At 49.4% G+C, this 266,690-nt stretch overlaps 9 protein-coding genes across 35 annotated transcripts; all 9 read right to left on the reverse strand.

The window, feature by feature from the left end:
• Positions 1 to 12,997: 12,997 nt before the first annotated feature.
• On the reverse strand, positions 12,998 to 44,527 carry CRK (CRK proto-oncogene, adaptor protein). Of its 3 annotated transcripts, none has more exons than XM_047707384.1 (3): positions 44,133 to 44,527; positions 32,743 to 33,108; positions 12,998 to 13,263 (listed from the first exon to the last, which is right to left on the reverse strand). In XM_047707384.1, the coding sequence occupies exons 1-3, from the start codon at positions 44,371 to 44,373 to the stop codon at positions 13,190 to 13,192; spliced, it is 681 nt and encodes a 226-aa protein (XP_047563340.1). In that variant the 5' UTR covers positions 44,374 to 44,527; the 3' UTR covers positions 12,998 to 13,189. The 3 variants fall into 3 exon arrangements, with proteins under 3 accessions (XP_047563340.1, XP_047563338.1, XP_047563341.1); XM_047707382.1 differs by lacking the exon at positions 12,998 to 13,263 and adding an exon at positions 13,364 to 16,948 and having other exon boundaries at positions 32,573 to 33,108; XM_047707385.1 differs by lacking the exon at positions 12,998 to 13,263 and adding an exon at positions 16,725 to 16,948 and having other exon boundaries at positions 44,133 to 44,526.
• Positions 44,528 to 50,432: 5,905 nt separating this feature from the next.
• On the reverse strand, positions 50,433 to 73,180 carry MYO1C (myosin IC). 4 transcript variants are annotated; one of them, XM_047707734.1, is made up of 33 exons: positions 67,301 to 67,319; positions 66,321 to 66,431; positions 65,804 to 65,959; positions 65,555 to 65,670; positions 64,768 to 64,966; positions 64,611 to 64,691; positions 62,984 to 63,163; positions 62,798 to 62,896; positions 62,503 to 62,616; positions 62,344 to 62,415; positions 61,947 to 62,066; positions 61,775 to 61,857; positions 61,440 to 61,545; positions 61,242 to 61,322; positions 60,859 to 60,950; positions 59,210 to 59,304; positions 59,083 to 59,129; positions 58,874 to 58,954; positions 56,174 to 56,279; positions 55,952 to 56,069; positions 55,232 to 55,345; positions 55,077 to 55,153; positions 54,680 to 54,748; positions 54,494 to 54,578; positions 54,235 to 54,394; positions 53,857 to 53,940; positions 53,043 to 53,136; positions 52,890 to 52,945; positions 52,621 to 52,756; positions 52,466 to 52,536; positions 52,277 to 52,374; positions 52,103 to 52,202; positions 50,433 to 51,657 (listed from the first exon to the last, which is right to left on the reverse strand). In XM_047707734.1, the coding sequence occupies exons 3-33, from the start codon at positions 65,927 to 65,929 to the stop codon at positions 51,631 to 51,633; spliced, it is 3,087 nt and encodes a 1,028-aa protein (XP_047563690.1). In that variant the 5' UTR covers positions 65,930 to 65,959; positions 66,321 to 66,431; positions 67,301 to 67,319; the 3' UTR covers positions 50,433 to 51,630. The 4 variants fall into 4 exon arrangements, with proteins under 4 accessions (XP_047563690.1, XP_047563687.1, XP_047563689.1 ...); XM_047707731.1 differs by lacking the exons at positions 66,321 to 66,431; positions 67,301 to 67,319 and adding an exon at positions 72,992 to 73,180; XM_047707733.1 differs by lacking the exons at positions 66,321 to 66,431; positions 67,301 to 67,319 and adding an exon at positions 72,014 to 72,152.
• A 2,037-nt stretch (positions 73,181 to 75,217) lies between these two features.
• On the reverse strand, positions 75,218 to 94,830 carry INPP5K (inositol polyphosphate-5-phosphatase K). Of its 7 annotated transcripts, none has more exons than XM_047707741.1 (13): positions 94,489 to 94,777; positions 93,497 to 93,562; positions 92,364 to 92,471; positions 91,926 to 92,027; positions 87,611 to 87,727; positions 87,114 to 87,289; positions 86,433 to 86,544; positions 85,671 to 85,780; positions 78,268 to 78,454; positions 77,286 to 77,423; positions 76,969 to 77,052; positions 76,693 to 76,797; positions 75,218 to 76,514 (listed from the first exon to the last, which is right to left on the reverse strand). In XM_047707741.1, the coding sequence occupies exons 4-13, from the start codon at positions 92,022 to 92,024 to the stop codon at positions 76,455 to 76,457; spliced, it is 1,188 nt and encodes a 395-aa protein (XP_047563697.1). In that variant the 5' UTR covers positions 92,025 to 92,027; positions 92,364 to 92,471; positions 93,497 to 93,562; positions 94,489 to 94,777; the 3' UTR covers positions 75,218 to 76,454. The 7 variants fall into 7 exon arrangements, 6 of the variants coding, with proteins under 6 accessions (XP_047563697.1, XP_047563694.1, XP_047563693.1 ...); XM_047707738.1 differs by lacking the exon at positions 93,497 to 93,562 and adding an exon at positions 92,609 to 92,759 and having other exon boundaries at positions 91,926 to 92,034; positions 94,489 to 94,768; XM_047707737.1 differs by having other exon boundaries at positions 91,926 to 92,034; positions 94,489 to 94,768.
• A 987-nt stretch (positions 94,831 to 95,817) lies between these two features.
• Positions 95,818 to 137,086, reverse strand: PITPNA (phosphatidylinositol transfer protein alpha). Of its 3 annotated transcripts, none has more exons than XM_047707743.1 (12): positions 136,844 to 137,077; positions 132,933 to 132,963; positions 127,751 to 127,896; positions 123,521 to 123,612; positions 118,526 to 118,533; positions 117,392 to 117,466; positions 115,673 to 115,756; positions 112,145 to 112,222; positions 111,908 to 112,018; positions 110,957 to 111,079; positions 99,481 to 99,549; positions 95,818 to 98,452 (listed from the first exon to the last, which is right to left on the reverse strand). In XM_047707743.1, the coding sequence occupies exons 1-11, from the start codon at positions 136,861 to 136,863 to the stop codon at positions 99,505 to 99,507; spliced, it is 813 nt and encodes a 270-aa protein (XP_047563699.1). In that variant the 5' UTR covers positions 136,864 to 137,077; the 3' UTR covers positions 95,818 to 98,452; positions 99,481 to 99,504. The 3 variants fall into 3 exon arrangements, 2 of the variants coding, with proteins under 2 accessions (XP_047563699.1, XP_047563698.1); XR_007123433.1 differs by lacking the exons at positions 95,818 to 98,452; positions 99,481 to 99,549 and adding exons at positions 101,383 to 102,282; positions 102,326 to 102,725 and having other exon boundaries at positions 136,844 to 137,086; XM_047707742.1 differs by lacking the exons at positions 95,818 to 98,452; positions 99,481 to 99,549 and adding an exon at positions 101,383 to 102,725 and having other exon boundaries at positions 136,844 to 137,086.
• A 10,718-nt stretch (positions 137,087 to 147,804) lies between these two features.
• SLC43A2 (solute carrier family 43 member 2) lies at positions 147,805 to 188,250 on the reverse strand. 4 transcript variants are annotated; one of them, XM_047707248.1, is made up of 14 exons: positions 188,131 to 188,250; positions 186,730 to 186,939; positions 178,157 to 178,370; positions 176,959 to 177,014; positions 175,988 to 176,064; positions 159,994 to 160,086; positions 158,399 to 158,532; positions 158,111 to 158,313; positions 157,493 to 157,639; positions 154,754 to 154,892; positions 153,253 to 153,382; positions 151,277 to 151,350; positions 149,828 to 149,951; positions 147,805 to 149,286 (listed from the first exon to the last, which is right to left on the reverse strand). In XM_047707248.1, the coding sequence occupies exons 2-14, from the start codon at positions 186,887 to 186,889 to the stop codon at positions 149,125 to 149,127; spliced, it is 1,713 nt and encodes a 570-aa protein (XP_047563204.1). In that variant the 5' UTR covers positions 186,890 to 186,939; positions 188,131 to 188,250; the 3' UTR covers positions 147,805 to 149,124. The 4 variants fall into 4 exon arrangements, with proteins under 4 accessions (XP_047563204.1, XP_047563201.1, XP_047563203.1 ...); XM_047707245.1 differs by lacking the exon at positions 188,131 to 188,250 and adding an exon at positions 187,792 to 187,899; XM_047707247.1 differs by lacking the exon at positions 188,131 to 188,250 and adding an exon at positions 187,331 to 187,410 and having other exon boundaries at positions 186,730 to 186,944.
• Positions 188,251 to 192,320: 4,070 nt separating this feature from the next.
• On the reverse strand, positions 192,321 to 203,677 carry SCARF1 (scavenger receptor class F member 1). Its single transcript, XM_047706294.1, has 11 exons — positions 203,304 to 203,677; positions 202,920 to 202,981; positions 202,580 to 202,681; positions 201,192 to 201,717; positions 199,018 to 199,236; positions 198,455 to 198,583; positions 197,561 to 197,664; positions 196,722 to 196,842; positions 195,334 to 195,455; positions 195,106 to 195,249; positions 192,321 to 194,450 (listed from the first exon to the last, which is right to left on the reverse strand). Exons 1-11 carry the CDS (start codon positions 203,516 to 203,518, stop codon positions 193,591 to 193,593), a joined length of 2,604 nt encoding a protein of 867 aa, XP_047562250.1. The 5' UTR covers positions 203,519 to 203,677; the 3' UTR covers positions 192,321 to 193,590.
• Positions 203,678 to 203,867: 190 nt separating this feature from the next.
• RILP (Rab interacting lysosomal protein) lies at positions 203,868 to 207,367 on the reverse strand. Of its 3 annotated transcripts, none has more exons than XM_047706298.1 (8): positions 206,911 to 207,367; positions 206,744 to 206,837; positions 206,553 to 206,659; positions 206,226 to 206,459; positions 205,832 to 205,962; positions 205,328 to 205,450; positions 204,649 to 204,818; positions 203,868 to 204,376 (listed from the first exon to the last, which is right to left on the reverse strand). In XM_047706298.1, the coding sequence occupies exons 1-8, from the start codon at positions 207,136 to 207,138 to the stop codon at positions 204,303 to 204,305; spliced, it is 1,161 nt and encodes a 386-aa protein (XP_047562254.1). In that variant the 5' UTR covers positions 207,139 to 207,367; the 3' UTR covers positions 203,868 to 204,302. The 3 variants fall into 3 exon arrangements, with proteins under 3 accessions (XP_047562254.1, XP_047562251.1, XP_047562252.1); XM_047706295.1 differs by having other exon boundaries at positions 203,874 to 204,376; positions 205,832 to 205,977; XM_047706296.1 differs by having other exon boundaries at positions 203,881 to 204,376; positions 204,649 to 204,732; positions 205,832 to 205,977.
• Positions 207,368 to 207,941: 574 nt separating this feature from the next.
• Positions 207,942 to 244,503, reverse strand: PRPF8 (pre-mRNA processing factor 8). Its single transcript, XM_047706293.1, has 43 exons — positions 244,400 to 244,503; positions 244,100 to 244,210; positions 243,450 to 243,618; positions 242,131 to 242,295; positions 241,744 to 241,962; positions 241,404 to 241,616; positions 241,161 to 241,286; positions 240,972 to 241,077; positions 239,271 to 239,461; positions 239,043 to 239,162; positions 238,762 to 238,951; positions 238,520 to 238,639; positions 238,275 to 238,409; positions 237,439 to 237,568; positions 236,849 to 237,045; positions 236,514 to 236,720; positions 236,228 to 236,391; positions 235,949 to 236,075; positions 235,638 to 235,830; positions 235,163 to 235,350; positions 234,555 to 234,793; positions 234,184 to 234,330; positions 233,790 to 234,000; positions 233,470 to 233,586; positions 220,196 to 220,443; positions 219,778 to 219,957; positions 219,440 to 219,575; positions 219,157 to 219,326; positions 218,887 to 219,016; positions 218,625 to 218,771; positions 218,288 to 218,448; positions 217,795 to 217,986; positions 217,165 to 217,402; positions 216,900 to 217,028; positions 214,953 to 215,066; positions 214,698 to 214,871; positions 214,198 to 214,391; positions 213,197 to 213,436; positions 212,958 to 213,099; positions 208,939 to 209,079; positions 208,659 to 208,798; positions 208,356 to 208,558; positions 207,942 to 208,276 (listed from the first exon to the last, which is right to left on the reverse strand). The coding sequence occupies exons 2-43, from the start codon at positions 244,197 to 244,199 to the stop codon at positions 208,122 to 208,124; spliced, it is 7,008 nt and encodes a 2,335-aa protein (XP_047562249.1). The 5' UTR covers positions 244,200 to 244,210; positions 244,400 to 244,503; the 3' UTR covers positions 207,942 to 208,121.
• Positions 244,504 to 253,027: 8,524 nt separating this feature from the next.
• Positions 253,028 to 262,679, reverse strand: TLCD2 (TLC domain containing 2). Of its 9 annotated transcripts, XM_047708447.1 has the most exons (5): positions 262,578 to 262,679; positions 260,362 to 260,532; positions 256,162 to 256,244; positions 255,860 to 255,942; positions 253,028 to 254,859 (listed from the first exon to the last, which is right to left on the reverse strand). In XM_047708447.1, exons 3-5 carry the CDS (start codon positions 256,223 to 256,225, stop codon positions 254,416 to 254,418), a joined length of 591 nt encoding a protein of 196 aa, XP_047564403.1. In that variant the 5' UTR covers positions 256,226 to 256,244; positions 260,362 to 260,532; positions 262,578 to 262,679; the 3' UTR covers positions 253,028 to 254,415. The 9 variants fall into 9 exon arrangements, 8 of the variants coding, with proteins under 8 accessions (XP_047564403.1, XP_047564406.1, XP_047564404.1 ...); XM_047708450.1 differs by lacking the exons at positions 260,362 to 260,532; positions 262,578 to 262,679 and adding an exon at positions 257,096 to 257,551; XM_047708448.1 differs by lacking the exons at positions 260,362 to 260,532; positions 262,578 to 262,679 and adding an exon at positions 256,492 to 257,064.
• Positions 262,680 to 266,690: the final 4,011 nt, after the last annotated feature.

Here is a 266,690-nt window from a genome sequence, read left to right on the forward strand (position 1 = left end):
TGGACACTCAACTGACTGAGCCACCTAAGTGCCCCTATTTTCTAACATCATCTAATATTCAGCCCATGTTCAATTTCCCATGGTTGTTTCTTTTTTTTTTTTTTAAGATTTTATTTATTTATTTGACAGAGAGAGATCACAAGCAGGCAGAGAGGCAGGCAGAGAGAGAGGAGGAAGCAGGCTCCCTGCTGAGCAGAGAGCCCGATTCGGGGCTCGATCCCAGGACCCTGAGATCATGACCCGAGCCGAAGGCAGCGGCTTAACCCACTGAGCCACCCAGGCGCCCCCCCATGGTTGTTTCAAATGGGTTTTTCCTCCCCAGTTGGTTTACCTGAATCAGGATACAAACTAAATTCACAAAATACATCATTTGATAGAGCTCTTAAGTCTCTTTTTATCCATAGCAGTTCTCCCTTCCTGTCCCTTTTCTTTTTCTTACCATTTATTTGAGAAGAAACTGGGCCATTTGTCTTGGAGAATATCTTACATCCTGGATTTGTTTCTTCACTTCTTTATGGTGTTATTTGACTTGTTCCTGTATTCCTCACATTTCCTGCAAACTGATAGCTGAATCAGAGTCAGGTTCAATTTTTTTTTTTTTTTTTTATTTGAATGCCTCAGAGGTGGTGCTTGCTGTTAGCTTCCTATTGTATCCATCAGAGACACACAATGTCTTGTTCACTTTTAGTGTGGCTAACACTGACAAAAGACAAATAATAATTTTAATATACTCAGAACAATGTTTTTAAAAAATTTTCTGTACTTTGAAATATAATTATTATGCAATATATGATGTTATATTCGTTTCAGGTATACAACATAGTGATTTGGCAAGACATCATTCATTGCTCACCATGGTAGTGTGGTCACCATCTGTCACCACACAGTGTTATCACATTATTTACTATTTACTACATACCCTATGCTGTGCTTTTCATTATCATGACTTACTTCTTTTATTACTGGAAATTTGTATCTCTTAGTCCCCTTCACCTATTTTGTTCCCACCTATCTCCGTTGGCAACTACCAGTGTGTTTTCTGTATTTAAGAGTCTGGTTTTTGGAGCACCTGGGTGGCTCAGTCATTAAGCATCTGCCTTCAGCTCAGGTCATGATCTCAGGGTCTTAGGATTGAGCCCCGCATCGGGCTCCCTGCTTAGCAGGAAGCCTGCTTCTCCCTCTCTTACTCCCCTGGTTGTATTCCCTCTCTCGCTGTGTCTCTGTCAAATAAATAATTAAAATCTTAAAAAGACAACAACCAATTCTTTTTTTAAAAAGTCTGGTTTTTTAAATTTGTTTCTTAGAGATCATATAGGAGTAAAGTCATATGCTATTTGTTCTTCTCTGTCTGACTTATTTCCCTTAGCATAATACTCTTTAGGTCCATCCATGTCACAAATGGGAAGATCTCAATCTTTTATGGCTGGGTAAATTCCACTATATATATATTTACATATACATCTTCTTTATCCATTCATCTATTTTTTTTTTAAAGATTTTATTTATTTATTTATTTGACAGAGAGAGATCACAAGCAGGCAGAGAGGCAGGCAGAGAGAGAGGAGGAAGCAGGCTCCCTGCCGAGCAGAGAGCCCGATGCGGGCCTCGATCCCAGGACCCTGAGATCATGACCTGAGCCGAAGGCAGCGGCTTAACCCACTGAGCCACCCAGGTGCCCTCCATTCATCTATTTTTTTGAAAGACTATTTACTTATTTGACAGAAAGAGAGAAAGCACAAGTAGGCAGAGGCAGGCAAAGAGAGGGGGGGAAGCAGGCTCCCCGCCGAGCACAGAGCCTGATGTGGGGCTTGATCTCAGGACCCTAAGACCATGACCTGAGCCGAAGGTAGAGGCTTATCCCACTGAGCTACCCAGGCACCTATTCATCTATTTTATTAGAAGATTTCTATTCATCTATTCATTCATCTATTGTAAAAGAAGATTTTATTTCTTTGACAGAGAGAGAGAGAGAGAGCACAAGCAAGGGGAGCAAGAGAAGGAGAAGTAGGGTCCCCCCTGAGCAGAGAGCCCAATGTGGGACTCAATCCCAAAACCATGACCTGAGCCAAAGGCTAATGCTTAATCGACTGAGCCACCCAGGCACCCCTACCCATTCATCTATTGATGAACACTTGGATTGTTTCTGTATCTTGGCTATTGTAAACAATGCTGCAATAAACATAGGGGTATATATCTTTTCAAATTAGTGTTTTCATTTTGGGGGTAATTAGTAATGGAATTTCTGGATCATATGATAGTTCTATTTTTAATTTTTTTGAGGAAACTCCATACTGTATTCCACAGTGTATACCGTATATACACAGTATATACAGTATACTGTATTCCACATTCCCACCAAGAGTGCACGAGGGTTCCTTTCTTTCACATCTTCACCAACAGTTGTTATTTCTTTTTTTTCTTAATTTCTTTTTTTTAAATAATCTCTATACCCAACGTGGGGCTCGTGACCTCAACTCACAATCCCAAGATCAAAAATCTCGTGCTCTACCAACTGAGCCAGTCAGTCGCCCCGATGTTTATTTCTTGCCGAGACAAATATGTTTATTATTTATTTTTTTGAAGACAAATATTTTTAAATAACTTTATTGAGAGATATATAATTTACATAACATAAATCCACCTGTTTTAAGTCTAAAATTCAATGAATTTTAGTATATTTACAGTTATATACCCATTGGCACCATCTAATTTTAGAACATTCCCCTCACACTAAAATGAAACTTTGAGCCCATTTACAGTCAGTCCCCATTCCTACTCCCAGCCCAGGCAGCCATCAATCTATTTTCTTTTTTTTTTTTTTTTAAGATTTTATTTATTTATTTGACAGACGGAGATCACAAGTAGGCAGAGAGGCAGGCAGAGAGAGAGAGGAGGAAGCAGGCTCCCTGCTGAGCAGAGAGCCCGATGCGGGGCTCGATCCTAGGACCCCGGGATCATGACCTGAGCTGAAGGCAGAGGCTTTAACCCACTGAGCCACCCAGGCGCCCCCCATTAATCTATTTTCTGTCTCATAGATTTGCTTTCTACAGACACAAATCATGTTTTGTGTGCTCCACTGTTTTGGTCTCTCTGTTAACTCTCTGCTGGTTTCTCCTCTGGATTCAGGCATATAACTGCACTATCTTTTTTCATTTTCCTTGCTATTTCTCTCAATCCCTCACTCATTTATGTTGATCAGTTTTTAAGAACAGTGTCTCTAGTTTTATGCTCAATTTTCTTGCTTTGTGCATCTTGGGCCATCTTGCATTCCCCAGCAAGCAGTTCTCCGCTCCCATAGATTATCAGGGCTCTGCCAGCCCAAAGGGAACTGCCCTGAGCTTTATAAAATAGGTGCCCCTCCAACACACAGTCTTAGAGGCTGGAGGCTTAGCAAGCAAAATGGGCCTCTGTTTGGATTTAAAACTATGTCCCCTGCAGGCAGGTAAAGCCGGGAACCAGGCCTAAGTCTTGGCTAGCAGAGCACAGGCTGGGTTTCAACTCCACTCCTCTGTGCCCCAGGCGTCCTTGGGGAGGGCATAATAACCTGCATATCCACATGCAGCAGCAGAGTAGTAAGACTAGACATTCGATTCTCCTTTATGGGCGTAAGCAGAGGTTTACTATTAGTCATTAACAAATATTTGCTGAGTGTTTTCCGTGTGGTAATCATGGGAGGTGCTGCAGATAAAAGTGAATAAACGGGACACAACTCTGAGCTGAAGAAGCTTGCTGTCAGTCTTTTCATTCTCAGTCATCTCTTCCCATGTGCCTTTCTTCTCAAATAGTCCCCAAGTCTCCGCTCCAAACACCTACTTTGGCAAATCTGAAAATCATGCTTGGGGCGCCAGGCTGGCTCAGTGGGTAGAGCATGAGACTCTTCGTCTCTGGGTCATGAGTTCAAGCCCCATGTTGGGTGCAGAAATTATTTTAAAAAATAAAATAAATTAAAAATCATGCTTGCACATGCAAAATATTCAAGTTATAAAATAAAGAAAAACTATAGGGTGTCTGGCTGGCTCAGTCCTGTAGAACATGCAACTCTTGATCTCAGGGTCATGAGTTCAAATCCCATCTTGCACTTGGAGCCTACTTAAATAAAAAAGAAAAAGAAAAACTACAAATATTGGGGTATTGACTTGTTTAGTGATGATGCTTCCTACTAATCTGTGCTTCAACATTTTAGTCAAATAGTTTATTTTATGGGGTATCTTCTGTAGATTGCAAAAATTGCCAAAATCCTCACTCCTCCTATATCTGCTCCCCTTTGCAATACGACTTTATAGCTCATTCGATCAAGAGGTGGAGGCTGGGGTGCCTGAGTGGCTCAGTGGGTTAAAGCCTCTGCCTTCGTCTCAGGTCATGATCTCAGGGTCCTGGGATCAAGCCCCGCATCAGGCTCTCTGCTCAGCAGGGAGCCTGCTTCCTCCTCTCTCTCTGCCTGCCTCTCTGCCTACTTGTGATCTCTGTCAAATAAATAAATAAAATCTTAAAAAAAAAAAAAAAAGAGGTGGAGGCTGTTTCCTCAGTCCTTGAATCCTGGCTGGCCATGAGACTCATTTTGATCAATAGAATGCAGTGGAATTGACATTGTGTCGGTTCTCTCTCTTTTTTTAAATATTTTATTTATTTATTTGACAGAGAGAGACATCACAAGTAGGCAGAGGGAGGCAGAGAGGGGGGTGGTAAGCAGGCTCCCTGCTGAGCAGAGAGCCCGATGAGGGGCTCAATCCCAGGACACTGAGATCATTACCGGAGCCGTAGGCAGAGGCTTAACCCACTGAGCCACCCAGGCGCCCCAACATTGTGTCAGCTCTAATGCCAGGCCTTAAGAGGCTCTGTGTGATTCTGCCTGTTTTGGAACTCTGTCAATAGCCATGAAAACCAGTCCAGGCTACTCTGCTGGAGGATGGGAGATCACATGAAGCAGAGATAAACTGTGTCAGTTGAAGGCCATCCAAGACCAGCCAGCCCACGCTCAGAAGCTAGGTAGACCTGGGTGCCTGGGTGGCTCAGTTGGTTAAGCAAATGCCTTTGGTTTAGGTCATGATCCTAGAGCATCAGGCTCCCAGCTCCACAGGGAGTCTGCTTCTCCCTCTGACCTTCTCCTCTCTCATGCTCTTGCTCTCTAATAAATGAATAAAATCTTTAAAAAAGCAGCTTTGGGGGCACCTGGGTGGCTCGGGGGGTTAAGCCTCTGCCTTTGGCTTGGGTCGTGATCCCAGGGTCCTGGGATCGAGGCCCGCATCGGGCTCTCTGCTCAGCGGGAGCCTGCTTCCGCCTCTCTCTCTGCCTGCCTCTCTGCCTGCTTGTGATCTCTAATAAATAAATAAATAAAAATCTTAAAAAAAAAAAAAAGTAATCTCTATACCCAACATGGGGCTCAAACTCATGACCCGGCCATCAAGTCACATACTCTTCCAACTGAGCCAGCCAGGTGCCCCAACACAGTAACTTTCTTATGTCTCTAGGGTTATTACTACCCACATCTCCCACTTGGCTTTTGATGACCTCTAGCCTATCTTCTGTTTTTCCTTTTTTCTTTTGTCAAAAATATATACCCTGGGTATCTCCTATATGTTCAAGCAGAGCTGGATATTGGAAATATAGCAGTGAGCAATCTTGGTTTGGTGACAGGCATGCCCAGGTAATTTCGGTTCAGTGTGATGTTAGAACAGTAAGCCCATACAGCCAACAGAGAACATGGGACAGACACCTCACCCAATTAGAGTGTCAGGTAAGACTGGTAATTGAAGATGAGAGAGAAGGTGAGTCAGAGGCACAAGTAGGTGGGTCAGGTAAAGAAAGGTCAAGAAATTCAGTGTGGCTAGAGCCCAGAGTACAGGAGGGAGAGCAAAGGGAGCTAAGGCCAGAGCGAGAAGCAGGAAGTGGAACAGACAAGGGCTCTCTATCCCTTTGCAAGAGTTTAGGTATCCTCTTGCCTATCCAATTCAACTCCTTTGTATTAGAGTAGGTTAACTGCTGCAACTATTTGACCTTAAAACATATAATGGGTTTTTAAAAAAAGATTTTTTGGGGCGCCTGGGTGGCTCAGTGGGTTAAGCCTCTGCCTTCGGCTCAGGTCATGATCCCAGGTCCTGGGTTCAAGCCCCGCATCGGGCTTTCTGCTCGACAGGGAGCCTGCTTCCTCCTCTCTCTCTGCCTGCCTCTCTGCCTACTTGTGATTTCTCTCTGTCAAATAAATAAATAAAATCTTAAAAAAAAAAATAAAAATAAAAAAAGATTTTTTATTTTATTTATTTTTAAAGATTTTATTTATTTGACAGAGAGAGAGAGAGAGAGATCACAAGTAGGAAGAGAGACAGGCAGAGAGAGAGGAGGAAGCAGGCTCCCCGCTGAGCAGAAAGCCCGATGCGGGGCTCCATCCCAGGACCCTGGGACCGTGACCTGAGCCGAAGGCAGAGACTTTAACCCACTGAGCCACCCAGGCGCCCCTAAAAAAAAAGATTTTTAATATTTATTTAAAACATTTTTAAAGATTTTAAGTAATCACTACTCCCAACACGGGCAACATGGGGCTCCGACTTACAACTCTGAGATTAAGAGTCACATGCTCCGGGCACCTGGATGGTTCAGTGGGTTAAGCCTCTGCCTTCGGGTCAGGTCAAGATCTCAGGGTCCTGGGATCGAGTCCCACATCGGGCTCTCTGCTTGGCAGGGAGCCTGCTTCCTCCTCTCTCTCTCTGCCTGCCTCTCTGCCTACTTGTGATCTCTGTCAAATAAATAAATTCTTAAAAAAAAAAAGTCACGTGCTCCACCCACTAAGCCATCCAGGTGCCCCCAAATAACAGTTGAACAGAAGTTTATGTCTTGCTACCTAGCTGGTAACTAAGCTGGAGATGGGTCAGGTGGGTGAAGTCTCTGCCCCAGTGTCAGCTCCATTCCAGCCTGATGGAAACAGAGAACATGGAGGAGCCCCTGCGGGAGGTTTCTATAAGCCAGGCCAGAAAGGGACGCAGGCACTTCTACACACAATCCATTGGCTGAACTCAATCACATGGTTGTATATAACAGCAAGGGAGCCTAGTTAATGTAGTCAGGCAGTGTGCATAGAAGAGAACATGGATTTGAATGAGTAATCTCTGCCATATCCCTTATGAGGTCTATCACTGGGCCCCCTAGGGGTCAAGATTCTGGATCAATAACCTTTGCTTTAGAAGAACAGGCCACTCTCCCCCCTCCCACAAGCACACAACATCCTGATTGCTACTGAAAATGTGACTAAAGATGATCATATTCTTTCCTTTTTTTCCATGTATGACAGTACTCATGATAGCCAAAAGTGGTACCTACCAAATAGATCTCACCAAAAGGAACAGAAGAAGTCTGCTCTGTTGTTTCAGTTCTGGCTGCTAGCCTGCCAAGTTGGTGCTTTATCTTTCCATTATGATGAAATTTACCACAAATCATCCCAAATAACAATGTTCTCCCCCAGTTCTTGCTTATGTAAATGCAGGTTGTCATGACAACAAAAAGACTGCCCTTGATCATATGGCAGAGCTTGCTAAGAAACAAGAAGCAACTCACTGGTTCAAACATAAACCTAATCCCACAGGCATGCCTAACATGGGAAATGAGAAACTGGGGCAATTTTTTATTCAAAAGAAAAAGTGAAAGTAGAGGAAGAACTTGATTCTACTGGGAGAAAAGATGTGGCCAAAGAATTTAAATAAACCACTTCCTCTTGTTACATTCTTTTTTTGGGGATGGGATCTGGCTTTCTCCTTCTTTCTTTTATATCACAAGGCTCCTAAAAGGATTTAGGCCCCAAACTCAGGCCAATTTTCTCTTTACTTCCAACTCTTTACTATAATTTACAGAAAGAATTCACAAAGACCTTGTCCCTGTTAGCTGCATTCTCGACTTGCTGCCTCTGAGTTATTGAGACCCAAATGGCAAGATAAGAAGTAATTACTTTGATTAGTGTTCAGGATATATTAAGCTACTTACATTACAATTGGCGTTTTAGGACAAAATAATTTGGATGTAATCCTGGCATTGCTGGTAATGGAATTCGGTCTCTTTTAAAGTATTGCCAAAGAAACCTGTGTGGCTCAGTAGGGTAAGCGTTTGCCTTCAGGTCAGGTCATGATCCCAGGACCCTGGGACCTAGCCCCACATAGGGGTCTCTGCTTGGCAGGGAGCCTACTTCTCCCTCCCCTCTGCCTGCCACTTTGCCTGCTTCTGCTCTCTCTAATAAATAAATAAATAAACTCTTTGAAAAAAGAAAAAAAAAACTATTCCTAAAACTAGAAATTAAAAATAAGATACAACTAGTGAAGAATCCTCATGTACTGTCAGTGGGAACGTAAACTGGTGCAGCCACTGTGGAAAACCTTATGGAAGATCCTCAGAGAGTTAAAGTGGCACTACCCTATGATCCAGTAATTACACTACTGGGTATTTACTCAAAGAATAAAACACTAATTTGAAGAGATATATGCACTCCTAGGTTTACTGCAGCAATACTTAACAGTAGCCAAACTACGGAAGTAGCCCAAGCCAAGTATCTATTGATTGATGAATGAATAAAGATGTGAGATATAGTGTGTGAGTGCACACCCACACACTGGAATATTATTCAGTCATTAAGAAAAATGAAATCGGGGCGCCTGGGTGGCTCAGTGGGTTAAAGCCTCTGCCTTTGGCTCAGGTCGTGATCCCGGGGTCCTGCCTGGGATCGAGCCCCGCTTTGGGCTTTCTCCTCAGCATGGAGCCTGCTTCCTCCTCTCTCTGCCTGCCTCTCTGCCTACTTGTGATCTCTGTCAAATAAATAAATAAAATCTTTAAAAAAATAAAATAAATGAAATCTTCACTTGAAAAAAGAGGGGATGCCTGGTTGGCTCACTGGGTTAACCGTTTGACTCTTTTTTTTTTTAAGATTTTTCTTTATTTATTCGACAGACAGAGATCACAAGTAGGCAGAGAGGCAGGCTCCCCACTGAGCAGAGAGCCCGATGCAGAACTCGATCCCAGGACCCTGAGATCATGACCTGAGCCAAAGGCAGAGGCTTAAACCACTGAGCCACCCAGGTGCACCTCTTTCTTTTTTTTTTTTTTTTTTTCCGTTCAACTCTTGGTTTTGAATCAGGTCATGATCTCACAGTCGTGAGACTGAACCCGGCATCGGGTTATGCACTCAGTGCGGAGTCTGCTTCAGATTCTTTCTCCCTCTCACTCTCCCCCTCTCAGATCCCATGCTCACTCACTCTCTCTCTTAAAAAAAAAAAAAAGTCTGGATGCTTAAAAGAAAGAAATCTTGGGGCACCTGGGTGGCTCAGTAGGTTAAGCTTCTGCCTTCGGCGCAGGTCATGATCTCAGGGTCCTGGGATAGAGCCCCGCATTCGGCTCTCTGCTCAGCTGGGAGCCTGCTTCCCCCCCTCCCCCGTCTGCCTCTCTGCCTACTTGTGATCTCTGTCAAATAAATAAATAAAATCTTTATTAAAAAAAAAGAAAGAAATCTTGCCATTCCCAACAACATGGATGGAACTGGAGAGTATAATGCCAGGTAAAATAGGCCAGTTAGATAAAGACAAATACCGTACGACTTCAATCTTATGTGGAATTTCAGAAACAAAATAAATGAACAGGGGGAAAAAGTGGCAAACCAAAAAAACAGACTCTTAACTATACGATCAAACTGAGAGTGGAGATGGGTAAAATGGGTAAGGGGATGGGGTTAAGAATGCGCCTTTTTTTTTTTTTTAAGTAATTTCTATACTCAATGTGGGGCTTGAACTTATAATTCTGAGATAAAGAGTCACATGATCTCCAGACTGAGACAGCCGGGCACCCCAAGAGTGCACTTGTCTTGATGAGCACTGAATAATGTATAGAACTGTTGGACACTATATCATACACCTGAAACTCATGCAGCACTATGTTTACACTGGAATTAAAATTAAAAAGATACAACCAGTGAAAAATCTTCATTTATGAATATAGGTCCCCTCTAAGTGATCCAGTCACCTCTCCTATGCAAAAGGAAAGGAACATGGCCATAGAGAAGGACCCAAACCCTTGAGACTAGGCTTTGACAAGCATTTCATGTTTCTGCAACGGGACATTCCTCAACGGATTTTACTCTCATATTAAAATGAACCTACAGTCTTGGAGCATACACAAGACCAGGAAAACCAGAGACAGCAGCTGAGAGGTAATCATCTGGGTCCCTGTTCCTCAGGACTACAAAATCTGAAGGAAACATTCTTCATTCAATAAATGTGTACTGTCTGCTGTGAGCTAGGCTCTGTGCTGGGCTCTGAAGATAGAATGAACAAATCACATGTAGCTCCTGCCCTGCTGGAGCAGACTTATAGTCTAACAGAGATGGAATGAAATTACCACAGAAATATATAATCACAATATGAGATGAGCACCATGAAGATAAATGATGTGACTGATTATGAGATTGAGGGGTTCGGGAAGACATCTCTGAGGAAGTGACATTTAAGCTGGAACCAAGACAGTAGATCAAAGTTGGAGAAAGGGAGGTCCTAGAATGGGCAGGGGCTTTTTCACCTGAGCTTATTTGCTCCCCTCTTTTAGTAACCACTGTGCCCAACATGGGGCTCGAACTCACGACCCTAAGATCAAGAGTTGCATGCAGAACCAGCCAGGTGCCCCCCATCTGAAAAGCTGAAAGGAAAGCCTGCCAGGAGCAGAGAAAAAGAAAGGCTGAGGAAAAGGTGAGCACTTCCATGTAGGCTCTTCTATGGAATGCAGATTGTATTTTATGATTAAGAGGAACCACTAAAGGATTTTTTTTTAAAGATTTTATTTATTTGACAGACAGAAATCACAAGTAGGCAGAGAAGCAGGCAGAGAGAGAGGGGGAAGCAGACTCCCTGCTGAGCAGAGAGCCCGATACGGGGCTCGATCCCAGGACCCTGGGATCATGACCTGAGCCGAAGGCAGAGACTTTAACCCACTGAGCCACCCAGGCGCCCCCACTAAAGGATTTTTTAAGCAAGGGAATGCCATGATCAAGTCTGCCAAGGAAGACCATCCTGGTTGCTCTCTGATGTACAGATAAGGGAAAGTGAATGGCCAGGAAGGAGGTTGTCACAGTGGTCCACACAAAAGATGGCTGCTTGGGTCACTGTAAAAGAGGCACAAAGGGAGTATTTTGAAGGCAGAGCTGACAGAATTTGGTAATGGTGGGGATGTAGGGGAGAGACACATCTGTAAGTGGGCAAGCAACGGGAACCTTGAACAGAATAATCAAAGCTATTTGCTGTTATGTAGTAGGCAAGAGGGGTTGTAACCCGAATCACTCTCTCACTGGCACTTGCCAAGCCATGAGCCCATCCAGATAGAGGAAGGGGTGCCTTTTCCAAGTGGTTATTCACAAAAAGCTGCTACCCACCAAGCTGTGTGTCTGGAGACCTGGACAGAACACTTACCTTCAGAGTCACCAGGGGCCCCCATGGGGGTTACAAGATGTGGCTTTTGTCCTGCTACTCCTAGAATATAAGATTCACGAGGGCAAGGATCTATTCTGTAGGAGCTACCACTCTTAGAACTGCAGAACCTGATCAAACTAGTCACAGAAGCACCCAGTCAGCCATAAATAGCCGCAATATATGGGGTCAATTTCTCCCTTTGGTGAGAACAGATGAATACTTATTTATTAAAATACTTCATATTTAGAATAGCCCCTTTCTCTGGCAGTAGAGGTACCCTTGGGTTCATGTGATACACTCTCAAAACAAAGAATTTCAAAATGATGAGTAAGGGCAAGATGGCTGTCACCCTAAGGTAGGTGATCTTTAGACCCTGTAGCAACACCAGCCAAGGCAGCCAAGACTTTGTGTTAGGGCTCCCAACTGTTAAGGACTCATGGGAACCCTGCAGGCAGGGCAAGAGGGAGGTAGCACTGAGCATGAAAACCTGCACAAGTAGCACAGCAACTCCAGGAAGCTTGATCCTGCATCATGGAGAACACTAGGGCAGCCCAAAGGTATCCAACAGTATTATACCCTTATATAGTACCAAATTCATTTTCACTCAGACTTTCCTGGCTTAAGAGAGGAGAAGCCCATCTTACATCTCAACTCAGGGTTCTACTTTCCTAGTTTCTTTGCAGGTACTCAGAACCTTGGAGAAGCCCACCTGGGTCACAAGCTTGAAATGAAGCTAGAAACTCCGTAAAACTTTCCCAAGTAAACAGAGGCTTTGAACAAGTCAACCTCCACATGTCTGATACACAACTATTCTTCCTCCCATTCCCAGAAAGCTAAATGTCGAAAGTCTTCCCCATTTGAAGTGGGAACAGAAAAAATCTGTCCAAATCAGTTTACCTTTGACCATTTAGTCAATATTCTAGAGCTCACTTTTCTAGGATTAATGCAGATCTCAAATCTAAGAAAATCAGGACAACCACAGAAATACTGGGAGTGTCCCCTTGACTAAAAGCCAGGCTGAGTGCTCATTTTTGTTTGCTTTCATCCTCTATCCCTAGAAGACCCTCAAGCATGGCTCTTTTTATGAATTTCATTTTTTATTTAAAGATTTTATTTGAGAGAGAGAGAGAGAACAAGCGGTGGGAAGGAGCAGAGGGGGATAAAGAGGGAGAGAAACAGAGAAAGCAGATCCCCTGCTGAGCAGGAAGCTCGATGTAGGGCTCTATCCCAGGACCCTGAGACCATGACCTAAGCCAAAGGCAGACACAACGGACTGACCCTCCCAGGTGCCCCATTTTTTTTTTCCCCCAAGACTTATTTATTTGAGGGCGGGGACAGAGGGAGAGGGAAAGAATCTCAAGCAGACTCCTCACTGAGTGCTGAGCCTGATGTAGGGCTCAATCCCACAACTCCAACATCATGACCCAAGCCAAAACTATGAGTCAGACACTTAGCTGACTGAGCCACCCAGGTGCCCCTGAACCTCTTTTTTTTTTTTTTTTTTTTTTTAAGATTTTATTTATTTATTTGACAGAGAGATCACAAGTAAGGCGGGGCGGGGGGGGAAGCAGGCTCCTTGAACAGAGAGCCTGATGCAGGGCTCAATCCCAGGACCCTGAGATTATGACCTGAGCCGAAGGCAGAGGCTTAACCCACTGAGCCACTCAGGTGCCCCTGAACCTCACTTCTTGATGGTTAGTTCTCGTTTGCCCTCCACCCATTTCTTTTTATCTTCAGGGTATGCAAGGCAATAGAGGTCCAAATACTTAGCCTCCTCCCGCCAAACTTAAGAGGCCTATTTTCACGTTTTCTTCTATGGAGGGGGCTTCTCTCTTCATATCTGTAAGAGGAATAGAATTTAATCTGAAAATCAGGGTCATAAATACAAGAGTCAGTATGATTATTCAAAGTTATGTGAAGGAACCCCAACACTCAACATATTAAAACAAGATTTTAACACTTTATTTTTATCGATAAAAAGTTGAAACATACTTAAATCACCTTGCTGTTAAGCTTGTGTATGCCAAAGTTGGCTCTATTTGGAGGAGATTCCTTTAACTCTGGGTTGACAATCTGCTATGTCTACAGCAATAATGAGATGTTTTATTTTGGGGCCAAAGCAAAATACTGTATAAGTAACTGGCAAAGCTTGTTCTTTTCATTTCATTTTTTTAAAAAAGTAATTATCTATGCCCAAGGTGGGGTTTGAACTCAAGACCCCACGGTCAAGAATTGCATGGTTTGACTGAGCCAGCCAGGCTCACCTATCCTTTTCATTTTAAAACTTCACCACCCGGAGGACACAAAACTAGAATATAATGTCAACCTTTTAGGTACATATAGTGTCACAATGTGTGTGTATCTACATGCTTTGAGAAACGATGGGAAGAACATAATGTTTAAACTTTTATTTACTAAATTATCTATTCTGAAAATGTGCTACTTATATAAAAAAGGAGAAATTACACTGTATTATCTACAATGACATTCTGAAAACCTATTATTTAACATCTAAATTTCTCACTTGCTTTATAAAGCCCCCTATCAAATCCTTATTTTCTTTACACCCACATATAACCATTTCTGGACAAATTTGATGTTCTGTGTCCACATTACTCCAGCTTTTTGATCATTACATAATCATTCTTACATTCATCTCAAATCAATTTACTTCATGACTTCTGGAGACCCTTCAAAATATCACCAAAGATTAACCTCATCTTCAAGGAGTACCTACAGATTATGTATAATTGCTTCTTTATCTGATTATACGATTGTGTACAGGCTGTTGAATGCACACACCTCTTATTCCCTAAACATAAAAGATTTAACTCTTTTGTGAAAAATATTCAAAGATTACTTTTTTCAAAAGATCACCAAGCCAAACATTTGGCCATATTTTTATTTACTACATATACTATAAACATATACAATACATGCTACAAAAAAACTTTTTTTTTTTAAATTTAACTGTCAAGAAAGTGTATAGTGTTATAATACAATGGCACATGTTCATATTTTATTTCAAATTGGTCTGCTTACCATCCATTTCATTCCATTAATAGTGAAATGTTACTTAAGGATAATTAAAAATTATCTATTTGCATTATTAACAATAAACAATTCCAACAAATTAATAAGAATTAACCATGTCAAATATTAGTATCCAAAAACTGGGGTTTTGCAGAAATGATTATATAAAATATAGCAGCCAATTACAGTTTACTTTGCTCTGTGACAACGTACATATGCACTTGAATAGGATTCCAGCATTTGCTTTTGGAAGATACTTATTAGAAGTCCTTTGATCTTAAGGTCCAACAACAGCTTCACCCAGCCAAATCCAACCCAATAGTTCATACAATGGCTTCGGACAACTGATCATTGAAAAATTCTTATGATTTGGGTAGAGTTGAAGTTCCACTAATATTACATATGATAAAAAGAGACATTACAAGCCAATATCAAAGTCAAAGGCAAAAGAAAATACAAACATTCAAATCAGTTTACGATGACATTTTTCTACAAGTACTTTAGATGTCATACTTTCAGGAAAACGAGATTTTTAATGTGTATTTGGATTTGGATTTTACAGTATCTATGCCCTATCTGAAAATTTAAGAGTAGTCAGAATTAGGTCTAGTATTGCAAATCTTTTCATTTAATATTATTGAGCACCCACTATGTGCATTGCACTGTGCTAACTTTTAAAAGTTGAATATTAATGTCTTTATCAAGCATTACCTTAGTGTGAGGTAAAAATACATTAAATTAGCGTCAACTCATTAGTTTGCTTGTGGTATGTAATCCTGTGTCAGCTGGCTTCCCTGTGCCATATAAAGAGCTTCTGCATACCCCTCATTCACTCATACAAACACCTGCACACCAACTATGCCAAGCATCGTGCTGGTCACTGGGATACCATGATTTGGTGTATGTTCAAAGAATGCATATTAATCATTAACCTATGTAAAAACAATTAGAAAGATACATTACTTTTCTAAAATGAGGCCCAAAGCAAAATATAAGGTGTTTCCATGGGTCATATCACGCCAGAGACCAGTGAATGCCTTCCTAGACTGGGAACTAACTCTGAAGGTTTCACACTGTAGTCTAAATAGCCTAGATCATTTCTGGTCTCAAAAGTCTGTTCTTGGGAGCACCTGACCTCACATACACCATTCCATACTTAAAAAAGGATTTGTAAACTGAACTGGAACACAATGAAGAAGAGCCAAAAATGAAGGCAGTTGATAATGAAATGCACTTCAAGCACTATTCTGGCCATGTAAAATGAATAATACGTAAGTAATTCGTGATTGGTTCAAATGTTTTTCAAAGCACTAACCCTACTCCAAACTCATGTAATTTTAAATTGACTTTTATTTTATACAAGTTGCATATAAAGCAAAGGGCAGAATTTGGCCCTACAACCATCTATGGAATAGTCTAAGTGATTGGTCCTTCCACTCTAAGCAAGTAGAAGCTAAGAATTTCAAAGTCCTCTAATAGGATACCGGCACTCAGGAGAAATGGCCCTGCTGGATCCCATTAGCCAGGAGTCTGTTTAGTTGTGGTAGCAGTGTGAACCTACTATGACCCCTTGAGGGAAGGCGGAAAGCTGGGAGTTTGGGTGTCCACTCAGTGAATCCAATACTGGCTTAAAGCTATGCACTGAATAAAGTGCCCTGCACATCTGCTTGTCATCCGGAAGGTAAAGAAACACTTCTTGAGAATGAACCTATTGGTAGGTTTGGGGGAAAAGAATGACAAGGATTTAAAGAATCCCAAGAAAAAGTACGAAGCATTGACTAGAAAGGAAGACAAATGCCTCTAGTAGTGTCCTCAGAAATCTCAGGAATTGAACTGTCAGAATGAGTCATACAGTGGTCATGTTCTATAAATGAGAAAGCAATCGCATTGGGTACTTACTATTCACCTGGTGCAAGATTACTTCATGGGGGTGGAAGGGAACAGTCTATTGCCATTTGATAGCATCATTTCAAAATGAAAACAAAACCACTGAATAAGTCAGGGTAAGCAGCGTGCAATATTCCTCTCCTGTCCATCAGTTTTCCACAGGCTGATTTGCACTACCTGAGGAAAAGGAGGCAAAATATCCATCCCTTCTGATACACTCAGGCATGGCTGCTACCACCTAAAATTGCCAATTCAGAAGTTAACACACGAGCCCTCCAGTTTCGTACCCTGAAATGGTAAATGAGACTAGAGATGTAGTTCAGTCTAAAAAAGATCACAGGTAACAGAATGCTTATATAAACTAGACTGCTTTGACATCTGTAAGAAAATTATATAGATGACAATCGGAAAAAAAAAAAAAAAAAGATTGTTCCCATCTGTCAGCAAAACTGTTAGTTGAGCTATACTCAGCTGAAGTCCTCATCAGGATTCTGTTGATCCAGCAGACGGACATGTGTGAATGGGAAGTGACCTCGTTTGCCATTACACTCCCCTTCCCACTGACCACTCACATTAATCTTCGTAACCTTTACCAGCTCACCGACCTGCAGGAGGAGAATAAGGAAAGCACTTTATTTCCAGTTATGAATGCAAGCTGAAAAACTCCATTCTCTGGTTAGGCATACCCTGTCCACGTGATTGCTCTAGGGCTGACATTACAGAAATGGCTATTTGTTGCCTCCCAAGCCCCAGCCACCAGACTGATTACTTGTGGTTAGTGCAGGCATAAGGAAGAAGGGATTTCAGCAGTGCAGAAGAACAGAGAGTACAAAAAATAGAAATTATCGTAGAAAATGACACTTTTTTGGAAATGTTAATCATCTCTGGATGAGGAATCCCAACTAGAATGACCCAGTATTCCTTTTCTTGGTACCCACTACCCTTAGGTTCCTGCTTGCCCCACAGCCTGTGGCCCAGGAGAAGAGGTCCCCCTACCCTCACTGACATAGGACAGCAGCACAATCCCCCAACTACCCGTGTACATGTATCACTGCCTGCTACTGCTAGAAGGTAATCATGGAATGCAACTTCACTTGGTCTCAGAAAATAAAGTGTTCCTTTCACCTTCCTACCAAGGCAAAGCTTTTCCCACCTGGGCAGATACAGGCTAAAACTCCAAAAGCCCCCACCTTCTTCATCAAACTCTACCTGGCAGCCACTGTCTGCCAGCTCCCCACCTCCACCCTACCATGAACCAACAGACCTTGTTGCTTCCTCAATGCCACTTGGTACATATTCATTAACAATAAGGAGACATCATGTTTTTGCTTATATATGAAAAGCTTTTCTTTGCAACATCAACTATAAAGTTTTCACAATCTCGGATATACCTCTATTTTATAAATTTAAGACAAAATCAGTCTGATGAATGTATTCATCTTGTGGCAAAATACTGAACAATGGTGAGATTAAGTGGTGAGATACTGGACTAAAAAACTTTATCCTTTGATCATCAACATCTGAGTTCTGAGGCTACAAGAGCTTTTTTTTTTTTTTTTTTAAGATTTTATTTATTTATTTGGTAGAGAGAGACACTGCGAGAGAGGTAACACAAGCAGGCGGGGTGGGAGAGGGAGAAGCAGGGAGCCCGATGTGGGGCTATCTGAAGGTTCCAGGACCCTGGGATCATGACCTGAGCTGAAGACAGACACATAACGACTGAGCCACCCAGGCGCCCCTACAAGAGCTTTCTAAGCATAACTAGTCATTTGGTTTCATTAAGTTAGTAACTACTACTTACTGAACTTGCACTAAGGACTATAAAGGATTTTTTTTTTTAAGATTTTATTTATTTATTTGACAGACAGAGATCACAGGTAGGCAGAGAGGCAGCCAGAGAGAGAGGAAGGGAAGCAGGCTCCCTGCTGAGCAGAGAGCCTATGCGGGGCTCGATCCCAGGACCCTGGGATCATGACCTGAGCCAAAGGTAGAGGCTTTAACCCACTGAGCCACCCAGGTGCCCCGGATTTTTTTTTTTTTTTTTAAAGATTTTATTCACCTATTTGACAGACAGAGATCACAAGTAGGCAGAGGCAAGCAGAGAGAGAGAGGGAAGCAGACTCCCCGCCGAGCAGAGAGCCCGATGCGGGGCTCAATCCCAGGACCCTGAAATCATGACCTGAGCTAAAGGCAGAGGCTTTAACCCACTGAGCCACCCAGCCGCCCAAGGATTTTTTTTTTAAAGTAGGCTCCATGCCCAACGTGTGGCTGGAACTCAAGAGACCAAGTATTGCATGCTCTACTGATTGAGGCAGTAAGGTACCCCTACTGTACAGAATATTTTATATAAATTATTTTGTAGTCATTATAATATCCTTGTAAGACACAAATTTTTTCATTTTATAGATGAAAAAACCGAGGTTCAGAGAAATTACAGACATACCTGAGGTCACACAGCCACTAGCAGGGCTGGAATTTGAGCTCAGAAGTATCAACTCCAATGCCAATTTATAATTTATGTTCTATCATAGCAAGAACTTTCAACTACTGGCCAAAGTCAACTCCACTCTAGGACCAAGGCCTTCTGTAAAAACTAGCTTGATATCACTCAGAGGACAAACAGCTTGCCTACTGACCTGTCTATAATTTCCTAAGGAACTATCTGAAAACCACAAAAGCCTAAGGTGGTTGTGGGTGTCACAGGATGCTGAGAAAAGGAAGTCAGAAACTAGAGAATATCTTACATAAAAGGGATAAGAAGGGTGAGAAAAGGCAGCAGCTCCATCTGCTGATGTTGTGAAGATTAAGGCTGACATGGTAAGGGGAAAAGAAAGGATGATACTGCATTCCCATCCAGTCCCTACAGGGTGCTAGCTCCAGGGTTCTTTATTATCAGCAATCCTCTAATTCAAAGTTCCTGAAACCTAAGCAAGTCAACCATGACAAGTCAAGATCTTCCTAGTCTTTTGGGGAGAGGAAGACCAGGACTTCAAAGCAGAAATATCCTAGCTAGTAAAAACAATCTGAAAGTTTGTCTTATACCCCCCAATTCTCGTTCTCAGACTTTTTTTTTTTTTAAGTAAACTCTATGCCCAATGTGGGGCTCAAACTCACAACCCCAAGCACAAGTGTTATGCTCTACCAACGTACCGGGCCAGTCAGGCACCCCATAAGTTCTGACTTAATTCTACCAGCTTTTTTTTTTATTTTTAAGATTTTGTTTATTTAGGGGCGCCTGGGTGGCTCAGTGGGTTAAGCCGCTGCCATCGGCTCAGGTCATGATCTCGGGGTCCTGGGATCGAGCCCCGCATCGGGCTCTCTGCTCAGCAGGGAGCCTGCTTCCCTCTTTCTCTCTCTCCCTCTGCCTGCCTCTCTGCCTGCTTGTGATCTCTCTCTCTGTCAAATAAATAAATAAAATCTTTAAAAAAAAAAAAAGATTTTGTTTGTTTATTTGACTAAGAGAGAGCGATTTCAAGTAGGCAGAGAGGCAGGTAGAGAGAGATGGGAAAGCAGGCTCCCTGCTGAGCAGAGAGCCCAATGTGGGGCTCGATCCCAGGACCCTGAGAGCATGACCTGAGCTGAAGGTAGAGGCTTAACCCACTGAGCCACCCAGATGCCCCCCTTTTTAAAAAACTCTTGCAGTGTTGTACCAGGAACAACATCGACCTGATAACATCTGACTACTCTGTAGTGCATTTTCCTTGTTTCTAACCTGTCATCTATCCTTGGCTGTCTCCCCACCCCCATACCCCCCACACCCTGCACACCCCAGGTGGAATTAATGTCACCACACTGCTAGCCCCTTCCTATGTTAACGTCAATTGTATGAAGTGCAGTACTTCTTTCCCCCATTCTAGTATTTATTTGTATTTTGTTTTTTAAAAAAGACTTATTTGTGCTAATATTTATATTTTTACATATTTATCTGAGAGAGAGTGAGTGAGAGAGAGCAAGCAATAGAGCACCCAAAGGGGAGAGGCAGAGGGGAAGGAGGGGGAAAGATTCTCAAGCAGACTCCTTGCTGAGCACAGAGCACGAAGCAGAGCTTTATCTCAAAACCCTGAGACCATGACCTGAGCTGAAACCAAGAATCACACTTAACCAACTGAGCCACGCAGGCATCCCTGTACTTTCCATTAAAACACTTACGTCACGCTAAGTGCTATTCTGAAAGCTGGATCCAGAATAATGGAAGTCCCTAACCTTAAGAAAAATGGTTGGGGGATGTGTATGCTCACATAGTCATGTCAAAAATTTAAATTGCCACTTATGTTAGGTTCCTCTCTAGACAGGGACAAAGGGTCCAATTTAAGAAGCTGGTTTGAGGGGTGCCTGGGTGGCTCAGTGGGTTTAGCCTCTGCTTTCAGCACGGATCATGGTCTCAGTGTCCTGGAATCAAGTCCCACATTGGGCTCTCTGCTCAGCAGGGAGCCTGCTTTCCCCTCTCTCTGCCTGCCTCTCTGCCTTCTTGTGATCTCTGTCAAATAAATAAACAAAATCTTTAAAAAAAAACAGGGGCACCTGGGTGGCTTAGTCGTTAAGCGTCTGCCTTTGGCTCAGGTCATGATCCAGGGTCCTGGGTTTGAACCCCACATCAGCCTCCCTGCTCAGTGAGAAGCCTGCTTCTTCCTCTCCCACTCCCACTGCTTGTGTGCTCTCTCTTGCTGTTTCTGTCAAATAAATAAAATCTTTAAAATAAATAGATAAATAAAAATTAAAAAAATAAGAAGAAGTTGGTTTGACAGGGCACCTGACTGGTTCAGTCAGTAGAGCATGTGACTCTTCATCTTGAGGTAGTGAGTTCAAGCCCTACACTGGGCTTATTTCGGTCTGGAGGTGAGGGGTGAAGCTAGTTTGGCAAGATCCCAGCTAACATCCCTAACAGCTGCTATATCTATTTCTTTCTTTCTTTTGTTTTTTTAAAAAGATTTATTTATTTATTTATTTGCGAGAGAGAGAGAGAGAGAGAGAGAGAGAGAGAGAGAGAAAGAGAAACAGTGAAAGAGAGAACACAAGCAGGGGGAGGTGGGAGAGGGAGAAGCAGGCTTCCCACTGAGCAGAGAACCCAATGTGGGACTCGATCCCAGGACCCTGAGATCATGACCTGAGCCGAAGGCAGCGGCTTAACCCACTGAGCCACCGAGGTGCCCCAGCTGCCATATATAAATCCATCATTTTATTGATATTAAAGACACACAAAAGGTACATGAGGGTACATTCTGGAGTGTTGGAAATGTCCCATACTTTTATCTGGATAGTTACACCATAGGTACATACACATGTTAACTCCAAGCTATATATACTCACGATCAGTACTTTTTACCAAAAGATTGATTTCTTATCTAAATGAAAAAATGGGGGGTGCCTGGGTGGCTCAGTGGGTTAAGCTTCTGCCTTCGGCTCAGGTCATGATCTCAGGGTCCTAGGATCAAGCCCCACATCAGGCTCCCTCTCTCTGTCAAATAAAATCTAAAAAAAAAAAAAAAAAAAAAAAAAAGAAATGAAAAGATGGGACACCCAGGTGGTTCAGTGGGGTAAGTACCTGCATTGGAATCAGGTCATGATCCCAGGATCTTGGGATCAAGTCTGAATCAGGCTCCCTACCCAGTGGGGAGTCTGTTTCTCCCTCTTGCTCTCTCCAGAATAATAAATAAATAATCTTTTTTTAAAAAACTGAAAAGGGGTGCCTGGGTAGCTCAGTGGGTTAAAGCCTCTGCCTTTGGCTTGGGTCATGATCTCAGGGTCCTGAGATCGAGCCCCATTTTGGGCTCTCTGCTCAGCGGGGAGCCTGCTTACCCCCTCTCTCTCTGCCTGCCTCTCTGCCTACTTATGATTTCTGTAAGTAAATAAAATTTAAAAAAAAAAATGAAAAGATGAAAAAAAAATTGGTTGTATTTTACCTAGATTTTCTAGGTGTTTTTTAGAAGCTGATTCTTCAGGGGGCACCTGGGTGGCTTAGTCAGTTAAGCGTCCAACTCTTGATTTCAGATCAGGTCATAATATCAGAGTCGTGGGACTGACCCCATGTGTGGCTCCAAGCCCAGCAGGGAGTCTACTGGAGATTCTCTCCTTCTCCCTCTACCCCTCCCCCTGCTCACATGTATGCACATGGGTGCTCTCTAAAATAAATAAATAAATCTTTAAAAAAAGGGGCACCTGAGTGGCTCAGTGGCTTAAAGCCTCTGCCTTCGGCTCAGGTCATGATCCCGGGGTCCTGGGATCGAGCCCCGCATAGGGCTCTCTGCTTGGCGAAGAGCCTGCTTCCTCCTCTCTCTCTCCCTGCCTTTCTGCCTACTTGTGATCTCTATCAAATAAATAAATAAAATCTTAAAAAAAAAAAAAAAAGATGGTTCTTTAGGATATATCCTTAAGCCCACCATTCTACTTGATACCAAAATCCAGTAAAGGTTTATTTTTTTATTTTTTTATTTTTTTCCCGGTAAAGGTTTAAACACTTCTTTTTCTCTCAATGCTGTATTGTCTTTATTCTTAAGCATTTAAAATGCTATCTCAAATTGCATCCTAGAGAGCTGTAAGAAGCGAAGGGTAGGCTGACTAGATTAGCCTCTTGCTGTTACCAGTACCACAGAACCACACCAGGCTTCTCCACAAGCAGAATGGAACCTGCTGATTTGCCTTCAGACTTTTCTTCTTTCCAAGTTCAAAGGGAGAAACAACAGGGGATCTTCACTGCAAGGTCACTGGCAGGGAGGGGGGTGATTTTGTACAGATTAGACCTTTGGATAACATCAGAGCCATCTCCAATGTACATGGTCTCTTGGTTCTACTCTACAGGGGCTCAGGAACACCACACCATATTCTGAAATCCAAAATCTTTTTTTACAGTTGATTAGATTCTTGGCAGATAGGCCCAAACATCAGGGGGTGAAAACAAAAGCTATGCCATAACTCTGAAATGATTCTAACTTTTTTAAAATTCTGATTTTTAAATGAATGGAAGAGAAAAGTTGTAAGCTGTCAACTGGGCTAATTAACCTATCCAAAGTGGCCTTAAAGTACAAATACTTCGAGGAAGACCTTATTAAAATTAAAGAACCCTTTGTATCCTTTGGAGTCTTTCTCTTGAAATACTCAAAAGCACATGGGGACTCATGGAGTCAAGAAAAGACAAATCCCGGGGCGCCTGGGTGGCTCAGTGGGTTAGGCCGCTGCCTTCGGCTCAGGTCATGATCCCAGGTCCTGGGTTCGAGCCCCACATCGGGCTTTCTGCTCAGCAGGGAGCCTGCTTCCTCCTCTCTCTCTCTGCCTGCCTCTCTGCCTACTTGTGATTTCTCTCTGTCAAATAAATAAATAAAATCTTTAAAAAAAAAAAAAAATAAAAAAAAAAAATAAAAAAAAAAAAAAGAAAAGACAAATCCCAGGGGCACAGGTGGCTCAGTGGGTTAAAGCCTCTGCCTTTGGCTCAGGTCATGATCCCAGGGTCCTGGGATCAAGCCCCACGTCGTGCTCTCTGCTCAGTGGGGAGCCTGATTCCTCCTCTCTCTCTGCCTACTTGTGATCGCGGTCTGTCAAATGAATAAATAAAATCTATTAAAAAAAAAAAAAAAAAAAAGGAAAAGAAAAGACAAATCCCAAAGGCAACATGACTATCCTTGGATCACATGAGGCCCAAGTGCTTCCACAGTTTGGAAGAATAAATGGCTGTCAAGCCTGGCAGGTATGAGTTGGGGAAGTGCAGGAGGGGACAGGGCAGTCTGAAAACACAGTACTACACTCAGGGCAATTCTTTCTCCAAGTTAGAAACAAAGCGAGAATTTATACTCCTCCTCCAGGTAGGCAACAACCCAGAAACACAATTCCCAAGGCCAGACCAGGGTGGGTGAAGGGGGACATATATGGGTTTGAAGCTTGGCAAACTATTTCAAAGATGGAGAAAGAAAAATGGAGTATCTGCCCCAGAAATGCTATAATCTCAAGATACAAACAAATGTACTGCAGTGAGTGTAGTAGTAACTGTAATTCTAACACTATGGATTTCAAAATTCAAGATGCAAAAACCCCTAATTTGTCTACCAACGAACAAAAAAGACCTTATTAAGGATTTGAAGCACAAGGCAGTTAAACTTTCTTTTTATGAGGCAGACCCTAGTACCACCTTGTAAAGAAGAGACAGTGAGGACCCTTTCACTGAGGTACTATATTATCCTGTCAGTTTCTCACTTCCTGATCCTGTATTACATCCTTAGGAGCAAGTCTGCAAGTCAATCATGGCATCATCTCTAAAGAGGACTGAATGTTGGTACTTCCGTTTTTTCACTCCCAGGGAACTTGATGAAAACTGGTTTCTTCCCTAGCTCTGAGTAGTTCCCAGAATAAATCACAATCTTGGTACATAGGTAATCAAATCTACAGTTGATTCAGGAGCCAAAGATTACTCAATTGATATTCACCAGTAAGGTCCCATGATAGCAAGAATGAAATTGGAACCCAAACAGCATTCATTTTTGGTAGTCCTTAAACAGGAAACATTAGGGATCTGTGTGACCTCCTTCGCTGGTGTAACCCCAGGTGACTACCCTCTAGTTTCTGTCCCTACCATCTAAGAGTTGCCAGTGTTCCTCTGATCCTGACTTGCTGCAGGATTCCAACGAGCTCAGGACAGGAATCATAAACAAATCCATAAAAATAGAGCAAGGAAAAACACACAGAGAGAGATGGATACAGAGACCTTACCCTGAAATATTTTCAAACACACCAAGAACACATTTAGTTAATATTTCAAGATTTGGCTGAAGGAGAATAAAAGTTAAAATGATGACAGCAATCTAAAACAGAGGGTCCACAAACTATGGCCCATGAGCCAAATCCAGCTGGCTGTCTGTTTTCGTAAACAGTTCTATTAGAACACAACAAGCTCATTTGTTGTTTTGTCTATGGCTGTTTTGTTACAATGGCAGTTAAGTGGTTGTGACAAAAACTCTATGGCCTGTAAAGTCCTTTGCTGAAAAAGTCTGCAGATCCATGATCTAAGAAATAGGTAATATTTAGGATGCATCTATAGCCTTTCAAATGAATAGAAACAAATGAGAACAATTCAGCTTTAAATGACTCACTTGCCTCAGAAATAGACTGAAACAAGCATGGGCTATATTGGTAGAAAATGGCAGGTCTTTGAGATTTACCTGGTAGGCTTCCAGGTGAAGAGAAAAAGCATCCCAATAAATCTTGGAAAATAGGTCTCACCCTAGTTCTAGTCCAGGTAAGAAAAGATCTTCTCTAGCTCAACAGCTAATAATGCCTAAAACTAAGTTCCCTATCCCCCTGGTGCAAGTTGGGGAGATAACTACATATACTAGGTACATTTCCAACTAAACTAACACAATGAACCTGCCCAAGGTTCCCAAACTGCAGTGTCAGAGGCATTGCAGCAAATTCAGACGATGCCATGAAATCTTTAAAATTTTGAGGGAAACAGTAATACTTGACATATATCATGCCATGTGAACCACTAGCTCCAGGCAGCTGACAATTTCTACATGAGATTTCTACATGGCGTCCCAAGTTATTAGGATATAAATATTTAACTTATCTGTATACCTATCTACCTAATCAGCGCAAATGTTAACTATTTCTTTTGGCCTAGGACACTGTGAAATATTACTGAGACACTAAAGGTGTTATGAATCAAGAAAGTTTGGAACCTCTGGACTATACTCCTGTGTTGATAGCAAGTTCCCCAAAAGCAGAGATATCCAAATAAATGCTTAAAAATCATCCATGAAGGAGTGCCTGGGTGGCTCAGTTGGTTAAGTGGCTGCCTTCGGCTCAGGTCATGATTCCAGGATCCTGGGACTGAGTCCTGCTTTGGGTTCCCTGTTCAGCAGAGAGCCTGCTTCTCTCTCTCCCTCTGCCTGCTGCTCTGCTTACTTGGGCTCTCTATCTCTCTGTCAAATAAATAAATAAAAATCTTTAAAAAAAAAAATTATCTGTGAAGATACCAGAAGGCCTGCCTTTAACTACAGTCTAGGTCAGTTTACTTCCAAGGTACTTTCCAATTGAGATTCTATGAGCTGAAATAAAGGTAATGTCCAAGATGGAAAAGCAGACATCTCTCTCAATGAACGATACAGAAATCTTTAGCTATAATTCCAGAAAAAGACAAATTGACACAGGAAGAACTTGCCACTTGAGTTCTTACACTTTCCAATCTCTTTTTTTTTTTCCCTAACAAAGGGAAAAGTGGGGTCTTTACTCCAAATTCCTATGCATAGGTCAAAAGGCCTAACCAACTTGGGTTTTATAGAGTACCACATGAGAAGATTAAGAGTTGATGTAGCCGGGGCGCCTGGGTGGCTCAGTGGGTTGAGGTCTCTGCCTTCGGCTCGGGTCATGATCCCAGGGTCCTGGGATCGAGCCCCACATCGGGCTCTCTGCTCGGCGGGGAGCCGGCTTCCTCCTCTCTCTCTCTCTCTCTGCCTCTGCCTACTTATGATCTCTGTCAAATAAATAGATAAAATCTTAAAAAAAAAAAAAAGAGTTGATGTAGCCACTAATGCATATTATCAGGCACCTAAAGCACTTTACAACCTTTCCCATCTGTGTCGAGGAACAGGTCCAAGCCTAAGAACACCTGAGTAGCTCCATGATGACTCTAAAGTCTTATCATCTATCAAAGGCCAAATGCCAGCTTGAATCAAAGAATGTAAGTTATCTGATTAGTGCATTTAAAAGTAATGTGATTGTTCTGGACAGTCTACAGAGGCATTAAAAAAGTTTAACACCTGCAGTTCACAAGATTTGTACTATTCCAGCTCCTAAGGAGCCATTAAACAAAAAATGAAAGCTGCCTCTGCACTATTCTAGTGTTTTTTCCAGCATCTCTTATTCAAAACATTCAGCATATCTGCATGTTTAAAATCTTGGAAACTCCAGAATGGAACAGATGGTATCTGATTTAGTTATACTCCCCCGGAAATGACTGACTGACCCATAGAACTATAGTGGGTAGAGGAATACCCCTCCTTTGGTTAGTTGGAATCAATCCCTACTTTCTACAGCCTTCATCTCTACTACAGAAATCTGATGGGTAGACAAAAAGGAAGTATCTAATAACTTATTTTCTACTGGGAGACTGTGATTATAGCAAATGTACCAATGCAGAAAATTTCATCTTTAAGGTGAGGGCAGGTGGCTCTTGAACCCCGTTTTTTAAGATTTATTTTTTAAGTACAGAAATCCTTTCTTCAAACAAAATCTTAGAGAAATCCAAATATGTAATACAGTTAAAAACAGAATTGCTTTGGTTGAAGCAAGAGAGGGAACACAGAGCCTTACACCCTTGGTGTTCCCCCCCCTCTCCTGAGGGATACCGAGAAGCAGTCTGAAGACTGCTGGTCTAACACAGTATCTCCAGAGCCCTACCCAATTCTAAAATGCAATGATTCTAATTTATCAACTTCAAGTTAAGTGTAAAATTCCACTAAAATTTAGTGTAAAATGTAGACTAGTGGAACTAGGTCATTCATAAACCATGAATGTTTTGTTTAACCAGAATGGTCAGACCAGAACACCACAGCCTCCTATTCTTATCTCCCAGTGTCACCTCAATAGGGACAAGGCATCAGCTCTTATAAAAACCCAGAGATAGGGAAGAAGAGCTGTAGACAACTGTGTCCTGTACAGCTGTACTGTACTGACTGCACAACTGTCCTCGCACACAGTCCCACTGCGGATATGCTGCCAGTGAAGCCACACAAAACCTATACTGAGGAGGGCAGCAGTGCAGTTATAAAGCAGTAAGAGTCACAGACTGAACCGGGCATGGTAGAGAAGGCGCAACAGTGGATTTGGGTTCATCCTATCTCTACCTCCAAATAGACTAAACAATCCAATCTGTCTAAACATCAGTTCTTTTTACATAATAAAGATACCGAAGGTCCTTTCCTGCTCTAAAATTCTACAATGCTAAACGGACACATTTTTAAGTATGTAAGGTATTATAAAGCTATTACTTTGGGGTATATGTTTTTTTGTTTTGTTTTGTTTTGTTTTTGACAGAGGTCACAAGGAGGCAGAGAGGCAGGCAGAGACAGAGAGAGGAAGGGAAGCAGGCTCCCCGCTGAGCAGAGAGCCCGATGAGGGGCTCGATCCCAGGACCCTGGGATCATGACCTGAGCCGAAGGCAGAGGCTTTAACCCACTGAGCCACCCAGGTGCCCCGGGGTATATGTTTTAACCTGAAGGAGGCCATCTTTAGCAATCAACATATGTGGCTCAAAATCAGTATCTAACCAAAAAACAAAATTTACTGAAATCACCTATTTATTTCACAAGATTTATGTTTCACAGCAGGGAGAGCAGCTCAACCATTCCTGAGCATTGCAGCCTCTAATCAAGGCAGACATCATTAAAAAAAAAAAAAAAAAAAAAAAACAGTTCTCTCTGGGCGCCCAGGTGGCTGGGTTGGTTAAGTGGCTGCCTTCAGCTGGGGTTGTGATCCCAGGGTTCTGGGATCGAGTCCCATATGGGGCTCCCTGCTCAGCGGGGAGCCTGCTTCTCCCTCTGTTCGTGCTCTCAAATAAATTAAAAACAGGGGCGCCTGGGTGGCTCAATGGGTTAAGCCACTGCCTTTGGCTCAGGTCATGATCTCAGGGTCCTGAGATCGAGACCCACGTCGGACTCCGTGCTCGGTGGGGAGCCGGCTTCCCCCTCTCTCTCTGCCTGCCTCTCTGCCTACTTGTGATTTCTTTATAAAATAAATAAATAAAATCTTAAAAACAAAACAAAACAGCTCTCTTTAAGAAATGCAGGGGGACGCCTGGGTGGCTCAGTTGGTTGGACGACTGCCTTCGGCTCAGGTCATAATCCCGGGGTCCTGGGATCGAGTCCCACATCGGGCTCCCAGCTCCATGGGGAGTCTGCTTCTCCCTCTGACCTTCTCCTCGCTCATGCTCTTTCTCACTGTCTCTCTCTCAAATAAATAAATAAAATCTTTAAAAAAAAAAAAAAAAAGAAAGAAAGAAAGAAATGCAGGGGGCGCCTGGGTGGCTCAGTGGGTTAAACCGCTGCCTTCGGCTCAGGTCGTGATCTCAGGGTCCTGGGATCGAGTCCCACATCGGGCTCTCTGCTCAGCGGGGAGCCTGCTTCCCGCCCCCTCTCTCTCTGCCTACCTCTCTGTCTACTTGTGATCTCTGTCAAATAAATAAATAAAATCTTAAAAAAAAAAAAAAGAAAGAAAGAAAGAAATGCAGGGCAGCTGGGTGGCTCAGTTGGTTAAGTGTGGCCTTCGACTCAGACTGTGATCCCAAATCCTGGGCTAGAGTCCTGCATTGGGCTCCCTGGTCCACAGGGAGCCTGTTTCTCCCTGTCTCTGCTCTCATGAATAAATAAGTAAAATCTTTTTTTCTTTTTTAAAGATTTTATTTATTTATTTGACAGAGAGACAGATAGTGAGAGAGGGAACAACACAAGCAGGGGGAGTGAGAGAGGAAGAAGCAGGCTTCCCGCCAAGCAAGGAGCCCGATGTGGGGCTTGATCCCAGGACCCTGGGATCATGACCCGAGCTGAAAGCAGATGATTAACGACTGAGCCACCCAGGAGCCCCTAAGTAAAATCTTAAAAAGAAAGAAAGAAAGAAAATGCAGGGGCACCCGGCTGTCTCACTTGGTAGACCATATAACTCTTGGTCTTGGGGTTGGGTTAATTTAACCATGCACTGGATGTAGCGATTACTTAAAAATAAAATCTTAGGGACTCCTGGGTGGCTCAGTTGGTTAAGCATCAGACTCTGGCTCAGGTCATGGTCTTGAGGTCCTGGGATGGAGCCCTGAGTTGCGCCCCTCACTCAGCAGGGAGTCTGCTTATCTCTCTCCCTCTGCCCCTCCCCCTGCTCATGCTCCCCTCCTCTCTCAAATAAAATCCTTAAAAAAAAAAAAAAAAATGAAGGGGCACCTGGGTGGCTCAACTGCTTATGTCCAACTCTTGATCTAAGCTCAGGTTTTGATCTAGGGTCATGAGTTTGAGCCCCACATTGAGCTTACTTAGGAAAAATAAAAATAAAAAAATAAAAAGGGAGGGCACCTGCGTGGCTCCATTGGTTAGCATCCAACTTTTGATTTAGGCTCAGGTCATGATCTCAGGGTCCTGGGAATGAGCCCTACATCAGGCAAGGGGCTTGGCAGAGTCTGCTTCTCTCAATCTCCCCTCATACTCATGCACATGAGCTCTCTAATAAACAGATGTTGTATCTCTGGAGTGCCTGGGTGGTTCAGCCGGTTAAGGGTCTGATTTGAGAAATCAGAGCAGAATGTGAAACTACAGAGTAATGAGAACCTCTTTCTAGACAGTGTTAAGGTACACCTTTGTCTTTTTGGGCAGCATGCACATCAGCTCAGGTCATGATCCCAGCATCCTGGGATCAAATCCTGCGTCGGGCTCCCTGCTCAGTGGGAAGTCTGCTTCTTCTTTTCCTTGCTCATGTGCTCTCTCTCTCTCCCTCTCTCTACAATAATAAATGAAATCTTTAAAAAAAAAAATAGATGAATCTTTTAATAAAGGAAGAAGGAAAGAAGGAAGGAGGGAGGGAAGGGAATGCAAATGAAAACAAAATTAATGTCATGACTATTGTTTCCTGGCTGTTAGCTGGCTTGTTTCATGATTGCTAGTTTTCATACTCCAGCCCAGTGCTAACAAGGTCTGCAAAAGGGCGCCTGGGTGGCTCAGTGGGTTAAGCCTCTGCCTTCAGCTCGGGTAATGATCTCAGGGTCCTGGGATCGAGCCCTGCATCGGGTTCTCTGCTCAGCAGGGATCCTGCTTCCCCCTCTCTCTCTGCCTGCCTCTCTGCCTACTTGTGATCTCTCTGTGTGTGTCAATAAATAAATAAAATCTTAAAAAAAAAAAAAAACACAAGGTCTGCAAAAAACGTCAGGAATCCCATCTGCCATATGCACAGCACCATGTTGGATGTTGACATCATGTGAACTTAAATGAAAACACAAGGCAAGAAACTTGTTTTCATTATCCTGCAAACTCAGAGTGGTGGAAATAATGGTGTGACCTATAATTTCGTTTCTTATCAAAGCAGAGACATGATACTTTTAAGTCACAACGCGATCTCAAAAAACAAGCACTATAAAAATACATTTTTCAGTCAAACCTCTAAGACTCAACTAGCCTTCTTTGCAGCCACTATCCAGAATGTAAAAGAAAATTTTCAAATCCAGTAATATCAGAGACTGGCTCAAATAAATCCCAGTTTATTCTGTAGGCTAACACTTCTACTTAGGCAGAAAGCAGCTTTACTCCCACTGTGTGAACACGACCCAAAGGAAACAGCACTTAGAGATTTCAGTTTATAAAAATACACTTTTGCTCCTTCTCTGCTAGTCTGAGCTCACGTAACTTCAGCCTGTACTTAAGAAAGTTAGCTACTTACTTACATTCAAGTTCTATCAGTAGGTTCTGAAAGATGGCATGCCACTTTTGTACAAGCTTTTACTCTGAACCACTAGCTCTGTGTATCTCAGGGAGGGAGGAAGGGAGGAGAGAAGAAACAAAGCTGTGAATGTTAAAGAGAGGAATAAAGGAATGGACCCAATGCAATAGTTGACCAGAGGAGACAGACTACCAAGCACAACTATTCGCCGTAAAAGACAGGAATTTACTCCTTAGGAGGAACCGGCTTCCTCGCTGTAAAATGTACCAAACAACAAAAAACAAGTAAACCTGCTGTTCCTTGGAACACACAGTTTTGGGTATGGATCTTTTCTCACCTGTTCTATGCTTTACTGTTCCTCCTGAATTCTTACTTTATAAACAAAAGCAGTCAATGGTAACTCTGGTCAACTCTATGCCCTCTAAAGAAGAAACATGTTTTTTGTGGGAAAATTCCATTTAAGTGCTTTGACAGAGCCCACCTTATTTTAGACATTGATAAACAGAAAGAAAGAATCAGAGTAGAAGGTAGATGAGAAAAAAATATTTTAGGTTAATTCCTGTGAATTCAGGTAGTGTTATCAAAGAAATCAAAGTATGTTTAGTATATCAATCAAAACATTCAGTTATACAATTTTAAGCTTACTTATTCCAAAATAGGTTTTCTACAAAAAAAGAGAAAACCCAACATTAATGCCAAAATCAGTACTTAATGGTTCAACATCTACAACATCACAATGCTGGTGTTTGTATTCAGCATTCCTACAAAGCTCTAAGAGGTGTGAAAGGGAGACCCTGTAGCAGATCTCTTCTTTCTACATTTTGCACATTATGTACCTCCAAAGCCAAGGCTGTCTTGTCGTAGGCATTAGGGACTCGCTTCTGGATTACCCTGGCATAAATGGGCCCATTCTGGAGGTTAGGGAGCGGAGTGTTGACGCTGGGTTGGGCATAGGGCCCAGGCTCCGGCCCACCCAGTGGCTGTGGGTGGGAACCCTCCTGGTTACCTCCAATCAGGGCCGATACTGAGGCGGAGGCAGGTCTATACTTCTCGACGTAAGGGACTGGAATCATCCCCCTCTTGCCTTCGCTGTCCTCTGCATTCCACCACTGCTCTTCAGGCTTATCCCGGATTCTCAGGATGTCTCCTTTCTTAAAGGGAAGATCTTCTTCATCATTCCCATTAAAGTCAAAGAGGGCTCGCACATACTCTGCCTCCTCCTGCCTGAGAATCACTCCACTACCCTGCCTGGATCTGGAAACTGGTTCTATCAATGTTGTAGTGTCCAAATAATGTATTTTGTAGAATTCCAGTAAAGCAGGCAATGAATCAAACTCTTGATCTCCTATTCGGAGTCTGGAGGGGCTCACCCCTGGAAAAAAACAGAGCAGGCTATTATTTAAAGATACATTAAGGAGATGAAATGCAGATTTTAACCATTTCCTAACCATTAACCATTTCCTAAACACATTTACTCAATATTAAATCAGAAAAAAAAGTCTAGAAAAGATAACCCCTCTGCTTATGGTAAACTGAAAATCATACTCTGTAGTTAAAACATACCCTAAAAAGATGCCCATCACCACCTGCAGCAGAGATGGAACAGAGGCCTTAACAGACCAGGCCAGTCAGGGCATGCTTTCATACTGGATCAAAGACAAAGCAACATGGAGACTTTTTTGTTCATTCTCCCAAAATGTTCTGTGCTATCCCATTTACAGAGTAGCATAAGGTTCAAGGTTTTGTTGTAATCTTCTTTTCAACCTCAGGAAATGTAGCAACTCTCCTTTTTCATAAGTCCCAGTAGCTTTTCCAAGAAGAGTTGGGGAGAACTTGCCATCTATCTATACCAGGCTCATACATTCCTTCTCTTCACATCTAGAATGTACAATTTCTAACAAAAAAAATATGTTTTTGTTGTGTGTGTGTGTGTGTGTGTGTGTGTTTTTTTTTAAAGTGAGTTCTATGCCCAATGTGGGGCTTAAACTCACAACCCTGAGATCAAGGGTTCCATGCTCTAGTAACTAGGCCAGCCAGGCACCCTCAATTTCATTTCTGACAGCCACCAAAACAAACAAACAAACAAACAAACAAAAAACCTTAATTAGGCAAAAGAACCAAGGAGTCTAAAAAGAGAAACCAGGACGCTAACTGCTTAACAATCAATTCCTAAGGTCTGCACTGAAATAAAACATGTAAACCACATTGCTCCCTCAGGTCACGAAAAACAGTAAATAAGGATGCCTGAAAAAATAAAGTGTTAAAATTCTCAACCTCTGGGGGCACCTGGCTGGCTCAGTCAGCAGAGCATGCAACTCTCGATCTTGGCATTGTAAGTTCCAGCCCTACGTTGGGTGTAGAGATTACTTAAAATCTTAAAAAAAAAAAATAAAATAAAATAAAAATAAAATTCTCAACCTCTTATGACACGCTAGGGTCATTCACATAATGCAAAGGTGTGTATAGCCCTAGATACACAGGGCATGCTTCCGAATGTGTTCCCTCAGGGGGGTATAGCTCAGGCACTGAGCATCTGACTGCAGAATATATTCCCTCTCTATCCCAAGATCCTAGAACTGAAAGATATTAACATGCATCAGTTCAAATGAAAAAGTTTCTAGTGACAAATACACCTCTTTTTTTTTTAAAGATTTTTATTTATTTATTTGACAGAGAGATCAAAAGTAGGCAGAGAGGCAGGGTGGCGGGGGAGGGGGGAGCACGCTCCCTGCTGAGCAGAGAGCCCAATGTGGGGCTCGATCCCAGGACCCTGAGATAATAACCTGAGCTGAACGCAGAGGCTTAACCCACTGAGCCACCCAGAATCCCCAGGAATATACCCTTTAACTTACACTCTGCTAAGCACCAAAATAACAAATCATCTTTATTGGATTTTTTTACCTTTTGGTTTCCTGGTAAAGTAATAAAATAAAATAAACAGAAAACTGTTTTTTGCAGAGCTTGTTTTTTTAATTACCCTTAACCCACAATTCAGCATTAAGTTAAAACCTCCCAAATTTGAATATGTGTGTGTGTGTATACAAGTATGTCATAAATATATACAAGTGTTTTATAGTTAGGTAATATAAATTTTTTATCTTGCCTTTTTTTCTTATAAAATAAAAAGATTTTATTTTTATATAATAAAAAATTTCTCATCTCTGCATGAACATGACTTTTTTTTAAAAAGATTTTATTTATTTGAAAGAGAGATTATAAGTAGGCAGAGAGAGGGGGAAGCAGGCTCTCTCCTAAGCAGAGAGCCCGATGTGGGACTCGATCCCAGGACTCTGAGATCACAACCTGAGCCGAAGGCAGAGGCATAACCCACTGAGCCACCCAGGCGCCCCATGAACATGACTTTTAATAGCTATAAAGTATTCCTAACTTTTCACTAGTGAAAATGCTATTATGAGCATTTTTGTTCTTATCTATTAGCGAGGTTTTTTTTTTTAATTTCATTAGAATAAATTCCTTAAAATCCACCTGCTGGATCAAAGGGTAAGAACATTGAAGTTTATGTTGCCAAATTGCCCTCCAAAAGGTCTGTACGATTTTCCACTGCCACCACTGATCTAAGAGTTCCCACTTTCTCCATATCCTTGCCAAAAGAGCATTTTAAAAAGCATTGCAAAGGACACCTGGGCAGCTAGTTGGTTAAGCATCTGCCTTTGGCTTAGGTCATAAACCCAGGGTCCTGGGATCGAGTCCCGTATCGGGCTCCTTCTTTAGTGGGGAGCCTGCTTCTCCCTCTGCCAGCCATCCCCACTGCTTGTTCTCTGACAAAAAAATTTTTTTTAAGATTTTATTTATTCATTTGACAGAGAGAGATCACAAGTAGGCAGAGAGAGAAAGGGAAGCAGGCTGCCCGCTGAGCAGAGAGCCCAATGCGGGTCTCGATCCCCAGACCCTGAGACCACAACCTGAGCCGAAGGCAGCAGCTTAACCCACTGGGCCACCCAGGCGCCCTGACAAATAAATTCTTAAAAAAAAAAAAAAAGAAAGAAAGAAAAATCACTGACAATTTGGGATGCCTGTGTGGCACTTCATTATGTGTATGCCTTCAGCTCAGGTCACGATCTCAGGGTCCTAGGATCTGATCCAACATCAGGCTCCCTGCTCATCAGGGAGTCTGTTTCTCCCTCTCCCTCCACCCCTCCCCCGGCTCACAGGCTCTCTCTCATTGACTATTTATTTTTAAGATTTTATGTATTTGAGAGAGTCAGAGATAGCAACAGAGAGCATAAGCAGGAAGGAGAGAGAGAAGCAGGCTCCCCGCTGAGCAGGGAGCCTGATGCGGGACTTGATCCCAGAACCCTGGGATCATGATCTGAGCCAAAGGCAGACACTTAACCAACTGAGCCAGCGAGGCACCCCTCAATGACAATTTAATGAGAAATGCTATCTCTTTTTAAATATCATCTTTAATCATTTGGTGTATTTCAAGATTACTATTTGTACTTCTTTTGGGAGGGTTACTTGTTCAAGTCCTCTGTTAAGGAAAAATGTCCAATTTATGTTCTTCACTCCAAGAACACTGGTCCACTATCTAAAAGCCATAGTGAGGGGCGCCTGGGTGGCTCAGTGGGTTAAAGCCTCTGCCTTCGGCTCAGGTCATGATCTCGGAGTCCTGGGATCAAGCCCCGCATCGGGCTCTCTGCTCGGCAGGGAGCCTGCTTCCTCCTCTCTCTCTCTGCCTGCCTCTCTGCCTACTTGTGATTTCTGTCTGTCAAATAAATAAATAAAATATTAAAAAAAAATAAAATAAAAGCCATAGTGATACGGCTCAGGTCATGATCTCAGGGTCATGGGACTGAGCCCCAAGTCAGGCTCCACGCTCAATGGAGAGTCAGCTTGAGATTCTCTCCCTTTTTCTCTCCCCACCCCCGCTTGCTGTCTCTCTCTCTCTCTCTCTCTCTCAAATAAACAAATAAATCTTTAAAAGCCACAGTGAGGGGTGCCTGGGTGGCTCAGTGGGTTAAGCCTCTGCCTTCGGCTCAGGTCATGATCTCAGAGTCCTGGGATCGATCCCCACATAGGGCTCTCTGCTCAGCAGGGAGCCTGCTTCGCATCAACCCCGCCCCCCTGCCTACTTGTGATCTGTCAAATAAATAAATAAAATCTTAAAAAAAAATGAAAGCCTGTGATTAATATGGTGAAATAGGAATATTGTGATAGCCCAAGATGGATGTCTGAATCAATTTGCACTCTAAAAGAAATGAGACCCAAAAGAAAAAAAAAAGAAATGAGACCCAATTATTTTGTTCAGTATTAGAAATCACTTCTTCCAGAATGACCAGAAAAAGTACCTTTGAAATTCAGTGATAGAAAGAAGTGAAAAGATAAACTACAGAAGTTAACCAGAAGTCCTCCAAACAGAATGAGTACTGATAAGTGCCTTCACAATTGAAGGCACAATGAGACACCAAGACACAATTTAAAGGACAGTTGCACATTTCTTGTATCACACAAGTCCATCTGTAGAATTCATGGCTGTAAGCTAAAACAAGTTAATAGCCCACACTCAGTAATTCTGGCTGGCTCCCCAACTCAAGATGCTGAAATAGAGGGGTACCTGGGTGGCTCAGTCATTAGGCGTCTGCCTTCGGCTCAGATCATGATCCCAGGGTGCTGGGATCAAGCCCTGAGTAGGGCTCTCTGCTCAGTAGGAAGCCTGCTTCTCCCTCTCCCACTCCCTCTGCTTGTGTTCCCTCTCTCACTGTCAGATAAATAAAATCTCTTAAAAAAAAATGCTTAAATAGATGCCCAGACCCAGGACTACATATCTACAGCAAACACTCATCAGGTACCTGCAGGACACAACCCCACTAGTTCCAAGAGCTGAACTGGAGAACTTTGGTTAGGAATATACCAGAGCATGGTGGCACTATACTCTGGAGTTTGCCTTCACTCAAACGGACCACTGAAGGGGGACTGTTCCCATTCAAGTGTGGTAGGCAATGAGATACATGGTCATTCTGCTTATTACCACTAGGTTAATTCAGTGATCCTTTAGGCCTGCTGAACTATGTGAAGGATTGGGTCAATGTGAGCTCCAAGGAGACCTACTGAGCACTGTCTGGTCCAGAAAGCCTCCAGAGTAGAGTGTTAGGGAGGACCCTCACACCAGCAGAGTACCCATGGCTTAGAAAATGGTCCTAATGACACAAAGGGAGGAAAGCTCCCTTGCTAGAGTTTACCCAACTACATGCCAAGGTGCAAAAGCCAAAATGGTTTTCACTAGTTGCCTTTTTGGGACAGTGGTAGGAAGACGGTACTCAGTAGATGTTAGATATTATCCTTAACAAAATTCTGAAGTGAGGGAAGAAGTTAAATATAAGTCTGGTCCCAGTTTTAAGAAGCTCATAGCACAGCTGCAGATATAAAGGTACACACAGTGTGGTTGGTAAGCAAAGAATGAAGCAGGAGGTCTTAGGAAGACATTATTTCCCCCGACTTTCACTTTCAACTGGAGATGTATTCTTACAAAAAAACAGTAGTGACAAAAAACTGTGTTCTTAGATACAACGAAATCACCATGAAAGAACAGCCCTGACCATACCTGAACATTTCCAAGGCATTCTTTTCACTCTAAAAAGGAAGGTAACCACTCCCTGTCATCCATTGTTATGGTTCCTCCATTGCTGTACTAGCTGAAGTAAAATGTGTTTTGTGTCTGATTTTTTGGGGGGAGGGAGGGTGATAGTTTAGAAGAACAATAAGACCACAAAGCCAAGAGCCTTGTAAAGATCACTATGAAAATTACGAAAAGAAAAAATGGCAGCTCCTCTGCCATAAATATAAAGGTAGAAAGTTGGTTCAATTCATTTCTTGCTCAAATGCTGCATGGTGTGAACTGGACCCACAATGACTTCTCTTCTTTGGCTTGGCAATCCCAGCAGTCAGAGAAATACAAGCAAAACACCAAGGAAAATCTTTGATACTCTTAAAAAAAAAAAGATTTATTTTTAAGTAATCTCTACACCCAATGCGGAACTTGAACTCACAACCCCAAGATCAAGAGTTGTATGCTCTATCCACTGTGTCAGCCAGGCACCCCTTTGATATTCTTTACCTACAAATTTTTTTTCTATTTTACTGACACTATAATTCCACCAGAGGAGTGCCTGTTTCTGTGTACTGCTGAAGCAGTCAAATACATGGAACATCAACCAAACTCCACAGAAGGGGGGAGAAAAGAACGAAAGTGTCAGATAAGCCCAAACCTCATCACAGCTATATGTTCCAGCTCCTCTTCCCTACTTCATCGCCTTCCCACCACAAATAGCCAAGGGCAGGAAATAGAAGGACAGGAAAGGAAGGAGATACAGTCAGTCAGTCTAGAAAAATGAACCAAAGACCAGGTTCTCATTGCTGGGACTTGGAAAACGTCACTGACTTGTTTTACATAAACCTGTGCTGGTATTCTGAACATGAGTTATGAACAAACACATTAAGAAATCAAAATCAATGCAAGCACTTCATATTCTTTTGGTTTCTGTACATGCTCAACTCATTACTTCTAAGCATTTTAGCCTTCAGGTTACATCAATTTTTACAACACCATTCCCTGAAGGTTTTATGAAGAACACCCAAGAGCTCCATGGGCTTCAATAGGCCAGGTCACTTTTGGCATGGGTACCACCACAGCAGCTTCATCAGCAGCCTCCCCCTGAATTCGAAGCACTTCCGTTTTCCCTTCCTCTTCCCTTAATTCCACCCCTTTCCTCCTCTTCTGCCTGTGGTATTTATAGAAAATGCTTAAACACACCCCACCACCTGTCCAATACAAAGGGCTAAAAAGGCTGCTGACTTTCATCTGAGAAGGTCTCCTAAAGAGGTATCAAATATCTGGCCTCCTAAGCAAACAGAACTTTCTAAAAATGGTACGTATCAGCATGGTATTTCACAGATTCAGACTGCCTGGGTTTAATGAATTCTGGTTCTCCCATTTACTAGCTATATGAACTCTTATTTAACTTCTCCTGGTGTCAAACACCTATGTAATAAAAGCTCCTAAAAGCAGTTGGTACACTGTATCCTGCCCAAACCTCTTAATTCCTTTAGAAATTTTCGAATAATCCCCAAATCCAAAGTCCACTGCATTGTTTCCCAGAGAAGATTCTACAGAATCTCAGGACACTTCTCAAAATGTCCTGTGGTCAAATACCTGCCTCTCTTGGGAGGGTCATAATTTCACATGAGCACAGCAAATGGCTGAGAAGTCCTGCAACAAATAAACCTACTTCCTTTTACCGAGACATCCTTTTTTGGATGTAAACCTAGAAGTAACTCACTGAAGAACTTCTCCAGAACCACTGGATGGAGGGATACTCTGTAACTGATGAATAAAACATGCAGACCAGGTTTGAGAACTGCAAAGATGAGGTAAACAAATGAAACACTGATGGTGGAGGTACAAAAGCAGTAGGTAATGAACAGTCCCACAAGATCTCTAGAGAATGGCTTGGTCCAGCACCACCTTAAAGAGGCAGCGTAAACAATAACCACCCCAACTTTTGCTCCTCCCTGTCCCCAAATGAGGCAAGCTTTTATGCTTCCCTCACCCACTAGAACAATAGGTAGAAGGCTCTGGGTTAAGCAGGTAACACCAGATGCCATCATATTTCCATGTCACGGATCCAAGGTCCTTTCACACTTCTCGATGCACTCCACCATGCTCCACCCCAGCACTCACTCCCTTACACATGCTATCGTATTACCAGTGCTCACCAACCCACATCGTGCCTGCCTGTAAGCCCCTCAATGCTGAGAAGTCTTCCACTCCTGCTCTCCCAACCTCATACTTATGTTAATAAGACTAATACAGCTAATGCTTATCAAGTACTTACTATATGTTAGCCCCATTCTTAAGCATTTAATACACTAAAACTCATTTAATCCTCATAAGAACCCTATGTGATCAATATCACCATTTCCTTTCTTTTGCAGATGGGGAAATTGAGGCAGAGGCAAGTTAAAGAATGTGCCCAAAGTTACATAAGTAGTAAGTGGCCAGGAAGAATGTCTCAAACCCAAGCTCCAGAGCTCAGACTTAAAACTACTCTCCCTGCTCACACTTACTCAATTCTGTCAACTGTCTACTGGCTAAGGTCTAGTAATACCTCATTGTTCAAAGAAACATGTGAATCAATGATTGCAAAGCCTTCCCAAGAGGTCCACCTTGAAGTCCAACCTGACAAGGTATGCCCACTAGACTTGACCAAACCCTGCCTTATGGCCCTGAGGCACAACCAGGGTGCTCCCTGACTATGGCAGCCTGTGGAAGCTGAACAACTAAGTTAAAAATATACTCACCAGAAAAGCTTAAAAATACCTAATCCATCCTACCCATATTCCTCTAAAGGAATAAGCCATTCCATACAAAATTATGTCCACAATAAATACGCTATATAGTCCTAAGTAAAAAAGCTCATTTTTTTCATGTTCAATTTGCCAAATGAGAACTGTAAAAGCCTCATCATTAGACTTTTAGATAACAGACAAGTATTGTCCAAATATTAAAGTTAGTTTCTTCTTGTCATTCTTTCATCTTTAAACAGAACCTAGGACCTCATGACAAAAACAAAAGTGTTGAATCTTCTATGTGCATTGTTTAGATCTCAAAAGAAAGAAAAAGAAGTACAGCGTGTCAGCTCTCTAGACAGAATTCTGAGGTTCAAAATCTGGCTCAGTCATTTACCAGCTGTGTGACCTTGGGCAAGTTACTGAATCTCTGACTCTCAGTTTCCTCACCTATAAAATGAAAATATTTCAATTAATAGAGATCACAGTACTTCTCACCAGATTGTTATGGGCAGAAAATGAGATAAAGTACAGAAAGTACTCGGCAAAGTACTTGGCATAGAATAACCAGTCGATAAATGTTAGCTACTAATATTCTACATGCTTTTCTAAAATTTAAGAAATTTCTCTGTGGGGGCGCCTGGGTGGCTCAGTGGGTTAAGGCCTCTGCCTTCGGCTCAGGTCATGATCCCAGGGTCCTGGGATCGAGCCCCGCATTGGGCTCTCTGCTCAGTGGGGAGCCTGCTTCCCGTCCTCTCTCTCTCTGCCTGCCTCTCTGCCTACTTGTGATCCGTCAAATAAATAAAAATCTTTAAAAAAAAAAAAAAAAAAAAGAAATTTCTCTGTGTAGTTTCAAAAGAAAAAGAGCTTGATGAGAGAGGACGGGGAACAAAGATTAAGTAATCTTTACTATAAAGACAGCAACTCAATCAATTGCTGTGTGTGGAAAATTGGGCACATTACCAGAAACAAGAATTACCACAATGCCCATGAACTTTCTACACCCCATCCACAAACTCTGGCAATCTTCACCTTCTCTTTTGGGCCAAGGATCTGAATTCATATCTGTTATGAAAAGGTGGAGCTCCGTATCAAGGTAAGTGCAGAGATATAAAGTCCTAACGCCAAGGTGTGGAGAAAGCTCAAACTAGCAAACCGCCTGCTGCCATCTCCAAATTTTACAAAATGTATACACAAAAGGTTGAAAATTGGGGGAAAGAAGGTCAAAAATTGAGTTTCAGTGACCGTGTGCCAACATATTACTGCATTGTAATGTAAAACCCTAGATACCAAGAAGGTGGTAAAAAGTCGAATTTAGGGGTGCTTGGGTAGCTCAGTGTTAAGCGTTTGCCTTTGGCTCAGGTCATGATCCCAGGTCCTGGGATCCTGCTGGACATTAGACTCCCTGCTCAGCGGGAAGTCTGCTCCTCCCTCTCCTATCTGCTGCTCTGCCTATTTGTGCTCTCTCTCTCCCATCAAATAAACAAATAATTCTTAAGAAAAAAAAATACATTAAAAAAAGGTAGAATTGGGGTGCCTGGGTGGCTCAGTGGGTTAAAGCCTCTGCCTTCAGCTCAGGCCATGATCCCAGGGTCCTGGGATTGAGCCCCATATTGGGCTCTCTGCTCGGCGGGGAGCCTGCTTCCCCCTCTCCCTCTATCTGCCTCTCTGTCTACTTGTGATCTCTGTCAAATAAATAAATAAAATCTTAAAAAAAAAAAAAAAGGTAGAATTTACCTGGTTTAGGGCAAAGTTATGTTACATCAATATTCTTGTCTCACATTATGTTATTAAACTTACCAGACTGAGAAGACCTAGGATAATTTGTGGACTTAAAGATTCCATACTCTTTTTTTTATAATTGGTATTTGTTAGCAACAAAGAGACTGACTATCCCACCTCCCCATTTCTGGCCAGAGTGAATAAATCTAAATTAGGACTATCCCAAAAGGGAAAGAGCTAGGCTCAGCTAGTCAGAAGAAAACTGCTTCAACTTGGGAACAATGAGAAAGACTAAGACTCTTGATGCTGTTACACAAGTGATGGTAAGATGACAACCTCAGAATTACTCTGTACTTCACAAACCTCAGGCACTAAGTGCATAAATCTCCTTAACATTCTCCAAACAACTCTCAAGGCATAAGTAAGACAGTCACATCTCAGTGATCCTTGGTAAGAAAGACCTAGCTAGGTCACAGCTCCAACTAACTGAGCAAGAAGAAGCCCTAACACATAGCAGTGACAATGTTCAAGTCCAATAAAACTGGAAGTTCCATTCACTTTCAAGGAAGGGACTGTTTCCACTAGCTTATTTCCAGGGGGAAAAAAAATCTGCCTTCCACAAAAAACCCTGAAAACTAGAACCCCCTAATTGTAGAAACTGTCTCTGGACTTTAAGATCTCTTGGACACCATCAGCTGGACATCAACTTGTTCTGGGCTGATCACAGAGGGCTTACTTCTATCCCCAAGACACTTAGCTCACCACCTTCGTCCTCTGCGGGGGAAGAGGACAGTAAAAGTATTTTGGAAAAATGCCCAAGAAAGGAAAAAGCTGACCGGTTTCCTGAGGGTGTCTCCATCCCTCCCGGCTAGTATGTGGCGACTTCCTACCAAAGGCCAGCAGGGGAGAATAGCTCTACAAATCAAGCCCGGCTCTCTAACACTACAGGAAATGTTTCAAGTCTAAAAAGCCACTTGTAGGATTATCAAATTCATTCTGGGAACCGCTGCCAAGTGATGCCCCCGCAGTGCCAACATCCCCCTCAGCTCTTTGTCCCCACGTTGCCCGGCCCTGCCCTTGTGCCTGGCCCGGGCGCTAGCCCCACCCTGGGGCCGAAGCAGTTCCCCTTCCCCTGGGCTGTCCTCCCAAGTCACACCCAGAGGCCTGGGTCAGCGGCGACTCCTTCCCCCCCCCCCCACCCGCTCGTGGTGTGAACGACCCCAAAGCACCAGGCTACCCCCTGCCATGGTCACTCCGGCCCTCTGCCCACGTCCCTCGTGGAGGTCAGCTCTCGGAGAGGAGCCGGCTAGGCTGGGGAGTTCCGCGGCCCTCACCCCGCCCGGGGCCTCCCGTCCCGTCCGTCCTCACCGGGCGGAGGCTGGGCGGGCGACGGTGGCACAGACGGGCGCGGGCCGCTGCTGTTGATGATGTAGTGGGAGACGCGCGAGTTCTCGGAGACGCTGAGCACATAGTCCCCGGGGCTGGTGCTCGAGTCCCGCACCAGAAACACCCCGTGCCGCTGGCCCTGCAACAGCGCCACCGCCTCCTGCCGGCTCAACCGCCCCCAGTACCAGCTACTCCTCTCCTCCGAGTCAAAGTTGCCCGCCATGGCCGACTCCGCGCCTACACGCTGGGCCGCCGCCGCCACGCGCGCCCCTCCTGCCCCGGCGCCCGCCGCCCAGCGGACCGGCTCCGGTCTCAGCCTCACAGCAGTGTCCGAAATGGCGGCGGCGGCCGCGGGCCTTCCCCACCGGAAATGACGCTCACCGTGCCCCCGCGAGGATGCCGGGAAGGGGACCGCAACCCGCCATTGGGAGAAGGGCAAAGCGCTCACTGCGCACGCGTTCTCACGTGCGTCGCCACCTGGTAGGGATCGGAACTGCACCGGATGGAGAGGCGAAGTCTGAGGCAAGGGGATAGGGGCTTAGCCAGCAGTCGATCCGAGGTTTGTATTTGCGCTTTTAGCCACGCGGCCCGTCGCTGCACCAGGCTTCAAGTTCCCGGAAGGCCCAAGATTTCTAGGCAGCGACTCCGAGTACAGAAGATGGATGTGGCCCCAGGGCCTGGGCTTCTGGAGACATCGGTCTTTTTCTGGTGGTTCCTCCAGCTTCTCTATAGACTGGCTAAAGTTTTTTGTTTGCACTGATTCATTCAGCAAACAGTTGACACCACATTTGCCACGTGGGTGCAAAGGTGATCAAGGCTGGGCTCTGACATCACAGAATTTACAGACCAGTGGGAGGAACCAGGAAGCAATGACAAAGGAATGCTGACTGCTATGATAGGGACCCGACAAAGGGGCTCTAGGAACACAGAGCAGGGCCCCCAATCCAGTCAGTAAAGGGATTCAATATGGAGGTGGCTTTAACTCAATGTTGAAATGGCAAGTGGGGAAAGAGCATTCAAGACAAAAGGAGCCGAATGTGCCAAGCCAGGTAGAAGTATAGAGTTCTCTCCATAGAGTCTCTCAGGTCATTTGTCCAGATTCTTCTAAACCTTAGCTGTGGCTACACATATCCTCTGCTCTCCCTGCTATCATGATCTCCATCTCTATTCTATATCTACAGCTGTATTCCTGTGAACAGCTTGCTCACCGGTTCTCTGTAGTGCATTGCACACATCTGCCAGTGTGGGCTTTTTAAATTACAACTCTAAGTCTGTTGCTACCCTGTGCACAACTTTTAACAGTCTCCAGATGTTAAAATTCCCAGTTTAGTTCACAGCATAAAATGGGGCCACAGTCTCCTCTTAGCTGCTCCTACATGAACTGTGTGTTTCTTCTTTATGGAAAACTTTTCCGGATCTCAGACTCAAATGTCTCCCCTTTTTGACCAACCATCACTTCCTCTCTGCATCCACAGGACTGTGTCCATATTATTACCATCACAGTTCCTACCCATTGTCCTATAATCTTTCATTTTACCGGTCTGCGTTCCACGATAGAGCTTCTCAAAGGCTGAGGATCCAGTGTAGGAGGTACTACATAAATCTTTTATGAGGATGACTAACATTTATTCAGGGAATACTACCTTCCAGGCATAGCACTAGCTGCTTTTATATGGATCATCTCATTGAATCCTCTTAACAACCTTAGAGGTTGTATTTTACAGCTATTCCCATTTTACAGGTGAAGCTCAGAGAGGTTAAGTTATTGATCCAGAGACACACAGCTGCTGAGTGGGGGGCTGGCATTCAAATCCTGGAAGGAACAGAATGCTGTGGTCACTGCGTTATATCCTCAGACTTCTGGAATAGGCATGGAGGGGGACAGGAGGTTGGGGGAGGATGGTAGAAATAGACATCAAGAAAAAATATATATCAGTCAGCCCTGGGTTTTGATCTTACATGAATAATATGCCTCTTACAGATCTACTTCACACACCCCTGTGCCTGCTCTGGGAAGGGAAGGGGAGCGAAGGCACCTTCCCTGCTGTGACTCATTGTGACCCTGGCTTAGTCACAGTGTGTTACCACAAGCCAGCAGCAGAAGCCACCCCAGTGTGAATTCTGGCCTTTTGGGTAAGAGAAGGGCCTGTTCTTCCCTTCTCCAGGTTGGAGGAGCTTTGAGGTAGGGCCTCACTCAGAGACTGCTTGTGGGTTCTGATAGAAAATGTACTTTAAAAGAAGAAAAGGGAAAGAAAAAGAGGAAAGAAGGAAAAGAAGGGAGGGAGGAAACGTCATAAATAAGCTGGATAATAAGAAGGAGATTGGCAAGGAGGGGAAATCTAGACCCAAGGGTTATTCACTGGTGCTGTTTCTTGGAGCATAGAGAGAACAACATGGTAGGAACAGGAGTGGCCTAGGGGCGAAGAGAAGACAAACCCGTCCTGCCTCTCCCTACTTTGTCTTCTCTTCTCCCCTTCATACATTCAGGATTTGCAGCTATAATGGTGGCTTTTGACCCCTGATAAATTTGTGATCAACCCTACAAAGAATGTGACCTTCCTGGGGTGCCTGGATGACTCAGCTAGTTCAGAGTCTTTTTCTTTATTTAAATTTTATTTATTTATTTATTTATTTATTTATTTGACACAGAGAGAGAGAGAGAGAGAACCAGAGAGCACAAGCAGGGGACTGACAGAGAGACAGAAGGAAGTAGGCTCCCTGCTGAGTGGAGGGCCAAACGTGGGACTTGATTCCAAGGCCCTGAGATCATGACCCTACCTGAAGGCAGATGCTTAACTGACTGAAGCCACCTGGGTGCCCCAAGCGTCTGACTCTTGATCTCAGCTCAGGTCTTGATGATCTCAGGGTTGTGAATTCAAGTCCTGAATTGGGCTCCACACTGGGAGTGGAGCCTACTTTTTTTTTCTTTTTTTCTTTTTTAAACATTTTATTTATTTATTGTCACAGAGAGATATCACAAGTAGGCAGAGAGGCAGGCAGAGAGAGAGGGGGAAGCAGGCTCCCTGCTGAGCAGAGAGCCCGATGTGGGCTCCCAGGACGCCGAGACCATGACCTGAGCCAAAGGCAGAGGCTTAACCCACTGAGTCATTCAGGCTCCCCCTACTTTTTTTTCTTTTCTTTTCTTTTTTTTCTTTTTTTTCTTTTTTTTTTTTTAAGCTTTTACTTATGTATTTGACAGCGAGATGGGGAACACAGGCAGGGGGAGCAGGAGAGCCCGATGCAGGGCTCAATTATAGGACCCTGGGATCAAGACCTGAGCCAAAGACAGATGCTTAACGACTGAGCCACCCAGGCACCCGACATAGAGCCTACTTTAAAACAAAACAAAACGGGCGCCTGGGTGGCTCAGTGGTTAGGCCTCTGCCTTCGGCTCAGGTCATGGTCTCGGGGTCCTGGGATCGAGTCCCGCATCGGGCTTTCCCCTCTGCAGGGGGCCTGCTTCTTCCTCTCTCTCTCTCTCTGCTTGCCTCTCTGCCCGCTTGTGATCTCTCTCTGTCAAATAAATAAAATCTTAAAACAAAACAAAACAAAACAAAAACTGTGCAGAGGCAGACACTAGGGGAAAGCTCTGGAGAAATGTGAAACGACTCCGACTCCAAGAAGGGTCTTGGGGAGGAGAGCATGCTGGGAACCAAGGCAGGAGGCTGGACCTTCCCAGAAAAGTCAGCAAGATGTTCCCAGGGATGACATGCTATAGGACTGCTGAGAATGGGTTGTCTGCTTTGCTGTGAGGTATATGCCGCTCACTGCCTCATCCTTTAGGAACACTGCTCACACAGACACCCTTGTGGGAAGGCACCCAAGAGAAGGTGTCAGCCTCCTCACCTCTGTCCTCTCAGAGCTGAGAAAGTCAAGAGCATCTGAAGAAGGTTAAGATGCATGTGTGCCCCCACCTTCCCCAGCTCACCCCTCTCTGGCTCCGCTGATTATTCTTCCTCGTCCTCTGACAAGCCTCCACACTTTGCACTTGTCCTTCCCCCTGCGGGTTCCCCATGGTCACTCCCCCACCTACTTTATATCTCTGCCCCTGTGGCCCCCTCAGGGAAACCTTCCCTTGCCCATGCCTTTGGAACTGTAAACTGCACACCCATCTCTCCACCTCCCCTTTCTCTGCTTTATTTTCCTCCCATCACCTCTAGAACATAAGCTCCATAAAAGCAGGGATTTGGTGGGTTTTGTTCTTGCAATATCCCAAGTGCCTGGCAGAGAGCCTGGCACACGATAGACAGTAAGGAAATCCCAGTGGAATGAAGGAATGGAGAGTCTGGGGAGGGGTGGGGCCGGGATGCTCTCATCCAGAGCCTGAATTAGCTTCCTATGATTGGCAGGTATCTCCCCAGGGGGCCCTGGACTTCCTGCAAGATGTGAGCTGGGGGTGCAAACCATTCTCCATTACCTCTCAAAGGACAGGGGTCTGCAGATCCATGTGGCTTATGTCTGTGACGTCACTGGCAACACATTCTAATTGGCCAGAGAAAGGAGTGTTGGCCAGTCGTAGAGCTGGTAATTGCACTCAGCACAATGCTTATCTTATCTGTCGGCTTCTTGTAGCCACTGTTGGTACTCATAGAGAGGACAAATTATCGTGGTGCTTTTATTTTTCTGTAATTGGTTGCCTGAGGCAGGGAGGGTCGGGGGGAGTGTCAAATCTAGTTGTGTGCACAGGACTGCGTCAAGACCAAGAGAGTCACACATTCATCAGAAACTTCTGCCCCAGATGCTGAATCTAAATGCCTCCGCAGGTATCTTGACCCCAAATTAAATTTCTTCTGAACTTTAACGCCTTCACAGAGGGGCACTTGAGTGGCTCTGTTGGTTGAGCGGCTGCCTTCAGCTCAGGTTATAATTTCAGGGTCCTGGTATCGAGTCCCCGCATCAGGTTCCCTGCTTAGCGGGGAGCCTGCTTCTTCCTCACCCTCTGCCTGCCCCTTTGCCTGCTTGTGCTCTCTCTGTCAAATAAATAAATAAATATCTTTAAAAACTAAACTAAACTAAAATAAAAATAAAGCCTTCACTTGCCATTCCTTCTGCTCACAACGCCTCTCCCACTTGGGAAATCTCTTAGCCATCTGCCGAGGGGCTCCGTGGAGGCAGCCTGCAACACTCATTCCCTTTCTTCAGGAGGCAACATTGCTCATCTTTCAGGAAACCCTTGGCTCCCCACTCTTGGGCCAAGAGGCAGGTGTGGTTCGTGCTATTTCTGCCCTGGGGGTGGGGTCAGGGCTCAGGCACAGGACCTGGGGCTGGCAGGCACGTGTCAGAAGATGCTCTTCTCCCTAACTACAATGACTGGGTCAGAGGAGAGCACTTCCTTCAAGCTGGTCCACTGTGAGTTGGTGCTGAGACTTTCAGCTGACTAGGAAAGATGCTTTTTCTCTGCCTCCTACACCAACGCAGCAGAATGAACGGCCACAGCTGCTGGTGGCCGTGGCTGCCTTGCCACGAGCAGAGAGCTTGCCTGACAGGGGAGCCCTCTGAGCAAGGCTGAGCCAAGAGATGGCTCCAGACACGTTTCCTGACAGTGTCATTCGTGTGCCTAGAAGCAGCCCTACCCTGGGACTGTTAGGTCACTGATGCTAATGAAGGCTTTTCTGCCCAAGACAATTTAGGACATAGTTGCCACTTGCAACAGCATTTGGAGCCTGTCCTTTGGGACCTGTGCCCCAAGTTGTCATCTCTGTGAAGGGTTTGCGACCCTTCTCCCTGACTTGAGCCAGTCACTAGTTGGCGTGCCCCGTGGGGTCGGCACTTCCCACCCCGGGCTGTGTCTGTCCGCCGGGCTGGGCTGAGGACCGCCAGGCAGCAGCTGGATGTCTCCCCCTGGCCCACAGCCCTGGCCATGCTGAGCAGCCCTGCTGGAGATCGCCAATGGGGGAGCAAGTCCAGGGGAGGCTCAGTCGTTAAGCATCTGCCTTCAGCCCAGGTCATGATCCCAGGATCTTGGGATTGAGTCCCACATGGGGCTCCCTGCTCAGTGGGGAGTCTGCTTCTCCCTCTCCCTCTCCCCCATTTTATGCTCTCCCCGCCACCCCACGCATGCTTGTTCTCTTCCAATAAATAAATAAAATCTTTTTTAAAAAAAGTAAAAAAGACCACATTGCAGCTACTGGATACTTCCGCTTTCCCTCAGGGAAGGAGCCCTGCCTTCTTCCTTCTGTGGACAAGGCAAACATTCTAATACCATCCTAATTCTAATACAGGACCACTGGCTACCTTTCAGGGGTCCTCTCCCTCTCCTAACATTCATGAGCAGATCAGCACTGGCAAACACATATTGCTTTATTTAGTGTTTCTCTGGATTGCAGAAGTGTCAGCAGTGGGCTGAGACCTGCCCCCAGGAGGACAGAGGCAGTTGGGCAGCTCCCAGGCCCTCTGGGGAGGTGGGGGGAAGCAGCAGAAAGAGGTGATGCCTCCGCAGCTCCTCCCGAAGCCAGCCTCCTCCCCGGGCTCCCAGGATGGGGAGGGGGTCGGGGCCAGGAAAGGCCTGATATCCTTGAACTGGGGCCAAAGTATATAGACAAGGTGTTTGTCATCCTAAGGCATAGACTGGGGCAGGAGTGCTTCTCCCACCTGTTGGCCCCCAAGGGTGATTGCTGGTTAGGGAGCCCCATGCACCCTTAAGATACGAGCCTGTCCCTGGGAGAGGCAGTGAGGTGTGCTGAAGACAGGGCTGCAGTCCCGTTTTGCCCCAACCTGCTAGATGAGGGGCAAGTCACTTCTTCTTGTGGGCCTCTGTCTCCTGCTCTGTCCCACCAGGAAGCTAGACTGCATGATCTCTGTGTCTGGCAAATTCTGTGGTCTAAAACTCCTTCCCCCACTCCAGGACATCCTCAGGCTGGGGTGAGGATTCTGAAAGGGTATTTTAAGGCAGGAAGAAGGGGGGCGCAGGCAAAGGTGGTCTCAGCCCCCAGCACTGGGGATGTCGGAGTGGGTGGCGAAGGGTACCAGTGGGCAGACAGGTGGACAGACAGAAAGGTGCCAAGGGAATGAGGAGAAGAGGGTGGCCTGGGCAGGAAAGAGGGCACCGGGGCCCAGACCGCCCAACCTCTTGGCTACATTCCCTGCCCTGCTAGAGTCAGGGAAAACACATCCAGTGTGTCTTGGGGATGGGCAAATGGCTTTTTTAAAAAATAGTTTCTTATAAAGCATCAAAAAATCTCAGAGAAAACCTCAGCAAAAGTTCCCTTCTCTCAAATATTTGGCATTGGCCTTGGGGCTGGCATGGCTGCCTCTGGCCCCGGCTTTCCTATTGCTGTGGCCCGGCCTGGCCCACATCTGGGGCAGCTCCCTGGCCCCCGCTGCTCCCTCAAGAGAGGGCTGAGCAAAAGGCAGGAATATGTAGGTGGGCTTCGAGGTGTCTCTGGGTCCCTGTCTAGAAGCTCGAGTCTTTGGTAAGTGGGAAGGGGAGGGGGGAGAAGCAAAGCGTTGGGAAGTGGAAAGGGGTCCAGTGGCGCCTTCATCACCGAGAGTTCAGCCGTGGGGCCACCTGTGGGCGCAGGGAGAGATACTCAAGTAGTGAGTAGGAAGCAGACAGAGGAGCTCTGGGTACATACGTACAGTGGTGGTCTGAGGGGTGGGTGCCTGGTGACCTCAGTCCTGGAGACTGATCCTACTCGCATAGGACTCCCCATCTTGCCCAAGTGGGCCTTGACTCCAGCAACCCCTGAACACCCCTAGGCCTTCCCCACATCCCCATGCTGCCATCTTTGTAACCATCGGCACTGTAGGGGCTCAAAGGGCCCTGGTCTCTGGGTCTCAATGTGTAATAGGATGAAAGAGGTAGTTTGGTGCCCCCCGCCCCAGGGACGAAGACCCGTGGATGGGGTGCCCAGGCTCTGCCAAGCTGCCAAGGAAGCGTGGCCACTCGAAGCTCACCCTAGCACTAGGGCTACTGGTAGGGAGGCAGGCTGTCACCCGCTGGTGCCACTCACCACAGCCAGGTGCCCATTCTTGGCCTTGGTGATGAGCAGTTCTGAGCCAGGCGTGAAGTCGATGGTGCCATCCCTGCCGGGACCCCCGGCGAAGGTGATGCTGGAAGGAAGGGGATGTGTGAGGGCCACCTGCAGGCGCACACGTGGGCCCCTCCCCACCCCCAACCGCCTCACCTGCCCTGGTTGATGTTGATGTTGTTCACGCAGTCGGCGCTGATCGCGGTCTTGGTCAGTGTCTCAATCACGTGGTCACTCTGCAGCACCACATCTCCCTGGGAGGTCGGGCGGGGTCAGGAGAGGGGTCGGGCCGCCCAGAGTTAAGGCACACACCGCTGCCCTGCCTCCCGGGCCCCAAAGACGTACCTTCTGCTTGTTGTCCTCCCGCTGCACGTGCAGCACGAAGAGACTGTCACTCAGGCTGCTGACGGAGATCCCTGAGGGGGAGGGCAGAGGTTAGGTGTTAAGGGTCAAGGGTCGGAGCTCCGGCCCTCCCTGAGCCACCCTGGGCTCCAACTCACCGGTCAGGTTGGCATAGTCAATCCTCTGCTTGACCTTGGCGTCCTCAACAATGACCACGGCACTGGGTGTCAGCAGCAGCTGCCGGGGGCGGGCTTTGTAGCCCTTGCGGTCGTACTTCACCACTGGGACGGCATACTGTGGGCGGTGGGCAGGGGGGAGTCAGGGGAGGGGCTGAGGGGGCTCCAGGGCCACCCGCTGTTTTCTGTCCAGGGCCTAAGCATCCCCACCTCCCCACCACAGGCCTCAGGCTGCAGAACCGGAGTCTCACCTGGATGGGCTCAGAGCCGAGGGCCTGCAGCACTTTGGGGCTGATCTCATCCGCACCTGCAACCCGGATAGGGGGGCAGGAAGTAAGAGGAGGGCAGAGGGGACCACGCCGGATGGTGCTGGAGGGTCGGAGCACTGGAAGTCAGGGGCTCACCAAGCCGCGTGCTGATGAAGAGCCTGGGGACACTCTGGGGGTAATTGTCCTTCTTGCCCCTGAAGATCTCACTAGCCACGGCTTTCTGCTGCAGCTGAGAAGGGGAGAGGAAGGGGGAGGTATTAGAAGGGATGGGAACCCTCATGGGGGCTGGAAGGCCAGGCCAGCCTCAAGAACTAAGCAAGCCTCTTGCCCTCTCTTGGGCCCCAGCACCAGAGGCCAAGCCCTGCCGCCCACACTCCTGTTGACCCCTCGTGTGCTTTGCCCCCATCCCCAATGACAAGGCAGAGGGCTTCCCAGAAGGGCATGACAGCACTGTCAGGGGCCAGGCTCAACTTTGGGGCTAAGTGTCCATCAAACCAGGCTCCTGGGCCCCCAATATTCAGCCCTAGCTTAGCATCTTGAAGCTGGCCGATTGCAAAACCAGCACATGTCATCTAGGCTGACGGGTCCTTTAACATGACCCCACACTGAATTGCCAAATACAGGGCACAGCGGTCACTGATGTCCATCTCTGGTACCACAGCAGGCATAACCACTGATCAGACTGAACCCGCAGTCTTTCCAACCCAGGGCTCTGGGGAGCCCCTACCAGTCCAGTGGTGCTGGCCGAGAAAAACAATCTTATCTGCCACCCAAAATCCATTCCAACCTTGGTTTCATACACAAGGCCAAACAGGGCCCAGGACCCATCTGAGGCCATGCTGCCCCCTCCAGGGCTAAAGTGCTCCTTCCTGGCCAGCACTCTCCGAGGGGTGTCCATAGCCTCCCTGACCCCCTGGCCGGTCCACGCCCCGCTCCCTGCTCTGCGCACCTGGTGCTTCCACTCGGGGCTAATACTCCGGCAGTACTTCCACACCATGTTCTTCATGCACAGCTCCCGTAGGAGCTCCGAGGCCTGAGGGGCACAAATGAGGTCAGGGCAACCGGACGCCCTGGCTTCCTTCCCTCTGAAGATACCTGGCAGATGCCTGCTCTGGGGGCCGCTGCCGAAGCGACACCCCCGCCACCTGGACAACCCTTTTATTCCTGAGTCCTTTCTCTCGAAAGAGCTCGTTCTCCATGGCCCAGCTCCAGTTCCCCTCCCCTGGGGAGTCCTCCAGATCCTTCTCTGGCCACAAGATTATTGGGGTGCCCTCGCCCCCCACTGAGTGCCTTCGTGGTCCCAAGGTCAGTGGGGAAGGCCACCGACCTCACGCAGGGCAGCCGGTGGTGTGGGCCAGGAAGTGTCCAAGACATTCTGGGGCAGATGCCGCCGCAGGTTGAGCAAAAAAGAGGTGCGCACGTGGTCCAAGAAGAAGGCATTCTCTGGGCAACGGGGTGCATGGCGCAGGATGAACCCGCGGATGAGCCTGGGGGTGGGGGCCCCAGAGGGGCAGTGGTGAGAAGCCTGGAGACCTCCGTCCCTCTCCCTGCTCTGCACCACCCCCTAGGCCTGCCCCCAAGCTCACCGCCTGATTGTCTGTGCGGCCCACTTTCTCTTGGCTGCCTTCCTCCGGCCCAGCGTTCCCCGCCACCAGGACTGGATGCAGATGGCTGTGGAGACCACAGGATGGCTGACCCTGACCTCCTTGCCTCAGTGGCCCACCCTAGCCCCAGACCCTGCCCCTCCTGCAGACCCTTGGGTCCCCCCAAACCTGATCGCTTCACCCGCAGGAATTTCTGTCGCCAGTGAAAGCCCCTCCAGGTGGCCTGGATCTTCGTGGCTGTGGTTGGGAAAGAAAGTCCATTGGCCAGAGCCCTAGGGCACCAGCTGGGGGTCTTGGGTTGCCCCAGCTCACCGAGGGGCATGAATGAGGGAGTGGCCCAAAGAGGGACTGATCAAAAGGATAGATAAGCAAAGAGAGAATGTGAAGGAGAGAAGGAAGGGGCAAAGGAATGAGTACTGCTAAGTCTGCATCCTGGGGCAGGGCTGGAGCTGGTGAGGAGGAGGGAAGCTGAATGTGGATGAGGCAGGGCCCCAATGCAGCGAATACTCTCCTGTTCCCCAGAACAGACCCCACTGGGACAGGAATGGTGGGGCCTCTCTCTCACCCAGGCTCTGCCGCCGGACTTCCAGGGCGTCCTCTGTGGCAAACAGGGTCTTGGGGAAGCGGATGAAGATCTTGGTCCTGAGAAGCAGCAGAGATCAGCCCCTGCCTGCCACCCCCGGGTTCCCCAAACACTGGGGACAGGCAGGCAACACTCACCTGCCCATCTTGTACTCCTCTGGCTTGTAGCCCAGGTGCCTGACCAGCACAGCCACCCCGTCCTGGGGCCGTCCTGCCCATGTGGGCCATGTCTCTGGGCACAGTGACTTGTATCTGGGGACAGGAGGGGCAGAGAGATACACCCAGTGCAACCCCACCCTCCAATCAGTGCCCTCCTCTGGGGGCCCAAGCCAGCTTTCCCTAGCACCTGCTGGGTACTCCCATCGCAGCCATGGAAAGCTGGGGAGTTTGCTCTGTCACCACGCCCATTTAAAAGAGGAAGAAACTGAGGCCACAGGGCTAGAAAGTGTCAGCGATGGAATTCACACCTGACTGACTCCCCAGCCCCTAGCTCAGATGAACCACAATGCTCCTGTATCCTTTCTGAGCTGATTAGAAACCCTGTCCTCTTCATAGGTTTCCCATCTCCTCTGGTGACAAGCATGTGGATGCCTGCCTGTGGATCCCCAACCAGGTGCTCTGTGAGAGCAGGGCTGGAAGGAGTTGGGGTGGGGTGAAGGGAGCTGATGTTCTGTCCACCTAGTTTGAGAGCAGGCCTGCAGAAGGGAGGGGCCCCTGGCATGCGTCCCACAATGGCTCAGAAGTTCAGTGTCCTAGTCTCCGAAATGGGGCTGACAATCCCTGTCCCGCTCTCAGGATCTAGAAAGCTCCTAGCCTCCTACTCCCTTTCCCACACGCTGGGCCAGGCCGTGCCCCTACCTCTGCAGGAAAGCTTCATATTTGCGGCGATAGGCAAAGCCGGCTCTGCGCACGCGCAGGTTCTCCATCAACCCTAGGTACTTCACCTGGTGCCGGATCAGCACTTCGTCAAAGCGGCCTGTGGGAGGGGTGACAGGGTGGTCAGCGGGCCCTCACAGATGGATGGCCCATCGCCTCTGCAGGGGAGACCCGGCTCTTGGTCTCGGGGTGGGCGGGGCCTACCGGGCTGTTTGGCGTCGTTGGGCTTGATGCAGCGGACGTAGGCGGGCTCCTTGGACTTGAGGATCTCCACCAGCTGCAGGAGGCTCATCCTGAACTGGGTGGCAACCTGGCCCACCAAGGTGAAGGGGAGGTTGGCCAAGGCCGCAGATCCCTGCAGCTGCCCCTCACTGGGCGAACCGCTGAACCGTGCAGAGGCCCCTTCCGGGAGCACAGCAGTGCCAATTCCCACAGCCACCCTGCGCCCCGCTTCTTTCTTCCTTCTGCCTCCCTCCATCCCAGCAGAGAAAGGGGCCAGACTGGGCTAAAGACTTCAACTTGGGAACCTCACTTCCATCTGAAAACCCTGCTCATGGGGCGCCTGGGTGGCTCAGTGCCTTTGGCTCTGGTCGTGATCCCAGGGTCCTGGAATGGAGCCCGGCATCGGGCTCTCTGCTCGGCGGGGAGCCTGCTTCCTCCTCTCTCTGCCTGCTTGTGATCTCTGTCTGTCAAATAAATAAATAAAATATTTTAAAAAAATAAAAATAAAAACCCTGCTCGGGGGTGCCTGGCTGGCTCAGTTGGTGGAGCACAGGACTCTTGATCTCGGGGTGGTGGGTTCGAGCCCCAACTTGGGTGTAGAGATTACTTAAAATTTAAAAAAAAAAATCTTAAAAAAAAATCATTAAAAACCCTGCTCAGGTCTCCCCACAACCCCAATTCTACATTTCCCTTTGATGCCTGCTCTTGCTCTTTCTAGAATTTCAAGGCCACATTCCTTAACAAAGCACCTTGCTCCTAGGCAGCCAAATTTTATCTCTGCACACTGCTCAGCAGGACCTCCAAGGGTCTCAGGACTGTGAGAGCAGCAGACCTGTCAAGAGATCTGCAATCCCACTAACGACAGAGGTGTATGCCTCGGGGTTCAAGAAGCATCAAGAAGGGGCAACTAGGGGCGCCTGGGTGGCTCGGTGGGTTGGGCCACTGCCTTCGGCTCAGGTCATGATCTCGGAGTCCTGGGATCGAGCCCCGCATCGGGCTCTCTGCTCTCTCGGGGAGCTTGCTTCCTCCTCTCTCTCTGCCTGCCTCTCTGCCTGCTTGTGATCTCTCTGTCAAATTAAAAAAAAAAAAAAAAAAAGAAGGGGCAACTAATCCAGTCTGTGGGGCAGGGGACATCAGAAAGGCCTGTCTAGACATGACCCTTGGGCTGAGATTTAAAGGATAAGTAGGAAATAGCCAGAAGGAAGAGAGGACAAAAAGGTATTCGGGCAGAGGACAACCTCCGCAAATGTTCAATGAACCCAGGGAGCTAAAAGCAGTGCAAGGACCCAGGTGGGGAGTCAACCAGATAGGATTAGAGAGGCAGGCAGAGGCCAATATCATGAAAGGGCTGGAGAGTCACATTAGGGAGACTGACTTATTCTGAGGGATAAAAGGGAGCCAGTGAGGAATCTGGAGTGAGGGAAGAGCAGGCACAGATCTGCATTCTGGACTATCTCTAAGGGCATCTGTGGAGTGTGGGTGGCAAGGGCAGCTAGGGAGCCAGGAGGGCAGGGAGTATGGTAGCTGGCTCAGGGGTTAAGGGGAGGAGCCGAGAAGGAGTTGAGGAGTGCTCAGGCAGCGGAAACTGCCAAGAGCCAGCAGCGATCTAGATGAGGGAGATGGAGGTGACTGAAGAGTCACAGAGGTTGCCCAGGTATCTGGCATGTGGCACTGGGCGGAGGGTGATCCTTGTCTTGAGTTAGGGACACAGAAAGAACGGGCCCATGGCACTATGCCATCAAGGGCCCATTTTAGACCAGTGGAGTCCAGCTTGCCAGGGAGCTGCTGGAGATCAGGACATAACACGAACCCGCAGCCGCTGGAGAGGCAGTGGTGCCTGTGTCCTCCCACAGCGGGAGGATGTGGGGTACACAGCAGAGAGCAGAAGCCTGGGGGTCAGACGCTGACCACCCATGGTCTCCACACCTTCCCTGCTGGCGTGTCTCAGCCTGTAAGCTTCCACGGCTTCCACCTCTGACACAGCATCTGGGCCCTCCTCCTGCCATACCCCACAGCCACACCTCTGCCCCAGGCTCACTGCAGCTCTCCCAGCATCTCACACCATGGGCCACACCTGCCCTTCCCAGCCGCTTTCCTCGATGATGTCACTCTCCTGTCTCCTAGTCTTTTCCGGGCTCTGTTGGTCTGTGCTGGGCCCCTCGCTGCCTACAGTGCCCTCCCACAGGTCCCTCTGACAAGCACCTACTCTGTCCCAAGTTATCTCAGATGCGTCCTTTTCTAGGAAGCCTTCCCTGACCGCCAATCCACACCGCCCCCCACCTCTCCACCAGGCAATTTGCTGTTCCCTATTCTAAGTTTCCAAAGCGCCCTGTGTGTATTGCTATGAAAGCACCTATTCATCTTGGCATCCTAAGTGCCTCGTAACATCTGATCCAAATGTCGGCTGAGTGGGTGGATGGACACCAGTGCCCACGCACAGACAAGTTCCCACAAGGACTCAGGTGTGCCCACGTGGGTCTACGCTTAGGGCCAGGCACGCTCAAAGCAGCACACATAGACGCGCCCCCGGGCAGCCACCGAGACGCAGACAGAAGTGTACCAGTGAACACACAGTGCCCGTGCACACTGCCAGCTCCTGGCTCATGCAGGCACACATCCACACATCCACAAACAAACGTGCATACACACACACGTGCCCCTCAGGTCCCACAGCCTCCACACCGTCTCTGGCCGCTTCTTGTCGCTGAGCTCACTCCGGTCAAAGCATTGGCTCATGATGGGATTTTCAGAGCTGCACATGGTCTGTGAGGGCAGAGCATGGTGGGGGGGGGGGGCGGTGGTCATGGTTAGGGCGTGGGGCAGGCAGGACAGATTCCTGGGGTGGGGTCAGTCGTGCCCGGACCCTAATCCCTCTCCCCAGTCTTCCTCACCTCCTTCAGGTTCCGGAAGAGAAGGTCATTGTTTTTATCCAGAAACCCTGGGAGAGGGGAGCGGACACAAAATGAGGGAGAGCTTCTCTCCCTGCCCACTGGAGGGACCCAGCTCCAGAATCCTCACCAGTCACGCTGTAGGTCACCTCTCCAGCATAGTGCAGAAGGCGGAACTCCCCACGTTCCAGAGATTTCCGGGTCCGCTGGTCAGCCAGCTTGTGCCTGGGGAAGGAGAGGAAGCTACAGATTGCTGGCCTGAGCCATGCCCCCATCTGCTGAAGAGGCTCGAGAGGAACGAGGCATCTGGGAAGGAGCAGGTACACCTGGGGCCAAGCCATAGCCCTCACCACCAGGCGGGAGACAGGGTGAGCCATCAGCCTCCAGGCACAGAGGCTGTCCCGGAGGCTTGGGGAGGCCTATACCCTTACCCAGGGTCCCACAGTGCCAGGACCAGGCCCTAAGCCTCCGCACTCCTGGCGCTCACTGGCCAGAGGGCTGCTTTCATTGCCTGGGGCTGTTGCGTGACTCTGCTCAGAGGGCTGAGCACTGCCCACTACATTTTAAGAATGAAATCCACCCCCAAAGATCACTTAAACCTTAAGCATGTTTCTATCCTTTAACCCATTGTCTACTTTTTTTTTTTTTTAATTAGACAGAGATTGCAAGTAGGCAGAGAGGCAGGCAGAGAGAGAAAGAGGAGGAAGCAGGCTCCCTGCTGAGCAGAGAGCCCGATGATGTGGGGCTCCATCCCAGGACCCTGGGATCATGACCTGAGCCGAAGGCAGAGGCTTTAACCCACTGAGCCACCCAGGCCCCTCCATTGTCTACTTTTAAGGACTATTCCAAGCAACTAACCAGAGAGATACAGGCAGATATTTAAGGCACCAAGATGTCTGTGGCAGCCTTGTTACCCAGCAGAAACCTGGAGGCTGGCCAGGGGCCCCCAGAGGCTGGGGGATCCGTGAATTAGAGCCACTGGAGGAAGTGTTTTGAGGAAATTTTTCAGTTCGATGATACGGGAAGATAGTCAGGATATAACATGATCCTGAACCTAAGACACAATAAGTTCTCAGCTATAAAGAAAAAAAAATGCCATATAGAAAAAGGCAGGAAGGAAATGCCTCAAATTGTTAAGAGCAATGACCTCTGGGTGACAGGATAACTAGTGGCTTTCGCACACATTCCAACTTTTCTCTAATGAGCAACATTATGTTTGCAATCTGAAAAAGGTTTTTCAGATATGATTAAGCAAAAAATGCTCGGGGCTTTGGCAGTCCACCGCTCCAGGCCTGAGTGCGAGCTTTACGGCTTACTGAGCACGGGATAATCTTGGACAAACTTCACCTCTTGGAGCCTCAGGAAAGTGGAGAGAGCACCGCAAGTCAGCCCTTCCAGGGTTGCGTGGGGTTAGAGGAGGTGAACGGAAGAGAAGCAGCAGGACAGAGCTGGGGCACAGGTGTGCTTGCTTCTCTTCTTCCCCTTTCCACTTGAGGGGATTCCTTAAAGAAAAAACCAACTTCCAAATAAGGAAACTAAAAAAATCTGTAGCAAGTTTCCCCTCTTAAACAGGAATCAAGAGGGAGCCACGCTCCTTTTAGCTTCTCACTTTGTGGATGCCCCGGCTGTGGCTCTGCATGTCCGTCCTCAACTTACACCTCCCCCAGTCATCTCCTTGTGGCCAGTGGTTTAGGATCCTGGGTGGGGCTCTCACGATTCACAGGCTCTGCCCCCAGGGGGCCCTTGTCCCTAAACTACTTTACCACCCCGCTTACTTACGTCAGGAAGTGCGGATGGTGCTTGATTGTGTCCTCCAGCTTCTCCAGGAAGGTCAGATCCGTGGCCTCCCCTGGGCGCAGACATTCCTCATCCTGGGGGTGTGGCAGAGGGCGAGGGATGTATCAGGGAAGAAGCTGGAGAGCACAGGAGGCTCAGAAGCATGGAGCCAGGAAGCATGGACGCAGGGGACCGGGCAGCTCGTGTGGAGGCTTACAGACCAGGCTGGCTCCTCACTTCACCCTCCACGCACAGCCCTGCCCTGTCCCGTCCCGGCTCAACACTGAGCTTGGGCCCGCTGTGGACATGCCTAAGAGAATGGGGCAGGGAGCAGCAGCCTCCCACCCAGCCTTTGGCATTAGGCCTTGGAGGAGCAGAGGACTCACCAAAATGGAGATGATACCCTTGAACTTCTCCTCCACCAGGTCACAGATGATCTTATTGTTGAAATATTGGACAGGCTCCCACTGAGGGGCAAAAGGGAAGGAAGGCATCATCCTGGGGTCCTAGGACCTCTTCCAGGAGACCCCAGTGCCTGGCTTCCTACGGGGTGTCCCCAGGGACAGCTGCAGGCTCGCACCCACCGCGATGCCCTCTGCCTCATATTCCTCCTGCTCCGACTTGAGGGTGAGCTCGATGAACAGCTGCTGCAGCTTCTCGTTGCAGTAATTGATGCAGAACTGCTCAAAGCTGCGAGGGAAACAGAAGAGCTCACAGTAGGTCGAGGGGGACACAGGACCAGGAGCAGCGGGGGACACAGGACCAGGAGCAGCGGGGGACACAGGACAGGAGCAGCAGGCAGACCGGACGAGGCCTCTGAGCAGCTAAGGGAGGACACGGGGCTGGGAACAGGAGGCGGGGGAAGAGGGGAGGGACCAGGACAGGGAGGAGAGAGAGGCAGGGGAAAGGGGGCACTGACCTGTTGTGCTGAAACACTTCAAAGCCATAAATGTCCAGGAGCCCAAGGACTGTGGTGCTCCGCCAGCTGGGGCTCTCAGCGTCCTAGGGCCAAGAGCGGGTCCCCATATTTGACGGCTCCCAGCCCCAGGCCTCCCTGCTGTTTCGGAAGCCACCCCGGGCCAAGCCCTCACCTTGGAGGCCAGCGACCTGTTGATCTTCCTGACCAGCCAGGTGAAAGTGCGACTGTACACTGCCTTGGCAAGGGCATCTCGCGCATATGCAGCCTGCTCCAGGTTCAGTGGGCTCAGGAGCTGCCGGCCAAGGGGAGATGGGAGATGGGAGATGCCGTGGACCCCTTTCCATCCCCCTCTTCTACGCACACAGCCTCAACACCAGAAACCCGTGACCACTCTGTCCTCCCCACCCCTGGTGAGCCTTGCGGGTGGGGGACACCAGGGGAGGCCATGGTGGCCCCATCAGAGGGAAGATGTCTTATGGACCAGAGGCCTCACTCCCGGAGGCAGGAGTCTCGGAGAGACCTGGGAGCACCCACCACCCTACAGCCCTGAGACAGAGGCCCGGCCTCACCTCTTCTCCCTTGGCAATAATCTTCCTGTGAGTCAGGGCTTCCCGCAATGTGGGGCCGTCCACGCCGAGCAGCTGCGGGGAGGGGTGGGCACAGTGAGCATACACACCTCCTGGCCCCCACTGCCCTGCCCTCCCCCTTTCCTCAGCCCGCTCGCTCACCCGGGTCAGGTACTTGAGCTGGTTCTCGGTGGTGACCTGGGCATTGCTCTCCTCGTCTGCGGCAAAGTGGATGTTGCCCAAATGCAGGACACTGGCCACAATACTGAGCAGGTCCTGGGTGAAGAGGGCGGGTGGGGGCACGTGCCGGGGGAAGTCATAGGAGGGGCAGAGAGCCCATGAGGGCCACTGATGGAGTGTGGGCAGGGGGGGCCAGGGTCTGAGAGAAGCAGTGGGCTACAGAAGATTTTCAGGGCATAGAGGAAGGAAAAGGGAAGGTCCCCAGCACCGGTCTCACCTCAACCTCCTCCTCAGTGAAGTCGATGACTGTCAGAGCCTTCCTGACCACCTTCCAGTCACTCTTGTCATTGATGGAGGAGACTTTGGCGCACTGGCCCTGGGGGGGCAGGGAGGGCGGAGCGGGGTTACAGGCTGTGGAGCCATGCGCCTAGGGGGCCATCCGCCCTGCCCGCCTGCTCCGCACCTTCACCAGGTACAGGTAGCTCTGGGGGTTCCGGTCCAAGCCCAGCCTGCGCAGCATGTCCTCCTCGCCGCCTTCCAGCAGCTGGTAGAAGACGTGGAAGTTCCTCTCGCCGTGGTTCTGGTGCACCACCCGGGACTTCTCCAGGAGGTAACTAAGGATATGGCCGCCTACAGGCGCACCCTGTGGGCAGGCAAGATGTGGCGACTGTTCAGGGCGCCTGGGGGTGGGCCCCGGCTTCCCCTCCTGCCTCGGCACTCCTGGCCTCTGATTCCAGTGCGGCCCCTGGCTGCATGGACTCAGGCGAGTCACCCCCATCTGGGCTCAGTGTTCTCATCTAAGAAACAGGGGCAGGCAGCCCCACTGACCAGGCCTCACCCCTTGGCTGTCCGACAGGCAGCTCACACCGACGGGCCTGGAACTGAACTCTTGGTGTCCCCCTCCTCAGACTAGCTCCTCTCTTCCCCTCTTGCCTGCTGGCCACTCTGCCCCTCTAGGTCTGTGGGCCAAGAAGTTTGCTGTCCTCCAGGAAGCCTCAGTTCTCCCTAACCTCATGTCTAGTCACACAGCTCATCCTGTTGCCATCACCCTCAAAACACCCAGAGCCTACGATGCCGCCACACTCAGTCTCAGTCCCGTCACCTTGACGTAATAATCGTCAGCTTCCTAACTGGTTTCCCTGCTCGGCCTGCTTCTCCTATACCATCTACTCTCAACAAAGCACCACAGGGATCTGTCTGAGAGAAAAGCCACATCATAACACGCTTCTGTTCCAAACCCTCCAGTGGTTTCCCTCCTACTCAGAGTTTTTTGTTTGTTTCTTAATTTCAAGTTTTTATTTAAATTCAAGTTCATTAACATCTACTCAGAGTTTTGTTTTTGTGGGGTGGTTGTTGTTGTTTGGCTGGTGCTGGTTGGCTTTTCTGAGAGAGAGGGAGAGGGAAAGAGAGAATCTCAAGCAGACTCCCCGCTGAACCTGGAGCCCGTTGCGGGGCTCACTCTCATTACCCTGAGATCATGACCTGAGCTGAAATCAAGAGTCGGGCGCTTAAACGAGCCAGCCAAGTGCCCCTCTACTCAGAGCTTCTAAAACAAGTTCTTATAAAGACCCAGAAGTGCCTGCACCATCCGGCCTTCTCTCCTATTCCTTGGTGCCTTGCTCACTGGCCTCCTTGCCGTCCTTTAACACACCAAACACCCCCAACCCCAACTTGTGCTGACTAGTCCCTCTGACTGGACTCTCTCTCCCAGGTTATCTGCCAGCTTGCTCCCCTACCTCCATCAAGCTTACCCCCCCCCATCAGTCTTTTACCAAACTACCACCTTCTCAGTGAGGTCTCCCCTACCTGCCTTATTTAAAAATAGCAACTGCCCCCACTCCTTACCTCATTTTATTTTTTGCCATGGCACTTGTCACCTAAATTACATTTTTCTGTTTAATGCCTATGTCTCTGGAGGCAGGATTTTTGTCTGTTTTGTTTCACTGCTATACCACCAGCACTTGGAATAGCACCTAGCACACAGTAGGCGCTCAATAAAGATTTGCTGGTACCAAAGGCATGGCAAGTGGGCGCCTACCAAATGGGACTCCCACTCCCCACGCCCCCTGCCCTGACACATCCACTGGTACCTTGAAGTCAAACTGCACATCCATGTACTTCCCAAACCTGCTGGAGTTATCATTCCGGAGGGTCTTGGCATTTCCGAAGGCCTAGGAGTGGAGGAGCGGGCATGAGGGATGTCTGGCATTGCCCCTCCCTCCCCGCAGACCCTTGCTGTCCCCTAACCTCCAGCACAGGGTTGCTCTGCAGCAGCCGGTCACGCACAGCACCACCCCTCTCCGGGGCTGGGCAGGTCTCGGCGTAGAACTGTAGCAGCCGCTTGGTGGCCTCTGTCTTGCCTGCCCCGCTCTCCCCGGAGATCATCACTGCCTGGTCCCGGCGCTCTGTGCGCAGTGCCCGGTACACAGTGTCAGCCACCGCAAACCTGGGGCAGAGGCTTGTTAGAAGAGCTCCGGTGGGGAGGCAAGATAGGAAGGGGAGGTGGATTCCCGTATCTGGTTGGAGTTGCCTTATGGGTGGGGTTTGGGGGGGACCCTTAAGGGCATGGGTCAAGGGAGGTCCTTCCCAGTTGAAGATGGGGATCACTAGCACTCTCAGATGGAGGATGGAGGAGATAGCTTAGGGGTGGGGGTCCTAAAGGTCATTTAGGTAGAGGTTGGGGTTGGGAGGTCCCTCAGAGGTGGGGGTCAGAGAGTCACTAAGGTTGGGGGGCCATGCCCAGGTAGAGCTGGGTGGAGAAGGAGCTAGGGGTGGGAGTTGGGGTGGGGGCTGGGGAGATCCCACCCCAATGGGGCTGAGAAACTGATCTTAAGTGGGGATCAGGGTCACTCTAGGGTGAGGGATTGTGGGACCCGTCACACATGTAAATAATGGTTCATCCCACATGGGAGGTTAGAGATATTCTAGAGGGAGGGACATGTGGGAGGTCAGGGGTATTCTAGAGCGAGGGTTGTGTGGGGTCATCTTAGGTGGAGATGGGCGGTCACTCCTGGAGAGGTTGGGGGTCACTCACAGGTGGGGCGGCACCTCGTAGAAGCTGACACCCCGGTAACGCTCCATGTGCTGTCGGCTATAGATCTGTAGGTCCCGGTAGGGGTTGACAGAGACCAGGACGGGGCCAATATAGGTCTGGGGGTTGGAGGAGGAGGGTCAGAAGTCTCTCCAAGAGGCTCCTGAGACCTCTTTCCCCCTCCGCCCTGTGTCTGTGCCCACCCCCCAGCACCACTACCCCCCGCCCCGCCTCTTCCCACATGGGCCTCACATAAATGAGATTCTCCCGGAACCGTCGCCGCAGGTTCTCGATGAAGGCGGCCTCACTGGTGAAGTTCTCCAGAAGCACGAAATCCTGTACCCCCACCCGGTCACGGGCGGTCAGGGCACTCTCCATGGTTACCCGCACCCCGTCACTGCCCAGGGCCTATGGGGAACACACCACAGGAGAGGGTCAGAGCCAGCAGGGTAAGGCAAGGCTGCTTCTCCTCCACCTCAGCCTGTGGGACACAGAGGACACCCAAGAGACAGACCGTGCTGGGTACAGTGGGGCTGGGTCACAGCAAGCTGTGGAACACTGTGGAAGGCACATGGAACGCTGAGGACATGGGTCACACAGAACAGAGACCAGGTGGGACACATGGGACCAGGACAAAGGACCCTGGGGCACAGAAGATCCAGAGGACATGTGAAGCAAGGCCACTGAATCCAGGCAGGCTCTGCTTTTGTGCAGAGAAAAAGGGGTCATGAGGAGAAATCCCTGGAATAATCAGAAGAATACTGTTGACCTTGGACAAATCTCCTTCTCACTCTGGCTTGCTTCCTCCTCAAGAAGGAGGAGTTGAGTTAGACCAGGTGACCTCAGGTCCCTTAGCTCTGGACCACGTGTGACAGGTGCTCTGGAGGACAAATGGCTCAGAGTGAATTCTGCAGGCAGGGTGGGGCCGCCTCTGCCACACGCGCCCAGCAAAATCTCCAGGGGGAGAGAGTTTAGGAACCAAGCAATAGGCCACCCCCAGACCACATGAGGGGGATTCCCCCCCAGGGGGCTTCCCATCCCAGCTGGGATGGGCACTCACCCCAGAAGCTGCGGGGGGGGGGGGGTGCTCCTTCTCATAGCTGGGCCACACCCTCTCCTCCAGCTGCCAGACTCCCCAGACACTTTCCTCCTGAGAGCCCCAGAAGCCTCAAGGGGGTGGGGATTTTACCACGGAAAGCCCAGCTGCCTCCAGAGCATACAGGCTCAAGGAGGCCCTCGCACCACGCCACACTCTTCAAACGGAGGGGGGGGCAGGGGGGACTCTAGGAAATCGACACGAAGAGTGTCAAGAGTTGGAGAAAAACAAGGTGGCAGTGGTAGGAACGGGCGAAGATCCCACAGAGGCCACCAATTCTCCTCCAACCATAGAGCACCCAGATCTCCGGTTTGGGGCACCCCTCTGGGTCTGGCCTGCCTCTCCCAGGCTTATCCCTCCCCCCCCCACCAATCCTGTTCTGAAGCTGCTGCCAAATCTGGCCGAAGCTCCCGCCCCCTTGCCCTCTGGGTGACGGGTCTCTGTGCTCTCAGCCCTCCCCGAGGGCTCCTGGCCCGGCCCTGGGTCCGAGCGCCCCGCAGCCCTCCCTGCTTCTGCCTCTTTTCCCTGCAACTTTCCGGGACGTTTTTCCACCCGAAATTCCTGGGCCGCGCCTTCCTGGCGGGGCCCAGGCGGCGCCGCGAGGCACAGAGGGACGCCCGGGACCCCCCGCCCTACCCGCCACCTCCGCTCACCGACGCCCGGTAGCGCATCCTGCCACGCCGGCCTGGCGCCCTGCTCCGCTGCCTGTGCTCTTCGTCCGGGGCTCGGCGGCCGCGGCGGCGGCGGCGGCGGCGGCGTCAGCGAGGGAGGGGCCGGCCCGCCCCCCGCACCGCCCCCTCGGCGAGCCTCAGGAGAGCGGGACTCCCCAGCCGACCCGCCTCCCTCGGAGTTCGGACTCGGACTCGGGGGTCCCAGTCCAGCTGGTGGGGGTGGGGCAGGAACTAGGGGGGATCTCGGAGCGGGGTGGAGGGGGGCGGGGCTCCCCGCCAGGCAGGGGCTCCGCCTGAGTCAGGTTTTCCAGGAGGGACGTCGTTGGTTCCAGGGTGGGGCCCGGAACCCGCGCGGCGGCCGCGTCTATACCGACCCGGAACTCATTTCCGGGCGGTGTCTACACTACGCACCAGGCCAGGCGCGCGACGAGGGTTGAGGCCCGTGGATCCTGGAGGAAGCAGGATTTCCCTCCCCCCTCACCCCAATCTCGAGTCCCGGGAAAGTTAAAAATAGATCGAAATGTCCAAATACGGCCGGCGCGCCCAGGCGGGCGGAGCCTCGGTGCGGGACACTGTCCACCCCTCTATACTCTCTGGGGGGTGGCCCTGTGTCTTTAAGCCCCAAGAAAATCTCTCTAGGTTTCCGAATCAGTACGGAGCGAACACCCAAGGGACAGGGACGGCCACAGGGAGTCTTTGCCGAACGCGGTCTGTGTCCTGCCCCTATGGAAGTCTCATTCCCATCTGGAAAATGTACGTCCGACTTCCAGCATTTGGGGCCTATACCCTTCTCCCCTATCCCAGACACCCCAACTAAGGCCTCTGTGCCTCAGAGGCTCCTCAACTCTCTTTCTCCTCTGGAGGGAGCCTCCCTCTCTGGTCCTTCTGGATTCCCCAGGACACCCTCCTTCTCCCATACCAGCCCAGAGCAGCCGCACCCTCACTGGGATCTTGGAGGCGCTTAAGGAGCGAACTCCAGCTTAGATCCCACCTCTAGTGGAGGTGGTGATGGCTAAAAGCCTTTGATGCTTGCAAAAGACTGGGCTATTTCTTACAAGCAGTATGACTGGGAGCAAGTCATTCGACTTCTTTAGAACCTCCTCTTCATCCTTAAAATGTGGCTAATATCTGCCTAAAAGGATGGTTGAGAAGGCTGAGATAAAAGCGCTAAGGCACTTCCCCGTCTCTCAGTAAGCACTTCCCTCTCTTGGCCTGATACTCATCCCACACGCGTTTGGGACAGACCTACTAAGAGCCAGGCCCCAGGCCAGACAGACACACTTCTTATCTATTGGGGAAAGCCCCTGAGGCGTGTCTGCCAGTTACAAAGAGCTCTCCAGAACTTCACCTGTTCCCCCACCCGACAGAAAAGGAACCCGAGGCGCAGTACGGCGGACACTGACTTGTCCTAGCGCGGGGTGGAGGGTGCGGGGAGGCAGAGTCGGGACCCAAAGCTCCAGCGCGCCCCTCCCTCCTACCCAGGCCTCCCCGAGAGCGGAGTGAGGCTGCGGCAGGTGCGGGCTGCAGCCTCGTGGGGAGGCTCATTACCTCGAGAACAACAGCCCTGCCAGAGCCAGGGCTCGGGGGACTCCGCGGGGGTGGGGGGGGGGGGGGAGGAAGGGCACCAGCTGGGAGATGGGGCCTTCTGCAGGGGCGAGGGGACTGGGTGCGCAGCTGGGAGATGGGTGGGAGCGGAAGGCGGTGGTATTAAACACCACCCACGGAGGCGGGCTCAGGGAGGAAGGGGACGCCCTCCGCGGTGCCCCCAGTTTTAAAATATAGAAGGGAGCGGAGAGGGGGACTCTGCCTGCAGCCCACCCAGGGCGGGGAGTGCCTTAGGGGGCTGGGGGGAACGAGGTCGAGCGATCCCCCACCACAGCACAGCCCTGCAGGGTGGGGGGGGGGCACCGGGATGGCACTGCGGCCGCAAGCGGGCACGAGGGGAGGAGCTGAGAGCGGGCGGGGCTTCGCGACCCAGAGACCGCCCCGCCCGCTGCCTCGTCAAGCGGCTGGAATGAGGGGAATCCGCGTGCGGAGGGGTCCTGCCGGTCACCCCCCCACACACCCCGAGCCGCCGCATTCCCGGGATGCCCGCTGGCTCCCCCACAGCCGCCGCCCAGCGGCGGAAGGAGGGGGCGTCTCTGCAGCCGGGCCGGCGGGAGGGGCAGCCCTAGCCCCGGCTCCGGCCCCCGCCCGCTCCGCCTCACTGGACGGGAGCGCCAGCCCCGGGGAGGGGGGCCGGGGGCGGGGAGCCGCGGGTGTGAGAGACACCGCGACGCAGGCGGTAGCGCCAGGCGCTTCCTGCATTCTCTGCGCTGTTTTACGGTATTCCCTTCAATGCCCTGAAGCCAAACCACGAGCTCTGTGCTATTACCCTCCTCCTACAGATGGGGAGACTGAGGCTGAGCAAGGGCATGACTTGCTCACGATCCCAGGACTAGTAGAAGGAGGGGTGGGATTGGAACCGGGAACGCCAGCACTCACTGCTTCCGTAGAGCTGCCCCACCGGAGAAAGAGGCTGGTGGATTTCTAGGCTTCCGCTTCTCGGTAAAGGTTAAGTCGCTACCCTGCCAGGCTGGGACCTTCCTCAGTAACCCCGTGACTGCAGTGCCCAGTATTAAACCCTGTCGGTGTTGTGTGACTATTGACATGTAGGCCTTAGGAGTAGCAGCTAGGAAGTGGGCACTGTTTTTGGGCTCCCACCATGGCTCTGCACCTACGGGCTAGCGACAGGCTGGGGAGAAGCCATGGCCACGTGAATGAACCAGGACTTGTTTCCCAAGAGTACCTCTGGGTCTCCTCCCACCCTTGTTGTTTCCTGTAAAGGCAGGACCAGCTGACCTGGTCATCCAGTGCCCTTTACCTAGTGTGAGCCAGGCGCCCTCTGGCCTGACATCTAGAGGAGTGGGGAAGGCAGTGGACAGCCTCAAATGTTCAAAGGGCCTCAAAGCACCATGCAGGTCTGAAGCATTCTGAGGACCATCAGATTTTTCTAAAAGCTGATCTCCACTGAGGCAGCTTCATGGCCTATTGGAGAAGCAGAAAGAACCATAGCCTATCTCCCCCACAGCGTAGTACTGGGCACAGAACAGGTGCTCAATTTATATTTACCAAAAATATCTTATCTTAGGTCTGGGCCCAGGCTGCCCCAACAGGGACTGTTTCAGACTCTAGGGAACTGTTGCAAGGGGCAGTGGAGGTGAAAGGTGGGGACCTTCCCTGCTCTCTACCTGATTGTTCACAGGGCCCTAGTCAAAGGCTATCCACTCTAGCTCTAGAACCATGAGATCTTGGGCTGCCAGACACTTCAGCCTGGGGGTCCAGCAGAAGTAAACAGAGCACCTTGCCCCCTGACCTCTCTTCTTAATTCAATATCCTATATGTAGAAAGGAGGGGGGCACCTCCAGATAGTCATCACCATCTGGCATCAAAAAGCCTCTTCCCCTCTCACCATTGCTCACACCAAGGAGTCGCCACCTGCTAGAACCTTCCCTCTGCTCCCCTCCTTCACTCTTCTGCTCCTGGATCAGGCAGCAACCTCCAAACTGCCCTGCCTGCTTTCTTTCCTCCAATCCGTTTTCCCACGACAGCCTGTAGTACTTACAAATGCATATCTGATCAATTAACATCTTATGTTAATAGAGTGTAAGTTTATAGGGCACCCTTCCGTGTGCCAAGCCCGTTCTTCACACCCAATGCATCTTGCCAGGTGCCTGCATATAGACTCCAGCAGTCCCCTGTGTCCTCAGTTTACCCCAGTACGCCTTTGTTCTTGTGTGACCCCAGGGGTGGCCCTCTCCAGTCCCTTCTCTCCCCAAGCCTCTCTCAGCACCACACACAGCAAGAAGGGTCTGCTCCTGCCCCTGTCACACGTGGCTCTCTCCCTAAGCTTCTTGCCTTTGCACCTGCACCTTTCTTGGTCCTGGGCACCCTTCTCCTCCCCACTTGACTGACTCTTAGTCATCCTTGAACACTCAGCTCAGGTTTCGCCTCCTCCAGAACCCCTTCCTGCCTCCCCCAATGCATAGCCCCCTCCTTATCACATCACGCTCTAATTGCCGGTTTTTCTCATTAGTTTCTCCCAGGAGACAGCTCCCGCCAGGGAGTACACCCGCGCGGCACACAGTAGGGGCTCAGGAATCCCTCGTGGATGCCTGTACGAATGAATGAATCACAGAGCCCAGAGCGTGCCAGGAGTTGAACAAGGCCGTGGGCCAACCATTCATTCTCTCATTCATCTCGGAGACCCTGGCCGCCGCACTCACAGGCTCCCAGAGGCGCGGGGAAACTGGCGCTGCAGGGCCCGGGATGGGGGGTGGGAGGGCGGAGTACGGGAAGGGGCGGGGCGCAGGCGGCCTCTCCGGAACCCAGAGGCAGAGCCTGGCTCTTGGAGGGGCCCAAAGGGCGCACAGAGTGCCTGGGTCCTGCGACCCCAGCCGCCCCTCCCCCCTTCACGTTACCCGCAAGTAATCTAAGTCTTCACGAGGCCGAATTCTGGGACCCCGCATAGGCTGGGCCGGGGCCGAGCGTCGGCCCCAGCGATCTCCGGAACGGCGACCCCCGCCTCCCGCACGGCAGGTCCAGGCCTGGCTTGGCGCCCGGCCGCCTGCCCTTTTCCCCTTCCCACCCGCCAGCGGAGCCCTCCCGGGACCACACGGCTTCTGCCCGCCCAGCGCCGGCGCCCCGCGTACCCACCGGCTCGGCTCTTCGGGTGCGCAGGCGGGGGCCAGGTTGGGCGGCGTGGCCGGCGCCGGAGTCCGCGGCCCCGGCACGCTCTCCCCGCCCAGGGCCCGCCCGGGGCCGGGCCGCGGCCTGTCGTCATCCCCAGCAGGGCCCAGACCCGGGCGCGCGCGCGCGCGAACACCCCGGCCCCGCCCCGGCCAACCCTGGCGGCGGCCCTCGGTCCGAGTCCGCTGAGACTTGGTGCCGCTCACTGTGCAACCAGCTCCCCGGACGCGGCGCGTCACGGTCACACACACGCAGACACTCACACACACGTAGACACGCACACACACACTCCCTCCTTCCTACACGCACAGAAACACACACACACTCCCTCCCTCCCTCCCTCCTCCACAGCCGGCCCCGTCGCTGCAGCGCTGGGTGGTAGGGTGCGTCTCCTCATTTTAGGGCCCTTTTGCAGCCTCAGAGCAAACCGAACGCTCTCCCCCCACCCCCTAACTCGCCCCACTTTTGCCAGGCCAGGTCGGTTCTTCCCCATTTGTGACTGTCTCCCTCGCCCCTCCTTCCCTGCTCAAGCTGCCGCTCTGAGCTGGCCAGTCCTAGCTCTTCGGGCCAGAAGAGACCGGAGGCATGCACCGAGCGTGTACTATGCGGCTGGAGCATTACATACACCACCAGTCCTTTGGCCTCAGAGCAGTCCTGTCACCTAGGTGTTATGCACAGTTCGTAGCCCAGCATTTGGAGGACCAGGGAGCTGGAGAAGAAGGGATTCAAACCCAGATCCCTCCTTTGAAAAATCCTGCTCTTCGAGGCACTTAAACTCTTACCCCTTCCTTCCATTTATCCCTTCTTGTCCAGTCTGTTCCTGTCCCTAGGATCAGAACCCCTCCCCACTGCTCACCTCTTTCCTGAGGGGTCTGCTTGAGGGAGCTGCTGGGCCCTGGGAAGATATTGCCACCCTTTCTCCCCTCCCAGAGCATCCCAGCTTACAAGCTTGCAGGGCCTGTGGGGGTGAACCACGCGGATGATCTCCCCAGTGGGGATCAGCTCCACTTGCAGTGCCATCCTGCCGTTGGAAAGCCACGGGTGCGCGCTGAGCGATGGGGCTGCGGAGCAACGACCTGCCCGCCCACTGGCTCGGGCTGCTCCCTGAGCCAGGAATCTGGTCTCACACTGGGATGGCCACTTGGTTCAGCTTCAACTCCAGCCCCAGGGGAGGTGTCTGGTCCAGCTCCTCAGGACACAGCTGGAGCAGCCCAGGTCTGATTGGGAGGCCTCTTGGCCCAGTGGATTGGGGCAGGAAGAGGAGGGGCTGAGGGACTGAGGAAATGCCTGTTGTCCCAGGTAACCAGAGAGGCTGATGCAGCCACTCGTGAGGACCCTGGCCTCCAGGTCAAAGGGTAGGAGGTCTTTCTGCCCAACAGTTCTGTGGCCAGGCCTCCCCTGCTGCCCACTCACTGGTGTCAAGTGGAGCCCAGTGCTCCCCCAACCAAAAGGCACATCCTACCCAAAAGCCAACAAGATCCGTCAGTAGCCACTGCCCTTCAGGCCTGTCTCCCCAGCTGGCCTCCTTCCTCCCACAGCAGCAGGTGAGCCCCACAGAGCTGCTGGGGTTGGCTATGTTGGGCAGAGTTTAGCTGGAGAGGCAGGAAGGCACTGTGAGGAGGCCCCTGTCCCAGCCTCCCCTGGAGCCTTTAACACTCAGGAGGACCGGACTCCCCAGCTCTAGGCGGCCTTAAGCCCTGTTGGCTTCTTACTTTTCCACAGTACCCTCAGGGGTCCCTCATCCCAAATGTTCGTTTCCTATCCTTACTGTTGCTAAATCACGGCTGACACTTTCTTGGCCTGGGACTGAGGCCTCAGGTCTTCAGCCATTCCTTATAGGAAGTAAGAAGGGGAAGAGGATAAGGAAAAGTGACCTCTCCAGAGGGAGACACTGGCCTGCGGGGGGTGGGGGGGTGCAGTGGGCCAGTGCCAGCCCTGACAGCCCCGTGGTCAAGCACCTTCCCCTGGGGCACCCTTTCCTTCCCTCCTCACAGCGTCCCCCCCGCCCAGGAAAGGCCAGCAAAACTTCCTTCCTTCCTCTAAGAAGCACATCTATCTAGGGCAGGCTCATCCCCCGTGGCCATACAATGGCCCTTATCAGCTGTGGAGTCAGGCGCAGAGACCCAGTGCACACCAAGTCTCACACATTTCCTGTTTCCACCCAGCGGGTCAGGGCTGGGCCCAGAGCGGCCATATCCTGACTGGGGCCAAGAGGAGGCAAAACACTCCCCCTTCCCCCTTCCCGGCCTCTCAATCACTGCTGGACTCGCCCCTCCCAGGCCCAGAGGCAGGGGTAGGGGTGTGTGAAGACTTAAGGGGGAAGGGCAGAGATGGGCACACAGACAAGCATGTTCCACGGGCAGCAGGTGGAGGCAGTGGTCCCTGAGATCATGGGCCAGAATAAGGAGATAGGTATGTGCTGCTTCAGTTGTTCTTCCAACTGTTCTCTCACAATGATCTTGGAAATGCATACACTATTTGTATTTTACAGACAACCAGGATTCCTACGTGGGGATAAGTGTAGCTCGGATTCAAGTCCAGGTCTTGATCTCATCCCTGTGTTTCTGGTCCTGCATGACACCACAGCTGCCTGTGTAACTTGGGATGGACCAGGCCCGCCACTCTGAGCTGTGGCTGCCGTCTGCCAAATGACAGGTGCCGCGTGGCAGCGCCCACGAGGCTTGTGCAGGTGAGAAGGTGAGAAGCGGGCAAGTGTGAGCGGTCACGGGTCCTCTGGTATGTGTGTGTTGGGGTGGGGACAGAGATTACCGTTAGGAGACTTTGGGGCAGGAGGCTCAAGGGAAAAAAAAGATGGTGACATTTTTGAATAGCTCTAGCTGGGACCAAGGCTCAAGGCTAAGGTGAAGGAATGTCAGTGAGGAGGAATGAACCAGTGAACACAGAGCGCCTTTTCTGAAAGTCAGCAGTTCCCAGAAACCCATTCTAGTTCACGGCAAGGTAAATGAAGTGCCTGATAGCATAGGAGGCTTGTCCCAACTGTGCCAGGGACCCAGAGGGCTGCCATCCTGGGACACCATCTCATTCCCATTAGGCAACATCTGTCACTCTCAGACACAGAACTCTAGTCTAGATCTACAGGGCCCTCGTCCTAGAGCTTAGCAAGGGTATGGAGTCAGACCATCACCACCCCCGCAATCACGGAGCCACACACAAGTTGTAAAAGCCATGTTTCTAATGATCCCCCAATACAACAGACACAGAACACAGCCATGGGCCACTAGAAGCCCGGGGGACAGTTCTTGATGGTACACACGGCTCCCAGGGTGGAGTATGGATCACAGAGTGACTGGAGTGTCCCTCAGTCTCAGGTCAGAGGATGGATGTGACCGTCACAGAGCAGGTTCCCTGAGGTGTCTTCTCCTGGGAGAAGGGCCGTTGAATCACCAGTGGCTGGAGGCAAGTGGCGGGAGTGGGACTGAGTGCCCACACAGCACCCAGAGAATGCTCTCAGAAGACCCTCAAGGCCGGATTCTCCAAAATGACTGGATCCTGGTGCCCTTCTCTGCCTGCCTCCGCTTCAGGTGCTAGGGCAGTCTAGAGGGGTGGGTTCCTGGCCAGTCACTGCAGGTGAGGGTGGGAAGGAGCAGATAACTCGACTGGGCAAGAAAGCCCCTGGAAAAGTCTGTGGCCACAGCTCCTCTATCACCTGCCAACCCTTTCACAGGAGGGCAGGTTAGGGCATGGAACCTGACCCACCAGCACAAGCCAATCTGGGGCCAATCCTTTGCTCAGACAGTGAACTTCTGCATCAGACTCCATGGGTCAGGCTCCTGCCCACAACACTTACTAAGAGCCTGGGTGGAGGGGCCCTTCAACCTGCCCACTTAGTCTAATTGCTTTTGCCAAAAGCAGGGATCCCACACCCTCTGCCCATCCCCCAGGGGGATGGGCAACAAGATACCAAGACTCCCGGAACCCAGGCTGCTTGTGCCAAGCAGTCTATGGTGCCTGTGCAAATGTGAGCATCTCCCCCTCCCAGGCAGCCTGAGGCCCAGGATGGCGTGACAAGAATGCAGGCCTGTGCCAGATGGGGCATGTGCCTGGCAGGCCTGCTTGGGCAGGACTGGGAGTGTGTGTGGGGAAAATCGAGAAACGAGATATAGGCTGGAGGGTCCTTCCCACATCCAGGAGTCTGTCCCAGGTCTTCCGTGTTGACAAACTAGTTGGTTTCACTCATATCTCAGCAACAAAAACCTGTATTTAGGGGGCCAATTCTAGAGATCTGGGCCGGAGAGAGCCAAGGAGTGTGGCTACAGCTCCCCCTGGGAGGTGGAGGATACCTGCTACCTCCTCTGGGGGCTGGGCCTGGCCCCTGGTGCTCCTGGCAGTGGTGGGCAGAGCTGGCTGCCAGCTCTGGCCTCCGCCCTGGAACCACTCTCATCCAGGCTCAGATGTGTGGTTGGGATTCATCCAGTGGGTCCTCCGCCAAGAAGGAGCCAGGCTGGATCTGCAGGGAGAAAACAGCAGTGAGCAGAATGGGGGGGCGGGGAGAGCAGATTTTGCTCTGTGTCTTTCCATCACTCCCCTTCTCCAGTGCAGGGAGCTCCATGGCCCACGTGGATTCCCAGGCCCATGGCAATGAAGAACCGAGCAGGGGCTCAAGTCCCCTCCCCACACCAACATACCTTGAAGGGTTTACTTATTCCCACCACAGAATGCAGATTGTTGCTATAGTAACAGAGGAGAAACTGGCCCTCGGTCTCAGGGATGTCGCTGGTATTGAAGTAAACCTGATGGGGAGGACGGAGAGGAATGGGGTCAGCTCCCCGGCCCGGGGCCCCACCCAGCTCTCAGTAACAAGTTATCCCACCCTCCGTTCCTTCCAAAAGACAGAGAAGTGCCCAGGCAAGCCCTCGCATTGGGAGACGTGGTATACCTATCTCAGGGAAGCAGGCAGGTACCTGGCTCAGCCCATCGCTGAAGGAGACCTGGTTGTCCCTGACCCAGACATAGGACACGTAGTCATTAATGTGGCGCAGCCCCACCTGTTGGAGAGGGGATTGGGCAGTCAGTGGTCTGGGAGGACGCGGCACCTGTGACAAGTGCCAAGATGCTTCGGCCTGGCCATTGTACTATACATGCCCCTCCCTTCACCACCAGCCTCTAGGTGGGCAAGGACCCCTGCGGGAGATGGGCATGAGCTCTTCAGCTCCCGTGAGCCCCCAGGAGGGATAAACCAGGGGGAATGGCTGATAGCACATCTTGCCCACCACGTCACCTTGTATAGTCCAATCCAGTCCCAGGGGCTGCTGGGAAAGTCTGGGGTCAAGGAGTAGCTGATCAACATGTTGTTCTCCATGGTCCACAGCCCCTCAGGCATCAGGGTGATCGGTGGGGTAGACACCAAAGGCTTCAGCTACATAGAGGTGGGAAAGGGGTTGAAATCCCACAGCATCATTCTTTCCTCTGAGGCTAATGTTCTTGCTGTGAACTGTGAACTTGCAGTGAGGGGAAAGAGGGGCACACATGGGGATGGGCACAGAACTCCACTAGGCAGCCCCGAAAAAGTATTAGACTTTGACTGGCCCACTGGAAGGAGAAAGGGCCAAAGGCTTGTTGGGGGAAGCTGGCCCTGCCAGGGAGGATGGGGCTAAGTAAGGGAGAAGGGGGGAGTTGCTGACAGGTTTAAAAAGGAAGTCAGGTAGCTACTCTCAGGCCTCCAGGGTTCCTGACCCAAAGTAGGGCGGTAGTTCTGGGGAGAGCACCTGTAGGCATGTGGAGGGCCACAATGGCATACAGACAGACAAACCAGCCATGAGAAAGTGAAGGCTGTGGTGTTGGGAGGACAATACCCAACAACCTGCAGGTCTCAGAGGAGGTCAACAGTGCCATGGTCATTTGATGGCAAGATCCAAGGATGGAGGTAGCTCCCTTTGCAACCTGATCCAGGTAAATTTAGGACAAATAGAAGGAAGTCCTACTTCACACGGGAGGTAATAAGCATAATGGAACCCACTAGCCCCAAGGGACAGTACCAAGAGGAAATGGAAACCCATTCACAAAGGGTCTGAGCCTGTTTTTGACAGAGCCCTCAACAGCTTCTAAGAGTTGGGATACCTGACCTGGGAGGAGTGGCAGTGGTGTCCTCCTACCTAGAGGCCTCCCCTGGGAGACATGCTGACATTAGAATCCAGGGCTGGGGGGTTTGGGAGGCGGCCCAGCGGGTGCTCTGTCAAGGGCCGGGCAGCCTAGAAATTCACCTCCAAGTCAAAGGTGCTGGTCACAGGCTTATGGTCACTGACACAGTACATCATGTGGCTGACATAGCTCCTTAGAGACAGGAAGAAGTGGGGGGCTGGTGGTCTCTGCGTTTGGGGGTTGGCCTGGGGCTGCCGCTTCAACCTCCACAGGATACGGTCGGTCCAAGCAGGCTTGCGTTTTTTCTCACTGGGGGTGGAGGGGAGAAAGAATGTGGAGAGAAGGGTTGGCAGGAGAGCAAGAAGGTACCCCCAGCAGGCCTGCTGGAGCCCCCAACACCAGGGCCTCTCAGTGGCCATGAGACCTCTGGGCCACAGTGGGAGTGTGGCATAGCAGCTGGCAGGAAGGGGCCCGAGAGAACCAGAAGCCAACTGGTCTTTGTCAGACTCTGCCAAGGACCTTCAGTCTAGTCTACATTTTTATGAATCCAACTGTGATTCAGAAACATTCCACTCCAAAGCTTTTCTGATTTCTAGAACAAAAGTAGCAGACCAGAGAGAGCAGCTGAGGTTTGGATTTCAGAGTTCGAGGTAAGCTGGAATTTGGCTTCCCTCTCACTACCGGTGGAACCTCAGAAAAGGAAAGGGAAGTATTTGGGGACGCTCCCTGTGTGCCCGCTGTCAGTACTGCCTGTCCCCTCTCTCAGGTGGAGAAATCGAGACTCAGTAGGAAAGGAACTTTCCTGAAGTCACACAGGGACTGAGTGGTGGAGTCAGGATTCAAGGCCAGGCGGCGTGACCAGATGGCCAAGCTCCTCATGACCAGGCCACCCCTTCTTGGCCTCCACTTCCTCATCCGTAAAATGAAGGTAATAAGTTACCTCACAGTCTGCTGACACGATTAAATGAGATAAAGCACACAAAATCTTTAGCACCGTGCCTGGTAAAAAATAAGCTCTCTGTAATCACTGGCTATTGTGACTCTTTGTTCTCAAGAGTCAACTGAGACCCCTCTGGCCTGTTCTTTGCTTACTGGCTTCTCTGCGGAGCCCTGAGGCTGTACAGCCCTTGGAGATAGGAGTGCTTTCCTTCCCTAGGTAACTGCGGTTGTCTCAAGACAGGCGAGCCGTGCCCAGGGAGCTACAGGGCTGTTCTCGAAGATCAAAGATTGGCAGTTCTCTAAGACCAGGCTTTGCCCTCCAAGAATGGGGCGGGCCTAAGTCCTGGAATGGGGGGGTGGGCAGTTGCTGCTCTGGGTTCCTCCCCCTTGATTTTAAAAGAACCCAGAGTAGTAAAGCCTAGTCAGATGGTTCCTGCTCTAAAACCCTTCAGGAGTCTTCACTGCCTCCGAATAAAGCTCAAGTCCCCAAGCACGGTTTTCCAGGAGCCTGATACCCCTGTCCTACACTGTCTCCCACCACTGTCCCAGACCCGCCTACCAGGGACTCTCTGGCCTCCGGACCTTTACTCTTGCAGTCTATACTGCCTGGAACACCCGTCTTCACAGGGAGAGGCCAGTTCCAACGCTGCCTTTGTCAGAAAGCCGTCCTTGAGCTCTACTTTCTGCTTCCAAAGCATTTTGCACCAGTGTTTTCCCTATTATGTTATGCAGTGCTGTCGTTTTCAGTTGGCATACTGGTCTGTGTGTGAGCCTGGAAGGCAAGCACTGGCTCTCGAGATGTCCTGCGCAGCCTCAGCCTTAGTACAAAGCCGGCACTTAGCCGGCCTGACTGCTCATGGAACCTAAACTCAGGAAAACCTCAAGCTCGACCTCTCTCCTCTCTCCTCAGAAATGCCCATCTAATCCTGACATACACACTTTAAGATGCTGATAACCAGGTTGCAAGTCTACTTTTTGTCTTCTGTTTGATTCACTTACTATTTTATTTTATTTAAAGATTTTATTTATTTATTTGACAGATAGCGTGTGTAAGCAGGGGGAGCAGCAGAGGGAGAGGGAGAAGCAGGCTCCCCGCTGAGCAGGGAGTCTGATGCAGGGCTGAATCTGAGGACCCTGGGGTCACGACCTGAGCCATCCAGGTGCCTCCACTTACTATTTTACTTTATTTTAATTTTTTATTTTCCTAAAGATTTTATTTATTTGACAGAGATCACAAGTAGGCAGACAGACAGAGAGAGGGGGAAGCAGGCTCCCCGCCGAGCAGAGAGCCTGACTCGGGGCTTGATCTCTCCTGGGATCGTGACCTGAGCTGGAGGCAGAGGCTTTAACCCACTGAGTGACCCAGGTACCCCTACTATTTTATTTTTTTAGAATATTTTATTTATTTATTTGACAGAAAGAGATCACAAGTGGGTAGTGCGGCAAGCAGAGGGACAGGGGGAAGCAGGCTCCCTGCCGAGCAGAGAGCCCAATGTGGGGCTCAATCCCAGGACCCAGAGATCATGACCTGAGACGAAGACAGAGGCTTTAACCCACTGAGCCACCCAGGCGCCCCTCCACTTACTATTTTAAATAAAGATTTCTGAAGTACAGTTGTTAATTCAACAGCAATATAGTCTTCTAGCAACAGAGGGGCAGAATGCTGTCTCACTGGTGAAGTCTGATTCCATGATCAGACACCAGGATTTGGGGGGATGTCCTGCCCTGTTAACGAAGAGCTCTGTGGTTCTGGCTGTGAACATGTGACTTGGAGAGAGGCTCCTTGCCCTCTCTCCACACCTGGCCCTAGGCCTCTCTTCCCTCTGCCTGTTCCTGAATTATATCATTTTATAATTAACTGGTAATCTAGTTTGATAAAGAGAGAGAGACAGAAAGCTATGTGCCCCTGGGCAAGTGACTTCACTTTTCCCAGCCTCAGCTTTAGCTCTCAGATGGGGGTGACAACAGTACTTTGCTTCAAAGAGTTGTAGTGAGGATTAAACAAGTTAAGGTGTGTTAAGGGAGGGGTTAAGAGGTGCTAACCGGCTTGGCCACATCTGTTTGGGGCTCACGGGGTTGTCTCAACCTTCTACTCTTCTGAGGAGTGCTCAGAGCACATCAGAATATGCTATTTCTCTACGGCCATACCACCCTGAACGCGCCCGATCTCGTCTGATCTCGGAAACTAAGCAGGGTCGGGCCTGGTTAGTACTTGGATGGGAGAATATGCTATTTCCACTCCAGAGATGACAGACACGGAATCTCTGAACCCACCTTGGACATTCAGTACCCAGCCATGCTTAAACTTGGGAACGATCCACACAAATGGACCACTTTCCCTTTCAAAGCATTCTCCCTCCCTAACTTCCCTATTATGGTGACTAGCTGTCACTTCAGGATCCTCCACAAGTCCTGACCACAGCCTGTCTCTCCTTCCTCCTCAGTACCTCTCAGCCTGTCCTCCTTTTTTTCCAGGGCCTGCCCAGGCTTATCACTGGGCACCTGTACACATCAGTCTTTCAATGAAGATTTACCGTGCCCTTATTATATGCTAGGCAACTGGGGATCTGAAAAATGGGACTGACAAAGTCCTCGAGGAGCTTGTCTGGCAAAAAAAAAAAAAAAAAAAAAGACAGGAAACAAGTTAAATGTGTACAAATTGAGCTGCCTGTCTGGCTCAGTTGGTAGAGCGTGTGCCTCTCAATCTCAGGGTCATGAGTTTAGGCTTCATGTTGGGCGTGGAACCTACTTAAAAATAAATAAATAAATGTGTGTGTACGAATTAAATATTACATATATTCCCCCAGTTCTTCACTTCTTTCTTAAAAGGGGTGGTTTAGTCGGTTATGGGTCTGCCTTTGGCTTGGGTATGATCCCAGGGTCCTGGGATTGAGCCCCGAATTGGGCTCCAGCCCCGCATTGGGCTCCCTGCTCAGTGGAGGGCCTGCTTCTCCCTCTCTCTCTGCCTGGGCTCTATTTGTGCTCTCTCTGTATCTCTCTGTCAAATAAATAAATAAAAATCTTTTAAAATTTTTATTTATTTATTTTAGAAAGAGGGAGAGAGAGTGCAGCAGGGAGGGGCAGAGGGAAAAAAAAACTCAAGCATACTCAAGCCCCGACTTGGGGCTTGATCCCAGAACCCTGAGATCATGGCCTGAACCAAAACCAAGAGTTGGATGCTTAATCAACTACATCCGCCCCATGGGCCCTCCCCCATCCGGTTCTCCATTTTTCTTTCTTTTTTTTTTTTTTTTTTAAGATTTTATTTGACAGAGAGAGCAAGATCACAAGTAGGCAGAGAGGCAGAGTGGGAGGGGGAAGCAGGCTCCCCGCTGAGCAGAGAGCCCGATGCGGGGCTCGATCCCAGGACCCTGAGATCATGACCTGAGCTGAAGGCAGAGGCTCAACCCACTGAGCCACCCAGGCGCCCCCGGTTCTCCATTTCTAATAATAATTGTGAAACATGGGATCCTTCTGTTCATTCGACCCTGTGATAGGTGTCGCATGGACTGTCCTGATTCTCTCGGCCCTGCAAGACTGTTACAGGTCACATTCTCCCTCCACTACAAGACACTGAAGTTCAGAGGTCACCCTGTCCAGGCAGAAGTCAGATGCTTGCCTACGTCTATGAAGTCCATGCTCCTTCCACTGCACTCCAACGTGGCCAATTCCCAGCAGTGAACTGTCTCCTCGAATGCCTTACCAGAACCAGACCTCACTTAGGCTTTTTGGCTGAATGGTTGTGACTGAGTACAAGAATTGTTTCTGGAGATTAGTATGTCCTTACTTTAGACAAATTAAAACCAACTAGCTCTGCAAATATTTCTTTAAGAGCCTAGAACATTGAGCCGATTTATTGACCCCTAGTGATGTGTTCCATTTCTGGGTCTGAAATAGTCTGAAATGAACTTTTCCCTTCGGAAAAGTCTTACTGAACTCTGGACAGGAGTCTTGACTAGATTGATCATAAGATCCTCTGCTCATTGCCTGGTGGAGAGGCTGACCAGGCTCATGTCAACCATAACAAAACCCTACAGCAATCCCTGACTTTAACAGGATTTCCCGCTCTGAGCCTGTTCAGCCTCTCCTGTAATGGAGCTGACCTCGTTTCTGATGACATCTTGGCTCAGGGATGTTGCTGGGCAAAACTGATGTGTACCATGCCGTGCACACAAGTCACTCATGGTCTCTTTGTATAGCCGGTCAGGCTCTTCTCAAGGTGCCTCTCATCAGTGCTGCTGACTGACCGGAATGCCTGCCCTTCTCTCTGTCGGACTCCACTGTATCCTTGACAGCAGCTCTGATCGACTCCTCCTGGCTTCAGCTGCCCGCCTCTTTACCATTCACTCAACCTCCTTCGACACTTCCAGAGTTCTAGAACCTTCTACTGACCAACTCCTGGACTTGATAGTGCTTACTTGGATTTCTTGCTATGGGCGGATCCCTCTAATAGATGGGCTGCCCCTTAAAGACCTTATCTTTTCCTTCTGTCCTCCTGGGCTCCTGATTCAAACAAATGCCGGGCGCTATGCTACATAACAGAGTTGGTCACAAATCAGATCCAGTCTCTCCGGGCATTCGTAGTACAACAGGAAAAGCCCACTGTGTCTTGAAAGCAGCAGTGGAAGCATGGTGTGTGCAATGCTTTCAGGCAGTGTATGGGCAGGAGAAAACTCTCAGCGAGATGGGGAAGGGTGAGGGAGCTTTCTAACAGTGATGATGTCTGAGCTGAGTTTTCAAGGATGAAGAACAGTCTGGTTACACAGGCACATGGTAAGTGCTCCAGCGATGTCAATCACAATGTGGACTGTATCCACTGTGTGGAAATAAGTACCTGCCTCCTTCTTTGCAAGACTTCGCTGTCCCCATCCTGCCCGCCCTTTTGCTGCTGTTGGCAAGACTGGCTGCGAATCTGGAGGTGCTGTGGGCTAGACTGAAGCACTGGGGGCCACAGAGTAGAGTCGGATCTCAGTTCCAGCTCCGCCATTACTAGTTGAGTCTCCTGGGGAAGTCCTTTAACATCTCGGAGCCTCTGTACCCAATTTCAGTACCTGCTGATCCTAGCCTAGCCAACACTCAGCTGTCTGTGAGGACTTCCAGTCTCCTGGTGGTTTCCCTACCATACCTGGGGGTGGGAGCAAAGGGACCCCCGGCCACATGGCCTGCCAGTAGCTCTCTCCCTGCTAGCAAGAGGGGATTGAAAGTCCATCAGTAGAAGGTCCCAGCTGCCAAGGTCCAGGTCCATCCCACCGAGGCCTCACAACGTCCATGATAGGTCTCATCTCCAACAGATGGCTGGGGAGACTGGCAGTCTCCCTGCAGCTGTGGCCCCAGGCCAGCTGGCCAGCCGGAACCTGCCCTCTTCCTTCCTTTCTGGCATGCTTTGTGGCCCAGGCTAGGCTCTGTTTCCAGGGTTCATGGCCTCTTCTTGTGTGTGCTGCCCAGGCCATGACCCCAGCACATCTTGCTCCATGCTCCCAAAATGCTTCCCCACTACCCCAGCCCTTCCTTGGAGGGGACGCTGTGGCTCGGCCGTACCACTGCCAGCACAGGGCCGTCCTACTTCTCAGCCTGGTCCAGCTGGGGAGATACCTGTTCACTCCCCACATTCTAGAGGCTCTGCCCTAAAGGCACTTCCTGCCTCCCTCATAAGACAGTCTTGCTAAGAGGAGTAGAGGAAGGTGAGACAAAAACCCTGTGACACAGACGGGGCTCTTCTCTGTCTTCAAAGAGATGGAATCCTTGCCAAATTGGGCCGGGAACTTTAGGCCAGAGCTGCTCTTGACCCTCTGCCTAAGCTGCAAGTCTGGGTGGTTACCTGCCCCTTCTCAGCTTCTTAAAGAGGTATTTAGTACAACTACTACCCAAAGACGTGAATTTGACCACAGCAGTTGTCACGGTGCTTACCAGGTGCCAGGCACTGGGGCTGAGCACATGCGAGGTCTCATTCAATCCTCAACCCCATGAGCTGGATACTAATATCATCCCCATTCTATAGATGATCAAATTGAAGTTTAAATATCTTATCTGAGGACGTGTAGCTGATCGGTGGCAGAGCTGTATTTTTAACTACTAGATGCACTGTTCCTACGTTGTTCCCCATAAACTCCTCCACCGACGACAACTACTTCACCTTCCTATGTAGTACCTGATCCACTCCCAGCTAGGGCAGGGGTACCTGAGCCAGTAACTGGCTGAGCCAAGATTTCTGTTCTTCTGTTTGGAAAGGACCAGAAAGCCTGGGGGAGTGGAAGCAATGCTGAAATGCAGTCTCTCTCAAGTGAGGAATCAGCCACATCCCCCCCTCTCCTCCTACCCCCATCCTTGCCAGCACCTTCCTGCTCTCTGAGGACACTCTGGGAAGCTCACACAGTCGGGGCCTCATGAGGCGGCTGGGAGGTGCCACTCCTGAGGTGATGGCTAGATCTATTCCTGCTTCCCTAACACTTCTATTCTGAGGCAGCTCCCTCTGCCACCAAAGCCCAACACAACCTGACTTCCGAGGCCTCTTGGCCCCTCATTTCCTCCTCACAGGCTAATTCCAAATCAGTGGCAGGCTGATCCTCTCCTGGGGGAGCCCGCTCACCTGGTGTCATAGTTGTTGGAGTTCTTATCAAACTTGTAGGTGGGTGGGAAGAGCAGGGGGCCCTCCTGGAACTCCCGGAGCAGTGGATCATGTCTCTTGGCGATGCTGAGCTGGAGAGAAAGGCACACTTCCCATCTCCTAGTAGTCCCGACCCAGCGGCCTGGCACACACTCCATTCGAGGGATCGCACATGCCACCGAGGTAGGCCAGGAGTCAAGCAACACCACTTCCCTTCCTCACTGCCTCAGTGACAGCCTCAACGGCCCGACCCCACTCCACCCCCATCCCCAGGAAAGCGGAATCCTTTAGCAAACATTATTCCAGAGTCCCAGGGGAGGCCGCTGCCTGCCATTTTCCAGTCCTGGCTTTGAATTCCATCTCTCTGGGAGTCACTAGCAAACTTGTATCAGAGGGGAGGTTGGGGTCCCCCCAAAGGGCTGGTATCTCATCCTCTAGGAGGCAAGCAAGCCTGGGGATGGAAAAGACAACAGGGATCCAAGAGAGCTGGTGCCCAGTGCAGGACCATGGTAAGCCGAAGGCCTTGCTCCCTATCTTAATGCACACCCAGCAGCTCCTCCAGGGGAAGACCAGGCCCCGGGTGCAAAGCCCTGTTAAACTCCCCCCCACCTGGGAACAAGGACTTCAGAGGCCTGGAAATGGAGAACAGGCAGCTGAGGGACCTGAGCAGTGACCCCCACATTTGATGCTGGACCTCCACAATAGGCTCAAATCACCCCTCTGGACCTTTCCCTCACTTGATACCTGATCCTTCTCCCACAGGTCACTGTAACGCCGATTTTTTATGGATTCCCGGACAAAATGCAGCCCAAAGTCATCAATCCGGAAGTTCATGTCTCCAAACCACAGAATGAGGCTGCAGAGAGAAAAGAAGGCAGCTGAGGGTTGTGACAAGGTAAGAGAAGGGAGGAGCAACAGGCCTCAGGCCTGCTCACTCCTCCAGTGCCGTGCTCGAGGGGCAGGTGAGATGCTGGAAGCTGGGAGGAGCCAATGCCAGGGATGATTTGGCATAAGCCCTGATGAACTGTTCTTGTGGCTGCTTCCCAGCTGTTTTAGCCACACACACCAGCCCCCAGGGGCAAGCAGCAAATAGAGCAGGCTCTTGCCCTCCCTCCCCCTCCCTCAATGGGCCACCAGGCAAGGCTGAGAACCAATTCCCCATGGGTGAACTCAGGAACCCTGGGGTAATCAATCTGGGATCTTCAGAAGTGTCCGGAGTTCTAAAGCAGGACACGGAGGGGAGGGTGGCAGGGAAAGGGAAGGAGTCCTAGGCCCCAGGCAGGTAAAATTGGACAAGAGAGCCAGGGCATCAGGGAGGAGGCTGGGAAAGGGCCGGAGTGGAACACAGGCGGCCTGAAGGTAATGCTAGCCTGGGCTGGTGTGGGGGCGAGGACAGGGGGCAGCAGTCCATGAGTGCACACTCACTCATGGTCCAGGATGTTGGGGATATCCTGTCCCTCAAAATTTTGCATCTCCAGGATCCGATCAAAGTGCTCCAGCCGCTGGTCATTGTTGGCCATGTGAGGGGGCAGGTGGCAGTTGACGATGCTGATGTAGTAGCCATAGAGCTTCAGGCAGATGTTGACGCCCCCTTTGTTCCCCTGACGGGATAAGTGGGCACAAGGGTGGGAAGTGGCTCTGGCTAAGACCCACCTCCCCTTTCCCACCTCTAGCCTGAGCGGAGATCGTCTCGCCTGCTGCCAGGTCTCCCAAGGGCCGGATGCTCAGCTCCCCGGAGTGACCTCCCCATCCAAGAGCCCAGCTCACCCAGCCTGAGGTCTCAAGGGTGCTGAGCTCCCAGAGGTAGGAAGAGTAGATATGCATCACCCCCTTTTCCATCTGCTCACCCCTAAAGCGTCCAGCCCTCCCCAGCCCAGCGGTGAAGGCCTCCCAGTTCGAGATTCAGACAACTCCATCCTTACCCAGTACCCGAAGAGGCCCGTGGGGGTGGATTTAGTAGAGAGGATCTGGACAAAGGGCAAATGCTGATGCTTGGCAAAGAACAGTAAGAGGAGCCCCTGCATGCGGACACTGGAGACCTACAGCAGAGGGGGGACAATGGTCATTCATTCCCCTGCACAGGCCGAGGAAGTCCCTGCCTAGCCCTGAGGTCGATGGTGTCTCAGCTCCAGGCTCAGCGTTTACTCCCCTGAGCTGCCGAGTGCACTGCCTCTTCCTGGGCTCGGGCTTCGGAGGGGAGGCCGAGAAGACAGGCTGCCAGGGCACCCTGCCATCAGGAGGGCATCGACCTTCCAGTCCAGGCACCATGCAGCCTAGGAACTCCTCTCACCATGCTCTATGGGTCCGTAGGGCACTCCAGGCTGCCATCCCCATGCACCAGGGGCTCAGAGAGGGATGGCACGATGTAGGATAGTGGCTAAGGGCTCTGGCTTTGTTGGAAGTTAGCCAGATTTGGGTTCAGATCCCACTTGGGCTCCTAGTATTTGCTGTTGGGCCCAGTCTCAGCCTATTTGCTCATTGAAAAACCAGGACTCTACCTCATCTAGCTCATAGATGCCAGAAGGATTAACTGGCAGCTATTCTTTGCTGGTTTAAGGATTAAAAAATTTTTTTTTTTTAGTAATCTCTATTACCAATGTGGGGTTCAAACTCATGACTCCAAGATCAAGAGTCTAATGCTCTTCTGAGCCAGCTAGGCACCCCTGGTTTAAAGATTTTTAAAAAGTGGGGCGCCTGGGTGGCTCAGTGGGTTAAGCCGCTGCCTTCGGCTCAGGTCATGGTCTCAGAGTCCTGGGATCGAGCCCCGCATCGGGCTCTCTGCTCAGCAGGGAGCCTGCTTCCTCCTCTCTCTCTGCCTGCCTCTCTGCCTGCTTGTGATCTCTGTCAAATAAATAAATAAAATCTTTAAAAAAAAAAAAAGATTTTTAAAAAGTAAATGCAGGGAGGGGAACCTGGCTGGCTTGCAATTCTTGATCTCAGGGTCAAGAGTTCAAGCCCCATGTTGGACGTGGAGACTACTTAAAAAAACAAAAAAGTAAATTCAGGAAGAGAATATGAGAGGCTTCTAGGTTGCTAGAAATATTCTGGGGGCTCCTGGGTGGCTCAGTGGGTTAAAGCCCCTCCCTTCGGCTCAGGTTGTAATCCTGGGGTCCTGGGATTGAGGCCTGCATCGTGCTCTCTGCTCAGTGGGGACCCTGCCTCCCCCACTCTCTCTGCCTGCCTCTCTGCCTACTTGTGATCTCTGTCAGATTAATAAATAAAATCTTAAAAAAAAAAAAAAAGAAACAAACAAAGAAAGAAAGAAACATTCTGTACCTTGTCTTGACTGGTGGTAACAATGAAGCATAGACACATAAAAATCTACCAAAAATACACCTAATTTCTGTATACATTATAATGCTCAGTGGAAAAAAGTTTAAGAAAATGCTCCCCCTTGGGGCGCCTGGGTGGCTCAGTGGGTTAAGCCGCTGCCTTCGGCTCAGGTCGTGATCTCAGGGTCCTGGGATCGAGCCCCGCATCGGGCTCTCTGCTCAGCGGGGAGCCTGCTTCCTCCTCTCTCTCTGCCTGCCTCTCTGCCTGCTTGTGATCTCTGTCTGTCAAATAAATAAATAAAATCTTTAAAAAAAAAAAAAAAAAAAGAAAATGCTCCCCCAAATAATTATACGCTGTGGATAGCTGGATCTCCATGAAGGCGATGCGGAGGCAATGAGAGCAAGCATGGTGGACGTGCGTTTACAGGCTGGGAAGAACAGCCACCGTCTCCAGAGATCCTTCATACTGCATTTAATCTTCACCCCAACCTTGGAAGGAACTGATGTCCCTGTTCTGCAGATGGAAGGCTGAAGCTCAAGGAGATTAAGGAACCAGGACGACTACTCGGATAACAATGTTAGAGGTCCTAGATCCCTATAATCCCTGCTCTCTGTGAGACAGGGTGGGACAGGGCCTGTAGCCAGTGACCCTCTCTCTCAGCCTCAGCCTGTCTACACCTACCACCCGAGTAGCTGTTTCCGGAGCTTGAGGTTGCAGAGGCCAAGGAGGAAATCCCCGGGTGGGGAGCATGTACTGGGGCCTTCCAGGAATTATGAAACTTGATCCCGCAGGCCAGGAGCTCTGCCACAGCAGAGGAGTCAAAGCAGGGGGAACCCCAAACCCAAGACTGAGTGAAGGAGGAGTGAAAACCTAGCGTTGGATAGAGGTTACTACAAATGTGTCCCTAACTGCACCCTCTAGCCCGGGTCTTGGCTTCCCATTCACGAGCATGTATGCCAATGGAACCGACTCCTAAGGAACTGATAAAGATCCAGGAAGAGCTTTCAGGTCAGGCTTAATCCTGACCCACACAGCAGGTCTGGACCAATGGGACCCCAAAAGAAAGCACCAGTCCGCTTTGTGAAGGAACAAGGACAGGGAGGAGGGTGGGAGGCAGGAAAGGCTGGGACTGGGAGAAAGGGTGGGGCTGTGGGGAAAGGCGGGAGGCTTATAGGGGAAGTTCTGTTGGAGGAAGTGAAGTAGGAGGAGCTAAGGAAGGAGCTAAAGGGAGGGAGCTAGGGGCCCTAGAGCCAACAAAAGGAGTCAGGTCCAGGCTTCTCAACCTCTAACTGCCAAACTCCCATCAGAGGAAGAGGCTGCAAAAGCAGGGCTCACTCCTTTACCCGTTCACCTAGTTCTTGGCTAGGGGAAGGAGAGTCACACATTTGCTTTGGGTGCCAGGCCTTCAGGCAGGCCTCCCAAATGCGGGAGGCCAAATGGGTAGAGTGGCTTGTGTCCCTGCTACAAGCTGAGCTAATTTCTTTGGCTTGATTCCATTCTACCAATCCCTTGCCAGTTAGCCAAGGTGCAGGAAAGCCTCCGGTCTTGGGAAGAGAGTGTGTGGGGAGAGAGGTGTTTCTGCCTTCTTGGAGGCTCTAACTGTACGTCTATAGTAAGAGGCCTGAGCTTCAGCTGGAGGGAGCCAAGGGCTTGGGAACTGGCCTTTTCCAGCCTCAGCAGCAGGACAAAGCTTGTATTCCCTCCTCCTGGCTCAGTCCTTAAGAGGACTCACAGCTCTTGCCTCAGCACCATTAAGCAAACTGGGGTAAAAGAATGAATTCTGAATAAATGAGTCACCCAGGAAAGGGCCAGAGGAATTCTGGTATCTCCAAGAAGCACTGCATAGAGTGCTTTGAATGGGACTATGCTTCATGCCTCAACTGTGCAGGACATAAAGGTGAAGACCCAGCAGTCTAGAGCCTTCCTGTGGATTCTCCTATGGTCTGTTTTCCCGAAAGAATACTGGCCCTTCAGACTGAGAACTATTTTCCCTCCATTTTTCTCCCCTCTCCAAACCTCTGGGCCCCTGAGAATTTGAGGTACATGTCTCCCATGATCAGAGGACACCCTCTGAAACCAGTTAGCTATGGCATACCTGTCAGCCTCAGATCACCAGCACAGCAATAAAATGTAATAGTTAAGAATATGGGTTATTATCGTTTCTTGGCCTTTTGGCTAAGATCAAGTGAAGAACATGGGTTATGGGGTGCCTGGGTGGCTCAGTCAGTTAAGCATCTGCCTTCGGCTCAGGTCATGGTCCCGGGGTCCTGGAATTGAGCTCTGCACAGGTGCCCTGTTTAGTAAGGAGTCTGCTTCTCTCTCTCCCTCTGTCCATCCCCCCTGCTCTATCACTCTCAAATGAATAAATGGAAAATCTCTATAAATAAATAAATAAAATAAAAATAAATTCCATACTAAGTACAATAAAGAAAAAAAAAGAACATGGATTATGAAATTTGAAAGATCTAGATTCAAATCCCAGACAGCCTGTGTGACCTTTGAGTCTTGGTTTTACCTGTAAAATACCCGCATTTCAAGGGAGTTAAGAGCTCTCAATAACATATATAAAGTTTATTTATAATGCTTACTACCAAGTAAGCATTCGGTAAATGTTAGCAGTTACTATTATACTCAGGGACTTCAGGCCTGGCATATGAGCAGGGACTGAAGGCTGATGGTGGAAAGGTACTGAAGTGTTAATAAGCCCTGCTGAGCTTCTCCCCAGGATTCTCTCGACCTGAAAAATGTCCAGGTGTTAAACCAACCCCTGGGGTCCCAGCTCAGCTCCAGCTACACTGGAAAGACACAAAGCAGGCAGGAGTCCCAGGAAGCCAGGTGCAGCTGAGGTTTAGGCCTTCAAATAAATGGAAACAGCATGAAAGCCTATGTGGGAGACCACAGGACTGGGGGTTAGTGAGGGGAGGTGAGACACACTTCCCAACTGCCCATGAACTTGTAAGTTACCTTGACGAAGCTCAGAGGGGAAAGCACATCCATGAAGAAACTGCTCCATGGGTCTTCAAAGGCAGTGTCAGAAAGGAGGCTCATGATCCCACAGTTCATTTCCTGCAAACTGCCCATCCCAGGTCAAAGGCTGTCCCCCTGGTCTGGAGGGTAGTACTTCTGCCACAGACATTCAATACTGCCCTTGGCACTTTCAAATCTTGGGTACTCATGACCATGATCTCGCCCTCCCATGGCCATTGACTACCAACCCCTTGCCATTACTGACGCAGGAAAAGAAACACTGACTGGTCCTGATGCAGGCTGAAAGCTCCTAGCCTTCAGACTCCACAGCGAGGGAGGACAGGTTATAGTAGTACCCCGTGGGGACCACTTTGGGCTAGTCGGGCTTATCTATCTCAGCAATGGAATGGGGGAAGGGGCACCACAGACACCTACCCAATGACATACATGTCCAGATTCAGGTTGTCTTTGTTCAGCTGCAGAAGATCACTGAGGTCCAGAGGAGGTGCTGCAGAAGCCACGTTCCATGTCACAACATGTATGCTGTGGAAGGGATGCAAAGGTAAGTCGTGGAGGGAAGAGGATAAAACCCGTTTCCAGGTGACAAACAGGGGTCTGGGCCTGCTAATGGCTGCACCACAATCTGCTGCAACCAGAATGGGAAACGGGAGTTTCTGTACCTGGTAGTGGGAACAGGGGCATTGAACTACAAAAGCCCTTCATCTTCACTTTGTTCCTGAAGCAGAAAATTTCCACCCTGTTTTGGCTCCTCCATGCAGGCCCACAGCTGCCCACAGCTGGCAGCACTCGTGCTGCTGACATTAAGAAAGGCTGCCAAAGTGGGAGCAAAGGTTTCAGGGTCAGGCGAGGGGAGGGATGGGGATGGGGTGGGTAGTTAGGAATTTAATCATTTCACCAGCCATTCACACCTCAGGGCTCCTAAGACCACCAGAAAGAGTCTGGAGTTTCAGTTTTTACCTTGTAAGAGGACTCAGCACTACAAAACAGGAGCATTTCAAAAATAACAAAGATAACACCACCACATTCCCTTCCTTCCTTCTTCCTAGCAGGTCCCTGGAGCATAACCAATTCTGCCAAGCATTTCAGGTAGCCTAAAGCAGAAGATAACAGGGTTCTCAACATCTCTCTCAAGAGTCTAACCTCTTGGGAGCCTGGGTGGCTCAGCCATTAGGCGACTATTTTCAGCTCAGCTCGGGTCAGGATCCTGAGGTCTTGGGATTGAGTCCTGCATCAGGCTCCCTGCTCAGTTGGAAGTATGCTCCTCCCTCTCCCACTCCTCCTCATGTTTCCTCTCTTGCTGTCTGTCAAATAAATAAAATCTTAAAGAGTCTACCCTCTTTTGGGAAAACTCATCAGCTGGATAACATCCTCAACCTTGGCTTCATATTCACCTTAGGGAAGCAAGAGAACTAGATCAGCAGCTCTCAATAACAATGGATCCCATCAGAGGCTCCGGGGAAGGAGACACTTCAATTGAATAGTTACAGCAACACTCCCAAGAAAGCCCCAGACTCAGCTGAGTACAGAGCAGTCAGGGGCTACAACACCTGCAGAGACCAAGGTCCAGCCACCAAGCCTTAGGTGAGTCCTAGGTACACCAAGAGGAGGAGGACCTGCAGCAGAGGAAAACCTAGAATGAGCGCGGAAACCGGGTTGAGAGAGGTGGGAGAAAAGGGCAGGATGTCCAAAAACATCTCTTCTCCACCAGATCCTGTTCTTAGAGGTCCATGTTCTAAAAACCACAACTTGAAATTCTTGGCCGACTTAAAACAACTTCCTGCCCCTCCCTACGAACATCAACAAAACAATACACAAACCACCTTCCCTGGCATTAGGCCAGAGATTCTGTACTTCGTTTGTTTACGATCTCCCCCTGCCGTCCAACAGAGGATTAAGGAAAGCAGCCCTTTTAGTCCAAGGCTCTTTGTTTTCCCAGGGACCTGCTCTAAGTGGATGGAGCACAAAAGTCGGGATTTCTCGCCCTCACTCTCAGATTCGACGATTAGCAGCAAATCCTTGCATCGTGACCTGCACTAAGTTGGTGATTAGCTTTGTTCTTCGTTAAAGAGCAAACATGGGACCGGGCTCTATCACTGCGCTAACGGATCTTACCTAAACCTGATTTCGGATTTCGGGAGGTCACAACGGGATCAGCAGACCCCGTGTTGTATGTGTTGATCAAAAGAACAAGATTTCTATTCTAGAGCTGAGAGGAGAATGAATGCCTTGTTATGTCTTTACCCCAAACAGCCCGATACTGCTGCCTCCGCCAGGTGCCAACCGAGACACCTGCGAGGGGAGCCTAAATAGGAACGAGCTCGGCAGCCTGAGTTTGGAAGGAGCGCGGGGCTTGGGCCCAAAGCAACCCCCTCAATATTGCCTTGGGAGAACCGGGGAGGGTCTCTGAACTAGAATCAGCCCTGCAGACCCGGTCCCTTCTCTCCTAGTCTGATTGTACTTCAGATCCGCAGCCCCAAAAGGGTAGGAGAGGGTGATCCCACCCGGAACAGGTCGGCTTGCCCGCAGCCGCCTTCCTCACCTGAGCGTCTTGCTTCTCGGTTCAGTCGTCTTCCGTGGGCTCTCGGCGGCCATCGTCCCCACGCCGCGCCCCGGCCGCTCCTGGTCCGATCCACCTCCCTCCGGCAGCAGGTCCCGGCTACCTTACTCTCCCCCGATTGTTTTCCTTCCGGATTCTGACCCTCCGCCTCGGCTTCCGTACGAGGCGGGGCTTGAGGGCACGGAGGGCTCTGGGTGGTGCGGCCTGGGGGAACAGGCGGGACTCGCCAAAGAGCGCGAAACGGTGAAAGGCTGGGAGGAAAGAGGCTCAGGGTATCCGGGACGTCAAGAGAGGCGCGTCTCCGTGCGGGCAGAAGCCGACGCAACACTGCCCCTCCCCGCCGCGCGCGACTATCAGCCCCGCGGCTCCCAGGGTGCCCCGCGCGAGGCCGGCCGGGAAGGGCGGTGTTCCGGCTGAAGCCGCCGCCCGGCCTGCACCGGCGTCCGCGGCCCGCTGGGTTTCGCCAATGCTTGGAGGAGGTCTCCAACTGTGTGCTGTGCCCTTCCACCTTCCCAACGTCCACAAGTCCAAAGGGCGAGGGTGAGGGTGGAGTGGCAGTCCAGTCACTGTCCTGCCTGTGAACCAGTGTCTTTGCCCCTCATCTACAGGTGATCGCTCTCGTGTTGGTCATGGAGCTCCTCCTTCCTTAGTTCTCCACGGCCACTTTCAAGTGTTATCTCGCTTTTCACACTCATTAGGTTACCTGTTACACATTAGACGTTGGGGGTGCCTGGACTCTTAGAAAATTAGCCGCCAAAGAATGAAAAATAAATCACTACCTCTATGTGATAAATAAAAATGAAAAAATTTGCCCAAGATTAAGATGTCTTCAAATAACTGGTTCTTCATCTTTTGGGGGGGGGGTAGGTGGGAGGGGCAGTGCATGGGATTTCTTTGGGGATCTGATGAGAGCCATGACTCTCCCCAGAAAAAATGGACACACAATTTTACAAACGAGTTTTATGAGGTCCATAGACCTGGGAAGCCAGGTTAAGAACTCCTACTTTAAATAAATGTTATGCTTCCTAGGATAGTAAAAAAGAGAGAGATATGAAGAGGAGGAGACATAAAGGTAAAAAGGAAATCCTGCCAGTAGAAAATGGCTGAATTACTTTCAGATATGTGATGTCTGTGTAGGTAAAATGACAAGGACATGTTCTAATTTACAGAAATTGGCCTGCAAAAAGAATCTGGAGCTATCTTGTACTTTTTCCTAGTCCTGGTAACATGGAGGACAACAGCAAGAGTTTGAGGATAACTACATTGTAAAATGGACATAAGGACATCACCAATAAGCTGGACTCCAGAAAGCTCTGTCTAAGATTTTATTAGACTGCTTCCCCCCGCCCCCAAATATACCTGTTTTGGAAGATTGAGACAAAAAGGCACAAACTCACATTAAATAAACAAGGTAATCTAATCAGTTCTACAAAGTGTATTTGTAAAAGAAGTAGCACTAGGAACCAAACAAAATAAGTCAGGGAGTCCCAGCAGGGACTGTAAGAGAACTTGAGGAGATATACACATGCCCACAATACTGACCCGGTCCCTGACCTCTCTCTGTGAGAAGGCCAGAGTCCAGCACCGCCCCCTTAAGGAGGCCCTGCTGCTTTAAACCTGGACTCCAAGCCTGGAGATCTGATGGAAGCAGCTGGTCTGAAGGGGCACAGCACACCCTCAGGTACTACCCCTGAAGCTGAGCCTTTCGTCATAAACCCCTCTGAGTGCTAGTCAGTGCTAGTCAGGAGGTGGGTGAGAAGGTAAGGGGGATACTTAAAAGCCGACACTGTTGCCCAGCAGCAACACTATCCGTGGGGATAGAATAGACCAGGGACACCCCTCCTTATATTTCTGTGGGCTGGAGCCCCAGATCCAGCTGACCTCAGGAAATTCTAGCTCAGTTCATGTGGATGCTCTCAAACTGGGGCAACAGGTGGAGATGGGAAGAGCCAGAGAAAAGCCAGATACAGAGCAAGGCCTACCAGAGTTGGAGTAGTGTGTGTGGATCTCAGAGGAGAGCTGAGGCAAGGAGACTAACAGCTGATGACCCTCAAACCATGGAACTGTCTGCTTAGAACATCATGGTTCGTTTCTCCTAGGATAACCCACATCTGGATTTAGCTGATGAATGAAGGGAAAACTTTAAGCGCAAATATCATTATAGCTAATACAGAGCTTATAGGAAAACATTTACATTTTTCTCCAGTAGGAATGCTTCACTTTCCCAAATAGATGCTACCAGCTGTTGGGAATCCTAATAACCAACTCAACTCCCCCAGATCCATTACTACAGACCCCGCAAGGTGAGGAGCCTGAAAGGAAGGTGTAACAGGACATTTCCTGGTCCCAAAGAGGCCTCAATGAAGGTGGGAGATAACCACACTGAGGGGTCTGAGTCTGTCCGCTGTTGCCCCAAGAGGGTCACAGGGAAGCAGCCATCAGGATATCACAGGTGTAGTCCTGTGAAACACTCCCTTATTGCACTTAGAAATCAGTAAGGCAAAACAAACTGACAGCAACATAAGGATGAATGATCCCATCCTACTTCTCGCTCCCCCAGCACAGATTTGGTCTCTTAATCAGCCACTGCACCCAGACTACCATGGGCTTAGATCACAGCCCACCTGGCCAACATACGTCACGAGGCTTGGGAAATGTCGGGTGACACCATGGCTATCTCAGACTCTCCCACTGGGAAGGCATACTTGGGTTCCGCCAAGCTGTACAGAACCATGGAGCACTTGGCGGCTTCTACCTCCCCTGGAGTCTGGACTTGTTCACCGGCCTCCTTTGGTAGAGTTCTATACTACAATCACTACTTGCTTTTTGCGTTTGATTGTCCCTGACAGAACTCAGCATTGGGGCGGGATGAGCTGAGTTCCTGATCCCCAAATTCCTTTCCAGCAACTGGAGACAAGAGGGAACATGTTCTGCTGGGGAAAAGCTTTTTGCATGCTCGTTTTGTGCAGCATGAAAAGGTCAGGACCTTGTGCCTGACCAGCCTCAGAGGCAGAGGACAGGAATCTAAGAAAGCACAGAGAAAAGAGGATTATTGCTGAGTGGCAGCACCAGCCCAAAAGGGAAGAGGAGCATGGACGTACAAAGCTCCTTAGGGGTGGGGATGGGGGGGGACCAGACTAATTAGTACATATGGGGCCGAATCAATTCTAAGGGCCACACTGGATAGGTCCCTCCAGGTGGAGAACCGACCCGGGCATGTTGTGGGCTCTGCAAGGTTCAGACAGAGTGAGTGACAGGAGGGCCAAGAAGCCACAGGTGTCTCTAAGACTAGTGACCAGAGATGCAATTCTGGGGTCGGGGTTATCTGTATTTGTTACATTTTTAAAACAGAGACTGGCTGGGCCCTGGGTACTTCCCTGGTGCCTACAGCACATTAACAATGGGTTACTGAGAGCAGAGATCAGAGTTATGAAGCCACAATGCTGTTCTGTGGAACTGGAGGGAAAAAACTGTATTTCTAACTCATCTCTCCCCAGTTGAGCACTCACAATTGCCAAGATCTGCCCAGGAAGCAAAACACCTCAGTTTATCCCAAGATTGGAAACAAACGAACTTAAATCATTTAAATCACCACATCACAAAAGGCAGCTATTTTGAAAGACTAAAAATGTCACTTGGAAATTAAGGGCGGGGGTGGCAGGGAACACACAGAAATGGGTTGAGAACAAAATGGCTGGACAGGGAGGAGCTGTAAATTCAGCAACCTACACGCCATGTATCTCAGAGGAGCAGGCTCCCGCACACATGGGCTTCATAATACCAGACGGTCTATTTGTTCACAATATTAAAGGGCATCTAGAATTAGCTACAGTAAGGGATCGTAAGTTGCCTGAAGAATGGGCACAGAAAGGCTGCGTCCGAAGATGGCCTGTCACTCGGGAGGGTGGAGCTGCTGGGCCTTCCTGTTGACCACTGTCTTGCAAAACTAGAAGAGAAATACAATTGTTAAGGAAGCAACAGAGGAAAATAGAAATACACTGTAAATCATGGATGGCGGAATTTCAAAAGGAGCAAAGACGCCAGGGTGGGGGTCCAAGCAGCTGGCCTGGCAACGATCCACTTAGTCCCACTGTTTTATCTGCCAGAAGTTCTCCAGCAAGATGGGCAGGGAGAGGGAGCCAAGGTTCACATTACTGCTGGTAAACCCCTAGGCCTCCTCAGCTCCTTAGTCTTAGAGGATGACCAGGTTTTACTTGATAAAATACCTTTCTCTCAGAGCCCAATGGGAAGCAGGGCCAAGTTTTTAATTTCATGACCAAGCCCACTGAGAGCTGCTGGAACATCAACACGTCTGGAGGTGTGCAGGGTACTGGGAGCTAAGAGAAGGATGGGGCTTGGGAAAGAGGGGCAGCGTGAAACAGGGACATCTCACCCTGCTCCTAGGACTCTCCAAGCGTCTGAAAGAGGCTGCCTCTGATGAGAACAGCTACTGAGTATGCGATCAGAGGCTTTAAAGAGGAAGGAAATGAAGTACCAGACAAACGATGAGCCCCAGGAAAAGCTGTCTGGCCAGCAGATTTTCCAAGGGTGGGGCAGGGAAGGCCAGCAGTGGGGAGCCAGGAACTGCTCTGACATAGGGGTACTGGGGGCACCCTGCATGCTGGCTTCAACTTGAAATGGCTCTCACTATGAGAGGGAGAGGAATTAGCTGCAGAAAAGCTTTGTTCTGTGTCTACTGCCCCAACCCAGCCCCACTTCTCACTATCGGGTGGGTTCATGTGTCTGTCTGGGCAGTTCGTTATAAGATCACATGTCCCTGAAAGGGTCTAATAGCTACAACATCTGTCAATGGAAGCCTGAGAGCTGTTGAGCATGGCAGTCGTCATTATTAATGGAGGACAGGACGAGGAAAGAACAAGTCTCCTGACTCCTTAGTGAGCTGCTGAGGAGGCCCTGAGGACCCAAACTGACTTTCCTGTGGATGAGATGCAAAGGGAGAGATTCAGTACATACAGTGCAGAAGGGGGAGGGGTGCCTTTAGTCATCCGCGGTCATTCCTTTCACTGGGTCCTTTTGTCTCATCTGGAACAGAAAAAAAAAAAAACAAAAACCAAACAAACAAACAAACAAAAAAAAAAACAGGAAAAACTGAAGGCTCTTGCAGCTAATGGAACTCCAATACAAATATGTTCCGCCTTCTCTTCAGTCCTGCCAATGAAGAGGGTGGAGCATTTTTTTGTGCACAAAGCAGATCAGCAGAGTAGAATTCTGCATACGTATGGCTGAAGCCACACCATTTATAGCTCCATGTCACTGGTCCTATCATCCATGATTCCTGTTCCTCTCCCTGCATCCTAGTGCTGGAGTTCTTAAGCTCCTCTCTTTCTTCATTCATTCATTCAACAATATCTATGAAGCAACTCTTTTGTGCTAGGAACTGCACAAAACTGCCCCAGGCCTAAAGATTTGGCAGGGAACCAAAACAGACCATGTCTCTCCTCCCAGTGCTTACATTCTGGGGCAAAGTAGGGGAGAATGAACAAACTAATATATGTTGGGGCGGGGGGAGCTGCTGGGATGGAGAAGGCCTGTAGGGAAATGGGCCATGGAAGGCCTCTCTGGTAAGTGACATTGAGTAGAGACCCGGAGGAAGTGAGGGGGAAAGTCCTGTGTCCACTTAGGGGAAAGTCCTATGGCTCCCTGGAGGGGGCATGTTGGGGGAGTTGTCCAGGCAGAGGGAACAGCCCAGAAGTGGACACAACTTCTCCTGGGGACAGTGTGGAGGTGATCTCTCTCAAATCCTTTCCAACTCGAAAGTTCCATTCTATCTGCAGAATGCCTATAGCACATGCGTATTTTAATTTCCCATTAGATATTTCTTCACTGTCTTTGAGTTTTCTGCTCGACTTTCATTCTTTCTTCATTCAACAAATTTTGAGCACCTCAGAGAATGACTTCTGGAATCAAACTCCCTGGATTGTATTCTGCGTCATGACCTACTGTGTGACCATGAGCGAGTGACTTCACTGCACTCTAAGACTCAGTCTCTCTAATAATAAAATAGAGATGATAAAAGCACCCACATCAGGTGGTTGTTGAGAATTAAATGGAGATATTCTTGGAGAATACCTAGCAGGGATATGCACTCGGGCCACGTTAGCCATGTTATTTCTGCAAGGATGCTGCAGTAAAGCAGATGTGTGTGTCTACACGCTCTGAAGAACTTGGACTTCTACACTACCTTCCCCCTCAGAGGTCTGTTTTATTCGCTAGAACTTTAATACGGCTGCATTTTGGAGAGACTCCATCTCAGAAGCAGTAGTTCTTCACTAGGACATGTTTTCAAAATATTATTCCCACCACATTTCAGACTCCTGCTCATTGTTCACACTCCCTGCTTCCCTTCCATCAACTATTATCATCTGTGAGTCCATGGGGACTTGATCCCAGAACCTGGGATCATGACCTGAGACAAAGGCAGAAGCTTTAACCCACTGAGCCACCCAGATGCCCCCTGTGCTGTACTTTTCATCCCATGACTCACTCGTTTTATAACTGGAAGTCTGTACATTGTAATCACCTTCACCTAGTTCCCCCCTCCCCTCTGGGAGCCACCAGTTTCTTCTTTGTATTTATGAGTCTTCTGTTTCTTCTTTGTTCATTTGCTTTGTTTTTTAGATTCCACATCTAAGTGAGATTATATGGTATTTGTCTTTTTCTGTCTGACTCTTTTCACTTAATATCATACTCTTTAGGGTCTATCCATACTGTCACAATGCAAGATTTCATTCCTTTTTAGGGCTGATATTCCATCCATTCTATTTATAAACATCCCCCCCCACACATCTTCTTTATCCATTCATCTATCCATGCACACTTAGGTTATTTTCATAACTCAGGTCAAAATAATTAAAAAAAAAAACACAAAAATGTGCTCATTAAATGCTTACTAATGACCACAGAAATTTTCAATTTCAGAGAAGCTGAGATTTAATATAGGGGAGCAAAGCTCCTTGGGCCTCAACCAGATCCACGTATATCCTAAGAGTTTACTGCCTTGCTTTAATTTACTAATGCAAAGCTAGGTCCGATTTTCCTACTGCTTAAGATGTAATTTCATATCAGGGAACATGATAGCTTCCCCAACTCTCAGAGACAAGTTCACCTCACAGGGTGCCACTGAAATAAAAACACATTTTTTATTCTTATAGTAAAATGCTCTAAGAACGCTTTTTTCCTGTTTCCTGGGGCCTATAAGACACCGTGAGATTTTATCTGGTGTTTGTTCCTCAGACCAAGCTGTTGCAGGCTATGTATACACATACAGTCAGGGAATATGAAAATAGAAACTCCAATCTTGGTTTGTTTGTTTTTAACTGATCTTCTCTAGGGAATAAGGCCAGGGGTTGGAACAAAGGAACTTTTATTCACCTATTTATTTTATTCATTTACAGGGACTTTTTTATTTTTCTAGATTTTGGGGGAAGATTTTACTTTTTGAAGATCTTACTACTTTTTTAAAATAAATCACTAAAATCAAGTAAATAAATAAATAGAGAGATACATAGATAAATCTCTGTACCCAACATGGAACTCAAACTCAGAACCCCGAGCTCAAAGAGCTGCATGCTCTTCTAAATAAGCCAGCCAGATGCTTCTATTTTTCTACAGCTTTTGAAAATTGTTTTTACTATGAAGTATGAAACACTCCTTTGATTACAAAAACAAAACAAAACAAAACAAAAAAACAACAAAAAAAAAACAACCCACAAAAAACTAGTAGAAGTATCAATGTCAATATCCTGGTTGTGATACCTGTGGTATAGTTTGTTTGTTTTTTTTTTTTTTTTTTTTTTACCTGTGGTATAGTTTTGCAACATCTTGCCATTGGGAGAAAGAGATCTCTGTGTATTAGTTCTTATAACTGCATATGAATCTTATAATCATTTCAAAATAAAAAGTTTAATAAAAAAATAGAACTAGCAAATAAACAAACAAACAAAATCCATTTAAGACACTGAAAAACAACCACAGACCAAGCATTCCTGAAGGAAGAGAAATGAAGCACATGCAGAATTGTTTTTAGAAACTCTTGAGAAAGCCCTTTGGAAACGAAATTTGGTAATAATAAGAGCCTTAAATTCTCTAATTCCATTTGTAGGAATTTATTCTAAGGAAATAATCCAGATCCAAACAGTAATCCAAAAAACCGAGTGCACAAAAATTTTCATCGCGGCATTATTTGTAGCAGTGAGAACCTGGAAACAAATGAAAATCCAACAGAGGTCAGTCAGAAACATGTATGTGAAGAGACTCTTTTCGTGGGAAACTTTGTATTCGTTATAATGCTATATGCTTGTTACAATGTTCCCAGAAAAAAGAGGATACTCATTTGGCCCATGCAATATGAATCATAGCTAAATAAGTGTGTAGAAAGACTTAAAATGTTTTAGAGGCTGTCTTTAAAGATTTTATTTATTTATTTTGAGAGAAAGAGCGCACATGCATGCCAGCAAGTGGGGAGGGGGCAGCAGAGGGAAGGAGAGAGAATCTCAAGCATACTCTGCTGAGCGAGGAGCTGGACTCAACCCCATGACCCTCGTTCCCATGACCTTGACATCATGACCTGAGCCAAAACCAAGAGTCGGATGCTCAACCGACTGAGCCACCCAGGTGCCCCTAGAGGTTGTCTTTAAATAGAGTACACGTGATTTCTTTCTGCTTTTCACTATTTCCAAAAAAAAAGTTTAATGTTTATGTATTACCTTAATATTGAAAAATGACTGTACCTAAAAAGAAAAGAAAGCTATTTCCATATCTCAAGATGCTGGCCGGTGTTCCAGGTGGCCTGCCCTGGGGTCAATCATTGTTGGGCAGGTGAGAGAGAATTAAGAAGCCACAGAACAGTAACATCCTCCACATACAGGGATCGTTCAGCCTTAAGACACTGAGCTAGCTCTGCCCTGTGCACATGCTACTGGAATCTCACTCCCCACTCAGCTGAGGCCCAGCACTGAGTGGTTTCTCTCCATCAGCTTCACTCTCCAAGCTTCTATCTACCCCAATCACAAACTGGAAACTCTGGGGGTATAGTGTCCTGCCACGCATTTCACTGCACAGGGACAATTACACAGTCCCTGGATAACCAGTTCAGAGATTAAGAATTAAAATCTAAAAATGATGATGATCCATCATCCATGTCAGAAAGCCACAGGGTGGAGCAAGGGATCTCTACATCAAGATGCAGGAGATTAGAAAGGACAGGCACACTGACACGCAAGTGTGTGGACAGGGAGACTGACTACAAGGAAGCTCCGAGATTCATAAACAGATGTGCTTTGGAGGGACCAGAGGAATCATGGAGCCCACAGGGACTTGGAAGGAAGCCCCATTCGTAAGGCTGGGAAAGGAAATGCTGCAGACTCTTAATCATGCACTCTAACTGGCACACTGTATCTTTGCCAGCTTTAAGCAATGTTCTAGAGGTCAATCAGGAAACAAGTTTTCTTAAAAATTTTCAAAGTTCTCTTCTCCCAGGTTCATTATCTACAAAATTAGTGGCCAAAGCCCCAGGTGGCACTTGTTCACTGAATGAGAAGGTATCCTCAACTTCTCTGAGCCTCAGTTTCTCTTATCTCTCTCTCTCTTTTTTTAGATTATTTATTTATTTATTTGACAGACAGAGATCACAAGGAGGCAGAGAGGCAGGCAGAGAGAGAGAGGAGGAAGCAGGCTCCCCGCCAAGCAGAGAGCCTGATGCGGGGCTCGATCCCAGGACCCTGGGATCACGACCCGAGCCGAAGGCAGAGGCCTTAACCCACTGAGCCACCCAGGTGCCCCAGTTTCTCTTATCTCTAAAAGGAAAATAATACTTTGGCACAGGCTGACATGACGACTTGATGACATCGTTCCTGGAGAATGCTAACCACACACGACAGGCATATAGTAAGACCCCAATAAAACGTTAGCTTCTATTAGTAATAAAAATATTTTTATTAGGGGCGCCTGGGTGGCTCAGTGGGTTAAGCCGCTGCCTTCGGCTCGGGTCATGGTCTCAGAGTCCTGGGATCGAGTCCCGCATCGGGCTCGCTGCTCAGCAGGGAGCCTGCTTCCTCCTCTCTCTCTGCCTGCCTCTCTGCCTGCTTGTGATCTCTCTGTCAAATAAATAAATAAAATCTTTATTATTTTTTTTTTTAAAGATTTTATTTATCCATTTGACAGAGAGAGATCACAAGCAGGCAGAGAGGCAGGCAGAGAGAGAGGAAGGGAAGCAGGCTCCCTGCTGAGCAGCGAGCCCGATGCGGGACTCGATCCCAGGACTCTGGGATCATGACCCGAGCCGAAGGCAGCGGCTTAACCCACTGAGCCACCCAGGCGCCCAATAAAATCTTTAAAAAAAAAAAAAATTTTTATTACCACCATGTTCAAGAGATAGTGAGTTCCCCAATATAGAAGGTGATCAAGTTCAGGCCAGTAGGGAAGCTGCAGAGAGGACTCAAGCACTGGACAGGTAATTGGACTAAGTGACCTTCAAGGTGACTTCTTCCAATTTTGAGATTATGAGTCTCTTAAGAGAGCAAGAGCAAGGGACAGGGAGAAAAAGAGAGGGAAGAAGGGAGGAAAGAGGAAAGGAGGGAGAGAGACAGATGGACAGACACTGCTCTCCTACAGGCACATGTTTCCTGACATTTTTTTTTTAGGGCAAAGGACTAATCTCTTGATCCTTGCTTCTCAAATCCTTGAGTTTCATCCAAGAATGGTGAGTCCACCCTCCCATAGGGACTAGAGTCACAGTAATGGTGACTGTGGCCTTAAAGTGACCTCTCGTAATTCACACAAAAAAATCCACCCATCCTAGGCTGCTGAGCATTAATCAAAGAATAAGGGTCATAAATCCTATTGCAAATTTATAGTTAATCATGGCAGATTGTAAACATGCATTTATTGCTATTCCTTCCCCAAGCCCTACTACAATGAGAGTAAAGGAGTAAACAAAAGATTTAAAACCATGAAGGCAACAAGAACAGCAGATAAGAGATGGCAGCAACATTCTGGAAGATGAAATATGGATGGATGAGTAGCACTAATTCTCAGAGCAGCACGACTAACACCCAAGTGCCTAAGAAGGACAGACCTATTTGTGCTGTAGGTTCTCCAAAGGCTCGGGAACTGGAAGCACAAGTACCTTCCAGGGTGGGAGTGCAAGTAGGGCTGAAAACGGGTGACTTATTTCTAAGTGAGAAAAAAAAAACAATTTGGCTCTGGTGTGCCCTGGTGTTCCCTCCCTGAATTCTCGGAGGAAACAAAGAACCTCGAGAACCAGAGAAACCTCGAAAACCAAACACAAAACCAAAAAGCCATTGCTTTAGAAAAGGAAGATAATGCACAAAGAACAACAGAAAAAGTACTTAAGAAAAAGAACACATGGGGCACCTGGGTGGCTCAGTGGGTTAAAGCCTCTGCCTTTGGCTCAGGTCATGATCTCAGGGTCCTGGGATCAAGCCCCACATTGGGCTCTTGGCTCGGCAGGGAGCCTGCTTCCCCCTCTCTCTGTCTCTGCCTGCCTCTCTGCCTGCTTGTGATCTCTCTCTCTGTCAAATAAACAAATAAAATCTTAAAAAAAAAAAAAACTTGTAAAAAAAAGAAAGAAAGAAAAAGAACACAGCACAAGAAGTGCTTTATAATGTTTTAAGTGGCACCTGGGTGGCTCAGTTGGTTTAAGTGTCTGCCTTTGGCTCAAGTCATGATCCTGGGGTCCCTAGATGGAGCCCTCGGTCGGGCTTCACACTTAGCAGGGAGCCTGCTTCTCCCTCTCCCTCTGCCCTTCCCCCTACTCATGGTCTTCCTCTCAAATAAATAAATAAAATCTCTAAAAAAACACGCTCAAAAAACAAAATTATTTAAAAAATAAAATGTTTTTAAATTCAACAGGCGAGAAGTTAACATTGGAAAATATCTTCCAGAAAAAAAAACAAAAAGGGAGAGAAAAATGTAAGAAAATTAGGTCAATTCATGAGGTCTGACTTCTAACTTTTTTTTTTTTTTAAGATTTTTATTTATTTATTTGACAGACAAGAGATCACAAGTAGGCAGAGAGGCAGGCAGAGAGAGAGATTGGAGGAAGCAGACTCCCCGTTGAGCAGAGAGCCCAATGCGGAGCTTGATCCCAGAACCCTGGGATCATGACCTGAGCCGAAGGCAGAGGCTTTAACCCACTGAGCCACCCAGGCGCCTCATGACTTCTAACTTCTAATAAAAATTCCAGGAAGAAAACAGAGGGGAGAAAACTGTGATACAAAGAGCGAGAACTTATAATATAAAAACATCTAGAACTGAGGAGAGACCTTGGAGCACCTGGGTTGCTTGGTCAGTTGAGTGGCTGGCTCTGGATTTGGCTCAGGTCATGATCTCAGGGATTCTGAATTAGGCTCTGTGCTCAGTGCACACACAGTCTGCTTGTCCCTCCCTCTCTGTTCCTCCCCTCTGCGCTCATGTACGCGCTCTCTCTCTCTCTCATAAATAAAATCTTAAAAAAAAAAAAAACCCGAAAACTGAGGGGGGGGCAAATCAATAAGGATGGACTGACATCACCCAAATTATTATGCAGTGTGCATCACATACCAATCAGACCAGACCAACCCTGTAAGGACTCAAAAACAAAACTTAATGACAGAGATACATAAAACTAAGCTAGCAAAAGGGAGGGAAGCAATTACTAACTTCTTATCTTACTTTTTTCAGGTTTTTATTTAAATTCCAGTTAACATACATTGTAATATTAGTTTCAGGCTAACTTCTTCTTTTTTTTTTTTTTTTTAAGATTTTATTTATTTATTTGACAGAGAGAAATCACAAGTAGGCAGAGAGGCAGGCAGAGAGAGAGAGGAGGAAGCAGGCTTCCCGCTGAGCAGAAAGCCCGATGTGGGGCTCGAACCCAGGACCTGGGATCATGACCTGAGCCGAAGGCAGCGGGTTAACCCACTGAGCCACCCAGGCGCCCCAACAGGCTAACTTCTTAAAAACAAAAAAACAAGAAAGGAACAAAGAAAGGAACAAATATCAGGAGCAGACTAAAGTGCTCAGTTGGGGAGAAGAATGACAAAGTTGTCACAATATAAACCCTGAATAATGAATTCACTCCAAATTGTGACACTGGAGGAAGGAAAAGAGGGTGTGAGTGGTGGGTGGGGTATAGGAATTAAATCTTCCATAGGAAAAGTCAATCACTAATATCGTTCCAATTTTAGTATACGTGCTGCCGAAGCGAGCACTCAACCAATAATATCTAAAGTTGAGAAACGAAGAATTAAGCGCATAAGTATATTCTTTGGAAATAGATGGGTAATTAACAAGAGAAACAACCAAAAGAACAGCAAGGGCCTGCTTCTTGAATAAGGGTGGGTGGGGGTGGTAGCAGGATTTGAGGTGCAGGGCAGAGGAGGACAGCTTCTCCCTTCTAAACCTGGGATACTGAGTTTGAAAATAGGAAAATACTTCTGGAGGTGATGTTTTTGTTTATGGCAATGGTTGTCGTGGTGGTTTCCCAGGTGTATACTTATCTGAAACTCATCAAGATGGATAGATTAAATATGTGCACAGAGCGTCTGGGTGGTTCCATCAGTTAAGCATCCAACTCTTGGTTTCGGCTCAGATCATGATCTTAGGGTAGTTAGATCCAACCCTGCATCTGGTACCTCACTGAGCATGAGCCTGCTTAAGATCCTCCCCCTCCCGCTCCTGCCTACCCCCTGAACTGCTCATGCACATACTCTCTCTTAAATAAATGTTTTTATTTATTTATTTATTTATTTATTTAAAGATTTTATTTATTTATTTGCCAGAGAGAGATCACAAGTAGGCAGAGAGGCAGGCAGAGAGAGAGGAGGAAGCAGGCTCCTTGCCTAGCAGAGAGCCCGATGCGGGTCTCGATCCCAGGACCCTGAGATCATGACCTGAGCTGAAGGCAGAGGCTTTAACCCACTGAGCCACCCAGGCACCCTAAATAAGTGTTTTTAAAGATTTTATTTACTTATGAGAGCAAGAGAGCACTAGCAGGGTGGAGGAGGGGGTGGCGAAGGCAGAGGGGAAGCCAACTGTCTGCTGAACTCCCCGCAGAGCTCTTCCTCCCAAGAGAGAGATCATGACCTGAGCTGAAACCAAGAGTCGGACGCTTACCTGACTGAGCCACCCAGGCACCCCTGTGCGGCTTTCTGTTTATCAGTCATATCCCAATAAAGTGGGATTTTTTTTAAATTAAGAAATGAAACTAAAAATAAAGCTGATAAGAATATTTTTAGAAGGAAGGGGGGAAAAAAGAGCTAAAAAAACAAGTCTGAGGGGCGCCTGGGTGGCTCAGTGGGTTAAGCCTCTGCCTTCGGCTCAGGTCATGATCCCAGGGTTCTGGGAACAAGTCCCGCATCAGGCTCTCTGCTTGGCAGGGAGCCTGCTCCCCGCCCACCCCCCGGCCTACTTCTTTGCCTACTTGTGATCTCTGTCAAATAAATAAATAAAATCTTAAAAACAAAAACAAAAACAAAAAACAAGTCTGAGGTATAGTTAGCACACAAAGGTCCAGTACAGTTGCTAATGGGGTCAAAAGATGTCCCCCAGTGACACAGACTTGGTTTTGCTTTCTCTTCTACTGCAAACTATTTAAAATTCCAATTCTAGGGGTGCCTGGGTGGCTCCATAGGTTAAGTGTCTGCCTTCGGTTTGGGTCATGATCCCAGAGTCCTGGGATCAGGTCCTGTATTGGGCTCCCTGCTCAGCAGGGAGTCTGCTTCTCCCTCTGCCCCTCTTCCCAGTTTGTGCTCTCTCTCTCAAAATAATAAAATCTTTAAATAAATAAAATAAAATAAAATAAAATTCCAATTCTAAAACAGGTTTCCTGCATTCGCAGTTATCCTGGAGGATAGTGGTCTTCTAGGTTTTTTTGCACAATTCTCCACAGAATGGAGGAACACACAGAGAGAAGGGAGGAACACACAAAAAGACTTCCCTAATGGTGAGGGATTTCAAACTTTGGATCTGAGGGAGGCAGATCCAGTAGCTCCTCTGGAGAGTTCTTCTAGCTCCAGGAATTCAAATTCTACCCAAAGAGTAAAAGGCTATCCATAAATGCTTCCCCGAACCCCTGCATATTTTCAGCTGGCCTTTGTCAGGTGTGGGTGCCTAAGGCTCCAGGCTAAACCCCAAAGTCTCCACACAGCTCTGTTTGGTAACTTTTTTTTGGTCAGGACTCAGGTAACCAAAAGCACTCAGGCCTCTTTTACATAGCCAGAATCCCCAACATCCTGGACATTAACACCTACCACTTCCTGAAGATCCTTAGCCAAAGAATCAGGACCCGTGTCCAAAATCCTGCCACTTCCCTGCCAAATGTAGCTGGATGAATAACCAGAACATCTGCCTTCAACAGGAGCTAAGAAAGGAAGAACTCCTAGGCCAAGTTTGCACCCAAGACCAGCCCCATGAAACGGGGGCACCGCAGGCAGTCAGGCCTGGGTCTTGTCCAAGGCACTGCTGGGGAGCTGGGCAAGGCTGGGCACAGCGATGCCTGCTGACCTCTGGCTCCAGGCCAACCCACCCAGGGCAAGGAGGGAGAAATGGATGGCAATTATGAAACAGAGCTTCCTGCCTTATTTTTAGCCCCAAGAGGGCAGGAGGGCTCCAGATGGCATTTAAGGGAAGAAGAGAAGCCAAGTGATTGAGAGCTATGGCTCTTACCCTGACTGTGTCACCTGCAAGCTGTATGACCTTGGGCACGGAGCTGGACTCTCAGAGCCTCTACCTTCCTCATCGGAGGATGGCAAGAACAGTGGTGTCTCCTCACAGGTATGGCAAGGATCATTGGAGATGGTGTGGGTAAAAGCCCTAGAATGGTGCCCTCACACACAGGAAGGACATAAATCTTCCTTACTGACGATCTCAGAGTGAGCCTCGCAGAGAAGCATCCCCAAATGAAGCAGGAGCATTAGGCCTTCAGCTCCCATGGAGCAGACAGCTCTCCTCCTTGGCTCCATGCCAAGCCCTCCCTTCCCCCCACCACAAAGGGCCAAGGGTCCAAACTCTAAAAAGAGCTCAAAACAACCTTACAGAGTAGTTATTTGTGGCTGAGCTGTTGCTGTCCTCCGTGGGGGACATGGACGGTCCTCACACCTCAGGCCAACCTGCCTCCTTCCACAGTCACCTCCAATACTGCAGCCCAGCAGGACTTCCCCAACCCCCCAGAGTTACTCACTTGGCATGTGGCACACACTGCCATATTTGTCTCTCTCAATACGCCAAGACCTCGGCTAGACTGCCAGTTCAAGAGCACTAGCTGTTCTCATCTTCGCAGTTCTCAACTACCTGGCACCAGACCTTACTCCCCCAGACACGAATATGTTCCTCAAGCCACAGGTGGTGCCCTCAGGAACAGCCCCACGGGGCAGTCTCCTTCATGGATTTACAGAGCCGGGAGCCCAGTCTCCTCCAGGAGCCCACTTACCTCATCTAGCTGTCTCTTCGTCTCTTCTTCCATCCTTCGGATGTCGTCCATAGTCAGGTCAACCCACTTATCGAGCCAACAGAACAGCTGCCTGTGGAAGTTTGTAAACAGACGCCTTTCTTGCTACAAAAAGGAGGGGACCTAGTTAGAACTCAGAAGGTAGAGGCCACTGCTGCAGCTCCCCTCTCACGATCTCCGTGTTACTAAGCCCACTTTCTTGAAGAGGTCAGGAGAAGAGGTGCCTGGCTGGCTTACACAAATGAGCCCACAGGTCCCAAAGGTCAGTGACTTTTGTCCTCACGTGATAATAGGAATTGCTTCAAGGAGGAGGAAGCCCCCTGGAGAGTACAGGTACCTACCTCAGAGCTAGGCCCTGTGCCCAAAATGCTACCAAGATAGGCAGCCTACGAGCTCATGGGTCAGCCAAGGCCCAGAAACAACTGTGCCAACAGTCCCTCTTATCTCTAGAGCCCAAGGCCAGGTTAAAACTGGCCAGCAGGTATGAAAGGGGGCCCAAGAATGAGGCTCTAACACATCAGAGAAAAAGCTATAAAAATGCCTTAGGTCTATCTGGTTCAAGAATTCAGGGCACTGGAGAATTTGGCTCCTAGAGCCTCTTGCCTTTTGGCTTCATAAAAAGAGAAAGACTTGAGTTTTATCTGCGGTTCAGTCATAGCAAGCCCCTTCCTGTTTCCTTTTTTTTTTTTTTTAACTTCAGTTTCCTTCCCTGTCACATGTGGTGCCCCTGGATAATGGCATAAAGCTGTAGGACAGATAAGTGAAAGGGGAAGTGGAGGTCAGGGAACTCAAACTGAAATATTCTGATGTCAGCCATCATTGGACACAAGTCATGTGGGTTGTATGATCTTCTCTTGTTGGGCAAAATACACCCCCACCAACACACACACACACACACACACACACAGGTGAGGCCTCACCCTGGTCATTTACCTTATGTATAAAGTTTTCCACTTTGTTCTGCAGGCCCCACCACTTGAACTTGACAGTAACCAGTTTGTATGCACACATGTACGGGCAGTCTTTCTGATTTACAAGTTCTTGCTGTATTAGAGACACACATACAGGCAGACAGGTAACTAAAAGGGCCAACCTCTTAGCCCACCCTCCCTGGGGAGAGGTCTGCCCATGCTACGCCCTGTCCCCTGGTGGTGAGGGTGTGAACTGCACCTTCCAATTTGGGCCCAAGGGTCCTCGGCCTGTTTTGATAGATTTAAATTTTGCTGGGTCTTCCTCTGCCTTGTAATCCTGAAAGAAGTTGTAGAATTGGAGTTGGGGAGGAAGGGAAAGACGGAGTAATAAGGAGGGAGTAGGAAGGAGAGGGAGGGAGAAGGAGGGGGAGGGAGGGAAAGGGAGGGAGACAGAGATTAGATTTTTCCATGAGAGTATATTTTATACCAGTCTTGAAGCTGCTGGTGTAGAGAAAATATGGGAAAATGTTATAAACACGATACATAACGGTTTATATTTGCCTCAGAGAAGTGCTGTGATCTTCTCTGCCATGGTTTGTTTTCAATGTTACCCATATTAACGTGTCACAGGACTGTCTGAGTAGGCATATATTTCCACTGTTTAAGACAGAGATTTTCAACCGGGATAAGCACCCAAATTACTAAGGAAAAGTTTTTCAAAATTCAGATTTCTGGGCCACTCTACCTAAAATCCAGCAAGTAAGACTATCTGCAGGTAGCAATGTCTACAATAGCCAAACTATAGAAAGAACCTAGATGTCCATCAACAGATGAATGGATAAAGAAGATGTGGTATATCTATACAATGGAATGCCATGCAGCCATCAAAAGAAATGAAATCTTGCCATTTGTGATGACATGGATGGAAATAGAGGGTATTATGCTTAGCAAAATAAGTCAATCAGAGAAAGACAACTCTCATATGATCTCCCTGATATGAGGAAGTGGAGATGCAACGTGGGGGGTTTGGGGGGTAGGAAAAGAATAAATGAAACAAGATGGGATCAGGAGGGAGACAAACCATGAGAAACTCTTAATCTCACAAAACAAACTGATGGTTGCCGGGGGGGGGGGGGGGGGGGGGGGGGGGGGTTACGGACATTGGGGAGGGTATGTGCTATGGTGAGTGCTGTGAAGTGTGTAAACCTGGCGATTCACAGACCTGTACCCCTGGGGCTAAAAATACATTATATGTTTATTAAAAAATTAAAAAAATAATAAAATAAAAGCAATACAAAGACTGCTGTTAAGAGAACCAGAGCAACAGATCCTTTTGAAAAGCACTGAATCGGGGCGCCTGGGTGGCTCAGTGGGTTAAAGCCTCTGCTTTCGGCTCAGGTCATGATCCCGGGGTCCTGGGATCGAGCCCCGCATCAGGCTCTCTGCTCAGCAGGGAGCCTGCTTCCCTTCCTCTCTCTGCCTGCCTCTCTGCCTACTTGTGATCTCTGTCTGTCAAATGAAATGAATAAAATCTTAAAAAAAAAAAAAAAAGAAAAGCACTGAATCATCTCTTAATTATGTAAGTACTCAAAAGTGTTAGATATTATTTGATTAAATTTCAACGTTCATTAAAAAAAAAAAAAGAGTATCTGCAGGTAAGGGCAGCATAGTCTGTTTTTTTAAACCTCTGCGCGTGACTATAAAACACGGCCAGAGTGTTTTATATAACTCTGACTATAAAACAAGTCAGAGTTAACTGACTTGTTTAATAAAATCATTATTGGGAATGTCCCATGTATAGAACCTATCCTCTTGTGTACTACTGTCAGCCTCACTTCACCTAGTTACAATGTAGCCAATGCTGTATGTGAATCAGCCTCAAGGAAAGTTTAATCTTTGGTTTTTCTTCTGCACTGGCTAATAGAGGCTCAGGGAAGGCAAATTTACTATGGTAACTACTTAAAAAAATAGTGAAGAAAACAAATCACACACATAGACACACAAGTCATCAAGTATTTCCCAAAGCTAAAAAGATGATTTATGTGTACTTAAAAAAAATAAACCTTTTGTGTTGACTATTCTTTTTTTTTAAGTTTTTATGATCTTTATTATTATTTTTTAATTTTATTTTTTATAAACATATAATATATTTTTATCCCCAGGGGTACAGGTCTGTGAATCGCCAGGTTTACACACTTCACAGCACTCACCATAGCACATACCCTCCCCAATGTCCATAATCCCACCCCCCCCCAACCTCCCTCCCCCCATCAACCCTCAGTTTGTTTTGTGAGATTAAGAGTCACTTATGGTGGGGCGCCTGGGTGGCTCAGTGGGTTAACCCGCTGCCTTCGGCTCAGGTCATGATCCCAGGTCCTGGGTTCGAGCCCCACATCGGGCTTTCTGCTCAGCAGGGAGCCTGCTTCCTCCTCTCTCTCTGCCTGCCTCTCTGCTTACTTGTGATTTCTCTCTGTCAAATAAATAAATAAAAATCTTTAAAAAAAAAACAGTCTTTAAAAAAAAAAAAAGAGTCACTTATGGTTTGTCTCCCTCCCAATTCCCTCTTGTTTCATTTACTCTTCTCCTACCCCCTTAACCCCCCATGTTGCATCTCCTCTCCCTCATATCAGGGAGATCATATGATAGTTGTCTTTCTCCGATTGACTTATTTTGCTAAGCATGATACCCTCTAGTTCCATCCACGTAGTCGCAAATGGCTGTGTTGACTATTCTTAAACAAATGAAACAAATAAATTAATTAGATCTTCCCCACCTCTGCTTCTCTCTACTCACACAAAACAACCAGAGTTGACAAAATACACAGAGAGTCATACTCTCCATTAGCATTTCTGCTTGAGAACTATGTGGATATGTTCAATTTGAGAAAATCCATCCAGCTACACAATTGGGATATATTCACTTTGCTATACTTCAAATAAAAAGTTTTTTGAAAAACCCACTCACTTCACCCCACAGGGTGGAAGTGAGGATACAGGCAAGGAAAACACAAGACAGTTTTCATATCTTCTTGGAAATGCACTAATCAAGATATTTTAAGCACAGAGAGAGTGACTCCAGGAAAGAGGTATCATACCCCTGGGACATGGAGAGCAAACACTTACTCCCCACCAATGGGCAGAGAGCCAAATTCCTCTGCCCTGATCCCAACAGGCCTCTCTGTCAAATAGGAAGAGTACTAAATGAGCAGGAACCTAACCTTTCCTTGCCTAAAGAAATACTTCCTAGGAACTCAGTCCCCAGCAGGACAGACCTGGTCCCTGCTCTCTCCAAGTTCATGATCTAGCAGAGACTGTCCTTTTCTAGGCGTGTGCTGCCCTCTGTGTTACTTGAGAAGCCACCACCAACTTTTTGAGGGGAGGGCATCTGACTTGTCATATATTCTGATGGAACGGAACCCACAGAACACTGTCTTCCAAACATAACAGTCAGGCAATGAATGGAGACTGGGTTTAATGACTGGGTTGGAAAAAATGAATTTGAGAACTAGTTTCAGGTTAAGTGTCATTTCGGTTGAGCAAATTATCCTTAGCACCTACACTCTCTGGTGATATTTCCAGAGGCCAAACAGTCCAGTATCTTCTTGGTGGAATCCCCAAATCAAGATAAGAGAATTCTTAATTCTAATTTAAAAGATAAAAAAAAAAAAAAACAACAGCCAAGAGAGAACTTCCCTTTGAGCCAAGCTGGGTATGGTTCCTTGGTTTCCCTGAAACTTAGAAGTCATTTTGCATCTCAAAGGCCGCCAACCTCGTTAAATAGTTCCTACCTTGCTAAGTACTTGGCTTCGATCTGCAATGTCTATGTATATGGCTTCCACGTGTTTCCACGCCTCAGGCTCCAGTTTATGCACCTGCAGGAACAAACACGACCATGGTGTAGTTTTTGTCAGCTACAAAGCACCCTTTATCCAGAATGAAGACCCAGGAACAGCTATTCCCGTAGCCACAGACGTGAGATTCCCACCAGTAAAGAATTACAGGCAAAGTTATCCAAAGGAATGGGAGGAGGGTTTAAGTAGATACGTGTGTGAGAGCTACTGCTCTGGTTTCAGCAGGCCCAAACACGCAGGGCTGCCTATAGCACTTATGTTATTTCTGTGTGTTCCTCTTTGTAAAGACTGACTACAAGCACTCATGGACATACTGTCTGTTTAGCCACAGACTGCTTTGATCTTTTATTTAGAGAGACAGAAAGAGGGTGTGAGCACATGCATGCATGTGAGCAGTGGGGAGAGGGAGAGGGAAAGAGAATCTCAAGCAGACTCTGCGCTCAGCCTGGAGCCCAATGCAGTGCTTGATCCCACGACCCTGAGATCATGACCTGAGCCGAAATCAAGAGTTGGACTTTTTTTTTTTTTAATATTTTATTTATTTATTTGAGAGAGAGACAGACAGAGCGTGAGCGAGGAGAAGGTCAGAGGGAGAAGCAGACTCCCCGTGGAGGTGGGAGCCTGATGCAGAACTCGATCCCAGGACTCCAGGATCATGACCTGAGCTGAAGGCGGTCGCTTAACCAACTGAGCCACCCAGGCCCCAAGAGTTGGACTCTTAAACTAACTGAGCCACTCAGGCACCCCCTACTTTGATGCTTTTAAAAACTTTTTCTTGGGGCACCTGGGTGGCTCAGTCGTTAAGTGTCTGCCTTCGGCTCAGGTCATGGTCCCGGGGTCCTGGGATCGAGCCCCGCATCAGGCCCCCTGCTCTGCAGGAAGCCTGCTTCTCCGTCTCCCACTCCCGCTGCTTGTGTTCCGTCTCTTGCTGTGCCTCTCTCTGTCAAATAAATAAAATCTTTAAAAGAAAAAAAAAAAAAAAACCTTTTCGGCCCCTCCCAAGGAACGTCACTGCTACTGGATTCCATGCACAAACATGCATGTACAGATTTTTCTCTTCAAACAAACGGTAGCACACACATGGTTCTGCATCACTTTATCTTGAAGGCTGTTTTCTACTGGTTCTTTTTAACGGCTACATACTATGCCACTGTATGGCAGTGCCACAGTTTAACTGTGTTCTACTGATGGGCTCTTACACTGTTTTTCATCTTTGGCTACACGGAAAATGCTGCAATGAATATCTTTGTGGCTAAGTTATTTCACACCTATGGAAGGACAGCTACATGTCAAATTCCTAGGTGTGGAATTGCTGACGTCAAAAGGACAGGTGCATGTTAGAATTGAGGAGTTCTCATTGTGCTCTATAAAGGCTGTAATCTTCATGTTTTAAAAATATGGTTCCTCTGTGCCAAGAGTTAAATTTTAGACCAATCTTAGCTCTACGAGAAGGCTCTAGAAGGAATCTTTGGGGATCGTGTTTTGCAAACTGGAGACAGAGCAATCCCATGATGGTAGGAAGGGTCTAAGCACAGGCTGTTAAAACGGGACCACAGAGATGGCCCCGGGACAGGGAAGAAGAAGCCCATGGGTCTAGAGCCTCAAGACCCCACCCCGTAGCCTGGAAGTCCCTGGGCTCTTGGAAGCACTACTTACATTCTCCTGGGTGCCAAGATCTGGTTTGTGCCAGGTTTCAATTTTAATCAGAAAGTCTTCTTTCATGTATTCATTCTGCAAGGGGGAAAACACAGTCACTAGCCTCAAAGTTGGAAAGTAACCATCTCCCATCACTGAGGGCAGGTGGTTGAGAGACTCCGGGCTCTCCCTTACAGGAATAGCTAACTTGACTAGGAGCCCACAATACGCTAGGGGCACATTCTCTTGTTCAATTCTCATCCCAGCCTGTGACAGGTCTAGTAATATTATCCTCATTTTTATAGATGAGGCAAGGGAAGTTCAAAGGTGGGAGGTGACTTGTTCAAGGCCGCAGAGAGAATAACAGAGCTGGGCCTCAAAACCAGATTCGTCTGACTTCGAAATCCATGGGTTTAACCACTTGACCATCCTGCTTTTGGCCTGAGAGCTAATGATTAACCTGAGGAGGAATGGTTCACCAGCACCCCATCCACCAGCCAGCATTTGGCCGAGGCCTGAAGTTATCTTCTCGTTACTGGATCCCTGGTGCTTCCTCCCTTAGTTCTTTTTAAAATGTGGTGCTCCTCGAAGGGGCACACATGAACCTCCGAACTCCTCAGCCGGAATCAGGCTGGCAAAAGCCACCTCTGTTTAGCAGCAGGGACAGGCACCTGGATGAGGGTGCCAAGAAGGGTGGAGAGAAGGGGCAATGACACGGGGGTGGACATAGAAAAGACACCTTGCTGACTTCTCTATTTTGCCAGTGGACAGTGCTCCCTGGGGTCCACCGCTGCACCCGTGGGGAAGCCACAACTGGGTCGGCTGAACGGTTTCAGAAACCCCGAGAAGGTATGGCACAGGAAGGGCAGGGGAGGGTCTCGGATCATCCTGCACACGTGAGCCCCACGGTCCTGAGCGCTGGACCTACAAAGCCACATGCTAATGGAGCTTAAAGCAAGAGGCCATTTTGCCAATTAACAGATTCCTCAGTAGGAGCAAGAGGATGAAGCTTCAACAGCACCGGTCTGCTGACAGACACAAATACCCAGGAACCTCCAGTGTGGTGACATTTTTATTTCTTCTCTTCTTATAGATCATTTACAATGCCCGCCCCAACACACAGGCACCCACCTGCCAGCTCCCCCGAATTCTTACCGTAATAACTGCTCCAAGGCAAGGATATGGAAAAAAGAAAGAAAAAGATTAATGAGGCTGAATGAGTATCTGCCCCTTGAGCCCAGGCACCATGGCAGTAAGGAGTTCTCCACACCCCGGGGCTTGTCCACAACCGCCCTTCAAGCCCCTTGGGGGCATTTGGTCCCTCAAATGCACCAACCCTCAAGTTCCCCTCCCTACAGAAGCCAAGAGACCCAATCCGGAATATCATTAAAGTGATGCCGGTATCAGTCCCTGAGATTATCTGCAGCTGGGCGAGGAAAGGGGACCAGCTCTGGCGCGCTGAAGCATTGGGACCCGCCACTTTGCCATCAGAGGATCACCTGCTGTCCCGCTGCCTCCCGGGGCCCAGAGAGGGCACTTTCGGCCAGGCACTATCCGTCTGCCTGCTGCACGCTTCCTCTGACCGTAACCAAACCTCGCGCCCTCTGTGCTCCTGCTCGTTGTAATGAGACCCCTCGGAAACCGTGGCTCAATTATTTATCAGAGAAAATGACTACAGCTCTAATGTCACTGGGGAACAACCCAGCTCTCCTCCTAACAACAGCCTAGATGACTCTGTACCCTCTGAATTTAGGAGTTATCTCGGTCTCTGACAGATGTCACACGGCCATATGGGACAGTTTATGGGACTAACGGTCAAACTCCGTAATTCCAAAGCTGAAACTACAGTCACCTCTGAGATGAAGAAGAGGGAAGAGTGAAACATAAGGGATAAGGTCCACCTTGTGGAGAAACAGTCCAAGAAACTACTAGTCATCTCCCTGTATCCAGTGAAAGGTACTTGCAAGAAAGCATCAGGTTAGGATTACAACCACATGGCCTACTCAAGTAATGGCCCCACTATCAGCTTGGAGAAAATCAGTTAACAAAAGAAGGAAATGGTGGGCATGATATTCATTGAGTAGAAGGGCACCGGGGCCAAGTCTGCAGCAATTCTCCTGTGCTGCACTGACGGCCGTAGCCTCGTCTAGCAGCAGCTCCATCTCTAGAACGAAGACTGCGGGGTCAGCCGGATGCGGCTTGATGACACGAGCCATTAAGGTTCCCCCAACTAACCACCAGACTCTGAACCCATGTTTCCAAGCAATCTTCTAGTCTGGCCTCTGTAGCGATGCAATATGCTCACCAACGGACACAAGAGTCTGATCATTTAAGCCGACAGGCATGTCCGTGCATGTTGGCATTCTGACTCTACTCCGGTTTCCCAAGGGGAAGAGCTCACACGGGAAGAACACCTTAATCCTTAATCGTCAAACAGGATTACCCAGTGTCATTGGTAATTCTGTATTTCAATATAACTTAACATATTGGCATTTGGGGTTTTTGTACATCAGTCTTTCCTGGACCCTGAGAAAAAGATCCACTCAGTTCTGATGAACTAGGTTTCTGAACCTATGAGGGTGCTGACCCTCCCTGGCCTTTAATGCCAACCTGGGTGACCAATCTCCCCCAGTCTTCTTTAGTCCTGCCTACTGTCCCTCCCAACACCTCTGCATTCAGATCATTTTCTTTTCTTTAAACTGCAACCCTAGGTACACTGGGGTGGGGTGGGGGGTGTCTCAGGAAATCCTTTGCAGTTGGGAAATAGGGCTCTCCAAATAAGACTAATAAGGTACTTTTTAAAACCATGTTGGGGCGCCTGGGTGGCTCAGTGGGTTAAACCTCTGCCTTCGGCTCGGGTCATGATCCCGGGGTCCTGGGATCGAGCCCCGCATCGGGCTCTCTGCTCAGCAGGGAACCTGCTTCCCTTCCTCTCTCTCTGCCTGCCTCTCTGCCTACTTGTGATCTCTCTGTGTCAAATAAATAAAAATCTTTATTAAAAAAAAAAAACATGTTTAGTGAGACTGTACTTAGGTCAGGGTTAAGGTTAGAGGGAGAGGCAGGAGGAGAAACATTTATTTCCCTCTTCTTACTTTCATTCACAGGCCCTGCCTCCTCTTAACCACCTCCGTCCTGTCCTAACCTATCAGCATCAGGAGGAAAGAAACAGAAAGAAATAAAAGGACAGAAAAAGCAGATAGTGCACAAAGTATCACAAATCTGTTTTTGTCCCACTCAGAGTGAGGGCAGAACCTTCTAAAAGGCACATGGACTTTTACCCTATGCTCCTTAACCCATTCCCACCTCAAACTTTAATCTACTTCTGCCACACAAAGGGGTCTGAACTACTGACCTTTCTCCCACCAATCCCCAAAGGGAACTGGAAAGTAGCCTTCTTATTCCTATCTCTGACTTTGAAAGAGCGATCGATGTCTAACTAAGCAGATCTAAGAGTTAATGTACCCGTTCTATATGATGGAGGGTTCTCACTGTGAGGTCAGCACCCACTTGAGGAAACCAACCTTCCCTCCCCTACTCCCTGCTTCTCCTCTTCACTGAATATTTAGAAATTACATTTTTCTTTTTTTTTTTCTTTCGGCCAAGGATCAAGATGATATGTGAAGGAACACTGGGCGTCTAGAAAAATGCCCATGTTGGCTGTAGCACGCTCTCCCCAGAATTACACAGAGGACAGAGACGTGACAGCATCTCTCCGTCGGCAAAAGCTCTGTATGCAGAACACTGATCCAGGCATGGAAGAGTCCAGCTGTCGGTTTGCCTCCCTTATGCCAAGTTGCTTAAAGTTCTTATGACGCATGTTCAATGGCAACTCTCCTGGACATAAAGAAAATTCACCTTTGGCCCTAGACAAGACACACCCAGCCACAGTGCACACTGTCTTAAGAAAGCATGTGCCTCTTTTCCAAGAATTTAACAACTTCCTGCTCAATGTCCGGGGAGTAGTGACATTTGCGTTTTCAGCTACGTCAGTGAAACTCTAAGTGTTACACATCCCAGGTTCCATCCATGATTGTACATCTCCTGACACCAGGTGCTTCAACCTCTGCAGGGCCACTGAGGACTAGAGAGAGAGATTACTGCTCTAGACTTTAGTCGTTCCCAAAGTCCACGGGATAAGGACTACATGGGTGGAGGACCCTCATCGGGTATAGTCTGGGGAGTCCAACAAGTAAGGCAAGTGTAACAGTACACGGAGGTAGAGGCTGCCAGGAGGGCCTCAGAGCCAGACTGTCTATGCCGACAAATGTGGGCTGTCTAGGGGAAAGGTCACTCAACCCACAGTCAAATTCTAGGGGACCTCTGAGGTTATGGATCGGTATTAGCCCTCAAGACCTAGGAATCCTAGGGACGCCTGGGTGGCTCAGTTGGTTGGACGACTGCCTTTGGCTCGGGTCATGATCCTGGGAGTCCTGGGATGGAGTCCCGCATTGGGCTCCCAGCTCCATGGGGAGTCTGCTTCTCTCTCTGACCTTCTCCTCACTCATGCTCTCTCTCACTGTCTCTCTCTCAAATAAATAAATAAAATCTTTAAAAAAAAAAAAAAAAAGACCTAGGAATCCTAAAAAGCTAAGAGTATGAACTACTCAAAGGAAATCCTAGAAGGTCTAGAACAGAAAGTTCTCTGCCTTCAAGTCTTTCCTTTCCAGAAATTCTAGTTAGAAGACTAGCCAAGGGGCGCCTGGGTGGCTCAGTGGGTTAAAGCCTCTGCCTTCAGCTCAGGTCGTGTTCCCAGGGTCCTGGGATCGAGCCCCACGTCAGGCTCTCTGCTCCGCGGGGAGCCTGCTTCCTCCTCTCTCTCTGCCTGCCTCTCTGCCTACTTGTGATCTCTGTCTGTTAAATAAATGAAAAAAAATCTTTAAAAAAAAAAAAAAGAAGAAGAAGAAGACTAGCCAAGATTAAGAAAATAATTCCACCTCTACTCCCACCTTAAATTTTAGAATATGCTGGTTTTTATAGGCCATCACTTCAGGGCTCTTAGCAGTGAACTCCCTCCTCTTTGTCTCCTACCCCACAAATCCGGCATGTATATTCTGTGTGTTATATATATTTAGGGGATAGCTGTTTCTAAATCCTTTGTCATAAAAAAAATTGGGCTTATTCCAACTTTTTCCCAACAAAATCAGATTTTGGGGACGCCTGGGTGGCTCAGTGGGTTAAAGCCTCTGCCTTCTGCTCAGGTCATGATCAGGTCCTGGAATGGAGCCCCGCATCAGGCTCTCTGCTCAGCAGGGAGCCTGCTTCCCTCGCACCCTGCCCCCGCGCCCCCCGCCTACTTGTGATCTCTGTCAAATAAATAAATAACATCTTTAAAAAAAAAATCAGGATTTCGTTGCTACGTTTTCTTGGTGTCAGGCCTGGCCCTCTCCCAGGGCAAGAAAATCACCCTATAGGTCCTTTCCCATGACTGCCTCTTTCAAGACTTCTTTGGTCTCAAAGCTGGTTTCTAAGCCAAACCCAGATATAGTACATTAAACTGGAAATTTCAATATTTAACAATAAGTAAGTGGTTTAGAAAGATCACAGTGCTCTCACAGGATGGAACACTATGCAGACATTACAAACTTAAAAAATAGCAGACTCTACGGTGACAGGGAAAAGATTCTAAATAAAAAATGAGCAATTTAAGAATTAGTATGATTTGATCTAAAATTTGTCTTCAAAATGTGCCTGGAGATAAACGCGTAAGCATTAAAAAAAGAATTAGATAAAAAGAAACCAAAATGTCAACACTGACTATCTAGAAATAGAAGCAGCCTGGGTGATTATTTTCTTCTGTTTGTATGTATTTTCCACAATTTAAACAGAGAACACTGCTTCTGTAAACAGTGAAAACAGTCATCATTATTATACCGACCCAACCAAGATGGGCTGGTTCTGTGCCATCTCAGGTTGTGACTACTTGGCGGTTCCCCCCCCAGATGGTTGCCACACTCGACTAGATGACAGTGACACTCACCACCAGCCTGGGGGGGGGGAGTCCCCAAGCTCATCCTTTCATTGACTTACTCTGGAAAATGGAGGTGAAACATAAAACCCTAATTCACAGCCACCCCTACTTGACCTACTTGACCACACCCTCCCATCTAGCTTGGGGCCCCTACTCCAGCTTCCGGCCCGGTCTGCACTTACCAGTTCTGCAGTAAGGGTAGGCATTCCATGCCTTTTCATGTATATTCAGGGCTCCCTCTGGGGCTAGCATTCGAACAAATGTGGGCACTTTGCTGTGGTAAGAAAAGGCGGTTACAAAGAGAAATGGAAAACAGAGAAGATGATGGGCTGGTACATCACAGTCTTCAGGCCATAGCTCCCACTTCTTCAGCGGGGTTGGCAAGCAAGTCTCCACGAGATAAGCAGGTTACTCCTCTGTGTGAGAAGCTACCTGTTGGAGCCTGATACCCCAGCTCAGCTGCCTACTAACATCCACCCACAACTCGCCCCAGCATCTCACCAGCCATTGGGAACAGGACAGCAGCTGGGACCCTTGGCTACCTGCAGTGGTTTATCAGTCCTTACATTATCATGACCCATTTTTCCCGAGCTCACCGGGCCCAGGGCCTTCTACTACACGCTGCTAAGGATGGGATATCTTTGAATGGACTTGGCTAGGTTTATGGGCCACAGTGACTGGCTATTGGACTGAGAATATGGGACCAAGATGATCTGATCTGCTGTCATCAGTTCTGGGAGGCCAGGAGGGTCTCAGGGCTATCTGCCTCCCAGGACAAAATATTTCTTCCATTCAGTTCGTTTTGTCTCAGGTTACAGAACAGCACGTACAGTATGAGCCTTTTTTTTTTTTTTAAGATGCATTTATTCCTCTTCCTTAGTTCTTAACTGATAATCTATACAGTCTTTAGTAGGCTCCAACAATCTCATCAGCTTAAGCGCCTGAGGCCTAAGACGAAAGAGCTAAGCCCGGCAGAGAGCCAATCCAGACACTCAGGGCAACCCTCTGAGATTCATTCACTCATTGCCGCACTCATTCAAAATAAGTCTTCCTGTGTGCCAAGCACGAGGAGATCTACAGAAATCACACAGACATAGATCCTGACTTCCTGGAGCTTATGTTTTAGCGGGGAGTCTACCCAGCCAGGCAGAGGCCAGCACCATTTTAAGTGTGTGCCACAGTGGGTGAGCACTGGGCTCCGGGTGGGCAAAGCATGGGGAGAACCCACATGTGGGCAGTATGGTACATGGGGAGGCTCCTTAGGGAGAGTAAGAATTAAATGAACACACAGAGTAGAGAATGAGTAGGACTGAGCTAAATAAAAGGATGGCAGTGGGGTGGGAAAAGCTGGGAGAAATGAAGATAAATCTGGAATAGTTGATGTAAGCTATGAGGCAGGGAATATAAGAGAACACAAAGAGGCTAGGTCATAAATGATCTTGTAAGTTACGTGAAGGAGTCTGGACTTGATCCCAAGGATCCCAAGGAAAACCAACCACATCTATCTTTGGACAGAACACTCGAAGTTGTACAGAGAAATGAAAAGCAGGGAGAGCAGTCAGGAGGCTGCTGTAGTAATCCATGCAAGAGATGACGGAAGGAAATGGAAGCACTAGAGGTACCGAAAGAGTTGGAGTCAAAAGGACTTGATATGAGGGATGAGGAAGGGGGGTGGGGTGGGAACCCATGTTTCTGACTGCAGCAGCTAGATGGCTGACAGGAAGGCCTTGATCCTAACGGGAAGAGGTGCTCAAGGCATTCGGCACTGCTGGTTTTGCTTTGGTTTTTGCAGTTGAGGGTTTTGGGTTTAAGTAAAGAGTGGTGGTAGCAGCTCAGAGTTTACCTCTTCTCTTTAAAGGAAGGGGGTAGGGGTGCCTGGGTGGCTCAGTGGGTTAGGCCTCTGCCTTCAGCTCGGGTCTTAATCTCAGGTCCTGGGATCGAGCCCTGCATTGGGCTCCCTGCTCAGTGAAGAGCCTGCTTCTCTCTCTCTGCCTGCCTCTCTGCCTGCTTGTGCTCTCCGTCAAATAAATAAAATCTTTTAAAAAAATAAAATAAAATAAAGGAAGAGGGTAAGACAAGTCCCACCCTCCACACATACAGACCTCCTCTCAGACACTTTGGTTGGACCACCTGACTCGTAAGGAACCAACTGGCCCCTTCTACCAACCTCACTATCTGTTTGCAAAGTGCTCTTTAAAAAAACCCCAAATGGACGCCTGGGTGGCTCAGTTGGTTGGACGACTGACTGCCTTCGGCTCAGGTCATGATCCTGGAGTCCCGGGATCGAGTCCCGCATCGGGCTCCCAGCTCCACGGGGAGTCTGCTTCTCTCTCTGACCTTCTCCTAGCTCATGCTCTCTCTCATTGTCTCTCTCTCAAATAAATAAATAAAATCTTTAAAAAAAAATAAAAAAATAAAAAAAAAATAAAAAAACCCCAAATGTACTTGGGATAGGCATGTCCTGAGCCTTATTCAAATCAGCTGCTAATGGTTCAGTAAGGACTGGCTGGCTGGTAGTCACCGCAGAGGAGGGACGGAGGAGGATGCAGACGAGACACGGAGGGCAAGGAGCACAATGGCAAGGAAATGGGATCATGGCAAGACATCCCCCACTTCACGGGGCTGCCCTCTCCCTGGTTCCAGCTCTCACAAAATCCACGACCTCTACACCAAGCACTTCTACAGCTCCAGGGCACTAGACGACACTAAATCAGGGATTTTCCCAAATGAAAATGAAGTTGGTTTCATTTCTAGTCAGTTCAGTGACTAGAAATTAAGATCCTGGTTTACGTTTCACAGCATTGTGAAGGTACTTACAGTCGCTGAACTTAAAAATGGTGTTTAAAAAAAAAGTGGGGGGGGGCGCTGCCTAGGTGGTGCAGTCGGCCAACTATTGGTTTTGACTCAGGTCATGATCTTGAGGTCTTGGGATCAAGCCCCTCAGTGGGCTTGGCGCTCAGCACAGCCTGCTTAGGATTCTCTCTCCCTCTGCCCACCCCCAACCCTGCTCTCACACTCTCTCTTTCTCAAATAAATAAATCTTTTAAAAAATAGTAAAAATGGTGAACTTTGTGTTATGCATGGTTTTTTAAAATTATTTATTTATTTATTTGACAGACAGAGATCACAAGTAGGCAGAGAGGCAGGCAGAGAGAGAGGAGGAAGCAGGCTCCATGCCGAGCAGAGAGCCCGATGCGGGGCTCAATCCCAGTTCCCTGAGATCACGACCTGAGCCAAAGGCAGAGGCTCAACCGACTGAGCCACCCAGGAGCCCCTGTGTTATGCATGTTTTACCACAGTTAAAGATTTATCAAGTTTATTTTTTCCCATATTGGACAGTTTCTAAAACTAGCTTGGTTCAACTTCCATTCAAGCTGGTATAAGGTTTTTGTTGTTGTCGTTTGTTTTTAAGATTTTATTTATTTGTCAGAGAGAAAGAGACAAGCAGAGGGAGCTGCAGGCAGAGGGAGAAGCAGGCCCCCCTCTGAGCAAGGAGCCCGATGTGGGACTCAGTTGGAGGACGCTGGGATGATGACCTGAGCTGAAGATACCTGAGCTTAACCAACTGAGCGACCCAGGTGCCCTGAAGCTGGTGTTAAGTTTATTATGACTTTCAATGCTGCTTATAGTTTACTGAAATATTACTGTTTCAATTAGAGATTCAGCAAATTTGCATGGTTTGCTATAGATTTGGGGATACAAATCAGACTCACTTTTAAACATTCATGCCCTTGATCCACAGAGAAGTACCAAAATTTCTCTGGTGACTGATTTTACAATATCAGAATTTAAAATACTACCTGTCCTATAATTTCACTTTTAGGAGCATTTACTCCAAATTTACACACATAAGTACAGCACAAGATTTGTGTGCAAGACATTGCACGGGAATGCTGTATGTCAACATCTGGAAACAACTATAAACATTCGTCAGGGGAGGACGGAGTAAACGAGCCACAGCACACCTGTACAGCACAATGCCAGGCGTCCTCTCAAAGAATAGGGCAGAATACGCTGACAGTGGAAGGCAGCTATGATGACAGGTAACATAGGAGCAAAGTCGAGAACAGTATGCATAGCCTGATCTCATGTACATCAGAGAATAAAGAAAATGGAACACACACTTACATACACACACACCACATACACACACACACACCCCTAAACTCACAAACAACTAAGAAACTAAATACCACCATCTCTGGGGACTAGGAGCCTGGTTGGGACAAGTGTTAAAAAAAATAATAATAAAGTAAAAAATAAAAACCCTTTAAGTGAGCAAAGAAGTGTCACACACACCCACTCTCACAGCAACCTGAGCAATCAGCTAATAACCCGGAAACACCCCCCATTATCCACGATCTCCACTTCAATACCTGGCTGCCTTCTGGCTTGGCTGCTCAGCCACATACCTCTGTAAGTGGTAGATCTTGTGTGTGTACTGGCCTTTCTCACCGTCCTTCTCATAGGGCTCGTTCACCAGGACCTCCACGCCTTCTCCACCCCCTGTTTCATTTTTGCTGGCCTCGGCCACAGAATACAGCTGCCCTACTTGATACTAAAAGACACAGAGACACAGGAGTTACTGTCAGGGCAGAATTCTCACCAGGCGCACACAATCCAGTTGTCAGCAACTGTTCAATGGGACCACTCTGGGATCCACCCTCCCACCACCACGCGCCCCCCTCGTTCTGCAGTTCCAACGTGGGACCTTACCCAATCTACCCACAGCAACTATGAACACAGCTCCCTGGCCTCTCCTTAGCTATCAGATGTGTTTAATTTCCTCCCTCCCATGTTTACATCCTCCATCAAGGCTTAAGGAGGCAACCTCACACCACTATCCAGAGAACACACAATAGGGTCCAAAGTAGCTTTTCCCCTGAATCTGCCTCTGGTATTAAGACCCTAAAACCAGATCTGGGTTGGCTGCTAGAATTCTCTTTATCCCATTCATTTAAACAGATCCTAACACATGACTTCTTGTTAAAGAAAGTTGCTCTGTGAAATCCACAATCTCTGCTGTAAACTGGCTCATCGACTTATTCTTTCCCCAGTGTTGTGCAGCTCGTCCCCCTGCTAGCAGCTCCGAGAACATTCTTGCAGGCAACCAAACCTCCAGATGCTTTCCAGAATCCTGGCAGGGCTGAAGCAAGTGCCCTATTTCCCATTATGGATAACACAGATTCCTACCCCACAGTATGTACCTTTAATCCCAATTTGGCAAGTGCACCCTCTGCGTTGGCACTAACTAGATGGCAAGAATCTAGTTTTCTTTTATTTGGGTCATAGGCCACCCTGGCAAGTCACCGGTCAAGATTACTGGCCTCCTCTAACCCGCTCAGGACAACTCAGTGTTAGGACCGATGACCTGAGCTCGGCCCAAGTCCTTCTACTCCCTGCTTTTGGAGGGAAGCTGTTCGGAAGAGAAAACAAGACAAAAAGAATGAACAGCGACAGTTAATGCAGGAAGCTACATCTACACCAAAGGATGCATTTTCCCTGTCACCGCCAGTGCCACCAGGAACAAGTTTAGAGAGTATGAGAAAAAAAGGGACTGGATGACATTGGGGGTGTAAAGGTTTTTCCTCACCCTCCACATTCCCCTCCCCAAATTCCTGGGACTCCTGGGAGGGACAGACAAGGGTTTTTCTCCTTTTGAGATGGAACCGGAGAGGCTGCATCTCTGGGCAGCACCGCTGACACCTCTGTCTGCAAGAGCAAAGGGCATGGCGGCTTCCGGGGCTGCTGCACCTCAAACTCGGACGCCTGCTTTCCTGGGCAGCTTCACAAGCGCTGCAGGGAAATTTCTGGGCAAAGTCCAAAAGGGGACGCAGCACTCGCCAGGACAATTCACTCTTCACCATAAAACTGAAGGAGCCCTAACTTCCAAAGTAAACACCCGGCACAAAATGCCAAGGAAAGGTCGCCCTCTCTTGTAGGAGATGCGGCCCCCTGAACGTTTGGTCTGATTCTTGATGCTTGGCGCGGAATAAAGCTTTGCTTGATCTTCGCTTTAAAAAAAAAAAAAGCCAAGGAGAGGCCCAGGCAAGGGATCCTGTCTCACTTAATCCCATAGAGAGGAACATCTGGGCGGGAGCCTGTCACCTTGACCTTGCTAATTCTAAGCAACATCAGTGTTGCCTTCGATGTCCCCAGGGAACACCAAACTGTCTCTATGCCTTTCCAAGTCCAGCCCTTGGTGCTGAGGTGAGACAAAAACCCCTAACAAGTGGGTCAGCGTCTGGCTAAGCAAGGGGATCCTAAGAAGGAATGTTAGTTGTGTTTTAGAGAAGAGTCATAAGAACACCTAACCACTGACTCAGCAATCCTAGAGGGCAGGCTGAAGAAAGGGCTCAACGGAGGGGACTGGGTTGTCGGCTGGTGCTGCTGTTTGGTTGGGGTAGGGTGGTGTGTGTGTGTGTGTGTGTGTGTGTGTGTGTGTGTGTGCAGAGACTAATCCCCTTCATTTGGTTCCTCATCAGATGCAGGAATCAGAGGGCAAGCTCTAAGAGGATCAGTCTGCTGGGCTGGCATCTTCCCCCTTTAATCTCTCTTGATATTCTGATCCTTTAATCCCAATGAGAAAAGTGAAGGCAGTTTTGTTAATCCAAAGGGGTTAAGTAAGGCTGGCCTCCCTAAGCTCCAAGTGAGGGACACTTTTGGCACAGGGGCTCCATACCCTGGGAAAGCAGAAAGCAGCCACACTGAGATGGGCTGGGGGTCAGATCATTACATCAGATAAAGAGCCCTAAGGAGACAAGATGGGGATTGTAGCCTCCTCAGGTCTAGGACAATGATGCCTGCCCTTGCCCAAAGAACTAAGACATTCAGCTAAGAAAAAAAGAGACCCTATCACTAGGAGTGGGAGCCCAGAAGATACAGCGGGTGGGCCTGAGACCCTGGCAAAAAACATCAGCACGAAAAACAGCATAGCTCTTGGTCCCACCCACGTGACCCTGTCGGGACAGGGTATACAGGGGGATGGTACCACACGTCTCTGGAAATGGGAAGTAAACCAGCTCTGGGTACATGGAAGAGGGTGGGCCTACATAAGCCGGGAACCACTGGTGGACACACCCTTGTCAAACAGCCCAGACTTTCTCCCTCTGCAGCCAAATGCCTAGAAGCCCAATGCCCTATTAGGCCAAAGGCTTCTGCCAGACAGAAGCTAATTCCACCCCAAAATATTGACTCAGACCATCAGGATGGTTATAAAGCCATGGCCTTCTCTTTTCTCTTTCTTCTCTTTCCCAGCCTACATCAGAAAGCCCTGAGGAGGGGAATTGGGCTGGCTCAGTGGGAAAAGCATGCAACTCTTGATCTCAAGGTCACGATTTCGAACCCCACAATTAGGTGTCGAGATTAAATAAATAAATAAATAGATGTTAAAAGGAAGGAAGGAAGGAAGGAAGGAAAGCAAGCAAGAAAGCCAGCCCTGAGGGCCTCAAATCAAGGCCTTGGATTAGGAAGTGAATCCCACAGTCACTGATGCTGGGCTGTTCCCATGGGAACCATGAGTCAGGAAGGGGCTATTGATAAAGACTGAAAAAGGTTGATCATTACTTGTTTCTTCTTTGGCTTCCCCATTCAAGATTTTCTGATCTTCTGGAACTAAGGTTCAAGCCATCAGAAAAGCAGCTCCGGGGTGCCAAGTGGCTCAATCAGTGGAGCTGCAACTCTTGATCTCAGGGTTTTAAGTTCAAGCCCCAAGGTGGGTGTAGAGATTACTTAAAAATAAAAAGTCTTGGAAAAGCAGCCCCTACTTCCCCCTACCCAGGACATGCACTTCCTTTCTCATCAGTGACTTCTAGCTGAGAACAGGTAGACCATTCCCAGGCAGAAAAATGAATCCTAACCAGCACTTACTTCCCAAGCTTCTGCTTACCCTGTAGGCTCTGTTCACCCCTCCCCATCACTTCTTCAATACTGCAAACAAACTGCCAATTGCAGATGCTCTCAAGGTGAGTTCTTTTCCTCCATGCCTGGCCCCATCATAAGTAATCTCCAGGCTTCCTGCAGAGCAGCCAATACTGCTCCCAAACACTGCTGGCTCTCCTGGATTGGCCCCACATCGCAGGAGCATTTCCATCCTTGTTCATTCAAGATACTCCCTGTGAAATGTCCATTTCACCCCGAAATGCACACTGAGGTACTCCTGAGTTTTGGGAGACATCTTCCTGACCTGGGGGGTAGGATTACCCTGTACAGCAGAGAGAGAGTTACTGGACCCCCAAGAGGGAAGTTTTAGGGCAAGGGACATGCTGAGCCTTCCTGCTTCCAAACCACTTCCTATGGTTTGGAAAATCACCACTTCTTATTTTCCCAAAGAGAGCAAGGTCCCCTTCAAAGGAGGTGGGTTAACAGGAAACCCCCACCCCCACGACCAAGACAACACCTGTCAGCCTAAGCACACGGTTCCCAGGGCCCAGGTCCATGTCAGGTGTCTCCAGGGACAGCAACACCTCTCCTTTCCAGGCCCTTTCCCAAGATTCCCAGTCTCATTTGCCTTATGCCCCTCACCCAAAACTCTCAGAGTGTGTTCAAGGCCTGCCTTAGGCTCCGTCCCCCAGATCTTCACAGCTCTTACCAGATGTGTAGCCCATCACAGGAGGCAATCCTCCAGGTATCCAATTCCTGCCCAACCCTTTTGGGGTTAGAAAGCTCAGATATTTGTCTCATCTAAGGTGTGCTGCAGGCTCTGTTGGCCTGATTTCATTTTTCAAAGGTCCATTTCATATTTGGAATAGAGTGTAAGTTATCACAGGAGCTTCATGCTGACACCACAGGAAAGACGATGACTGAGGTCACCACACTGGCTGAAAAACTTCACCCAAACTGGAGCCGGGCTGGAAGCTGGGTGTTGTGTGTGTGTGTGTGTGCGTGCGCACGTGCGCACGCAAAGAATAGGCTGCACCAGGAGAGGAGAGTGGAGGAAGTTCAAAGAAAGGGTGGGATGAGGGAGGCCCTATGACAGTTTTCTGCTGTCCAAGAGACTATTCTGAGTCAGCGTGGCCTATGAACCTTCTGGTGGCAAATGCTGCCAGGTCCCCATACACAGGAACATGGGGCCTAACACTATAAAAGGACAGAGGGCAAGCCAAGCCCATTTGCTATTCCCTGCCCTCTGTAAAAGGATTCTGGGCCTTGGTCTTCCCAGCAGTCAACTAGAATGTGGCTAGGGAGGGCCTCGGAGACTTCCTGCCCTACTAGTTTGTTGCACAACAGAGAGAGCCATGCACACTTCCCAGCTGTGTCATGGAGGTCCCAGAAATCCCCTCACACACTCAATGCTCTCAATAAAATGTCCCCAAATGGGCACAGTCCTAGCAGGTAAAAGGGGCTCCTTTGGTCTCTGGTCGAAGTCCCCAAAAGCCAACAGCTTAAGGTAGGCTGCAGATATAAAAAAATAAATAAATAAGTGCCTTCCTTTGACAGAAAGTGGCACCAGGAAAATTCTCATCAAGTACTGATTATCTCTAAGTTAGAACAACCATGAAAACCACACGAAGAGTGTGCGCCACTTGGAGCCCAACTTAGCCAACAGTCACAAGCAATTACATACAATTATGAATAAAAAGAAAAAGAACTTACCTCATCTACAGACACAGGCAGGATGACTCGACTACAAGAGAGGGAAAACAGTATCAACTTCAGGCTCTGAATGCATCCCAAGGTTCTTCAGCATCATCTTAGAACACTATTAAATGTTTTGTTACACGTGACATATACTCACTGTCAAAAACCCAGCAGAGAATGGCCCCCTGAGTGCTCTGAGGCAGGATCATCTATGCCCTTCAGGTCCCTATGATTCAGTGCAAACCTGTCCCTCTACCAGCTCCTTCCTGGGCCTCTGACTCACATTTGGAGCTGTCCTTTTCTCCCTCTCCCCCACTAACATCCTTCCCAGCAAAACAAGGGCCTGTCCTTGCAAACTCTGAAGCCACAATGAGGAGTCAGAGAGACCTAAAGAATCAGGCCCTGGGGATTTCATCTCTATGGGCCCCATCTCCTAACAATAGCCCTCAAGGTGGGAGGCTAGGACGGGGTCATGCTCCTTCGAAGCTTAATCACGCTAAGAGCATGCACCAACTATCTCTGCTCGGGGCCAGGGCATTGCAATACAAGCTACTGTCACAAAGCCACCAAGAGTGGACACTCTACTTGTGCCCTGACCTCCAGAGGCTGTCCAAAGGCTCCCCAATTGACTGCTTTCTTTTTCTTCTCCATTTCAATGAACACCCATTGGTGGAGGTACCACCAGGAACCCAACAGAAAAGCCATGGCCAGCAAGGTCCCATACCAGCTGGAATTCCACAGACATATGAGGGCTGGTGGCAGAGCAAGTCAAGCCCCAGTTCAAAGCCATGAAGTCCGACCTGAGTCAAAACCACTTGGACGTATTCATACACATCATGCCAGCTCCCGAGCTTAGCTTCTCAGTTCCCAAACTTTAGCCCCACTGGAGCCTTCTGCACCTTGCACGCTTGGTGAAGCACGAGCTGCTATGTTGTCCTTCCTATGCAGTGGTTCCGACAACTCGGATCCATGTTCCAGGCTGGTAAACACTCTGCTCAGTATTTTCTAAATCCACGAAGCTCCCCCAGGTAGCAAGAAGCACACAGGGGTCTGAGAAAAACACCGCACTAAAGGCAAGGCACAGAGCAGAAAAGTAGCAGGGAAAACAAAATGGGCTTCGAGTCCTTACTGCCTGCTAACCGCCCCCCACCAGAATGATTCCAATAACACAAATCCTGCAGGTTACTGGATGTTGCCACAAAGGCCCTCCTCCCATTAGAAAAAGCCAACAGTGCAGAAAAACACTTTCAACTGGGAGGCCACCATTTCTGCACCCTCAGAAGAAACTTCCTAGAAAACAATACGCCTTTTATCTTCAAGAATAGCAGTAAGGATCACATCCAAGAATTTGCAGAAATCAAATCAAGGAGAATCCTGTTAGAAGAAGTGTCAGAAAAACCAACAGGGAAAACTTTAGGCCCTTGGTGGGCACCAAGTCTCCACCCGGCAAAGAGACAAGCATCAGCCAATTCCTGAGAGGACGCTCTGAGGTTGCTTACATGACAGCAGCATGCCCAGACATTTGTCCCTGGCTCCTTAGGAGCAAAACCACTTCAGCAGCAATAGAGTGCAATTCCAAAGGATAGGGCCACAGGGGCAGTGCTGGGCTGAGACTGGAGCTGTGCTCACTGCACTGTGACCTTCACTTCCACCCTTCCCAGAGCTGCAGCGCTGCAGCCATGGCTAAGTGGCTTGGATGCCCCCCTCCCCGTCCCCTGCCCCAGGATGCACACACAGAGCACAAGTCAGGCAGGAAGGAAATGCAGATGCCGAGCAGGCTCTGCATCCCCAGCACCTTGGACCGTTCCCTGGCAGGCTTCAAGGGTAGAAGAACAAAGAATGGGAAGGAAGGATCTCTCTTCAAGACTCACTCAGATCTCTTCTGACGGTCCCTTTCCTGACTGACCTTCTTCATAGAACTACAGGTTTCTATAGACTCTAGGATACATTTGGGAACAGGAAACAAAAGATCAGGAGAATGGGAAAAGCCTGTCGTCTGGATGGTCAAGACTAAAATCCAAAGTGCTGAGGCACCTGGGTAGCTCAGTCAGTTGAGCATCCAACTCTTGATATCGGCTCAGGTCATAATCTTGGAGTCCTGAGATCGAGCCCCGCATCAGGCTCTGTGCTCAGCATAGAGTCTGCTTGAGATTTTCTCTCTCTCTCCCCCCACCCCTGCCACTATTTCTCTCTCTCTCTCAAATAAATAAATAAAATCTTCTTAAAAAATACTTGAAAAATAAATAATAAAATCCAAAGTGTACCACTCCCTCTTCCTGTTGGGATCCCAAGGTTCTTCCTCCTCACCATATAAAGCTCCAAGCTCTGCATCAAGGATGTCAAGAACTAGAAGTGGAGGGGCTTCCAAATAATGCTGTTCAGATGAAGTCTCAAGCTTGGATGACACCTGGATCTCTGCTCCCTTTGTTATCCAAAGTTCCACACTGTGTCCTAAATGTCCTAAACAACTCCAAGGAGCAAGCCAGATGGAATGGGGCAAAGTGCCTTCAGCGATGAAATGGACACCAATGTGCCCTCTGCACACCCGCCTGGGTACCAACGGAGTTCTACCAGTTGCTCTCTACCGCAACATCTCCTACTTCTGGACTTCTGGGCTTCTGACCCAATGCTGCCCACATGCCCTCCCCTCTAGCAAAGCAGCTTCACTGTAAATTCTGCACATACACACTCAATCTCTCCTCTTTGGGGGAAAAAAAAGTCTTGAAATGTTTACTTGGAGTCATGAGCTTCAGTGATCCGTCAGCTAGTGTTTGAAAGATTTAGCAATTTAAACATCCCACCCTGTCATCTAATCCCCTAGATTTCAGGAGCAAGCCTATCTCCCTGCAACACCTACCAGAAGTCACTAGTTTCCCAGCCCAGTCACTACTCAAAAACTCCCTCACCTTTCACTGTCTTTCATCAATTAATGGTTTTATGGGAACCTTCTCAATTCTCAAAGCAATTTCTCTATCTCTTTGCACCAAGACTAAGAATGCTCTAGAGGCAGGCTGCCCCTGTCCCCCACACCCTATTCCTATATATATATATATTTATTATATATATTCACAAACATATTCCCTCTACCCTGTTAACAACCCAGCCTTCTCCATCACTCTAACTCCCACAAATCAGCTCCTCCCCGATATTTTCTGGATTCCTCACCCAAGTGTCCCCAAGTCCCAAGCAAACATCCTAAGCTTCTTTCCAAGTACCTCCTCCTCTGCACCTACCACCTGGGTACCACGTCATGCCACCAGTCCCCTCTGCTATCTTTTTAGACCCTTCCTCTGTCACCCAAGCCTGGCCCTACTCCCTGCTCCTTTTCCTAGGTGCACTAAATCCAATCCTTCCCCCCATGCCTAAGGCAGCCACTCCTCATACTCCAGGTTCCCCTCACACTCCTCCCCATCATCCCTGCCCCATTCCTGAAGCTGTCTAACTGCTCCTTGGTCCCTGAAGCCTACTCCTCCTTCTCCCGCCAGTCCCCTCAGCCACTCCAGCAGTTCTGGCGGGCCCCTCCGTCCCTCAGCCCCACCGTAGGGAGGTCCCACATCTCCATCCCCTCAGCCCCTCTTGATGCCCTGTTGGCTCTCACTGTCCCCTTGACCCCATCTCAGGCCCTGTGCAGCCCTCATTGTCCCCTTGGCCTCTCCTCTCAGGCCTATTCGGCCTTCACGGTTCCTCAGGCCCCACCGCAGGAGCTGTCCGTATCTCTCTATCCCCGTTGGCCCCACCTCAGGCCCTGTCCGGCCCTCACAGTCCCCTCAGCCCCTGCTGAGCGGCCCAACAGCCCATCCACTGCTCTCCATCCCCTCGGGTCCCGTCCGGCCACTGCATCCCCTCCGCCAGGCCATCAAGCTCCCTGGTCGTCATCCCCGACTCTCCCTTCCTCCTCGCTTCCGCACCGCCCGCCGGACACTCACTACTCCTTGAGCAGCACCATGTCGCTCCGCAGCTCGGCAGCTGCCCGCTGCCCGCCCGGCCTCCCGCCCGCTTCCCGGCGGCCGCTCTCCCCGTGGCCCGGCCCGGCCCGGCTGCCTGTGCGCCTTCGTCGTGGTCTGCTCCGTCCCCGCCGCTCTCGCTGCGGTCGCCGCGCCGGCTCCTGCTGCCCCGGCCTTGCCGCCTCCCGCGCCGCTGCCGACGCCGCCCGGAGCTCCGGTTCCGCAGCGCCGCGCGGGGGCGGGGCGTCTCTGCGGCAACCAGAGCGTCACACGCAGCGCTGCGCGCTGACCTCAGCGCGAAGGAGGAGCCTTCTCGGGCCCGCCCCTTCCTCGTCCTTAAATGGGCGGTGGCTTCGTCCTCCCGGTCCGAGGGGGACTGCTGGCAGGCTCAAGACACGGGCAGTGCGCGGGGCAGACAGCAAGGTGTCGGGTGGGGGCCTAGGTGTGAGTGTTCTGTACCTGTACGCACGGTCCCTTCGGTGTGGTGGGTTGAGATCCAGGAAAGGGCTGTGCCAAGAAAACATTAACGATAACCAAATTTACGTTCAAATGCTCTTCTAAGTGCTTGACTCCTCAAGACATCTCTACCAGAAAAAGTTACCATTGCTGTGCACCTTTACGGGTGAGGAGGAGGCAGAGGTTAAAAGACTTGCTCAAGTCCTTAATGAGCATGTGATGGAGATTTTCACCTAGCAGTCTTAGTGTGATGTCATTCATCCAATATGTATTTGCAAAGTACGCGCTGTGTCCCCAAAACCTGTGCTTTGTTGACAGAGTAAACAAGACAGGTTCGAGAAAAGGCCTGTGAGTGGTGGAACACAGGCTTGGTGGAATTATACTGGAGGAATTATACTTGGTGGAGTAGGCTTCAGGGACCAAGGAGCAGCAAAATCTTCCTGGAAGAAGAGGGGTAGGTTTGGGGGGTGGGATGTTTTTATTTTGTTTTTGTGGTTTTTTTCGGGGGGGGGGGGCTTTTTTGTTCTTAAGTTTTTTGTTTTGGTTTGGTTTGGTTTTTTAAAGTAATCTATACACTCAGCATGGGGCTTAGATTCCCGTCGCAGAGATCAAACGTGGGGCTTGAACTCATCATCAGAGATGGTGAGTACATGATACTCTACCCACTGAACCAGCCAGGTGCCACTCTCCCACCCCACCCAAGAAGAGGTTCTAAATTGAGATCTGCAGGAGGCTAGGAGGGCAGAGTTAACTAGACAGAGTGGGGAGAGGGTTGGAGGCAGATAATGAAGTTCCTGGAAATGATAAGGTGTTTGGAGTCCACCCTAAGAGGGCTGGGGCCCTTTAAAGGTTTTAAGCACTTCAGGTGCTTAAAACCTAGTCCATTTCGGCCCAGATCTTGATCTCATGGGTCTTGACATCAAGCTCCTAGCATGGGCTCCACACTCACCAGGGAGTTTGCTTAAGATTCTCTCCCTTCCCCCCACTCCACCCCCCACCCGTGGGCATGCACTCTCTCACTCTCTCAAATAAATAAATCTTTTTAAAAAGAAGGTTAAGCAAGTTTGGTGTTTGAAGGCTCACTCTAAGGGGTGGGTGGAGAGGGCATGGAGGGGCCAGGCCAGAAGCAGGGAGCCAATTAGGAGGCTTCTTCAGAAGTGTGGAGAAGAGGGACTAGGACAGTGATAGGAAAGGGCAGGGGAGGGAAGCAACTCAAGAGGTTAATATCCATAAGGTTTGTTGACTAATTGGCTGAGAGGGAGAAAGGGAGAACACCACCCAGGCTTCTGACCTGGGTGCCTGAGTGGGCAGTCCTGCCTTCAGGAGAATAATGGAAAGATAGATGTACACAGAGGAAAATAATGGCTCCAGTGTTGGATCTGAGGGACAGCCAGGTGAAGGCGAGTGGACTGTCCAAGATGGGGACTTGGGAAGGAAGGATGGAGCAGGTGACATATTGCTGGCAAGCCATACATGACGGGTACCTCAGCGGAACCCTGAGTATTGCACATGTTGGCCTTTCGTTTATCAAATCCTAAAGTAGGCACATGGATTGCCTCAGAAATCCAAGTCCAAGCCCCTTGAAGGAAGGCCAAGAGAAGAGGTTTTTTTTTTTTAAGATTTTATTTATTTATTTATTTGAAAGAGAAAAAGAACATGAGCATGGAGGAGAGAGAGAAGCAAGCTCCTGGCTTGAGTAGGGAGCCCCATGTGGGGCTCAATCCCAGGACCCTGGGGATCATGACCTGAGCTGATGGCAGACACTTAACCTACTGAGCCACCCAAGCGCCCTGAGAAGAGGTATTATGATCCAAAGTCCAAGATTAACTGCACCCTGGTCCCCTAACTCTTCAGTATGGGGCTTTTACCCCTACATAGTATCAATGAATGGTTATTTAACAATTGCCATGTGCTGGCACTCTCCAGAAGGTAACCAAACTCTGCCCCCTGGAAGCCTGCAGTCTAGTTGGGACAACTACATTTACTCATTCACTCAATATATATTGATTAAGCTCCTGGCCTCGTCCTGGGTCTTTTTCTCGGCACTCAGGATACAGGGATGACCTAGAAAAACCAGGTCTTTCCCTTGTTCAGTGGCAGGGTGGGGCGGGGAGCAGCATATAAACAAATACAGAAATGGCCTCGAATAGTGGTAAATGTTATGCAGAGGCGGGACAGGGCAACGTTAGCTGGGTGGTCAGGGAAGGCTCTTCAAAGAGGCGATGTTTTGTCTGAGCCCTGCCTGATGAGAGGAATTATTGCTGAAGTGACTCTTAGTTAACGAGAGCTGAGACAAGAGGGCTTGGAGGCTATGCTGGGCAATGGGGAAAGTAAAAAGATGGGAAACAGCCTCTGCTCTCGAGTCGCTCAGATAGAAGAGCCCTTGCACTTTTACAGGACTGAAACAGTGCTGAGGCAGGTCCTAGCAGAGACCTCCTGGGCTGCAGAGGTGTGGGGAGCATGCCAGGACAATGGTACTTGAGCCAGGTTGGAAGAGGAGCTGGCATCTCCAGAGGGGGACTCTTTCTTACTGGCAAAGGCCTGAAGGCAGGATTCAACAAGAGCCTCTGGTTAGCACGTGAGCGCTTCACGTGTGGCCACACAGGTGGGACTGAGTGCCAAGCTAGGGAACTGTACCTCTGTTCCAGGGGCAGGGCCCAGCCCCTGAGGGCCCAGTCCTCATCACCCAGATTCAGCTGTTGGCGAGATGGTGCCACTCTTGTGACATCTCTTTTCTGAAGCATTTTTTTTAAAAGATTTTATTTATTTATTTGACAGAGAGAGATCACAAGTAGACAGAGAGGCAGGCAGAGAGAGAGACAGAGAGAAGCAGGCTCCCTGCTGAGCAGAGAGCCCGATGCGGGACTCGATCCCAGGACCCTGAGATCATGACCTGAGCCGAAGGCAGCGGCTTAACCCACTGAGCCACCCAGGCGCCCCACTTTTCTGAAGCATTTTAAAGAAGATCTCAGACATCGTACCACCACACCGTGTTTCAGCGTGCGTTCTAGAAATAGGAATATTTTCTCAAAACCCACAATGCCGTTATTGTACTTCACAGGATCAATAATTTCTTTCTTTTTTTTTTTTTTTTAAGATTTTATTTGGGGCACCTGGATGGCTCAGTGGGTTAAAGCCTCTGCCGTCAGCTCAGGTCGTGATCCCAGGGTCCTGGGATCGAGCCCTGCCCGCCCGGGCTCTCCGCTCGGCTTCCCTCTCTGCCTAACTTGGGATCTCTGTCTGTCAAATAAATAAATAAAATCTTTAAAAATATATATTTTATTTATTTGAGAAAGAGAGAGAGCACACAAGCCGGGGTTGGGGGAGAAGCAGATGTCTTCCCATCCCTGTTCCTGGGGAAGGGGTGCTGTGAGGAAGGAGGGATGGACACCGCTGCCCCCTCAAAACCACTTCTCCATGCTCCAGGCTTAAAATCTGAAGTGTCCCAGTGACCTTCTGCCTCTCATATCTCTTTCTTTGTTTCTCTCCCTCTCTCCATCTCCAGCTGCACCTTTCTGTCTTCTCTCCATGTCTAGCTCCCTCTCCAACTCTTTCTCCATCTCTCCTCCATATCTTTCTGTACCTTTGTCTCCCTCTCTAGCTGTATTTCTGTTCTCTCTGTCTCTGTCTTTCCTCTGTCTGTCTCTGTTCATCTCTCCTCCCTCCTATTCTCTCCGGACCCCTCTCTGCCTCTCTCCCCATCCCTGTAGTCTCAGTCTCTGTCCCACTGCTCTGTCTGGGCGATGACCTCCAGCCCAGTGTTTCTTCTCCTCTTTGAACCAGTCTCCTTCCCCCATCTGTGCGCTCTTAGCTCCGTCTCGGTCTTCCTCTTGCCTTCATCTTCATGTCTGTGCATCTCGAAGTTCTCCTGGCTGGCAGGCCCTGTTGCTGCCTCAGCCACAGCCGCACCTGTAACCCATCTCTGGGTATCTCCGGGAGACTGTGTTTCACTGTTTCCATCTTCTGCTCTGTCCCTTCCTGGCGGGCAAGAGCATGCACTTCCCCCAGCTTCTCAGCGAGGTTCAGCCTCTTTTCTGTTTATTTTTGTCTCTCTCTCTCTCCCTTTTCAAGTTTCATGTTCCAAATATTGATTGAGCAGCTGTTCCTTGCCAGGCACTGGAAGTATCACAGTGACCAAGGCAAAGAATGTGCCAGCTTTCAGGGAACATTCATTCTGGTGGAGAGACAGACACCAGACCCAAAAAAGAAAAAACAAACAAACAAACAAACAAACGGACAGACAAATGTGTGACCCTGGCTGCTGGGAGGGGCCATGGGGTCCAGGAGTGTGTCTGCAGGTCAAGGCCAAGGGCAGGCACTCTGCCAGTAAGTGCCCCTGTGTGTTGCTGCTTATGCCCGGCACTTTGCCTGACAATTACCTGACCCTAAATAGAGACTCCAGGCCACTCTAGAAACCAGACTGGAGTGCTTAGCCCACTTGCTTACTCAACAGCATTCATTAGGTCCCAGGCTGGGGGGCGACAAAGGTAAAGAGAAAAAGGTCGCTGCGCAGGGAGGGCCACAGTCTGATGTAAGATGAATGTGTCACCCGCTGGAGTCAAAGAAACAGACAAGGAGTTGTTTTGGGGACTCAAAAGAGGCAGTGAGGCCCTCAATTTAGTCCTCTTCTCTCACCCTGCCTCGGACGGTGTTTACCCTGCACACGGTTGAAAGCTACTTGAGCAGGCATGAAAGGGTTTTTGTTGTTGTTGTTGTTGTTGTTTTAAAGATTTTATTTATTTATTTGACAGAGAGAGATCACAAGTAGGCAGAAAGGCAGGCAGAGAGGCAGGCAGAGAGAGAGGGGGAAGCAGGCTCCCTGCTGAGCAGAGAGCCCAATGTGGGGCTCGATCCCAGGACCCTGGGATCATGACCCGAGCTGAAGGCAGAGGCTTTAACCCACTGAGCCACCCAGGCGCCCTGTTATTGTTGTTTTTAAAAAGATTTTATTTATTTATTTGCGAGAGAGAGAGAGAGACAGTGACAGAGAGGGAGAGAGAGCAAGAGTGGGAAGGAGAGAGAGAGAGAAGCAGGCTCCCCGCTGAGCAGAGAGCCCAATGTTAGGCTCGATCCCAGGACTCTGAGACCATGACCTGAGCCCAAGGCAGAGGCTTAACCCACTGAGCCGAAGGCAGAGGCTTAACCCACTGAGCCACCCCTTTTTTAACTTTTATTTTTTATTTTTATTTTTTTAAAAGATTTTATTTATTTATTTGACAGAGAGAAATCACAAGTAAGCAGAGAGGCAGGCAGAGAGAGAGGAGGAAGCAGGCTCCCCGCCGAGCAGAAAGCCCGATGTGGGGCTCGAACCCAGGACCTGGGATCATGACCTGAGCCGAAGGCAGCAGCTTAACCCACTGAGCCACCCAGGCGCCCCCTTTTTTAACTTTAAAAAAAAGATTTTATGTATTTGAGAGGGAGAGAGAGAGAGCGCGCACATGCGCTGCATGAGTGGGGTGGAAGCAGCAGAGGGAGAAGCAGACTCCCCACTGAGAAGGGAGCCTGATGTGGGACTCAATCCCAGGACCCCAAGATCATGACCTGAGCTGAAGGCAGATGCCTAACAGACTGAGCCAGTCTGTTAAGCATCTGCCTGGGCACCCAGGCCCCCTGGATTTTCAGCTTCTCTTGGAAAATCTCAGAAGATCTGACAACACTAGGCTCAATCCCACATGGCCATGGAAAAGGAAAGGTAGCAACAAAGGCATGTGGCAGTTTTGAGTTTGCAATCCTGACAGCAGGAGCTCCGTCACATACCATGTAGCATTCTCTCTCCTCCCTGCTCCAACCCGCCCCTGGCCCCCAAGGCCATCCACATCTCTCCCCTGGGCCTCAAGCCCCCTCCACCCTGGTGGGTCAGGAGCCAGGCTGCCCCTGCCTTCCCTGTGGTGGGGATCCCCTTGAGGATTCTCTGGAGACACCCAGTGGCGCTCATGCTCTCTCTCTCTCACTGTCGCTGCCACTGCCCAGGGCTCTGGGAGGAGGATGGCTGGCTTGCTGGGCAATCTACAGGAGGAGCCGTCATGTCCATGACCACCATGTTAGGAAAAAGAAAAGGGACAAGAGTGAGCTCCCTTTAGAACCAGAATTCACCAGGAGACTTGGTCTTTCCACACAAGATGCCCCTTACTCTGTCCCTCGCCCACTTCTTCAAATGGCAGAGGGGAAGGCTAAGCCAGTAAAGCTGGGGGATAGCGAGTGCTGCAGGAGGGAGTGGGAGGGGTCAGGGAGCATGGGTCAGACAAGTGACAGAGAATCTGAGCAAAAGGCAAAGGGCAGAAATACGTGTGACTTAGGAAGAGACACCGGAAGCTGAGGAGGAAGAGGTTCTTAGTCAGTCTCTGCATAAATTTATTGAGTGCTTACTGTGGGCCAGGAAGTACGTTGGGGGCCAGAGACAGCAATGAAGCAGGGAGTCAGGGTCTGTTACTGAGCTCTGGTGACACCACTGACCCTGGTTAACACAGGGAACTGAGGAACCCTTCAGGTACCACCCGGGACCCAGGACTTTCCAGCGATGGGCAGGGATTCAGCGAGGCAAGATCCCCTCCCTCTTCTCCAGCTGGGGAAGCAGCACACGGATGAGCTCCTACACACTCCTCAAAACATGTTCACACCTGATGGGCCCCGAACATGTGAACACATTGTGCACAGCCAAGTGCTTGTACAAGAGGAAGTACGGTGGTGCTGCCTATACGCCGTGACCTGTCACCCTGCTTTGCATAAGCTGTCAGGGTATCTCAACACTTAGAAATTACCTTGAGGGGCTTTGGGGCCAAATCCTTTACTAAAATGTGGGGCATAAAAGAAAAATGGACAAGGGGACAACTTCTTAAGGTTTTTGCATAGAGAGGGTTTCGGAGAGAGAGAGAGGGGTGAACACAGGCCTGTTCTGGTCCCAGGTGCCCAGAGTAGATGTCCGATTATAGGATGGGGTTTGGGGGGTGGGGTAGTCTTTGTTCCCTGGGCTCTCTGGACGCCTCCTAAATCATAAACATAATGCTGTCACTTGGTAAGTACCTCCTAAGTGCCAAGTAGACCGCTGTGCGGGGACTTTGTGTCCGTGTTCCCCTACCACACGGTGAGGGTATGACCTCCATTTTACAGATAAGGAAACTGAGGCTCAAGATGTGCCTAACGGCACTGAGATGGTATTCGTGGTGGGGCCTCTAAGCTCTGCTTCTCTCACTGCCTCCTTGGCACACGGGGAGAGGGATCCTCATGCTGGGATGGGGCTGGGAGCTGCCAGGGGCCCTGGTCGGTCTCATATCCACTCCAGGAGGCAGAGAATGATTAACTTCGAAGGTGGGCGTGCTGTCTGCGGAGACCCAGGGGCACAGGAAGTGGCTCTCTGTTGACAGAGCTCCTCCCCGTGGCAGGCCGGCCGTGGACGAGGCTGTACCCCCACCCCAGGACCCTCACCCCAGGGAGTTAGGGCACGGGTGGAAACAGGCTCACAGAGCTCACCTATTCACCCTGACCAACCCCCAACCCTGGGGGTGGGGTGCTGCAGCCTATGGAAAGCCAACTCCTTCACTTTGGGGGTCCTGGGTTCCAAATCCTCACAATGTCACCATATTGGGGAAAACAGGCTATGTCCCTTGGGTTGGGCCCTGGTAATTGGTACAGATAAGGCATCTCACCACTCCAAGAGCCTGTGAGAAGCCATTATATACTCCTTCAGAAGGAGGGGAGCCAGTGCTTAAATGGCCCCCGAAGCCCAATCCTGTGGAGAGGACCTCTCAGAGTTCTGTGACAGGAGCACCTCACCCTAGAGTGCCCACTGTTTGTCTGCACCAGGCCCCCCGCCCCGTTACGTATTTACTCAAACTCATGTAGGCTGACATGCAAGCTCATCAGAAACTCCACTGGGCTGGACGTATTCGTGCTGCTGCCTATGTATCCCCAATACCAGGTGGGTCCCCATTTCAGCATCCTTGGGCCCCGGGGCAGTATGACTCCCGCTCAGACTACATAGCCCAGGGCCAGGACAAGGAAGACTGGAGCATACATTCTTTTCACCAGGCCAATTCCAGGTACAAGTGGGAAAGGAGAAAGAACAAAATGGAGGGGAACCCACAGGGGCCTGCAACCATACCCATGGTCTTTAGGAGGGTAGGAGCCTTCCCCCAGAAGGGTTTGGAGGGAGCCAACCACCAAGGAATGACTAGATTCCTAGGCAAGAGTCCAGGAAGACTAGAAAGAAAGGGACCACTGGCAATGTTCCTGAGGGAGGATCAGCCCCCTTCCTCACTATGACCAAAAGCGCATGGCCAGGGGCGCCTGGGTGGCTCAGTGGGTTAAAGCCTTCAGCTCGGGTCGTGATCCCAGGGTTCTGGGATCGAGCCCCGAGTCGGGCTGTCTGCTCTGTGGGGAGCCTGCTTCCCTTCCTCTCTCTCTGCCTGCCTCTCTGCCTACTTGTGATCTCTGTCTGTCAAATAAATAAATTAAAAAAAAAAAGCGCATGGCCAGGTATCACTTCCCGTTCCTTCCCACCAGGAGCCTGAAGAATGGGGGGAGGGGAGGTGGAGACAGATGTCTGTGGCCCTTGATACCCATTGCCTCTGACCAACTCATGGTCCCTTCCCCTCCCATGGCACTCCTCTCAGGGTTGGGGTGACCAGAGATTTGCTCCCTTGGTCAAGTATCCATCAGCCAACATGACTCTATTAAGTAGAGCTCAACTCCCTCTCTGAGGAAGCTCTTGGCTCTGGGAAATGGAGACCACGCCTGGCCTTTTGCTTCCCTTCCCTAGTCTGTTGCTGCCCTGCTCCCGAGGCCCAGTGGGCCCTGGAGCTGAAGCTCCAAATAGAATGTCCTGGTCTGGAGGGCCTTGGATTCTCTGATGACTTTAGGAGCATAGGAGTACCAGGTCTAACCTTGAGCAAGTGACTATACCCTCTGGGCCTCAAGTTTTCCAGCTACAAAAAAGGGATAGTATCTAACTCCTTGGGTTGTTATCATGATTCAAGGATGATAATAGAAAAATATGTAACCCATCAACTCCCTACGGGCAGAGCAGAATGACTGACCCCTGACAAGGAGGTGGGGGAACAGGTACCTGGCCCATCAGTACGGCTCCACATGCTGTTGGCCCTAGAATATTTCCCCCCCTGAACCCTAGTTTCTCAAGGCCTGTTTCTTCCCACAGAGTGCTCATGTCCTGCAAGTGGGTGGGCGGGAGAGACAGGCGGCAGCTCCCTTTGGCTGGGCCTGGGCGCACCTGGGGACAGCACGAGCCCTGACTGTACAACCTTCATTCGTTTTCCCAGTGGGAAGGGCCTTGCTAATTCTTGCTAATTAGCATCTCCCCAAACAGCTTCTGGGCCTCAAGTTTTCCAGTTATAAAATAGGGATAGTATCTGGTTCCTGTGTTGTTATCACGATTCAAGGATGATGGTAGGAAAATATGTAACCCACCAACTCCCTACGGTCAGGGCAGAATGAGGTCTCAAACGTTTGGGGGGCACCAGAATCACCAGGTAGGGCTCAGCCAAATGTGGACTGCCCGTTCCATCTAGGCCAGAGGCAACACCTAGCGTTCACATCTCTAACAAGTGGTCACTGGGCTGCATGTGGAGGACGGCTCTGACTACTAAAACCAGTGCTCCCTCTGCAGCACGCCGCACCTGGTCCTGGGGAGCAACACGTCCATGAACATGACAGAAGGGCAACAAGTGCCTGTTGCTGTAAGAAAACGTGCTTGACTTTAACTATGCCTTTCCCAAATTTGACCATTTTCTTTTTCTCTCAAGTCCTGTGCACAATGTGGCTTGAACTCACAACTCCAAGATCCAGGGTCACATGTTCTACTGACTGAGCCAGCCAGGTGCCCCTGACCGTGATTTCTTAAATTAGAATAATTAGCATCTTACAGAGCTAGTGTTCTGAGGAATGGTTTGGGAAATGTTGATCTAGTTCTCTCTTTTTAAAAAATATTTATTTTAAACATATGTTCTTTTGCTTTTTAGTGTTTGAGTGGACTGGACGGAAGCCCAGGAAAATGAGGTGTGCACGAGGTGCTCAACGGTTCATGCAGAGCTCAGACTTGGGCCTGGATCTGCCCCTTCCTGTTCTCCACAAGTTCTCCTCACTGCGTTCTGCCTCTGTCTCTTTGAACCTGAGACTCTCTTGGTGTTACCCTGTGACCTGAGCTCAGGAGGAACCCTCAGGATGGTTGAGCCAGGGGTGGGAAAGCTGAGTAGGGGATACAAGGGGTCAGGATTCGTGGTGTGGCTGGGCTGGACAGCAGAGGAGGGGTGGTCCCCACTTTTAAGATATCTGCACAAGCCCAGTTTGGGGGTGAGGTGGGGGCAGTGAGGTCTTTTCCTGACCAGTGCAGCTCCTAAGATGGCAGTCACCCAGGGAGACGGGCAGTGACCGGGTAGGACTGGGGCTGGTCAGCGGCAGAAAATCTTGTCTTGCCTTTTCTTCTCAAGCTCAAAACAGGCACGTGTAGCCATTAACTGAAAATGCTAGCAGGGTCATCCCTTCCCAGAAGGAAAAATGGGATTTATTGCTTTATAAAAAGGAGTCTGGTAAAACTTAAAAGACCCAAAAGTATAAACCTAAAAATCAACCCACCCTGCTGAGCGCTCCCAGGAAGTCTCAGACCCATTTCTGGGGGCAGTCAGGCGGGTGGCTGGAGAGCCAGGCCAGCCTGGAAGAGAGCCACCTCTCTCAAGTAAACAGCTACGGTGCCCCGGAAGAGCCTGCCGGCAGGGGGCACTATAACCCCACGGCCTCAAACAAGCTCCAGGACCAGAGCAAGGCAGCCTCAGGACCCTGGGCCTGTGGCAGGCCTGGGCTGCCTGTCCCACGGCTCTGGGAGGTTAAGGGCAGACACCCAGAACCCCCACCTCAGAACCACCCCACATACACACCTCTCACACATCCCACAAGTACACACACCCCTAAGCCCTTCACAACCCCATCTCCCCAGTCAGGCCTGGCCCTCCATGTCTGTCAGCAACAGCCTGACTTCCACCCCCATAAAAACAGCTGTGTGTGTCGGGGGTGCCCTGTTGGTGCTGTTTTAATTCCCTTCAGGTCACAGGCTGGATGGAGGGTGGCAGCGGAAACACTCCTCGCCCTGAGGGAGGAGGTGAGGGACTGCTCATTAGCCTTGTCCTTGGCTCCTGAGCGATGCCTGACTATCCAGCCCTCCATCCCCTCCCCAGGCTTTCAGCCGGCGGGGGGAGCTTCTCCACAGGCCTAGAACAGGAGGACAGGTCACGGACAGGCCACAGGGGGCTAGAATTACAAAGGAGTTAGCACCAACAACAGGAAGCGGGTCCTTCCTTCCTCAGGCAGCCTCCGACTGGCCAAGGGAGGAGGTCGAGGGGCAGGCGAGGGGGTGCAGACGGTGAGAGCCTTTGTCCTTGGGCAGGTGTGGCCAGTGGGCATGCGGCCGAGAGGCAGGTGGCAGGCAGTAGATGGCAGACCCCACTGCTTTGGCAAGAGGCAGAATCCAGACACATGAGGGAGAGAGCCTGTCTGCTGGGGCTCCTTCTTGCTCCCCCTGCAGGCCCCATTGAGCCTCAAAGCCCAAGGGCCCCTCTAGGATGGCAGAGCAAAGCCCACAGCAGCCCTTGCTTCCGGCACTAGGAAAATCACACATCCGGGCCCTCTCCCGTCCTTCCGCTGCAGAGCTCCAAGGCAGGACTAGGGCCCTGGGAGGGAGCGTGGACTCCAAAATGTGAAGGCAAGGATCCTGAGGGTGCACGGAGGTCCTCTGGGATGGGGAGGAGGACACTGGTGAGTCACTGAAGCAAGGGCAGGAGACCATAGTTCTGAGGTGGTGGGTGCTACACGAAAGCCTCCCGGTTGGAGGAGCCGTTCAGCTTGAGGAAAAGCTTGTCATCCTCCCTCTTCTGCTGTAGCTGCCTCTCCAGCTGGCGCCGGTAGCAGATGAGGTAGAGGGGGAGGCAGAACCCCAGCATGCTCAGGACAAGCAGCCCCACATTCACCTGGAGAAGCAGAAATGAGAGCTGCCATCATGCAAGGTGGGGACCGGGCAGGAGCTGCGGTCTTTTGCGGGCCTGGCTCAAGACCCTTCCCCACACTCCTGTTTGGAAAAGGCGAGGTCACAGGAGAAGAAAGGAAAAACTGAAACTGGAAGGTTCAAGCGGTCCAAGGGCCCGTCGTTCCACATTCCAGCGTCCAAGTTTCCCAGTGTCCACAGCCGCTAGGAAGCCCTCAGGGCCCAGGCCCCCACCTCTGACCTACTGATGTGAACCTCCAGGGGTGGGACCAGGACTGGGGCAGGCTCACAGTACCTGGTAAGGAATTACAACCTTCGGCGGGAGGGCTACCCCAACATCAGGTCCAGAAAGGATACTTTTCTCCTCCTGGCCAACCCCCAGTCTCCAGGGGACCCTGAATCAATCCTAACCAAAGCTCCAACCTGTCTACTGCTGGGGCTCCAGAAGCTGCTAAGGGATGCCTCCTAGCTCTGAGTCTGCAGAGTGGGGCAGATGCCCACACCCCACTGCCCCAGACCCTTCTTACCCAGAGAGGGTCTCCTTGGAGGGGACCCATCATGGCCAGAAACAGGGGCTGCTGCAGGAGGGCGAAGAGTGCACTGACCAGCGACTGCAGTCCCGTGAGGCTGCCGAACTGGGTGGAGGGGTACCTGCCGGGACAACAGAGGACCTGTCACCACAGGTGCCACTCTCAGGCTTTCTGAATGCCCCTCAGCCCCAGCCTGGCCCCGGGTGTCCTGGGGCCTCCAGGCAGCATGTCAGGTGCCAGAGCAGAGGCGGGAGCCACCTGAGAGAACGGTGGGGTGCCTGCTTGCGATTCGTTTCTGCTAAGCAGATCTGTGACTGTCAATTTCTCTTTCAGACCAGTGAGGGCCCAGATTCTGGAGGATCCCACCCAACCCATGTATGCCCCAGGTCCACGGGGGTGCTGAACGAGCTGAGTGGGATGCGTGGTGCCAGAAGAAGTCTGCAGCTTGGAAACCGGGCCGAGGGAACAGGTCGGAGGGCGGCCCTGGCTCGGCTACGCCCTCATCTAGAGGAGCGTTGTGTAATCACGGAAACTCGGCATCACACTCTTGGTGGACTTGCACATTCTGCCTGGACGGCGGCAACTTCCTTCTGGCACTGGGTGCAGACCTGGAATGACCCCCGTGGGATGCCGAATTCTGACAAAATCTCAGCGGACGTCAGGCTTTGCAGCCCCAGAGGTGGAAAGGGACTCCCAGTGGGGAACCAACGGGTCTTCAAGCAGAGACACACAGCACATGGTGCTTGAGTTCTATTTTTTTTTTAAAGATTTTATTTTTAAATAATCTCTGCACCAAACATGGGGCTCGAACTCAACCCTGAGGTCAAGAGTTGCATGCTCCACCGACTGAGCCAGCCAGGCGCTACCCCAAGTTCCACTTTGAGCCAAACCCCAGCCGAAGGGGCAAGGATGGCTGTGGTGGTTCCCTCTGCACATGTGGCCTCTTGGAAAAGGAGGCAGGTTTCATTTTAGCCCAGGGCTGAGAAGGCTGTGGGCAGAACCAGGCCCTTTCAGACTCAGGGTGAGAGCAGTCTACCACACTGTGGGCTCAGTTACCCGTGTCACTGCCCCTCCTGGGGCTCATTGGAACATCAATGCTCAGCTCTGGGCAGCCAGAGCCCACCCCTGCCCTTCCTGTGAGCAGCCAGGGGCAGTCCCAGGACGCAGCCGAGTGGCAGCCCGGAGGCAGTAATGAGCACTGACCCTGGCTTGAGGAACTGACTTCGTGCTAGATGCCAAGGCTTGTGGGCACCCAGCTGTCTCTGCCCGCTGACCCACCTCCCGCCAGGTGTGACGGTCCCTTGACACAGCCAACAAAAATCTGGTGCCCATCCCTGATACGAGATGGCAGGCTGGCCCCTTCAGGACCTCCGTCCCACCACGAACCTCCCCCTAGGCCATTCCCCTACCCTCGGCGCCAGGCCATCCACACCACCCGGCACTTACACGGCAGCATACAGGCCCCCAACAGCAGAGTGGATGAATCCTCGCACAATTGTGTGTAAGATAAAGGAGAGGATCTGCGGGAGGGAGAGCAGAGTGTGAGGGTCCTCAGAGTTCCTGGGGTCCTGAGCAGTGGGAGCACTGGCAACCCAGTGTGGGCTCGCACCAGATCTCTAGGGCCCATTCCTGAATTTTCAGGAATTTTGTGAGCCAGCTATTAAAGACAGTCATGACTAAAAATTAAATTTGTAAACTTACAATTACAATTAAGTTATATTCAAGAACGTTAACAGATATTCAAAACTCATCATTCCTTGATTACTTTACTACATTTTACTATTATCTGTGCTCAGGAGCTTTTTACTTCTCCTACAGTATTGGCGGGAGTACTGCATGATGGCGTGTCCCCATGAATCTCTGTCCCATTCCTCCATGATCAGTGACTTCATGCTGGTTGAAATCAGCCATGATGGAAGCATTTACACCATGGAAATTGGCAAACACTGAGTAAAGGCCCCTCCCGCCTCCACAGAGAATGTTCTATATGTTATAGACACAGGACTACACAGGAGGTCGTTAATCATGACTTGATCTCCTGCCTTTGCTGACCTGAGGCTTGTGCCCAGAGATCTCTGTTCCTGGTCACCCAGGTCCCATAGGCGGCTAGTTTTCCTTCTCCCCTCCTGAGGAAAGCTCAGCTTCTCCAAAAGGCCACCACTGGCAGGTTGAGCAAAGGTCTGAGAAGCACTTGTAGATGATTCCCAAGAATCATGAGAGCTGGCCATTTTGCCACCAGGACCCTTTGTTTGTCCTTTGCACACAGTCCTGCCATCCTGCTTAGCAGCCAGGACCTGTTCCCCAAATGTGGGAGGTGGAGGGGGCACTGCTCTCTACAGTGTCGAAAGAGGGCTGTGCCCGACTGTGCATGCGCGCACTTGCGAAGGCTCCCCCTTCCCACTTCAAATGTCTGATTGCCTCTTCAGAACTTCTCTTTCAACGAGAACTAAGTAAAACAAAAAGCAGGTGACTAACCCTACTGAGCATGGCCCCCTGACCAGCCAGCCTTGCAGAGAGAGCAGCTCTCTACCAGGAAGCTGGGAGGGCACCAGGGACGCAAGGACGCTCTTCCCAAGCCTTCGATGGTTTACTGTGGTCTAAACAGACAGTGTCGGCATGGATACAGACTCGTATCACGGAACACCCACGGGTGGTGCACACCTGGGTGTTCAATGCACTTCACTGCCCCTTATCAAAAAGAAGAGACTCTCACTTTCCTTCTGGACCTGGCCCAAGATACTATCTGGACTGGGTTAACCCATGTGGCAGCACCACCGTCACTTATGACCCCTTGAAGTTCATAAACTTGGGGATTGGCTCTAGAACACTTTCACGGATCCAAGGGTAGAGCTGGGCAGGTGACAAATATCTACTTTGCTCCCAATCTCTGCCAAAAGTCCGGTTTCAAAAGCATCAGAAATCTTACGGAAAGGAATTAAGCTTTTGAACCCGGATGCCAAGTGATCATCACTGTCTTTCCCACTCTCTGCACACACCCTGCAGACACTCTTATACCAGAGAAGCAGATGGTCCCACCAAGGCCATAGATTGGCCAGACCTCTTTGGACACATGCAAAACCAAGCAGCCATACAACTGCCCCATGTAGTTCCAGGGAATGGTATGATGGTGGTGTTCATGGTATGCAAGATCCCAAAAGGCCATGAAGCATAATATGCCCTCATAGAAAAGAGTTTTCGGTGAAAGGCAATCCCAGTTTCATTTAGAGCTCACCCCCAGCATCAAGCACAGAGCCCGGCAGGTAAGAAACCCTTGGTAAATAACAGTGGGCTGGTTGATTGCTTGGTTGGATTAAATGAATGAAAGTCACCACTGTCTCTGTGGATGGCTTCCATAACTCATCGTGTACCTTTAAGTCTCACCGTCCCATACCCCACCTGGCCTCTCCTTTGCCCACACGCACCTGTAGAGGCAGGTTGGGAATGAGGCAGGTCACCCCAAAGCCCACGAGCAGCAGGTTTGTGAAGGCGAAGGCCCGCATGGCGTTGGTGACTTTTTGGATCTGCCGGTCTCGTTTCTTCTTCGTCTCGCCTCTGTGGAGACAAGAGCACATGCTGGAGCTGAGGGGTCCCTGGAGGAGGGTGGGCTCTCCTAGGAAGTCAGGCTTCAGGAGTCACGGTCTGTGGACAACGCAAGACTCCGAGACTAATGCAAGCTTGTCCGAGGGGACTGCCAGGGCTAGACCGGCACTCGGAACACTCCCACTGCACACTCTTGACTGAGTGTGCACCTCAGTGGAGAGGTCGGCTACGAGAACGTAGCTACCAATACACCACACTGCCTCAGTGAAGGCCGATCACAAATGATGGTGAGGCAAAGAGCAGAGTGTGCCCAAGTCAGGATGTGGCAAAGCCTCATTTCCCCCACATGAACTGGCTCCAACTTCACCCAAATCCTGCAGGAAGTGCATGATAAGCCAGATAATAAGTCAAATAAGGGAGGGAGTGGATTTCCCCTTTGGGGGCAGGAGGGGGTGAAGGAGAAACAAATATGCAGCAGATGGAACCGGAATGGGCACAAACAGTCTCTTGGCTCTAGGACCTGACCTAGATAACAGAGCATTCTCTGTAATTATTTCCTTGTGAATTCACCATTACCGATTCCAGGCCCACCGCCCACACAGATACCCCACGGACAACTGTTCAACATCCAAGGATGAATGCCAAGTGCTGGAGACCTACGGAGTGTCCCGGGCCCACCGCTTCCTCACTATGTGACCCCCAGCAAACTCCTCAAACTCCTCACTTCAATTCCCGCATTTGTAAAATGGATATAACCTTAGCACACACCTCATAGAGGTGTTGTGAGGCTTAACTGAGATGCTGTGTTAAGCGTTTGGCCCAGGGCCTACAGCAATCAACAGCTGCTTATTATGTTAAGGTGGAGTCGTGGAAGATGGCACTTAACTCATTCTCTGATCTTGGAGCCCAACCCTTACAAAAGCGGGGCTCAGTACCTTGCTGAACCCTGACAATGATGCACAGATCCAGGAACGCGCACTGCGGGTAGAGCAACGTACCCCTCCCATGGAGGGAACCGACCTCGACCTCGACCACGTCAGCATCGCTCGGCCATCGTGCCGCTCATCTGAGTGCAGGCCTCACAGCAGAATGGCCGGACACCCAATGTCTGCACACAGACCTTCCTCCGCTTCCTCCCCTTCTTTTGTCCAGCCCAGGGACATCCTAACTTTCGAGGACCAAAGAATCTTCATAACGAAGTGATACACTTAAATGCGGGCTGAGCCCTGAGAGCGAGAGTGCCTTAAAGCCCTGACGAGCAGCTCTGGGCACGACCCGCTCTCGCCTCTCCTGCTTACTTCAAAAGCTAAGCCACCCACCCTGTCCCTGCCTCACAGCAGACTCGGGGGGCCAGGAGCTGGGGCCCAGACCCTGTTTACGCACTGGTTGGCGTCTTTCTCCTCAGGCTCCTCTGAGGCATCTTCACACTCCTTCAGCCTCCAGTCCATGATGTAGCCAATGACAGGGGCTGTCAGCAGGCAGAGCAGCTGGAGGACACCGAAGATGGACGTGTAGAGGCCAACTGGGGAGGAAAATGGGCTGTGTCAATGGGGGGTGGCCCAATGAAGCCCGGAGCAGGAGCCGGGCAGAGTCTGAGACTTCACAGACCCTCCTGGGGTCTTCCACAGACCACCCCCTGGGTCACTGTGGGCCTAGACACTTTAAACTCTGAAATCAAAGCTGGAGCAAGAGGTCGGCACCCCATTCCCTTCTCCACATCTTCTGCTTATTTCCAAGAAATGGCTAATGAAATCCAGTATGTCACAATGACTTCCCCGAGAAGCTCCAAGAAGCGTCTATGACTTGGGAACCACAAAATTACCAATGCTTGGGACTGAGGCTTCATGTGTGACTAGCTGTTAGTTTTCTGCCTCTAGAAATATACCGGGAAGGCTCACTCATTGGAGCTCTGATGTAAGGGCTCCAATCTTCAAAGAGCCTTCAAATTATGACGGGGATTTTTTTCAGGCAAACAGAAGCTGAGTTGACTGCCCCTTCCCCCACCCACAGTCCTGGCCAAGAGGGATGTTTTTTGGTAAAACAAAGACTGTCTGGAGGAGATGTTGCAGTGTTCTCTGACAATCCCGCTGCTTACCAGTGGCCATCACTGCATCAAGAAAGCAAAAGTAAAAAAGCAGAAAGGAGAGAGGTTAGGAGCAGAAATCTCAAAGGTTGTTATAGGGAAATGTTGGGGGTCGGGGTGGAAGCAGGCTAGCTCTGGGCCCAGCACACATGCCACTTCCCACCAAGATCTGACTCTTAGAGCGCCTGGGGCAGGGCGGGGGAGGGGGGCGGGGGGGGGGGTTGTGTGGGGAGGGAAGCCGAGCTTGAGCCAGGCTTCTGGGAATGGAGGCGGGTAAGCCCCAGCACAAGCATCAGCTGGGGGCTTCCTGTCTGCTGAGGCCTCAGTCACGTGCATCGGGGCCTCGTCACAGGCAGGCTGGTGAATCAGGCCCGTGGTGCCTACGGAGCAGCAGGATGGGGAAGTGGTGTGCGAGCCAAAGGCTCAGCAAACCCAGCCCCTCAGGAACCCTGCTCTGTCAGTTCCCTCCTACCGGCTGGACTCTCTGAGAGAGGGAGGGGAGGGCTGCGGAGGAGCAATGCATCTACCCTGACCCCGACAATGTCTGACACCACAGGCCTCCCTCAGAGACCCTGCATTCCACCAGTTCCCTGGTTCTAAGGCAATCCCTCGGGGGAACAGCCGGCTGGGGGGGTGTGGGGGGCAGGAGCTCACAGGAGCAGAACGGGAAAACCAACGCCCTATCAGCTACAGATTGAATTTCCTGGCCCAACTTTCTCTACTTCTTGAAATTGACTTTTTTAAAAAATTGACTTTCTGAATGTGGGAAACAGTTGGGAAAAAATCCCTCTTCAGCAGCAAAGGTTTCTTAGAGACCTGGAGTAAAAGTCCGCGACTCAGCGGCAGGAAGATCTGCCTTCCCCAAGCCAGCACAGGCCCTTCCCTGCACACTCCAGGGGCTTTGCGTCTCCGGGCCTGACTTTGTAACAGAGGCTGTTTAGACATGATCCATCAACTTTCCCCAAAGCTCGGCCCACAGAGTTTAATGAGTGTTACACAGTAACAATGTTCTGTGGTAGAAATTTGGGGACACATCATCAGACAAAGCTAAAGAGCTCACTCTTTTCTCTGGGGCTGTCTTAGGGCCTTTACTGTGTCAGAGCTCATTACGAAATTTTCCAAAGCACATGACAGCCCGTGCTTCTCCACTTTGCTTGGTCGCGGGACGCCCCTTTCCACAGTGGAACCAATGTTGTCTGGGTCCCTTCATCATCCTTCCCTTTTGTTAAAGCTCGATTTCTCGCCCCCTTTAAAAACTGTATTTGACTCCTTGCGATGTCTAGTGTAACCTCCCCTAGGGAAAAACAATTAAACCAACAAACAGTTGCACACCAACGGGGCTGCCAATAAAAAGGATTTACTGACTGTTTGTCCCGCTTGGGGATGACTAAAGCTGACTCAGCTCAGGCCCTGAGGAAGTACTGATTCTCTTTGTGGAATCCAAACCTCTAATCAGCTGGAGACCTTGTGTACTGTTTTAGAAAAGTGGCCATGCAGTATCACCTCTGTTTACCAAATTTAACAAGCCTGGACGGGATCACCCACAACGGGAAGCCTCCAGCCCCGCCCTGCCCACCCAGTTCAGGGGGCAGGTCCGGGGTGGGTGGGGGAGGGAGGTGCTGCCCCTGGGCACATGGCCTCTCCGCAAGCCTGGCCTCCGGGTTCCCCAGACAGGGAGGTGCTGGGCTTTGGGTCGGCCTGCCCGTCAGCTGAAGTACCCCCCCATCCCGCACACTGTTTTCGTTGGCGAACACGTAAGTCACTGGTGCCCCTGAGGCAATGGAAAACATGCGCCCCCCACCCTGAACACGTGTTATTTCCGTCTCCCTCCCTGTTCCCTGCCCAAACCAGGCATTCTAATGGCAACGGGAGAGAAGCAGTGGGGCTGGCCGTGAAGAAGCCTTCTCAGCCTGATGTTTCCGGTCCAGCCTGGCCTAGCACCTCGCAGGCGGTGGGCCTCCCCTCTGCGAGAGAGGGTCCCCACCGCTCACCAGGTGCCCTCTTGGGGGACCGTGCACCGGGGACCGGGGGCCGCCTACCTACGTCCTGGTCGCCGCTGACCAGGAACTTGAGAATGTTGTTCATGGCGCCCATGTAGAAGATGAGCCGCAGCTGCGTGATGCACATGGTGAGGAGGCTGAGCAGCAGGATGGGGCTGAACACGCTGTGCATGAAGGAGGGCGCCGCTGTGTGGAAGAGCGGCGGTGCTCAGGGGGGCCGCGGCCCGCAGCCCTGAGGCCACAGCCCGCCCATAGTCCGGGGGCTCAGCGGGCCGTATAGGGAGGCCTGCTTGGCCTCCCAGATCGCCCCGTGCTGGATGCAGGGATGGGCCTGCGTGAAGTGCAATGCGTGGGCCCTGGACTTGGGCCACCCGGGTGTGGGAGCTGAGCTGGATGAGCTCCTCACCCATTCGGGGCCTCAGTGTGCTCATCTGTAAACCCAGGTGCAGGGAGCCGCCTGCCCTCTGGGGACGCAGTGGCAGTTGCCTGGGACAGCACCCACAGAGCCCTTGGTGGCTGCTGGCCCCAGCGAAAGGGGCTGGGGCTTCCTGGTCGGACTGGCTGTCTCCTCCCCAGCGCTGAGGTACGGGCATGGGCGCAGACCCCCCTGGTGACACCCTAGGCAGGACTTGAAGGTGAGGCTGGTGAGGTGGGTACCTGCAGCGTCCGGCTTGCACTTGACCTCCAGGTCGATGGTGGACAGGCACAGCTTATGGCCCTCCTGCAGTGCTGCCTGCTCCTTGCTGTTCCTCATGGAGCTGCCCACGCTGAGACGGCGCCCCACCGTGGTCACCTGCTTATAGAACTGCTTCCCTGTGATCTTGTGGTCAAAGCCCAGCCAGCTGAACTTGATCTTCACCCTGGAGGCCACAGGACAGTGTCCACCGGTGCCCCCCGGGACCCTGGCCAGGGAGGAGGTAAGGGGCAGACACTGTGTCCACTTACGAATAGTCCATGTCCTCCGGCCCTGGGAAGGGCTCCAGGGGCCAGTTAAAGAAGCAGTTGAGGAAAACCAATCCCGAGCAGCTTGCCCAGACCACAAGGATGATGATGAAGGAGACACCGAAGTCATAGATGACCTGACAGGCACAATGGGGTGGGCACAGGGCCATGGGGCAGAGTTAGCAGAGGGAAACCAAGGCAGGTGGGTGGGCGGGGGGCATTTTGCAGCCCTCCTCTCTCTGAGCTGAGCTGCGGCATGAGAAGGCACAGCCCTGCCAGCCCGGGGGGCCGGTCATCAGATACCCTGCATTCCAATAATCCCAGCTTGCCCTGGCACTTTATTAACCCTCTGTCTCTCCAACTCGGGCCAAATGCAACCTCCTCGGAAAGGCCTTCCCTGACTGCCCCCGTCACTGTCACATCACTAGTTGCCAGGGAACAGCCCTGGTTGAGATTACAGACTTCTTGATTCCCTTTCTTGTCGCTAATTAGTCTGCTCCCTGAGAACAGGAACCTGCTAGCCTCGTCCATTGACGGGCCTTGAAGAGTGTCCGTGGCAGATGCCAAAAAATATTTCAGGAATGAACAGATGATGTCTCCCTTTGCTCCTCTGTGAAGTGAGCGGAACACTGGCATGTGCCCTCCTGGTGCTGTGGTGGGGGCTGGCAGGTGGGATGCTCAGAGGGACAGGGCCTGGCAGGTGGGAAGCCTACTGAGCTTGAGCGTGGTAGCTGTTAGCTGTTGTGGCCACTGCCACCATTTATTTCCAACATGACAGTCCCCAGTGTCCTGGCAGACTGCTGCCCAGCTCCCCCACTCCTGGCGAGAGGAGTGGGGGAGCAGGGCAGGGCAGAGGCAGTAAGACAGCAAGAAGAGGTGGAGGCGGAACTTGGAGGCTTCTCTACACTCCAGAAGTGTGAGAATCCCTAGAAGGCTACAGGATGGCCGGCCCCACCCCCTCCAAGTGCCTGGATTCCCTGGTGGCCAGCCCACATTGTGACGCCTTCTCCTCATCTATGACCTCCCTGCCCTGCACTGCAGGAAAGGGGATTTGACTTGTGTTAAAGCCAGAGGTGGGAGAAACCGCTCCTGAAGCCTGACAAGAGCAACAGTATTTGGGGTGGAAACTGGGAACTGATGGACTGTGAGGTGTTTGCTTCCTCCTGACCCTGCCGTGACTTCCACGGGCTCAGAATCCTGCCTGGGAGGGAAACAGCTGAACCAACTTAGCCAAGAGCCCCGCTCCGACCAATGGGGAGTAACAGCCCAGTAACAACAGAGGGGTTGGTGAGGGGGTAGCTGACTAGAGACAGACTAACTCAGCCTTTTCTCTACCGCAGCCCAGAGTCGGCAGAAATGCAAAGGCGGCCTGCAGTAACGCCCTGCATCATATGCTTGAATCTTCCCTCCCCCACAGCCTGGTGGTTTCCTTCCTCACCCCGGTGGTGCCCAGGTGCATCCTCCCAGGTGTGCGTGGTAAAGGAGGGGCAACCCCAGCTCCCACAGTTACTGCCCTCTTCAGAGAAGGTTGAAGGAGCCTCAGTACAGGCCTCAGCTCAGACACGAGGGCCAGAGGGGGAGGCTGGCCACATCCTCACCTTGATCCCAGGGAAGGTGACTGCGGATGAGGCATAGGATCCAATCATCAAGGCAATAAACGTGGACCGAAGGTCGCCAAACATGTTGGGTAGCTGAAAGACAAGAAGCAAGGGGACCCGCTGAAAGAATGGGCAGTAGACTGGTAGGGGGCAATGGGGGAGGGAATCAGGGTCTCTTCAGCTTCCATTTCTTATCTGCTCTCCTCCCTGGGTCACTGAGGGGCAGTAATTACGCCTCATTGGAAACTTTTCCTTTGGAACTGAGCTTGATAAGGGAGGCCAGATGAATGCTGAGCTCCAACTCTGGATGTAAAGACAGAGCTGTTAGACTTCCTGGCTGGTGACTGTCCCTCCTCTCTTCAGGCACAAGCCAGAGACCTTCCTGTCTTTGCAGGGTTTACATTGAGCTAGCAGTGAGCAAAGCTGGGAGCCTCAGGCATCCCTCAAAGGGAGCAAGCCTGTTAAAAATAAGAATCTATTTGGGGATGAGAGTGTCACTGTATAAATAAAAGTATCAGCGTCCCAGAAGGACCAGATGTCAGCAAAAGCTGCTTTCGGTTCTGAGACAGCAGGCTTCTGGAAGGTGCCAATCAGAAATCTACCGTTCCCTCAGGGCTGACAATGGGACTAGCCTGGGATTCCTGCTTCTGAATTTCTAAGTGCAAGGAGGGCTCTCCAGGTGATGGGCACCTGAGAAGACCGATGGCAAGGGAAGACTCAGTCTGTCTTCCCAGCGAGGTCCCCCTCACACCTCACATCAGCTCACTAACTGCTTGATACAACTTCAAAGCTAACCCCCTCCCTGACCCTCCCACCCCGTGACTCCACACAAACCGAAGCATGGTAAACTCGACGATGTATCACGGATTCAGACATTGGGCAAAGTATATCCTCCCAAACACCCAGTTCATAGCTGTCTCTCTGGCCTCCAGAGAGACTGTGCCACCATGTTGGACGGCTCTCCCATCTCATGCCCATGGCGTCCTGACCATTGGGGATCACTCTCTGTGTAGCAGTGCCAACCTGCTGTTCATATGGACTTCATCTATGCTCTCCCATTTCCCCAGAATCATACTGGTTTTCTTACTCATGGAGCACTGCTGCCTGCGCAAGGGCATCCACTATTGCTGAATGGAGGCAGTCTGAACTTGGCTATTTCTGCCCCTTGCCATTTCTGCCTGTTTGGCCCACAGTAAAAAACGAGGAAGGGACACAGGGCGCCTGGTTGACTCAGTTGTCAGGCCTCTGCCTTTGGCTCAGGTCGTGATCCCAAGGTCCTGGGATCGAGCCCTGCATCGGGCTCCCTGCTTGACAGGAAGCCTGCTTCTCCCTCTCCCTCTCCCACTCCCCCTGCTTGTGTTCCCTCTCTGGCTGGGTCTCTCTCTGCAAGTAAATAAATAAAATCTAAAGGGAAAAAAAAAAAAGAAAGAAATGAGTAAGGACTTCACCAAAATGAAACGCTTTTGTGCTTCAAGGGGTACCACCAACCAAATGAAAAGACAATACACAAAAAAAAGGAAATTTCTGCAAATCATACATCTGATATGGGATGTGTGTCTAGATGCTATGTCTATAGATAAAGAACTCCTGCAACTCAATAATAAGGTAAGCTATTTTTTTTAAATGGGCAAACTACCTGAAGAGACATTTTTCCAAAGAAGATATACAAATGGCCAAAATATACTCGGTATCATTAATCATAGGGAAATGCAAATCGAAACCACAATGAGATACCGCTTCATTCCCGCTAGGGTGGCTATAATAAAACAATCAGATACTAACACACACTAATGAGATTGCACAGGAATCAGAAACCTCATCTGCTGCTGGTGGGATTTTAAGACGGGTACATGGCCGCTTTGGATGAGAGTCTGGCTGTTCCTCAAACAGTTAAACACAGAGTTAATAATGTGACTTAGAAATTTCACTCCTAGGTTTATACCCAAGAGAAATGAAAAACGTAGGGACTCACAAAAACTTGTACGTGAATGTTTACGGCAGCATTCTTCACAGTATCAAAAAAGGGCAAATAACCCCAATGCCCATCTGTGAGTGAATGGAGAAACAAAATGTGGTCTATCTCCACAATGGAATGGTATTCAGGCACAGACAGAAACAAAGCACCGACACACACTGCAACATGGATGAACCTTGAAAACATTAGGATAGGTGAGAGAAGTCGCAAAAGACCACATATTGTGTGATGCCATTTATATGAAACGTCTGGAATGGGCAAGTCCATAGAGATAGAGAATAGATGAGTGGTTGCCCAGGGCTGGGGTAGAGGAAGCTGGGAGTAAATAGGGAGAAAATACTAATGGGTACAGAGATTCTATTTAGGTGATGTAACGGATTACGGTGATGACTGCACAACTCTGAATATACTAAAAACCACAGAACTGTATATTTCAGGTGAACTGTATGGTATGTCAATTTGTCTCAATTTGCTGTTAAAAAATACATGAGTAAGATATGTTAAGATGTTTTGGCATCCTGGGATTAAATAGGAACATGAATAAATCTATAGTATATGGCCAATAAACCATTTTATGGCATGGGGCCAGGGTGGCCATCCAGGCTTCCCCCAAATTCCTAGCACACAAAGAGCTCTTCTTCTAGCCCTCACGTAGAGTGGACCCTCTGTCCACTCAGGCTTCTCAGACAGGGTCTAAGGGGGAGAAAGAGCATAGAGAAATTCCCCCCAGCAGGAGACAGAGGAAATGTGACATGTTCCTCTGTGCCCAGGGAACCCTGAGGTGAAACAGAAAGGTGCCAGTCTCACTCTGCACATCTGCTTCCCAGATATGCTGTGGATCAGAGGACTGCCTTGGTTCCTGAGTTCACATATTTGGGCTGCCCTGTGCTGGTTGATCCAGTAAGGCAGCCTTGTAGGGGAGTCACTTCTGGGAGGCATTCCGCCTCAGGGAGAATCCAAAGATTTGTTTTGCTTATATGGAAGGAGGGAACCATTCCAACTGGGGATGCCACTCCAGTCACAGGAAATGAAGGAAGAAAGGGGTCAAATGGGCTTAGAACCCAACCAGAAGAGCGGATAGAGGCCAAGTGCCTGGTATAGGAAAGGCTACTTGGTACAAAGTCAAGCCAGAAAAACACTCTTGGTGCTGCAGGCACCTTTGGGCACAAAGAACGTCTCCAACTTTTCACAGGGCTGGGAATACTCTAAAAAGGCAGACAGCTTGCTAGCTAGCTAGCCCTTTTCCTTCTACCTTCTTAAGCTCACAATTGCCTTAACCCTAATCTAGGACAGAGGCCAAGAGAACAATGGACTTGCAAATGGGGCTAGCAAACACCACGGGTTGTTTCTTTATTTAGGGGTGCCTGAGATCCAGGACAGGGAAGAACAGGAACCTGGGAAAGGACACTGATTTCCCATCGGCCCACTGATGAGGCCCTTGCCTTCATACCTAGACAAGGACTGGAGCCTTTCAGTTGCCCTCCTTGCTGCTTGGCTTCTCCCTCCCTACAACACTCTTAGCAACACCAAGAAAATTCTCCCCAATATGTTATTTTGGTCAACAGGGGGATTCCTAGGGGGTGTAGAGCCTCAGGTCAAACCATACTACTACACAGCCTTCTGGCCGACACCTACATCTTGTATTTAAATTAGGACTGTTTTTCCTGATTGGAAAAGCAATTTATGGGGATGCCTGGGTGGCTCAGTCAGTTAAGCAGCTGCCTTTGGCTCAGTTCATGATCTCAGGGTTCTGGGATCAAATCCCGCATCGGGCTCCCTGCTCAGTGGGGAGTCTGCTTCTCTGCCTCCCACTCCCCCTGCTTGTGTGCGCACTCTCTCTCTCTCTCTCACAAATAAATACAATCTTTTTTTTTTTAAAGATTTTATTTATTTATTTGACACAGAGAGATCACAAGTAGACAGAGAGGCAGGCAGAGAGAGAGACAGAGACAGAGAGGGAAGCAGGCTCCCCGCTGAGCAGAGAGCCCGACGTGGGACGTGGAATTCGATCCCAGGACCCCGACACCATGACCCGAGCCGAAGGCAGCGGCTTAACCCACTGAGCCACCCAGGCGCCCCAACAATCTTTTTTTTAAAGCGAGTTATGTTCATTGTAAAACATCTGAAACAAAGTATACAGAAAGAAAGAATAACACAAAAATCACCCTGATATAGTCAATGTTACTATTTTGATATATTTACCTTTAATCAGTTTCCTACAAATACCTGTAACTTTTAAATAAAACTGGGATCATATGCTACATATTGTTTTACAAATTTTTTTCCTTTTACTTGATATGTTTTCTTTTTTCTTTCTTTAAAAAATTATTTAAGGGCACCTGGGTGGCTCAGTTGGTTAAGTGACTGCCTTCAGCTCAGGACATGATCCTGGAGTTCTGGGATTTAGTCCCACATGAGGGTCCCAGCTCTGCAGGGAGGTCTGCTTCTCCCTCTGACCTTCTACCCTCTCATGCTCTCTTTTACTCACTCTCTCTCTCTCAAATAAATAAATAAAATATTTTTAAAAATTATTTAAGATTTTTAATTTTTATTTTTATTATTTTCATTTTTAATTTTATTTTTTAAAAATATTTTATTTATGGGCGCCTGGGTGGCTCAGTGGGTTAAGCCGCTGCCTTCGGTTCAGGTCATGATCTCGGGGTCCTGGGATCGAGTCCCGCATTGGGTTCTCTGCTCGGCAGAGATCCTGCTTCCCTCTCTCTCTCTCTCTGCCTGCCTCTCCATCTACTTGTGATCTCTCTCTGTCAAATAAATAAAATCTTTAAAAAAAAAAAATATTTTATTTATGTATTTGAGAGAGAGAATGAGAGAGAACACAAAAAGGGGGAGGGTCAGAGGGAGAAGCAGACTGCAGAATCATTACCTGAGCTGAAGGTAGTCACTTAACCAACTGAGCCACCCAGCCACCCTTATTTTTATTTTTATTTTTTTAAAGATTTTATTTATTTATTTGACAGACAGAGATCACATATAGGCAGAGAGGCAGGCAGAGAGAGAGAGAGGAGGAAGCAGGCTCCCCGCTGAGCAGAGAGCCCGATGTAGGGCTCGATTCCAGGACCCCGGGATCATGACCTAAGCCGAAGGCAGAGGCTTTAACCCACTGAGCCACCCTGTGCCCCCTTATTTTTATTTTTTAAAGATTTTCTTTATTTAGGGGTGCCTGAGTGGCTCAATCAGTTAAGGGTCTGCCTTCAGATCAGGTCATGATCCCAGGGTCCTGGGCTCAAGTCCCACATTAGGCTCCCTGCTCAGCAAGGAGCCTGCTTCTCCCTCTCCCTTTGCTTGCTGCTCCCCCTGCTTATGCTCTCTCCCACTATCTCTCTCTCTCTGTCAAATAAATAAAATCTTTTTAAAAATTAAATAAAAATAAATTTTAAAAAGACTTTATTTGAGAGACAGCGTGTACATGCTAGCAGGGGAAGGATCAGAGGGAGAGGGACAAGCAGACTGTGCTGACTATAGAGCCCCACATAGGGCTCAATCCACAACCCTGATATCATGACCTGAGCCAAAATCAAGAGTCGGCTGTTCAACTGACTGAGCCACCCAGGTGCCCTTTTTTTATCTTTTATTCTTAAGTAATCTCTACACCCAGCATGGGGCTCAAACTCATGACCCCAAGGTCAAGAGTGTCATGCTCCACTAACTGAGCCAGCTAGGTACCCCTGTAAATGTTTTCTTAGTATTCACCTTCAACATAATTTGTAATGACTGTCTGGTATTTCCTTATCTGGATGGTCTATAATTTATGCAACCATTTCTCTCATGTTGGAACTGAGGTCCTTTTTAGTTTCAATTTTTTATAATTTTTTATTTTTCAGCATAACAGTATTCATTATTTTTTGCACCACACCCAGTGCTCCATGCAATCCGTGCCCTCTACAATACCCACCACCTGGACTGAGGTCCTTTTTAATTAACATTCTTAAAGATAAACATATGTGTACATAGCTATTATTCCCTTATGGTAAATTCCCAAAAGTAGAATCATTAGGCAAAAGGGAATACACACTTTTAAGTTTCTGTGATATTCCATGCCAAACTGCCTTCCAGAAAACTTACAACAAATGGTAATTCCCACCAGCAGCATAGTAGAGTGTCTATTTCACTGTATCCACTCCAGCACTGTGTGTTACCGTTTTTTTTAATATTTGCCACTTTACCAAGATCCTTGTTTTATTTATCTTTATTTATTTATTTTTTTTACATTTTATTTATTTGAGAGGGAGAGAGTGTATGAGACAGAGATAGATCATGAACACAGGACAGAGGGAGAGGGAGAAGCAGACTCCCCGCTGAGCTGGGAGCCCAAGCAGGACTTGATCCCAGGACTCTAGGATAATGACCCAAGCCTAAGGCAGATGCTTAACTGACTGAGCCACCCAGGCACCCAACACCCTTGTTTTGAAGTCCACTTCTTTGTGTATATAAATGAAGTGAATCAATGATTGATATTTGCTTCAAAACAGTCTGGGTGGTGGGTGGAAACAGTAACAAAGCAAGGCTGGTTATGAGCTGATAACTGTTCAAGTTGTAAGATGGGTACACAGAAATCATTATACTATTCTCTCTAATACCACATATATAGAACTTATTCCATGATTTTTTTTTAAGGATTTTATTTATTTATTTGACAGACAGAGATCACAAGTAGGCAGAGAGTCAGGCAGAGAGAGGAAGGGAAGCAGGCTCCCTGCTGAGCAGAGAGACCGATGTGGGGCCTGATCCCAGGACCCTGAGATCATGACCTGAGCCAAAGGCAGAGGCTCCAACCCACTGAGCCACCCAGGTGCCCTATTCCATGATTTAAAAAAAGAAATTAAAAAAATTTATATTTATTGATTACTAAGGACTTTGAACACTTTCTACAATTTTTAAAATCAGTCATTTAGGGAAGCCTAGGTGGCTCAGTCAGTTAAGTGGCTGCCATCGCTCAGGTCATGATCTCATCAGGGTCCTGGGATCGAGCCCTGCATCAGGCTCTTTGCTCAGCGGGGAGCCTGCTTCTCCCTCTGCCTGCTGCTCCCCCTGCTTCTGCTCTCTCTCTGATAAATAAATAAATAAAAATCTTTTAAAAATACCAGTCATTTATATTCCTCATTTGTCCTTTTTCCTGTGAGGATATTAGTCTTTCCATAAGGATTTTATACAGGCTTTTCATATATTAAAGAGTCATAGTTCATCCATGAACTGCAGGTATGTTTTCCTAGTTTGTCCTTTAACTTCCTCTTAGTTCATGGTGGGTTTGTTTTTTGTTTTTTTTTGTTTGTTTGTTTTTGACCAATTCAAGTATTTAAATAGGAAGTCAAAGTGTGTGTCAGCTTTTAGGGTCTACCTAGCATTTCAGATGAAATCTTTGAAAAGAACATCAAGGGTGACTTTGGCCAGTGAAATCCAAAGTACAAACATCCCAACTATAGTCAATGTGTGGTAGCAATTGCAGAAGAAGAGGATCTCCCTAAGGACATTAATTATTTTTTAAATGTTAATACTAATTGTGTTTTATCCTTTAAGCTGCTTCCTTCCCTTCCTCCAAAAGCTGCCATGCCTGCCAGGAGATTTCCCTTATTTGCTGTGCCTAGGAGCAGCTTGATTAGAGGATTTTCCTTATTATTAAATAATAATATATAATAACAGCATAATTATATTAGTATAACATATAATAATAATAATAGCACTGTCATAATAAATTTTTAATGCCTACTACAGGTATTATCTTAAAAACACTCAAAACAACCTTATAAGGTAGGTGTAATTTCTTACCCTTATTAGGTATAAAACTCAAGGATTAAAAGCGTCAAGTGACTCCCCCAGACCAGTCAGGATCAAATCTGGGATTCAAAGCGGGTCAAGTTTCTGCATTAGGCAGCATTGGGCTACTCTCCTCTTGGAAACCTCAGTTTGGTCTCCAAGGCAATTACCCTCACCTCTCACCTTCTATTTGTTCCTGATTAAGCTTTCAGTCTGCTCTCCCACTAGAGGTTTTCCACATCCCTTCTGATGCTCCTTTGGGACCTGCCAATGGTCCGGGGCTGCACCTTCAAATAGACTTGCATTTGCTGCAGACTTTCTCCTCTTTCATCCTCGCATCTGTCTCCTCCTCCCTCCCACCCTCCCCGTCCTTCTGCCTCCAAACAACCTGCTCTGCACAGGGCAGCTACTCTGAAGCCCTGGTGATGGGAGTGATGGCTGAGCACGGAGCAGAGTGCCCTACTGTGGACCTAGAGGGCTGGGTGGAGGGGAAGAACCAGCTGTGCTGCCAAGTAGGAAGCCAGACCCATTGCTACAGTGACAGATGACAGGGGAAAACACTCAGGAGGGGCAGCTTCCTGATTCTGGCTTCACGACTGCACTCACAGGTGGGGAACACAGGCCCCCTCCCCAGGCTCCGGGTGCTTCCCAGCCACTTGAGCTGCTTCGGCAAGGGCCAGGGCTGGAACAGGCTTGCAGGGCAGAACCCGGCCTCTCCAAGCCAGCCTTGCTTGCTCGGGGATACGGTGGTGACTCATTCTCAGCCCCTCGGCCGCCCTGTAAACAGGCTCTGGCTGTGTGACCTTCCCAGAGGGGAAAACAGCAGCTGCAGGCAGCACCCGCCTGCCCCCGCCCCGCACACCCCCCCTCCCCGGCCCCGAGTCCTGGCCACGGAACAGGGCTCCTGAACAAGAAGACCCAGAGGCCTGGGCTCCAGGATGGTGATGACAGGTTGGCCTCCTTGGAGGACCCTCTCTAAGATGACTCTCTACTCAGGGACCCCCACGACAGGCCTTGGCTGGCAGGCAGGGAGAGAAGGGCCACCATGTTTCCCCTCACACTGACTTTGCAAATCCACAGTCTCCCAAGCCCACCAGCTGGGGACATGCCCTGGGCCTCAGGGAAAAGCCACAAGGCCCCTTCCAGAGGTGAGCCTTGTCCAGAGGTGGCTGATGGACACACCCAGAGCTCTGTACAACCTGTATAGGCTGGGATCCACGTACCAGTCTGGACAAGCAGACTCAGCAAAGCTGGGCTATTTCCCAACCCCAAACAACCCGGCAGCTCCAAGTGCACATTGCCAGGAAAAGGTCCTTGTGGTCACCTTTCCGCTCCAGTGCTGCAAGGGGTGGGGAGGAGGGACTCCACTCCTGAAACTACCTCGTTCGCCTTCCCAGCAGGGCCCAGCCCTGCTGATGCCTCCACTACACTTTCTGTTCACCCCCGGATGCTGGACGTGTCACATGGTGAAGCAAACTCACAAGGGAAAACACCTTCTGATGGGTAAATTTTTCCCAGGTCAATGGCGATCAGCTGGCTATTTTGGGTTCTTAAGGCACAGGATAGAAACCAAAAGGCAGAACTGGCTCCAGGCATGGGGAATTGTGTTCGCCTCTCACCCAGGCTCCCAGAGGGCTGGCTGGGATGCTGTGGGGATTGTCTCCTGATTGTGGAAATGGGTCGGCCAAGCAGAAATACCAAACTCCCACCACCCCACCCCACCCCCTGCCAGGGCACATGTGCTTCCTTGCTGTACCCTGATGCCTTTTCTTCATCTCTTCTCAGTATTTGAAGAAGGCTGTTTATTTTGTTTTCATCAAACTCTGGTCCCAAATCCCACGGGATCATTTCTTCCTCAGATTGAAAGTCAGACTTTAGAGTCAAATAGGAAAAGTCCACAGAGAAATTTTTCATTGAGGACCCTGACAACATTTTGTAACCGCTTCTCCAGGAGGTTTCCAGCTCAGAACTCCCTGTCCCACCCACATGGATGGGGGGCTGGGGTGCGGGGGCGGCGAGTAATGAAGTGGAAAAGATGCGTCCACAATGTTAGCTGCATCTGCTCCCATCTCCAAGCAACCCCAGGCCGTGGATTGCGGGGTGGCAGCCCAAAGACACTGCCTCAGCCGCCGGCCGGTGTTTGCACTCCAGCCAATGAAGCGAGTTAAAGGGTTGTACAAACGTTAGACACTGGGCAAACAGACCAAAGTGTGCTGTCCAGATGTCCAGCGGGGAAGCTGAGGCTCTCCGCCCCGGGGAGTGCTATGTTCCCATGGAGTACCACCCTCCTCCTCCAAGGCTGTCTCAAGGCCCAGCTCAGACCCTCTGCTGTGGGGACCTGGGAAAGGCCCCCGACTGGCAGGCAGCCCATCTAGTGTGGAATCCAGTCTTGCCCCTCTGAGCCTCCCCTCTAGGGCCAAGGATCACCCACGAGTATAGACCTCTCAGGCTCCACTGGCTATCTTGCCCCAGTCTGTGGGGGGAAAAGGCATTCTGCCAACCCAGGGGCCCTCCTCCACCAATGGGGTGATAGCTCACAGCCCCTGGTCACTTTATTTATACCACAGCTCATGCAACACAAACCTCCTTAGAACTCAGAAAGTCCCCAAATTAAGGTTTCCATGGCAACACATTCCCCCCAGATTCCCAGGTTATCACATAGTGATTATTATCCAACACCCCAAAGAAGTTGTAGGAGATATGATTTAGGGAGCTCCTAAAGGTGACCCTGAAGACTCCTTTGTCCCCCAAATTAGAACATGGGTGGGAGACACAAACACAAAGTGCCATTGTGTGGCTAGCCTGGCGTCTTTGGGAGCCAATCCTGACAGTTCTGCTTTTTAAAGGCCTGGGCTGTGTCAGAATGAGATTGGGCTCTGCTCAGCAGAAGTCTTGGCCAGCCCTAAAACATTGCCCAACAGCTCCAGCTCTGTCCTCGCTGACCTGCTTCTCATTCCCCTTTTGGGGTCTATTCTGGAAAGGAGAGCCATGAGAATCCTCCTCTGAGACCCTGTTGGACAGGAGAACACCCACTGAGATCCCCCAGGCCGGGGCAGCAGTGGAGGGGGAACATGACTTAAAAAGTGCTGAGGGAGCTGGCCCACATACACAGAAGGGGGTGACAGCAGGAGGTGGGGTGAGGGAGTGGGTGTCAGCCCCTGCTTTCCTGACAGGGGACAGGAATTGAGCAGCTTCTTGGCGCCTCTAGACCAAAGGGTGTGAAGCATCAGATAACATATATTTTAGGTTTTGCAGGCCAGATAGTCTCTGTACAACTACCTCACTTTGCCCTGCAGCACAAAGGCAGCCACAGACAGTAGTAAATAGTAGGCATAGCTGTGTTCCAATGAAACTTTGTTCACGGGGGCGCCTGGATGGCTCAGTGGGTTAAGCATCTGCCTTCGGTTCAGGTCAGGATCTCAGGGTCCTGGGATCGAGCCCCAGTAGGGCTCCCAGCTCAGCAGGGAGCCTGCTTCTCCCTCTCCCTCTGCCCCCCACCCTGTTCCTGCTCCCGCGTGTGTGCGTGTGCTCTCTCTCTCAAATAAATGGGTAAAATCTTTGAAAAACACAAAAAAACAAAACTTTGTTTATAATCCTCCCCACACCAACCACAGTTGGCAGCTTTTAAGCAGCAGGCGTGAGCACTGGAAGCCAAGTGGGGTAGAAGGGCCCACAGGGACCCCCGGGGCCAAGCGCAAACAGACCCATCCGCAGACCCACCTCAGAAACAGCCACAAGCCCTAGCTGACGAAAGGGCGACTTACAACTGGGCACAGGTACCAAAAAAGGAAAATTCCACACATTCCCATACCTCCTCACTCCCCACCTGAACCACAGCCCCCAGCACTGCCTCCTGGCAGACAGTCTGCCTCCCTGTCCTGCTGTCCTGTGGGCTGCTCCCCTGCGGTGTGTTCAATAAACTTCTATCTCCTTTGTTCTGCCTTGGGTGAATTCTTTCACCGCCAGTCCCTCCACTCAGCTGGGTTGCCCACACCTACCAGTGGTCTGGATTTGGCCTGGGGGCTGCAGTTTGCTCCCCCCTGCTCTAGGCCCAAGAATGGAGACAAGCCTTAGGAGACAAGCCACCAGGCTCCCTTAAACAGATCTCTGCTAACCAAAGCCTTTAGGTTAACAATCAGATGGTCTCACTGTGTTATCTTGTGCACCTTTGACTCCCGGTGGGACAGTGAGGAGCTAATGCAAGTGTTCCTACGCAGTGCTTTTGACCTTCACACAGACCTATTAGAGGCTGATGAAAGCAACAGAGCCACAAAAAAAAAATGCACCAGCACGTACACAGTTTGCTTGCATACACTCTCAAGGGAAGTACAGCCTACCTTAAGCTTATTCATGATCACCCAGAGGCCTAAAAACCCTAGGGTAAGATCCCTTGCTTACCCAGAAAGACAGCAAATTTGTTTTTATAGATCAAAGAGTTCTTACAAAACACTTAAAAAAAAAAAAAAAAGACAAATCACACAAAGAAACAATTCACAGAATACAAATGACCACAAAAAAAGAGGTGGAAAGATGCTCTGTCTCACAAACAAAGAAAAATTTTTAAAAATCATGGTTATACCATTTTCACCAGATCAGACTGGCTAATATTTAAAAGGCTAATAGGGGCGCCTGGGTGGCTCAGTGGGTTAAAGCCTCTGCCTTCGGCTCAGGTCATGATCCCAGGGTCCTGGGATGGAGCCCCACATCATCGGGCTCTCTGCTCAGCAGGGAGCCTGCTTCCTCCTCTCTCTCTGCCTGCCTCTCTGCCTACTTGTGATCTCCGTCTGTCAAATAAATAAAATCTTAAAAAATAATAATAAAATAAAATAAAAGGCTAAAAACAAGGTCTGGGGAAGGGGTGTGGAGAAAGGGCCACTCTTATCCATGCTGGTACAATAGTATTAGGATGGAACCTGTGGGGAAGACCAGCAATCCCACTTCTAGGAATTTATTTTACGGGAAGGTATGTACAGGGGTGTTCCCTCCAGTAACACCATAAATCGGGAAGACTAGAAACCAACCCAAATGTTCATGAGCAGGAAACTAGTTGAGTAAATTATGGTATATCTATATTACAGAATAACATAGAACTGTTTCATAATGAGGCGGAGCTCTAGAGTTTAAAATAATAAGGTAGATTTCTAGGTACCGGCAGAAAAACATGTGAAAAGAACTAAGTAAAAAAGGCAAACTGATAACAGCCTGTTTTTAAAAAAAAGAATAACATTGGTATATGCAGATTTACATTTTAAATTGCTGAAGGTGTGCTTATAGAATTTCACAGCCTATACTTTCTATTCCTAAAATATTGACTTCTGAAAATAAAAACATTTTTGTCTATGATCATAAAAAAGGAATCCAGAAATCAAATTGTTATAGGCCTACTAGCCTCCTCCAAATGTTCCTTGAAAACTATAAGCTCATTCTTTTTTTTCTTTTTTTCTTTTTTTAGTAGTCTCCATACCCAACGTGGGGCTTGAACGCACAAACAGGAGATCAAGAGTGCCTGGGTGGCTCAGTGGGTTAAGCCGCTGCCTTCGGCTCAGGTCATGATCCCAGGTCCTGGGTTCGAGCCCCGCATCGGGCTTTCTGCTCAGCAGGGAGCCTGCTTCCTCCTGTCTCTCTGCCTGCCTCTCTGCCTACTTGTGATTTCTCTCTGTCGAATAAATAAATAAAATCTTAAAAAAAAAAAAAAAAAAGAGTCATAAGCAAGCAGGGGGAGGGGTAGGAGGAGGGGGGACAAACGGACTCCAGGCTGAGAGTGGAGACTGACATGGAGTTCAATCCCAGGACCATGAGATCATGACCTGAGCCAAAATCAAGAGCCGGACACTCAACTGACTGAGCCACCCAGGTGTCCCCTGCCAAAGCCTTTCTTAAAGGTGATTCATGGTGTGGTGGTTTTTACCCACTTGTCTTCTACTTTATTACAATAAAACATCTTTCTTCATCTCAGAGCATAAACTCCTGACATTCAAGGCCCATCTCTTTTTTATCCCTAATTTTACCCCTAAATTCTGCCATAACATAGGCACAGCATGACCAAAATAATGGGAATGATGCCAGGTTTTTAATTTTCATCTTGATGAAAGATCTGGTCATTTTCATGCTGTCAAAGAACAAACAGAACCATGACTTTTGTTTCACAATTTACACAACGTAGTGGGATTTGTGTACTTTGGATAGTTCTGAAATATTTCTTACTGTTTCGACATCTGTTTTCCCCCAGGAATTTGAGAAGGAGGGGGATACATCCATTTAAAAAAGAAATCTACCGGGACGCCTGGGTGGCTCAGTTGGTTGGACGACTGTCTTCGGCTCAGGTCATGATCCCGGGGTTCCAGGATCGAGTCCCACATCGGGCTCCCAGCTCCATGGGGAGTCTGCTTCTCCCTCTGACCTTCTCCTCGCTCATGCTCTCTCTCACTGTCTCTCTCTCAAATAAATAAATAAATAAATCTTTAAAAGAAAAGAAAAGAAAAAGAAATCTACCTGGTTAAGAAAATAGAAGTAACACACAAAAGAGTACAAAGTCAATCTCCCTCATATCACAGAGGGCAAGGCTGCCAGAGTTCCCAGAGATGCATGTGTCACTCACAGCCCTGTGTCACCCACACCTGTGTGTCACCTACGTCCAAAGCATACCACATACACAGCCCCCGCTGTGCCTTTCACACCTAACACAGAGTTCTCTGAACTTTCCATTTCCGTGGGCTCCCACCAGACAGTCATCCCCTCTCACCGGGACGAAGTTAACCAGGCAAAGCACAGGAAGGGGCAAAAGAAGAGGCACTGGGCCTGCCTGGGCCTGTCTTCGGGCTCAGGCTCACAGCCTGCAGGCAAGGGGTCACACAGATACCAGCACCTCTCTGAGCTCCTTCCAAGAAGACCGGCATCCCCAGGGCTCCCTCAAAGCCAAACAAGCACCCCTCAACAGCAGGACTCCTGACTCTTAGTGGAAAGGGACATCAGAAACCAGAGGCCCCTGCAAATCGGGATGGCAGGTACCACGTCATAAAAATGTTTGTCACAGGGAAACCGAGGCAAGCCAGACATTGCTGTTGGGACAGAAATCTCTCTGAAGAGCACAGTATTCTCACTTCTTTCCCACTGGCCAGCTCTGAAGGGCCAGCCTGTAGAGAGCTCCCTTCTTCCTCCTAGGGAAGACATGTTTGGCCTTCTTTGACTGACTTTCTTCTAACAACCTCTCCCACCTCACAAAGAAGCACGTTCTGTGGTATTCTGCTGCTACAGATAAGGCAGCACACTGGGGTGCCTGGGTGGCTCAGTTGTTAAGCGGCTGCCTTCAGCTCAGGTCTGGGATCAAGTCCCACGTCTGGCTCCTTGCTCTGCGGGAAGCCTGCTTCTCCCTCTCCCACTCCCCTTCCTTGTGTTCCCTCTCTCTCTCTCTTTTTTTTTTTAAGATTTTATTTATTTATTTGACAGGCAGAGATCACAAGTAGGCAGAGAGGCAGGGAGGGAGAGAGGGAGGAAGCAGGTTCCCCGCAGAGCAGAAAGCCCGATGCGGGGCTCAATTCCAGGACCCTGAGACCATGAACTGAGCTGAAGGCAGAGGCTTTAACCCACTGAGCCACCCAGGCGCCCCTTGTGTTCCCTCTCTTGCTGTCTCTCTCTGTTAAATAAGTAAAATCTTAAAAAAAAAGAAAAAGAAAAAGAAAAAGACAGGGGGGCACTCAAGCATCCCAAGAAAACACCTCTCTCCCCAGGGTGGCGGCTCTCTGTACCCTGGCATTCAGTAAACCACGACAAGAGGCAGCCATGTACACCCTTGAATTTTTCGTTCCATTCTGGACAAAGGCAATGGTTCAGGGTGGGGAGATTTCAAGGGAGGGTTGTTTTTAGGTGGCACTGTTAACCAGAGCCGCCATGGGAAATGAGAGAAAAGAAAGTGGGTGGCAGCTTTTTTCTCTCTACTCCTGTCTTCTCTGGGCACGTGGCTAGTGAGCTGGCTTCCTCAGCATGTAAGCCAAGGTCAGCAGGCAAGGGGTGGGCCTGCTCCAAGAGCCGAGTTCTGCTGCCTTCAGGCCTACCTAGAGAACCTCCCCAGCACAGGAGGCCATGACTGGCTTTGCTGCCAGGCCACTTCATCCCCAGCAGTCCTCTCCTGCTTGGGATGTCCAGGCACAATAGGCAGATGGAAGGCAAGGAAACTGAAGCCAAAAAAAAACTGCCTCAAATTCACAGAGCGAGGACTGAACAAGAGATCTTTAAAGAATCAATACTTACTGTTAATGAGGTGAAAGTCATGCACATCCCACCAAAGCCATTCAGAGCCAGGGAAACGAAGATGAGCACGGAGAGGGCTGTAAGGAAATGGAAAGCTCATCATCGGGGAACCACAGATGAGCTTCCGGAAGTCGAGGGCCTGGCCCAGTGCCTCGCAGGGAGCAAGCGGAATGGATGACAAGCCATCTGGGGTTAGTGATGGACACCTGGGGAGCTGGAACAGCCTCTTCCTCGCCACCATCCTCTTGCCTATTTTACAGAGCCTGGGTTCCTGCGGAAGGTGTAGCCCCATCCCCCTTTCTCCACTAACCTTAGCAGCAAGCCACAGGCCTTCTCCGAAAACAAAAATACAGGTGCTCAAAAATTAGTGGATGAGCCTGGCCAAGATTTTGGCAAACCTCAAGTGCTATTTTGGTGTTTGTTCTGAAAGTCCTTGAAGCAATGGCTCTACCTGAACAGGGCTGGGGACCAGCTGGATTCTAAGCCATCATTTTTTTCTTTTTAAGTAAGCGCTACGCCCAACGTGGGGCTCGAACTCATGACCCGAGATCAAGGGTTGCATGCTCTTCCAACTGAGCCAGCCAGGTGCCCCAACTTCTAACCCATCTTTATAGTGCTGGCCTGGGCTGCCTCAGGGGACTCAGCTCCCAAGTTATGCACACATCCCTCAGCTGGCCTGGTTCTAGAACTCAGGTTGGCATCAGGGAGGGCACTGGGGCCTGGCCTAGCTTGGTGATGGGATGGGAGTACTGCACACCCCAGGAGCTTCTCTTAGACGTCTGTCTGGAGTGACCACTGTCTTACCCAGTCCCCCATTTAAGACAAGTGACAGGGTGAAGGCTAACAGGCATCCCCTCTGACTTGAGCAGTGAGCCCCAGGCCTGGCATGGCTACAGCAAGCGGGTCTGCGAGCACCTCTGGGCACTCTCTCCCCAGTCCCTGACCAAAGAGTAGAGGAAAAGCATACTCACAGTTCGGGTTACTTGCTCCATAGGCAATCAGCAAGCAGGAGACAGCAAAGCAGGCACTAAAAACAAGGAGAAATAATACATTATTTATTATTACTGTTGTTATTAATGGTGTTCTTAGGAAGTATTTACTATGGGTCAGATGCTTCCAGAGAATTTGCATACATTCTCTCGTTTAATTTAACAGTTCTGAGGAGTACAACTGGCTCCATTTTACTGATGAAGAAAATAAAACAAAGAAAGAAAAAACCAGGAATGCTTGGGTGGCTCGGTTGGTTGAGCTGCTGCCTTCAGCTCAGGTCATGATCCCAGGGTCTTGGGATCGAGTCCCGCATGGGGCTCCTTGCTCAGCCGGAAGCCTGCTTCTCTCTCTGCCTCTGCCTGCCACTCTGCCTGCTTGTGTTCTCTCTCTCTCTCTGGCAAATAAATAAATAAATAAAATCTTTAAAAAAAAAAAAAAGAAAGAAAGAGAAAACCACACATTCTCACAAAGTCTCATAGACAGCAGCTGTCTAAGCTAGAATTCAGGGCCCAAAGGCAGATCTGATGAACACCACACTACACTATCCCCTCCCATCCTCAGACTGGAGAGGCCAGGGTTTTGAAGTGAGTGGGCACGACCCGTTCCCCAGGTTCCTACGCCCACTCTACAGAGGAGCGGTAGTACCTCACCGAGCATGAGGGAGCTGAGCGGCAGCTTCTGAATCCTGTCTGCTTAGCTCCAACCTGGGGACCAAGGCCTCTTATGCTCCAAAGAATGAATGAGACTGATCCTCCACCCGTTCCCTTCGCGGTCACAGAGCTCACCCATTGCAAACCACAGCCCTGTAGATGATCATTTCCAGCGGGACTGGTCAGGGGAGGGCTGTGGGCTGAGAGGACCCACTGCTTGGCGGACTAACCCTGAGTTTGGTGGACTGGAGCTTTATAGGCCAGGGGCACGCACCTCAGGAAGTACAAACCAGTGTTCTTAATGACAAGCAACCAAGTAGGCCCCAGGGCCCCGAGCCTTTCTTATGCAATACTAGCACACAGCAAGGACCACAGGACCTACTGATTTGGTGGCAGAATGGAGAGGAGCCCCACTCTGGGTGGGCATTTAGGGAGCTGACAGTGTGGCTGACAGCAGGGACCAGGATTCTCCACAGTGGGGATCTCAGCCCAGGAGTCCCACCTGCCCGCCCCCAGACCCTGCACTGACCTGCCCAGCAGCCTGAGCTTCCTTGGGCCATATTTGTCCATGACGATGCCGAGAGGCAGGGTGATGGCACTGAGCAGGAAGGAGCCTACGGTGAACGCCAAGTTGAGCATCTCATCCTGGGCCTGGCAGCTAAGCCAGCCATTCATCCAGCTGACATCCTCGGATTCCTGCTCCGGCTCTGCTGTGCCCCCCACTGTGCCGTTGGTGACAGTATCTGTATGTGTAGAGGGAGGGAAACTTGATCACAGGGTTGAGGCAGGGATTCCCAAAGATCAGCGGGGCAGCTGCACATTCAGACCCCACTGGAAATGTTAGGTCTGGCTCTGGCTACCCCGGGGCAGGCTTGACTGACTGTGCATCTGGCCCCAGCCCCTTGGAGCAGTAACGCAGAGGCTCTTATCTTTTGTAGAGGTCGCAAACCTTCTGGAGACTCCAATAAAGGAATCCATGCTCCTCCTCCGAAAACGCACACAAAGGCTTGCCCACAGTTTCAGGGGTTTCCCGTGTCCCTTGAGGCACGCATGAGCCCCAGCTTGAGATTCCCATTCGAGAGTAACCTACATCAGAGAAGATTAGGACTTAGGAACCAGCCTAGGCTGTGGGGTCACCGGCCGGCTGGAAATCTCAGCAGCTCTGTCCGTGGAAACAGGCTGCGGCCAGTCTATCAGGGCTCCACCCTAGACCACCTGAGAGGGACAAGCTGCTGGGGACACTGCAATGCCCTGGTTCTCCTCGGTCAACCAAAGGGAAGAGCAAAACCCCTTGGAGAAGTTTTTTGGTTTTGTTTTTTTTTTTTTTAATAGTCCTAAGTCATTAGCTTTCACTTGTTAAGGTCCACCTTTCTTACTTTCCCTGCTGGGGTCATGTTTTGCTGTCCCCTGAGGCCACACCTGTGCTACCTGCAGTCTCGGCCCTAATCGCCCCTCCAAAGTTCACCCAGCCGGGAGAGGGCGAGACATAGGGAGGAAGAAGTGCTGCGGCAGCTGCAGGCAGGAGGGTGGAGCACAGGCCGGAAGGCGGCAGAGGAAGCCTCTCCTCTTGGGGGCCCAGCTAGTTAAAGATGCTGACTAATCCTTCCAGAGAGGAGCAGCCTCTGATTAGATGCGAGGTAACACTGGGAGAGGCGAGGAAACACCTCTCTGCTGATAACTGCCCCCCTCCAGATTGCGGCCCTCTGGCGCCAGGGCCGTAAAGCTGAGGTCGGCAAAGGCCTGCCCAGGCCTCCCAGGGCTGCCCTAAGGTCATGGAGAAGGATGCACTTAGGATGAATCATGCTATGTATGCCAGCCTCTCACCAACAGCCCCTGCTGGGGGCACATCGATTGAGGGGGAGGGGCCAGAATCTGGCCTCTGGGTTTCAATTTTGGTACCTCTACTTCCTACTTGGATAACCTTGGAAAAATGACTTAATATCATTCTACCTGTTTCTTTATTTGCAAAATGGCACAACACGGTAGTTGTATCTACCTCCTAGAGTCGGGGGGAAGATACATGAGGAACTCCGGACAACACTTTAGAGCTTACACGGACATAGAAAGTGCTCGATAAACAACAGCTATGACCTGCTATTATTATCACTATTATGGGAGGCCTGGGATGGTGTAACTGGCCAGCGGTGGAGCTGGACAAAGGCACTGGGCGCAGGCTCCCACAACAGTGTGTGTGTACCATGACTTTGTGTCTCATCTCCCATTGGGCTGGCAGCCCACGTCTCCAGCACCTCACCCAGGTCCTGGGGTGCAGCAGGTGTTTACCAAATGAATGAAAACGATGGGAGTACTGCAGTCAGATCACCGAGGCCAAGAGGATACAGACAAAAGAAAGGAAATAGTATGTATGAAACCAAGGAGAAGACAGAGGGGATTTAAGGAGATGAAAAGCACAAGGTCAACCTTCTGAAACCACAGAAATGAAACCTAACAAGCCAGATTCTCTCCCCACCCCCAAACCCTGCCCCTCTGTCTCCTCAGAGAGACCCCACTACGCTGACAGCACAAACACATGACCAGCAGGATCATCTGAGTCCATGAGCATCCAGGTCAGAAGCCCCGCACGCATTGCCCTAGCCGGGGCCCGGAGCTGCTCGTCCGCGGTGGCATAGCTTCGGCACAGGCGGCGCTGCCTCCGAGGCTGGCGCTGGTTTCAGTGGACGGCTCGCGGCCAGCAGCAACAGGAACTGCACGTGAAGTGGGAGGACAGGGCCTCCACACCGCAACGGCCATTTCCCGGTTGGTGTGCAGATACAAGCAAAGCAACATACAACTGTCACAGAGGGAACGGGTGGAGAAGGCGCCTCGGGGTCTGGGATCACTGGCTTGCGAACCCTGACTGTGGCCGCTCAGGGTCTGGGACCGCACTACAGAACACAGGAGAACTCAGGGCTTGGAGAACTCTGGGTCCGCGGCTATAAGCAGAGACAGCCCGAGCTAGACAGGTAGCCAACGGAGCCAGGAAGCACTGTCTCTGAGTAGAGGCCCCAGGGTGCCTGCCCCCGGTTTTTCCAGAGCTGGACCCATAAACCCAAGACTGTACTTGCCACAAGAGAGAAGATAAATCCCAAGGCAATGTACTCAAGGCAGTCTCCCTGCCTTGCTGTAAGTGAGGATGGTGGTGGAAACATCTTGAATTTAAAAAGAACTGGACAGGGGCACTCCTAAGGAGAGAGGCAGGAGTGGAGGGAAGGGTATCTGTCCCCATCTTTTTTTTTCCCCCCTAAAGATTTTATTTATTTATTTGACAGACAGAAAGAGAGAGCGCAAAAGCAGGAGGAGCAGCAGAGGCAGAAGCAGGCTCTCCACTGAGCAGGAAGCCTAATGCAGGGCTCCACCCCAAAGCCCTGGGATCAGGACCTGAGCCGAAGGCAAATGCTCAACCTACTGAGCCACCCAGGCACCCCTGTCCCCCATCTTTCATCCTGGAGCCACTACACACAGGAAAAGAGACTTACACACTTTGGGCCACCAGCTTTAACTCCTTTTTTTTTTTTTTTTTTAATTTTATTTGTCAGATAGGGCAAGCACAAGCAGGGGGAGCAGCAGGCAGAGGGAGAAACAGGTTCCCCACTCCCAGCAACCTCTCAATGAGCAAGAAGCCCTAAACAGGACTCGATCCCAGGACCCTGAGCCAAACGAAGGCAGACGTTCAGCGGACTGAGCCACCCAGGCATCTCCAGCTCTCTCTCTTTAAAAAAAAAATCCCTGCCAACTGGGCTGCCTGACCCTTGCACTCCTGCCTCTAGGCAGTGATGTCCAGCAACAGATAAGCCCAGGATAGGGAGTCTCAGTGGCCTCTCTTGTCTGTCCGTGAAGCAATGCAAGAGAGTCCCTTGCTCCCAGAGGAGACTAGTCTTTGGTGAGCCCAGCTTTGTTGGCAGTAAACAGCCCACATGAATAATCACAGATCCGACAAATGCCCAAACACAGCCACACCCAGGCTGTTCCGCTCCCTCTGCTCCCACCTGGGCCACTGTGGGCCAGAAGAGACACAAACAGATAAGCACCAAAGAAGTGTCAAGCCCCAGGGTGCCCCTCTGCTCCCAGCCTAGCCTGTTCCACACCTCACCTGCACCTGTTTATCAAACATGCCTCTCAGTTGGGCGGCCAGAGTGGCCTGGCCCAGTCCGGCCCGGGGAAGGTGAACCAAGAGGACAGGCAAGCAATTGGTGTGGCCAGAGTGTGCCGAATCACTGTGAGTCTGCTGAGGGGCCAGGAAGAGAGAACAATGCCTGCACTGTTCAGCCCTCCTCACAGCAGACTAACACACAATCTGTACACTGAAAGCAGGGGACAAAAGCGGGTGCTATGACCCCACTTGGGCTCCCCTGGCCTCCCTGGGTCAAGGAGGGGGTTCCCCCCACCCCAGACAAACAAAGGGAACGGCTGCATGATGCTTAAAGGAACAAGGGGGCACTGGGCTGGAGGCTCCTTGAATTCCTGAGCATGTCCCTTCTCTGACTGCTTACTGCCTGCCTGCCCCCAAACCCGGGATGCAGGCCCCTGGACCTCCCTGCTGATGGTCCCTGCCCCAGGATCTCCTGTCACTTTCCTAAATCCTTAGTCTATCCGGCAACAGGAAGCAGTATCTCAGTCCAACAGGGAGATGTAGATGAGAGGTCAGCCTCAGACGCAGAGCAAACACAAGGCAGGACACAGACAGTCAGAGGGCCATCCTGGGTAGGCCAGAGCCTAGCCTCTACTTGTGGCCGTGTGTGCTGGCCACTTACTCAGTGGCTTTCGTTCCATGTCGCTTAGTGCTCTCACTCCCCGCCCACCGTCCACAACAGGACACCGGAGGCTTTGGAGCAGTCATGGTGCTTGTCTGACGTCTCATAGACAGCACCTTATGGAGAAGCTGGACCTGAGTCCAGGCTGCTGGACCTCAGAGTTCCTGGTTTTAGCCTCTGGGCTGTGCTGATGCTGTACTACCTGGGTCCAACGCTTTCCAAGAGAATATAATGAAGGGACAGAGACAGCACAGACAGCCCCAGGTGGCCCTTAATGACACCCAGTGTGAATGGGACTGACCCCAAGATCCTCCCTGAGAGTCAGCCCAAGTTGGACAAAATCTTAATGCAACACCACGAAGGCAGGTGGGGCCCACAGATGTGGGAGAGGGAAAGTGGGTCATGAAATGGGAAGAAGAAAGGCAAGGTTGGGAGGAAAGGCTGAGGGTTCCAGCTCCTTTCTCTGACTTACTGTGAGGCCATGGACACCAGCATTCAGACCTTCTCATCCGTTGCTAGAGAATGTTTATTTTTTTAAATCCCAAATAAAGCGAGGTGGAAAGGGGAGTAGGGGGAGCGGGGAGTGGGGAGTGGAAACAGTCACATTCACAGCAATACAAGTCAAAGGGTGGGCTTTCAAAAGCTATTCAAAGCCAGCAGCCTAGGGGCGCCTGGGTGGCTCAGTGGGTTAAAGCCTCAGCCTTCAGCTCTGGTCATGAACCCAGGGTTCTGGGATCGAGCTCCGCATCAGGCTCTCTGCTCAGCGGGGAGAGCCTGCTTCCTCCTCTCTCTCTGCCTGCCTCCCTGCCTACCTGTGATCCCTGTCTGTCAAATAAATAAATAAAATCTTAAAAAAAAAAAAAAAGCCAGCAGCCTTTGCGTGAGGAGGAGACCATTAAAAGAGGGCCTCCAAGCAGCAGGGAAGGTCTCCTGCCAACCTCTGCCACCTCGGCCCACCTGCGGGGCCCCAGGCCCATCTCTGCTTCCCTGGTGGACAGCGGCCCCTCTGCCCTCTCAGGGCCCGGGGGACCAGCTTCCTGCTTTGTTTCATGAGGGGTACAGCTCCACTGCCACTACAGGCAGCAAGACTTGGGTCTGCCTTGGTGTCCGTGAATGAGCTAGGCCGTGAAGGGAACAGAACTCGGGTCTGCCTTGGTGTCCGTGAATGAGCTAGACCGTGACTTCCTTGGGCAGAGACCGCAACTCCCACCCATGCCCCATGCCCAGTTTGTGGCAATACTGCAATAATTCCTAAGAGTCTAACAGGCGAATCCGATCGTCGCCCTCCTATGCCCCTGTCACTTCTTCCTGCCTTGAGAATAAAATAATCCAACTTCCCCACGTGGCCTCCTAGGCCCTGTGGGCCCTGGCCACCTCCCACCTCTTCTTGCCCCACTCCTCTCCCAACTCACCCCTCATTGCCCTCCCCGCTTCCCCCTAAACCTCAGAGAGGCCCTCCCACCCAAGTTGAACTGGATCCCCACTGCCGTTCTCCTTCCTGGCCCCCTGCTCTCACTGCAGTCCGGACCTCCACTTGGAAGCATATGGTCTGTGGGTTTGATGCTGGTGGACTACGGACTCCCTGAGGGCCAGGACTGCTCTGCACCCCCCAGCACAACACCTCAATGCTTACTGGACATGTGGGTTAGATGAAGAGATTAACAGCCCCCTGACCTGACCCTGTCCAAGCGGGCCATCAGATGACTGAGAAAATGAAGAAAGAGGTCAAGAGTGGGGAGGTATGGCGGTCATCCCGAGGCCAAAAGGACACGGGTCTGGGAAAGCCCTGGACTTCCTGGGCTAGAAAGCCAGACAGCAGCCCAACCACACCAGGGGGGCTGGGGAGGCAAAGCCCAAATGCTGGGCACGGGTCCTTAACAATCTCATGTGGTGAGAAAGGCAAAAAGAGCTGAGAGGCAGCAGAGAAACAGGCTCACTCCTTCTCCCACCTCACCACACTGCAACCCAACACCATGTGTCCGGGGCCAGATTCTGGCTGGCGTCCCAAGAATGAGTTCTGAGAACGTTTCAACAGGTTTAGGCAAATTTTCTTGAGAGAAAAACCCAAAAGCCAAGGTCCTATAAGTGACAAAAAGCTGACAAATTGGCATCTCAAGCAGCGGCAGACCAGTCAGCTTTTCACAAGTCTAACATAATAAACTCCATAAATGGCCCCACTGCTTCTCAGCAAGTCAGCCATCCACCAAGTTTAAACATATTAGGCCTAAGCGGAAACCTTGACCCTATACGCTCCAGGCACTCCAGGGAGGCAAGGCCTGGAGGAGACTCCTGCCTCCAAAAGGTGACAGGCTACTTGGGACTCCAAGAATCGAGAAGCAGGGAGGCCAGAGAGATAAGCTGTGTGGAATCAGCGGGGCTGCCCGTCCAGGATGCTGGATCAGCAGGCCTTCCAGGTAGTCAGAAAAAAAACAAAATCAAAGGCAGGGGCAAAGGCACGGGATAAGAAGTTGATGTTCAACTGCCACCCTGACCCTTCACCTTCACTTTGATTTATAGGAGGGACGGGGTCGAGCCTCTTACCGGCTTCAAAACCAGCTCAGCATTGTGTTGGCAGTCTCTGCAACTCCTCCCACTTTAAATGGAGGAAGAAGCCAAGGTCGAGGCAGGAATGAAGTGACCAGCCCCAGTGCTACCAGTACCATAAAATACATTAAGTCAGTGGACAAGCTCAGAAAAGAAACTTAGAATCTGGCCTTCTACAGTAGGAACCTTTCCCTCCCACACTCCCCGCCAAAAAATCAACCACAATAGTCCCTCAGTCTGGATGAGACACTGAAAGCTACACCTGGAAATGAGGTTTCTCTCTGTTTTTAGGAAAGACCCTCGGTGCAGCCTGAAAGAATCCATCAGAGAGGGAGGCAGGAAGGGTCATGAGCTAAAACGGAGGAGAGAGGGAGGGAGAGGAAGAGCCAAACACTCCAACCTGCTCCTTCCAGAGTCCTTAATCTGCTAACATCTCTTGGGCAAAGCAGAAAGCTTGTTCAAGGAACAAGGTCTGAGTGACTCTCCCATCTCCCTAGATTTCTTGCTGATGTGCGGAAAAGTCTGCCAAGAACCCTTAGGCTATTAGGAAATATTTCTGAGTAGCTAAAGGCTAAAGGTTATAAATTATATACTCTCTACCCTCCCCCAGGTGACCTCTGCATCCCCTTCGTTTCTCCTGCCCCTAACCTGCCCAGCAAAGCTTCCTTAGAAACTGAAACACTCAGAAATCTCCTGGGACTACCAAGAAAGGGAAACAAGGACTCTACATGGGGTTATAGGTAGCATGAGCTGGTCCAAAGCTTTCTCTTCCCCCCAATTTAGAACGCTAACAAGAAAAGGCATGCCAGTGCTGTGATTCAGAGGGTCAAACTCTACCCATCTCCCTCTAAGGGGACTCGTGCAGGAACTGGCTGACAAAGGCAATGGAAAGAGACATTACGGAGTTCAGCTATTAGGTAGCCACTGCTGGGGATAGCAGAGGGCAGAGGGAAACATTTCTTATCAAGGTTACCTAGGAAAGGGGTAGGAGGGTAGAGGTGGAGAGGCACTTGGGTCTCACTGTTCAGCTGAATCTACTAATCTACAACAATTAGGAGCCTTGGACGGGGTCAGGGGGGTGTGAAGGTAGGAGTTGGGGTTAGATTTCTTATAGACAAGCATCCTCAGCCTGCATTCAGCAAAACCAATGGTGTGGCAAAGAGAGACAACAGAACAAGTGTTATTTCCCTAAATACCCCCTTTGCCTCCCTCCACAATGGCAGGCAGATAGAAGGCCACTGGGATGTTCTCACAGCCTGTGGGAGGAAATGTCCTTTGGAAAATCATAAAGCAGCAAAAAATAGACAAGAAATTGTAGCTGACATGCCCTTAAGAGACTCCATAATGGCCTGACTAAAACATCTAGATTCCAGATGAAGCTTCAGTGGGGTGGAGGCCAAGCCACTTCCTCTCTTTCTGCACCCCAGCCACTGAGTCAGGAGTTCCTCTTTCTCACAGTCAGGCAGCAACGTATTTAGTGCAAGGCAAGTGATGTGCTATGCACTGGAAGGAGAGGAGTCCAGCAATGTTCCTTAAGGCGGGAGGAAGGACACCCTGGACTTAGGGGGATTCTGGCTCTACCGCAGTCCTTGGGCAAGCCAGAAGATGGGCCTGGGCCTCGGTTTCTTCATCCACAAAACAGCCAATGACACGTACCCAGCAGAGAGGGCTGAGCGAGGATCAAACGGGGCTTCTGCTAAACCGGGAGGTGCGAGGTAGTACTGCTGGCCGATCTTTCACTCCCGTCTCGCCCTCTCCCAAAGCTCCCACTCCGGGAACCACCCCCAGCCCGAGCCGCCCGTCTCACCTGGCTCAGTACACAGGTACGAGTAAAAGCCCTCCGACTTAAGCATGATGAGCAGCGAGCCCCAGCCCAGGAGGACTGCCGAGAAGAGGAGGTTTTCCAGCACGGCTGTGCAGGCCATCCACCAGCGGCGCCGATGGGCTGTGGCTAGGGTGGGCGCCATGGCGCGGCGCGGAGGCCCGGCTCCGGCTTCGGCTCCGGTTCGGCGGCCACCTGCACACAGATCTCGGCGTCAGCGCCCGGCGCTGCCCAGCCTGTGCGGCCAACCCGGGCCGCTGCCGCAGCGTGCGGGGCTTGTCACCGCTCCGCGGCCCAGGCGGTAGGGGCGCGCGGCGAAGGAAGCCCCAGCCCGGCCTGGGTCCTGGGCCAGCTAGTCTGCGGCTGGCTCGTGCGTCCGCCCTCAGCTCCGGGACAGCGGCCCCGGCCCGGCGGGGAGACCTCTCCCTCGGCGAGTTCCGAGGTAACCTGAGGCAGGGAAACAAGGAGAGACTAAGACATGCTCAGGGGCGTGGAATTAATCGGGCTCTCCGCAGATCTGACACAGCTTGGGGACCGGCAGGAGAGGCACCTTACGTCCGGATACCTGGGCAGGGCCATACCTGGGGGGCTGCCACTCCCTGGGACCCTGACAGAAGCCCTCCCGCCCGCACTGGAGACCCTTCCTCAGAGCTCGTTCCTTCAACCACAAGATCAGCGAACAGCGTCCGGAACGGCCCGCCCCCGACCCGCTCATTGGCCTGACGGCTAGAAACTGCGGCGCCATTGGCCGCTGTCTAGGTCGCTAGGCGCTGCGGCCACGCGAACCCCGCATGGGAAAGGCGAAGCCGGTTCAAACCGGCGGCGCGAGCCACCTGCGCGACCCCCAACCAGGGGTGTTTCCTCGGCATTAAGACTGTTCCCAGAAGCGGACCCCCGTCTCGCCATCTCCTAGCTGCCTCCTCTTTTCGTCATCTCTTCCCTGGCGGCTCCTCATCGGTCACATGTTGTCTCCCTGCACCCCTATTCGAGCACCTTCTGTCCTCCTAGCACCTATGCCCAGGACCTAGATACCAAAATCCAGCTCACCAGGCTCCCAGCAGCGTGTGTCGGGCCCGGCCGGCGCCTTTTCTGTCTCCTTTTATTCCAGCGCTTTTATTCCAACCCAAGATGAAAACACTGCCGCACGCTGATTGGCTGAATCGGGGCTGGAAACAAGCACTGACCAATCAGAAGCCACCTGCCCGCCCGGCGGCGAGCAGAAGCCGGTTCCGGCCGGACTCCGAGACAAACAAGAGAGCTGGGGGGGCCCCGGGCAGCGGCGGGTCGTGCCTCTCCTCTGCTGCTTTTAACTGGAGTCACAGCCGGGCTGGGAATCCCTGGGGGCATTGCCCCAACGACTCTCAGAACCTCACTCTGAAGCCCTACCTGGGTCAGGCTCCCCCGGTCGATGATCCAGTAACCCCCGGACTGCGTGCCTGTCTCCCTCACACCCAGCTGGTGCTTCTGCACTCCATTCTTCTCCGGCCCGCTTGTGGAGTCCCCAGCTTCCCCTCTGACCTGGGCATCATGTCCCGATGCTCTGGCTCCGTGTGGGTCGTTCCGCTCCCGCCGCCTCCGCTGCTTCTCCCACACAACGCTGCCATCCCCGGCTGCCTCGGGCTTTGTGTTCTGATTCCTCGTTCGCCTGTCCCCAGTGTCCTCCATCCAGGCGCTGTCTGCTCATCCTGGATCCCCGGACCCCTGCCCAGGCGTGGTGTGCCTCTTCCCTGCTCTGCTGATTTCACGGACCCTCTCTTCTGGGTGCCATTTGCCCGGTCCCTGGAAGATGGCCTTGGGGGATCCGTAGGTGGGAGTTTGGGGCTTGTCTGTACCCTAGGACGGTCCGCTCCCATCAAGACCGCCCCCTCGCCGCCTCCTGCTGTCCTTGGTCCCCTTGTGGATCCTTACTCAAAGTTGACCATACAATCTCCATTGTCTTGCAACACCTCCACCCGCTTACGTCCCATTCCTGGACGTCAACTTCAGGGGCCCTCTCTGCTTGGTGACGCGGCGGGCAGTGCCTCCGGGAAAGCGCCTGGAGTCGGGAGGGCTCGGTACCCAATGTGATCAGAGAGCTGGACCTGCTCCCAGGACGGCTTGGCAGCGGGATAGAGCCCGGGCACTGGGGAGGTTGGGCAGCCCAGCTGCGTATCCCCGATCAGAGTGGCTAGCCCGATCTTACTAGACCCTCGGTCTACCCCAGATTCAGCTTGGTCTCCCTGGCACGCTCTGGGAGCTGGCCTCTTCCAGGACTCTGGGAGCCTCAGCAGCCTCCTGTCTCACGTCCCTGCATCCAAGTGCGCCCCCTGCCGCCGTGAACCCGCTACTGGCAACCTTGCTTACACCTCGCTCGGCGCTGTGGGCTTGGGGGATCCTGGCTGGTTACTTATTCTGTTACCCAACCCGCAGAATCTCACCCACTCACTTGGGACTGCCACTAGATAAACTTCAGTCCCCCCCCACCACCACCACCTCCTTAGAGCCACCTGCCAGAGGAACGTTTCCAGGCAGCTGTTCCATACACATCTCTGAACGGTTTCAAATACATCTCTAAAATAATTCACTTTAGGAGCACCTGGGTGGTGAGGTGAAGCCTCCAACTCTTGGTTTCTGCTCCGGTTGTGATCTCATGTGTGGTGGGATGGAACCCCGCCTGGGGCTCCCAGCTCAGTGGGGAGTCAGCCTGAGATTCTCTCCCTCTGCCCCTGCACATGCTCTCCTGCTCTCCCTCTCTCTCAAATAAATAAATCTTTTAAAAAAAAATAACTCACTTTCTACTCCCCAAACTGTCCCTCTCATTCTTTCTCAAATAATAGCACCACTACCTACCAAAATTAGATATCGTGAACCATCTTTTCAATAAATATTTGAAATTTGTCTTAAACTCTCCATTATTCTCCCTCTCCTTCACCCCACCCCCACCCCCACCCCACCAACACAGCCATATCTCCTAAATATTTATCTAATTTGCCCATCTGTATCCCTAGGACTGCAACTGCTTTTTTTTTTTTAAAGATTTTATTTATTTATTTGTCAGAGAGAGAGAGAGAGAGCACAGGCAGACAGAGTGGCAGGCAGAGGCAGAGGGAGAAGCAGGCTCCCCACAGAACAAGGAGCCCGATGTGGGACTCGATCCTAGGACGCTGGGATCATGACCTGAGCCGAAGGCAGCTGCCTAACCAACTGAGCCACCCAGGCGTCCCTGCAACTGCTCTTCATTCAGCCTCTGATCTCAGGTTCTCAAATACATTTCTTCACCCAACCCCATCCCAGTGAACTGTAGGAAAGGTAAATCTGACCTTAGTACATTTGACCTCTGCTCAATCCTTCAGAAACTCTCTACCATTTGTCCTGTAGGATAAAGTTCAAGTTCTCCAGCCTAACCCACACAGGCTCCTCCCTATTGGTCTCTTCCTCCACTTAGAGGCTGGTTGACTGGCCAGATCATAGGTGCTTCAATCACATGGAATTGCTTGTGGTTCCTGCAGGTGCTGTACTCTCGCCTCTGGCCTTCAAAGATAGACTCTTCTTGGATAGCACCTCCTTCAAGAAGCCTTCCCTAACCACTACCCCAAATATCCTTTACTATCTTTGTCCACTGATTGCACTGTTTTGTTTTGTTTTTTTATAGTGCACTGTTTCATTTGTCCCTCCCTTTTCCCACTGACTATGAACAAATATTTGGGGGCAAAAACTATGTCTTACTCAACTTTGTTTACCAGCGCTTAACACAGAAGCCCAAACAAAGCAGGTGCACAAAATTGGGCTTGTTGAGTGAAAACATGAACAAATGAAAAGGGTTGGAAGTTATCAGCTTCTTGGGACAAAGGATTCAAATCTGGGAGAATGATGGTGATGCAAATAGTAATTACCCTTTTTTTGAGAACTAAAAATTTCCTAGGTGCTTTATGTAGTTTCTGTCATTTAATCCCCACAACAGCTCTGGGAGATGGCCAGGTCCCCATTCCAAAGTCCCCAGATGAAAAAAAAACTGAGGTTTTAAATACCATTTCAAAGTCACAAAACAATTATTATCAGAAGATTGGATCCAGGGCTATTTGAATGAAATTCTGGGTTTCTTTTTTCGGTGTTTTTGTCAAGGGTGTTAAAGCCCCAACACCAGAACTGCTGACAAGTCATAAAGAAATAAAACCACTAGAGTACCAGAAGAAAAGGCAGATGATTATTTCACTAGTTTTAGGGTAGAGAAGGCCTTTCCACTAAGCATTTGAAACTCACAAGTCAAGGGGTGCCTAGGTGGCTCAATGGGTTAAGCCTGCCCTTGGCTCATGTCATGTTCCCAGGGTCCTGAGAGAGAGCCCTGCTTTGGGCTCCTAGCTTAGCTCAGCGGGGAGACCGCTTCTCCCACTCCCTCTGCTGCTCCCCCTGCTGGTGGGCGCGCAAGCATGCGCTCTCTCTTTCAAATAAGTAATCTTAAAAACAAAACAAAAAAACCCCTCAGCAGTCAAGAAGAAAAAGACTGTCTAAAGACTTCCCTGAGAGGAAGCCACCTTTAAAAAGGATTTGGGACCACTCTGCAAGGAACCCTCCACCCTTTCCCTTGTGACAAAAACCTGATTGGATGACAGGCGCCAGGAGAGTCAATCAGATCAAAACAGACAGCCAGGGGCGCCTGGGTGGCTCAGTGGGTTAAGCCGCTGCCTTCGGCTCAGGTCATGATCCCAGGTCCTGGGTTCGAGCCCCGCATCGGGCTTTCTGCTCAGCGGGGAGCCTGCTTCCTCCTCTCTCTCTGCCTGCCTCTCTGCCTACTTGTGATTTCTCTCTGTCAAATAAATAAATAAAATCTAAAAAAAAAAAAAAAAAAAAAAAAAACAGACAGCCAACAAGCCCATAAAAACCCCTAGACTTAGAAACTCCCATGGCAACCCTCTCCTGTCCCTTACCTCCTTAGGAACTTTGTACTATCACTTTGCCATTGCTCAATAAACCTTGCTTTGCTGCCCACAAAAAAAAAAAAAAAAGAAAAAAAGAAAAAAAAAAGTCTGTCTAAAATAAAATTTTAAATTTCTATAGAAAGAAGAAAGAAACTATTACCAGCATTAAATGATCAATCACAAATGGGGCAAAGAATTAATATCCTTGATATACATAGGCACTTATAAATCAATGAGGAAAAGATGAACACCTCAGTTGAAAATCGGGGAAAGAACATAATCAGATAACTCATAGAAAAAAAATAATTATTAAAGACACGAAAAGAAGCTCAACCTTAGAATAAGCATAGAAATTCACATTTTAATGATATGACTTTTTGATAGTTAAAAAACAAATGTAAAAAACCCTTTTATCTGTATAAAGCTTTTAACTTCTTAAAAAGCTTTAGCATGTTATCACTTTATTATTTTTATTGTGCTAAGATAATGAGATACCATTTCAGCCTATTAGACCGGGTGTGTGGAAATAGATCTTGCTTTCATTTGTGAGAATACAAAACCATGTAACTTTTTTGGAGGGCAATGTGAAGTAAGTGCCCAAATATTTAATGTCTTATCCTATCACCCAGCAATTCCACTTCTAGGAATTTCTTCTGCAGAAAAGAAATATGGACAAAATAGTACACTGTGTCATTTATTGCATCAAAATGATTAGAAACAACCCAAATCTCCACAGGTAGGGGAATGGTTTAAATAACCTGTGTTTCTTCCACATGATGGAATTCCACGTAGCCATTTTTTTATAAAAAGAGGTAGCTTTACATTTACGGACATCAAAATATAACCAGGATATATTGTTAAGTAAAAAAACAAAGTGTACAACAATATGATCTTTTGTTTTCATGTGTCCAGAAAAACATCTGAAAGGAAGGATCTGAACTGTTGTTCACCAGATTCTCTAAGCACTGGGATAGAAGGGGAAGCTGCTGGTTCTGTACTGACTAGGTAATTCAAGTATGTGAGAAAAAAAAATTCAAACAAGACCAAAAGACATTCAGAGACAAGTTAAGTCTGGTCCCTCCCCTGTCCCTCAGGTTCCTCTGAGGAAAAGGGAAATCTCTTTTTTACTTTATACATGTCTATAATGTTAGTACTTTTTAAATTTTTTCACAAAAAACATTGTTTTTAATAATTTTTTAAAAAAGTCTAGTGAGAAAAGTAAAAAGAATGTTCACTAATGAAAATTTACAAATAATACAAAAGTTTAAGAAAATAAATATCGCTACAATCTCATCTCCCCCCCCAAAAATGCCATTTGATGCCTTTCCCTCAAAATTTTTTATGCACATACATCCTTCAGAAAAAAAAAAAAAAGTTTGTAAAACAATCACAAAATATACACAAAGTGGGAGGATTCTAAACATGTAGCCTGAAGCAAAAAGAAATGAAATTTATAAAAAGACACCTTATTTTTTACACTTAACAGTTGAGCATAAACAGTCTCCCCTATTTCCCATATTAAATATTCTTACACAATGTAATTTTTGTGGTTGTTTAGGGACCTATCCTAAGCAATCTTTCTTTAACCAATCTTTTGTCATCATTTAGGTTGTTTCCCATTTCAGAAAAATGTTTTGCAAATGGAGGAAAGAATAGCCTTTTGGGGCAGAGTCTAGGAAAACAGAAAAGAAGTCCCTGCAGTCATCTCTTTCCCCTTCCTGACTCCACCCCATGGGGTCTCTGCCCAGGCCTTCCAGACCACTCCCAGAGCACTGCCAGGGCCCAGAGCCAATTGGCCTCCAGCTCTGACGTTTCCCCATGAAAGGGCAGAGGATCTGGTCTGTCTTTCCTGGCCCTGAGATCTTTTTCCAGCAAAACACAGTCTGATCCAGGGGCAGTTCAGAAGCCTACCCTCTATCCACAGTCTTCCCACTCTCCAAATTCAAGGTTCTCAGGGTGCTGGTGGCCCAGAGATGGGTGCAACGTTCTCATACTGGGGCTCCTCCTGCTCTTCCTCATCAGCCAGCTTTTGGGGATCCTGTTCTTGGGGGCCACTCTCAGGGGCCAGCTCCTGGGCCCTTCCTGAGTTCTTGGTACCATCCCCCAGCCCCCTGGCCACTTCCTCTGGCCCAGTTTCTACAGACTCTAAGGACCTAGTAAGCTCATCATTTGGGGCTAGGCTGGGACTCTGCTTGGCAGAGCCAGAGGCTAGTCCAGGGCTGCCCTTATTTCGACTAAGGGCCCGGCGTGGAGGCTTGGGGATGGCACTCTTGACCTTGGGCCCTGCCTGGCCTTTCTGGAAGCTACCAAAATGGCGGAGAACAGACCGGACAGGGCCCTCAGATAACTGGGGTGTCCCTGCCAGCATGTAGATCGTAGTCACAGAGCCTGAGCCCTCCAGGACACTGCCCTCAATGGCTTCTACACGCTCAGCCACTGTCCGGCCACCAAGAGGTAGCCGGCGGCGGCCAGTGGCTGAATCCCTGGGGCTGGCAGCACCAGGAGGGGTCTCATCCATTTCTGCTTTCTCTGAGCCCATGGACTCCTCAGCCTCCTGGCTTTCAGGGCCCAACTGGGCCCCCCGGGAGAGCCTCTTGGACTTTCGCAGAGGACTGGAGATTTCCCCTGAGCTTCGGCGACTCTGTGGGGCAAACTTGGTGCCTTCGGCAAAGGAGACTGATGGCCGTTTGGCCCGGGCGAGGCTGGAAGTGCGCGGGATGGGAAATGGGGTGGAGGCATCCTCGGGGGGAGGGACGGGACCTCCAGCCAGGCTGGCTTCTGGAAACTCTCCATGGGCCATAGTGACCATCCCTGGAAGAAGAGACAGAAGAGCTTACCTAAAGCTGGGCTTGCCACCCCAATCCGTTCTGTTTACTCAGTTTGGCATCTGCTGGGAAGCCTCAACAATGGGGCGAGGAAGAGGGTGAGGGTACAGAGGCAGGGGACAGCCTATTCAGGTAGACATGACTCCATCCACACACTCTTCTCACCACCCCTTCCCCTGTGAACTAATGCCACATGCTAGCCAAGCTAAAGCTCTGTCAGTGCCTCAAACTCCAGTCCCTCTCACCTTCGGGCCTTTGCGTGTATTCTTCCCTCTTCCTGAAACACCATTCTCACCCCTCCTTAGCTGTCACTTGGTTGACTCCTCCTGATTCTGCTAGACTCAACTCCTGAGCCATATTCCCTGGCCCTAATCACCCCTGACAGGGCTGGATCATGAGCCCCTACTTGTATGTCCCCCATCAAAGCATGTTGACACAGCTTCTGTCTTACATGTTCCTGATGACCACCCGCCAGACAACAAGCTTGGGGAGACCAGAAAGTTCCGTCTCGTTCTTTACCATGTCCCACGGCCAGGAAATGGACCTGCACTCGAAAGGCCACTTGATACATGTTTGCTGAAGGAATAAAGAAGTGGCAGTGGGCAGGGCTGCTCAGGGCGGAGCGGGCTGTCGGGGGCTACCTTCTTGGGGTGGTACACAGTAGGCCGGGCTCTCGTCTTCTCCGGACTCGGGATCAGAAGAGAAGGAGTCATCTGAGGCCCAGCCAGCCGAGGGAGGCTCAATGAAGCTGTGGTTGAAGGGGATCTCCGGGTCATGGTGAGAGACTGCAGAGGGCTCGGGGTCAGGCACGGAGGTCCACGGAAGACCTTGTCCCATCCCAGCCCCTGACCTTCAGCACCCACACTGACCTGTCACCCAGGGAAGCTTGTGGCTGCTGAAGCTACCACAGGGTAGTGCCGAGCCCAGGCTGCTCAGTGCCCCCCAGACCTGCAGCTTCATCCTGGACACAGCAGCTCCATCGTGTGCTGGCCTGAGGGTACGGGAGGGTGGTCAGTGCATAAGACCACTGGTGGAAGCAGGGTGGGGGCTGCAGCAAAGGGCCAGGACCATCCTAGTCCTGGGGTTAGTGTGAGAGAGGCAGGGTCACAGAGTGACTGTCTACTTCAGTGGTTCCCTGGGACCACAGAGTAAAATCCAAACAACAGGCTTCACCTCTCTGGGCCTCAGTTTCCTCATCTGTCAAGTAGGGACAACGCCCTTCTATCACACTAGTGCCAGGCACCTGGTGGGGGTTCCCCCAAATGCAGCTTTGTGTTATTATCACCCTCGCTGAGTCCCAGCTCAGCTACATTTCTGAAAGTGCCACCACCTCCAGGAAGCCTGTCCCTGACACCTCCCCCCTCAAGCTGGAAGCCACGGCTTCACTGTTACCATTCCTCTGACAGCCTTTGTGCCTTTCTGTCCTCGAGTGGAGGTCTTCTTCCCCACCCCCAGGGTCTGTCATCTGTCAGTACCACACAGAACAGAGTAGGATGCTTGGGGATTAGTGCGTGAACTAATAATACAAGAGCACCAGAGAATCCAGAAAAACAGAGCATGGGCTTTGTGGGCGCCAGTGACAGGCTGGGTCACCTTAGGCCTCCGTGTCCTCCTCTGTGATTTGAGAACACTAATCCTTCTGCCTGCATGTTCCCTGCTCTGAACCTCCTTGCTGCTCTGAGTCTCCAAGGAACAAGAAATGTGATGAGATTTGGTAAAGGAACAAAGCTCGGTGCAAACAACATTCCCCAGCAGTGGGCATCCCAACCTCCACCCCTGCAAGTCCCCCTAATCCTTCCTATTATCTCCTCTTCTCAGAAAGCCGCCATCTCTGATAAACCACCACTCGGACTTTGAGGTCACTCTCCTTTGGAGAAACAGGGAGTTGTTGAGGCCTAGTCTCTTCCTGTCCCTGCCCAGCATTGCCCTGGGGATTCTGCCTTCCCTGCTTTCCTCCTCGGGTCCCTGTGAATAAACCCTCAGCAGCTATGGGCTTTGAGTTGCCCCAGCCTGATGCCCAGTGCCACTGCTCACCCTCCTGCAACTCAGAAACTTGCTCCTGGAAGGCTTCCAAGGAAGGCATGGCCTGGGCATGGCAGTGTCCAGGCCATGACCACTGCCAGCTACTCCATTACCTCAGACTTAAGTGTGTGACCCGGCCAGTCCTTCCCCACACCCGAAGGGAAACCAGATGCCAGCCTACTTCCAACCCCCTGTCCCAAGCTGGGGGTGGGGGAAGGGACAGGCCAGAGTTCACCTGTCCTTGGGGTCCAACCGGGCGGCCCAGCAGCAGCAGGCACAGAAAATGAGGCCCAGGAGAAGCAGCAGCAGAGGCACAAGGATGCCTGCGATGAGGGCTGCATCCCGACTGTGGTGCCCTGGAGAGAGCAGGGGAGAGCAGGAGATGGCCAAATATTCTGGGCCATTGTGTCTTCCATATATCATGTTTCCTCTCCAGTTCTGAGTTGTCCCCCGGCCCCCCAGAATCTTCCACCTACGGGTCCCTCCCCTTTTTCTGAGAGATGTAGGCTCTACTCAGCCTTGAGGCCCTCTTCCCAAAGCAGCAATCCTGCTAGCCTGTCCCCAGGTCTGTTCCACAAGCCCTTGCTCCCACTTGTCACACACCTGGTACTTATCCCCTTTGTAGCAGGTCTGAGAGTTGCCTGCTCATTTCCTGGCTGCTAGCCTAGTTTCTCAGGAGGAAGGGGCTGTCCTATTTTCAGGGACCCACAAAGTTAACCATACAGATTTCATGCCTCTGAAGTGAGCCCAAACTCCCTGGCAAGGGATACATCCCTGGAGCCATATAAAGGGCCAGTCTCTCCCTGGTTACTGGCCCCTGCACCCTCCTTCCTTCCTTCCTTTCTCTCTTCCTTTCTTTCTTTTTAAGATTTTATTTATTTATTTGATAGAGAGAGAGAGACAGAGCGCAAGTAGGGGGAGCGGCAGGCAGAGGGAGAGGGAAAAGCAGGCTCCCTGCTGGGCAGAGAAACGCGCGGGGGGCGGGGGCACTCCATCCCAGAACCTTGGGATCATGATCTGGGTTGAAGGCAGATGCTTAACCCACTGAGCCACCCAGGCGCCCCTGTACCTTACCCAGCTGGCAGGCCCCAGAGACAGGGTTGCAGGGTCCCTCAGGACATTCACAGGGAACAGAGCAGTTGTTGCCATGGAAGCCAGGTGGGCATGAAGTGTTGCAGCTATGGGATGATAAGAGAGACAAAGGCTGAAGGCTGGGTGAGAAGAGTTAGGGGTAGGCGGGGCACAGGGGAAGGTAGATTTCCGGGCACTGCTCCCCACCCCCTGCCACACAGACTTCCCTGGACGATGCCCAACCAGACTCCTCTGACCTCTAAGCCCACATTCTAAGTACTGCTGGCAGTATTTGGGAGAATCCCCTTAGCCTCTAAGCCTGTCTTCCAGAGAGGCCACCCAGAGGCGGCCCCTCAGTACCCAGCCCCCCAGGGTATAATCTTCAGACAAGCTCCACCTCTCCTGATCCTCACCCCTAGCCCATCCAGCACTAATGTGAAATAAGCCAGAGGCCAACGGCATCCAGAGAAAAGTCTTCAGGGTCTGGAGGTCTGAGCCTGCCCTGTCCTGCTCTCTGGGCCTTGGTCCTCTCCTCTAGAAAATTAGGTCTGTTCCACGTGATACTACATTCTGTCCTAGAGGTGGAAAACCTGACATCGAAGACATTGACCTTGTTTATGTTTTACCATCTCAAGACCTCAGGGAAACAACAACAAAGTCAGCAATCCTACCCCTCAAGAACTTCTCCACCTCATTAGGGAGCCAGGCCTTATAGATTAAGCATCACTACTTCTGGAAGATGCGGACCTCATAGCAGGAGGAATAACTTCACAGCGATGAGCTGAGTGTGCTGGGTGGGTGTGTGGGAGGGGGAGAAGTCCAGGAAGTTCAGGAAACAGATGGCACAGAGGTCTGACCTAGCCCCCTACCTTCCTGCCAGGGCCCCCGTTCTCTCACCTGGATCCCCAGTAGCCAGCGTGGCAGATACACTCCCCGGTCACAGCATCACAGGTTCCCTGAACACAGGTGGGGCAGGCAGAGCTACAGCCCTCCCCATAGGTGCCGGTCGGGCAGGGGTCTTCGCACCTGAGGTGATGAGAGACTTGGAATAGGCGCGCAGGGCAGGCCTGCCTGGCAAGGCAGAGCCCCCACAGAAGGGTCTTACCCATCTTCCCCCATTCTTTGGACTCAGGACCCCGACTGTCTACTCCTCAGCAATGAAGCTCAGGTGTAAACAGGGCCTTGAACTAGGGGCCAAACCCAAGAGGGGACAGACTACAGAGCCTAGAGAGGAAGAAGAGAGCTCAGGATACCTGAGTGGCGAAGAAGCCGGAAGAGAACTCTGCCCAGGGCCTCATCAGCCCCCATCTCTCTTCCCTCACACTTCCCCAGGAGGCAGGCCCCCAAGGCTATTCGAATTAGTGTGTTGGGGAAGGGGCCAGCAACTCCCCAGAGGGAGTAGCTGGAACCAGAATCCTGAAGGAAGGTGCACCCCACCCGGAACAGGCCGGCCCCCTCACCTGGGCCCCAGCCACCCAGGGTCACAGTGCTGACAGTGCCCAGTATCTGGCTGACAGGCCTCCCCAAGCCGGCAGTGGGGGCACAGCTGTCCACAGCTCTCGCCAAAAGTGCCAGGTGGGCAGGGCTGGTGGCACTGGGTTCCGTTCCAGCCCGGCTCGCAGGACTCACAGCTGCCTGTGTCTGCAGAGCATGGCTCCTTGTGCTTGCAGTGGCCACAGCTGGGAAGGGAAGGAGTGCATGGGAGCACTGAGGAGCGGATAGAGGGAGTCCCCACTGAGGCCTCCAGGGACACTGGAGAGTAAGTACCCAGAGCACTCAGGCAGGTTTGAGCCTCAGTTTCCCCATGTTGTACAACAAAAAGGCTGGACAGAGGATCTCCGTAGGATTCCAGCCTTCTCCTTCTAACTTCCCATTCTAGAACCTGGCCTTCCTAGGGTCCCAGGGTTACCAAGAGCTCCCAGCCCAGCCAGAACAGCCAAGTTACTATGGCCAACCTCCCCAGTGTTCCTTCCTATCCCTTTTCTCCCCTCAACCCTCCTATCCCCGCCATCTCTGAGGTCTGGCATGATTGGGACTCAGAGTATCTCCTGTCCCACAAAAGGAAAATGCATAAAAATTAAAACATGTCTGTTTTCATCACTATAATTTCAAGTTTATCTTATGTTTAAAAAAAAAAAAAGTCTTAAAAAAAAAAAAGTCTTTGGGGCACCTCGCTGGCTCAGTGGGTTAAGCATCTGCCTTCAGCTCAGGTCATGATCGCAGGGTCCTAGGAGCAAGTCCCACATGGGATTCTCTGTTCTGCAAGGAGTCTGCTTCTCCCTCTCCTCCCTATCACCTTGTGCTATCTTTCACTCACACTTTCAAATAAATAAGTAAAATCTTAAAAAAAAATTTTTCCCCAGTTTTGTGTTTTTTTAGCTGTAACTATCATACTGTACTGAATAACTTTAAGGTACACAGCCTCGACTTGACTTACCTATATCGTGAAATGGTTACCACAGTAAGTTTAGCTAATGTCCCTCATCTCATGTAGGTGCAAAAACAAAAAACAAAACACAAAACAAAACAAAAACAACGAAAAAAAATTTTTTTTTCCTTTGTGAAGAGAACTCTTAGGATCTACTCTCCTAAGAACTCTCCCACTAAGGTTTTCCTTAATCTTAATTTCTCATTGATTCTTTAACAGCTTCTTTTTTTTTTAAGATTTTATTTATTTATTTGACAGACAGAGATCACAAGTAGGCAGAGAGAGAGGAGGAAGCAGGCTCCCTGCTGAGCAGAGAGCCCAATGTGGGGCTCCATCCCAGGACCCTGGGATCATGACCTGAGCTGAAGGCAGAGGCTTTAACCCACTGAGCCACCCAGGCACCCCTCTTTAACAGTTTCTTTGAAAAGTCTTTCTCTGGATAGTTATCTGGAATCATATGTTTGGATCAGATTCGTTTGTTCATAAAATCAATTCAGCAGATCCGCAACAGAAAGAAAAAGCAAGCAAGCAAGCATTACGGTGTGTGTATGTATCTCATGTATGTAATATATATATACACATTTATATTACATGTAATACATGAGGCAAAGATAAGTGTATGCTGTCTGGTTAAGCTTTTACCCCAGAGCTGTGTGTGTTGAGACAGAGTTAGGTGGGATGTAAAACGCATTTCGTTTTGTTGTTTTGTTTTTATTTGCTTTTAAGTAAGCGCCATGCCCAAGGCCCAACGCCCAGTGCAGGGCTGCAACTCAAGCACCCCCACCCCAACCCCCGTTCAAGAGTCGCATGCTCTACCTACTAAGCCAGACAGGCGCCCCAAAACGCATTTCTTACTGTGCGTGGAGCGGCCCAAGTTTGAAAGCCACTAAGTTAGAAAGGCACCCTGCAATCGTTTTGTCACACGATTCATCTTTTATCTGCTTCAAACTATAGTTTGCTGGTACTCCTACGGTTTGAGAACAACCAGACGACGGGCTGGGCGAAGCTGGACCTAGGGCTTCGAGGGTCTTTCTCCTCCTTCTGTCCCGTCCCCGTCGGTCTTGGCGGAAAGCACCGTGCCCCGCTCTCCCCGCGCCCCCGCCTCTGCCGGGCTTCCCCCTCCCCCGCGCTCTCGCCCCTGCACCCCCGCACCGCTCCTGTGCGGGGCAGGGGGTGCTCGCGGTCGCGTCCCCGCCTCCTGCTCACCTGTCGCGGCAGTGAGGCCCGTAGCTGCCGGCGCGGCAGGGCAGCTCGCAGCGGGCACCGCGGAAGCCCGGCGGGCAGGCGCACTGACCAGAGACGGCGCTGCAGCGGCCGCGCACACACTCGCACTGCTGCCGGCACTCGGGGCCCCACCAGCCCGGGCGGCAGGCGCAGCGGCCCGTCTCCTGCGCGCACGGGGAGCCGTGGCAGGCGCAGCGGAAGCTGCAGCGGCGGCCCCACCAGCCCGGCTCGCAGCGGCAGGAGCCGTCGGCTTGATCGCAGCGCGCCGCCGCCGGGTTGCACTGGCATGGGCGGCGGCAAGTGGACGACCACCAGCCGGGCTCGCAGCGGCACGCGCCTGTCGCGGGGTCGCAACGCCCGTGCGGGCCGCAGGCGCACGCGAACTCACAACGGCCGCCCCAGCGGTCCGCTTGGCAGTGGCACACGCCCGTGGCCGGCTCGCACTGGCCGTGTGGGTGGCAGGCACAGATCTCACGGCAGTCGGGGCCCCAGTACTGGCCGGGGCAGCCTGCAAGGATGGGATGGGACGGGGTGGGGAACGGAAGGGGGTCAGCAGGCTCAGGGCCAGACATGGCTCTCCGCCGCGTCGCAACCCCCTTCCACAAGGAAGAGGGGTGCCAGGCCCACCCCCAAGAGCCAGAGACAGACCCTTGAACAGGCAGCCTAACCTCCTGGGGCACAGCTCACTTCCTGCCTTTGACTCTGAACTACAAAAATCCTTTGCAGTGGCCCAGCTTCCTACTTCATACCCCAGAACACACTTAGAGGTCCCGAGAGGGAGAAGCTTTGGTCAGAGTCACACAGAAGTAGGATTTCATCCATGCCCCTTCCTTCCTCTCACGCCCTACCCCCATCCTCCACCCACCCCACTGGAGGTGAACTGAGCGTCCTGAGTGTCTACCCCAGCCCAGATGGTGACTGTGAAGATCACAAAAAAGCCACATTTGCCCCTAGTGTCTCCTCTCAGCCCTGAATCCTGCTTTCTGGTCATCCTGCGCACCAAATCCTTTCTCATGCCCTCTTTTTACCAGAGAAGGAAGAGCCAGGCCAGGGTTCTCCTTCCACCTTCCACACATGCCCATTTTGCAATTAACAGGGATAACCAGCGTCTTTTCCAAGAAGTTGAGCAAGATGGTGAAGGACACACAGCTAAGAACTGTGCGTAGGGCTTTGTGGATATGGGTAAAAACCAGATGACTCAGGTCACCTTCCAGGAATGCGTCACTTCCCGACTCTGGGCCTCCATCTCCTCGGTGAAGCTTGGAGGGATTCTGGACCTGCTGTTCTAAGATCACATTTCTACCTGCTTTGCCTCCCCGCGGCCCAGTTCTGCCTAGCAACTTCATCCTCCAGGTGAAACTAGGACTCACGGGAGTTGCACTGGGCCCCGAAGAATCCAGGTTTGCATCGACAGAGGCCTGGTTTCACACAGACTTCATCTTCCCGGCAGGCATCTAGCCCCTCACAGATGGCTGGAAAACATCCCACCCAGGTGGGAAGGATGGTGGCATGGCCGAACCAGGGGACCACTCTGCCCCTCTCACTGGTTCCCAGCACCCTGCCCCCTCAAGAGTCATTCCCTCAGGGCTGGGCCGGGGGGACGTCAGGATGGACTCAGGAGGGGAAATAGGCCCCAGGAGGAGGGGAAGGAAGGGTCACTGGGCTATGTCCTCATTTCTTCCAGGGTAGGGATCTGTTCTGGCTACTCACGGATAGTGCATTCTTGATCTTTCTGCCTCCAGCCTGGGCAGCACTGGATCTCAGCAGAGGGGCTGTGGGGCAGAGAGGGGTCAGCTGGGGGACAGACTGGCTCCGAAGGTGTATCTCTGTCTCTGGCTGAGATGTGGGAGGCCGCCTCAGCTGCATCAGGCAGGCCTAGCCAAGAGTCACAGCCCCAGTGTCCCTAATCCCTTCCCTTTCTTTCCCTGGCCCTCCCACCTCCAGCCTTGCCTATCTACCACCCTCCAGGCTGTCCCCAGGCCCCCTTCCCTTCAGCTCCATGGTCTCTTCCCTCATGTCCTCCTCTTTCTCGGCAATGCCTCTACCCCAGTTCAGCCACCACCACCCCTACCTCAGATTCCCACAAAGACCCACCTGCTCGCCAGGCAGACATGCTGCCCATTGGGGTCCAGCTTGGACTCCTGGGTCCCCTGTGTCCAGAGCAGCAACAGTAGAAGCAGCCTCGGTCCCATGGCGGCCCGTTCAGCCGGAGGGCTTGGGTTAGTCTGGCCCCCACAGCTCCCAACCCCCTTCCTGCTTCCTTCCAAGGCCTTTCCTGAGGAAACCAGTGTGAAGGGGCGGGCTGCCATGAGGCACCTCCCTGAGAGGGGCGGGGGGGGGGGGGGTGGTGGTGCTGGGAAGATCAGACACCAGACAAATAAAAAGGAAAGGAAAGCTGTGGTGAAGGCTGAGTGGGTACTATAAGGGCTGGCCTCAGTCTGGAGGGGTCAGGAAGATGAAGAGCCTGGATACTGGGGCACAGGCAAGTGTGTGTGGTGAGACTGGGAGCCATGTCTTTCCATTAAGTCATACTACACAAGTGAGGCCCTCACCAGGAGAAGCTCCCCACCCACTTAACAACCAACAAGACCCTGTGAGGAAACCACATCCTGACCCTGCCCCAGGCAGGGGGAGACCACTAATACACAGACTTGGAGCCATTTCTGGGTATCATGGGCAGCTGCTTTATTACATTGCCTTAGGCCACTCTCACAAACCCTTGGGAGGTAGGTAGTCAGCTCTCCATTATATGGATGGGAAAACTGAGACTCCAGAAGGAAGCAATTTTATCTGACCCCTGAGGCTTGGCACAGAGATACAGGAAAGGAAGGTAGGCTGAGCTCTTCATCATGACCTAGCTTAGGCCAGGACTGGGAAAGAGCCTGGGGAGGGCTGAGAAGGACAGAGCCCTGTCCTCATTTGAGGCCACACACCCACCCATAGCCAGATTCCAAAGTCAGTTCTCTGGGGCAGCTGAGACCGCCCCAGACAAAGATGTTCATCGGGTGCAGAGCAGAGCCAGTCAGGAATTGAGGAATGTGGGGCTGCCCCCAGGCTCCAAGTGGGGATGCTGTGGGGCCTCCTCTTCTCCCCCTAGCTCACTGGGAGCCATGCTGCTGGTCTGGGCTTCGGGGGCCTCTGTTTCACCCTGATAGGACAGGCCAAAGCTGTGGGGAGAACCAAGAGGTATTTTGAGCTTGGATACCAAACAGGTCAAGGCTACGGGCTTGGGGAGTGGTGAGGAAAGAGGATACAATAGGAAGAAAGGGCAGCCCGAAGTACTGAGGAGGGGAAGGGGCCAGGGTCAATGGAGGGAGGGGCGTGCTTAGAGCTCAGGACAGTAGGATGAATGTCAGTGGAGCAGGAAAGGGGAGAACAACAAAGGTGGGGCCCCTCCTTCACCCCCACAACCTTTGTCCTTCCTCTTCCCACAACATACAAACTTTGTATTCTGGACTCAGTGGGTGCAGGGTGGGCTCCCTTATCACTGGAGAGCAGGAGCCATGAGCTGTCTTCATCGTCACTGAGGCAGGGAAGAGGAGAGAGGAGATGTGGGGGTCATTCATCAAGGCCCTGGGGGACCACAGGAATCCAGCTATGTCCAGTCTTCTGCACAGTACCCAGAAACAGCCAAGGTCAGAACAGAGTGATTATGGGACCCTCAAGCCTGGAGAGAAAGAGGTGCTAGGGAGATGAAGGAAGGACATCTTGAGGCTTTAATTTGATAGCCTCATAGCAGGTTCTGATGTGGCTGTAATTACATTCTTAACCCCCTGAGAACAAGTAGATCCAGCCAAGACAGGAAACTGAAAAACTAAGGTGGAGAAGCAGCATTACCAAGTTTCTTCAGCAGGAGATAGAGTGAGCGTGGCAAGTCAGAGCAAAGCAATCCAGATAGAAGGGTGGCAGGCTGGACAGCAGGCTGAGGGGGTGATCAGGCCAGGTCAATAGGTTTAAGAAGTGACTAGGCTAGGTGACAGGCTCAGGGAGTGATGAGGCTAAGGTGGTAGGCTCAAGGGATGATCAGGCTGGGTTAGAGCACGACCCAGCTGGGTCATCAGGCTTGGCACAAAGAGCAAGGGAGGACTGGCTCAGTGGGAATGGAGGCAGGGACTTACCTGCTCTCTGCCTCCTCTGGGATCCCTAACATCTTGGCCTTGATCTTCTTCCTTTGCTTCTTGACAGCCACCTTCATGGCCTCAACCAGAAGCCCAGGAACCCGGTGGTCTGTGAGCAGCTCCCTATAGAGGAGGGAAAAGGGCAGGGTAAGCCCTGGGAATGCCAACCATTGCTCTCATCTCAAGTGCCTGTGCGTGTTGTTCCCCTTTTTGAAACACTCTGCCTTGCTAACACCCCTCATAGGTAGCTTAGATGTTGCCTCCTCCTAGGAGCCTTTCTTTGACCACTGCTGTAACTTTTTGTACTACCTCCTCCCCCATTTGGAAGAAGTTCTAGGAAGACAGGAGCTGTGTGATTCATGTCCTCTCAGTGTCCAGCACAGTGCCGGGCACATGTCATTGTGGATAGATCAGTGAACCAAAGAATGAAGCTGGGGACCTGAGGCCCAGCAATGGGTGTGAGTGCGACCCCTGAACTTCCCAGCCCCTGTCCACTGCCCTCACCGCTGGAAGTAGGCCAACTCCTCCTTCAGCAGGAACACATTGGCTTTGAGCTCATTCCGCTCCTGAAGGATCTGCTCGAGCTCCTCTCGACTGAAGCTGCACTGTCCTGCCTTGGAGGGGTGGCCTGGCTGCTGCAGAGCACCCGCCTGCGGAAGGGCAGGCTTGGTCAGTGGGGGCCTCTACCGGCGCTCCCCTCCACACCCCCATCACAGAGCAAGTGACGGGCACGGAGACTTGGAGGCGAAGGCGCTGCAAAAGATGACAGCTGAGCGTGGGAGCAGGTGCCGGCCACTCGTGTGCAGCCTTCCGCCTTCCGGGTGGACCTGCTACGCAACACAGAAAACCCGAGTGCCCACCAAGTACCGGACCTGTGAGTACGGTGATGGGCACTCACCGGGTCCTCAGGGTTCTCCGGGGCTCCTGCGTCTGCGGTGGCCCGCTCGGGCTCCTGCCTCTGCTCGTTCCCGGCGCCCGCGGCCCGATCCCGGGCCAGCTCCACGGCCCCCTGGCTCTGCAGTTCCCGCTCCCTCTCGCGGTCCCTCGCGGCGCGCAGCTGAGTCTGTACCGCGGCCAGCTTGTGCCGCAGCTCCGCGTTCACCAGTAGGAGGCGCTGCAGCTGCTCCTGCAGCTGGGGGCGGAGCAAAAGGGGAGGTGGGCGGGGCGTCGACGGATGGCCTGGGGAGCGCCCCCCTTCACGCCCTTCGCCCCGCCCGGTCCTCACCGCCTCGGTCTCCTGGCTGCGCTGCTGCAGGTCTCTGCTGTGCGCGCGGAGCTCGTCCCGCTGGCGGTCGGTCACTTCCTTGAGCTGCCTCAGGAGAGCGCGCTCCTCTGAGGAAGGGGCGTTCTTAGCCGTGGCCTGGGGAGGAGGCCCTGAGGCGGCCCGCCCTGCCCGTTGGCGGTGCCCGCACTCACCCTGTGGCCCGGAGCGCAGCTCCCTGCGGAGGCGCTCGTTCTCCTCCCGCAGCCGCCGCAGCTCCGCTTCGGCCTGCTGCGCGGACACCTGCAGCTGGGGAGGCCAGGCGGTGAGGGCTGGACTCCCACCAGCCCTGCGGGGGGCCAGGGGAAAGTCGGTGACTCACTGAGTCTGGGTCCGGCCCCACCGCAGCCTTTTCCAGGAGCTCCAGCGCCCGCACCACGAGCGGCACCAGCCTGGCCGCCGCCTCCGGCCCGAAGCGGCGCGCCAGCTCCTTCAGCTCCGTGCCCAGGGCCCCCGCTAGATGGTACACGAGCTCCGCAGCCGTCCCTGACCCCGCGGCCACCCGAGGCCCGCAGCTATGCACCCCAGGCACCGCCTTCCTGGGCTCCATGTTCCCCGAAAGTTAAGGGCTGCGACAACTCCCGCCCCCTCCAACCCTCACTGGGGCAGGAAAAAGCCAAACAGTTTCCGGCCCAGGAAGCAGTTTAGGGCAGTAGAGGGCGGGGAAGAAGCGACAGAGGAGGAGCGATTAAGAGAAAAGGCATGGGGAAAGAGGTAGTGCACGGGGGCCCCCTGGGCCCTGTCCTGTTAAAGCCCCCAAGGTCACAGGAAGCGGGACTGCCTACTTCCAGCCAGGCGTCCAAGAGCTGAGGCACAGGGTTTTAAGTGGTCACTTTTGTCAATCCCTCCCCACAGGCCCAGTCCAGGCTCCACCCCTGTGTCTGGAGTCATGAGGCCCAACTTGGCTGCCAAGTACTACAGGCAAGAGGTGAGGTAGGAGGGCTGTCATTGGCCTCAGCCAGAGACATCCATCTGCCCAGCCATGCGCCTGTTTTCCCAACCACCAGTGACACAAAGCTTAAGAGGCTAGCCTGGGCACCATAGCTGCCAGGGGGAAAAAACTACAAGCTTCCAGACTCAGAAAATGGGAGCAGCCACTTCAAAGGATGTTGAAAGGAGTGATAGTTTGCAAATATTTTGAAGGAAGTTGGTAAATGTGGTCAATGCAGTAAGGGTATGAAAGCCCAACCCCACCTCAGTTCCCTGAATCTAAGGGATACGTGGTCCACAGCCCCTGATTAGGGGCCTTCTACCCCTTTAAGGCTGAGGCCAGCTGTGAACAAGTCCAGCTTCTTCCATCTTTACAGTCAGAATTTGGGCTCAGGGACAAAAACCCCCACAAAACTCCAAAAGTCCTATTTATACAAAATTTATTACTGTATTTTGCTCAGGACTACAAGCCACCAGAAATCAATAATACAAGAAGCACAAATAGGGGAAAAAGGGACCAAGCTGCTGAATGTCACCAGCTTCTCACTGGGGGTAAAAGGCTCCAGTCTTTGGGACGTCTGAAGCAGGAGGAGGTGAAGACAACTAGGCATAGAGGTCCTCTCGGTCCGCAGAGTAGACCTCGCCCTCTTGCAGGAGCGCGAAGTTGAGGAAGTGGGAAGGCCTGTGCACCTCGTGGTAGAACTCTTTAGGATTTGCCAGCTGCAGCTCATACTTCATGTTGGGATCATGCCGGACACCTTGGGGAAGAAGGAAAGGGCCACTGTTAACCAGGTATACTGCCTCACCTAGCCTGGGCCCCTGTGCTCCCCAACTTACCCATAAAGTTGTAGTTCCATGAGGACTGGGCAGGAACCATAAAAAAGCCAAGGAAACGGTCTGACAGCAGCATCTGGACCCTTTCATAATGTGAGGGTAGATAGCCCTTGGGATTGTTGCCCTTGTCTGTGTTCTGGCGACCCCATTCATAGCCACTGGGGGTCAGCTTATAGGCGGTCAGTGTGCAGGAGCCTGGTGTGAAGCTGAAAGAGGGAAGAGGAGAGAGTCAGAGCTCAGGTTACCATTTCAGGCCCTGTGCTGCAATGCCAGCCCTGCCATACCTCAACGGGGCCCAAAGCCTACCTGCAGGTGATGATAATGGTCTTTTCACCATCCCAAGATGGGTTGTCAGCCATGATCTTAGCATGGGTAGTGACATCCTGGGGTGACAGCTGGGGGGATTCATTGGGCTGAGTGTGGATCCATCCTAAGGGTTCCATCTCCTATAGGCAAAGAGAGGTGAAAAGCTATTTGGAGCCCTATCCCATCTGCAGAAAGGAATCACTTCCGAAAAGTAACATAGCTGCCTTCCCTCCACCACTCTGACAAAAGAAAGCCTCCATTCTTCTACACCTCTACTGACCTTGAGGTACTCATGCTGGGGCAGCTGGCCAGGCAGGTGCACGGTCTGGTGAGTGCCCCACTGTGGTACCATTACGATGCAGCGTATCTCCTTCACCTGGGGATTATCTGGTGGGCTCACTCCATACAGGTATCCTGCAATCTGGAAACAAGGGGATCAAGAACCAAAATGATTTTCAGTACCACTCTAAGACTCTGGGCTGTTAGACCTGTGTTTCGTTCCCTTCCCCAAGAACAAAGAATAGGTCAGAATGTGGTCAGAATTACCTGGGGTGCTTGTTCAAATGTAAACATGGACCTCATCTCAGACTTACCACATCAGAATCTCGAGTGGGGCCCAGGAATCTGCATAGTATAATCTATATAATATCCGTAAATAAATGATCCAACACACAGCTCATGAATTTTCACAAGCTAAATACATCTTTAAATCTACCACTAAGTGGTATATTATTTTTTTTACCTTTTAAATCTTTTTTTTTTTTTTTTTTAAAGATTTTATTTATTTGTCAGAGAGAGAGAGAGGAGAGCGAGTGAGCACAGGCAGACAGAATGGCAGGCAGAGGGAGAAGCAGGCTCCCCGCCAAGCAAGGAGCCCGATGTGGGACTCGATCCCAGGACGCTGGGATCATGACCTGAGCCGAAGGCAGCTGCTTAACCAACTGAGCCACCCAGGCGTCCCACCTTTTAAATCTTTTTTTAAAGATTTTATTTATTTACACAGAGAGAGAGATCACAAGTAGGCAGAGTGGCAGGCAGAGAGGGGTAAACAGGCTTCCCACCAAGCAAAGAGCCCAATGCAGCGCTCAATCCCAGGACCCTGAGACCATGACCTGAGCCGAAGGCAGACTTAACCCTCTGAGCCACCCAGGCACCCCTCCACTAAGTGGTATTTTAAATTTTACACTGCCATCAACAACGTAAAAGAACCTGTGTTCCTATAAAATCACGCATACAGAATATGAACTATCTTTTCAAATTCACCAACCTGAGGCCACAAATTGGTTGTTTTATATAATATGAATTACCTGATTATTTGTAAAGCTGGGCACCCTTTAACTGACTGAGCCACCCAGGTGCCCCGGGACTGTCATTTTTATTATACATCCTGAAGTGACTGCCAGGCTTTGGATTATCAGAGACTTGAATAAGAATCTAAGAAAATGCAAACACACTCATTTGACTGACAAAGCTGATTCCTGAAGTCTTTTCACAGTTTTGAGGAGAAAGGAAGAAGAGGTGATGAGTATATTTCCGCTCTGGGAAAGTGGTCCTCTGGGAAAGTGGTCCCGGTGAGCAGACCTCCCGGTGGTGAGGGCATGGCGAGGACGTGGCACCTGTCTACCAGGACCTCAGCTATATGGAGCAGCCTCTCCCCCTGCCCATCCCCACGGCTTCACATATGCTTGATTCTCCAGTTTTTATTTTTTATTTATTTATTTATTTTTTTAAAAGATTTTATTTATTTATTTGTCATAGAGAGAGAAGCGAGAGTGAGCACAGGCAGACAGAGTGGCAGGCAGAGGCAGAGGGAGAAGCAGGCTCCCTGCCAAGCAAGGAGCCCGATGTGGGACTCGATCCCAGGACGCTGGGATCATGACCTGAGCCGAAGGCAGCTGCTTAACCAACCGAGCCACCCAGGCGTCCCTGATTCTCCAGTTTTTAAACTGTATTTTGAGAATTGTGTTATAATTTATCCCCCAAATTAAAAATGTTTTTCAGTTAAAAAAAAAAAAAAAAAAGCTGGGCACCTTTTCATTTGCCATCTGTCGCTCCTTTTCTGAACTACCTTCGGATTTTTTTTTCTTAAAATTTTATTTATTGTCAGAGAGACAGTGCACACACAAGCAAAGGGAGCAGCAGGCAGAGGGAGAAACAGACTGCCCCCTGAGCAAGGAGCCCCATGCAGAACTTGATCCCTGGACCCTGGGATCGTGACCTGAGCTGATGGCAAATGCTTAACCAACTGGCCAAGCATCCCTACCTTCAAATTCCTTGCCTAGTCAACAGTTATGTTTTTATTTATTTTAAAGATTTTATTTGAGACAGACAGGGAGCACACAAGCAGGGAGTGAGGGAGAAGCAGACTCCCCACTGAGCAGGGAACCCCACACAGGGCTCCATCTTAGGACTCTGGGATCATCACCTGAACTGAACTCAGATGCTTACCCAAGTGAGCCATCTTCTGTAATTCCCTATTCTAGATTCTAATCCATCTTATTTTAGAGTTATGCAAATATTTTCTTCCTGTTTTTAGTATGTCTTTGTCAAACACAAGTTATTATTTTTTTTAAAAAATATATGAACTGTGTTTTGTTTTTTTTTTAATGGAAACAATTTTTTTTTGAAGATTTTATTTATTTATTTGAGAGACAGAGATTACAAGTAGGCCGAGAGGCAGGCAGAAAGAGGAGGAAGCAGGCTCCCCGTGGAGCAGAGAGCCCGATGTGGAGCTCGATCCCAGGACCCTGGGATCATGACCCGAGCCGAAGGCAGAAGCTTTAAACCACTGAGCCACCCAGGCGCCCAAGTTATTATTTTGATTATGGTTTTGGGTTTTACATCTTAAGAACGCTATCCCAGGGATGCCTGGGTGGCTCAGTTGGTTAAGACGCTGCCTTTGGCTCAGGTCATGATCCTGGGGTCCTAGGATCAAGTCCCACATTGTGCTCCTTGCTTGGCAGGGAGCCTGCTTCTCTCTCCGCCTCTGCCTGCTTGTGTGCTCTCTCTCTGACAAATAAATAAACAAAATCTTTAAAAGAAAAAAAAAAAAAAAAGAACGCTATCCCAACACTAAGGTAATCAGTACTATCTTCCAATACTCTACATCTTAGTATTTTACATGCAGATCTTTACATGTATTTTTTTTTTTATGCTGTGAGCCAGGGGTCTGATTGCTTCAGTATCATGAAGCATCCTTAATCCTACAGATCTAATACGTATTTATTTTTTTTTTTAAAGACTTTTTAAAGATTTTTTTTTTTTTTTTTTTTTTTTTGACAGAGAGAGATCACAAGTAGGCAGAGAGGCAGGCAGAGAGAGAGAGGAAGGGAAGCAGGCTCCCTGCTGAGCAGAGAGCCCGATGCGGGACTCGATCCCAGGACCCCGAGATCATGACCCGAGCCGAAGGCAGCGGCCCAACCCACTGAGCCACCCAGGCGCCCTTTTTTAAAGATTTTATTTATTTATTTGACAGACAGAGATCACAAGTAGGCAGAGAGGCAGGCAAAGAGGAGGAAGCAGGCTGCCTGCTGAGCAGAGAGCCCAATGCAGGACTCGATCCCAGGACCCTGGGATCATGACCTGAGCTGAAGGCAGAGGCTTTAACCCACTGAGCCACCCAGGCGCCCCCTGATACACATTTATTATATCCACATGAATCCATTTCTGATTATTTGCTATCCTCTTCCAATAACTTTTGGGCCAATACATCATCTTCATAATTGCCACAGCTTTATAATGCTTTAAGATTTGATGGGAGCCAAAACCTTTCCTGCTATTTCGTTTTGTTTTGCTTTAAAGATTTTCTTTATTTAGGGGCGCCTGGGTGGTTCAGTCGTTAAGTATCTGTCTTCTGCTCAGGTCACGATCCTGGGGTCCTGGGATCAAGCCCCACACTGGGCTTCCTGCCTGGTGGGGAGCCTGCTTTTCCCTCTTCCACTTCCCCTGCTTATGTGTCCCCGGTCTCACTTTATCTCTGTCAAATAAATAAAATCTTGGGGAAAAAAAAAAAAAAGGTTGTATTTATTTGTTTGAGAGAGAAAACACGAGTAGGATGAGGGGGGAGAGGGAGAAGCAGATTCTCCGCTGAGCAGGGAGTCCAACACAAGGCTTAATCCCAGGAACTCCCGGATCATGACCCAAGCTGAAGGCAGATGCCCAACTAAGCCACCCAGGTGCCCCTCAGCCATTCTTATATATATATTTATTCATCCACAAATCCTGAAACCAGCACCTTAAGTTCCAGGCAATCTCAGGTGAGTTTTGGGCACAGACTATCTCCTAGTTGAGCACACTTACCTGGGCCCGAAGGTCAGATATGCAGATAAACTTCTTAAGCACATTTTTGGGAAGGATATAGGTATAACCGGTCTCCTTGATGTCATCAGATGAAACATAAATATGATTGGTCCTTAGGTGAAGGTTGGCAGCAGAGATGGCTCTAAAAATGGTGGGGAATGTTAGTATTTCTCTGGCTAGCACCACAGGTACTATCAGTAGGCGCTGCCGTCCCTAACCCCTCCTGTCCCTTATAGTACCTAACCCTCCATTCAGTCTTGGAGGAGAAAGTCTGGGTCTCATAGTTGCTGGTGGTAGAAGTAATGATCTCATCGCCATGCTTGTTGACAGTACGAGTCTGTGTTGCTGTCAGCTGTGACTGTTCCTTGGTCTGCTTCTCAATCTCCGCTATCTGCTGCCGCTGCTGCGATGGTGCCGAGATCTCCATACCCAGGATGATGTCTCGAATTTCTGATTGTGTCAGCGATGCCACATTCACACTGTGGGGACAGCATGGATCACATCACAAGATCCCTTGCCTTCAGTCAATTTTGTCCCAATGGCAAGAGTGTAATTTGGTAAGTCAAGGGACCCCAGACCCTTACCCCAGACCATCCTCAAGTGGCATTCGTAAAGGAAGTGTGACGTCGAGATGTACTAATACTGATAAGATTTATCACAGCCCAGGAAGGCTCTGTGCATGTACACCTTTCAGCCATGCTCAAACCTCATCAGTAGCTAGACCTTCCTCTTTCCTTTGACAAAAAGTGCCCCAGTTTAACAGCACAATTTTTAAAATCAGAAACCCTTAGAACATGTTCTCAACCACAGCTAGTATTGCCAGTCACCCTAGGTAAACCTGGAAATCTATGGACATTTTTATTTTTGGCTGCACAATGAAAGGGAGGGGGAAGGAAGGAGTAGGGGGGTGTGTGTGTGTGTGTGTGTGTGTGTGCTATTAGCAATGGTACCTGGGGATCCAGGATGTTAAAAATTCCTATAATGTATGGACAGTAAAGAAATGCCCTGCTCAAAATGGCAACATGAGAAATGCTCTAGAATCAGACTGAAGCCCTGAAACACAGACATTTTCTACGTTATCTGAAGACACTGCCTACCTCTTTTCTACAGCATTCCCCAGGACAATTCCTTGAGAAATTTCTGAACCTAAGTGTTCCCAAAATACCCAGAAACTATATACTGAGCCATTCATTTCACTCTTTTAGGATCTTCCATCTGTCTCCCCAGCACCACTGCTCACTTGTTTTTCTTGCCATAATCAGCCAAGATGAGATCTTTTAGCTGCACCTCCACTTTGATCCACTCCTCGTCAGTCAGAGTGGGCCAGATGTGGTGTGGTTCTGTAATAGTAGTCTTGTCTGGCTTCAGGATCACCTTCGCCCGGTCATTGTTCACATGCAGGGCACGCAGAATCAGGATGAGACGGGAGAAAGCCTGAGAAGAGATATGGCAGCAATGGGGAAGGGAGGGGAGGTCAGCCACTAGATGTCTTCCCCCTTTCCTCGATTCTATCCTTTCAGGGAACCCAGGAATTGATTTCAACCTCTAAGATGCAGCCTTCCTCTCCTGCTCTCAGTCAACTTTATATGTGGTGCACAGAGTTGCTACCTCATCCACAAGTTGAAGATGTGAAAATGGCCTCATAGGGGTCCTGGGAAAAAGCTAAGGCAGGCACAGGATTGTCTCATGGCCCCAGACCCATCCTCTTAGAATGACCCTCTTTGTTGGGTGGTTTCCTACCGTGTAGGATGAGATAGTCTTGAGCCAGTCATCATAGAGATTAAAGAGAACCATCTGGGGTTCAGTGGCTTTAAGGATGAGGTCCCCAAACTTTTCCACCTTGAGACAGGCCTGGAAAGGTAGCTGGAGTTCTGATCCCTTGATCACAATATTGGGAAAGTCCAGCAAGTGCACCTGAAACAAGATCAAGTCCAAGATTAGAAACAGAGCCTGCACGTCTCAGACCTTCTCTCTTCTACCTCAACTACCTCTCACCTCCAATGGGTCCAGCATGCCCTTCCTGGTGACAATGATCTGCTTGGGCTGCTCCTCCACAGGTAGAGATCGGATGAGGGCAGCCACTTCCTCAGCTGTCTTCCATTTAGCCAACTAAAAAGAAAGAGGGGAGGAAATGGAAATTGAGTTTCTATCATCCCAAAGTCAACTAGAACAAAAGCTCCTAGTCTTGAAATAAACACTCTATGGAGTGCCTGGTTGGCTCAGTTAGTTAAGCCTCTGCCTTTGGCTCAGGTCATGATCTCAGGGTCCTGGGATCGAACGCTGCATCGGGCTCTCTGCAGGGAGCCTGGTTCCCCCTCTCTCTCTGCCTGCTTCTCTACTTGTGATCTGTGTCAAATAAATAAAATCTTAAAAAAAAAAAAAAAAATCAATGTTTCTGTTGCGCACTGCCAATGAATGCTGGGTACTTGGAAATGCAAAATAAGTGTCAAATAGCCTCGCCCAAAAGGCTTTTCAACCTAGCTAGCCAAAAAACCTCATACAAGATATACCATGATGCAGTATCTAATTACGTAATATATCACAGACAAAATAGATTAAGGCTAAAGATCAAAAAAGCTACATAAAGAAACAGGAAGACTTTATTTAGAGAGAGCATGTATGCACACAAATGAGGGGAGGGGCAGAGAGAAAGAATCTCAAGCCGACTCCGCACTGAGTGCAGAGCTGGGTAAGTATCTCACAATACTGAGATCACAACCCAAGCCAAAATCAAGAGTTGGACCCTTAACTGACTGAGCCACCCAGGCGCCCCACTCCATAAAGAAAAAGGTCTTAAGGAATGAGTAAGACTGGGGACCTGGGTAGCTCAGTCGTTAAGCATCTGCCTTCAGCTCAGGTCATGATCCTTGGTCCTGGGATCGAGTCCCACATCGGGCTCCTTGCTCAGCAGGGAATCTATTTCTCCCTCTCCCCCTGCCCATGCTCAGTCTCTCTCGCTGTCAAATAAATAAAATCTTTAAAAAAAAAAAAAAAAAAAAAGGAATGAATAAGACTGTGATTAACAGAGTACACAGAAGTGAGTTCCTTCTATAAGGAAGATATAGAAGCAAAGCCACAGAAGTGGAAATGAACAACAGAGTTTGGGGACAGCAGGACACTGGATTGTTTGCAAGAGCAAACAGGTGTTTTTAATTAATTAGAGAGAGATCACAGATGCATTGGCGGGGGGTGGGGGCGCGAGGGACAGAAGGTGGCAGGGACCCTGACTCACTTGGGCACCATCCAGGATGGTGGGATCAGGACCTGAGCTGAAAGGAAATGCTCAACCAACTTAGCCACCCAAGTGCCCAGGAAATAGATTTTAAAGGAAGAGAAACCATAGTTGGACAGGTTATAACCCAGCCAGATATCAAGTGTCTAGGAAGCCAAAGAAGAGTTAAATCACCGGGGTGCCTGCGTGGCTCAGTGGGTTAATAAAGCCTCTGCCTTTAGCTCAGGTCATGATCCCAGGGTCCTGGGATCAAGCCCGGCATCGGGCTCTCTGCTCAGCCTTTCTGCCTACTTCTGATCTCTGTCTGTCAAATAAATAAATAAAATCTTTAAAAAGAAGAGTTAATTCACCAAGAAGGGGCTACCAAAGGCTTAGAGGTAGAAATTTGGTAAAAAGTGATGTTTTAAGAATATTTGTTCCCTTTAGAAAGATGACTTTGGGTAGCCTTGTTTAAGACAGGTTAAAGATAGGAGAGTCAAGAAACAGAGACCAACTGTAGGTAGTGAAGGACCTCACACACTGCTAGGCCTCCTACAGAATACTTCCCAAGTAATTCAGAGAAAAAGTTCAAATGAGATACCTTAAATCTCTCAAACAGAAACAGGAAGATGCCCCCCTACCTCTACTGTTTCTCGCATCCCCCCCAAACGAAAAAGGGGTAGTAGAAGGTAGAAAACGTTTACAACTTCTCTGTCCTTTAACTGGCTCACCTGTCCCAAACGCTTCTGTCCAGCCCACACAGACGTGTGGATTATCTTGAGGAAGAGCTGCCCTGTGCGTGGATTGAAGATGAAGATGGCCCCATTGATGGGTTTGGTGGTCAAGTTCCCTTCAAAGGTCTAAGGAATGATTACATCAATTAGCACTATCTAGATACAATCATTGTGCCTTCACCCCAAATGTACACATTTGCCTTAGCACCCTCCCACAGGCATATATAGAGCCCCACATCCCTACCTGGCTTCTAATTCTCACCTTGTGGATAGTCACTCTGTAGACATTAGTGTCATCCACAAACCAGATGATCTGGTTGGAGAAGAGCTCACCATAATTCTGAGAGGACAGATAGGGCTCAGTGGGCTCAGATGAATAGAGTTGCAGCCCCTTGCGGATCCGTTCACGTAACACATACAAGGCAGGGTTTGCCTTCATGATCTTGGCCATGGCCTGCTGTATGAGAGGCTTGCTGCCTGGGAACCAGTTTCCGTAGGCACTATTGAGAAAAGTAGAGTGAAGACCAGACTGGCAGCCTCAGGGACAAGGCAAAATGAAACTCCAAAGAAAAGACTGCTGGCCGGGCGGACAAGGGTCTGCTCATGTACACTAAAATACACACATATATGCTCAAGTGTGCCAGCAGGCACCCCAAGAGGCCCCATACTTTAATGTGCATGTGTTTTTTAGTTTGCCAAGGTGGCACTTTCTTTTTCTGGGTCACTGACTTTTTGTTTGCTTCCTGGCCTCTGTTGTACAACTTTCAGTAATCTCAAAATCTTGAGTTCAAGCCCCATGTGGCCGTAATTTACTTAAAAAATAAATTAATTTAATTAAAAAATAAAGTATGTGGCTGACAGAAAATAGACATGCTTCTGAGCACCAACTTACCTGTGCAGATTATATGCCAGGTCAATGGCAATGAGCACACCAGTAGGCGAAGGGTAAATACTCATATTGTCTGTGGTGTAGTCCAGGAACTTGGCCCGGGCGTAGCGTTCAATGTCATGGGAATCATAGTCCCCCCAGCGCAACTGGATATCAATCCAATACTTCTGAGTGGTGGTACTATCCATCACATCCCTGTGGGCAGAAAGAGGTCAGGAATCCACACTTCTAAGAAGCCACCAGTATCATCAATGAACCACATGAACTCTCAATCACTACATCTAAATCTCAAAATTCCCAATCCCTTTGCCTGTTCCGATCAGCAAGCCCCTCACCCAGACAATCAGCAGAACTCTAAGGGTGCTGACAGGATCCAGGGATGGCACTGTACCCAAGTCAGAAAGAAAAGCAGGCAGGGACAATTGCTGAAGTAGCACAGGTAGAACAGTCAAACCAAGCTTCCTGAATGCCTAGGGCTTGGTTATAAAGCACTTACTTAGAGTCTGCCAGCAATGAGGGCCGAGAGACATTCCACTTATAGGAGGCAAAGAGCAGGATATCTGCACAGGAAGAATTCATCTTATAGGACTTCCGTGGGTGAATTGTCTCCTTTTGCACTGTCTCAATTTCTAGTGCATCCAGTTCCTGATCAAACACCTGGAGGCAAAGGCGGAAAGGTTATGACTGCTTATGGAAGCCCACCAGGAATGAGGGCTTGCGGAATCTCAGATGATGCAAGTCCCATCCTCAGTGCTGCCAGGGTGGACTTCCCCCACCCAAGAATGAGCTGACCTGACTTCTGGTGGTCCCCTCCCCGCTCAATTCTGGCCCACCTGACACAAGTCCATCACAATGCTCTCATGGATCTTCTGCCATAAGTGAGCCCGGAAAATCTGGATAAGAGAGATCTTCAGTGTGGGGATCTTGCCATGCATGAAGATACCCGTCAGGTCCAGCTGCACCTGAAAGCCTACATATACCTAACAAGAAAAAGAGAGACAGCAGAGGTCAAGAGACTGGTTCTTAGGAGTAATTAAGGAAGCAGAAACACCTGCTTTCAACTTCCTGTCTCCCAGGTCTAGAAATCACACTCACGTTGGCTCGGTTGATGGTTGGGGACCACCAGAGGGTGAATCTACGATTGGGAATTTGGTTCAATCCTGATCGCTGAGCATTAGTTAGCTTCTTCCACTTCATAGACTCCTCAAAACCACTGGCCTTTTCCCTGTGAAGAAGGGGCCAGTTAAAGCGATGCCATCTCCCAGAACATTGCTCTCCAGTAAAGACCACAGAACTCAACAGCACATGAGGGTTGAACTCAGAGGGTTGTGCTAGGTTACTGTAAGGGGAGAAGAGAATCCTCACCAGAAAAGCCCTTCCCAGGTAGGGAAGTAAGTGCCCTTGAAGAGTGTGTGTTCCAGAATGCCTTCCACGCCACCCAAGGCCTGAATCATGTCTGTACGATAGTTGTTCAGGTTCCAGAGCTTCCCATCATGCCGCTGGTGTGTCCACCAGAAAGGGTTCTGCTTCAAGACCTAGACGGCAAGGCAGCTACCATCAAGTTTCTGAGTGCCTACTACCCCAGATGCCCCGCATGGCCATGGATTCTTTTAATTCAGGGAAAATGTCTATCATCCCCTCCATGTACCTGGTACTGCTTAAAGTCAGTTCGAACCCGCCAGCCCTTATCATATGCCAACGTGTGCCTGTCCTTCTGGAAGAGGGTGTTGATTCGGGGAATGCCACGATCCCATGAATCTTCTAGATCTTCTAAGGTCAGTCGTCTGTCAAAGAAAAAAGATCTAAGTCAAACATTTGTTCAAAAGAGTTTACCATTCCTCCCTGGCCAAGGACAAATAGGTCAGATGTAGAATGTATTTGTCTCCATAAAAATATGGGCATGCTCTGCTCCTGACCTCCATGCAAGGCTCAAAGATCACCCCTCCACACTTCTGATCAGACTCCCATTCCTTCCTGGATGTGTACCTGTTCTGAGCAATGGCCTCTTGTCTCTTCAGTGCATACTCCGCCCAGACCCGCTGGGAATCAATGAACTCACTCTCCCACGGCTGTATATAGCGATACAAGTTGGGAATCAGCTGATCTTCTTCATGGCTCATTCCCGAACGAAAGTGTGTGATACCTACATCTGTCTGCTTGGACCACCTGTTTGGGGCACAACCAAGTTTTAGAAAAAATAAAAATAAAACCTAAAAGAAACATCCCCTTTCCTCAGAGTCTAGCAAGATTTTCTTTTCCCCCCTTTTCAAAGAAGTTTTTTTGCTTATTTATTTAAGTCTTCTCCACACCCAACGTGGGCTCATGATCCTGGAGAAGAAGAGTTGCATGCTCTTCCAACTGAGGTAGCCAGGCGCTCGTAGCAGGATTTTCAACCAAGTCCTACCTGAGGTCAGACTGGGGGATGAGCACATGGCCCATTGAGAGCATGCCGAGTCCACCCAACTCCTTAGGGGTATAGAACACAACAGGAGGGAACCGACTGGGCATCTTGGAGTTGAGGCCAATTTTGATACGTGTTTGGATCTTGTTCTCACATTTCACTAGCAAGTCCAGGAGCTCCTGGGTGTTCACCACAGCCTCCCGAAAGTATGTCATAAGGCCTATAAGAGCTGTGTTCCACTTATTCACAATCTGAAAAAAGTGGAGAGAAAGTAAATTATAGGTGAACTATGGGGGTGGCGGTGGTAGGGACTACTTGATCCAGCTAATAATATTCTGCCTAGTTCTCAAGGAAGATCTGAGCTCGTCATTAGGAAAGTATATATAAATCAAAACTACAAGATACTATTTAACACCTATAATAATGGCTACTGACAAGTGGCAAGTGTTAAGACTGTGAAGAAAATGGAACACTCTTATACTGCTGGTGGGAATGTGAAATCGGTACAATGGCTGAACCACCACCTGGCAGTTCCTCAAAAAGTTAAAAAGAGTTACCATATAATCTAGCAATTCTACTACAAAGTATATACCCGAGAAAGGAAAACTTATGTCCACACAAAAAAGGGTACACAAATCTTCACAAGAGCATTATTCCTAACAGCCAAAAAGTGGAAGAAAACCACAGATGTCCATCGACTGACAAATGGATAAACAAAATGTGGTATATCCATATAAAAGAACATTATTCACAAATGAAAAGGATTCAAGTACTGATACATGCTACAACACAGATGAATCTTTAAAACATGTTAGGTGAAAGAAATTGGACAGGAGTGCCTGGGTGGCTCAGTCCGTTAAGCGTCTGACTCTTGGTTTCAGTTCAGGTAATGATCTCAGAGGCCTGAGATAGAGCCCTGTGTCGGGCTCCATGCTCAGTGGGGAGCCTGAAGATTCTCTCTCCTGGTCTGCCTCCCACCCCAATCACACACGAATGCTGTCTCTTGCTCTAAAATAAATCTTTAAAAAAAGGGGGGGGGGGGGGACACTAGCCAAGAGAGTCACATATTGCACAATTCCACTTATATGAAATGTCCAGAACAGGCCAAATCATACACACAGAAAGTAGATTCATGGTTGCCAGGAGCTAGACATGGGGAGAACAACAGGGAGTGAAGGACTACTCATGAGAATAGAGTTTTTTCTTAGGGTGATGAAAATGTTCTAGAATGCAAGAGTGGTAATGGCTACACAATTTTATGAATATACTGAAAACCACTGAATTGTGTATTTTGAAAGTGTGAATTTAATCTGGAAAAAATCAATTAAGGCAATATAAACACTTAAAAGCAAGTACAGTAAGTAATCCAGGGTGGACGGGGAGAAAAAGGGATGAGAAAAACTACTAAAAATTAATAGAGGGAATGAAAACTAATGGGACCACAGAAATTGCCTTCCCATTATAAAGAACTATAAAACTAAGCAAAATACGTAAAACAGTATCTTCAGACAACTGACAAATAGGCAACACAGACCATGACCCTTGAGAAAAAGGAAACAAATGAAGTGAGCCCCACAAGTTCCCCAGCATCCTGACTACTGTCAGTTTCCCAGTTGCACCACACACATGGAGGGGGAATGGAAACAAAGCCCAACAGTCTCCTGAATTGAAGAGACAGAGATTAGAATTCAGGAGGCCAAGGCAGCTAGAATCTGTCAGGCAGAAGTACTAGAGAGAAGCAAGTTCTCAGAAAGATCTTTGGAGATCCATGAAGGGATTCCCTCTCAAGTTTTTGGCTGAGTACCAACCTATATGCAGTAAAACCCCAACATCTAGAAGAACACCAGAAACTCTTAACTCTAGGAAACTGAGGGTTGCTGGAGTGGAGGTAGGCGGGGGGATGAGGTAACTGGGTGATGGGCACTAAAGATGGCACTGATGTGATGAGCATGGGGTGTTACAGGCAACTGATGGTTAACTGAACTCTACACTTGAAACTAACGATGTACTATACACTGGCTAACTGAATTTAAATAATAATAATAAAAAAAAATGCCACAGATCAGAAAGCTGAACAAGTCCCACAGATCATGAGGTTGCCAACAGTTTGTGTTCCCACCAACCAGAGCAGAGAGACCTTGTAATACATGGGAATTGGGTAGAGCCCAAGAAAGTTATCAACCTAGCAATAGAGGTACGTTAGCCCCAGAACAAAGGGTGCTATATATTTTCCACAACCAAGTTTAAAAGCCTTAAATGGACCAAACTAATCTACAAGTTACTGACATAACACAGCTCAATACTCTTTAAAAAAAAAAAAAAAAGTAACAAAACCTATAAATAATGTAAAACTCAAAATTTCTAGCATGTAATAGAAAATTGCCATTCATGCAAAAAAAATTATAATCAGAAAAAACTCAATCAATAGAAACAGACCTAACAATAACACAAATAATGAAATTAGTAAGCAAGGACCTTAAAACAGCTACTTAACAAACCTTATAATTATGCTTAAATATATTAAAAAAAAATGAATATAATATGGAGAGAAAAGATAATAAACACAAAGACAGAATTCTAGAGATAAAAATTTCAGTACCTAAAATTAAAAAAAAAAAAAAAAAAAAAACTCTGATGGAATCAGTTAACACTAAAATTGCAAAAGTATGTAACAATTTACATTAATAGAAATGAAGACAAAGGAGCGCCTGGGTGGCTCAGTGGGTTAATCCTCTGCCTTCGGCTCAGGTCATGATCTCAGGGTCCTGGGATTGAGCCCCACATTGGGCTCTCTGCTTAGCAGGGAGCCTGTTCCCCTTCCCCCTCTGCCTGCCTCTCAGTCTGCTTGTGATCTCTCTCTGTGTCAAATAAATAAAATCTTAAAAAAAAAAAAAAGAAATGAAGACAAAACAAACACTTTTATAAACACACAAAAAGATACAGAATATAGACTGTATTCACTGCCAGTAAACTGTTACTACAAGAAATGTTAAAGGAGGGGTGCCTGGGTGACTCAGTCATTAAGTGTCCACTTTCAGCTCAGGTCATGATTCCAGGGTCCCTGTGATCGAGTACCATGTCAGGCTCGGAAGCTCAGTGGGAAGCTTGCTTCTCCCTTTCCCATTCCCCCTGCTTGTATTCCCAGTCTCGCATCTCTGTCAGATAAATAAAACCTTAAAAAAAAAATGTCTTTGTAGGGGCACTTAGGTGGCTCAGTCTGTTATGTGGCTCCCTTCAGCTCAGGTCATGATCCCAAGGTCCTGGGATTGAGCCCTGTGTTGGTCTCCTTGCTCAGCAGGGAGACTGCTTCTTCCCTCCCAACCTCTCTCTCTCAAAAAGGTAAAATCTTTCAAAAAACAAACAGCAGTGGTATCTTTGTGTGTATCAGTTACAAAGTCCAGGTCTAACTCTAGCGGTCTCTTCACGTTCATGACATAGCACTCCACGTGGCGTACTCCCTTGGTCATCACCTGCATGCAGGTTCACTGTTCCCAGGACAAAATGCTTATCAGTTTGCGTTTTGCTATCAATGAAATGGCCCCCCATTCCCCTAAACCTGCTAATATCTTGGATGAATCCTTGCTGGTTTTCCATCTGCAAGCCAACTACATTTTGCCCAACTTTCAGTTTTGTTCAACAAAATGTCCTGCCTTTTTATACAATTACAACCTGTTACAGGAGTAATTTTGTTTGTCTAAGTATTTTAAAGATTCCAGATTTCAAACTTCAGAACTTCTTCCATGCTAAATGTCACGTGGCTTTACGCTAAAAGTTTGATGTCTTTTTTTTTCTTTTTTTTTTTTTAAGATTTTTTATTTATTTATTGGACAGACAGAGATCACAAGTAGGCAGAGAGGCAGGCAGAGAGAGGAGGAAGCAGGCTCCCTGCTGAGCAGAGAGCCCGATGTGGGGCTCGATCCCAGAACCCTGGGATCATGACCTGAGCCGAAGGCAGAGGCTTTAACCCACTGAGCCACCCAGGCGCCCCTAAAAGTTTGATGTCTTATTTGAGAGAGCCCTCGCATGTGTGTAGGAGCACAAATGCGGGGGGGGGGGGGGGGTGCTGGTGAGGCAAGGGGCAGGGCAGCAGCACAGAGAGGAGACAAGCAAACTTCCTACTGAGTGTGGAGCCTGACACCGGCCTTGATCCCAGGACCCTGGGTTCATGACTTGAGCTAAAGTAGACCCGTAACGGACTGAGCCACCCTGGTACCCCAAAGCTTGAAGGTCTTTAATAAAGTGAACTGTGTCTCCGAACCCATTCCAAAAACAAAACAAAACCCAAAAATAAAAAAGATGGACATGAAAGTGGAAATAAATCAATCCAAAATTGTAGTTGGAGATTTCCAAGACTCTTCTCTCAGTAACTGATAGAAGCAGACAAAACAATCATTAAGGATATAGAAAGACTCGTACAACATATTCAATCTGAGCTGACATTCATAAGACACTGTCCAACAGTAAGATTACAGAGTACATAGGAGATAGTCAACAAGACAGACCTTATATGCTAGACCACAGAGCAAGTCTTAAGACATCTGGAAAAATGAAGATCATACAAGGTGTGTTTTGTTTTTTTTTTAAAGATTTCTTTATTTGACAGACGGAGATCACAAGTAGGCAGAGAGGCAGGCAGAGAGAGAGAGTTAGGGAAGCAGGCTCCCTGCTGAGCAGAAAGCCGGATGTAGGGCTAGATCCCAGGACTCTGGGATCATGACCTAAGCCAAAGGCAGAGGCTTTAACCCACTGAGCCACCCACGTGCCCCCAAGGTGTGTTTTCTGACCATAATGGAATTATACTAGCAACTAATAACAAAAATACCTGGAAAACCCTCAAATATGTTTAAATTAAATAGCATACTTCTAAACAACATATGGATGAAATAAAAACTCTCAAGGGGAATTAGAAAGTATTTTTAACTGAATGAAAATAAAGACACAACTTACCAAATTTGAAAGATGCAGCTGAAGCAGTGCTTAGAGGAAAATTTACAGCACTGGATGCTTATATTTAAAAATATTTAAAAAGAGGGGCGCCTGGGTGGCTCAGTGGGTTAAAGCCTCTACCTTTGGCTCGGGTCATGATTCCAGGGTCCTGGGATCGTGCCCCAACAGGCTCTCTGCTCGGCAGGGAGCCTGCTTCCTCCTCTCTCTCTCTGCCTGCCTCTCTGCCTACTTGTAATCTCTGCCTGTCAAATAAATAAATAAAATGTTTTTAAAAAATTAAAAAGATTCAAAATTGATCATCTAACCTTCACTTTAAACTAGAAAACTAAAAGCAATTCAAACGCAAAGTAAGCAAAGGAAAGATACTGTAAGAGCAGAAAACAGTGAAATAGAAAAGAGAAAAATAAAAATCAACGAAACCAAAGCTGGTTAAGAATAAGGGGGAAAAAAAGGCAAACTACAAAATCCAAAATGATAATCCAAATGATAATAATCAAGACTTTAACGTAAGGAGTATGACTAAAGTGCAAGATCACAATGGCTGGAGTTATCATAGAAATTAGCCTCGAGCAAATAGCATTCTTCAGGTAAGCAGGATAAAGGAACTACAGAGTTCAACAGCCTTAATCAAATCACAAAATCTACACTGAGCATCTAGTTCATGCTTAAGACGAACCAACCAAGGCAAGAGACCTGCAGAAAGGATCTGGGGGTAAAGGCAAAGACTTCAGTAGAACAATTGTGAGGCTTAGTGAGTTCTCTGACTATAGCTGGTTCTTGAACTGCCTGCCAGCTGCATGGTTTTTACCACCCAACACACCAGTTCTACTGCAGTTACCAGGGCTTTATTCCTGGTGGCTAAAAAGTATGAATTCCCAAGTACCACAGTCCTTTAAGAAAAGCCAGAGCTGCTGGGGATTCAGGGAAGCAGGAAAGAAAATGCCACTGAATGAGCAACTCCACAGGCTAGGTAACACGGTAATAACTTTACACATGTTATGCTGTTAAGTCTTCAGAAAAGGAACAAATTTGGGGTGCCTGGGTGGCTTAGTCGCTTAAGCATCTGCCTTTGGCTCCAGTCATGATCCCAGGTCCTGGGACAGAGCCCAGTATTGATTTCCCTGTTCAGCGGGGAGTCTGCTTCTGCCTCTCCCTCTGCCCTTCCCCCTGCTCCTGCTCTCTCAAATAAATAATTATTAAAAAAAAAAAAAAAAAGGAACAAATTCAACTTCCATAACTTGCCCAACATACCACATGACCCACTTGGAAGGGGATGTAGCAAAGTAAAAACTGATGTTAGGATGACAGGATTCTAGGTGTTTTCTTGCTTTTCTTAGTATCTAACAGTAATCAAAAAAACCTGGAACTCTGATACATCAGGTGGCAACTTTTTTTTCTTTTCTTTTTTTTTTTTTTTTTTAAAGATTTTATTTATTTGACAGAGAGAAATCACAAGTAGGCAGAGAGGCAGGCAGAGAGAGAGAGGGGAGGATGCAGGCTCCCTGCGGAGCAGAGAGCCCGACATGGGGCTCGATCCCAGGACCCTGGGATCACGACCTGAGCCGAAGGCAGAGGCCTCAACCCACTGAGCCACCCAGGCGCCCCGCAACTTTTTTTTCCACTTAAAAGTAAATGTATGGGGTGTCTGGGTGGCTCAGTGGGTTAAAGCCTCTGCCTTTGGCTCAGGTCATGATCCCAGGGTCTTGGGATCGAGCTCCGCCTTGGGTTCTCTGCGCAGCAGGGAGCCTGCTTCCTCCTCTCTCTCTGCGGGCCTCTCTGCCTATTTGTGATCTCTGTCAAATAAATAAATAAATAAATAAATAAATTAATAAGCAAGCAAGCATGCAAGTAGGTAAGTAAAAATAAAAGTAAATGTATGGCTGGACAGGGAGATGAATAGCCAGGTAATAGATAAATATCATAATACATTTGTCCAAACCCACAGAACATACAACACCAAGGGTAAACTGGAAGGTAAACTACGGCCTCTGGATGATTATGATGTGTTGGTGTAGGTTTATCCTTGGTAAAGAAGGTTCCACTCTGGTGAGTGGTGTTGATAATGAGGAAGGCTGCCCATGTGTTGGGGCAAGGAGTATAATGAGAAATCTCTGTCTCTTCCTCTCAATGTTATTTTAAAACTAAAATTGTTCTAAAAATTTAAGTCTAAAAATAACTAACATGAAATAGAAGTCAAAACAAAACCCCGAAAGGAACACAAATACATCTACTGCCAGGCACAGATGTTCTCTTGAGGTAGGTCTAACTTATTTTTTCATTTTTTTTTAAAAATCTTATTTATTTATTTGACAGACAGAGATCACAAGTAGGCAGAGAGAGGGGGGAAGCAGGCTCCCCGTCAAGCAGAGAGCCCGATGCGGGGCTCGATTTCTGGATCGAGATCATGACCCGAGCCAAAGGCAGAGGCTTAACCTACTGAACCACCCAGGTACCCCTATTTTTTCATTTTTTAAAGATTTTTTTTTTTTTTTAATCATTATTTAGAGAGAGGACGCCTGGATGGCTCAGTCAGTTAAGCATCTGCCTTCAGTGCAGGTCATGATCCCAGGGTCATGGGATCAAGCCCCTCATTGGGTTCCCTGCTCTGCAGGGAGCCTGCTTCTCCCTCTCCCTGCCCCTCCCCCTGCACTCTCAAATAAAATAAAATTTTATAAAAACAATATATTTAGGGGGACGTAGGTGGCTCAGTGGGTTAAGCCTCAGCCTTCAGCTCGGGTCATGATCTCAGGGTCGTGGGATCAAGCCCTGCATCAGGCTCTGCTCAGCGGGAAGGCTGCATCCCCCTCTCTCTCTGCCTGCATCTCTGCCTCCTTGTGATCGCTCTCTGTTGAGTAAATAAGTAAAATTAAAACATACATACATACATATATATATATATATATATATATATATATATATATATATATTTTTTTTTTTTTTTAAGAGAAAGACAGCAAGAAAGAGCATGAGTGGGGGGCTGGGAGGGAGAAGCAGGCTCCCCGCCCAGCACAGAGCCCGATGTGGGGCTTGACCCCAGGACCAGACCATGACCTGAGCCAAAGGCAGATGCCTAAGAGACTGAGCTGCCCAGGTGCCCCACCCAGGCACCCCACCCAGGCACCCCTGCCCCTCTGGCTTTAGACTTCAAGTCATCTGGACATGCAGAAAGGGATTCCCTGGTGAGGGAAGCAGAGTAGGAAGGCAGGAAACCAAGCAGGAAGGTAGCCACAAGGCCCTTCCCAAACGGAAGCTAAGCAGACTGTACCTCGTAAGTCAGACTATCCAAGTCCATTTCTGTTTTCCTTCTATTATTCCTGGCCCTCACCAAAACCTTGCTTAAATGTCCCAGCCTTATTTTATAGCTAGGACTGAAGGGAACGGTCCTATCTTCAAGTCCCAGCTAGTGTGCTACATACACCTAAAGCAAGAATGACGAAAGGATCTAAAGTGGTAGTGGCAGCGATGATTGCAAGCCTCCAAGGAGGAAGGACATTTTAGAGGACCTTAAGATTCAGCCACCTCTTACCCTACTGGATATTTCCCTCTATTAAGACTGGAAGACCAAGGGGCGCCTGGGTGGCTCAGTGGGTTGAGCCACTGCCTTCGGCTCAGGTCATGATCTCAGAGTCCTGGGATCGAGCCCTGCATCGGGCTCTCTGCTTGGCGGGGAGCCTGCTTCCTCCTCTCTGCCTGCCTCTCTGCCTGCTTGTGATCTCTCTGTCAAATAAATAAATAAAATCTTTAAAAAAAAAAAAAAAAAAAAGACTGGAAGACCAAGAAATTTTATTCCAAGTACTTTGCCTTAACACACCTCAAGAAATAAATCCCTATATTCTATTATCTGATCATAATCCCTGATTCCTCCAATTAATGATGGCAAACCTTCACTAAGCAATTTATTGAATATAACTTACTATATTAATTCTCACAAAAGCCCCCTGAACTAGATAACACATTCAGTATTCCCATTTTTTAAAAGATTTTTTATTTATTTATTTGACAGGGAGAGAAGTCACAAGTAGGCAGAGAGGAAGAGGGAGAGGGGGAAGCAGGCTCCCTGTTGAGCAAAGAGCCTGATGCAGGGCTCAATCCCAGGACCCTGAGATCATGACCTGAGCCGAAAGCAGAGGCTTTAACCAGCGAGGCACCCAGACACCCCATATCCCCATTTTTTTTTTAAGATTTTATTTATTTATTTGACAGAGAGAGATCACAAGTAGGAAGAGAGGCAGGCAGAGAGAGAGGAAGGGAAGCAGGCTCCCCGCTGAGCAGAGAGCCCGACGTGGGACTCGATCCCAGGACCCCGAGATCATGACCTGAGCCGAAGGCAGCGGCTTAACCCACTGAGCCACCCAGGTGCCCCCCATATCCCCATTTTTAAAAAATATCTGAGAGGTGGGGGGAGAGAGAGAAGCAGTTGGCTCCCCACTGAGAGGGGAGCCCTGGCTCGATCTCAGGGTTCTGAGATCATGACCTGAGCCGAAATCAAGAGTCAGAAGCTTAACTGAGCCACCTAGCTGCCCCTCAGCATCCCCACCCCCTTTTTTTTTTTTTAAAGACTTTATTCACAAGAGAGACAGACAGACAGACAGACCACAAGCAGGGGGAGAAGGAAAAGCAGACTCCCCACTGAGCTGGGAGCCTGACACGTGGCTCTATCCCCAAACCTGGAGATCATGACCTGAGCTGAAGGCAGATACTCAACCATCTGAGCCACCCAGGCACCCCTCCCCATTTTTAAAAAATTTAAGTAATCTGTAACCCAAGTTGGGGCTCAAATTCACAATCCTGAGATCAAGAGTTGCATGTTCTTCTAACTGAGCAGGCCAGGCACGTCATCATCAGTATCCCCACTTTATGAAAAGAACTAAAGCCCAAAGTGGGGCCTTATCCCAAAATCCCAACTAGTTATGTGACAGAGCTATGATCTGAACCTGACTGGACTCCAGAACCTGTCCTTCTAACTGCTTCTAAACCGCTTCCCTAATCTCTGATCTCACAGGCTCTGACCTCTCAGGTTCTCACCTCTAACCTATCTATCTACTCCTTTGATCCCTACACTTTCTCCCAAGACCTCTGGCCTCATCTGGTCTCTTCCTACCCACCATCCATCCAAACAAATCCAGGATCCCAAAAGAAGCCAGCACTCTGGATTTCCCTGCGTCCAATCCCTCGCCACTCCACAACAATCCTCTGGCAAACCCCAATCCTGAATCACCTCACTGACATGATATGATGGACTTTGTCCATCCTGTCACTGAGTAGCTAAGTATTTCTGGGAAGAACTCACACTCAAAGAGTTGTCCTCATTTTCCTGATACCCACCTGGGGCACAATTTCTTCAACAATCCTATTATTCCCTCACCACCATGCTCAAGTCCAACCCAGGCAAGACTGAAAAATTCAAGATTATAATTTCCCACTCAACTTTATATTCATATCTGTCCAGACCACTTTTCTTTTAGGTTCAGAGGATATTTCCCTCTGCCTGTCCTTTACTGTATTCCCACATTCAACACTTGGGAACACTGCTCCATTACTTACCACACTGGTCTGCTATACCCTGAACTGTCCCCTGGCTCCCTAATGGGAACATCCTCAAGCCAATCCCATTCAAAAATAGTGCCTTGGCTTAGATCTCCCTCTAGGTGGCGTATTATGTCCATCTTCCTTTTACTCCAGCTCTGGCAAGTTGCCAGTCCTTGCTGTCTCCACTCCCTTATTTCCCATAAAGCCTCACCCACTGCAATCTGGCTTCTCTCCCCACTATTTCTGAAACAGCTCTTGCTAAGGTCACCAATGACGTCCTGACCGCCAAATCCAATGGATACTTTTCAGGCCTTATCTAACTAAAACACTCTTAGGCAACTGACACCCTTAAATGCCTGCCTCAATTCCTGACATCCTTGGCTCTGATGAGCTGGCACTCTCCCAGTCTGGCCACACTGCTTCTCAGTGTTTCCTATGGTTCCAAATTCATCCTTCTGCTCTTCTTTCCTTACACCTGACCTAGACAATCTTGCTTACTCTTGAACTTTAAACCACCACCCTCGACAGACTCCTAAATCTACATCTTCCGTCTAGACATCTGTTCCAAGCTTCAGATTGCAAAATATCTCCATTTGGACATCCTACAGGAGCCTTGAAATTACCCCTCACTGCTCTTTCTCACCTCATTTCTCCCTCAAAAACTTAAAGTCCAAATTATTTTTCAGCAAATCTGAAAAAAGACTATCAATTTAAGGTGGGAAACACACACACACACACGCATATATACTTACCTTGGAACAGAAGAAAAAGGATATAATAAATGCCTGCCAAACACCTCCATCTGGATGTTCCCAGGAACCTCAAACTTGTTACATCCTCAACTAAATCTATTTATCTTCCCTCCTAAATCTGCTCTTCTTCCTGTACTCTTCCAGGTGGTAGTGCCAATATCTACCTAGTCAGCCATGCCCAAAACTGTTACTTTCCTTTCCCTCTGGCATTCCACCAAAATGAGGCTCTGCTGACTTTACCTGCTAACTACTTATCAGATCTGCTCCTGTCCCCTCACTGTTGTCATCACTGTCATTGGTAATTCAGAACCTCCAAACCCCAAACCTGATTTTCTACCCCATCCCAAACCCATCCTCCTCACAGCTGCAAGAAGAATCATACCTAACACAGAAATCTGGAAAAGTTGCTCTTACACCTAAGACCCTCACAGGATTTTTTTTTTTTTTAAGATTTTATTTATTTGACAGACACAGATCACATACAGGCAGAGAGGCAGGCAGAAAGAGGAAGAAGCAGGCTCCCTGCTGAGCAGAGAGCCAGATGCGGGGCTTGATCCTAGGACCCTGGGATCAGGACCTGAGCCTAAGGCAGAGGCTTAACCCACTGAGCCACCCCCCCTCACAGGATTCTTAACAAGGCATGCAATACCCTCCAGGATCTGGCTCTTGCTTATCTATCCCGCCCCTGTATCCCAACATTCCCAACTCAACAACCATACCCCAATAAACCTGAGCCTTGTATAGCCCCACACATATCATGCTAATTACCTCTCCTGGAATAAGGCTGAAGGAATGCCCTCCCTCACCTGCCTCATCACGTTACTTCTTCCAGGAAGCCCTTCCTCTCCCTCTCCCAGACTGGGCTAGAAACATTAACCTAAGTCTTCTCAAAGATTCCCAAATAATACAATAGCTCTATAAACACTACATCCTGTTATAGTTCTCCTATCCATGGATGTGTCTCTCCAACTAGGCAGGCCAACTCAACAAAAGCAGAGACTCTATCTTACGTGTAGTGTGCAGAGCCTTCAACACAGTAGTTATCAACAAACACCAATGGAATGAATGAGTTACATAATTCCTAATATCCGGCCCTTGGAGGAAATAAACCAACCTAAAAAGATAAAAGTTTTCTCTTCTTTTCTCTTTCCAGCAGGCAGAGGCAGAGGGAGAAGCTTCTCTCTCTGCCTCTGCCTGCCACTCTGTCTGCTCGCTCTCTCTCTCCCTGACTGACAAATAAATAAATAAATAAAAGAACCTAGCACTTCCCTCTCTTTTTGGCATTATGGGCACCATTATGGCAGCATGGAAAGACAACAAGAAGAGCAAGGTGGCTTTTTTTTTTTTTTTAAGAATATATGGTTATTTTTTTAAAAGATTTTATTTATTGGGGAGAGGGTGAGAGAAAACGAGTAAGCACGAGAGAGCGAGAGCGCATGAGAGGGGAGAGGGTCAGAGGGAGAAGGAGACCCCCACTGAGCATGGAGCCTGATGTGGGACTCGATCACAGGGCTCTGGGATCATGACCTGAGCTGAAGGCAGTCGCTTAATGACTGAGCCACCCAGGTGCCCGCAAGGTGGCTTTTTAAACCTTACATAAACTTAAGTATACACAGTTAACAAATCCCCAAATTACTCTCTCAATTCCAGCCTTCAGGTGGGCCTTCGGAAGCAACTGAAAGGGAGAATAAACACTGAGATAGCTAGTTATGCTTGCTTTTTAACATACACACAGTTATTGGTTAAAAGACAAACTATGTGAATAAACGATAAGCCTCTGGTAAGATGAGAAAAACGAAAATTTTTTTCAAATTAAAGAACCAACCTTCTGTTCTTAATTTAGAGTCATCATAAATACAGAGAACTAGGCTGCACATTCCCTACAGGGCATTCTCAGAAAGTACCTGAGCTATTTGACATCCTAAGCTGCATACCATAAACATGGAAACTGGTACACTGAGAAAAGCTGGGAGCAAGAACCAACCAGGGGAAGAGATGAAAGGGACTGGAGATGGACAGGGAACATGGGGCAAGCTAGGCTTTATATACCTTGGTGAAGGTGGTGGAGCCAGAGGCCATCAGAATTTGACGCACTCGGTTGTGGAAGCGCTGCATTGACTCATCATCCACACGCAAGAAACACTGAGCTGTCCGCTCCTTAGTAACCTAAACCATATGGTCAAGGTTAATTTGTCTCTGATATTGCCACAGAAGCAAGGCCCAACTCTGACCCCCGCCCCCCTCCCCACTCAACTCTATCCACCCAACAAAGCTCAATCGATAACGAAAAGGTGTGGTGTTCCTCACCCCGATGCAGCCCAGAGGTACAGGGGTGGTAATGCTGCTCCAAGCCCCTTTCCAGACTATACCTCATTCTGTAGGTTCCAGACCCCATCCTTGTGGGTGAACTCCTCATAGCTGGTGCGGCATTTAGGTAGGATGCGGCACTCAAAGCCACACATGTTGAACAGTAGGTTGGGGTTGTCCTTACTGTACACAGACACGAAGCTGTTCTCCCACTGAACTGTAGTCACTGACCGTGGAAGACGGTTCTTGATGTCCCAGAACACTGCTCGACCCCTGCTCACAGGGAACATACGGTCACGTGAGTCTCCTGGAACCTGAAGGAACCTCCCTCAGAAGGCCAGACTCACAAATATTCTACAGAGTACACTCCTCCCACCCAGGACACAACCTCATAAATTCCCTCTGTTCTCTGGGTCTCTCAGGCTGATGTCCTTCCAGCTCCCAACTTAGACTCACAAGTTGACATCATGCTTCATGAGGCGCATGCGGGCATCTCGGGGCCAGCACTTCTTGTTATTATAGCCAACGATATTTTCGTTGTTGGGGTCAGGGTGCTCTGTCAGGTAACGCTGGATCAGGTCCCGAGCCTCATCTGCTGTGAACCTGTACCAGGCAACACGCAGTGCTGAGACTGATACAACCTGGGATCCATGAGCCCTACAGCTCTGCAGATAAAGCTCACCTCCAACCCCCACCCGACGCATAGGACTTCATTCCATTTTAAAGCCTCAACCCACCATAATTCAACTAAGTTACAAGAGCTATGTCCAGAGGCTGGGCATATGCCTCAGTGCCCTGCAAGGATACAAATCCAGGCAAGCCCTCACCTGAAGAAAATGTGGATACGATCGATGTATCTGCAGAAGAGACGGATGGGGTGGGCAGCCTCCGTGGCTATGTCCTGGAAACTGAGGAAGTCATTTGGCATCTGAGGGGGCCCAGCCATCTCACTGGCCCGGTGCAGTCCTAGCACCAGCAAATCCATCACCAAGCCATAGTACTGCACGATGAATGAGGCAAACTGCAGACCTCTAATGATCCCGTAGGAATTTGTATGGTTCATGTCCTAGAAAGAAAGATTTACAACTCTGAACAATTCTTTTTTTTTAATTAATTAATTAGACAAACAGAGATCACAAGTAGGCACAGAGGCAGGCAGAAGAGGTGGGAGGGAGCAGAAGTAGGCTCCCCGCTGAGCAGAGAGCCTGATGTGGGACTTGATCCCAGAACCCTGGGATCATGACCTGAGCTGAAGTCAAAGGCTCAACCCACTGAGACACCCAGGTGCCCCCAACTCTGAACAATTCTAAACTCATGGCCATGTCTCACGCCTCTCTGGGTCCCATCCTCCTTGGTCCTCCCCTCAGCAAATCCTACCTTAGAGAGCCAGACACACCCCTCCCCAATTCCTTGACACCCTGCCCCTAAGACACACCTTATAATTGATGACAACGTTGTTCTTGGCTGTCATGTAGTCAGCTATGTTGTGGTCTACGATGAGTCGCAGCAGTCTGTTAAGCAGGGTCAAGTCGATCTTTTCATACATCTTCTCAAAGCGTGATTCCAGCATGACATTGCACTCACCCTCACTTGTCTCCCACACATCCTGCAGATTATTGATGCCTGAGGAGTAAGCAGACAAGTCTCCAGCAGGTTAGAAACTCCCTTCCAAGGTTAGTGCCTGCAGTCCCTATCACAATCCATAACCTTGTCCCACTCCACTCATTCACCTGGACTGCTAAGAGTGTCAGCTTTGCTTGATTTAACATCAACGCTATTTCCCTGGCACTATGCAGCAAGAGAATAAACTAATTACACAGCCTGGATGAGAATTTTGATGTACAACTCAATTCACTTCAAATTAACCCAATTCACCTCAATCCCCAAGGACAAAACCAGAAAAGCTTTACCTTGACACCACTTGTAAACAAGCAGAGGAGGTGGTTCTGTGTCAGCAGGCTTGATCCAGGGCGGGAAAAGGCGGCGCTTGTCAGCTTCATACCAAAGGTACTGGTCTAGGTAGGCATCAGTGATCTTCTCCAGTGGCTCCACGTCATATACGGGCACCAGGTGGCTATAGAGATCCATGAACTCAATGCCCACCTGTGGGACAGGGAAGCTGGCTTACTCGGATCCACCAACCACCTGAGGCAACCCAATACCCTGGATGCCATGAATGAATAGCACAGCCAACAGCACACTTGGGGGCCAGCTTACTCACTTCTTTAAAGGCTCTCTGTGTGAGGAGGTGACGCTTGATCCGGGACAATGCCTCGTGGGGGTTGTCATAGGCTTGCTCGATCAGACCTAGCTCCTCCCTCTGAGACTGGTTTAACCGAGACTTCACACTGACAAGGAAACAGGAAAGATGAATGGGAAAACAAGAGGAAGCCAAACCCAGAAAGGACTGAGGCTAAACATCCTTCCTTTGGGCTCTGACAATGACGCTGATCTCCCTGCTCTCACCTTCCCAAAGGAATCCACCTACTCTACCCCTCACCTGTAAGCTTCCTTGAGCCGCTCCAACGCCAAGATGAGCAACTTGGTGTCATGTTTGTAGGAGAGTGGGGGGAATGGGATGGGTGAGAACCTCCGGCTCTCCAACCAATGCACAGTGGTGGTATACACTGCCACCGCTTCCTCTGCTGTGATGTATGGCCCATCCTGTGAAACAGACATGATAATCAGCCTCCCACCATAGCCTAATCCCTATGGACAAGGCATGGTCCCAACTCTGCAATCTATCCCTCTGCCCACTCCCCACAGCCTAGCCAGAGCTGCCTAACCTTCAGGTAGTTGTGCTGTCGCTCCTGTTCTGCCTTCAGATAGAGCCGAGTGAGGCGGCCCAGGTTCTTTTTGCAAACAGTCTTGTCCACAGTGGCTCCACGGCGGATCCGTTCTCGGTTGTAGTGGGCAGTGTTGGTCCACCAATCAGCCTTGGCCTTCACATATCGAAGGATCATATTCTCTATAGGTGTTGGCAGCCCAGGTACCTGAAAGTACAAAAGGCACAATGAAAAAGTGATAGCAACCACACAGCTCCCAAAGGGAGCCCAGGAGTACTAATCCCACCCCCAGGAAGATGATGTCCATGCCTTCCCCGAGTTGAGGCGACACCCACCTTCCAGGGAATGTTAGCTTTCCAGCAGCGCCAGGCTTCACTGAGATGCTGCAGGATCGTCCGGGCCTTATTCTGTTTGATTCCCTCAGGCATCATGTCCAGAATGTCATGCATGACAGCTGCCCGAAGCTCAAGGTCAAAATGCGACTCCACTCGCTGCTTTGTAACAGTTTTTGCCACCCCCTTAGAGTGTCGACCTAGGAGTAAAATTGATTAAAAGCAAGATTCATTGCTTTTAATCGGTTTCTACCATCACGCACCCTCATCAATCACGGTTACACTGAAATCAAGAAGTATAAACAGTGTCCACACACCTGACACATGCAAAAAAGACAAGCTATCTCAAGACATTCACAACTATGCTTCCAAGAAATTTCCATCCTACAAATGCAAAATGTCCTAAAGGCCCCAGAAAGAAGCCCAAGAAACCAAATACTAGGTCAGAATCACTGGAGAATGGGACCTCTTAGAGGCAATCAAGCAGGAAGGGATTCTCAGTCTCAAACAAGGGAAGGGGATACAAAGGGAACATACGATCTACCTCTGAAGCAACAATAAAACACAAGCAGGACACAGAGAAAACCACTCACCTTCGAACTGTCGGGCCAGGAGGTTGCCCAGCCACCGTTCCAGCAGAGGGGTGATGCCACGCATGAAAAACAGCCAGACCCGCCAGCCAGCAGCCCAGAAGCCACAGCCAGGGCCCTTCCCTACAGGGCCCTATGGTCCCAAGCAGAAATCAAGAACATAAGTTAGCAATTCATTTAGAGAACCAAAGGAAACCACACATAGGTGGGATCAAGAGGAACACATCTTAGACGACAGAGTGAAAAAGAGGCAAACTCTGCGACCTCAACATCTGAAATATAGTAAATGAAAAATTCTAAGGCAAAAACCAGTAACTCAGATTCTCTCTTTAAAGGCAGCTTTTGGGATGCCTGGGTGGCTCAGTCAGTTAAGCATCTGCCTGCGGCTAAGGTCATAATTCCAAGATCCTGGGATCGACTCCCGCATTGGGCCCTCAGCTCACAGGGAGTCTGCTTCTCCCTCTGCCTTCCACTCCCCCTGCTTGCGCGTGCACACTCGCTCTCTGGCAAATAAATAAAATCTTCAAAAAGGGGGGAAAAAAAGATAGCTTTGAGGGAAGAGTTATAATTCATAAGGTGAGGGCAGATAACAATACACTTAGAGCCTCTAACTCAGTCCCAGTTAAAAGCCCTGACTAGACCTAAAAATTAAACTGGATCTGAAACTCAGGGTCCTGAGATGGAGCCCTGCATCAGGCTCCACCCTAGTGTGAAGCCTGCTTAAGATTCTCTCCCTGTCCCACTACCCCACTACCCCACCCCCTCACTGCCTGCCATGAGTGAATGAATGAATAAAGGAACTGGATAGAGAAAGTGGGAGTACGAGGGCAGGGTCCCACCGTGTTGAAGCGGTAATAGATGAGATGCTTCAGGTCCTTGCACATGCGAATCTGCCGCATCAGCTTGTATTTGTACCGGTACATGCCCGTCAGCTGCCCCACGTGAGCAAAGATATACTGCAAACCATCTGCCAGCTGCAACACAACGACCCCATCGGGCTTTAAGCTAGAGCCAGCTCCACGATTAGCTCAGGCTTCTTTCAGCTTCCCTACCAGGGGCAGGGATCAGGGCTACCTAGCCTCACCTGGAAGGCATCCACATTGCCCAATCGATACTGCACGTGACTATCCACCACCAGCTTGGTTAAACGCAGAACTTCTCGACACAGATGGAAAGCATTTCCGAAACGAGATTTCTTTCTTTCCTGGAGAAGGTGCCAGGAATAGAAAAAACATTGATCAGCAATGGTCCCCACTGGAGGGACGCCTTCGAAAGAGCAAAACCAGTCCACCCCTCAAGAAGATCCCTGAGACACAATGCACACACCTTGGTGGTGAGGGTCTTGACAGGTTTAAGGTTGAAGTTGTAATCCAGGTGCAGATAGTTGAGGTTTTTCCGGTGAATGAGAAGGTTGAGCATGTTGTAGCCCTGGCGGCACACCTGCAGCCCCACCTCCACCCAGTCCAGCTTCGTGGACTGAAAGAATTTGGTGGCTTTGAAGGAGCGAAACAGGTACCTGGAGTGGAAATAAATGGGAGAGGAAGAGTTAGCTTCCTGGTTAACTCTGGAACAAAAGAAGTCTGGGCAATGACCCTCAGGCACCCTACCTCTTCTTTTGGGCTTTAGGAGGCCGGTGCTTCAGGGCATTCAGCACATAGTACTTCAGTAGTTTCTGGTAGGAGACTCTCACTTTCACAGGCTGTCCGGCAGGACAATGCTCCCGATACCTGGGAAAAACAAGCCAACCAGAGCTAGCCCGTGGGAAAGGCTGCATGCCCACCCAGTTGGGATCTTTTCTCCTATACATCTACTACCATCCCCCCAGGCAGTCTTACCAGTTCTTGACAAGGGGGATGTCTAGGGCGCGGCGGGTGCGACCAGAGCGTAAGTTGAAAGGCCGTGGGGCCCAGAGCAGAGCAATACCATTGGCTGTATTGTCTGTGTAGAGGGGTGTGTCTTTCAGGAAGGGCTCCACAAACTCTGGGAGCTCAAACTCCTCATCATCATCAGGCAACGGTTCCTGGCTCTGAAAGAACAACCCCCAAGGGTTCAGCTCCCATTGAACTGGGCAGAGAGTTGGGATGAGAGGGAAACTCTCTGGGGCCAAGCACAATGGCTCCATCTACCATGGAAACTGCGCTGCCAGACAAGAGAAGCCCTGAAGGGCCAGGGCAAAAAGGGCCAAGGGAACAGAGAACAAGTCAGGACCAACCAGGAACGCAAGCATCACTCCTCACACCCCACTGGCTCACCACCAAAGGTCTCCCAAAAGAGCCCCAATACCTTAAATAAACACAAAAAACTATGGTAGGGTAAGGAGGTCTGTTAAGAACACTACGGAACATAGGTAAACATCAAAAACATTACTCCAAGTGTAAAAGGCCAATCACAAAAGACTACATACTGCAAAATCCCATTTATATAAAATCTCCAGAATAGGCAAATCTACAGATTTGCCTCCCAAGGAAGAGAGGTTCAAGGGAAACAGAGTGACTGCTAATGGTATGGGGATTTCTGGGACGATGAAAAGGTTCGAAAATTGCCTCTGGGAATGGCTGAACTACTTCGTGAACAAACTAAAAACCACTGAATTGTACACTTAAAATGAGTGAGTTTTATGTGTATATGAACTATATTTCAATAAAAGGACTGGAAGAAACCCAAAATGCAAATAGACCAGAATATACTACAGATATGTCCCAATCACAGAAACCCAGATTATACCAGTAACTTAGTTTGAGCCAAGTGCTGAACTGTCAAATTAGCTTAAAGCTCAAGCGGATTGGGACGCCTGCGTGGCTCAGTCATTAAGCATCTGCTTTCACCTCAGGTCATGATCCCAGAGTCCTGGGATCAAGCCCTGCATCAGGCTCCCTGCTTGGCGGGAAGCCTGCTTCTCCCTCTCCCACTCCCTCTGCTTGTGTTCCCTCTCTTGCTGTGTCTCTGTCAAATAAATAAATAAAATCTTAAAAAAAAAAAAAAAAAAAAAAGCTTGGGGCGCCTGGGTGGCTCAGTGGGTTAAAGCCTCTGCCTTTGGCTCAGGTCATGATCTCAGGGTCCTGGGATCGAGCCCCGCATTGGGCTCTCTGCTTAGCAGGGAGCCTGCTTCCTCCTCTCTCTGCCTGCCTCTCTGCCTACTTGTGATCTCTCTCTGTCAAATAAATAAATAAAATCTTTAAAAAAAAAAAAAAAAAGTTCAAGGGGAACACTAAACAGGATGACAAACATGTCTCCCTTAGCTGAATTTTTATCTAGTAACACTTCAGCCAGCCAGGAAATTTCTCTTCAAAGTACTAAGGTCAGGGATGCCTGCATGGCTCAGTTGGTTAAGCATCTGCCTTTGGCTCAGATCATGATCCCAGGGATCCTGGGATCGAGTCCCACATCAGGTTCCTTGCCCATCAAGGACCTGCTTCCCCTGCTTCTGCTCTGTCTCTGACAAATAAATAAAATCTTTTTTAAAAATCTTTAAAAAAAAAAAAAAAAAAAAAAAGGAACAACAACATCAACTAAGGTCAAACATTCCCTCTTCTCACCTTGACGGAGTGCCTATGAGAAATTGGGTTGATCAAAGGATCAAAGTAGAAAGCTGGGAGATCAGGATCCTCAGTTTTGATGAACACAACATTAGGAGTGTGGTACCTAAAATGAAAGAAGAGTAAGCAAGCTCAGGTTCTCCGGCCCTGGCCCAACCCTCTCTTTCCCACCATTGCTTCAGCTCTCACCAGGTAAGGTGGACATGGTGTGGAAGGTTGTTGTACAGGTAAGGAAAAGCAATCTTGTATTCAGTGCGGATAGGCTGCCGGATGATGATCTTGTTAATATCGTTGAATTCATTCCAATCTTCATCCCTAGGGCACAAAATTAAAGATGAGCAGGCTAACTGGGGAATTTGGAAACTACAACAGGATCAAGATTAGATTTTATTCAACCCAAGGTGCCTATAATCCCTAGTATCTCCAACTTACTGGAGATTGATGTCTCGAACAAGAGGTTCAAATTTGGGGCCTCCAGGAATAGCCATATTGAGTGCTTTGGAGGTAAAGAAGGCCTTCAGATCAAACAGATAGAAGTAGTTGTCATCTACCAAGTCTGTCAGGAGCTGATTGGCCAGGCGGTAGAGAGTAGACATCATGGGCAGTGTGAACTGCCAGCGCTGGTAAGTAGAGCCATTCACATACCTAGGAAAGAAACATAGGCCTATGTCAGGAAGAATACCTAGCCAAGCCATTCTACCTATTGCTCACCCAGGACTCCTTCTGGATTTTCAAAAGTCTAACAGGAACAGAAACTCCAACCACCACTCACTTCCGGCTGTCCCTCAATGGCTGGTGGTCATAGAACCAGTCCAATACAGGGGCATCCTCCTCAGGGTCCAGCTCTAGCTGAATGGCCTCCAGTGGTTCAACATCTAGGATGTTGTCAGCATAGTCCAAAGGTGGCTCCTCATCATCAAAAGGGGGGAAACGCATCCTCTTGAAATGCCTCCTGTCTCTTTTTTCTCGACGCATCATAATCCACATTGACCTAAAAGTCAGTAATGTCACACTATGGTTTCCACCCACTGCCCCCAACCATCAGAGCCGCCGCCGCCGCCACCACCACCACCACCACAACTACCACAACTACCACCACCACCACAACTACCATCACCAGCGCCAACAATAGCAACAACCATATTCCAGCCCTTCGTACCCCCACTGAGAGATGTAGACAGGTTCAATGACCCAGGGAATCTCATTGACAAAAGAAATGGCTCCAGTGATGTGGTACAGCACAGGCACATCCCGAATCTGCTCCCAAGGCATAGGCATGTTCTCCAGGAGTTTGAGGACTGCATGGGGCATGTATTTGAGGGCACTGCAACATCAGGGAGAGAGAGGACGTAAATGACAAGGTGTTCTGCTACCTGTACCGCAGAGAAGCCACATAGTTATCACAGTATAGCATTCCACAGGAAAGCTTGCCTTACAGTCCAAACTCTCAAACGTAGCACACAGGCCCTCCCTGACCAAGAACCCTGTTCCCCAGCCTCCAACTGTGTCACTCTTGCTCTTAAACTTCAGTCTACAATATTGGGTTTCTGTACCTTTATATCAATAGGTGTCCCTCTAAAAACAGCTTTTGGACTATTTACTCTCTGTACCTTCCCACAAATAATAAAATACTTCTCATATTTTATCGTAACCATCTTTCTCATATCTGTAATGCCACTAAACCATAAGATCCAGAAAGACCATTATTTTCTATTCACTGCTCTATCCCTAACCCCTAGCACAGTTCTCAAAAAACATTTTTTTTTAATAAATAAACAAAACATCTATGGCTATCTTTTTAAAAATAGCTATCTCAGACCAGTTTATTAAGTGGCTAACATTTTTACATCCAAATGGAAAAGAGATTTGCTAAGGCACTTATACCTGTATTCACTCAGCTTGGAACCACAGAAAAACAAGAGTATAGAGGCCTCAGGAGTTAAATATCCTGAACCTCAGAATTCTGCTGAGGAGTTACAGGTAACAAGAATGTAGTGTCCTCTTATGGATTTCAACCCAAAGATAGGGACATCTTATCATAGCTTCAACAAGATAAATTAGTACCAAGTCAAGAAAAAAAATTAGGGGGCGCCTGGGTGGCTCAGTGGGTTAAGCCGCTGCCTTCGGCTCAGGTCATGATCTCAGGGTCCTGAGATCGAGTCCCGCATCGGGCTCTCTGCTCAGCGGGGAGCCTGCTTCCCTCTCTCTCTCTCTCTCTGCCTGCCTTTCCATCTACTTGTGATCTCTGTCAAATAAATAAATAAAATCTTAAAAAAAAAAAAAAGAAAGAAAGAAATTAGGGCAATCAAGAGAAAAATATCACAGAATCCTAGTTTCCTCTCTTCTCCTCTAACCACCAAGACCGGCTGTCATAGAGGATTCTTGTCGCAAAATGACAGAGCAACTATCCAGGATAGCAACCTACGGGACAGGGAAAAGGGGAAAGAGCCATACTCCAAATTCCAAGAGATTCCTTACCCCAAGTAGACCCTTTTGTCATGACGAAACTTCCTGTTGGTCATGTCTCCATGGTCTCGAATGATCTTCCTAACATGTTCTGGGGGCATGTCTTCCTTCTGAGCATCCACAAATCCAAACTTCCGTTTTTCCGCATAGCGTTTGGCCTGTAATTGCTGCCATTTTCGGGCTACAAAGACAACTCAGTTTAAACAACTGCACACCCTTACCCTAATCATCCCCACGTCTCATCCCAGGGTAAGCCCCTGTCAGGATGTAGGAGTTAGAGGTGGGCATAACAGGAGCACTCCTTAACAATTCTCTTATCTCACTCTGCTTTACTTTTTCCTTTATCACATTTATGCAATTTTATTATAGATCCTTAAGTTTTTTATTGTCTACATCCCTCATTGCAACTCCACCCACCAGGGCAGGTTTTTGGTTTTCTTTTTTCCATTGCAATTGCGTCCCCATGGCTTGGATCAGTGGCTGTAAATAACAGACACCTTTAAACACGTAATTAGATGAGAAAATAAATGGGGCTGTAAGTGAGCGGGCAGCTTATGCTCTGAACCTTGCCAAAACCGGGAAAGGCAAACCCGCTGCGCGCAGGCGCACACCCGCCCTAAGCCTCGGGGCCCGCAGGCGCCGCTCCCGCACGCGTTCTTCACCTTTCTCTTGCAGCTTCTCCTCCGACATGTAATCTGGCAATGGCGCTAGAGGGCCGGGCACCGGGTTACCCGGCCCTCGGTAAGGAAATACTCCGGCCATTCCCGGAGAATCTAGGAGACAGAGAAAGAAAAAATGTAACGAGCAATAGGGCCCAAGCCCAGCAAGAACACATCGACACCCCCGGCCTGCAGTCCTGCTTTGCTCAGAGTTCTCCCAGCCCGGCCCATCCCAACCTTCCGGTTATCCAGCCCGACCCCATCACGCCTCCTGCAGCCCAGCCCTTAAAGCCCGCAACGCACCCCCACAGGCCCTCTCACAGACGGTCGCTTTCTTCACAACGCAATGGCGGCAGACCTACGTCCGCTGCGCGTTCCCAACGCCGGGAAGTACGCAAATCTCGTTAAGCAGCTCATCCAATAGGAGCCCGGGTCCTCAGACGGATTAGAGAGCTCACCAATCAGACTTGCATATAGGGCCAGAGGGGGCGGGCCTATAGGCGGAAAGCTAGGAACGCAAGAAGGTGGGGTCCGGGAGCGCAAGCCCCGCCTGCCGCCTTTTTCAGGTTTCCTTGGGGACCGGTAGTAGGTGTTCCCTCGCCTTAGCGTCCGCGATTGGGGGCCATCAGACTACCACAGACCTTATTTTTGAAAAATAAATTTGTTAACATCTGCATTTTACACTGTGTCTAGTTTCGTAAATGTACCCTTGAGGTCGGCTAGCTCCGAGTCCTTCAGTCCTTTGTTCATACATTCATTTATTAAGCCCTTGTTTATTGAGTGCCCAGTATGTATCAGAGGTTGGGAATGCAACAGGGGAAAAAGCCAAACCTGGGCGCCTGGGTGGCTCAGTGGGTTAAGCCGCTGCCTTCGGCTCAGGCCATGGTCTCAGGGTCCTGGGATCGAGTCCCGCATTGGGCTCTCTGCTCAGCGGGGAGCTTGCTTCCTCCTCTCTCTCTCTCTGCCGGCCTCTCTGCCTACTTATGATCTGTTTGTCAAATAAATAAATAAAATCTTAAAAAAAAAAAAAAAAAGCCAAACCTTATGGAGTTCATAGGGAGCAGGGAGGTCAAGCAACCCAGAATCTCATAATGCAATGTGATGGGAGTTGGAGGCAGGGCATATCCCTGCCCTTGAAGTCCAAGAGTTAGACAATGAACCCAGAATAAAAAAGAAGCCTTGCGGAACAACATTGCTTGATGTCTTTACTCCTCCCCTTCCATTTCTTCTCTTCTCTCTCTGGCAATGATTGCATTATGGAGTATATAGTGGACACCTTATTTTTTTTTTTAATTTATTTATTTGTCAGAGAGAGAGAGGGAGAGAGAGCAAGCACAGGCAGACAGAATGGCAGGCAGAGGCAGAGGGAGAAGCAGGCTCCCCGATGAGCAAGGAGCCCGATGTGGGACTCGATCCCAGGACGCTGGGATCATGACCTGAGCCGAAGGCAGCTGCTCAACCAACTGAGCCACCCAGGCTAGTGGACACCTTATAAATGCTTCTTGTTTTCCTCAGGCTCTGCCCATGTCTTGCTGCCTGAATTGTGTCCCATCTCCTGCCACCCTTGTTTCACCTTGTTTCACTTCCTATCTCTCTTACTCCTTCCTAAAACTTTAAATCTGCCTTGGTCAACAGGTAAATTTGTTTGAATTCACACAATTTACTGTGGAGGATGCCAAGGAATTGCAACGGATACAATGTCCCAATCTGGTTTATAATCTAGGACTCAAAGGTAAAATAATTAGAGAAGAATGCAAAGGAGAGTTCAGGCAAGAGCTGGCTGGTGCAGAGATTCACACAGATCACAGAAGGGAGAGGAGCATTAGTAAAGATTTGATGGAAATGGGTGAATGTGAAGGATTTGATGGAATAAAGAAAGAGGAAGGAAAAAAGAATCCCAAGTGATAGAAACTGCTAGAGTTGGAGTTTAGAAAGAGGAACCAATATGGCGTGCTCTGAAAACAGCCAGTCAATCAGCCTGGCAACAGTAGAAATTCCACTATCATTTTTATGTTCATCATTGTCATTGTCACGAAGTTTCACCTGTATAAGGTTCACATGTGTGCCCGGTATTGTTCTAAACCCTGGTAATCTCCTGGTATTGTCTATGGTTTTGTTAAAAGTGCTGATGTCAATTTCTGGTTTTGATTTTTCTGCTATCATCATGTAAAAAATTCTCAAGTGGGTGAAAGGTACATGAAACTCTCTGTACTCATTCATTTCTGTCCCTGAGATCAAGTTTTGAGCTGAGACCTAGAGTTGAACACTTAACCAACTGAGCCATCCAGGCACCCCCCCCCCCCCCCCCGCTTTTTTTAAGATTTTATTTTTGGTAATCTCTACACTCAATGTGAGGCTCTAACTCACAACCCCAAGATCATGTTCTCCACTGACTGAGCCAGCCAGGTGCCCCTGTTCTATTTCTAAACAGTATTATTGAGATATAATTTGCATTCCATAAAGTTCACCTGTTTAAATGATTTTAATCATTTAATGATTTAAATGATTAATGATTTAAAATTAATCATTTAATGATTTAATCATTTAACGATTTTTAAATGATTTAAATAATCCAATGATTTTTAGCATATTTATAGAGTTGTGCAATTGCCATTACTATCTAGTTCAGAACATTCTCATCATCCCAAAAAGAAACCTTGTGCCCATTAGCACTCACTGCCCATTTCCTCCTACCTCCTACTTCTCAGTCCTAGACAACCACTAATTACTTTCTGAATGTGTAGTTTTACCTTATCTAGACATTTCTTATAATTAGTATCACAATAGTGATCTTTTGTGACTGGCTTCTTTTACTTAGCATGTTTTTGAGGTTTGTCCTCAAAATATACACATGTATACACACATAGGTATATACACATCTACCTATACATATATGCCTACATATATATAAAATCTTCTTTGGAGAAATATCTATTCAGATCTTTTGTCTATATTAAAATTGTGTTGTCTTTTTATTATTGAGTTCTGAAAGCTCTTTATCCTAGATACAAGTTTCCTGTCCTTTATCTGATATGCAAACATTTTCTTTCATTCTTAGGGTTATCTTTTCATTTTCTTGATGGCTTCTTTGAAGGTCAAAAGTTTTTAATTTAAATAAAGTTCAACCTATCAAATCTTCTATTGCTTATGATTTTAGTGTCAAATCTTAAAAATTATTGTCTAATCCAACTTACAAAGATGTACTCCTAGTTTTCTTCTAAGAGTTTTATAGTTTTAGCTCCTACATGTAGATCTATGATTCACATCCAGTTATTTTTTGTGTGTGGTGTGAGATAGGGGTCCAAATGACTTCTTTTGTATGTGGATTTTCCGTTGTCCCATCACCATTTGCTAAAAAAAAAAACCTATTTTTTTTCAGTTTTGACTTGTCTTGACCCCTCTGTCAAAAATCAATCAACCATTTGTTTCTTTCTTGATACTGTTTTATTCCATTTATCTATATGTTTATGTTCTCTGCACCACTTTTGCAATCTTTTTTTTTTTTAAGATTTTATTTATTTATTTGACAGAGATCACAAGTAGGCAGAGAGGCAGGCAGAGAGAAAGAGGTGGAGGCAGGCTCCCTGCGGAGCAGAGAGCCCGATGCGGGGCTCGATCCTAGGACACTGGGATCATGACCTGAGCTGAAGGCAGAGGCTTAACCCACTGAGCCACCCAGGCACCCTTGATAAGGATTCTTAAATCCCTGACTTACACAGTGAGCTGATGGCAGTGCCATGCACAGACCAGGAAAATGCTGAAAGGCTGCAGGTCTGGGAAGAAAGTACCTGAGTTAGCTTCTGGACTAGTCATTGGATGTCAGAATGCAACAATCTCATCAATGAGGTTGTTCGGGGCACCTGGATGGCTCAGTGGGTTAAAGCCTCTGCCTTGGGCTCAGGTCATGATCCCAGGGTCCTAAGATCGAGCCCTGCATGGGGCTCTCTGCTCGGCAGGGAGCCTGCTTCCCTCTCTCCCTCTGCCTGCCTCTCTGCCTACTTGTGATCTCTGCTTGTCAAATAAATAAATAAATAAAATCTTAAAAAAAAAAAAAAAGAGGTTTTTCATTCTCAGTCTGTGGATGACCCATTTGTACATTTCTTACCTTTGGTTTCCCTCCTCTGGATGACTCTTCCTTTTCCAATTTCCCACCTTAACAAAATACTGGTTCCAGGTATCTTGTAGCCAGGCATCTGGCCTGTTTACTCAATAGTATAAATACTTTACAAACACTTGTTTGTTTGTTTTAGGATTTTATTTATTTATTTGACAGAGAGAGAGCGAACACAAGCAGGGGGAGCAGCAGTGGGAGAGGAAGAAGCAGGATCTCCACTGCGCAGGAAACCCGATGCAGGGCTGGATCCCAGGACCCCGGGATCAAGACCTGAACTGAAGGCAGACGCTTCACCAACTGAGCCACCCAGGTGCTCCTAGCAGTGCTGTTCTAGGCCAGTGTGGCAGCAGGATGTTGTGGCGTTCCAGTTCTTCAGGCTTCTCCGTCCTCCCCTAGCCATGTTCAAGGAGGCAAAGGAGTCCTTTCAAAGACAAAGGCAGGCAGGCCAGAGTGAGGAGGACAAAGCCTAAGCCCAAGAAATTATTTCTTACCCCTGGAATGTCAGACACGACCCCAGAGTGGTTTTTGGGTTGGACGGTTGGCAGGGAGCCCTTTGCAGGGACCCCCACAATGCACAATACAAAAGGAACTCCCATTCTATTACTCCTAAAGGCCACTGGGTTTACATCCTTCCTTCAGTTGCGAGAGCTCTCTAGGTCTGAGAATCTAGGTTTCAATTTTCTGCCAAAGGAAATAATAAGACTGGATAGTCTCAGGGCACCTGGGTGGCTCAGTCATTAAGCTTGGGGTGCTGTGACTTTAAGTCAGTGATCCCAAGCAAACATTTCATTTCAATTCAAGAGCAGTTCTTTAAAGAATAGCTTCCCTTATGTACTTTCCTGCTAAGCGATGGCTCATTTTCAGCCTGACAAATCCAGATTTTATGTAAGATAAAGCCTTGACAATTCAGTTATGGAGATTTCTGTTTAATTAATTTTCTTATTAACTCATGATTAATTTGGCTAAAAGAAAATTTGGATTTCAAACCTTCGCATTGAAAATCACTCTAAATCGTCTGAATGCATTGGCTTGCTCTAAGCCCATTCTACCGAATAAACTGGGTTTGCTTTTTCATAGTGGAGGATCTTCGAACACTTGAGGGCTTTGTAGGTCAAAAAGTTGGTGCCAAGAGGAGACCTCCCCAAGCAAAGCTTCCACAATCCAGTATTTCATTATAAATTGGACCATTAGAGCCAAGAAGAAGTGACTCAAAGAGACCACATATCACAAAAGCCTGATGCAATTATTTACATAGCAATTTATTAGTTTATGATCAGGATAGTGGTTTGAGACAATATAATACCAATGTCCCCCATCCAAGAAAGCCACTCCCCTGTGCCAGAAGACAAATAATTCATCAGCCAGTAGCTTGGTGGCATGGAGTCAGTCTTGAGGACCACTTCACTAGGCCATGATGAGGTCTGACAGATCACTGCCACAGTGACCCAACTCATTGTACCGAATGTAGCATTTGCCAACCTCTGCATATTTGAGCTTCTCTTTTCTAGGGACCCAAATGACCATGCCTCTGAAGGACCCATCATTTGTATCTGGTTCACACCATCTATAACTGGTCTACTTGATGAGAAATCTACTTAATCAGTTATAATCATAATGCCATCCTGCCTTCCTGAAGTTTCGCTGGGTCACCATGATGAAAATTTGTGATCCCCAATTGTTCAGATGTTCCTTCATGTCCTACCCCCATGAGTAGCTAATCTCATCCTTCCTGTACAAGGTTGACTAGTTAACCCACAGAAACAGCCATATTTCCATAGTGGTCAAGGTCTTGATAGATCTCATAGATACTATCAACTATTACCTGGAGGGGTACTCACTGGAACCATGAATTTATGATAGTGGCAAAAGAAAACATGGAGGGCTTAGAATGAATCAATACTGACCTCAACACATACTTAGGAAACAGATTCCTGCCATGGGTTTGACACATTGCTTTGTCTTTGAAAACTCAAGACAATGTTTTTGTTAATCCAGACATTCAGTGAAGATAGCAGATTGAGTTTTGAAGATGCTACTTCTATGAAGGACACACACAGTTTGATAGAATTCTACTATTTCTCTACGTCACCTTTCATACATTTGCCTCTCTGGCTCTTATGTAATTACATGAAGTATCTCTGCTCTTATTTTCTGCCTGTATCTGCTTCTGGCTGTGGCAATTTCTCCTGTCTCTATTTGTTATTCTTCTCTTTGTGCTTTAACGACTCTGATGGGCATCTGTCACAATCCCTCCCTTATTTTTTCCCTATCTCTAGTCTTTCTTTCTTCTTCTCTTCATCTATTTCCTCCTTTTCCTTGTTCCTTCCTTTGGATGTTTTTGTCTGTCTGTTTGGTGTTGTGTTTCTTCTTCTTCTTTTTTTTTAGATTTTATCTTTTTAATTTTTTAAAAAGATTTTATTTGACAGAGAGAGAGAGATCACAAGTAGGCAGAGAGAGAGGAGGAAGCAGGCAGAGAGCCCGATGCAGGGCTTGATCCCAGGACCCTGAGATCATGACCCGAGCCAACGGCAGAGGCTTTAACCCACTGAGCCACCCAGATGCCCCAAGATTTTATCTTTTTAATGTAATCTCTACACCCAACATGGGGCTCAAACTCACAACCCTGAGATCACACATGCTCTATCGACTGAGCCAGCCAGGTGTCCTCTTCCTTTGGATGTTTATTTAATCAGTTGTCAACCCCCCCCACAACTTTTCTTTCCCTCTCTGTGGTTCTCAGTCCCTTTGCCCATTCTTCCATCTCAATTGACATCAGGGATGTCAATTCTGACTTTTCTTCATCTTCCTACCAGTCTCTGCCTATCAGTTCCTGTCAGGCTGTCTTTGTATTTTGCACTGTAGCTGTTTGTCCTTTGTCTTTCTGCATGTCTCCAACTCAACATATTTGCTACTTTCTTTTTCTGCCAGTGAATCTTCCCTTCGAGTGCCTCCTCCACCTTCTGTTCTTCTGCTTCTCAGCTCCCCTGACTAACTCCCCTCATCTCTATTTCCCCCTCTCTCTTGCTCTGCCAATCTTGCTAAATGCCTCTCTTACCTCCATCTCTCCTGAGTCTAGTTGTTCCTTCTTGTCACTCTGTTTCTTTGTCTAGACCATCTGTGCCTTGTATCCTTGGGGTCCCTTCCTGTCAGCTTTTTTTTTTCTATTTTTCTGTACTGATTATTCTATATTAAATAATCTATATAGAATAAATATAATATATTCTGCACTATATTTTTCTATACTGAAGACTATATACTGATGTTTATGACCATTTTACCAGTTCCATGACTTCAGTTCCTGTTGGCATCCACGACACTTTCTCAACATTTCTGCCGAGGATTCCCTGTCATGCCCTCTGTCTCTCTTCACATCTGTCTCTTCGATACAGGTGATCCTTCTCTTTCTTTCAATCCGTCCCTCAATCTATGTGTGTCTATTTCTAAAGATTTTTTAAAAATTTATTTATTTGAAAGACAGAGATCACAAGTAGGCAGAGAGGCAGGCAGAGAGAGAGGAAGGGAAGTAGGCTCGCTGCTGAGCAGAGAGCCTGATGCGGGGCTGGATCCCAAGACCCTGGGATCATGATCTGAGCCAAAGGCAGAGGCTTTAACCCACTGAACCACCCGGGCACTCCTATGTGTCTATTTCTATCATCCCTTTTGTCTTTCTCTAGCTCAGCTTTTGGCCAGGATTTTTTGTTTTCATCTTCCTGTCTCTTGCTTTTGCTCATGTATCTTTTCTGTGGACAATTAAGGGTTATCTCTTTCTATCTGTTGTTTAGTAGAATAGCAATCTGAATCTTCTTTACACTTCCTATAACCTGGCTGTTCTGCCTGAAGAAAGGAAAGATTTTGCGCCACAGTTAAAGAGAAAGAAAGAGGGGCGCCTGGGTGGCTCAGTGGGTTGAGGCTTCTGCCTTCGGCTGGGGTCGTGGTCCCGGGGTCCTGGGATCAGGCCCTGTATCGGGCTCTCTGCTCGGCGGGGAGCCTGCTTCCCTTCCTCTCTCTCTGCCTGCTTGCGATCTCTGTCAAGTGAATAAATAAAATCTTTAAAAGAAAAAAAATGGAGGGACACCTGGGTGGCTCAGTTGGTTAAAAGAAAAAAAATGGAAAGAAAAGACAGACAGACAGCAGAAGTGGTAGGGGAGAGGGGCACCTGGGTGACTCAGTCAGTTAAGTGTCAGACTTTTGGTTTTGGCTCACGTCATGATCTCAGGGTAGTGAGATCCAGCCTGGCATTGGGTGTGGAGCTTACTTAAAAATAAAATTAGGGGCTGGGGCGCCTGGGTGGCTCAGTGGGTTAAAGCCTCTGCCTTCAGCTCAGGTCATGATCTCAGAGTCCTGGGATCGAGCCCCACATCGGGCTCTCTGCTCAGCAGGGAGCCTGCTTCCTCCTCTCTCTCTGCCTGCCTCTCTGCCTACTTGTAATCTCTGTCTGTCAAATAAAATAAATAAATAAATAAACAAATAAATAAATAAATAAAATTAGGGGCACCTGGGTGGCTCAGTGGGTTAAAGCCTCTGCCTTCAGCTCGGGTCATGATCTCAGGGTCCTGGGATCGAGCCCTGCATCGGGCTCTCTGCTCAGCGATGAGCCTGCTTCCTCCTCTCTCTGCCTGCCTCTCTGCCTACTTGTGATCTCTCTCTCTCTCTCTCTCTGTCAAATAAATAAATAAAATTAAAAAAAAATTAAAGGGGTGCCTGGTGGCTCACTTATTAAGCATCTGCCTTCAGCTCAGGTCATGATCCCAGGGTCCTGGGGTTGAGCCCCGCATCAGGCTCCCTATTCAGCGGGAAGCCTGCTTCTTACTCTTCCACTCCCCCAGCTTGTGCTCCCTCTCTCACTATGTCTCTGTCAAATAAATAAAAATAACATCTTTAAAAAAATTAAATTTAATTAAAAAAAATTTTTTTCCCTGTCTCTTAAGTGAGATAAGAGAATGAGAAATGGGTGGTAATAAATTACCCTAGGGGCATCAGGGTGGCTCAGTCAGTTAAGAAGCCGACTCATAGGTTTGTGAAATGGAGCCTGCTTAAGATTCTCTCATCCCCCTCTTAAAAAAAAAAATAAAAAAACAAATGGCAGGGGAGAAAAGAGAGGGAGAGCTTGCAAATGAATCCTAGAAGAGAGTTAGATATTTCTTAATCCCTCTGCAGCCAAGTGAAAGCCTCCCTTCGTCCACTTCTCCCTGTCTTCATTCTTCCATGAAGACCTGGGCCTTGGAAAACGCTACACTTGGCACCCAGAATGGGTGTTTGAGTCCCTGCAATGTCTCTGGACTTCAGTAGTTTCCTAAGAAGACAGACCTAGTCCCATGCTCATTCCTTTAAGAAGCTGCATTTTCTTTGAAGAGGTCAGAAGATAGTAAGAAAATTTAAAAGGCAGATGCTGGGCTTTTTAAAAATTTAAAAGGCAGTAGGACTCGCGCTAAGTACAAACATGGTAGTGTGGCTTCAAGAACCAGAAGTATCAGCAGCGACTGTAGTGGACCAGTTCTTCTGTTTCTTGGCCACTAGTATGTCCATCCCTACTGGCTACAGATAGCACCTGTTGTGGCCTCCTCCGCCGCCTGGAATTTGGTCACAGGTGAGGTCTCTCTTCCCTCTGAACCCACCCCCTCCACATCAGATCTCTCTGGTCCTAATAAGACCTCACCTTTGGGGGTGCCTGGGTGGCTCAGTTGGTTCAGCATCTGCCTTCAGCTGGGGTTGTGATCCCGGGATTGGGCCCCCTGTTGGGCTGCTCTCCCTCTGCCTACCACTCCCCTTGCTTGTGCTCTCTCTCTCTGTGCCAAGTAAATAAATACAAATCTTAAAAAAAAAAAAAAAAAGACCTCGCCTTCCTTCACCTGTTCCTGTGCTAAAAGTGGAGGATGCCATTGGCAGTTTCACCTAGCTTCATGCCTCCTTCTTCCCCTTATTGGCAGCACTGGCTGTACCTCCAGAAGTTTGCTGGAAGAAGCAGTCATCTGATGATGGAATTTACTGAACAATAGCCCAGTTTCCCACCCATCCAAGAACATCAGCATTTCTTCTCAGATCCTAGGAATGGGGGAGGGGTGTGAGTTACTTGGAAGAGGGACTGAGATACTGAAAATTCAGCCCAGTCTTTACCCCACAATGGACTGGACACTGTAGACCACAATCTCCCCGTCCTGGCCCTACCTGCCCCAGGCCTGGCAGAAGAGGAGCCTGAGGCCTCTCTCTAGTCTTTCAGGAGGAGAGTGGCATTGTCCCTGGCGACAAGCTCACCATCACGACACCTCCTTGTGCCCCTAGTTTCCTTGTGCCCCAGGATGGGTGGGCGGGGCCGAACCTGCAGGACATCATTGACCAAAATACGTACGCCCAGTGTGATGCTTATGGCACCCACAGTGACCAGCCCAGTTCCACTAAGGATGACCAGAGGGGGAAGAACCTGGTGTTGCTGCCGGATTAGCCACAGACTCATCCAGCCCAGAGGCACTAGGCGGAAGAGGGCCAGGGTGGCCCAGCTGGCCATGCTGAAGGCCAGGGATGGGGCCTGGTGAGAAAGCAGCAGCAGTTTCCGTAGGTGCAGGCAGACAGAGTTCAGCTCCAGGAGCAGAGACACCACACAGAGGCCCATGTACTGGTTGGACAGAATGGCAGTGCTGAGGCAGCTCACAACCTGGGGAACAGGGGTCAGAGGTCAGAGGACCTTCCATGATCTTCTGCCCACCACATACCAACAAACCGGGCCTTATTAAGACAGGGGCTCACAAGGATTTTGTGGCACCCTATCAAGAACTTGCCCTTTATAGTTGCCCTTATGTTGGTGCCTGAATGGCCTTAAAATAACCCTTCCACAGAATCCAAGCAGCCTTGGCCCTGAGGCTATATCCCCTGGGGCAGCAGCAGTAACTCCCTCCCCACAACTTCCAATTCTGCGCTTTCATGCCCTCTTCCTTTTTTATTTTTATTTTTATTTTTTTTAAAGATTTTATTTATTCATCCGACAGAGAGAGATCACAAGCAGGCAGAGAGGCAGGTAGAGAGAGAGGAGGAAGCAGGCTCCCCGCTGAGCAGAGAGCCCGATGCGGGGCTCGATCCCAGGACCCCGAGATCATGACCTGAGCCAAAGGCAGCGGCTTAACCCACTGAGCCACCCAGGCGCCCCTCATGCCCTCTTCCTATACTGGGACTCCCCTTTGTCAGAAAAGCTCCAGACGCAACATTTCTGCAATCAGATGGGACACCAGAGGGAATAGAAGCTACTTAGGCAGTGCTCAGACTCCAGCTGTGGCTAGCACTCAAACCTCTCCCCTGCAGACCAGCCCAAAGTTGGGGAGATCAAGCACCAACAAGGGTCAGAGACTCTAAGAAGTCATTGGACAGGGCGCCTGGGTGGCTCAGTGGGTTGAGCCGCTGCCTTCGGCTCAGGTCATGATCTCAGGGTCCTGGGATCGAGTCCCACATCGGGCTCTCTGCTCGGCAGGGAGCCTGCTTCCCTCTCTCTCTCTGCCTGCCTCTCTGTCTGCTTGTGATCTCTCTCTGTCAAATAAATAAAAAAAAAATTAAAAAAAAAAAAAAAAAAAAAAAAGAAGTCATTAGACAGAAACCTGAAGAGAAACCGGGGACCCCAGACTGAGCATACCACCCTTCCTGTGTCTCCTTTCCCTAAGTCTCACCACTGAATGATGACAGAGAAGTTCCCAGGCCTGGCCCAAGGTCTGATTCAACAGCATATCAACTCCATCCGCCAAGAAATAACCTATGGGCGTGACACGAGGGGGGAGGGGCGTTAGGGTTCCCTAAGTAGCTGTATCTCCTGGAGAGAAATCTTCACCCCCTCCTTTTGCCAGGTCTTTCGTTTCCTTCAGCAAAGTTGCCAGAAATATTTTACCTCTATGGAAAGGGCGAAAGGGGACCTGGAATTATCATTGGTAGGTTGCTCCCCGACAAAACGGCCCAGTCTTCCCTGCAGACTCACCCACGGACACAGCCACCAGCACCAGGGCCCAGGATGGGTGGCCGTTAATGGGGTCAGCAGCCATCTGAGGGTACAGCGACAACCTGTAGGAGGTGGGGGACCGTGGTCAGCATCTTGCAGACTTAGACCCCATTCTCCCTCTGTGCACGCTCACTTACCCATTCACACCCCCATGCCATGTCAGACTCTCGAGGTTCCGGTTCGATTTCGAAGGTGCCCGCCGGGTCTTTCAATCTCAGCTTTCCACCCCTCACCCTCACCCCGGTGCCTCCCGAATCTCTATATCCCGCACCCAAGCAGCGCCCAGACCCCTGTGAGCAGGCTGTGCACCAGGAAGACACAGATGTTCCGCCACTTCCAACTGTCCTGGGCAGCAGATCCTGGCGTGGGCAGCAGCTGAAGCGTCCAACGCAGCCCCCGGAAGACGGCGAAGGAGGCGCCGGTCACAAGGAGCCCTCAGGATGCCATGGCCTGGCGGGCGGGCTAGGTCCGGTTCAGTCCCTTGGATTCCCGCACTCTCAGCCGGGACTCCTCCAAAGCCAGCTGCGGGGACTGTGAGCTGGCTTCCGGACAAGATGGGTCTTTGGCCTCCCCAGCCCACCGCGGCTTTGGAATCCGCTGTAACTTTTCCAGGGCTTGACCACGCCCCCATCATTCGGCTAGGTGGCGATTGGAGCAGCCGTGGGGCCACGCCCCGGAGCCACAGCCACCGATCGCGTCCCGCCCTAGCGGGGTATGGAGGGTTAGGGGCTCCCGGCTGCCAAGCCTGGCCTGGGAGCTTCGGGGGACTCTCATCATGTCGATAGAGATCTTCCCCAACGCCCTGTGTCCCAAACCCCTCCGAGCTCCAGAAATAGGTCGCTAATCTCACCTGACATTCCCACAGACCCCGCCCCGTTGTCTTTCACCTCCTCTCCCCACGCTAACCTCTCACCTGCTGGTCCTTCTTCCCACGGGATCCTCACCGACCTTAAGGTAGAGGCCAGCGCACACCCACTCCCAATGCTTAAAAACATCGCCACCGCCCTGCTCCGCACCAACCCCCCTCTCAGCTGTGGGGGCACCTCACTTCCTCGGAGCCACCCTTTCCACCTCCCGAGGTTTCCAGACCTTTAGCACATCTTAACAACCCGATGATTCCAACAGTCCCGTTCCCTTACACAGTACGTTCGAACGGAACAAGAACTCCTATTTTGGAGAAGCGACCCACTGGAACTCCTCCCCCCAACCACTTTTGGGGGCCCTACAGGGGAAACTTGCTATTAGGAAGGGGAGGCGAAAGGAAACCACTCAGCACCGAAGTCTTGAAAAGCACCCCTCCCCCCAGGGCTTGGTAGGTGAATGGAATTCTCTCTTCCAATCAGAGGCGGCAAGGAGAGGTCACGCAGGGTCACCTCAAGGTTGGGGCAGAATTAGAGAATAACAAAGACTTAGAGGATTCCAGAACCTTTCAGCCTGGAGAGGAAAATCTACCCTCCCCCCCCCTTCCCCATCTTCCATCTCCTGGAGAGTGACAGGTTTTCACTGTTTTCCTTACTCCACTCCACACCTCTTTAGCTGGCTGAGAGCCAGCAATTCAGAGCGCTGTATCCCGTACGTGGAGAGGACAGATTGCAGCTACTCCTGGAGAATGAAGTTCTCCACATTCTCACAACCCTCTTTCTCCACCAAAACCCCATTATGTCCAAAGGGTCAGGGGCACCCCTTAATTCCTCCCCACCCACCTCTCCAAGCTCTTTTACAAAAATAACACTGATTCTTTTAAATTTTATTGTATGAAAATCATACTCAATATAGAATATTTTAAAGTTACAGAAAAGCCAAAGAGGAAAATTACAATGGCTTTGTTCCACTGTCCAAAGATAACTACTATTATTAACATTTTGTCTTTTTTGTGTTTTATGTATACAAGAATATATCCACCTTTAGAAAACAAAATTGAGATCACATAATACACACTATTTTTATAACATTTTTAATATTCAAAGAGCATTTTTCTTTCCAAATGTTCTTCTACATGACTTTTAATGGCTGTGCAGTACTCCACCATCTGGATGGATATACAATGATTTACTTAAGGAATCCCCCATTGCACATTTTTATTACAGCAGAAATGAATTCCCAATCAGACAGTTGCTTCTCATTTTCTTTACTGCAATACTCGGATGAGCATCTTGTGACTAAATCTTTAATTATTTTCTTAGGATAAATTCCCAAATGTAGAATTACTAGGTCTAAGGCGATGGAAACTTTTAGAGTATTTGAGACCTATCACCAACATTCAGGCTGTACCAATTGTCCCTCGCTACAGGCAATGTATGGGAGTGTTATTTTCTTATTTCTTTGCCAATGCTGGTTCTTTTTTTTTTTTTTTTTAATATAGTTTGCTGAGGGAAAAATGCTTTCAGCTATATTTGTCTTTCTTTAATTACTAATGAAACACATTGCTTTCATGGTTTTATCCATTTGAATTTCTTCTCTGAATTTCCTACTTATGTCCTTTCACAGCTGGTTCTTGCTCCTTGAGTCCACTTTATATAAAAATTAAAAGGTAAGGAGGTAGAAGTAGGAGAATGAAGCCACAGGACACTGTGATACAGTCTCCTATCTCTGAGGGAGACAGTAAGTACACTGGAGAGAAATAGTGAATGAGGCAGATGGCTGGGAGCTTGTCCTTGAAGGAGGCTGGCTGTCCTTCCTCCTCCTAGGGTGTTTCTGCCCTTTATGGGTCCCCTCTGAGGGGTGCCCAGACAGGGCCCTGTGCTCTCTAGGCCTGGTCCTTCACTGGTCTTCTGCCTACCTCTGTGTTCCCAGGCTGTTCTTCCTAATCTTTACTTCATGATGGGTCAGGATGGGTAAGGATGGCAGAGCCCTAGAACCAGGGCTGGACAGAGACCCTGTGGCCAGTGAGGCGGGGAGGGGAAGAAAGGATGGAAGCAATGTCCAGGGACAGAGCAATCTTTGTTGCAGACTCTGAATTGACTCAGTCTACCCACACCCTCCACTGCAGTCCCACACACACCTCCTGCAGCTTAGGCTGCAGGAGGGTGGATTCGATGATCTACTCTCCCCTAAATCTGTTTCTCATTAATGGAGACTAGGACCCCGCTATCTCCACACCTCCTGCCCCATGACAGGACAGCTCCCTGTAGCCGCTGAATTTGGCCACCTTCAGGTAGGGCATCTGGGCCATGGTTGAACCACACCGGAACTGAGCCCCAAGAGTTAGACTGCATTAGGAGCTGGGGTGAGGGTGGTAGGCTTATACTGCTTGATGTTCCAAAGGGCATCACATCCCACAGTTCACCTCTCCTGGTTGTAGGAGGGAATTTCCTGCCTGTACAAGCCTGAGCAGTCTCACAAACTATCCTGGAGGGTAAAGTGAGGGAAGAAACAGAGAACAGCAGTTGGAACCCTATCAGGGGCTGCAGTCCTGTTTTGGATGGCAGAGGAAGCCTGGGGCCACCTTTGCATGGTGGGATGTCAACAGAAAGAATGAGCTCCTCCTGGTCCCCTGCACTGGTATAACCTTACACCCCGTTTCTAATCCTCTCCCCTACCCTCCTTGGGTCATGGTGTTCAGGGATGGGGGGGAGGGGCAATAGCTTATGTGGAAAGCTGTTTTGTTCCCACCCACAGGGAGAGAAGAGCCCAGGCTCTGAGCAGTTTACAGAAGTAGGCTTCTGAGTCTCTCCTCCACACTCAATTGTGTGATTCCCCATGTCACAGGTGGAGAAGCCGAGACAAGAGGTCTAACAGTCCCACATATAGGTGATTATCACCAAATCTAGAGTCTGGGCCAGTCTAAGGAAATAGAGGGAAAGGTAAGAGCATGGGGATGACTACTCACATGGGAGTTTCAGTATGACCTTTTCCCTGAAGAAATTTACTTTGGACCTCACCTGGAAAGGCAGTAGGAAAGAAAGGGAAACAAGGAAGGAGGGCCAAGAAAGACATCTGGGTAAAGGGGTAGGCAATTTTCTTTGCTCCTGTTATCTTCCTCTTGTCACAGCAGTGTAGACCAACTAACCTTGCTTGGTCACAGCCATCTATTCCCCAAACCAACCAGGGTCTCTAATCTAAAATTGTTCTCTCTTGCTGGGCCAGTCTGGCTGAAGGCTCTCCAACTTAACAGGTTCCCTCTCCCAAAAGGTATCATCACTCCCACTGTTCGGACCTTCCCAGCCCCAGCTCTGTCACCTTCCAGATGAAGGGGAAAGCAGCTCCTTCTCCTCTTCCTCCTCCTCCTTGAAGCCAGTGGCAGAGGGCAACAGTTCTTCAACTGGCAGCTTTAGCTGGGTCAGGACATAAAGCTTGCCACTGAAGAACTACTGCGGCTCAGCCAGGTGAGGATGTGGGAGGGACAGGCTCCTAAAAGGAAAAGGAAGACAAAATGGGAAGGATCTGAACAGGGCCATGTCACAGGGACACTGTCCCACTGTCCAACAAAAGTCCAGCTCCAACAGATGCTCAACCTTGTAACAAAGTGTTCTTGGCTCTGACCTGGGCCTGCAGGAGCAGTTAACTTCAGTAAGAAGCAAGAGGCAGTTCTAAACATACTTCCTTGTGCCTCTTTCCAGAACCAAAGGCTGTAGAGACCCAGGTCTGCTCTCACCCCTCCTTGCCCCATCTATTCATGGAGGGCCCAGCCTCTTCAGCATTCAGAGAGGGCTGGACTTAGAACCCGGGACACATTGCACCAGTTGCCCAGGTACTAGGTGAGAAGTTGGACCTTAGGTCCAGAAATGTCAGTTCAGTGATCAGCCCAACTGACTTGTTCCCAGGGAGTTCAGCTGGAAGAGTTCTGGGGGCCCACATCTGGGGAAGAGTGAGGAAGGGAGGTCCAGAGTTTGGAAGGTCAGCAGAGGCTCCAGGGACTGCGAGGAGAGGACAGGGGACCAAAGGCTGGAGGGGAGGGAGGTATGGGTAGGGTGGATGGGCAGCTTCCCCAAGACTCTTAAATGCCAGGCATTCCGCTTGCGCATTCCGGGTACATCTGGTATGAATTCCAGGCTGTCTGCCGGCCCCTCCATGTCTGAACTTTGTTCCAAGTTCCAAGCCCCGCCCCCACAGTTCCAACGCATGAATCAGCAGGAAAAGCCGGGCCCTGCAGCATGGCCCAGGGAGGGGGCTGGGGGCGTGGCAGGCTTGAGGGCCTAGAGCTGGGGAGGCGGTGTCTGTGCTGACACTCAGTCCAAGGGCATGGCCCATGCCAGTGTCAGGAGCCAAGGCAGTCTTGCCTTGAGACTTCTATACTCAGAGGGTAAGAAAGATTAGAGTGGGGGGGTGGGAGGTTTTCAAATTACAAAAACCCTCTTGGGGAGGCATGAACTTTGTGGTATCTTCCTTCCCCCAGGTGACCAGTCCAACTCCTTCCCACTCTCCTCTGTCTGAGCCAGCTCTGTTCAGCCCATAGGACTCAAGGGCTGCTTAGAGTCTGTGCCAAGCAGGTGCCCTTGGCTGCAGGGTGGGGTGGGCCCAGGTCACTGACCCTCTGACCAGCTGCTCCATCAACCCTTTGGCACCCTGACAATCCCTAGCCCAGTCTGACAGCCAAGATGACAGGCCAAAGGAGTTGGAGAACTAGGGCCGGAGGGAGGTGGGGGCGATAGCCCAGCGAGAGGCCATAGGGAGGGGCCAAGAGTTGGCCGAGAGGTGGGGAGAGAGGGAGCCCAGTGATGACTAACCCAGGCGCCCCACCCAGCCAGCCGGCTTCCCAGGCGGTCAGGGCCAGGCCTGGGCTAGGGGCCCCACAACCGGACATGCTGGGGGGAGGTGCAGAGGTGACCTTCTCTGGGCCCAAGACGGCCAGTTAGGCTGGGGACGGGGGGTGGTTAGAGTTTCCAGGTCCTCCTCCAGCCCGCTTTCCCCACCAACCGCGGTGAAACCCTAACCTTTGGGTTGCATAAGGCCCCCGCACCGCCGCCCCCTACTCCTCTCCCCTCCCCCCTTACATAACATCCCCTGGAGGAACGAGAGGAGGGGCCGGCCCGCCCAGAGACCCCTTCCCTGCCAGGGCGCTCAAATGGCCCTGACCAACTGACTGCCTGCAGAGGAAAACTACCTCTCCGCTACCCGCCAGGTCCAAACCCTCCCCAAGCTGGGAGGCCAGTTCTCATATCCTCTGACTAGGGGGCGCCGAGGTTAGCTGCCCCCAGCCCCCTAGCCCCTCGTCTTCTTTCTAGCCACTCTGCAAAACCCTCCGCCACGACTGTCGTCCCGGACTCTTTCTTTAAGCCTCCTGCCAAACCACTCCAGCCAGTCCAGGACCCCTCACCCCCAGAGCTTCCCTGCCCCCGCCGCCCCCTCACCCCTCCCCCGGAAGGGCAGGGTGTGGCCACCAGGACCCTACTTTCCCCTATTACCCCGTTAGCATGGTTCCCTCCAGTGCGGCCGGGACCCCAGCTCACACCCACCTGGTGCTGGGTGGGGGGGTTGCTGAGGGTAAGGGAGCAAATCAGTGCGTCCGTTCCCCACGGCCCGCGGCGCTGTGTCTTCCCTGCGCCCAGCACACACCGGCTCCAGTCTCCGATCAGCTGGCGGCGTCGTGACGCACAAGCTGCGATTGCACCGCCCAGGGCCAATCACCGCCCACTGCTGGGCAGCGTGACCACACCCACTCGGGGGCGCCAGCACCTCGTCCAGGTCCCGCCTCTCCCGGCGTCTTAGCTCTGATTGGCAAGGAGGCCACCCCTTCGCCTGGTGGAGCTGCGATAGACCACGCCCACCAACTCACGAGCTCGCCAATACATGAAAGGGTGTGGCTGAGGCCTCCGCCTAAGGCCGCTCGCTTTGAGGAGCGCTACGTCAAACCAGAGTCCTAAAGAGCAGAAGGAAGTAAAGTCATGTGTGTTTGCGGTGCACACTGGTCAATGTAGTTCTCGTCTGACACCTCGTTCCCACAATCCAGCGCGCTCTGTGAGTTGGCATTTTTAAACTCATTTCTGAATCCATCCCGGCGAAGTCCTTAAAGGGCTACAGCCCCCCCTCTGGGGAGCCGTGAGTGTTTCTTTTAGACTACCCCAAAACGGATTCGCTGACTTCTGCGCAGGAGGCGATAGCTCCCTAGGGAAAGATGGAGCAGGCAAAGCAGCAGGAGTGGGTAGAACTGAAGATGGAAATCAGCCTCCGCCTAGCAGGCTCTTCCATTGCATGAGGACTCCTGAGGGCTTTTGGGGAAGGAAAACTGCCCACCTCGCCTAGTGCTAGCTTTCACTGGAGAGGGCTAGTCCTCCCCTTGTGGCGGGCTCTTACTAACCAGGAGACTTTTCTTGCAGAGTATGTCTCATCCCAATCGTAGTCAGAGCCTCTCAAGCAGCAGACTCCTAACAAAAGATTCATAGTACAGTCTTCACCTGAGGGTAGAAGCAAGACTTGTGGTCGGAAACTAGGGGCTGGGTCGTGCCAAAGTATCAACTGGTAAGCAACCCCATCCTCCGCCTAATACCCCATTCTGTCCCGCCCTCGAGAAGCCTTTCACTGACTCAGACCTACTTAGAAGGGATTTCAAAGGTAGAGACCAATGAGGAGTCTGGCCCTTCCCCAGGGGCCAATCAGAGCTGAGGCGGGGGCGGGGAATGGGCAAAACCAAGAGGAACCCAATGACTTGGCAAAAGCTGCTGAACCGCTTATTTAAAGGGGCAAGTCGGGGACTCGCGGCAATTTATCACCCACCCGCTTCCCCACCGCCCCCGCCCCGCCCCCGCCTCCAAAGACGAACGTGTCGACAGGAATCCATGACTTTTCCATAGCCTCCAAATTGAGTGTGAGGGTAACTGAGCCCAAGGATGAATCTCGGGTGGGAGATAGTTTCTCTGTACTAAACACCGGGTCCACCAAGTAATTGCTGTGGTTCCTAGGAGCTCCAGAATTCTTGACTCTGCGTTCAGAACAGTGTGCCTTTAAGGAAACTTCCTGCCTTCCACCCCAGTAACAGCTGATTGTTGGAAAGTGTGACCTCAGGGGACGAATCAGCTGTTACCACATCCTCCTCCATCCTCTTATCCCCCCACCCACCCCCGCGCCTCCGCCCCAATCCTCTCTGGTCCTGAGGGAAGAAAGGGGATGGAACCCCAAATATGGTGGACCTGCTTGTATGTTCTTTACTCTTTCACTCCAAGACTGTCTCCCTCCCTCCCTACGTCCCCACCCCCACCCCCACAGTCTGCAGGTTAGTTCTTCAGAGGTTCTGAGCTTGGAACGAGAAGTATTTCCTGTCTGCACAGTCAGCTCAGACCCGCCTTCCCAGGTCTAGAAGGAGGCCAGTATAAGGGAAGCCCAGAATGGTGGTTGGCTGGATGTGTGGGTGCTCCAGGAATGGGTGTTGGGGAAGGTCCAGTGAAGCAGCAAACCAAACCTAGAGGAGAGGAATGGCTGTGGAAAGCAAGCTTCCTGGGGTCAGAACCCTGCTCCCCAGGCCATGTGCCCCCTACTCAAGTTGCCCTGTTCCTTCCCAGACAGGGACCCCCTAAGGGGACTCTATTGACTTTGCCTATTCAGTCCACTTCTAACCTAGGTGCTACCTGACCCTTGTTTTATTTACACTCTCACCCTCCACAGCAAGGGTGCTAATGTGGGCTGCAGGTGGAAGGCATCGATTCTAGGAACCAGGGGCTTCGGGAAGTCCTCCAAGAAGGCCCAGGTAAATATTTTACCTCAGCTCTGAGCTAGGAGTCAGGGTTATTCCAGGACAAACTTAGTGTAAAGTCCTAGGACTGACTTGGCAAGGCTGGGAGAAACTGAGCAGGGCCTTGGCCAAGCTTGGAAGAATGAGAAACCTCACCAGCTGCCCCCATTATCCACTATCCTTATCTTGGAAGTCCCGTTCTCTTCCTTCCCAAGGCCTTTGGGGTAGGCCCATCTCCACTTTGTTCTACTAACTTTCCCTCCCCTCACCCTCCCACCCCACAGGGCAAAAGAAAATGCTTTCAGTCCAGGTTTTCTCAACCTCAGCCCTATTGACATTTTGGGCTAGATAATTTCTTGTTGTGGGGACTGTCATTTGTAGCATACTTAGCAGCATCCCTGACCCACTAGATGAAATTAGCAACACCCCTACCCTGCAGTTCGGACAACCACAGGTGTCTCTGGACATTACCAGATATCACCTGGTGGCTTCAATCTCCCCCAGTTGAGAATTACTGAATTAGACAATTCATTCTAATTCCAGCCCTTACCAGCTCTGAACTTGATGAAGATATTCAACATCTCTGCACCTCAATTTCCTCATCGGCAAGAGAGTGAATGATAAATTCACGGTTTATTGTAGGGATTAAAAAGGATTTTATTTGAAAACACCTAGCACAGTATCTGGCCCACAGTTGCTGCACTAAATGTTAGCTTCCTTCACTTTTCTCCCTGCCAGATCAGCAAGAACTAACCTCACTCAGCATGGGCTAACTGCCTGGGCAGCTGCAGCTTCCCTCCCTGACTATCCAAGCCATGACCTCCAGGAAACTCAATATTGAAGTTGGCAAAAGGGAGTAGCTAATTTGGTCCCAGATTCCCCAAAGCCCAAGGGTGCTTGGGTTGGGATTCCAGGGAGCTGTTACAGTTTTACAATTGAGCTGTTATAGATCATTACATCGAGATGTGGCCTGCAGATGACCTGCATTAGAATGAACTGGGGTGCTGCTTAAAAATTCAGATTCCTGGGTCTCACCCCAGACTACAGAATCTGAAGTACATCATCAAGTTTAAAAACCACTGTTTTAGACCTCCGATTGGGGAAGGTGTCAGTGCCCCCAGAAATCTTAGTGCACCAGTGCCCAGCATTGTAAGGCCATCCTATTCAAGAAAAGAATCCTTAGATTAGTTAGTTATACTCAAGGTCATTGTTGATTGCAAGCGAAACCACTAGAGGGCAGAGCACACACCGATTTGCGGGAAGAAAAAGCGCCTGCTCAGTGTAGGTAAACCGACCAGAGCAAAGACCTGGTGGACCCAATTTCATAGGTCCTTAGCAGCAGGCACTATCTTTTATCAAAACCGTTCTCTGCCTTCAGGTACTCAAACCAAATTTGGGGGTGTACATCGTGGTGAAAAAATAATACTGTATGGCCAAGGAGTGCAGTGAGCATTGGTTTTAGAATGAGATAGTCTGGGTTTGAATCTTGGCTCTACCACTTCTTTCCTAGCTGACCTTGGGCAAGTTACCTAAGGTAGTTAGTTACCTAAGGGCAAGTTACCTCCTCATCCTAAATGGTTATAAAAATATCTTTTTAAAAGGGTTGTGGTGAGAATTAAACAAAACAAGATATGCAAAGTGCTTAGCAGGGTGCCTGGCTCCTAATCAGTGCTCCAGGAATGATGGTTGTTAAGTTTTTACTGCCCCAGGTCATGTGACCAAGCACAGCAGGGCTTCCGCTGCTTCAAAAAAGAGGATGCAGATGGAATCAGATCACTGCTGATCCATTTGTTTCCTCTGTAATTGGGACTTTAGTTTTTCTTAAGCATCTTTATGGATCTCCCAAACCTCCACACCAAACTCCTCCATGAGGCAAAATCTCCTTCTAGAAGAGACTACAAAA

This window comes from Lutra lutra, chromosome 16, assembly GCF_902655055.1.
Source record: "Lutra lutra chromosome 16, mLutLut1.2, whole genome shotgun sequence".
Taxonomy (NCBI): Eukaryota; Metazoa; Chordata; class Mammalia; order Carnivora; family Mustelidae; genus Lutra; species Lutra lutra.

What these genes read in the sequence shown, in the direction of transcription:
- CRK (XM_047707382.1), bottom strand. Translation starts at nt 44,373, where the DNA reads ATGGCGGGCAACTTTGACTCGGAGGAGAGGAGTAGCTGGTACTGGGGG. An exon ending in GCCCGCCCAGCCTCCGCCCG is followed by an intron (nt 33,109 to 44,132) that starts GTGAGGACGGAC and finishes GTTTTTTTCCAG; the next exon opens with GGGTGAGCCCCTCCAGACTC. An exon ending in AGACAGCCTTGGCTTTGGAG is followed by an intron (nt 16,949 to 32,572) that starts GTACATAATGTG and finishes CTCCTCCTGCAG; the next exon opens with GTCGGTGAGCTGGTAAAGGT.
- MYO1C (XM_047707731.1), bottom strand. Translation starts at nt 73,066, where the DNA reads ATGGCACTGCAAGTGGAGCTGATCCCCACTGGGGAGATCATCCGCGTG. An exon ending in AGGGTATCATCTCCATTTTG is followed by an intron (nt 60,951 to 61,241) that starts GTGAGTCCTCTG and finishes CCACACCCCCAG; the next exon opens with GATGAGGAATGTCTGCGCCC. An exon ending in TCGGCTCTGAGCCCATCCAG is followed by an intron (nt 52,757 to 52,889) that starts GTGAGACTCCGG and finishes CACCGCCCACAG; the next exon opens with TATGCCGTCCCAGTGGTGAA.
- INPP5K (XM_047707735.1), bottom strand. Translation starts at nt 94,541, where the DNA reads ATGGCCGCCGAGAGCCCACGGAAGACGACTGAACCGAGAAGCAAGACG. An exon ending in CGGGCCTCTTCGGGTACTGG is followed by an intron (nt 87,290 to 87,610) that starts GTAAGGATGGAG and finishes TTATCCCGTCAG; the next exon opens with GGGAACAAAGGGGGCGTCAA. An exon ending in ACTGGATTGGACTATACAAG is followed by an intron (nt 77,053 to 77,285) that starts GTGACGTGGTGG and finishes CCTCTCCAACAG; the next exon opens with GTGGGGCTGCGCCACATTAA.
- PITPNA (XM_047707742.1), bottom strand. Translation starts at nt 136,863, where the DNA reads ATGGTGCTGCTCAAGGAGTA. An exon ending in TGCCTGTGTCTGTAGATGAG is followed by an intron (nt 127,897 to 132,932) that starts GTAAGTTCTTTT and finishes TGTGTCTTTTAG; the next exon opens with TATCAAGTAGGGCAGCTGTA. An exon ending in TGGAAAACTTTATACATAAG is followed by an intron (nt 111,080 to 111,907) that starts GTAAATGACCAG and finishes TCCTTTTTGTAG; the next exon opens with CAAGAAAGGCGTCTGTTTAC.
- SLC43A2 (XM_047707248.1), bottom strand. Translation starts at nt 186,889, where the DNA reads ATGGCGCCCACCCTAGCCACAGCCCATCGGCGCCGCTGGTGGATGGCC. An exon ending in TCACCTTCCCTGGGATCAAG is followed by an intron (nt 158,533 to 159,993) that starts GTGAGGATGTGG and finishes TGTGCCTGTCAG; the next exon opens with GTCATCTATGACTTCGGTGT. An exon ending in GTGCAAGCCGGACGCTGCAG is followed by an intron (nt 157,640 to 158,110) that starts GTACCCACCTCA and finishes TCTTCCACACAG; the next exon opens with CGGCGCCCTCCTTCATGCAC.
- SCARF1 (XM_047706294.1), bottom strand. Translation starts at nt 203,518, where the DNA reads ATGGCAGCCCGCCCCTTCACACTGGTTTCCTCAGGAAAGGCCTTGGAA. An exon ending in CATGTCTGCCTGGCGAGCAG is followed by an intron (nt 202,982 to 203,303) that starts GTGGGTCTTTGT and finishes TCTGCCCCACAG; the next exon opens with CCCCTCTGCTGAGATCCAGT. An exon ending in CAAGCTTCCCTGGGTGACAG is followed by an intron (nt 195,250 to 195,333) that starts GTCAGTGTGGGT and finishes AGCCCTCTGCAG; the next exon opens with TCTCTCACCATGACCCGGAG.
- RILP (XM_047706295.1), bottom strand. Translation starts at nt 207,138, where the DNA reads ATGGAGCCCAGGAAGGCGGTGCCTGGGGTGCATAGCTGCGGGCCTCGG. An exon ending in TGGGGCCGGACCCAGACTCA is followed by an intron (nt 206,838 to 206,910) that starts GTGAGTCACCGA and finishes TGGCCTCCCCAG; the next exon opens with CTGCAGGTGTCCGCGCAGCA. An exon ending in GCAGCCAGGAGACCGAGGCG is followed by an intron (nt 206,460 to 206,552) that starts GTGAGGACCGGG and finishes CTCCGCCCCCAG; the next exon opens with CTGCAGGAGCAGCTGCAGCG.
- PRPF8 (XM_047706293.1), bottom strand. Translation starts at nt 244,199, where the DNA reads ATGGCCGGAGTATTTCCTTACCGAGGGCCGGGTAACCCGGTGCCCGGC. An exon ending in CCATTGAGGGACAGCCGGAA is followed by an intron (nt 241,617 to 241,743) that starts GTGAGTGGTGGT and finishes TTTCTTTCCTAG; the next exon opens with GTATGTGAATGGCTCTACTT. An exon ending in ATGAAGCATGATGTCAACTT is followed by an intron (nt 234,001 to 234,183) that starts GTGAGTCTAAGT and finishes CCCTGTGAGCAG; the next exon opens with GGGTCGAGCAGTGTTCTGGG.
- TLCD2 (XM_047708443.1), bottom strand. Translation starts at nt 256,816, where the DNA reads ATGATGGGGGCGTGGTCAAGCCCTGGAAAAGTTACAGCGGATTCCAAA. An exon ending in TGCACAGCCTGCTCACAGGG is followed by an intron (nt 256,245 to 256,470) that starts GTCTGGGCGCTG and finishes CACCTCCTACAG; the next exon opens with GTTGTCGCTGTACCCTCAGA. An exon ending in GCTGGTGGCTGTGTCCGTGG is followed by an intron (nt 254,860 to 256,161) that starts GTGAGTCTGCAG and finishes CCTGTTCCCCAG; the next exon opens with GTTGTGAGCTGCCTCAGCAC.